Source organism: Argentina silus (genome assembly GCF_951799395.1).
Source record: "Argentina silus genome assembly, chromosome: 1".
Classification (NCBI taxonomy): Eukaryota; Metazoa; Chordata; class Actinopteri; order Argentiniformes; family Argentinidae; genus Argentina; species Argentina silus.
In genome coordinates this window covers 37,938,840-38,227,197 of record NC_139655.1, presented here as the reverse complement: position 1 = coordinate 38,227,197, position 288,358 = coordinate 37,938,840, and the positions used below count along the sequence as shown (strand labels likewise).

The 288,358-nt window shown below is 42.6% G+C and overlaps 3 protein-coding genes across 11 annotated transcripts; all 3 read left to right on the top strand.

The window, feature by feature from the left end:
* The first annotated feature begins 60,357 nt into the window (after positions 1 to 60,357).
* dlg1b (discs large MAGUK scaffold protein 1b) lies at positions 60,358 to 168,576 on the top strand. Of its 8 annotated transcripts, none has more exons than XM_083673591.1 (26): positions 60,358 to 61,038; positions 62,747 to 62,878; positions 83,808 to 83,971; positions 85,398 to 85,469; positions 115,629 to 115,793; positions 131,257 to 131,355; positions 131,977 to 132,030; positions 138,262 to 138,312; positions 138,923 to 139,047; positions 140,554 to 140,723; positions 146,327 to 146,463; positions 147,209 to 147,353; positions 151,329 to 151,455; positions 153,225 to 153,381; positions 154,205 to 154,307; positions 157,492 to 157,606; positions 158,049 to 158,225; positions 158,905 to 158,971; positions 162,166 to 162,199; positions 163,082 to 163,123; positions 164,158 to 164,208; positions 164,440 to 164,541; positions 164,933 to 165,105; positions 165,512 to 165,621; positions 166,077 to 166,168; positions 166,369 to 168,576. In XM_083673591.1, the coding sequence occupies exons 1-26, from the start codon at positions 61,020 to 61,022 to the stop codon at positions 166,473 to 166,475; spliced, it is 2,790 nt and encodes a 929-aa protein (XP_083529717.1). In that variant the 5' UTR covers positions 60,358 to 61,019; the 3' UTR covers positions 166,476 to 168,576. The 8 variants fall into 8 exon arrangements, with proteins under 8 accessions (XP_083529717.1, XP_083529715.1, XP_083529714.1 ...); XM_083673589.1 differs by lacking the exon at positions 162,166 to 162,199 and adding an exon at positions 161,637 to 161,733; XM_083673588.1 differs by lacking the exon at positions 162,166 to 162,199 and adding an exon at positions 161,634 to 161,733.
* Positions 168,577 to 177,422: 8,846 nt separating this feature from the next.
* tfr1a (transferrin receptor 1a) lies at positions 177,423 to 281,471 on the top strand. 2 transcript variants are annotated; one of them, XR_014554280.1, is made up of 19 exons: positions 177,423 to 177,519; positions 186,786 to 186,835; positions 187,496 to 187,727; positions 187,943 to 188,126; positions 189,226 to 189,451; positions 190,610 to 190,732; positions 190,955 to 191,050; positions 193,352 to 193,491; positions 193,767 to 193,918; positions 194,104 to 194,223; positions 195,457 to 195,542; positions 195,650 to 195,713; positions 195,809 to 195,876; positions 196,858 to 196,928; positions 197,131 to 197,221; positions 197,379 to 197,600; positions 197,989 to 198,147; positions 198,397 to 200,576; positions 281,440 to 281,471. XR_014554280.1 is itself a non-coding variant. In XM_083672276.1 (18 exons), exons 2-18 carry the CDS (start codon positions 186,803 to 186,805, stop codon positions 198,637 to 198,639), a joined length of 2,310 nt encoding a protein of 769 aa, XP_083528402.1. In that variant the 5' UTR covers positions 177,423 to 177,519; positions 186,786 to 186,802; the 3' UTR covers positions 198,640 to 201,296. The 2 variants fall into 2 exon arrangements, 1 of the variants encoding a protein (XP_083528402.1); XM_083672276.1 differs by lacking the exon at positions 281,440 to 281,471 and having other exon boundaries at positions 198,397 to 201,296.
* tnk2b (tyrosine kinase, non-receptor, 2b) lies at positions 244,157 to 259,340 on the top strand. Its single transcript, XM_083668878.1, has 14 exons — positions 244,157 to 244,334; positions 245,558 to 245,628; positions 247,501 to 247,752; positions 250,424 to 250,576; positions 251,048 to 251,331; positions 251,470 to 251,596; positions 251,800 to 251,946; positions 252,230 to 252,324; positions 253,031 to 253,225; positions 253,915 to 254,006; positions 255,067 to 256,571; positions 257,298 to 257,393; positions 257,572 to 257,699; positions 257,924 to 259,340. The coding sequence occupies exons 1-14, from the start codon at positions 244,172 to 244,174 to the stop codon at positions 257,928 to 257,930; spliced, it is 3,315 nt and encodes a 1,104-aa protein (XP_083525004.1). The 5' UTR covers positions 244,157 to 244,171; the 3' UTR covers positions 257,931 to 259,340.
* Positions 281,472 to 288,358: the final 6,887 nt, after the last annotated feature.

The following is a 288,358-nucleotide window of genomic DNA, read 5'->3' as shown; positions in this document are numbered from 1 at the left end:
CCTGAAATATGTGCAGGAAAACAGTGATGGAATCACTGTAAACACATAGTTCCTAAGGTAGAATATTCCCATGTACCAGAGAACATAGGTAGTATCTGCTTCGCAAACATCGTATAGGTGCTGAAGCAAATGACATCTCTAAAGGGCTGTAAAGACCTGAAGAAGGTGCAGGGGGACAATGGGATGGTCACCCTGCTAAGCAGGTACCGGGGCAATTACCGTGGATACACAGTTTTAGATTCACATCATGCTAGAATGACCTCTTGTCTTGTCAGGATGCAAGTTCATTGCGCCCTGCACTGAAGAAGGTGCAGGGGGACACCGGGATGTTTTTTCCTGATACACATTGGTGTTGGATGGTTCTGTTGTTGGGGTTTGAAAAATGTATGGGCTCCCCGCCTTATAATATTGTATTTAATTTTGTTTAACTTAAGGCAGGGAGCTATATCAGAGCGGACCCATCCAATTACGCCAAACCCAATGTATTACCATTTTCATTAAACTTATTAAAACTACATAAGTGTCCTGACTGAAATGAAGTCTGTGAAAGAAAGCAAACACATCACATGTTAATAGAACTAGACTTAAAAGAGCAGAGTTATGCAACACTCCACCATGGTTAAACAGTATTTTTTTCCACTGGCTATGCGAGTTACATTTTGGTTGTCCCACACACCGCCCCAGCTTCCACCTGAAGGTTCGCTCTGTGTTTTTACCTACCTATGGGGGTTTTAAAAGTTTATGGGCTTCCCGCCTTATAATATTGGATTTAATGTTTAATGTATAACTTCAGGAGCTATATCAGAGCGGAACCATTCAATTACGCCAAACCTAATGTATTGTTGTTTTCTTAAAACATATTAAAACTGACTGAACCTGTTATGAAGCAACCTCACCACATAAAAAATATGTAATTCTGAATTCTGAATTCTGTAATCTGAATATTAACCATTTCCCATGCACCTGTGATCGATTGTGTTGCTCTTGGGATATGTGTTTCGTTACTTACAAATTAATAAAACATTTGTCACAGAATTCAGCATTTGTCACAGCTTTTGTATAACTTTTGTTTCCCCACATGCAAAGCAAGATAACAATGGAAACTAACTGCAACATTACTTGAAATGTAAAATGATATTTCATTTTTGGGGGATTTCTGAAAAAGCAAACATTTAAAATCTGAGTTTTATATGGCACTAGAAGGCAAGTGAGATAGAAGACAAGTAGAGACAAGAAAGAGGTGATTAGAATCCCTCAGCAAAAGGAGCACATTTAGATTACCGCTGTATGATCAGATACTAGTACTGTAGACCAGTGTTTCTCAACCTTTTTTCAGTCACGGCACCCTTTGCATGAATGAAAAATCTCAAGGCACCCCAATATATATATATATATTTATTTTTTTAAATGTTGATTATCATTAGAATACACACACTGTCTCTGACGAACAACAAATGCATGACGCATGTAGCCTACTACTCTTACACGCACGCATACACACACACACACTATTCTCGCAGGAATGGATGACAGACACACACGTAGCTCCTGGTCCACAGCTCTCAGGCGCTCTCTGTACACTGTAAAAAAGTTGAGAAAACTCAAATTATCAAGGCAACATGATGCAAGAGATATTTGAGTTCTCTCAACTTATGTGTACTGTTGTTGGCTTTAGATACAATTTCAAGTAAATTGGACAAGTTCTGCCAACTTGGAACTTCTTGTTCATCTAATTATATTTTTATCCTGATAAGAATGAATTTCTTGCTTTAATGTCATGTATTTCTACCTTCAACACACTCAGTAAATTAGCCAGAATACCTTTTATTTTTTGTATTTTCATTTAAAGGAATAGTCACTAAATGTATATACATACTATAATGACCACACAACAATGGAACTTAGCTGAAACCTTGTTTATTGTAAAGTGCTTCTTGCTATCTGTTCACAGAACTCCACAAATGCTACAAATGTATTTTACAAACAAAAGGGCTCACATGATAATGTGCTGAATAGGTTGAGAAGAAGTAAAAGTCAAAGAAAAGGAAAATAGCCAGTGCCTCCTGTGAAAAAAAAAAAGAATCCAGAGCATCCACACAACAAATCCAAATATTTCTTATTCAATCAAAAAGCTTGATTGCAAACAGAAAAAATAGACACAATAAGGCATTTTATTATAACTAAAATGATAGTTTGTGTGGAGGGCTGATGCTGAGCCTCTTGCCGCTCATATAACTGCCTTAAACAAGGATGTTACATGGTAACCACTGGTCTTACACACAAATACCTGCAGAAGAGGAAACTTCATCACTTCCAACATCCCCTCCCTAACCATTCACACACACAAATATGCAGGCCCCTACATTCTCCAAAAACATATAGAGTCCTGGTCCTCAGCTCTCCTACGAGCTGGTCAAAGAATAAAGCAAAATAGCCAGTGTCTCCAGTGAAGAAGAAAAAAAAACAGTGCATCCACACTACAAATCCAAACATTTCTTATTCAACAATTAAAAAGCTTGGAAATAAACCTGTGCAAACTTGCTCAAACTGAACTGCTCAAACCGGTGGAACAGTTTTATCATATATGGCTTCTGTGTTAACATTCACAGCAAAAGCTTAGTTTTCAGAGACCTTATGCGCTGTGAGCATCGAGAACCAAGCTCAAAAAAGATGGTCTGGATTGCTTCAAATGTGTACTTCATTGGTTTTGGATAATCAATGTTCATGGCATACAGCAGGCCAAAGAGGTATGCCAAGGCAGTTTGAAGGTTTGGTAGGTTGTGTAGTATAATGGCCCCTTCCAAGACAACAGCCATGTCTCGTATTGTTGGTGATGTGGTGGCATCGTCGTCTTCATAGACGGTCAGGATTGCAACATGCACATCTCGGATCACAGCTTCCTCAGGATCAGTGTCCTGAGGAAAAGTCAGAGACATGATTAAGTACTGTGGAAAATTAAGGAAAAAATCATTTTACTGATTCTAACGTTATCATTAGTACCCTGCTACTTTTCCCCTTCAGCTTGTGGATGTTTTATAATGTTAGACCCAAAAGTGACCCATCACCAGTTGTTGTTAACAGTTTTTTTTAGTTAATACTATTTATTGCACAAATACACCAGCCAACAACAGTTGCCCCTCAGTAGATAAAAAGAAGACAGTCACTAAAAACTCATTCCACGCACCACACTTATCTGGACTGATGAACTGCAATGATGGCAGGTGTTTTTTGTGCATTTTGGATGAACATCCTGAAAACCATCTCTGGGGGTAAATAAAATATCTTCCACAAAGTGTATTGTGCATAAAATGATTACCGTAAGCTTTGAAATCCTACATTGAGTAGCACTTTCATTTTGCAAGTCTATTTCCTACAGCTACTATTACTTACCAAACACCTCAGGAAAAACTCAGACGCATCCTCCCGGACGAAAATGGGCAGGCCTCTCAGTGCTGCTGTTGTTCGTTGAGACACAATCTCCCTTGTCTACAGACAGACACACACACACACACACCCACCCACCAATTCATATAGTGCGGCATTAAGGCATATTTCTACAAATCATAGTTATCAAATGTCATCAAGAACTAAAAAGATTGATTACATGGATTTTTACAACCACTTGTCTTAAGTGTTTTTTGGCTGCTGCCAACATTTTTACTGAGAAGAGATGTGTTTACAAGCATGTGTATACTGTAACCTATATGTATCTCCTAGAAATGTTAGGCAAAGGAGCACTTGATATTTGGCTTTGGTGGACAACGCTCTTTTGGCTGCTTAACATACCAATTGGTCAAGGTTTGTAAGTAAAGTAGTAAAGCCAGGTCATTTTTTGCATAAGCATACTTTTAGCTTTAGGCACTTTACTCACTTCTTCATCAAGCTTATCCAGGAGGTCTTCCATCGTCAGATCCAAAGCTGCCTTCCTTGCCCGATACAGTCTTAGCAGGCGAAGCACATATTTGTCAAGGGATGCATTGAACGTTCCAAGGAGGTCCTTGCTGGTGATTCGATAAAATTCTTCAGAGATCTGCACACAATTAACAATATAATTTCATTATTTTGCCCATATAGAAAATTAGTGTATCAAGTCAAATTTGTATTCTGTATTTTATTTGCTGTTTTTATTATTTTCTCAACAGGGAGAGAAAAACCCAATAGAACACAATGCAGGATTCACTACATTCAGAGGCAAGAATGGGGTGCTGTCCCGTTACACACTCTGAAATGAGCATTTAAATACAAATAAATACACATGAAAAACCTTACCTCTTCAAGAGAAAACAGCACAGGCCATCTCTTCTGGACCGCTGACACCATAGGCTGCATCTCTACTATTTCTTTCCGTCTAAGGGAAAAGGTCAGTTCCATCTTGTGCCGAATCAGTCCCATGTGCCTTTTCTTCTTCTTCATTTCTTCGATCAGAGCAAGCCGTTCCTCCTCAAGAGTAGAATCATCATGGTGTTCCGGATTGTCCGGGACATGATTGACCTCTCCACGTTTGGCCTTTTTCAGTGTGAATGGACAGTCATTCCCATCTCCTTGCTTTCTTTTTCTGTTTACATTTACCTCATTGCACCCCGCATTACGCAGTTTTGCCCTAAAGTTACCAATCTTATATCTGATACTCATTAGCCATCCATCACAGCCTGTTATGCTATCTGACTCCTTAAGGCACAGATACTTGAGAACCAGCGCAGAGGCAACTGATGCTACTTGATCTTTCTCAGGATAGCCTCCTCTGAGGTCAAAAATAGCTTGTGCCACTTTATCCAAAACTTCCATTTTGACATCTCTAGTCACATCAAGGGGCTTCTTTGTCTTTTCATAGATCTCATTTCCCTTTCGCAATTTCAGTTCAACATCATATGAGAACTTAGGAATGGTGAACGGAGAGGGCCATTTAGTGACTTGTCTTAATCTGCTCTGGGCAGAATCACTAGACGTGCTCGGGACAGAATCACTAGAGACCTAAAATCTTCTTAATGAAAACTTGCCGTATCCAGAGAGGACACTGATCCAATGGAATGGTCAGATAGGTTAAGAGAGGATGAGTTAAGAGGGGATGAGTCAGAGTTCCACATAATATGTAGGACTGCACGCCCCTCAGGCAATTCAGACATTGTGATCAATTGGCATAAAGAATTTCCAAAGTCCGGATCTTCAAATTGGAGTGTGAAATCACCTTGAAGTTGAAGTCGCTCTTTAAGTACCTCAATTAGCTGGTCCACAGATTCTGGAAGGTATGTGAGCTGAATTCTTCTGGCTTCTTTTGGGGAGATGGCGACCCGAAGTAACAAAGTCTAGAGAGAGAGAGAGAGAGAAAGTGGGAGAACAGTCTGATTCTGCATCACTATATAGGCTAATGTGACCAACAATACTTATAGACCCTTTTAGTGCAAACAGCTGGCACAAGACAACATACCATTTTCAGCTGCTTTAATTGAGGATGAATGTCCTTGTGGTCACCATCAATTTTCCACTGACTTTATATGCTTCTAGAGCAGACCTGGGCATAGCACGGCCCGCGGGCCACATACGGCCCTTTGGCTGACGTTGACCGGCCCCGTAGGGATAAATGGAAATTAGAAAATAAACGTATTGTTTTTTATTTATTTATACGTTTTTTAAGCGTACCTAATGACTCGATATGACGTGTCGTAAAACATTGTGTGATGAGACGAGTCTGATTGACGGTATCTGACATTACCTTGTCACAAGATAGCCCTCAAAATGTCTGGTCACGCCAAAAAAAGAAAGGTCGATGCCGAATGCAGAGTTTTCAACAAAACATGGACTGATAAGTATTTATTTACTATAGTCAGAGGTAAAGCTGTGTGTTTAGTTTGCGGAGAGCAGATTGCCGTTTTCAAGGATTACAATTTGAATCGACATTACGAGACGAAACACGCGGGAAAATACAAAGAGTTGACTGGTGCTGAACGGTCACGGACAACAGAAGCTTTGCTAGCTAAGCTACAGAGGCAACAAGGCTTTTTTACCAAGCTTCACACATCCAGTGAGGCAGCAACCAAGACCAGCTTTGTGATATCCCACAAAATCGCTAAAAACAGCAAGTCATTCTCGGAGGGGGAGTTCATTAAAGAGTGCTTGGTGGACTCTGCGGCGCTAATATGCCCCGAGAAAAAAGAAGCATTTGAGAAAGTCCCGCTGTCCAGGCGAACCGTGATGAGAAGGATCGAGGACATCGCAGGGAATTTGGAGCTTCAGCTGCAAAGTGAGATTGCAAATTTGGACTTTTTCTCCTTAGCTTTGGACGAGAGCTGTGATGTCCGTGACACAGCCCAGTTACTTGTATTTTTACGTGGGATAACGAAAGACTTCAAGATTACGGAGGAGCTGGCAGCAGTGCGGTCAATGAAAGGGACGACGACGGGGAGCGATCTGTTTACGGAGGTAAATGCATGCATGGACGAGCTGGGACTGAGATGGGACAGACTGGCAGGTGTCACAACCGATGGTTGTCCAAATCTGACGGGGAAAAATGTTGGACTTTTGAAACGAATGCAAGATAAAGTGACTGAAATCGACCCAGAGCAGAAATTGGTATTTTTACATTGTATTCTACATCAGAATGTGTTGTGCAAGTCAGTGTTAAAAGTGAACCATGTTACTGATGTTGTAACTAAAATAGTATGCTTTATCAGGGCAAGAGCATTAAATCACAGACAGTTTGTTGAGCTTTTGGAGGAGCATGAGTCTGAACATGGTGACCACACAACTGTCAGATGGCTCAGCCTGGGCAAAGTGCTGAAAAGAGTTTGGGACCTGAAAGCAGAGATTCTGGAGTTTTGTGAGAGGAAAGGCAAAGACATCCCAGAGCTCTCAGATGGGGACTGGATGGCAGATTTTGCATTTGCTGTGGATGTGACTGCACTGATGAATGAACTGAACACCAAACTGCAAGGCAAGGGCCTTTTTGTTCATGAAATGCACAGCCTGGTGAAGGCTTTCATGAGAAAGTTGCAGTTTCTTTCAAGCCAACTGGACAGCAACACTCTCACTCACATGCAAACCCTGAAAGAAGTCAAACCATCAGCTGATCACCTCCACTGGTACTCATCCATGTTAGGAGCACTGCATGGTGAGTTTTCAAGGCGATTTGAAGATTTCAAAACAGTTGAGGATGAAATGAGCATGATCTTCTCTCCCTTCACCTGCATTATGGATAATGCACCCAGTGACGTTCAGCTGGAGCTCATTGACCTGCAATCTGATGTGGTACTGGCAGAGCACTTTAAGTCAGACTTTTACTCCTCTCTCAAAAAGGAGAACTTTCCAAACATGAGGAGACATGCTCAGAAGATGTTGGTTCTCTTTGGATCTACCTACATATGTGAACAAACATTTTCATTGATGAAGTTTAACAAATCCAGGTATAGATCCTCTCTCACTGATGATCATCTGTCAGCTGTGCTTCGCATAGCCACCTCAGACATTCAGCCTGACTTTGATACACTTGTTAAAGCCCAACAGAGACTAGATTTCTCTCACTGAACAAGAAAAAAAACTGAAACAGTAAATTAGAAGGATGGATCTCCTCTTTCCAACAATACTGTATATTAAAGTAAAATGTGTTTTGGGGTTAATGTGACTGAGTGGAGAAATGAGCAAGTCACAATTGTTAAAAACATTCTTATTTTGTGTACCATTGTTTTTGAAAAAGTGATTGAATAAATGCCATTTCTTGTAAGGCAACCTCACTTTTTCATTGCTTAATAATCATAACATTTACTCTTACCAGTCACAGCTTGTCAAAACAATGCAATTTACCGCTTTTTACAAAGAAATAAAATTAATGTTATGTAGAATTGAGTTCAGGCTATTGGCCCGGCCCTCCATAATATTTTCTGTTTCTCATGTGGCCCCTGGGAAAATTAATTGCCCACCCCTGTTCTAGAGGGTGGTAATCCGTCAGCGCATCTGGATCCAAGGCTACAATTTCAGAACAGTGATGTTCATAAGATCTGAAATGTTCAATGTACCATGAAGAGAGCCTTTTACAAATGAATGTCACTTCCTCTGCATTGACAAGAATGATAACAATCTTATGGAATTCTGGGAGGCCACTGCACTGCCCAGAAGATAAAATCATGCCCTCTGCATACTGTGTGCCATGCAGGTGAATAGTTTTAGACAGAGACATACTATGAAGATGTGGGTACTTCTTCTCAATTTCACACTTGAGTGATGTATTTAATTCTGAAACCCTGACCACTTTCACTTTTTCAACATATAGCTTTGCCTTGAAAAGGTTGCGCCTATCTAGATGGTAGGCTAACATTTGCTGGTGTTTTGAAGAAAGTGTGAGCAGCACATTTTTCCAATTTTTAGTGTCGTGGACCACCTTTTAAATGTTTAGCCTCAAATCTCATCGTCCACAAGTCCACCAACGGCCCATAACAGCGAATTAGATTCGGGTAATGGTCAATAAAGTGATGTTTTGGCCTAAGTCTGAACTGCGGAAAGGTACTAGTGAGTAACTTGCGATGATCCCGTAGTTTAGAAGACAAATAACACAATGCTTCCTCTGAGAGAGTGTGTGAAACGACAATCTCAACAATTTCCTTAAGGTCCATTAAAATCTCCCAAGCAGGCTCGTGTTCTGGTATCTTGTATCCAATCATAAAAGGAAGCAAGCGCAACAATGTCCAATTTTCATGTCCGTTACCTCCAACACTTCCTTTGTCAAAGCTTGCTTTTGAAATTTTGTGTGGTTTGTTTACTTTGTCTGTATGCCTGTAGGGAAATGATGTTATGCAGTTGTTTAGTGAATCAAATGTAAACAAAGGTTTTGCAATCAAATTTTTCAAACACAAAGATAATTCCACAGGAATGACCCCCTCAAAAAAGTCATGTAAAATATCTGGAGGGAACCCATTAACTGGATGAAAGAACAGTAGATGCTTCCCCAGTACACACTCCTTTTTTACACCATTAATGCTTTGGAGGTTCTCATTCTGCCAAAGCTCTTCCAAAAAATGTTTGTGTTCATCAACATCCCTCAACTGGAAATCATGAACATCAGTAGTAGCAATTTGGTCCTTACTTATCAAACAAAATCGACAGAACTTCTCTACAGTAAAACTTTCATAAAAGCTTGCAAGACTATGTAAAACAAAACACTTACCTGACAAGGCAGCCCTGAGAAATGGTCAACTTCATGCAGCCGTTAAAAAGGAAAATTCCCCGCCGTTGACTTCGTGTGTCGTCCCCTGCGCAGAGGCACGGAAACCCCGTATAGCGCTGCAATGCGCATGTCTATGGGGTGAAGTTGTTGCAACTCTCAAATCCTTGTTACATTGATTTCAAAGTTCTTGTTTAGTTCTTGTTTCGTCAACTCTGGAGGGGAGTTTGTTGGGCAGGCTTGCTTTTGTTCGTTGCAAGTGGCAGATCTTTGTTTCTTAGTCAGATTGTTTCGAAAATGTGTGTGAGACCAACAATTACTAGTTATCTTTTTTATAGTGTACGTCCGCTACGTTCCACGGTAAAGTCGGATCGTTTCCATTGAAATGGTTTTGGGTTTGTTGTTTTGTTAGGAACACTGGGATATTTCATTTTTATTTCGTTTTTATTCCTCTGGGAACCCTGTCTTTTTTGGCCTCAAACAGTGGACCTCTACCGCGTATTCTCTTTGATCGGGCGCTGTTTTGAATAATTCCAAAGCCGCGCTCATACGTCCGCTACGTTCCAAGGTAAACTCCGATCGTTTCCATTGAAGTGGTTTTGGGTTCCTTGTTTTGTGAGGAACTCATTTTTATTCATTTTTCTGCTGGGAACCCTGTCTTTTTTCGCCTCAAACAGTGGACCTCTCCCGCGTATTCTCTTTGATCGTGTTCGAGCGGGCGCTGTTTTGAATAATTCCAAAGCCGCGCTCATGCGTCCGCTACGTTCCAAGGTAAAGTCCGATGTTTCCATTGAAATGGTTTTGGGTTCTTTGTTTTGTTAGGAACACTGGGATATTTCATTTTTATTTCGTTTTTATTCCTCTGGGAACGTTGTATTTTTTCGACTCAAACAGTGGACTTCTCCCGCGTATTCTCTTTGATCGTGGTAGAGCGGGCGCTGTTTTGAATAATTCCAAAGCCGCGCTCATACGTCCGCTACGTTCCACGGTAAAGTCCGATCGTTTCCATTGAAATAGTTTAAGGTTCTTTGTTTTGTTAGGAACACTGGGATATTTCATTTTTATTTCGTTTTTATTCCTCTGGGAACCCTGTTTTTTTTCGCCTCAAACAGTGGACCTCTCCCGCGTATTCTCTTTGATCGTGTTAGAGCGTGCGCAGTTTTGAATAATTCCAAAGCCGCGCTCATACGTCCGCTACGTTCCAAGGTAAACTCCGATCGTTTCCATTGAAGTGGTTTTGGGTTCCTTGTTTTGTGAGGAACTCATTTTTATTCATTTTTCTGCTGGGAACCCTGTCTTTTTTCGCCTCAAACAGTGGACCTCTCCCGCGTATTCTCTTTGATCGTGTTCGAGCGGGCGCTGTTTTGAATAATTCCAAAGCCGCGCTCATGCGTCCGCTACGTTCCAAGGTAAAGTCCGATGTTTCCATTGAAATGGTTTTGGGTTCTTTGTTTTGTTAGGAACACTGGGATATTTCATTTTTATTTCGTTTTTATTCCTCTGGGAACGTTGTATTTTTTCGCCTCAAACAGTGGACTTCTCCCGCGTATTCTCTTTGATCGTGGTAGAGCGGGCGCTGTTTTGAATAATTCCAAAGCCGCGCTCATACGTCCGCTACGTTCCACGGTAAAGTCCGATCGTTTCCATTGAAATAGTTTTGGGTTCTTTGTTTTGTTAGGAACACTGGGATATTTCATTTTTATTTCTTTTTTATTCCTCTGGGAACCCTGTATTTTTTCGCCTCAAACAGTGGACCTCTACCGCGTATTCTCTTTGATCGTGTTAGAGCGGGCGCTGTTTTGAATAATTCCAAAGCCGCGCTCATACGTCCGCTACGTTCCAAGGTAAAGTCCGATGTTTCCATTGAAATGGTTTTGGGTTCTTTGTTTTGTTAGGAACACTGGGATATTTCATTTTTATTTCGTTTTTATTCCTCTGGGAACCCTGTCTTTTTTCACCTCAAACAGTGGACCTCTACCGCGTATTCTCTTTGATCGTGTTAGAGCGGGCGCTGTTTTGAATAATTCCAAAGCCGCGCTCATGCGTCCGCTACGTTCCACGGTAAAGTCCGATCGTTTCCATTGAAATGGTTTTGGGTTCTTTGTTTTGTTAGGAACACTGGGATATTTCTTTTTTATTTCTTTTTTATTCCTCTGGGAACCCTGTATTTTTTCGCCTCAAACAGTGGACCTCTACCGCGTATTCTCTTTGATCGTGTTAGAGCGGGCGCTGTTTTGAATAATTCCAAAGCCGCGCTCATACGTCCGCTATGTTCCAAGGTAAACTCCGATCGTTTCCATTGAAATGGTTTTGGGTTCCTTGTTTTGTGAGGAACTCATTTTTATTCATTTTTCCGCTGGGAACCCTTTCTTTTTTCGCCTCAAACAGTGGACCTCTCCCGCGTATTCTCTTTGATCGTGTTAGAGCGGGCGCTGTTTTGAATAATTCCAAAGCCACTACATTCCACGGTAAAGTCCGATGTTTCCATTGAAATGGTTTTGGGTTCTTTGTTTTGTTAGGAACACTGGAATATTTCATTTTTATTTCCTTTTTATTCCTCTGGGAACCCTGTCTTTTTTCACCTCAAACAGTGGACCTCTCCCGCGTATTCTCTTTGATCGTGTTAGAGCGGGCGCTGTTTTGAATAATTCCAAAGCCGCGCTCATGCGTCCGCTACGTTCCACGGTAAAGTCCGATCGTTTCCATTGAAATGGTTTTGGGTTCTTTGTTTTGTTAGGAACACTGGGATATTTCTTTTTTATTTCTTTTTTATTCCTCTGGGAACCCTGTATTTTTTCGCCTCAAACAGTGGACCTCTACCGCGTATTCTCTTTGATCGTGTTAGAGCGGGCGCTGTTTTGAATAATTCCAAAGCCGCGCTCATACGTCCGCTATGTTCCAAGGTAAACTCCGATCGTTTCCATTGAAATGGTTTTGGGTTCCTTGTTTTGTGAGGAACTCATTTTTATTCATTTTTCCGCTGGGAACCCTTTCTTTTTTCGCCTCAAACAGTGGACCTCTCCCGCGTATTCTCTTTGATCGTGTTAGAGCGGGCGCTGTTTTGAATAATTCCAAAGCCACTACATTCCACGGTAAAGTCCGATGTTTCCATTGAAATGGTTTTGGGTTCTTTGTTTTGTTAGGAACACTGGAATATTTCATTTTTATTTCCTTTTTATTCCTCTGGGAACCCTGTCTTTTTTCACCTCAAACAGTGGACCTCTCCCGCGTATTCTCTTTGATCGTGTTAGAGCGGGCGCTGTTTTGAATAATTCCAAAGCCGCGCTCATACGTCAGCTACTTTCCAAGGTAAAGTCCGATGTTTCCATTGAAATGGTTTTGGGTTCATTGTTTTGTTAGGAACACTGGGATATTTCTTTTTTATTTCTTTTTTATTCCTCTGGGAACCCTGTATTTTTTCGCCTCAAACAGTGGACCTCTACCGCGTATTCTCTTTGATCGTGTTAGAGCGGGCGCTGTTTTGAATAATTCCAAAGCCGCGCTCATACGTCCGCTACGTTCCAAGGTAAAGTCCGATGTTTCCATTGAAATGGTTTTGGGTTCTTTGTTTTGTTAGGAACACTGGGATATTTCATTTTTATTTCGTTTTTATTCCTCTGGGAACCCTGTCTTTTTTCACCTCAAACAGTGGACCTCTACCGCGTATTCTCTTTGATCGTGTTAGAGCGGGCGCTGTTTTGAATAATTCCAAAGCCGCGCTCATGCGTCCGCTACGTTCCACGGTAAAGTCCGATCGTTTCCATTGAAATGGTTTTGGGTTCTTTGTTTTGTTAGGAACACTGGGATATTTCTTTTTTATTTCTTTTTTATTCCTCTGGGAACCCTGTATTTTTTCGCCTCAAACAGTGGACCTCTACCGCGTATTCTCTTTGATCGTGTTAGAGCGGGCGCTGTTTTGAATAATTCCAAAGCCGCGCTCATACGTCCGCTATGTTCCAAGGTAAACTCCGATCGTTTCCATTGAAATGGTTTTGGGTTCCTTGTTTTGTGAGGAACTCATTTTTATTCATTTTTCCGCTGGGAACCCTTTCTTTTTTCGCCTCAAACAGTGGACCTCTCCCGCGTATTCTCTTTGATCGTGTTAGAGCGGGCGCTGTTTTGAATAATTCCAAAGCCACTACATTCCACGGTAAAGTCCGATGTTTCCATTGAAATGGTTTTGGGTTCTTTGTTTTGTTAGGAACACTGGAATATTTCATTTTTATTTCCTTTTTATTCCTCTGGGAACCCTGTCTTTTTTCACCTCAAACAGTGGACCTCTCCCGCGTATTCTCTTTGATCGTGTTAGAGCGGGCGCTGTTTTGAATAATTCCAAAGCCGCGCTCATACGTCAGCTACTTTCCAAGGTAAAGTCCGATGTTTCCATTGAAATGGTTTTGGGTTCTTTGTTTTGTTAGGAACACTGGGATATTTCATTTTTATTTCGTTTTTATTCCTCTGGGAACCCTGGCTTTTTTCACCTCAAACAGTGGACCTCTCCCGCGTATTCTCTTTGATCGTGTTAGAGCGGGCGCTGTTTTGAATAATTCCAAAGCCGCGCTCATACGTCAGCTACTTTCCAAGGTAAAGTCCGATGTTTCCATTGAAATGGTTTTGGGTTCTTTGTTTTGTTAGGAACACTGGGATATTTCATTTTTATTTCGTTTTTATTCCTCTGGGAACCCTGGCTTTTTTCACCTCAAACAGTGGACCTCTACCGCGTATTCTCTTTGATCGTGTTAGAGCGGGCGCTGTTTTGAATAATTCCAAAGCCGCGCTCATGCGTCCGCTACGTTCCACGGTAAAGTCCGATCGTTTCCATTGAAATGGTTTTGGGTTCTTTGTTTTGTTAGGAACACTGGCATATTTCTTTTTTATTTCGTTTTTATTCCTCTGGGAACCCTGTCTTTTTTCGCCTCAAACAGTGGACCTCTCCCGCGTATTCTCTTTGATCGTGTTAGAGCGGGCGCTGTTTTGAATAATTCCAAAGCCACGCTCATACGTCCGCTACGTTCCACGGTAAAGTCCGATCGTTTCCATTGAAATGGTTTTGGGTTCCTTGTTTTGTGAGGAACTAATTTTTATTCATTTTTCCGCTGGGAACCCTTTCTTTTTTCGCCTCAAACAGTGGACCTCTCCCACGTATTCTCTTTGATCGTGTTAGAGCGGGCGCTGTTTTGAATAATTCCAAAGCCGCTACCTTCCACGGTAAAGTCCGATCGTTTCCATTGAAATGGTTTTGGGTTCTTTGTTTTGTTAAGAACACTGGGATATTTCATTTTTATTTCGTTTTTATTCCTCTGGGAACACTGTCTTTTTTCGCCTCAAACAGTGGACCTCTACCGCGTATTCTCTTTGATCGTGTTAGAGCGGGCGCTGTTTTGAATAATTCCAAAGCCGCGCTCATGCGTCCGCTACGTTCCACGGTAAAGTCCGATCGTTTCCATTGAAATGGTTTTGGGTTCTTTGTTTTGTTAGGAACACTGGGATATTTCATTTTTATTTCGTTTTTATTCCTCTGGGAACCCTGGCTTTTTTCACCTCAAACAGTGGACCTCTCCCGCGTATTCTCTTTGATCGTGTTAGAGCGGGCGCTGTTTTGAATAATTCCAAAGCCGCGCTCATACGTCAGCTACTTTCCAAGGTAAAGTCCGATGTTTCCATTGAAATGGTTTTGGGTTCTTTGTTTTGTTAGGAACACTGGGATATTTCATTTTTATTTCATTTTTATTCCTCTGGGAACCCTGGCTTTTTTCACCTCAAACAGTGGACCTCTACCGCGTATTCTCTTTGATCGTGTTAGAGCGGGCGCTGTTTTGAATAATTCCAAAGCCGCGCTCATGCGTCCGCTACGTTCCACGGTAAAGTCCGATCGTTTCCATTGAAATGGTTTTGGGTTCTTTGTTTTGTTAGGAACACTGGGATATTTCATTTTTATTTCGTTTTTATTCCTCTGGGAACCCTGTTTTTTTTCGCCTCAAACAGTGGACCTCTCCCGCGTATTCTCTTTGATCGTGTTAGAGCGTGCGCAGTTTTGAATAATTCCAAAGCCGCGCTCATACGTCCGCTACCTTCCACGGTAAACTCAGATCGTTTCCATTGAAATGGTTTTGGGTTCCTTGTTTTGTGAGGAACTCATTTTTATTCATTTTTCCACTGGGAACCCTGTCTTTTTTCGCCTTAAACAGTGGACCTCTCCCGCGTATTCTCTTTGATCGTGTTAGAGCGGGCGCTGTTTTGAATAATTCCAAAGCCGCGCTCATGCGTCCGCTACGTTCCAAGGTAAAGTCCGATGTTTCCATTGAAATGGTTTTGGGTTCTTTGTTTTGTTAGGAACACTGGGATATTTCATTTTTATTTCGTTTTTATTCCTCTGGGAACCCTGTCTTTTTTCACCTCAAACAGTGGACCTCTACCGCGTATTCTCTTTGATCGTGTTAGAGCGGGCGCTGTTTTGAATAATTCCAAAGCCGCGCTCATGCGTCCGCTACGTTCCACGGTAAAGTCCGATCGTTTCCATTGAAATGGTTTTGGGTTCATTGTTTTGTTAGGAACACTGGGATATTTCTTTTTTATTTCTTTTTTATTCCTCTGGGAACCCTGTATTTTTTCGCCTCAAACAGTGGACCTCTACCGCGTATTCTCTTTGATCGTGTTAGAGCGGGCGCTGTTTTGAATAATTCCAAAGCCGCGCTCATACGTCCGCTACGTTCCAAGGTAAAGTCCGATGTTTCCATTGAAATGGTTTTGGGTTCTTTGTTTTGTTAGGAACACTGGGATATTTCATTTTTATTTCGTTTTTATTCCTCTGGGAACCCTGTCTTTTTTCACCTCAAACAGTGGACCTCTACCGCGTATTCTCTTTGATCGTGTTAGAGCGGGCGCTGTTTTGAATAATTCCAAAGCCGCGCTCATGCGTCCGCTACGTTCCACGGTAAAGTCCGATCGTTTCCATTGAAATGGTTTTGGGTTCTTTGTTTTGTTAGGAACACTGGGATATTTCTTTTTTATTTCTTTTTTATTCCTCTGGGAACCCTGTATTTTTTCGCCTCAAACAGTGGACCTCTACCGCGTATTCTCTTTGATCGTGTTAGAGCGGGCGCTGTTTTGAATAATTCCAAAGCCGCGCTCATACGTCCGCTATGTTCCAAGGTAAACTCCGATCGTTTCCATTGAAATGGTTTTGGGTTCCTTGTTTTGTGAGGAACTCATTTTTATTCATTTTTCCGCTGGGAACCCTTTCTTTTTTCGCCTCAAACAGTGGACCTCTCCCGCGTATTCTCTTTGATCGTGTTAGAGCGGGCGCTGTTTTGAATAATTCCAAAGCCACTACATTCCACGGTAAAGTCCGATGTTTCCATTGAAATGGTTTTGGGTTCTTTGTTTTGTTAGGAACACTGGAATATTTCATTTTTATTTCCTTTTTATTCCTCTGGGAACCCTGTCTTTTTTCACCTCAAACAGTGGACCTCTCCCGCGTATTCTCTTTGATCGTGTTAGAGCGGGCGCTGTTTTGAATAATTCCAAAGCCGCGCTCATACGTCAGCTACTTTCCAAGGTAAAGTCCGATGTTTCCATTGAAATGGTTTTGGGTTCTTTGTTTTGTTAGGAACACTGGGATATTTCATTTTTATTTCGTTTTTATTCCTCTGGGAACCCTGGCTTTTTTCACCTCAAACAGTGGACCTCTCCCGCGTATTCTCTTTGATCGTGTTAGAGCGGGCGCTGTTTTGAATAATTCCAAAGCCGCGCTCATACGTCAGCTACTTTCCAAGGTAAAGTCCGATGTTTCCATTGAAATGGTTTTGGGTTCTTTGTTTTGTTAGGAACACTGGGATATTTCATTTTTATTTCGTTTTTATTCCTCTGGGAACCCTGGCTTTTTTCACCTCAAACAGTGGACCTCTACCGCGTATTCTCTTTGATCGTGTTAGAGCGGGCGCTGTTTTGAATAATTCCAAAGCCGCGCTCATGCGTCCGCTACGTTCCACGGTAAAGTCTGATCGTTTCCATTGAAATGGTTTTGGGTTCTTTGTTTTGTTAGGAACACTGGCATATTTCTTTTTTATTTCGTTTTTATTCCTCTGGGAACCCTGTCTTTTTTCGCCTCAAACAGTGGACCTCTCCCGCGTATTCTCTTTGATCGTGTTAGAGCGGGCGCTGTTTTGAATAATTCCAAAGCCACGCTCATACGTCCGCTACGTTCCACGGTAAAGTCCGATCGTTTCCATTGAAATGGTTTTGGGTTCCTTGTTTTGTGAGGAACTAATTTTTATTCATTTTTCCGCTGGGAACCCTTTCTTTTTTCGCCTCAAACAGTGGACCTCTCCCACGTATTCTCTTTGATCGTGTTAGAGCGGGCGCTGTTTTGAATAATTCCAAAGCCGCTACCTTCCACGGTAAAGTCCGATCGTTTCCATTGAAATGGTTTTGGGTTCTTTGTTTTGTTAAGAACACTGGGATATTTCATTTTTATTTCGTTTTTATTCCTCTGGGAACACTGTCTTTTTTCGCCTCAAACAGTGGACCTCTACCGCGTATTCTCTTTGATCGTGTTAGAGCGGGCGCTGTTTTGAATAATTCCAAAGCCGCGCTCATGCGTCCGCTACGTTCCACGGTAAAGTCCGATCGTTTCCATTGAAATGGTTTTGGGTTCTTTGTTTTGTTAGGAACACTGGGATATTTCGTTTTTATTTCGTTTTTATTCCTCTGGGAACCCTGTCTTTTTTCGCCTCAAACAGTGGACCTTTCTCGCGTATTCTCTTTGATCGTGGTAGAGTGGGCGCTGTTTTGAATAATTCCAAAGCCGCGCTCATACGTCCGCTACGTTCCACGTTAAAGTCCGATCGTTTCCATTTAAATGGTTTTGGGTTCTTTGTTTTGTTAGGAACACTGGGATATTTCGTTTTTATTTCGTTTTTATTCCTCTGGGAACCCTGTTTTTTTCGCCTCAAACAGTGGACCTCTACCGCGTATTCTCTTTGATCGTGTTAGAGCGGGCGCTGTTTTGAATAATTCCAAAGCCGCGCTCATACGTCCGCTACGTTCCAAGGTAAACTCCGATCGTTTCCATTGAATTGGTTTTGGGTTCCTTGTTTTGTGAGGAACTCATTTTTATTCATTTTTCCACTGGGAACCCTGTCTTTGTTCGCCTCAAACAGTGGACCTCTCCCGCGTATTCTCTTTGATCGTGTTAGAGCGGGCGCTGTTTTGAATAATTCCAAAGCCGCTACATTCCACGGTAAAGTCCGATGTTTCCATTGAAATGGTTTTGGGTTCTTTGTTTTGTTAGGAACACTGGGATATTTCATTTTTATTTCGTTTTTATTCCTCTGGGAACCCTGTCTTTTTTCGCCTCAAACAGTGGACCTCTCCCGCGTATTCTCTTTGATCGTGTTAGAGCGGGCGCTGTTTTGAATAATTCCAAAGCCGCGCTCATACGTCAGCTACTTTCCAAGGTAAAGTCCGATGTTTCCATTGAAATGGTTTTGGGTTCTTTGTTTTGTTAGGAACACTGGGATATTTCATTTTTATTTCGTTTTTATTCCTCTGGGAACCCTGGCTTTTTTCACCTCAAACAGTGGACCTCTACCGCGTATTCTCTTTGATCGTGTTAGAGCGGGCGCTGTTTTGAATAATTCCAAAGCCGCGCTCATGCGTCCGCTACGTTCCACGGTAAAGTCCGATCGTTTCCATTGAAATGGTTTTGGGTTCTTTGTTTTGTTAGGAACACTGGCATATTTCTTTTTTATTTCGTTTTTATTCCTCTGGGAACCCTGTCTTTTTTCGCCTCAAACAGTGGACCTCTCCCGCGTATTCTCTTTGATCGTGTTAGAGCGGGCGCTGTTTTGAATAATTCCAAAGCCACGCTCATACGTCCGCTACGTTCCACGGTAAAGTCCGATCGTTTCCATTGAAATGGTTTTGGGTTCCTTGTTTTGTGAGGAACTAATTTTTATTCATTTTTCCGCTGGGAACCCTTTCTTTTTTCGCCTCAAACAGTGGACCTCTCCCACGTATTCTCTTTGATCGTGTTAGAGCGGGCGCTGTTTTGAATAATTCCAAAGCCGCTACCTTCCACGGTAAAGTCCGATCGTTTCCATTGAAATGGTTTTGGGTTCTTTGTTTTGTTAGGAACACTGGGATATTTCGTTTTTATTTCGTTTTTATTCCTCTGGGAACCCTGTCTTTTTTCACCTCAAACAGTGGACCTCTCCCGCGTATTCTCTTTGATCGTGTTAGAGCGGGCGCTGTTTTGAATAATTCCAAAGCCGCGCTCATGCGTCCGCTACGTTCCACGGTAAAGTCCGATCGTTTCCATTGAAATGGTTTTGGGTTCTTTGTTTTGTTAGGAACACTGGGATATTTCTTTTTTATTTCTTTTTTATTCCTCTGGGAACCCTGTATTTTTTCGCCTCAAACAGTGGACCTCTACCGCGTATTCTCTTTGATCGTGTTAGAGCGGGCGCTGTTTTGAATAATTCCAAAGCCGCGCTCATACGTCCGCTATGTTCCAAGGTAAACTCCGATCGTTTCCATTGAAATGGTTTTGGGTTCCTTGTTTTGTGAGGAACTCATTTTTATTCATTTTTCCGCTGGGAACCCTTTCTTTTTTCGCCTCAAACAGTGGACCTCTCCCGCGTATTCTCTTTGATCGTGTTAGAGCGGGCGCTGTTTTGAATAATTCCAAAGCCACTACATTCCACGGTAAAGTCCGATGTTTCCATTGAAATGGTTTTGGGTTCTTTGTTTTGTTAGGAACACTGGAATATTTCATTTTTATTTCCTTTTTATTCCTCTGGGAACCCTGTCTTTTTTCACCTCAAACAGTGGACCTCTCCCGCGTATTCTCTTTGATCGTGTTAGAGCGGGCGCTGTTTTGAATAATTCCAAAGCCGCGCTCATACGTCAGCTACTTTCCAAGGTAAAGTCCGATGTTTCCATTGAAATGGTTTTGGGTTCATTGTTTTGTTAGGAACACTGGGATATTTCTTTTTTATTTCTTTTTTATTCCTCTGGGAACCCTGTATTTTTTCGCCTCAAACAGTGGACCTCTACCGCGTATTCTCTTTGATCGTGTTAGAGCGGGCGCTGTTTTGAATAATTCCAAAGCCGCGCTCATACGTCCGCTACGTTCCAAGGTAAAGTCCGATGTTTCCATTGAAATGGTTTTGGGTTCTTTGTTTTGTTAGGAACACTGGGATATTTCATTTTTATTTCGTTTTTATTCCTCTGGGAACCCTGTCTTTTTTCACCTCAAACAGTGGACCTCTACCGCGTATTCTCTTTGATCGTGTTAGAGCGGGCGCTGTTTTGAATAATTCCAAAGCCGCGCTCATGCGTCCGCTACGTTCCACGGTAAAGTCCGATCGTTTCCATTGAAATGGTTTTGGGTTCTTTGTTTTGTTAGGAACACTGGGATATTTCTTTTTTATTTCTTTTTTATTCCTCTGGGAACCCTGTATTTTTTCGCCTCAAACAGTGGACCTCTACCGCGTATTCTCTTTGATCGTGTTAGAGCGGGCGCTGTTTTGAATAATTCCAAAGCCGCGCTCATACGTCCGCTATGTTCCAAGGTAAACTCCGATCGTTTCCATTGAAATGGTTTTGGGTTCCTTGTTTTGTGAGGAACTCATTTTTATTCATTTTTCCGCTGGGAACCCTTTCTTTTTTCGCCTCAAACAGTGGACCTCTCCCGCGTATTCTCTTTGATCGTGTTAGAGCGGGCGCTGTTTTGAATAATTCCAAAGCCACTACATTCCACGGTAAAGTCCGATGTTTCCATTGAAATGGTTTTGGGTTCTTTGTTTTGTTAGGAACACTGGAATATTTCATTTTTATTTCCTTTTTATTCCTCTGGGAACCCTGTCTTTTTTCACCTCAAACAGTGGACCTCTCCCGCGTATTCTCTTTGATCGTGTTAGAGCGGGCGCTGTTTTGAATAATTCCAAAGCCGCGCTCATACGTCAGCTACTTTCCAAGGTAAAGTCCGATGTTTCCATTGAAATGGTTTTGGGTTCTTTGTTTTGTTAGGAACACTGGGATATTTCATTTTTATTTCGTTTTTATTCCTCTGGGAACCCTGGCTTTTTTCACCTCAAACAGTGGACCTCTCCCGCGTATTCTCTTTGATCGTGTTAGAGCGGGCGCTGTTTTGAATAATTCCAAAGCCGCGCTCATACGTCAGCTACTTTCCAAGGTAAAGTCCGATGTTTCCATTGAAATGGTTTTGGGTTCTTTGTTTTGTTAGGAACACTGGGATATTTCATTTTTATTTCGTTTTTATTCCTCTGGGAACCCTGGCTTTTTTCACCTCAAACAGTGGACCTCTACCGCGTATTCTCTTTGATCGTGTTAGAGCGGGCGCTGTTTTGAATAATTCCAAAGCCGCGCTCATGCGTCCGCTACGTTCCACGGTAAAGTCCGATCGTTTCCATTGAAATGGTTTTGGGTTCTTTGTTTTGTTAGGAACACTGGCATATTTCTTTTTTATTTCGTTTTTATTCCTCTGGGAACCCTGTCTTTTTTCGCCTCAAACAGTGGACCTCTCCCGCGTATTCTCTTTGATCGTGTTAGAGCGGGCGCTGTTTTGAATAATTCCAAAGCCACGCTCATACGTCCGCTACGTTCCACGGTAAAGTCCGATCGTTTCCATTGAAATGGTTTTGGGTTCCTTGTTTTGTGAGGAACTAATTTTTATTCATTTTTCCGCTGGGAACCCTTTCTTTTTTCGCCTCAAACAGTGGACCTCTCCCACGTATTCTCTTTGATCGTGTTAGAGCGGGCGCTGTTTTGAATAATTCCAAAGCCGCTACCTTCCACGGTAAAGTCCGATCGTTTCCATTGAAATGGTTTTGGGTTCTTTGTTTTGTTAAGAACACTGGGATATTTCATTTTTATTTCGTTTTTATTCCTCTGGGAACACTGTCTTTTTTCGCCTCAAACAGTGGACCTCTACCGCGTATTCTCTTTGATCGTGTTAGAGCGGGCGCTGTTTTGAATAATTCCAAAGCCGCGCTCATGCGTCCGCTACGTTCCACGGTAAAGTCCGATCGTTTCCATTGAAATGGTTTTGGGTTCTTTGTTTTGTTAGGAACACTGGGATATTTCATTTTTATTTCGTTTTTATTCCTCTGGGAACCCTGGCTTTTTTCACCTCAAACAGTGGACCTCTCCCGCGTATTCTCTTTGATCGTGTTAGAGCGGGCGCTGTTTTGAATAATTCCAAAGCCGCGCTCATACGTCAGCTACTTTCCAAGGTAAAGTCCGATGTTTCCATTGAAATGGTTTTGGGTTCTTTGTTTTGTTAGGAACACTGGGATATTTCATTTTTATTTCATTTTTATTCCTCTGGGAACCCTGGCTTTTTTCACCTCAAACAGTGGACCTCTACCGCGTATTCTCTTTGATCGTGTTAGAGCGGGCGCTGTTTTGAATAATTCCAAAGCCGCGCTCATGCGTCCGCTACGTTCCACGGTAAAGTCCGATCGTTTCCATTGAAATGGTTTTGGGTTCTTTGTTTTGTTAGGAACACTGGGATATTTCATTTTTATTTCGTTTTTATTCCTCTGGGAACCCTGTTTTTTTTCGCCTCAAACAGTGGACCTCTCCCGCGTATTCTCTTTGATCGTGTTAGAGCGTGCGCAGTTTTGAATAATTCCAAAGCCGCGCTCATACGTCCGCTACCTTCCACGGTAAACTCAGATCGTTTCCATTGAAATGGTTTTGGGTTCCTTGTTTTGTGAGGAACTCATTTTTATTCATTTTTCCACTGGGAACCCTGTCTTTTTTCGCCTTAAACAGTGGACCTCTCCCGCGTATTCTCTTTGATCGTGTTAGAGCGGGCGCTGTTTTGAATAATTCCAAAGCCGCGCTCATGCGTCCGCTACGTTCCAAGGTAAAGTCCGATGTTTCCATTGAAATGGTTTTGGGTTCTTTGTTTTGTTAGGAACACTGGGATATTTCATTTTTATTTCGTTTTTATTCCTCTGGGAACCCTGTCTTTTTTCACCTCAAACAGTGGACCTCTACCGCGTATTCTCTTTGATCGTGTTAGAGCGGGCGCTGTTTTGAATAATTCCAAAGCCGCGCTCATGCGTCCGCTACGTTCCACGGTAAAGTCCGATCGTTTCCATTGAAATGGTTTTGGGTTCATTGTTTTGTTAGGAACACTGGGATATTTCTTTTTTATTTCTTTTTTATTCCTCTGGGAACCCTGTATTTTTTCGCCTCAAACAGTGGACCTCTACCGCGTATTCTCTTTGATCGTGTTAGAGCGGGCGCTGTTTTGAATAATTCCAAAGCCGCGCTCATACGTCCGCTACGTTCCAAGGTAAAGTCCGATGTTTCCATTGAAATGGTTTTGGGTTCTTTGTTTTGTTAGGAACACTGGGATATTTCATTTTTATTTCGTTTTTATTCCTCTGGGAACCCTGTCTTTTTTCACCTCAAACAGTGGACCTCTACCGCGTATTCTCTTTGATCGTGTTAGAGCGGGCGCTGTTTTGAATAATTCCAAAGCCGCGCTCATGCGTCCGCTACGTTCCACGGTAAAGTCCGATCGTTTCCATTGAAATGGTTTTGGGTTCTTTGTTTTGTTAGGAACACTGGGATATTTCTTTTTTATTTCTTTTTTATTCCTCTGGGAACCCTGTATTTTTTCGCCTCAAACAGTGGACCTCTACCGCGTATTCTCTTTGATCGTGTTAGAGCGGGCGCTGTTTTGAATAATTCCAAAGCCGCGCTCATACGTCCGCTATGTTCCAAGGTAAACTCCGATCGTTTCCATTGAAATGGTTTTGGGTTCCTTGTTTTGTGAGGAACTCATTTTTATTCATTTTTCCGCTGGGAACCCTTTCTTTTTTCGCCTCAAACAGTGGACCTCTCCCGCGTATTCTCTTTGATCGTGTTAGAGCGGGCGCTGTTTTGAATAATTCCAAAGCCACTACATTCCACGGTAAAGTCCGATGTTTCCATTGAAATGGTTTTGGGTTCTTTGTTTTGTTAGGAACACTGGAATATTTCATTTTTATTTCCTTTTTATTCCTCTGGGAACCCTGTCTTTTTTCACCTCAAACAGTGGACCTCTCCCGCGTATTCTCTTTGATCGTGTTAGAGCGGGCGCTGTTTTGAATAATTCCAAAGCCGCGCTCATACGTCAGCTACTTTCCAAGGTAAAGTCCGATGTTTCCATTGAAATGGTTTTGGGTTCTTTGTTTTGTTAGGAACACTGGGATATTTCATTTTTATTTCGTTTTTATTCCTCTGGGAACCCTGGCTTTTTTCACCTCAAACAGTGGACCTCTCCCGCGTATTCTCTTTGATCGTGTTAGAGCGGGCGCTGTTTTGAATAATTCCAAAGCCGCGCTCATACGTCAGCTACTTTCCAAGGTAAAGTCCGATGTTTCCATTGAAATGGTTTTGGGTTCTTTGTTTTGTTAGGAACACTGGGATATTTCATTTTTATTTCGTTTTTATTCCTCTGGGAACCCTGGCTTTTTTCACCTCAAACAGTGGACCTCTACCGCGTATTCTCTTTGATCGTGTTAGAGCGGGCGCTGTTTTGAATAATTCCAAAGCCGCGCTCATGCGTCCGCTACGTTCCACGGTAAAGTCTGATCGTTTCCATTGAAATGGTTTTGGGTTCTTTGTTTTGTTAGGAACACTGGCATATTTCTTTTTTATTTCGTTTTTATTCCTCTGGGAACCCTGTCTTTTTTCGCCTCAAACAGTGGACCTCTCCCGCGTATTCTCTTTGATCGTGTTAGAGCGGGCGCTGTTTTGAATAATTCCAAAGCCACGCTCATACGTCCGCTACGTTCCACGGTAAAGTCCGATCGTTTCCATTGAAATGGTTTTGGGTTCCTTGTTTTGTGAGGAACTAATTTTTATTCATTTTTCCGCTGGGAACCCTTTCTTTTTTCGCCTCAAACAGTGGACCTCTCCCACGTATTCTCTTTGATCGTGTTAGAGCGGGCGCTGTTTTGAATAATTCCAAAGCCGCTACCTTCCACGGTAAAGTCCGATCGTTTCCATTGAAATGGTTTTGGGTTCTTTGTTTTGTTAAGAACACTGGGATATTTCATTTTTATTTCGTTTTTATTCCTCTGGGAACACTGTCTTTTTTCGCCTCAAACAGTGGACCTCTACCGCGTATTCTCTTTGATCGTGTTAGAGCGGGCGCTGTTTTGAATAATTCCAAAGCCGCGCTCATGCGTCCGCTACGTTCCACGGTAAAGTCCGATCGTTTCCATTGAAATGGTTTTGGGTTCTTTGTTTTGTTAGGAACACTGGGATATTTCGTTTTTATTTCGTTTTTATTCCTCTGGGAACCCTGTCTTTTTTCGCCTCAAACAGTGGACCTTTCTCGCGTATTCTCTTTGATCGTGGTAGAGTGGGCGCTGTTTTGAATAATTCCAAAGCCGCGCTCATACGTCCGCTACGTTCCACGTTAAAGTCCGATCGTTTCCATTTAAATGGTTTTGGGTTCTTTGTTTTGTTAGGAACACTGGGATATTTCGTTTTTATTTCGTTTTTATTCCTCTGGGAACCCTGTTTTTTTCGCCTCAAACAGTGGACCTCTACCGCGTATTCTCTTTGATCGTGTTAGAGCGGGCGCTGTTTTGAATAATTCCAAAGCCGCGCTCATACGTCCGCTACGTTCCAAGGTAAACTCCGATCGTTTCCATTGAATTGGTTTTGGGTTCCTTGTTTTGTGAGGAACTCATTTTTATTCATTTTTCCACTGGGAACCCTGTCTTTGTTCGCCTCAAACAGTGGACCTCTCCCGCGTATTCTCTTTGATCGTGTTAGAGCGGGCGCTGTTTTGAATAATTCCAAAGCCGCTACATTCCACGGTAAAGTCCGATGTTTCCATTGAAATGGTTTTGGGTTCTTTGTTTTGTTAGGAACACTGGGATATTTCATTTTTATTTCGTTTTTATTCCTCTGGGAACCCTGTCTTTTTTCGCCTCAAACAGTGGACCTCTCCCGCGTATTCTCTTTGATCGTGTTAGAGCGGGCGCTGTTTTGAATAATTCCAAAGCCGCGCTCATACGTCAGCTACTTTCCAAGGTAAAGTCCGATGTTTCCATTGAAATGGTTTTGGGTTCTTTGTTTTGTTAGGAACACTGGGATATTTCATTTTTATTTCGTTTTTATTCCTCTGGGAACCCTGGCTTTTTTCACCTCAAACAGTGGACCTCTACCGCGTATTCTCTTTGATCGTGTTAGAGCGGGCGCTGTTTTGAATAATTCCAAAGCCGCGCTCATGCGTCCGCTACGTTCCACGGTAAAGTCCGATCGTTTCCATTGAAATGGTTTTGGGTTCTTTGTTTTGTTAGGAACACTGGCATATTTCTTTTTTATTTCGTTTTTATTCCTCTGGGAACCCTGTCTTTTTTCGCCTCAAACAGTGGACCTCTCCCGCGTATTCTCTTTGATCGTGTTAGAGCGGGCGCTGTTTTGAATAATTCCAAAGCCACGCTCATACGTCCGCTACGTTCCACGGTAAAGTCCGATCGTTTCCATTGAAATGGTTTTGGGTTCCTTGTTTTGTGAGGAACTAATTTTTATTCATTTTTCCGCTGGGAACCCTTTCTTTTTTCGCCTCAAACAGTGGACCTCTCCCACGTATTCTCTTTGATCGTGTTAGAGCGGGCGCTGTTTTGAATAATTCCAAAGCCGCTACCTTCCACGGTAAAGTCCGATCGTTTCCATTGAAATGGTTTTGGGTTCTTTGTTTTGTTAGGAACACTGGGATATTTCGTTTTTATTTCGTTTTTATTCCTCTGGGAACCCTGTCTTTTTTCGCCTCAAACAGTGGACCTTTCCCACGTATTCTCTTTGATCGTGGTAGAGTGGGCGCTGTTTTGAATAATTCCAAAGCCGCGCTCATACGTCCGCTACGTTCCACGTTAAAGTCCGATCGTTTCCATTTAAATGGTTTTGGGTTCTTTGTTTTGTTAGGAACACTGGGATATTTCTTTTTTATTTCGTTTTTATTCCTCTGGGAACCCTGTTTTTTTCGCCTCAAACAGTGGACCTCTACCGCGTATTCTCTTTGATCGTGTTAGAGCGGGCGCTGTTTTGAATAATTCCAAAGCCGCGCTCATACGTCCGCTACGTTCCAAGGTAAACTCCGATCGTTTCCATTGAATTGGTTTTGGGTTCCTTGTTTTGTGAGGAACTCATTTTTATTCATTTTTCCGCTGGGAACCCTGTCTTTTTTCGCCTCAAACAGTGGACCTCTCCCGCGTATTCTCTTTGATCGTGTTAGAGCGGGCGCTGTTTTGAATAATTCCAAAGCCGCGCTCATACGTCCGCTACTTGTTCTTGATGCAGGTTAAGCTCGAAAAGCTCAGTTCACACACATATGTCGTGGAAAAGGGTAACAGTATGTCAACGGCACTACTTGACACTATCGGGTATTCCTTTTTCCAATGATATCCAAAATGTATCCAATGTCATATCTTGAAATTTCATCCTTAATGTACGATCTTCTTTCATCTCTGCCAGTTGCTCCTGTGCCTGCATTGGCAGGTCGGCTGCGCTCTCCAAAGCGCACCAATTCCAAGGGTCACGGACCCAGTCAAAACCAACAAAGGTCTCAGCTGGAAAATACTTATTAAATCTCTCGTCAAGGGTTTGCAGATGCTGAGAGATAAGGCCAGAAAGTTTTTTGCTGTTTGGATGTGCACTGTACAGGGGAAACATCTAAACTCTCCCCTGTTTCACACAAGAGCGCCAGAGAGTGAGTTTAGACTTGAAGCCACGCAATTTGTCTGATGAGCTTAGTAGATTTTCCTCTTTACCTTGCATTTTAGAATTAAGTTCATTGAGGTGCTTAAATATATCGGCCAGGTATGCGTGTTTCGCGCACCATTGCGCATCTGCAATTAACTCTTTCTATGCAGAATTCTCTCCCGCTAGAAACACTCTGACTTCTTCTCTTAACTCGTACCGTCGGTCCAAGCACTTTCCGCGTGAGAGCCAGCGGACATCCGTGTGCAGCAACAAGCTCTGATGCTCGGCTCCCATTTCCTCGCATAGAATGGAAAAAAGACGGGACTTTAACGGTCGCACCTTTATGAAATTAACTATGTCCACTGCCCTGTCCAGTACATCTGAAAGATATTTCGGTAAAGTCTTGGCAACCAGTGCCTCCCTGTGAAGGAAACAATGCGTTGTGCGAACATTTTGGTTTTGCGCTCTGATCCTGCTGATGAAACCTTTGACATTGCCGGTCATCGCAGCAGCGCCATCGGTGCAGACACTGACAAAATTTTTCCAACTTAGACCTCCCTGTTCAAGGTACTCTGTTGTGACACGGTATATTTCCTCTCCCATTGTTTTGTGCGGCAAACTCTTGCAAAATAAAAAATTCTCACGAATTTCTCCTCCATCAATAAATCTCACAAATCCCAAAAGTTGTGCGTGGCCACTCACGTCTGTTGATTCATCAACTTGCAGAGAGAATTTCCCACATGCCTTATTTTCTCTGAGACCACGTCTTCTATGTCTGCCGACATGTCATTTATACGCCTTCCAATGGTAGAGTTCGAAAGTGGTACCTTTGCGATCTCTTTAGCTGCTTGTGGGCCTATCATTTTGTTTACAATAGCCGTGCAGTCTGGCATTATTACTGATTCGGCAATGGTGTGAGGCTTTTTAGCCTTAGCTATTATTTCGGCTACCAGATAGCTAGCCTCCAGTGCATTGTTTGAGACTTTCGCACACTTGAACATCACCTGCTCCTGTCGGCTGTGTTCGCTTTTCAAACGAACAAAGTATTCCCTACTTTGGTTGGCATGTGATGGGTGATTGGTTGTCAGATGTCTTTTCAACTTGCTGGGTACCATTGCCTGGTTGGACAATTTCATACCACATAACAGGCACAGGGGGAGAGGACATGACAGCTCTCCAGTGAAGATGAATCCAAACGTGAGGTAATTGTCATCATACTGTCGTTTCTTCATCTTGCTGGAGGTGCCTATCTCCTTCACTGACTGACCACACGATGACGATGTTGAGGGCTCAGATTCAGATATATCAGACTGTGGAGCTTTTCTTTTCAAAAACGTGTCCATGCTGCTGGCTAATTAACCGCTGCACAACGCTATGACAACTCATCCGATATCGCGCGCTGTAAATAAAAGTATTTGCCTACGTCATGCAGCCTGCTTTCCAAACACTGATTGCAGCGTCGGTAGGCTACTAGAAAATTAATCCGAACTATTTTCTCTGATGTGTGCCTCGATTTACTTAACTGTATGATACAGCTAAAAGAAAGATTCCAAAATGATGCATTCATTTATTTCAATTTCACTATATTAGCCTAGTGTCAGCCACGTTTCTGTGGCACCCCTAAGGATGCCAGACGGCACCCAAGGGTGCCGCGGCACCCCTGTTGAGAAACACTGCTGTAGACAACCAGGATTAGGATAATGAGGATATAACTGACTGGAGTGCACTTTTCTCCATACTGCCCCCTCTGAATTGAATACCACTCTTGTCCTGAGCCATTTGCTTATATGACAGTGAAAGTTATTGATTTGGTAACAAATGGTCAATTTCCTTTTAGTTCTGTGCTGGTCATCCATGACCATGAGCAGAGCCTCTTATTCAACACATCTTATTTGAGATACAGCTCCATGCAATGTTTCATATTACTGTCCACAATATCAGGTTAAACATTCAGGAACATTTTCTATACATTTTTACCTAGACTCACCCACTTAAAACTACAGTTGGTGACATTTATTCCAGTGGTTCCATAATTCCAAAGACCGTATTGGACCTCATACTGTCAGCAGAGACATAATGAACCACTGTGTACCAGTGCACTGTAAGATGAAAAGCAGCCTTTAGGCACTGTAGTGGAAATGATGATCCTCCCACTTCTAACAAAAAGGTCCTGTATTTTGTAGGTCTCTGTTGCCATCGTGGGGCCATCTCTATTATTGTAATTCCTTTTCTTGGCTCCTTTCAGACAAGACTTTGATCTCATAGTGACATCATGGCATTACAATGAGATTGTATTTAAAATATGAGTCTACTATTTTATATTATTTGTCGTTATGTATTAAATAACTTATTTAATAAGCAGGTCGTTTTGTTCAGAGATTGTAATTGAAAATACAACATGAGCAATACAACAGAATACATACACTGATTAAACGATTTACTACAACTGTGAATCAGATAATGGACTGAATGGACTGAAGAAGTGGACTGAATAAAAAAAATAAACATTGAGAAATATTAAATTGAGCTATGCTGTGAAGGGATTTCAAGTGTTCATATAATTTGTCTGTGTTTTCGTGGCCTCCCAGGCAACCATTTCAAAACAAAGATCTTCCATCAGCAAAGAAATAGCCTAAGTTTATTCTTGTTTTCACGGATGTGCAAAATATTCAAGTCTTTTAAATAGCCTATGAAATCAGAATCCTTGTGATAGCTGTCATAACTGAAAATGTGTTGTTTTCAATTTACATATGCACTGATATCATATTGTGTATCTTTTATATTGTTGTTACATTGAGGGGAACACATAAATAAACCTTTTTCAACTCTTCCCTGTAAATGTTGCTTTATTTTTCACATTGTGTCATTATGTACATTTTCACATAACATCTTCCATGAACTACTCATTTGACTGACTTGCTTCTTTATTTCATTAACTTTTGCCTGAAGTAGGATTGCAAGAGTCATTCTCGCTGTACCAACTCAAATTGTGTTAATTTGTGTTGTCCTTTCCTGCAGAAAGAGAAAACAAAACACTCTTTGTCTCTGGAAGCACATACAAATGCAGGTGGAAATCCGTCAGTCTGGTTGAGCATGGAGACACAACCAGCACCCCACCCCTACCCCTCATCCCCCTTCCCTTCATGCCCCCCCACCCGCTCATGTCTGCAGTTGCAAAGGACACCCTAAGGAAGTCAGTGGGGGTAGTAAGGGAAGTACAAAAAAGTACCAGCAATTGAACATCACCACTTCACAACCACTCCAGCCCCCCTGGTACCCAAGGCCCCTCCTCCACCCACCCAATTAACCCACCCACCCCCATTGTGTGCCCTCCAAACCCGCTCCCTACAGAATACATTTACCCCCTCCCCTTCCCCCAGCCACACCACAAGGCACCTCACCCTCACAACCCGAAGACACCATTATATGGTTCCCCGGCAACAGTGGCCTCCCCTAGCAATGCAACTAGACACAAGGGAGCCCCATGGCAGAGGTCGTTAATCTCTAAACGTGTGCAGAGGCACTAGTAGATGTTGTTAAAGGGAAAGGGTGTTTTATGGTTTGTCAGTGTAATGCCTCAGCTCTCAGCTGTTAAACAGTGCCTTCAGAAAGTATTCAGACCCCTTGCCCTTTTCCACATTTTGTTGTGTTATAGACTCAATTTATAATGGATTGATTAAAAGAATTTGCCATCAATCACAATACCCCAGAATGACAAAGCGAAAACAGGTTTTTAGGAATTTCAGTAAATTTATTGAAATTGATATACAAAAATACCTTATGGACATAAGTATTCAGACCCTTTGCTATGGGTTAGGGTTAGGGTTAGGGTTAACCCTAAATAAGTTGAATTGACTCCATCTTAATGCAAGGATAATAGTTCATGTAATTTTGGTAATTATAATTAATTTTGGTTTAATATCCTTGTTTTTATAGGGTCTCTGATTTGCATAGAAATCAATTAAATCAATTGAGTTGGTAGTGACATCCGAATCTACACCGTGTGTAATTGATTCCAATGCAAATCAGAGATTATATATATATATATAATTTTTTTTTTAATAAATCTTTTTATTGAAAAACCAAGAGCAGTGACAATGACTTATCAGCAAGGTTACATAAGATTTTTCTTCTTTTTTTTTTTTTTTTTTAAACACACAAAACACCCCCCACCCATCCATCCCCCCACCCCGACTGGACCAAAATAATAATAATAATAAAATAATAAATAAAAAGAAAAGTCTTAGTTACAGGTGTCTACAGGTGTTATACAGCTAAATAAAATTAAAACACAAATAAATGGATAGGATTTCAATGAGGGACAACATGACTTCAGAGCTCTGTATGACCGGCCAAGTGTGCCTTAGTGTGGGCCCAAGCTGCAAGACTCTATAGACTCCTGAAATGTTCTAATTTAGTCCATCAATGTGTTGGGAAGTTCTTGAAGATTACTGAAGTATGACAAAAGAGGTTCCCAAACTGACTGAAATTTGTCTGAGCATCTTATTGCAAATGTAATCTTCTCCAAATGTAAAAATAGCATTACATCTTTCAGCCATTGTGCTGCAGTGGGTGGCATATTTGATTTCCAATGAAGTAAAATTTGCCTACATGCCAGCAAAGAAACAAATGCTATGATGTTGAGTTGCTTCTTGGTCATGCTTGTTTCCTCATTTGGTACACCAAATAATGCTATCATTGCACGGTTGTAAAGTAATATATATGTATATATATATATATATATATATATATATATATATATATATATATATATATTAATATCCCTTTCTCAAGCCTTGTGCAATTATTTTGACATAAGTTATTTTAGTATCACATATTTAATAAGTCCAACAATACAGCATACCGCATAGAAAATATATGTTGCATACCATAAGTATTGGAAAGAGGATGTTAACCGTGAATGTCTGAAGAACCAGATTGACGGCACACAGAGAGGGTAGGTTTAAGCCTGAAGGCGTATTTAATAGAAAGAAATGGGGAGAGGGGTAGGGGAGAGAGATAATCCGAGGGAGAGTAGTCCAGGGTCGGTCCAGGGTTCTGCAGGCAGGCGGGTAGTCAGACAGGCAGGGGTCGAGCAGGCAGACGGGTAGTCGGACAGGCAGAGGTCGAGCAGGCAAACAAGAATGGGCTAGGTCCGTGGAAGGTAGACGAGGGGAATCCGAGGAAGACAAAGCTTCTAAAGGGGCACAGGAGAACATGGTGAAACACAAAACAAACACTAGAAACACGGGAAGATATTCGGTTACTGGGAAGGTTACCATATACACATTCTTATAGGCGGGTGATTGGGAATGGGTCACAGGTGTGCTGTGAACAGGTGCGCTGTCGACTGGGAGGTTGACGCTCCAGCGATGATCGCCGGGGCCTCAAGGTGGTGCCAGAGGGCAGGTCAGGGAGAGGGACCGTAACAGTACCCCCCCCCCCCCCCCCTTCCGGGAGACACCGGGCAACCGCCCTGGAGCATCGGGATGGGTCCGATAGAACTCGGCCAACAGGGAGAGGTCGGTGAAGTAGGAGGCCGGGACCCACTCCCGATCCTCGGGCCCATAGCCCTCCTAGTCGACCAGGTACTGGAACCCGCGACCCCTACAGTGGACCACCAGGATCTCCTTCACGGTCCACACAGGGTCGCCGTCGTCCAGTAACCGGGGTGGTGGAGGTGCTTGAACAGGGGGCTGGAAACTGTCGGTTTAAGTTGTGACACGTGAAACACAGGGTGAATTGACATGGAGGTTGGGAGGGTGAGACGTACCGCGGTGGGGTTGATGATCCGTTTGACAGGGAAGGGGCCCACGTAGCGTGGGGCGAGCTTCCAGGAGGTGGAGGGGAGGTGGAGGTCCTTAGCCCGTAACCAGACCAGGTGTCCGGGACGGTAGGTCGAGGCGGTGGTCTGGGGGTGGTACTCGGAGGAGAGGCTGACCGTGGCCCCAATGCCCTTGCAGAAGGCCTGCCACACCCGGGAAGTGAATTGGGGACCATGGTCAGACACGATGTCCTGAGGAATGCCATGGAGATGGACAACGTGGAGCACCAGGAGGTCGGCGGTCTCAGCAGCGGAGGGGAGTTTGGGAAGGGCGATGAAGTGGGTGGACTTCGAAAACTGGTCAACGATGGTGAGGCAGGAAGATCGGTTACAAAGTCCAGGGCTATTTGAGACCAAGGGCGGCTGGGGATAGGAAGGGGTTGTAGTAGCCCAGCAGGGGGTTGATGGGACGCCTTACTCCCATCAACGCAGATGGTGCATGCGGCCACGTACTCCCGGGCGTCCGTCTCCATCGCGGGCCACCAGAACCGCCTCTGGATAAATGATAGTGTCCTGCTCACACCTGGGTGACACGTGAACTTACTACCATGCCCCCACTCCAGGACTCGGGATCAGGCTGACGTGGGAACGAAGACACGTCCGGGGGTCCGCCTCCTGGGCTGGGGTAAGTACGCTGGGCAGCCCAGACCACAGAGTCGATGGCCCAGGTGACGATGCCAACCACTCAGGAGGGGGGAAGGATGGTGCCTCCTCCGGAGCCAGGCGGGAGAGTGCGTCGGCCTTGGTGTTAGTGGAGCCCGGCTTATAGGAGATGGTAGATGCGAAGCGCGTGAAGAAGAGGGCCCAGCGTGCCTGACGGGAGTTGAGCCTCTTGGCCGACCGGATGTGGTTCAAGTTGTTATGGTCGGACCAAACCACAAAAGGCCGTTGAGCTCCCTTGAGCCAGTGTCTCCACTCCACCGAGGCCGCATGCACTGCCAGCAGCTTCCGGTTGCCCACGTCATAATTCCTCTCGGCTGGTGTCAGCCGCTGGGAGAAGTATGCACGGTGTGGAGTTTCTGGTCCTCCGCGGATATCTGGGACAGGATGGCCCCGAGGCCGGTGTCAGACGCATCCACCTCCACAAAGAACTGACGGGTAGGGTCGGGGTGGATGAGCACCAGGGCCGCCATGAACAGACTCTTCAGGGTCGAGAAGGCGGCCTTTGCCTCTGAGGTCCAGGAGTATGGGCGGAGCGTGGAGATGAGGGCCGTTAGTGGGGTGGTCACCTGGCTGAAACCCCGGATGAACCGCCTGTAGAATCCCGCAAAGCCCAGAAAATGTCTTAGCTGTTGGCAGTTCAGGGGTAGGGGTCACTCCACCACCGCCCGGATTATCTTTTTGTCCGCCCGGAGGTGACCCTTCTCCACGACGTGGCCCAAGTACTCCACGGAGGCGGCGTGGAACTGGCACTTCTCGGCCTTCACGAAGAGTCTGTTCTCCAAGAGTCATTGGAGGACCAGATGGATGTGCTGCTGGTGCTCCTCTTCCGTCCTGGAGAACACCAGGATGTCGTCCAGGTAGACCACCACAAAGATGTTCAACATGTCACGCAGCACGTCGTTCACTAAGGCCAAGAAGACGGCCAGGGCATTAGTGAGCCCGAAAGGCATCACTAAATACTCAAAGTGCCCCAGGTGAGTGTTAAAGGCCGTCTTCCATTCGTCCCCCTCCTTTATGCGCACCAAATGATATGAACTCCGGAGGTCTAGCTTAGTGAAGACGGCTGTGTGACGAAGGGGCTCGAAGGTTGAACTAAGGAGAGGGAGTGGATACTTATTCCTCACGATGGTGATGGCGTTGAGGCCCCGGTAATCAATACAAGGCCAGAGGTCTCCACCCTTCTTCTTCACGAAGAAGAACCCCGTTGCCACCGGGGAGGAGGAGGGCCGGATGATGCCCGAGGCCAGGGATTCAGAGATGTATTCCTGCATGGACTGCTTCGCCGGGAGTGAGAGGTTATATAGTCGGCCGGATGGGAGGGTGGCACCACGAGTGAGGTCAACTGCACAGTCGTAGGAGTTGTGAGGAGAAAGGGATAGGGCACGCTCTTTGCTGAAGACCTCGGCTAGGTGGTGGTGCTCGCACTTCACTGCGGACAGACGGGACCTGTCCACCTGCATCGGCTCCTCCTCGACCCTAGGAACAGAGGTGGGAATGGGGGGGTGTCGTGGGAATTGGGGCTCGGGGAGGTCCAGGAAGGGAACTGGGGGGAGAGCGGCCGAGGGTGGTCGTCCACCCTGGAGATGGAGTCCTGTCCTGGCCTGCCTCTCATGCAGGCAGTCGTCCATATCCAGGGCGAGGGTGACCAGCTCCTGATAGGTTCTTGAGGAGCCAGTATCCCTTCCACTGAGTAATCCGCCACCGAACGGTTCCCCTGGGGGATGAGGTGAAGGCGGGAAGCTGCATGGGAGCCCTCCTGGGGGTGATCGAAAATGAAGCGGAACTCCGCCTTGAAATCCTCTAAGTTAGACACCAAGGCGGAGCTACTGCCCAGAGCAGCGATGGCCCACTTCAGCGTGCACCCGGTCAATAGCGAGATGATGAAGGCCACCATGTCCCCTCTGGAGCGGAATCTGCTGGGCTGGAACTGGAAGGCCAGCTCGCATTGAGCCAGGAAGCTGCAGCAGAAATCGAACTCCCCTCCGAAGGGGCAAGGCGGCGCAAGGTGAGGCTCTCAGAAGCCGTGAGGAACCTGGGCACTGGGTCCGGGGGCTGGGCTCGCATCTGGAGGTGGCGCCGGCGCTGATGGTGGGAGTTGACTCGAGGTGCCGAGCTCGAGTCGGGTAAGGCGCTGGGAGAAGGCGCTGTCCGGCTGGTCCGTGACCCGGTTCAAGAGGGCGCCATGTTGTTGGACGATGGCTAGCAGGGAATGGTCGGAGACACTGGCCCCTGCCTCCCTCCGGCCCGGGTCACTAACGTCGTCTGGTTCTGTGATCTGGCCAGAACGTTCTGTTAACCGTGAACGTCTGAAGAACCAGATGGACGGCACACAGAGAGGGTAGGTTTAAGCCCGAAGGCGTATTTAATAGAAAGTAATGGGGAGAGGGGTAGGGGAGAGAGATAATCCTAGGGAGAGTAGTCGAGGGTCGGTCCAGTTCGGCAGGCAGGCGGATAGTCAGACAGGCAGGGGTCGGGCAGGCAGGCAGGTAGTCGGACAGGCAGAGGTCAAGCAGGCAGACGGGTAATCAAACAGGAATGGGCTAGGTCCGTGGAAGGTAGACGAGGGGAATCCGAGGAAGATGAGGGTTCTAGAGGGGCACAGGAGAACGCGGTGAAACACAAAACAAACACTACAAACACAGGAGGATATGAAAAGGATGGAAGCGTAAAGCGGGTTACCATATGGGAAGGTGACCATATACACAGTACGTTCTGACACCGGAGTGAAGGCTGGGCAGGATTCTTCTAGGCGGGTGATTGGGAATGGGTCACAGGCAATGTTCCCTCTAATTTTTCATGTGTCTGGGCATACACACAAGCTCCCTGAGCACACTGAGGACCACTGTGAGCAACAATCAAAAATGCTGCGCTACGCAGCAACTGGCGGCAAATTCAAATGTGCGTAACACAGCAACCGGCGGTAGATGCAATGCTGCGTAGCGCAGCATCCGGCACAAATGGGTTAACTCCGCCGCATTGTTGTTAGCTAGCTAACCTGCATGGTGCGTATGGGCAGGGCACATATGCAAGCACTATCAATGCTATGATTGGCTGCGTAGCGTAAGTAAACCGTATCGTATCATTGGCTGGACACCTGTCACTCACTGTGTTACATTGAAAAATGGTACAAAAAACACATTATTGGTCTAATTAATTAGATTAGATTAGGTCTAATATTAGATATTAATTAATACGTTTATGGTGAATTTTATTTTATGCGCTGCATAGATTTTCTTGTGCGCTGAGAATGTGCGAGCAGTGCGCGATTGCGCAGGCGCGCAGCTTAGAGGGAACATTGGTCACAGGTGTGCTGAGTAGAGACAGGGAACAGGTACGCTGTCGACTGGGAGGTTGACGCTCCAGCAATGATCGCCGGGGCCTCAAAGTGGTGCCAGAGGGCAGGTCAGGGAGAGGGACCGTAACAGAGGAAGCAGTTTGTCTTCTTTTATCTCTATACTCCAGCAGTTTGGATTTGAAATCAAACATTCAATGTTTTCTTTTTTCAAATTGGTTTCACCATTTAGAAATTACAACCATTTTGATACATAGTCCCCCGTATTTCAGGGCACCAAAAGTATGAAAAATTGGCTTTCCAGGTGTGTTCCATCACATCATTTGTGCAGGCATAAGAGAGCTGTCAATGTCTAGTATTGATTCTAGGCTTTGCGTTTGCCTTTGAAATCTGCTATTGTTGTCTGTCAACCTGAGGACCAAAGAGACAGTGAAAGTCAAGGAAGCCATTATGAGGCTGAAATCAGAAAATATAGCCAAAACCTTAGACTTACCAAAATCAACAGTTTAGAACATCATTAAAAAAGAAAGAAAGTATTGGTGAGCTCAGCAATCACAAATGTGCTTGTAGGCCAAAGAAGACTTCTACAGTGGATGACCGAAGAATGCTCACTATAATTCAGAAAAAACTAAACAACTGTCCCACAGATCAGGAACACTCTCCAGGAGGTAGATGTGAATTTGTCAGAGACTACCATTCGCAGAATACATCACCAGCCGAACTACAGAGGCTTCACTGCAAGGTGCAAAGTTAGCTAAAAAAGTACCTAAAAAGCCAGCAAAGGTCTGGAAAATGGTCTTGTGGACAGATAAGATGAATATTATCATGTACCAAAGTGATTGTAAGTTTGGAGAAAAAAGGATCTGCCCAAGATTTACAGTCTATCACCTCATCTGTGAAACATTGTGGAAAGGGGGCTAATTTGTCTTAATTGATTATGTAACTGCTGACAGCAGTAGCAAAATGTATTCTGAAGTGTACAGAAACATTTTGTCTGATCAAGTACAACCAAATGCCTCCAAATTCATTGGATAGCGCTTCATCATACAGTAAGACAATGACCCCAAACATACTGCCATCCCAGCCAGGGAGTCTTTCAGGGCCAAAATGCGGAAAATGCGGTATCTTCAGATTTAAATCCAATAGAACATACATTTAATTTCCTGATGATAAGATTTTAGGCAAAAAGACAAACAACAACTGAAGATGGCTGCAGTACAGGCCTGGCAGAGCATCACCAGAGAATATACCCAGTGTCTGGTGGGGTCAATGGGTCGCAGACTTCAAGCAGTTATTGCATGCAAAGGATTGTTGACCAAATACTAAACATGAGTACTTTATTTGGGCATTATATGATGTTTTTCAATACTTTCGCAACCCAGAAATAGGGGGAGTATGTTTAAAACATGTTGTACTTTCTAAATGGTGAACCCAATCTGAAAAAACCCCCATTGAATTAAAGCTGAGAATCTCTACTTTGACCCCACAGTAATTGTTTGATTTCAAATCCAAACATATGGATCCGAAAGCCTGGGAAAATCCTTTGCAGAAAGTAGCTACAAAGTGGTGGAAACCCACTTGAAATGAGTGACACGTTAAACCAATCAAATACCTTGCTTGGGCAGAGCTAAAAAAAAACAGAATTCAGTTTTTCCTTCAGGTTATCTTGCACATAGGCAACAACTTTCTGCAAAATAGTCCTACTGTCGGAAAAGACAAGGCACATAACAACAAACAACCATTCAACATGCATGAGGGGGAGGTTCTTGGAATGTAACATTGCAAGCACATTCTCCCATTGCTCCGTCCAGCTCAATCCAAGCCAAAACTGCTCATCTAAAATTCCCCAGACCTCCAAAAGAGGCGTGAGTACAATGTGATTTGGAGGTATGGCTATGTGAGACTATTTATTTCCTAATGTGCAAAACCAGTTGTATGTTGACCACATTTCTTAGTGGTGTTTCCTGTTTGAGTAGTTGAGTTAAAGACAGCTGAACATTAAGGCGACCCTCAATGTTATGTATAATTCACATATTGACCACTAGAGGGGAGCAATGTCAAACATTTTGTTCCAGTAGACTTGACGTACATAAAATAATTGACATAAAATACAACTTTACCCCCTGGTGCAGATTAGAAAGGTATCATGAGAAGCACAAAAAACACAATTACATATCTCATCTATATGCTGTACATAATGCAATGCAACATAAATAAATTTATACAGGGCAATCAGACTGTGAACATACATACATACATACATACATACATACATACATACATACATACATACATACAGTGTGTGTGTGTGTGTGTGTGTGTGTGTGTGTGCGTGCATGTGTGCGTGCGTGCGTGTTCATGTGCGTGTTTATGTGTTTGCGTGTTTGGTGTGTGTGTACAGTATGTACTGTACATTATGTGTCTGTGTGTCTGCTCTCGATACTATTCTGGTTTGGGTGCTAATCAGCTTAGGGGCCTAGTATGTTTGACCCCATCTGATTAACTCCACTCAGGGGTGGCTTTGTCATACCTCCACACATGAGCAAATAGCAATCAACATCCACTCTAATGAGAGTCTAATTAGGGAAGGGATTAGCTCAGAACAAGGCTGTCTACCTCACACACTAACATCCCTCTATTTATCAACAATCCATCAAACAGGCGGAAACAGGATATGGAATTTATCAAGTCATACCCTTATCGGTTACAATTTACATAAAGGTACCCTTTGTAAAGGGGTTATGCAGTACATGGTTTAAAAATAGTTAATAAATCACTTATAACCAATTTATTATTCAATTATAAACCATTTACAAACAGTTCTAACTCATTTGTTTAGAGCCAGTTGTTGATGCTTTATAAATGCACTTGAAACCATGCAACATTATTTGTAATCCAGTGGTTGGACAGTTGGAAAATTGTATTTGCCAGTACATCAGTTGTAGAAACAGCATAGCTCCCCTTCCCAAGGTTCCTCTCAAGATTTCGTACAGTTTAGTTGTTTTTTTTAAACCTAAGGTAGTAGATGAGAAGTATGATGTTGTGGTGACTTGGCTTTGGCCTTACTGTTAGGTGACAGAATGACAGCTTTGACAGTGACGGTAACCAAGTAGTTCTGACTCACCAACTATAACATGATTACCGCTTCATTTCACAGCTGCAATTTACTAAGAAATTACATGACATACAAGGGTTACCGTTTTAAACACAATGGGTATCAAATGGCACATAATCATGCTTGTTTCAATGCATGCCAATGAAGCCCAAAGTAACTATTTGATTATAATTATGTAATTACTCATTTCATTATGTCAGATCTAAGTAAATACCAGCCAGTTAAATAACAGACTGTAAGATCACATCACATGACTTAATGACCATCAGGTCACTGAAGGGGCTAGCATTAGTCAGCACTGAAAACATATGGAGTCAAATGGGATAATGTCCCCACTCTGGGAGACCGAGAATCAATGTTGCCTCTCAGTGAGAAGCCAACAATGGGATTGATCCAGAGCGTCACCCATGTGATGGAAGAGTTCCATTGGTGTCTGCCAATGCCCTGCAGACAGGATACCAGTTTGGCTGGGGCACTGGGCCTGCAACTGGGCTGGGAAGGATGGCACTAACGTCAGTGTTAGAGAGGCAGGGCCCACCTGCCCTGGCTCTTTTGCTCCAATCTGGAAAAATAGTAACTGTTGAAGATATTGGTGTCAGTGTCAGCAGACGACAGATCATATGTCTCATAAAGACAAAGACATCATGTCATGATGAAACACTGCTGGTGTCAGACCAATATCATTATTCTCAACTGAGATGGGTTCCTCCTTCTTCTGATGTGACCCTGATACAGTGTGCACACATATCAATTGAACATCAACCCCAAATAAATTGTACCCACAACCTTTTCCACACATGGTCATAATCAATAAACACATGCAGCTATGTTGTGACAGTAGATTAACACCATAACATAGAATCCACTACAAAGGTGTAATTTGCAAGGCCAGCACAATCCTCTCCACGCGCTCCTTGGCTGTCTGAAACCCTGCAAGCTTGTAGAATAGGGCTCCGGGCAGCTGAGAGTAAATGGGGTAAAACTGGCCTTCCTGATGACCTAAAACCTTATCTCTCTCTCTTCCTCAACTACACCTCCTCTGCATCAGCTGCTAAAGCTTCTTACTACTACTCCAAAATTCAATCCTCTGCCTCTGACCCAAGGAAACTGTTCTCCACATTTTCCTCACTCCTCAACCCACCTCCTCCCTCTCCTCCCTTCTCCCTTTCTGCCAATGATTTTGTCACCTACTTTGAAAAGAAGGTTGATGACATTAGCAGCTCTTTCTCTCTACCTCTCGCCAGCACTGCTACCACCCAAACCCACTGCGCTACACTCAGTCTCTGGTTTATCAGCTCTTTCCCCCTCTCCCCTGATGATGTTCTAAAACTAGTCACATCCAAGCAGGCAACCACCTGCCCTCTCGATCCAATCCCCTCCCCCTTTCGCCAATCTATTTCCAAAGACCTCCCTCCTTACCACCATAATAAATTCCTCTCTATTCACAGGATCTGTCCCAGCTGCCTTTAAGACAGCCAGAGTCAAGCCTCTTCTCAAGAAACCAACTCTTGACCCGTCTGCTGTCCATAACTACAGACCGGTATCCCTTATCTCCTTCTTATCTAAAATCCTTGAACGTGCTGTCTCTAACCAACTGTCTCACTATCTCCTTCAGAACAACCTCCTTGACCCTCACCAATCCGGCTTTAAGGCTGGGCACTCTACTAAGACTATTCTCCTTGCTGTCATGGAGGCTCTCCACTCTGCTCGAGCTTCCTCCCTCTCCTCTGTTCTCATTCTTCTGGACCTGTCCGCTGCATTCTACACAGTAAACCACCTGATCCTTCTCTCCACCCTCTCAGAATTGGGCATCTCTGGCTCTGCACTCTCCTGGTTTGCAGCCTACCTGGCCGATCGCTCTTACCATGTAACGTGGAGAGGGTCGCTGTCCTCTCCACAAGCCCTCACCACTGAGGTCCCATCAGGGCTTCGTCCTAGTGCCCTTACTGTTCTCCTTTTATACCAAATCTCTTGGCTCGGTAATTTCCTCACATGGTTTCTCCTACTACTGCTATGCAGACGACACTCAACACTTCTCCCCCCCCCCCCCCTCTGACCCACAGGTGGTGACACGTATCTCTGCGTGTCTTGCAGACATTTCTGCTTGGATGTCAGCCCACTACCTCAAGCTCAACCTTAACAATACTGAGCTGCTCTTCCTCCCTGGAAAAGCCTGCCCTCTCCAAGACTTCTCCATCACAGTAGAGAACTCCACTGTGACCTCCTCCCAGACAGCCAAGAATCTTGGGGTGATCCTTGACAACCACTTATCCTGTGCGGCGAATATCACAGCTATAGATTCTTCCTTTACAACATCAGAAGGATACTAAATGTCTAAAATGTAAATGTAAATGTAAATGTAACTGTGTTGCCTATTAATAAGCATTGCGGCACAGCCTGAAAAAGTGAGAGGGAGCACCTGTTGGTCTGTAAATAACATTTTATCTCCAAGATGAGCTGAGCTTTGGGAATCTCTTGGGTCACCTTAAGCAGCTTGTCATCTTAGCTCAGAAGCAGCTATAGGACCTTTCCGTCAAACAGCAAATCATAAGAGGGGTAAGTTAAAAGGGTTTAAGGTCTAGGGTTAAGGGTCACCACTGGAACTCTAGGTGACCCGGAATCTCTAGGTGTTGAGGATACCTCTTTGAGTGTGCATGTATTTGAATGCAACTCTTGAATGTGTGCAATTCAATGGTATTTGAATGCAATGCAATAACTGTGTGAATGTGCCTGACACCACAAATGTAGTTCCCTTAGGGGAAAATAAAGTTCCTGTAATTCAAAGTGTAAGTCTCTTTATGCAAGGTTGTTAATTTCATCCCAAAGAGATTCAGGAAAAACAAAGATATGACCTGTTTTGAAATTTGAATGAAGAATCAAACATTTCACATGCTATATGAAAGTCTGTAATGTATATGCATGTACTCTAATCTGTATTCTATTACATTCTCAAATTGTTGATCTAGTTAACAACACTGAATATTTCCCTATTACTGAGCAAACACAGCTGACTATGCATAACATTTCTAGCTCATTATATTGACAGACATATTCATTTGCAAATATGAAATGCACACTTCAATGGAATGCTAAATTTGCATTAGAATAATCAATTTGAATAGCTTATTTCCATGTTAAAAAAAAATAGAGAGAGCCATTGGCTATTTGCATGACTAAGGGTGTGACATCAAACGGCTTGTTCTGACGGCTTAGCATCACTGCTCTTCGTTGCTCTCAGTGCTTTCTGTTGGTCTTTGTGCCAATGTTCCATCACATCTGCGCACGTTCAAAGCTATATTGGTTTAATTTTAACCTCCACTGTAAGTTGTTATACGACAACATTCTCATCTCTATGGTGATATGGTGAAGCAGATAGGATAATGGATGGAAGTGACCACAAGCATTCTCGTTCACCAGCCTAATGGAAAATATGGTTATTGTTCTTTTAAACTGTAAAAAGGCAATTATCAAACCTATAGTACAAAGCTAATGTGGTGACCGTTCAATATGTACTGTACATTACTCCTCATTGGGAGTACCGACTCATTAAAAAGATTATCTATTCATTCAGCTTCTTCACCACACAGCATGCATAGGAGTGATTGTTTAATGCCCCGTATAGTAAGCACTATTTTAGTAGCAAGAATTTGATATAGTAGTTTAAATTGAAAAAAGCAGAGTAGCGAGTCCATTGTTATTTTGTACATCAATTCATAAACCAAAAATCTGTCCCCAACTATCCTGAATCCTATATGGTGTCGCTATCAGTGTTTTTAAGTGAAACTGATATATAGTTTTATTTATACGTACCTTTTTCAGCCATAGGTTATTTTTAATATGCAGTGGGCAGATCCATAGTTTGTAGTTTGTAGTTTACATAGTTTGTAATTCCATAGTTTGTTCTCTACATATTTTCCTTCCATTTCTGTGGTAGGGCTGCATGATTAGTGAGCTTATTTCAGCAAGTCCAACTATTGTTCCTCATACTTATTAGTGGGCTTTTATAGGTCTATTAGAGGTCTAACTCATGTTGCTATGACATAAAGGTGGTGACCCCTCCGACTTAGATAACTATCGCCCAATATCCAAACTATCTTGCATCTTGCTTCCAAAATATTTGAATCCTTGGTAAATTCTCAGCTTCGCTCTTTCCTGTCTAACAATGGTACCCCGAACACATTTTAATCAGACTGTAGGTCGTAGGTTGTCCTCAGTTGGTTAGTAGATCAGAATACTTGCTAGTGGTTTCGTAATAACCTCACAAATAGAATTCAATGTATAGTTGCTGACAATGTTCAGTCACAATTTCTAGAGGTCACAAAGGGAGTGCCACTAGGCTCTATTTTGGGACTGTTATTGTTTACAATTGTATATAAATGATATTGGCTCCTTAGTTAACGACTGTAAACTGCTTTTCTATGCGGATGATACTGTTCTTTATTCTATAGCCTCTACTGTGCATAGTGCCTTGTCTAACCTGCAGACTGCTTTTTGTCATTCAATGTATAGTTATTAACCTCAAATTAGTACTGAATGCAACCAAAACTAAGGCCATTGTTTCAAAGATGTGCACCTTAAATGGTTCCCAAATTGAGAAAGTATCTTGGCATCTGGATTGATGACATTTTATCATTTAAAACACATATAGTGGAATTAAGAAAAAAGCTGAGAGTTAAACTAGGTTTCTTTTGTAAGAATAGGTCAGGCTTGTCACTTGACAGAAGAAAATCAACATTCCTATCAGGACATTATTTATATGAATGCGACCTCCTCTACATTAAAACAGTTAGATTTAGTCTATCATTCAGCACTTTGTTTTATAACAGGTGATACGTTTCGTACTCATCACTGTCTTTTATATCAGGCAATGGGGTGGCCGTCCCTAACTGCTAGAAGGACCCAACACTGGCTTCTGTATGTATATAAAGCTATAACCCATGAACTCCCATGCTATCTTACTTCACTTATTACCTGGAGATCCAGCACGTATCAGATGCGGTCTCAAGAGTGGTTAGTCCTTGAGGTCCCAAGTGTCTCCTCTGAGCTGGGTAAAACTGCCTTTAGTTACTGTGCTCCTTGGGCATGGAATGACTTGCAGGATACACTGAGACTCGATGCCTTAGTTTAACTGGGCCGTTTCAGAAGCTTGGAGTCTAATGTTTGGTGGAGGATTGTTGTTGTTAAGAATGATTGTTGTCTGTAAAAACTGTATGCAAATGTAGTGTAAATGTTATGTAAATAGGGATATGTTTAGATTATACAGTGCCTTACGTAAGTAATGGAACAGCGAATCATCTGTTCTTCTTTTAGCTCTACAAAGTTTGGATTTGAAATCAAACGATTACTATGAGGTTAAAGTAGAGATTATCATATTTTATTTGATGGTATATGTGTGCATATTGGTTTCACCATTCAGAAATTACAACACATAGTCCGCCTATGTCAGGGTACCCAAAAGTGATGAGACAATTGGTTTGACAGGTGTTCTTCAGCTGTGTTCCGTCACATAATTTGTGCAGGCATAAGAGAGCCCTCAATGTCTAGTAAATGTCTATTGATTCTAGGCTTTGTGTTTACCTTTGGAGTCTGCTATTGGTGTCTGTCAACATGATGACCAAAGAGACGTCAATGAACATCAGGGAAGCCATTATGAGGCTGAAATATCAGAAGAAAACAAAAATCTGAAATATAGAAACTGTTAAACGGAAAGAAAGCACTGGTGAGCATCGTTAAAAGGAAAGAAAGCACTGGTGAGCTCAGAAATCGCCTGGTAGGCCAAGGAAGACTTGTACAGTGGATGACCGAAGAATGCTCACTATGATTAAGAAAATCCCACAAAACAACTGTCCCACAGATCAGGAACACTCTCCAGGAAGTAGGCTTCACCAGCAGAACTACAGAGGTTTCACTGGAAGGTGCAAACCACTAGTTAGCCACAAAAGTACATAAAAGAGCCTGCAGAGTTCTTTAAAAAAGGTATTGTGGACAGATAAGACAAAGATTAACATGTACCAGAGTGATGGCAAGAAGTGTGGAGAAAAAATGTAATTGCCCAATATCCACAGCATACCACCTCATCTGAAATATGGTGGAGGGGGTTTTATGGCTTGGGCATGTATTCATTGATGATGTAACTGTTATAGTACAAGCAAACGCCTCCAAACTCATTGGACAGCGCTTCATCATACAGCAGGACAATGACCTAAAACATACTGCCATAGCAACTAGGGAGTTTTTCAGGGCCAAAAAGTGGAAAGTTGTTGACTGGCCAAGTTTTTTTAATCCTATTGAACATGCATTTCATTTGCTGAAGAGGAGACTTAAAGCAAAACAACCGAAGATGGCTGCAGTACAGGCCTGGCAAAGCATCATCAGAGAAGATACCCAGAGCCTGGTGGTTCAATGGGTTGCAGACTTCAGGCAGTTATTGCATGCTAAATACTAAACATGAGTGCTTCATTTGGACATTTTATCTATCCCATCACTTTTTGGTACCCTGAAATAGGAGGACTATGCATAAAAACTACCATAAAATAAAAGTTAAGAATCTCTACTTTAACCTCATGGGAAAAACTTTTGGAGTGCGAGCCAAATGAAAAACAAATCTTCACTGTCCCATTATTTACGCAGGACACTGTATATAAACTCTCATCTAACCTTCTCTCATCTATGTATCTATCTTTCTACATTTATCTTCATCTATTAATTCATCCATCCAACCAACAAACCAACCAACCATTCATCCATCCCTCCAACACCAATCATCACCATAATAAGACTCTCACTATCTTTCTACCCATCAAATCTATCTAACTATCATCCAAACCATCTTTAAACTTTTTCTACTACCAAAATAAGACTCTACAAGCCCACAAAGTTTCTTCTGGAACTTTTATTCCTGTTATCAGTACTTGGCACAGATTTTTGGTTTGCCAATGAATAACTTCAAATTACTCAAAATAAAATAAAAGCAGACAAAGAAACATTTGCTAGATGTGCTAAAGTTGTGAATGTGTGTGTTTGCTCTATAAGGTGCTCACATGCAGCCCAAGTGCCTTCCTCACACCTCTCCTTTCAGTGGAACAGTCAGGGCTTTTGTCCTGTCTGCTCTGTACGACGACTACCACAGCCTTGACTGCCATTACTGGCTCCAACGGAGGCTGGTTCTTTTGTCTTCCCCTTCATTCTCTTCCTCCACATTCATTCTCTCTCTCTTCAACGGCAACCAGACACCAACACTTTTGGCACTAGGTCCTTGAATGGGGAGTTTGGCCTATTGAGTGATGTGATGGTTTCTTAGACTCCATTCAGAGGACAAGGCCCTCCTTTTTTCTCTCTGGTGGAAATTGTGACCACGTCAGTAACTTGGTAGAGCCCAGAATGTACACTCAGAATATACAAAGAGACCAAACTTTTGCAGAAAAAATTTGCAGATCACTGCAGAAAAGACATTTAGGCTGAAGTCCTATATTGCCCCTGTCAAGCTCATTGCATTGCTATGCCTTTCGGTTTTGATACCTATTCAACTTTTTATACTATTCAGACTTTTGTAAACTCCTATCTTGGTGGAATGTTGATTTAGGCCAACATTCTGAGAGCCCCATTGTTACTGCAACTGCCACGGAGCTTTCAGGACTCTTAAATAACAACAACAGGAGACTTGCAGAACACATTCTTAGAATGATTACACAACAATGCATCCTCTTTAAACTTTATTGGCTACCATAATAAGATTTTCTTTCAACTACCCAGCAAATCTATCTATCATCCAAACCAGCTTTAAACGTTTTCCCGCTTCTAAAATAAGACTTTGCAAGCCCACAAAGTTTCTTCTGGAACTTCTTTTTCTAGTAATTCTTCTGAATTTTTGCAATGCTACTCCTCCTACAACTTTTAAGCTATTCACACCAATCCAACTTTATAAACTTTGTAGAGAGGTCTAACATGGTGGAATGTTGATTTAGGCCAACATTCTGTGAGCTCCATTGTTACTCTATTGCTACTTTATTGTTGCTGCAACTGCTATGTAACATAACTTCAGAACTCTTATATAAAAACAACAGGAGACCTGCAGAATTACACAACAATGCATTCTTGTAGCTACCAGTTCTACTCCACTGAAACTCCTCTCAACCAACCAACTACCACTCTCAACCATTCAGCCAACCATTTCTACCCACTCCACTGAACTACCCCAGGCTAATTCTATCTATCTATCTATCTATCTATCTATCTATCTATCTATCTATCTATCTATCTATCTATCTATCTATCTATCTATCTATCGATCTATCTATCGATCTATCTATCGATCTATCTATCTATTAACTTCTGTTACGAACTGGTCTACCGTCAGGCCTAAAACTACCATATCTTCATTATCTAGGGAAAAAGTGGCTAAATAGGCTAGTATTCAAGGCTAAATAGGCTCGCATTCAAGGCTAAATAGGCTAGTATTCAAGGCTAAATAGGCTAGTATTCAAGGCTAAATAGGCTAGTATTCAAGGCTAAATAGGCTAGTATTCAAGGCTAAATAGGCTCGCATTCAAGGCTAAATAGGCTAGTATTCAAGGCTAAATAGCCTAGTATTCAAGGCTAAATAGGCTAGTATTCAAGGCTAAATAGGCTAGTATTCAAGGCTAAATAGGCTAGTATTCGCAACCTAACTGCGTGAATGCAGTATTAACGTTGAAGTAAAATATGTCACCATGTGTGTCTGTCAAGCCCCAGAGTAACATGTACTCACCTGTGTCCTCCAACCACTGTGCTCATACTGTAAGGAGTACTCTCATCCTGCTACTTCTCCTTCTGGCCACCACTGGCTGCCAGAGACTCTCTATTTGTTTTCTTATGATATCTCTTTTCGTTAATTGGCACCACCTGTGCCCTGTTATTTGACCAGCATATAAGCCTGGTCCTTTTGTTACTCTATGTTCAGTTTTGAGCCTCCAACATTGTATGTACCTCCTAAGGTATCTAGAAAAGTACCTACGTCTTGGGTTATTGCAAACCTTGACTCCTGCACTTGGGTCCACACCACTCCACCCTGTGACACAGACTTGTAGCGTTGGTCCTGAAAAACTCCCTAGTTGTGATGGCAGTATGTTTTGGGTCATTGTCTTACTGCATGATGAAACAACCATCCAATGAATTTGGAGCTATAGGCTTGTTTTGGGGGTTTTCTTAATTATGGTGAGCGGTCAGCATTTTTCGGTCATCCACTGTAGAAGTGCAATTGCCAAAACCACACTGGGCACCTGACTTGTCACTGGGCTAACACAGACCTTATCACTGGTGGAAACTGGTTCCTTAGCAAATGTCAGTGGATGAATAACTAGACAGAAATCCTCTTCCAACTCCTCTTGTCATTCACTCCTATTCTCCTTTAGATCTGCCAATTCAACTCTTAACTAGATTTTTAATTAGACTTTTAGGTCAAACTCTTTCATCTTAAGTTCAATGCAAGGACCAACATAATCCTCCCATGAACAGCAATAGGGTCTCTGACCAACTGGTCAAACTTCTCACCCTGCTTCACTTTATTTACATGCCTCAAATTACTATGTTACCCCTGAATGTGTAACAGTTCTCTCTCAATCCTCAACTCCTGCACTTAATAGTAAGCAAAACTTGTATCCATGTATCCCCTGCCTCCTTTTTGTGCTGTAATAATGGAAACAACCTGTCCACTATCTCCCATTTCCTCATCTCTGGTGTGATTGTCACCTCAAAGAAATGTGCTACTCTTCGCAACTGCATGTGCTCACCTGCACCCTCTAACCTCTGTTCTCAGTTATGTAAAACAACAACAACAACAACAACAACAACAACAAATTAATATGATTTCCAAAGTGACAGTTTTGAAATATTTGATTCCCTCACTTTGTTACTTGATAGCCATATATGTGTAACCATGGGACCCCCAATTACTTTATTACGTATGTACTATAATCCACTTTTGAAATGTTCATGTTGTGATGTCAGCAACATATCAATATTCAAAATTGGATTACAGCGCAACAAAGTAATAGCCTAGGTTGTTTTGGTTATGATAAGGCACAGACAGTTATTCTTCTCTCACTGAGGTGCAGTATTTCACAGGTCATTATAATCAAGAGGTATATTTCATTCCATGAACTTTCATTCCCCCATCCAATGCATAGTTTTGGTCGGGTAATGGTTAGTATGCTAGCTTCTAAAGTTGGCCTATATCATCTTGGGTTACATGGGTTCGAGTCCAACCTTGGGCAGACAAGGATGGGAAAAAGAAGCGTATCATCAAAATCTACCAACACACAGATTGGCTAAACCTCACTATTATACCACTCCATTATTACAAACGATGGGAATTCCACAAATGGTCCCTCATGTCCAAAGCCATAGCAGGCTGGCCGCCCAACTGCCCAGCTAATGCCCAACTGTACTGCCCTGGGGTGGACAGACCTGGAGCATATGGTCCCTCTAGAAGCACCACAGACGGGACTGGCCATGTGGACAGAGCTTTTTATTAATGAACATGTGACAGGTTAAACTTGCTACTTGGATTATTTTTGTGATGGTATTGTAGGGCTTGGTGAGCAGGGAGAGAGGCTGAAGGTAACTTCAGTTGGTGAGACATAATAACACCTCAGTATTGTATGGCACTAAATTGAAACTTGAGTTCTTGAGTTATAATATGTGGCTTTGCTATAGAGGAGAGAGGGCACATTATTTAGTGTGTCTGCATACACTTCTCTCTAAAGCACAGGATCGCAAACTCACTGGATCTGAAACAAAGCAATATTTACAACTGTAATTATTCAATTCAATTCAATCCCTAGTCTTTAGTGTTAATCCTCATATTTCACATGTCCCCATGTCCATTGTTTTTGTGCCTGATATTCAAGAACAAATCCCTTTGACTCTGTGGCTAATTTAGTCCATTGTTTCAGATTATCTCTGGCATGCATGACAGGGATTAGTTTAAATCAAATGACAATCGAATAAAGGACTCTTTTTGCAAAGCTCTGGAGAGAGAGAGAAAGTGATACAGTGTGTGTGTGTGTGTGTGTGTGTGTGTGTGTGTGTGTGTGTGTGTGTGTGTGTGTGTGCATATGTGCGTATACGTATGTGCGTGTGTGTGTCTGTGTGAAAGAGAGAGAGAGATTTATCACATTGCCAAAGATATCTACAGTTGTCATGTCCTTTGGGACAATGTACTGGTTCAGTGTCTCTCTTCATTGCCAGTGCCAACAAATGGACTGCTGTACATTCTTGTATTGATTTATAAAATGAGCCAATACAAGCTGAGAGAAGTGCCTGTTAGACATCATGTCACTGTTAACGTAACATCTCATTGACCTCCTCTAAACATCAACTATGACTAGGAATGCTTAACACACACGACACTGTTCGGAAAGAGAAGAAACTCCATGATACACTATTGTACCATTATGACTTCTTCCAAAGAATGGTTTAAGTGTGTATAATGTAAGGCTGAAAATGAGAAAAACAGCAGACAGAGGATATGCAGAGTGCTAGATAACAGCTTATAACCTATCAAGGCCAGTTTTGGGGGCAAGTCATTTTATTTTGTCACATAAGTATTACTGGCAAAACATTCCCACAATAACATTTTGTGCAAGCATTGCAGCGGCTAATATAAACAAACCACCAACCTCTAAGCATTCAAATCATCTCCCTCTCCCCATCCAGCTCATTCACCTCCCCTTGTATGCAGAGTTGCCTTGGGGTCAATGCATGTTATTCAGCTGAGTCAGAGTGAGAAGAAGGCAGGATCTCCTTAAGTCTTGTTCACCAGGAGCTCCTGGTGGGGGGGGGATTACATTAACATACTTATCATATGATGTAAGGGCGGGATTTGGTGGGCGCCATCTGGCCATTCAGAAACCCTGTAAGTCCCAGTCTCTAAACTACTGGCATTTTCATCAGATGCTTGGGTCAGTGAGGGGCTTGTCAGGATTACCAGGCAATCCCACCCTTACTCCCAGACCAAGAGTCAAGCAATGGCTGCCCCTAGGTCAAAGATCTACAGGTCAGTGTGGCTACATTTCTTAAGGATGGCGATACAGGGCAAATGTTAAATGGGACGGCATGGCTTGAGTTGGACTCCTCTAGATTTTTCAGTGTGTGGCTGTAAACGTCCCCAAACCAATTTTAGCTAGCTAGTGACATTTGATACAAACTTGATATAGAAGGGCTGGGGAATGGGGTGGGAGGGCAACAGGGCCAGGGGTGGTGGGAGTTTCTCCCAAACTTAACCAATGGCAAGGAACACATTGCAACTGGCAATGTTTTTTAATCTGAACCACCTGTTGTCCTTACATTGTAGTGGATACACCATCAATTGGTAACCATACTTATTTAAGGGCAGATCATCAAACATAGTAAATGATCATTGTAAGGACATCATATGACCCTCAACAGATCCTCAGTCAGCAGTGTGGAAGTAGCAACACTGGCTTCAGCTATGGGCTGCCTCACACAAGATTGTTTTCTAGATTTTCCCCACACCGTCCAATCACAAACCTCATCCCTAATTTTCAGCATGAGCAAAAGTGTATGAGTACAGACTTATGGTGTGTTTGGCAGTTGTAGGAAACTCAAGTTGAGTTTCAGAGTGGGAAATAACCACTAGAATGACCCTTCAAGTTGGAGTTCAAAGTATTATGGATTGCAAAACAAAATCTCATTGGTTGAGGAGTTGTTTCCAGCTTCATAAGGGAATGCATTCATGTCGGAGTTATGACTTTACCAACTGGCAACTACGAGTTCCCAAGAACCAAACGAACATACCATCATTTCAACCCTGACTCAAACCAATTAAAAGAGCAGTCCAGCCAACTCAATTGCTCTGATTTCAGCAGGTGGGTCAAGGCAGTGTTAGAGTGACATTTGCAGTGCTTTACCAGTATTAGCGTGCAGTGACTTCATAGGGAGCGTAAATCTACCTATGGGGGGCGCTCTACTAGGCTAGCATAGTTAGGCTGATAAAGGGAGGAGTAGGGGCAGTGCTGTGGAGGGTGGTAGTAAAAAGAGGGGTGTCCAGTATTTGTACTTTATGAAGTGGTGTAATTTAGTATTTATTGCGCATAAGTATTTAATAAGTATTTATTGCGCATTACTTACCTGTCCGGCTCTTCTGTGTTTGGGTTTTGTGCTGGGGGAAATCTGAATCCTGAATTGGGTGGAGTTTACAAGGGTGCACTCTAAACCCTGACAATAACATCACAATTTCACTTATTACATGGTTATGTTTATTTTCAGAGCTGCTTGTTTACTTGTTTTAACCTGAGTATGGGAATGTGTCTCATGCAGTAGCTAGCATAACTTTCTTTTGTGGCAGTCATGGGAGGGATTAGAAAACTGAGATCAACACGTTATTGGCAGATGTTAATGAGCGACGATGTGACGTCAGGTCGCATTAGGCAAAAAAACCCAGACTGATTCAGATTCAGGACAGATCCTTGTACTTTCAGGTAAAGCTCAACAGACACAGCAATAATATAGATTTGTCCTACTTTAGTGACGCTAATTTCATCTACTTTGGTTCAAATGTGATATTAGAAATTCTATATAAATCCCAGTTTTCACTGGACTGCCCCTTTAAACAATTATTCAATCAATATATGAACACAATCATCTGTTTCAATTGGTTAAATGAGTCAATGCGCATTAGGCATGTACTCCCACTGTTACCAATAGTAACACAAGTCCAAAGCGTTAGGACAAGGTTGTTCAATCAATTTAGCTAATGCTTTTGGAGGCCCAAATCATGAAGAGCCTAATGGTCTATTGTCACTAGCCACTTTTCGACAGTGGTGCCAGTGCATGCCAAGACTTACCAGCTAGTGCTCAAAGCCCGGGGCTTCGAGCCTAGTAAACAAGCCTAGTAAACAAGCCTTTTTGGGTGATCAAGTTTTTTATTTTATACCGTAGATATTTGGGGCATCGCAGGTACAACAGAAAACAAAATATTTTTTTAAAAGAAAAAGATTGCTAGAAAGTTAAAAAGGTCACCCTGTGTAAGTAATAGGACAGCGCAGCATTTTTTTTTCATTTGGCTCGACACTCCAAAAGTTTGGATTTGAAATCCAAGCAATTACTATGATTTTAAAGTAGAGACTTTCAGCTTTTATTTTATGGTATTTGTGTACATATTGGTTTCACCATTCAGAAATTATAACACTTTTTAGACATAGTCCCGCTATTTTAGGGTCCTCAAAAGTAATGGGACAGATTTATCAAATGTCCAAATTAAGCACTCATGTTTATTATTTGATCAACAATCCTTTGCATGCAATAACTGCCTAAAAGCTGTGCTCCACTGACCCCACCTGACACTGGGTTTGTTCTCTGGTGATGCTCTGCCAGGCCTGTACTGCAGCCATCTTCAGTTGTCAGCAGCAATTTTGAGGACGTTTTGCCTGAAGTCTCCTCTTCAGCAAATGAAATGCATGTTCAAACGGATTTAAATCTGGAGATTGACTTGGCCAGTCAACAACTTTTCACTTGTTGGCCCTGAATGACAGTATGTTTTGGGTCATTGTCCTGATGTATTTTGCTTGTACTTGAGCTGACAAGATTTCTGTACATTTCAGAATTCATCCTGCTGCTGCTGTCAGCAGTTACATCGTCAATGAAGACAAGTGAGCCAGTTCCAGTGGAAGCCATACATGTCCAAGCCATAACACCCCCTCCACCATATTTCACAGATGAGATGGTATGCTGTGAATATTTGGCAGTTCCTTGTTTTCTCCACACTTTACACTTTACTCTCAACAACTTTTTGGCCATGAAAAACTCCCTAGTTGCTATGGCAGTATGTTTTAGGCCATTGTCCTGCTGTATGATGAAGCACTGTCCAATGAGTTTGGAGGCGTTTGCTTGTACTGTAACAGTTACATCATCAATGAATACATGCCCAAGCCATAACACCCCCTCCACCATATTTCAGATTAGGTGTTATGCTGTGGATATTGGGCAATTCAATTTTTTTCCCACACTTTACTCACTCCGGTACATGTTAATCTTTGTCTTATCTGTCCACAATACCTTTTTTCAAGAACTCTGCAGGCTCTTTTAGGTGCTTTTTAGCAAACCATAAACTGGCCATCCTGTTTTTGTGGCTAACTAGTGGTTTGCACCTTGCAGTGTAGCCTCTGTAATTCTGCTGGTGAAGTATTCTGCAGATGGTAGTCTCTGACACATTCATGCCTACCTCCTGGACAGTGTTCCTGATCTGTGGGACAGTAGTTGGTAGGTTTTTTCTTAATCATGGTGAGCATACACAGTCACCCTCAACTGTAAATGTCTTCCTTGGCCTATCAGGCCATTTGCGATTTCTGAGCTCATCAGTGCGTTCTTTAATTTTAATGATTTTCCAGCCTCATAATGGCTCTCCTGACTTTCATTGACGTATCTTTGGTCCTCATGTTGACAGACACCAATAGCATACTCCAAAGGCAAACACAAAGCCTATAATCAATACTAGACATTGAGAGCTCTCTTATGACTGTACAAATTGTGCGATGGGACACACCTGACGAACCAGAAACACCTGTCAAGCCAATTGTCCCAACACTTTTGGGTACCCTGAAATAGGGGCACTATGCATACAAAGTGTTGTAATTTCTGAATGGTGAAACCAATATGTGTACAAATACCATCAAATAAAAGCTGAGAAACTCTACTTTAACCTCATATTTGTTCATAGCATTATTAACTGTCCCATTATTTGCGCACTATATATACTGTATACTTACATACACATTTTCACAGTATCTAAAATTACGGTAGTCATATTTATAGAGAATGTTATGCGTCAGTAAGAGAATACTTGCACCTGCTGGCTGCCAGTGCCCAAAATCTAAATAAAATTACAATACAATAAGACATTTAGAAAGTAAACAGAAGAAGTTGCCAGGTTCTGGTAAATTCAGCAGTTTATGACAATTTTAGTTTTCAATTTCAGCCCTATTCAAATAAATTTGATTGTGTAGTTACAGTGAGCTAACTTGGATTATGCTGGCCACCCACCAAGTTCGCTAGCCAACTAAAGCACTTGGTGGACAAGAATATCCCGCCCTCGCTCTAAACCACGCCCATAGCCCGAATTGGTTCTAATAAGGACCAGGGGGGGTAGAGGAGGCTAAAAGCCAGAGTTTTAAGCACCAATTAGGCCCTGGAGTAAGCCCTGTTGAAGCCCAAGAGTGACTGTGAAGTGAGGCTGAACTGTGGAAAAGAAATTGGTCTTGGCATGCACTGGCAAACATGGCGTAATAAAAAAAATAAAAAATAAAAATAAAGCCAGCGATTGGTCGCATACCCAACCTGAGACAAGTGAAATGGGGTGTCAATGGCACATTTGATCCCAAATCAGGATTCATTAATTAGGTATAAGGATGAATCTCACTTATTTGTATCTTATTTGTATTTGTATTTGGGCTGTCCAATGTCATATTTTAAACCATTGGCACAGGTTCTGGCTGTGATACAACACTAATGGTAGTGATAAGTGTGTCTGAGTCTAGTTACTATAGCTGTGCTCACTGTGTTTTCAGTGTGTGTGTGTGTGTGTGTGTGTGTGTGTGTGTGTGTGTGTGTGTGTGTGTGTGTGTATGTTTGTGTGTTTGTGTGGTGTTGCAGCATGCGCTAAAGACCATGGCTGCCAAAGCCCAGATTTATGCCAAGATTAATTATGAGCATGTTGTCCAGATTGGGATGAAAAATCATGACATCTGCAGTAATCATATAACTGTGTCAAACACCAAATAGCTCTCTGTATTATAGTCATACATAGGGAATAATGCAGAGTGATAGTGAATTTGTAAGGTTCTGATACAGAAAAAATATGGAAAACTTGAGACGATATTCCATTCAATGTTTATGTGAATGTAAACTGTCTGTGTAAATGGCTATTACCCAAATATATAATTTTCAATCATTTAGATAAAATGCCAGCAGTGATGTACAGAGCCCCCCATAAGTATTGGAAAGAGGAAGCATTTGGTCTTATTTTAGCTCTGTACATCGTTTGGATTTTAGGTCAAAGTAGAGATTTTCAGCTTTAATGTGTTTTTTTTTCAGATTGGGTTCACCATTTAGAAAGTACAACATTTTTTAAACATGCTGTACTCCCCCTACTTCAGGGCTCTAAAAGTATTGGAAAATATCATATAATGCCCAAATAAAGTACTCATGTTTAGTATTTGGTTGACAGTCCTTTGCATGCAATAACTGCCTAAAGTCTGCGACCCATTGATCCCAACAGATGCTAGATATCTTCTCTGGTGATGCTCTGTCAGGCCTGTACTGCAGCCATCTTCAGTTGTTTTGAGGTCTTTTGCCTAAAATCTTAGAATCAGGAAATGAAATGCATGTTCAAATGGATTTAAAAGACTGGTTTGACTCATGTACACTGGTATGGCTAATGATATATGCTAGCCCCAGAGCCAGCCAAAGAAAGCTGAAGAATGGAAACATGAATATCCAGTCTGGATGAGTCGACAACACTCCATGTGAGTGAAATCTTAACTGTCCCTCCTAAAGACCTCTCCACTTCCCCCTGTATAAATTTCTCTACTGTAAATAAATTAATAAAAAAAATCTTCCTTCTTCTAGTATTGTTACTGCCAATAGCCCCTGGTCCGAGCATAGATTACTTTTTCTTATGATGACTGATGAATAGATGATTCACTTACTTAAACAAATGTATTTGTTGTAAGTCGCTTTGGATAAAGGCGTCTGCTAAATGCCATAAATGTAAATGTAATGTAAATGAAAATTAGGTCTAACATCGAAAAACATGAACTATCCCTGAAAGTTCTGCTGTGAACTATCACTACAGCCAATATAAAAACCTGGGTATAATTAAAGTATTTCTTTATACTACCAAACCACATACACCTCAATCATTTCTTCAGGTTGGAAGATGGTGCCGATGGCGTGACAGAGGGAGAGGGAGCACAACAAAGTCCTGCCTTTATATACTTTTACACTGAGGCAAAGACTCTGACAAGGTCATTCATAAAACATGATCATCTAAAAATAAAATCCTCTTTTACCAGAACTGCTTTCTAATCTGGGCCACTGCTTGAATTGTTTGCATCTGTTCATGTCAGAGAGAGGAAGAGGTAAAGGAGGAGTACTTGTGCATTAAATGTGTGTGGTTAGAATGCTGATTTAGAGAAAAACCCAAATGCTAGGGATGTACAGTGCCCTGTGTAAGTAATGGGAATCTACACTCCAAATATTTGGATTTGAAATCAAACAATTACTATGAGATTAAAGTAGAGATTATCAGCTTTTATTTGATTGAATGCAACATATTGGTTTCACCATTCAGAAATTCACAAACTGTAGCCTGACCATCCTGATTGAGGATAACTAGTGGTTTGCACCTTTCCGTTGAAGCGTCTGTAGTTTGGCTGGTGACAAAATTGTTTTGGGGTTTTTCTTAATTATGGTGAGCAATCTTTGTTAATCCACTGTTAACCTCATAGTAATTGTTTGATTTTAAATCCCAAATTTTAGAGTGTAGAGACAATAGAAGACAAAATGCTTTACTGTCCCACTACTTACGCAGGACACTGTATATGAGTGCTGGGTTCAACACTCAACACACACTGACCACATCACTTGGGATTAACACATCACAACATCTGCATCTGTAAATACAGTATGACCTTGTCTACTATACAAATCTATAAATATATGATTTTTTATTTCATTTATTAACTAGCAATCTATGGAAATAATCAAGTGTCATTGCAGTTGTGAAACCTGGTTCAGTATCATGGATGTTGTTTTTTTGTGTTTGTTTATCCCATGTCCAGGCCTACATTAGTGATCTTTGGAGTAATATTGTGAGAAAGTTTCATCACAGAATAACGTCGGTCTCATTAGTGTACTTAATCAAACTGTCATTATCATGCTAGTCTATATGTTTTCCTTCCTGTATAACAGTTGGCCTGCATCTTAGGAACGTTTTCTTCTTCTCCATGTCTTTTCAAAGACATCTCATGTCACTTCACCTTCGTCTCCTTCCTTGATCTTAAAGGTACGTGGCTGGGCGGTCAACGGTAGAGTTTGAACTAGGGTCCGTTCGATGAGACTGAACTGGCCGATATCCCGGTTCGTGACCGGGCTACACCAGGAAGGGCGGAGCAGCCCGCACGGCGGGTTACATTATAAACAAAGAAACATCAGGTATCGTTCAAAAACATACATCATGTCATTTAAGTAACATTAGGGTTGGAATTCCCACGCTGGTTTTCCTTTGGAAGGCACTTACGGCGATATGCCAATAGTCGTTTCAGTTTTCATCACTTGCACTCATCAGAATACTAAGAAGACTAAACCATGACTCATGATGTCCATGTCACATTGTTTTGAGACGGAGCTTTGAGCTGGCAACGCGGTCATGCCAGGGGAGCCGCCCGCCGTAAACACCGAAGGTAATCAGCTGTAACTTGGTGCACCGGTTGTCGCCCAGATAGACTAAACAAATGCTCGAACCGTACAGTACTTCCAACCATGAGACGCCATTTTGGAGGAAAGTTTGGAATTTTCTGACATAGGAAGAAAAAAAAGAGGAGGGCATAGCGAAATAAGTTTGACACGAAGGAATACACTCGTATGAGTGGAGAAAGAGTACGAGGGAAACATTGGAGGGACAAAGGATGTACAGCGGAGTCACGGCCTGAGTTTACTCAACTGGATTTGCGTTTTGGAGTTTTTTTTTTTTGAAGACCTATTGCTGCAAGCGACGTCAAGCCCACAATCTCTTACAATAGTTGAGTGGACTCCTAGGCATGCACAGACGAACGATAGTTGGTCGTTAGTATACTCAATACACGTTTTTTCTGCGTTGTATGGATTTGAACGGGCACTCGCACCTAGTTAGTGAAAGACCGACTATTGCATATATGGTGTCGTGGCGTCCCCTCTTCGCCGCTGTCAGGTTCAAGAAGTGCAGCTGTCAGCTAGCTGGTGTTCCGTGGTTGTGTTTTTAGCGGGGATCTCCTGAACGCCCACACATTACTGTAGCTTTTACTGTCACAGGGACGTGACAGTGTTGGAAGGCAACGTTGATACAGAACTTGCTGTTTTACTGTGGAGGGGGTTTTCCTATCCCTTGGCAGACTGATATTGGACACCAGGAGAGTGAGTGTTCTCTAAAAAACACAGCTATATCTCCGACTGGCGGTATAGCTGGCTAGCAAGCCTAACCATGCCAGTACGAAAGAAAGGTAAGCAGCTTTCCCTCACTGTGGCTCTGTTGCTAACTCATGTCATCCCTGACAACATATCCTAATGTTACTTACAGTGCGGAGAGCCGTTAAGAAAGAACTGTCAGCGAACCACTTTGAATTGGCTGAACTAAGAAGTCGATTGAACCTAGTTTCTCTCCAAAGTTATGTACGAAAGAGATCAATTGAATGAAATAACATATCACCTCATTTTCGTGATTGGAGAGATCAGGATTTATTTAATTTGGTGATCACGAAAGCTGTTCTCCGGAGATCAAGAGAGACTTTTTTCCATTGAATTCCGTGTTATTTAAGCATCCGAAGCGTGATTTAGGATTACGGTTGAATGAGTCATATATTTTGAACATCCTACCTAGGCTGATTCGGTGCTACTTCTTGCTTGGCAGATGAACACATTTGAATCAACCTTTGTAAAACATTGATGTTTCGGCCATGCTGGCCTTCATCAGAATGAATGGACAGAATCAATCAACCTGGATGAGTCCAGGTGTGGCGGGGAGCGGACAGGGCTATAGTGCTGAAATGCCCCTGTTGGAAGTTATTTTCTTATTTTAGGTTATGGGTAGTGGGCAGTCCCACTCTTGTTATTTTTTATTGGATAGAGATAGTAAAGAGGAAAGGGTATGTCAGCAGGGCATGGGCCGGATTCAAACCCATGCCAACATGGGCATGTGTGTGCACTGTAGGCCACGGTGCTAGACAAGTGGACCACCCCAGGCCATGGAAGTTGTTTTCTGAGAACCCAGGTTCAAGCTTCTCTCGGGCTGAGTGTGTCCAGCCTGTGACCTTGTGTGTCCTTCCAGTATTCCTTTTCTTTGTGCTCTGTGGTTGCATCCCCATCAGACATAATGAATTCAGAAATTGAAAAAAGTTGGACGATAACTTGGCAACAGGACCCTATCCGCCGTCAATTCCCGCCGAACATTCACTTGGAACTCATCATGATTGATTGATTGCTGCAGTTTAGATGAAGCATTTAACATTGTACAAATACTTAGAGTAGTAACTATAGAGTAAACCTGGAGCATCCCAACATGATGCTCAGTGCCACTCGTTACATCACCTGCTCATTAATTTGCTAAGTAAGGCTGATGATATCACAAGGTACCCATCAGGCTTATCATTTAGGCAGCATGTTACAACACAGAAAGCAGTAGGTTAGCCTATATGTCTGACAATTCGTGCTGAAGTAGGCCTGATGTGGTGTAGCTTGGGACTGTTATACAAAAATAAATAATGTTTCTCTTGATTGTGACAACTTTTCTTATGATCATGAGAGAACTTACATTTTGATCTCGACACAGGCTAATAAAAATGTATCTTGAAGTTTCTTGTCTCGACAAAACAACTTTAGTGATCTTACCAGTTATCCAAGCTTGACTATAACGATACATCGTTACCAGTTGCAGCTTCTCTGAAAAGAAGTCATTTTCTATTGAACAATGTTTGAATGCTTGAAATATGACTGTTCAACCTCTCATGTAACCATACAGCCAGTAAAGCAGTGTAGTACCTCAGATGTTAGTAACATGTCAGTGTAGTACCTCAGATGTTAGTAACATGTTAGTAGGCCCCTTCACATTGTAGGCAAGTTTCTCTTGCAGCTTCTATCAAGCCAACATCTACAGCTATAATGATTAATGTTGTGTACTTTCCTCCACTCCTCTTACGAATTCTGATTGTCCAGATGCACAACGAGCCCTGCTACTCTTGGAGGACTACCGGACTAAACTTAACCACACAGAGGACAGACAGCTGAGACACTCAATCCAGAGGGTCATCGACATCTTCCAGAGTAACCTTTTCCAGGCATTAATAGGTACGTTTACCACTATTGTCACCGTCCTTTTTAGATTCAGGGATATCTAGTGACCATCTCCATACAGTCGTATCGAACTTTGAACGTAATGTGCCAGTTGACACCAGCTTTTAAAAAGTTCATATTGCGCTCGACTGAATAAAGCAACATCTCACAAAAGTAACAGTTCCTCTAGTTTTATTTGACATGCTTTGACCCCATTTCATTTAACCTCAAGCATAGGTCATTTACAAAGATGTGATATCCATTGTATTGAGTGATGTCTTGTGAAGCCATTTTTCTGCCCTCGTGGGCTACTCCGTAGAGGCTGCACTGCCGTCACACAAGAACGTTAGGCTATAATGTTCCTCATACCCTAGTGTGACTTCAGTCCTGCTATTGGCTGCCATTCAGGGCTTGCCAGATAATCTTAGGACACATCCCCAAATGTAAACCAGATGGACACTCAACAGTCAACCAGGCCTTAATGACAAGAGTAGTCTTTTTGTACCCACTTTCCAAAGACAAGAATAGTCTTTTTACCCGCTTTCCAAAGACAAGAATAGTCTCACGTTGCACCCTTGGACTGAATCAAAAGGGTGTGTCTCTAAATATTGCCTGTTATATTTGGCAACAAAGGTTGCCAGAAATATTTGTAAAATACAAAGTGTGACTTTTTATTTTATATGTATTTGTTTTTGTGTGTTTGACCTCATGTGCCTTATTTAGTCCATAGGGTGTATGAGGTTTTCACTTACTTGCAGTCTACATTTATCCAATGACTCTTCACCTATACCTCCCTCTATGGCCCATGCACACCAGGTCACACGCATGCTTTTGTCAAGGACGTCCCCATATCGCTCCACATGGTCCCATGTGAAGTCACTGCAGTTGTCTGTCATTAGATGCATCCATCAGTTATGATTGACTAATTGGCTAATCGAAAAAGTTAGACCAATAATGCCTAACTAGACTGAATTCCTAACAAACTCATTTTTGAAATCAACTGCCCATTTGAGAATGACATCCAAGGCCCCAGGGCCCTGGCTGATAAACAGTACTCCAGGCGTAACGGTTGCCTAGTCCGTGCAAACGCTGGGTGGAAAGTAACTGAGCAGCAGGAATGTGGACTGGCCTGTTTGAGTTTCCCAGGAGTGGCTGGCTCTGTGCCAGGGACTCTGGCTGTCTGACTCCCAAGGTGTAAAAAGCTCCCAGTCTTCAGCACCACCACCAACGGACGGTTCAGTCACAGACCACAAATGGGGGGGAAATTATCTCTATTTCATATGTATTGCCTGCTGGTTAATGGTACTCAGAGCCCAGTTGCCATTAATGTATGTGCTAGACACCTTTTAGAAAAATTCATGTTCAGGTTAAGTGTCCTGAATTGTAGCAGTATTTAGGATTATGCACATTTCCCCTGCGTTACATGTCAGGAATATACGTTTGAAAGCAATAGTGCACTTCATTGTCACCTTATCATGATTTCACATGTAGCTTGGCTGTGGTAAATTCACCATGACAGTTTTTGGATATTTAGTTCCCTTTCTGAGATACTTGATATACTGGTATGACATGAGTTGGCGTGTTTAGTTCCAGAATTCATGACACCCTACGGCAATGCTGATTCAACATAATGTAAAAATATCCTAAAATTTGGTGAACTGAAGAAGCCAAGGAACGTTTCAGACATATTACGTTGAAAATAAAGTGCACTAGGGCTGGCATGGTCAACTTGTATCGTTGGTTATACTGTTATGGACAACAGCCTTTTTGAAAATTTGCAAAAAGCATCCTGCACACATTGAAAGGTTCACTATCACATTTTTGGCTTGTAGCCTAAGTAACACTTGCTTTTTTTTAATACATCAAATAATTAAAATGGCAGATTAGTTGTTGAGGTTTAAAGAATATAGCCTCCTGATATGAAGTGTAGCCAAAACATTTTTCAGACAGCTTCCCTTTATAAAATATAGCCTATTTTGTCTTCAGATCAACTTTTGTGGCAGTGCATCCCATCTATTGGTGCAGTCCCTTGAACGGAACTATGACGGGACGCTCTTGTCTGGGTGATGGTGTAGTTTCAGCTTTAGGGTCAACAGCTTGGCTACCTGAACGCTAGCTCCCGTCCTTGGCTTCAAAGCGAGTGGGAAAATACATGATTTGTCGCTAGGCAGTGCTTTAGCTAGCAAGCTAGCTAGCAGCAATTATGATAAGACAAACTTTGTAGGCATTTGGTAGAATATTAGAATGGTTACAACGTTTATGTTAATTGCATGACAATTAATAGTTACCCAAAATGTGTTTCTTTTAACATTTGTCGTCTTGCCATCTTAATCTACATGCTGCTCTGATAGGTTTCGCAAGAAGCCAGAAAGGTCCATGCATCCTGTGTGTTCTGTAGCATGGCCCATGAGGCTTGTATACACACACACACACACACACACACACACACACAAGCTGACACCCTGGCTGTCTCTCACACACATGTATGCACACTTTGTCTCCAATAGGCAAACATGGACACGCATACGCAGACACACACACACACACACACCTATTTCTTTCCCTAACCACAGACTCTCTCTTGTATCCAGGCACGCACACACTGACATTCCACCATCTGAGTGTTGCTAATGAAAAATAGATTGATGCCACAGTTTCCAATCTAGCCCATCCCCCACCCCCCCGCCTCCAAGATATATATGCAGAGGGCCGAACAAAATGTAATCTGTCTGTTGACATGATGATTACCCCAAGTTGTAATCCTCCTGCTGCTGATTTACTGTGTGTTTACTCCATGGTAGAGACCAGACCAACAGCACAGAGAGGGAGAGGAAGGGATTGGCCTGCAGAGAGAAGAAAGAGAGGGAACTGTAGAGAAGACAGAAGAGAATACCAAAGAGGGAGAGCGAAAATACTACAGACTCAGTGCCCAGTGTTTTGCCATTGAGTAGCTCCCGCTTAGGCTTGTACTGTAGTTGATGACATCTCATCTATACACATTGAAGACATGTTTGATGTTCTCTGACTCATTGTCTACCTAACTAAGTTGTACAAAGTATTTAACAGAATACTCAACCTGTCAGGTTGTGAACCAAATGTGCAACAACTGAGCTGAACATCAAGAGCCTTAATGAATGGAGCCTTTTATTGGATTATGTCACAGTACCGTTGTGTAGCATACAGTCTTCAAATGGGATAATATGGTAATATGATAAGTGGTTAGGCTACTGCTAACTCCTGTCTTGACTACTGGATGGCAGTAACAGCGTAGTGTTTGTTATAAACTCCTGCCTAAGATAAAAATCTAACCTGGGAGAACAGGCCTACACTGTTCTGAAGCAACTGAAACGGTATCCCACAATTCCACAGTAGCTCCATTTTATTAGATCAATTCCACAGTGGCTCCATTTTATATCAATACAAGCACTCTGTTTAAGGTCGGGCTTTACTCACAGTCTTTGTCCCCAGAGAACAGAACAGCAAACACTAGACACAGGAACCTGGGAAACCATGGGGCACAGGAGACAAAAATGTGAGCGTTTGTTTTGACAGCCTTGTTGGTGGTTGGGGGCTACTTTTGAATTTATTTAATTTCTTTTTTTTCTTTTTTCTTCTTATTTTTTTATATAAATATAAAGCTCATGAATTAAGTCTTGATTTCACCCTCACCGGCTTATAACACACTTTGTTCTTGTACTACGGTGTCCTTGTTTATTATCCTGAAGCACAGTGCATACAGTACATATTCACGCCTTGTTTGAAACTCTGGTGATTCCCCTAAATATGTGTGATTTTGTTTTTTTAAAAACTATATCTTTGTTAAAGGTCCCCCCTAGTGCTTGAATGAGGAGATGCATCCAGTTCCTATTTGACTCACTTGCTCACATTGTGGTGAATGATGAAGGGACCAATTTGTTCCATTAGCTTATTTACAGATTAATCCCCCCACGCCCCCTCCAGTCTGACCCAGTTTGACCCCTTTGCCTCTGTATGTAATCCTGATCGCCCTTGTCAACGACTGCCTCTTCCCCGTGTCCCGGGGGAGGCTCATCCAGTTACAGTGTCTGCCTGATATCTGTGACCAGCAGTGGCTCTAACTTTCTAGGCTGGACCTGGTCAGAGGTGGATTCAACTCCCTAGGCTGGACCTTGTCAGTGGTGGATTTGTGGTCTAATACAGTTACTAAACTAAGTCATAACCCCTTCTGACATAGATTTACTCTGCAAACAAGATTATAAAATGTAATTATTGGAGCCGCTCCACCCAGTATTGACGCTCCCGAATGTACACATTCAGCTTTAACCATCCCAAAAAGAACACAAGCTCAGTCAGATATCCCTCAGCATGAATACATTTGGAGAGAGATTTGATTAGATTTAAACACTTGTGCAGGTTTATCATCTTGGTTATGAATATTAATTTGAATTAAAGTTGTGGTCTGATGATTTAGGGAAGTCCATCTGTGCCCGCAGCCAGTTGTCTTGCCAAGTCAAAGAAAGCTCAGTTATTTTTGATCTCCCTGTTCCCGGTAAGCCCTCTTCAAATTGTGCATCCAAAAATAAAGTGGCTGTTTTATGAGAAGTATTTGACCACTTGCTGTTCAGTTTCCACCTCACAGAGGACTGTCTGTACTTTTCTGACTGTAGGCAAGGCTTAGACTTTTGGTGTCTGTCAACCTTAGGACCAAAGAGGTGCCAGTGTCAATAGTCGCTTTTCCACAGCGGTGCCAGTGTGTGCCAAGGCTTACTAGAGGCAAGCTAGTGCTCATAGCCCAGTGTTTTGAGCCTAGTGAACAAGCCTGTCCACAGTTGGGGTTTCTAGCCCTGTATTTTGCCATTATTATACCCACCAATGTTAGTTTAAAAACATTGTCCAAATTAAACCTGCCCATAAGCATCGCAAGGCATGATCAATAACTTTTGTCTGAGGTCAAGGGGTAGAGCAGGTCTTAAATCTGACTTTTGGACTGGTAACAGTGGCCAGAGAGAGATTAACTACTTGTTGTAGGTTTGCTAAAAGTTCAAGTCATGTTGAAAGTCTGCTAAAAGGTATTATCATTTACCGAGATGTTTTGGAGGGAAGGTATACCGGTTTGACGATTCTAATACCGGCTCAAGCCTAGTACAGAAACATCTTGTCTGCAAATGCCTCCAAACTCATTGGACAGCGCTTCATCATAGAGAAAGACAATGACCCCAAACATACTGTCATAGCAACTACAGAGTTTTTCAGGGCCACAGAGTGGAAAATTCTTGCCTTGCCATGTCAATCACAAGATTTAAATCCAATTGAGCATCACCAGAGAAGATACCCAGCATCTGGTGAGATCAATGGGTCGCAGACCTCAGGCAACTGAAAAGTGCTAGCCAAATTAAACACTCATTTTTAGTATTTGGTCGCAAATCCTTTGCATGCTTTGTATTAACCTGTCCCAATACTTTTCTAAATGGTGAAACCAACATGTACACACACACCATCAAATAAAAGCTGTGAAGCTACACTTTAACCTCATAGAAATTTAATTTTTGTATTGAGCCAAAAGAAGACTCACTTAAAAGCTCACTTTTATTATTGATTATTAATATCCTTCAGGGCTTGTGTATTATTGGGGATATCTTCCTCGTTTCCAATGTAGAAAAAGCAAATATTTTCAACCATCAGCCAATAAGATTGGGTTTGCTTTTCCTTATTTGCGTCATTGTATGTTCAACACTAACACTTACATGCCCTGCTGGCGTTCCATGACAGACAGAATAAGTGTGTGTGGTGTGTGTGTGTGAGATATTTGAGGCCTGTGAAGTGACCAGCCGCAGCCTGTCAGAGGAGAAAGTGGAGCTGAGGGAATCAGCCCCACCGATGTGCATTATACAAATATTTACTCTAATGACCTCTTGCCTCTCCATGTGATCCAGCGGTTATTTCGAGCTCCTGTCACCCAATCTCTGTCTCTCACACAGGAGTTCTCACCCTCTTGCTGGCTGCCTCTGTTTTAGCACTTTATCGTCAGTTTGTCAAGCCGAGTGCAAATCTATAATACACAGTATTAGTTTATTACTCAATACTTTTGTTTTGTTCCAGGAAACATGATCAATCTAATTGACTAACATCTTTGGAATGGATCATTTACATTTTAGTGATCTTGGCAGACACTCTCATCCAGAGCGACTTACTTACTTTAGGCAAATGTACTTATTGTAAGTGCTTTTTAAACCTGATACAACAGATCTCAAAAGCAATCGCAACAACCGGTGTCAGTTTACATCAACTGCCCTAACATAGTCTTGTGACATCCTGTGATTTAGGTGGTGACCAAGTGGGACCAGTTAATCAGTCCTTGCTGGTAAGATAGCCATGGTTTGCATCAGAAATGGAGTCTCAACCTTGGACTTAGTTTGTGTGGGAATTGGTCTAGGTCTTAGCAACATTACATCAATCGAGCTTTTCCACTAGGACTGGGTCCCACTCCAGTCTGTATTGGGTGTAAGCACTGGTGTTGTGTTTCTACAGGGTGAGTTGGGTGAGGTGATTCTGGGGCGAGCAAGAAGGAGCAAACTGTTATCAGAAACACATGAGGTCTTCTGAGTTTCACCCTCATACCAGCATGACTACTTGTACAGTAGGTAGGGGTCTAATAGGACCAAGCCGACACTTCAGCGGGGTACGTCAGAAATTTCAAGGTGTGAAGTGTTGCCAAAAGCCACCACAAGGTGGTGACGAGCTGTGAAGCATGGGATATGCGTCTCACACTTGCAAACATCCAGCGAGCGTTTCACAGCACGCACAAACAATAACCGTCATCGGATTAATTTTCTGGAAAGTGTTTTAGTCAATTATTTTGATCACTAATGAGCTCACATGTAATGTGATAAATTGTTAATTGTAATCGCTACATCGTGAACGGAGGATGATCTCACATGAGAAGATATACCTTCGTCCATGTTTTGAAGCTTGGTGTATCAAGTTAATAATAATAATAAAATATTGTTAAATGAAGCAAATCAGGTTACTTTTGACGGGGGAATAAGTAATGGTTAGTGTGAGTGAAAAGCATGAAATGATCGGATCTCATGTTTGACACAAGGCCTATAATCTGCTCTGATAAGAGTTGCATATATTTGTCATGCACTGCAATTTACAGTAGCAGGCGCCTACTGTATGTCACCGCGCACCACCTCGCATTTTGTCCCGGTTCCGCCACCCCACAGCGTGCTCACAAAGCCAAGAGCGTTTAACACTTTAACATTAACACTTACTCACTCCCACTCTGCTCAAATACTTGAGGGGATGTACTGTAGGAATTCTATTTCGCAAGAAGGAATAATACAACGATTCATGCAGTATGGGTTATAGCAGCTCATGAATTGCAGAGATGAAGAATGGAAATGGTTTAAATATCAGGTTATTTTAACGAAGACCGAGCAATGGGACCAAGTCCTATGTACTCTCATACCGTCATCAAGCATTTTCTTACAGCACAGAAAAGCGGGTGAAATGTTTTAGTGCAATTATATTTCGTGAGGCGGTGCTGCCCAAAATGCTGTGAGGGGGGTGGTGATGTCTTTGGATAATCTTAATTTAGTGAAGAATTTAGTGAAGAATGTCTTCATGGACATTTCATAAAATAATGTCAGACATGGAATATATGTGTCCGTGAATGTGCATATTAATTAACTCATAAGAGAGTTGATTCCGCGCATTTCAGCTACATGGACATATGTACGCTCATATGCACAGAGAAGTGGGGGAGATGTTTAGCGCAGTCTGACATGAATAAGCATGAGTCGGCTTTAATAATGCAACACATTTTCATGCGAGTAAGGATTTTGGATTTCAGTTCGATAATAATGCATTTATTTTGTATAGCACTTTTTGGTGGATCGTTTGAAGGGGGAGAGTGTGTTGGATAAGTTGTCACGCCTTTGTTTGTTAATGGAAATGATCAAGAACAAGATGACCCTCTGTCATCAACCATACAGTATATCACTATAAACGTTAAACTCCTGGCTGGCTCGGGAACATCTTGCTCCAGTCACACTGGATTTTAGGTTTTAGTCTATGAATAGAAACGTGCGAAAGTGAGATTTATTGACACGGGTCTGTTTGCTACAGTCATAGAGAACAACTACCAGTCGGCTAATTCTTGATTTTCGTTACAACATGGAACAAATAAAATAATGTAATCTTGTTTTGTTCACATTATTTATCATAATACCATTGACTAGAGGCCCCTCTTATTGTGGTGGGCGATTTCAACCGGGTATCGCTGAAACAAGCAATTCCCAAACTTTACCAACACATCGATGTAAACACACGTGCCGGAAGTATTCTTGATCACTGCTACACCCCCTTCCTTCATGCCTACAAACCCCTCCTTCGACCTCCGTTCGGCAAATCAGGCCACTCCTCCATCCTGCTTCTGCCCGCCTACAGACACAATCTGAAACTCGCTCCACCCACCGTGAGAACGATCCAGGTTTGGTCCAAGGAGACAGAGGCTGTTCTACTAGACTACCTGGACAACGCGGACTGGGAAATCTACCGCGAGATGAATGACTACCTACATGGGTATGCGTAAGGAGTCATGGGATTCATACAACATGGAATACAGGAAGTTGTCCCCACAAAGACTGTCCGGCAGTTTCCAAATCAGAAACCGTGGATAAATAGCGCAGTCAGAGCTGCACCCCCCGCGAGAGATACAGCCTTCAAATCTGGTGACATCACCAACGACAAGAAAGGCCTCTACGACCTCCGCAGAGTGATCAAGGTAGCCAAACGGGAATACAGCAATAAGATAGTCACAACTATGCAGCAACAACTCACGCAGCATGTGGCAAGGGCTACACACCATCTCAGACTTCAAATGGAGACCTGGCTGCGCAGCTACTGTAGCTAGCTCTCTCCCGGACGAGCTGAATAGCTTCTACGCCCGCTTCGAGAACTCCAACGCCATCCCACCAGAGAGGACATACACCGCGGACAGCACTGCCAGCGCCCTGGTCGTCACCGAAGCAGACGTGCGCAGACAGTTCGGGCGCATCAACATCCGCAAAGCGGCTGGACCAGACGGCATCCCAGGCCGGGTGATCAGAGTGTGCGCAGCGCAACTGGCAGGTGTGTTCACGGACATATTCAACCTCTCCCTCTCCACAGGACTGGCGCCCTGTTGCTCTCACTCCCATCATGAGCAAATGCTTTGAGAGGCATGTCAAGGCCCAGATCTGCAGCATGCTCCCTCCCACCCTGGACCCTCACCAATTTGCCTACAGGCAAAACAGATCCACTGACGACACCATCGCCACCGCACTCCACTCCACCCTCACCCACTTGGAGAAGAGGAACACCTACGTGAGGATGCTGTTCGTTGATTACAGTTCAGCATTCAACACTCTTGTCCCCTCCAGGCTCGACACCAAGCTGAGGAACCTAGGCCTCAACCCCGGCCTATGCAACTGGATACTGAACTTCCTGTCGGACCGACGACAGGTAGTGAGAATGGGCTCAAAGACCTCCACCCCCCTGACCCTCAACACAGGAGCCCCTCAGGGCTGTGTCCTGAGTCCCCTCCTCTACTCCCTGTACACCCACGACTGCGTGGCCACTCATGGCTCCAACTCTGTGATCAAATTCGCTGATGACACCACAGTGATTGGCCTGATCACAGACAGCGATGAGACGGCCTACAGGAGAGAGGTTGACCGCCTGGCCCAATACAGCCAGGAGAACAACCTCTCTCTCAACACCGACAAGACCAAGGGGCTGGTGGTGGACTTCAGGAAGAAAGGCCGGGAACAGGACCCTACCACCATCAACGGGTCCGTAGTAGAGAGTGTCAGCAGCTTCAAGTTCCTTGGCGTCCATATTTCCAACGACCTCACCTGGGACGAGCACACCAATCAGGGGGTGAAAAAGGCACAACAGCACCTCTTCCACCTCAGGCGGCTGAGGAAGGTTGGCATGGGGCCCAAGATCCTGCTGACCTTCTACAGGGGCACTACCGAGAGCATCCTGACGGGATGCATCACTGCCTGGCACGGCAACTGCACCGCCTTCAACCGCAGGGCGCTGCAGAAGGTGGTGCGGACAGCTGAGTGCATCAGCGGATGTGAGTTTCCCTCCATCCAGGACATATACAACAAGCGATGTGTCAGCAAAGCCTGGAGGATCATCAGAGACCCCAGCCACCCCAATCACAGCCTGTTTGAACTGTTGCCGTCCAAAAGACGGAGCCTCCTCCGGAGCCTCAAGGCCAAAACTCAGAGGCTCTCCAACAGCTACTTCCCCCCAGGCCATCAGGCTCATGAACAAGCCTACCCCCAAACCCATGACTTTACCCCCAGCACACCCACAGAATGGACTCTACTAGCACACAATAACAACACCTCTTACACCAACGGCACAGTACAATAATAATGACATTCCACTGAACCACTTTACTTTTTTTTTTTTTTTGTACTCTACTATTTATACTGCAATTGTGTCATGTCTACTGTCTTGTGTCCCCAACAATCGTCACTGTCCAACCGTCTCACTTATATTGTACTATGTCACTTATTGTCTTGTCTCACTTATCTTGCACTGTCACTTATTGTCTTGTCCTTACCTCATTACACTACTGCGTATTTGTATTATTTGAATTTGTATGCTGCATTGTCAAGGAACCGAGCCCAATAATTTTACTCCCTGCACTTGTGTATGAGACGTAACAAAGAAACTTGAAACTTATTTGGGAGGAGCGCACCGGCAAACCCCCCCAAAAATGCACCCCTGGTTTTGGACACCCTCTGCTGTGTCCCCCTCCCGTTCCCTCTCTCCCATTCTCTTGCTTGATAGTGACTGTGTGAGCAAGTCCCCTCTCCCTCCCCTCCCATTGTAACTATACCTCAACTGCTCTGCTTTGATTGTTAATCTGAAACGATCAAGCAAACGATTGTGAAAGGCTATCTTACTGTGAGTACAACCTTTGTAGTACAATTTAAGTAATGGTATTTTGAAATAACATACCGTTAACCAGAGCTGTTGATTCATTCAGAGACTTTATTCACAGAGAACGAAGCCGTGTCAGGTTTGCAAAGTTGAACACACTTTTCACTTCCGTTACCTGTCTTTTTATAGACTTCACATAGGTCAACACCCTTCATTCAACAAACGTCTCCTTCCTGTTTACATACACCAATAATATTCAAGAACTACATTTCGTCATCCCGGGGCTACTCCCACCTGACGGGAGAGATCAATTGACCTAGGCTGTTTACAAAAGGCATCTGTCCTGGCTGTTTACAACTGTGTTTATTACTCATCTATCCTGTTTCTGCAGCTTTGATCTATTGTACTCCATTGTGTTCATACCCTCAAGTCAACCCCCACTTATCTGATCTCACCCCTTCTGAGATGTTGTGACCTTTTCCCCTAGGTGTGGGATTACAACCCTTATATTGTCTTTAAATTTACCATACCTTCAAAAAAGTATTTTACACACATCACATGTGTCCAATGCAATGTATGCATGAATCGGAAAAAAAACATTTGTCATCAGTAATTTGAAAACATGTGAATAAGACCGTAAATAAAAAAATAAAAAAAATCACCACACACACCTGTCAGACACACCTGTCAAGTGGCGACTGCCGGTGTCTTGGGCTGAACAAATTTGTCGGATATCCAAGTTAAGCTATATAAGCTAGACCAAACTTTTTTGCCTATGTAGGCTATATGGCTCAAAATGCAGTGCAAACATCCTTCACAGCTCTTATCACCACCTGTACAACTCAAGCTACAGTACCTACTGTAACTGAAACAATACATCTGTTATTACATGTCTCAACGTGAAACAAAACCGGTGCTTACCCGCAACTGAGCTAACTTAACAGTGCATACAAATTCTTTTAAAAGTGACAAATCACACTAATAATTTGTCTTGGAAATAAAGAGGTTTGATGGTTTTGTAACATAAGTAGCAGCCTAGCCTGGCCAAATAATGGAAGGGCACAGCATACTTCACATTAATCCCCACACATTTAAAAAGCACGAGGCTACAATGTGGTCTACAAACATAAGCTTAAATCGGCAACTTTATAAGGTTGTGGGTTTGATTCCTGCTGGGACCATATATACTGAAATGTATGCACTCACTGCAATGTAAGTCGTTTGGATAAAAGCGTCAGCTAAATGGCATATATTATATTATGAGTGAGCAGTGTTTTACATTGAGTTGACGAGAAGGCTGTTCACACCCTATTATGACGTTTTTAATGATGACAACTGTAGACTACTTTTCCATCCAGTCTCAATCCCACTGAAACCCAAAATCCTCACTCCTGTCTTGCATGAAAATCTCTAACTTCATTCTGTAATCAATAGGTTGCATTTGTAAGGTTTTTTATGTCAGATTGCGTTAAAACATTTCCCTGTTTCTCTGCGCTGAGTGAATGCGTGATGATGGTATGAGAGTAGATAGGAGTTGGTCCCATTGCTTGGTCCTCGTTAAGATAACCTGTTATTTAAACCATTTCCACTCTTCATCTCTGTTGTTCATGAGCTGCTATAATAAACTCTATTTTACCAATCTGTCTGATGAGGCTCATTATGGTCATTATTAGTGATTTTAGGATGGATCTCTTCAAACATCCTTTCCAGCTCTTGTCACCACCTTGTGGTGGCTTTTGGCAGCACTTCACACGTCTTCACAACTTGTTGTTGTTGCTGTGGCAGTGACGTTCAAAATAACTCTCTTGTAAAAACTCATTGGATCACTGATGACAAAAAGGTCATTGCAAAGAGTATGATAGCCAATTGCAGACTCCAAATGCAAAGCTTTGAATCAAGAATAGTCTCTTCTGCCTGCACAAATGACGTAACACACCTGATCAGAAACACCCGTCAAGTCAATTACCCTGAAATAGGAGGACTACCTATACAAAGTGGTGGTGTTTTTTAAATGGTGATATCAATATTTATACAAATACCCTCAAATAAAAGCTTGAACTTATGAAGCTTTTTTGCTTTAATTGATTTTGAATTCAAATCCAAATGTCTGGAATATAGAGCCAAAAGAAAAAAAACAATACTTCACTGTCCAAATACTTATGGAGGGAACTGTATTTTGGTTTTATATAGCAGGAGTCTAGCTTGCCCTGTTAGCTGATGAAGGACTCAAAGTGATCAATAATGAAGGATCAGACAGTGGATCTTCAGAGTACAACATGATGTCTTTATTTACGAGACAAGTGCAGGCAAAACAGGTGCAAAGTGGACGCCTGGGAGAAAGTTCTGGATTAGCCATTTATTTAATGGTACAGTATAAGTATAATTCTTGTGTGCATTCACAGTTATACCTGTTTCTACGTCAGATTTAATGTTGCACTGATTGGTCTTTTATTATGTGAGGAATCAAAATCAGCCTATTATATGAGAACACCATAACACGTTTTGGGTTTCAAATCAACAGTAAGCTGTTTACATCAATTTCTTGCAGGGTATGAAGCAGATGTTAGACCTTGACCAAATAACTAGCTCCTTCTTCTCCCGGTCTTATCTTCCCCTGTGCCAGACTCTGGTGACAACAAACTCTCTGGGTCTCACAAGATAACAACATTAAGGAGTAAAACTCTTCTCTAACTCATGCATGTGACTTCACACTCACAGACAAAGAGACTGTTATCAAAAGTTTACTACATTGTTGATATGTCAATATGTCAAACAGAGCAATAGTATTCAAAGTCAGAATCACTACATCCCCGCTTCTACGGTTAGGTCCGGAAATATTTGGACAGTGACACAATTTTCATAATTTTGGCTCTGTACACCACCACAATGGATTTGAAATGAAACAATCGAGATGCAATTGAAGGGCAGACTTTCAGCTTTAATTCAAGGGGTTGAACAAAAATATCGTATGAAACGTTTAGGAATTGCAACCATTTTTATACACAGTCCCCCATTTTCTGGGGCTCAAATGTAATTGGACAAATTAACAATCATAAATAAAATGTTCATTTTTTTAATACTTTTTTAATCCTTTGCAGGCAATGACTCCTCCTTTGTGATGCTTTGCCAGGCCTTTACTGCAGCTGTCTTCAGTTGTTGTTTGTTCGTGTGTCTTTCTGTCTTTTAGTTTTGTCTTCAGCAAGTGAAATGCATGCTCGATCGGGTTGAGATCAGGTGATTGACTCGGCTATTGCAGAATATTCCACTTCTTTGCCTTAAAAAACACCTGGGTTGCTTTCGCAGTATGTTTTGGGTCATTGTCCATCTGTACTGTGAAGCACAGTCCAATCAACTTAGCTGAATTTGACTGAATCTGAGCAGACAGTATATCCCTAAACACTTCAGAATTCATCCGGCTGCTTCTGTCTTCTGTCACATCATCAATAAACACTAGTGACCCAGTGCCATTGGAAGCCATGCATGCCCATGCCATCACACTGCCTCCACCCTGTTTTATAGATGATGTGGTATACTTCGGATCATGAGCAGTTCCAAGCCTTCTCCATACTTTTGGTCCCTTCATTCTGGTACAGGTTGATCTTAGTTTCATCTGTCCAAAGAATGCTGTTCCAGAACAGGGCTGGCTTTTTTTAGATGTTTTTTTTTAAGTCTAATCTGGCCATTCTATTCTTGAGGCTTATGAATGGTTTGCACCTTGTGGTGAACCCTCTGTATTTGCTCTTGTAAAGTCTTCTCTTTATGGTAGACTTGGATAATGATGTGCCTACCTCCTGGAGAGTGTTCTTCACTTGGCTGGATGTTGTGAAGGGGTTTTTCTTTACCATGTGAAGGATCCTGCGATCATCCACCACTGTTGTTTTCCGTGGACGTCCAGGCCTTTTTGTGTTGCCGAGCTCACCAGTGCGTTATTTTTTTTTCAGAATGTACCAAACTGTTAATTTGGCCACTCCTAATGTTGCCGCTATCGCTCTAATGGATTTTTTTTATTTTTTTGCAGCCTAAGGATTGCCTGTTTCACTTGCATTGAGAACTCCTTTGACCGCATGTTGTGTGTTCACAGCAACAGTTTCCAAATGCAAATGCCACACTTGGAATCAACTCAGACCTTTTATCTGCTTAATTCATATATAAATAACAAAGGAATAGCCCACACCTGTCCATGAAACAGCTTTTGAGTCAATTGTCCAATTACTTTTGTCCCTTGAAAAAGAGCTGTAATTCCTAAACCCTTCCTCCAATTTGGATGTGAATACCCTCAATTAAAGCTGAGAGTCTGCACTTTAATTATATTATATTATATTCATTATATAACTGTAACTTGAATATGTTTTGGCAAACAGCTAAAATAACAAAAAATGTATCAAGAGTCCAAATAAATATGGACCTAGCTGTATATCTCGGCCTTTTAATGGCTGCGGGGGCTGTCTCCCGGGAATTTAGGCTCTGTACAGAACCCCCGACCAACCCTCAGATAACAGGTTATGGATCCTCAGCCTGAGGGGTCTTACCCTGTCAGATGCTGACTGGTCCTATGTAGGTTGGTGTCGATTAGATTCACTCCGCTGTTAACGGTCTACATCCCATAGTTCCTCCCATATCTTCCCCTACCCACCTCAGCTGAACTGAAAAATCACCCCAAACCTAAAAACTGTACACAGAAGTGGGTAGTCTCTATGGTTAACGACCGCTCTAATCTGATATGAGTGCCAGTTGGTGTGGTTGCGGATAAAAGGTTTATCGGTAAGGATAATTTACCCAAAGGAGGTAATAAGAGGCCAGATATAACCCTTCAGATCCTAAGATGTATTATTCACAGTAGTCTATAATATTTTATGTTACCAGGAGGAGGCTAAAAAGGCTTATGAGGGATGGAATGACTAAAAATATAAAAATAAAAAATAATAATAAAAAAAAAATAATACAAATTTAGAATAAAAATTGAGAGAACTGTTCCTTTAAATGCAGGTTAAATTCTTTAATGATGGCTTAAAACATTACAGGCAGAGTGATTAAATGGTAAAATGCTAGTATTCAAAAATGATAAAAATTAGAAAATAATAAAACCTATCAAGTCTGTCCCTACTCTGCCTGTGAAATTTAGAGAAGTCCCAGTTTCACTTGTACAGGGCGAAGCCGGTTCTTCTATCCGCCAGAGCTGTTGTTATATAAACAAAGGTCCGCCAAGGTCCTCCGTTGTACTAGTGTGGCGAGGCCGACAGTCAGAATTCAATCAGAGTGTGAGCTCTGGACAAGGAGATCCTGCTCGGGTGCTAGAGTATGAAAAACTCATGTTTCCACTCCGGGATAATCTTCAGCACACTCAGTCCTGCTCCGGTCCTTCAGGTGTTACGCTCCGCAGCGGGGAATGACCGTTGTACTGCTCCAGGGAGCTCTTTTTATAATTTGCAATGGGGCTTTCCTTTACCCCCACCCTTTCTTATCTAATTCATTTCGTCAGGCATTGAATTCGATCTAATTCATTACATCACCCTGAGTTCGCACCCATGCTTAGTCATGGGCATAAGGGCACCTGTTGTTATGTCTACTAGACATACTTATCACTCTCCTGCTCAAACTGGACTCAAGGCCACTTCTTATTGTGGACTTCTGCAATCCTACTCTATTTTTGTGCCATACTAATCTAGGCCTTTCTCAAAGTTAACATTTAGTACATATGGTATACAATTATCATTAGCACACATGATTAGCCTACTTCAGTAATCATCCCTGAGTAAGAATTATACAGTAAAACATTAGTATGGTGGCCTACTTCAGCAATCATTTCTGAGTAAGAATTATACAGTCAAACATTAATATGGTGGCCTACTTCAGAAATCATTTCTGAGTAAGAATTATACAGTCAACATCAATGCATTTGGTTGCCTACTTCAGTATCAGTTAAACCGTTATCACTACGAGGTCCAACCAGATATGTTGACCCGGAGTCATACACTACCTTTATAATTTCTTTTGTTCAGTTTTGCCTTTTGCACATATTTGAACTCATTTATCATTAACCAATTATATATATTTGACTCAACTTATCATTAATCGGTTACACACATTTGAATCAACTTATCATTAATCGGTTACACACATTTGAATCAACTTGTCATCAATTAGTGGTTATACACTTTTGAATCAACTTGTCATCAATCAGTTACACATCATACAGGGTCATTCCATAGATGAAATCAAGGAAGGACACTTCTCCTCCATAGGCCATTCCTGGTGGGGAATCTAACTGAAAATCCTCTGTGTCTAGAGTACGAATCGGCAATGGGTCATACCTCTGTATCTCTATGTCATGGGTTAAATCGAAGCTGAAGACTGTTTCAGGAGCCTCCTCGGGGGTCCACAGTCCCATCAGGTTTGGCAGGACGGGATCTTCAGGAACCTCAGCCATTGGCTCCAGTATGATCAATTCTGTTTTGGTAAGCGGCGAATATGGGAACTGAGGTGAGCAGGGAGAGCTGAGGGCCTCGTCCAATACCACCTCCTGGCTCCGATGGGCCCTGTGATACTTTTGGTGGTGGTGGCATGACCTCCTTCCTCTCATGCACCCTTCTGCCCCCTGTGGGCCTCTGCACACTGTACTTTGCCATTTTGCTAGGGGTTTGTATAGTGTCAGGCCTAGGTCTGTAGGCCTCAGTCTTGGTGTCTTCTTCCTCCTTTATTAATGCTCTCTTGGTCTTTGAAGTCCCCTTTGTTACTTTTTTGATTGTCATTTTTATAGTTGATGTTCTGTCAGAAGTGGTCCTGGTAGCTGAAGCTTTCTCCTTTGTGGTTTTCTTAGCTGATGCTCTGTCAGAAGTGGTCCTGTTAGTTGATGGTTTGTCAGTTGTGACTTGGTAACCTTGGGTGTGGTGTTTAGGCCGGGAAAAGGCCATACTAATCTCGCCCTCGGCGACAGGGCACAAACTGTGAAGTTGACTTATGACCTCTTCTGCTTGATCCTTCACTTCTATTACAGTGAGCTGAGCCTGCCCAAAAGCTGTACTACAGTACATCAATGTCAACAACTAGAAAAAAAAAAATCTTAAAATGGTGAACCATCCCTTTTAACTTTCAGTGAAGTTGGAACAAAATATTGAATACCATGTGCTTCAAAAAATGGCTAACAAAGTTTTAGTTTGTCTGCTGCACGCATTGTTTGAAGAATGAACTCTGAACTAACATTTCCATTGTGCAGGTTCTCTCCATTCGTCTGTCAATAGTTATGAGGTTTGCTCATGTCACAGGATATGTGTAATATTTCCAAAACATTTCACTTGGAAGGCATGAAGATTGCATGGCAGGTATCTCGCCAAAGTCCAGTTGTTGCTCAGACAAGAAAAGCGATCTGACCTCCGTGCCACGCGCGACTGTAACCCGATGACAGTTGTAACAGCTGTGAATGACCTTTACAGCCCCTCCTCTCTACTGCACTTGACACCTCTCCCTGAAGCCATGTCTCATGTCTATATTCTGGTTATGGAATTATGGATGTGAACATGTATACCCATTACAGTAACATAACATAAAACGGTTTTGGAAACATAAAATACATTGTTTTTCAACAAACCTGTTAAGGTATGAAGGTGTAATGAATTTAATTGGAAAGGTGGCTAAATCACCTCAGGTGGATCAATGTCTTTTTCTCATAACTTAAGTCTGAATACAGCTGAGGCAGGATTCCTGTGTAGCTTCTGGAGATTCTTATATTAAGCCGTTCTACTACTGCTAATTCCAGAGGTGCGCTGATCGTAACGTGGAACTTTGTATCGGGTCGATATGGCACTGATGGCAGTATCAACAAATATTCTCAGACATCATGAACCGGTACTGATGTGATGTCTTCAAATTTGACAGTCATTAGGCAACCAGTTTAAAACATGACTTTTTTCTTTTTTTTTCTTTTTTTTCCCCATGAAATCAGCTTTTTTAGAGCATGTAGGGCACAGGTGTCAAACTCATTCCATGGAGGGCCGAATGTCTACAGGTTTTTGCTCTTCCCATCTACTTGATGGATGAATTAAGGTCACAAATTAGTATGGAACTCCCCTCACCTGGTTGACAAGGTCTTAATTGAAAGGAAAAAACTAAAACCTGCTGACACTCGGCCCTCCATGGAATGAGTTTGACACCTGTGATGTAGGGGGTAAAACCAAATCTGCCCCCCTTATTGAGATCCCTTCCCCCGGTGGCACAAATGGCCATTGTGAGCTCTCACTTTGAAGGGAGTGATGCTTTGGGAATGTTTGAACACTGAGTGTCATTTGGCCGATAAGACAAGGGTCATTTACCCTTGCAACAACGCTTGATTTGAATACTGATGGTTGAAAGCTCTCTCTCTCTCTCTCTCTCTTTGTGTCCGCCATAAGTATATGAAAGCGGAAGCATTTTGTCTTCTTTTAACACTATCCTCCAACAGTTTGGATTTCAGATATTACAGTATGAGATTCTCAGCTTTAATTCATCGTTTTCTTTTTCCAGATTGGTTTCACCATTTAGAAATTGCAACCCTTTTATACATTGTGCCCTTATTTTAGGGCACCAAAAGTAATGGGACAATTGGCTTGACAGGAGTTTCTGGTTAGTCAGGTGTGTTCCATCACATCATTTGTGCAGGCATAACAGAGCTGTCAATGTCTAGTATTGATTCTACACTTGCGTTTGCTTTTGGAATCTGCTATTGGTGTCTGTCAACATAATATATATAATAATATATGCCGTTTAGCTGATGCTTTTATCCAAAGTGACTTACATTGCAGTGAGTGCATACATTTTTCAGTATATATGGTCCCAGTGGGAATCAAACCCACAACTTTAGCGTTGTTAACGCCATGCTCTGACGCCACAGAGGACCGTGAGACATCAATGAAAGTCAAGGAAGCCATTATGAGGCTGAAATATTAGAAAAATCTATATCAGAAATATAGCCAATACCTTAGATTTGCCAAAATCAACACTTTGTAACATCATTTAAAAAAAGAAAGAAAGCACTGGTGAGCTCAGCAATCGCATACTGGCTAGTAGGCCAAGGAAGACTTCTAGAGTGTATGACTAAAGAATGCTCAACATAATTAAGAAAAACCCCAAAATAACTGTCCCACAGATCAGGAACACTCCCCAGGAGGTAGGCGTGAATTGATCTGAGACTGCCATCCACAGAATATGTCACCAGCCAACTACAGAGGCTTCATAATGGCTTCCCTGACTTTCATTGATGTCTCTTTGGTCCTCATGTTCACAGACACCAATAGCAGACTCCAAAGGCAAACACAAAAACTAGAATCAATACAAGACATTAACAGCTCTCTTTTGACTGCACTAATGATGTGACGGAACACATCTAGCGTACCAAAAACACCTGTCAATCCAATTGTCCCATCACTTTTGGGTACCCTGAAGTAGGGGGACTATGCATAAAAAGGGTTGTAATTTCTGAATGGTGAAACCAATATGTACACAAATACCATCAAATAAAAGCTGAGAATCTCTACTTTCACCTCATAGTAATTGGAGTGTCGAGCCAAAAGAAGAAAAAATGCTTCACCGTCCCACTACTTACGCAGGGCACTGTGTGTATATATCTCATCTATCTCACCTTCTCACATCTCATTTACCATGAGGGTAGAATGTAACATTTATTTGATGTATTCTTGCTCTAGCCAACCCAAACTCAACAATTATTGCACATTGTGGTAATTAAATGGAGTCAGATAATTAATATTACAGTATGCTTTGTTATTAACAGTACAAATTTCCATGCTAATTCATCTTATTATAATTGCCAACCTATGAGTCTACAGTATACTGTAGCCTACTTGTCATGATTTGTTTATCACGTGATGTTCTGTTGATAAGAAGGTAGAGTTGCTCTGAATGCCATGATATTAACATGAATGCAATTTAGAAAATAAATGAGTTGTTGTCCATGACATTCAGTCCATTCAGTATGATACACAGGCTCACCACGCCTGTCTCAATCACCACATCTCTTGTCCCGTCACAGATATCCAGGAATTTTACGAAGTGACCTTATTGGATAATCAGAAATGTGTGGAACCCCCAAAGGCAGTTGAGCCTATGCCACCTGTCAACCTGTGGGATTTCTCCAGCCTTCAAAGCACAACAGTGACCTCGGAAACCCTGCCCAGCCTTAGCACCAGCATAGAGGTAAGATGGAACAGCTGCCATAATCAATGATTATGTACAGTATGTCATATGTTGCATCTAGATTAGTTCCACTGAATGGCATATACGTCATATTTCTGTGGATATACATTGTTTTTGTCCATAATGTCCACAATGTCTCCATTTTGACCCATAAGATGCTCCCATGGATGTGAAATACATGTTTGAAGTTACCCAGTCTGTATGAGATATGGGTTTAGGGACATGGAAGTAGTCTAATACATTTCAGTAAATTAGGAAACATAAAGAAAGCATACCTGTTTTATAATAAGACACATAAACCATTTCCTTAATGAGATGCATATTCATATAGGAATTGTGTGTGATATATATATGTCAAGGAATTGTACGTATGGAATTGTACATACAGAGTTAAACATTCCTGTTTGATGTTATGATGACTTGACTAGTACTTGAGTGAGTGCCACTGTCACTAACAACATATGTTACTCATGTTATCCATGTTAACATGCAATACTTTTGAAGAGCATGAGATTGTCTCCACACCACCAATTCAAAAGTATTTATTTGCATATAAAAGAGCTCTGTGTTTTTTTGTTATCCTCCTGTACATACATGCTTTGATTCAACTGTGAACCAGGAAGTCACGATAGTTCCACTGAGCATCCAATCAAATCACAAATAATTCATCCATTCTCATATGGACTGCGTCATTAGCTTCTGAGTATTGACTAGTGATAACTAGTTTGATTGCTTTTTTTAAAGATAGCTGCAAAGACACTGGTAAAACTGTTGCTGGTAAAACTATTGCTGGTAAAAACTTATTTTGATTTGAGATAATATGAATTATGACATTTTATAATATTTGTTTCTCCTGTGCATTATGACATAATGCATTGTTGGTGATGTTTGTCTTTTTAGGCCCAATTTCTCAGTTGTAGCGCCAGTTATCAGGATATAGATTGATACTTGGCTTAGTCCTAGACTATAAAGAATCTTCAATGGAGCATTCGTGCAGTGGAAAAAAGAGCTGCTGCGATGCATAACAAAAGCAGAAATATCTTATTCAAACAGGGTTTGACCTCTTATTACTTACTTATTACTTTGCTAACCAATTCAGGGCTAAGCCACATTCAATCTGGGTCAAAGGTCTTGCCTTTTTGGATATTGGTCCAACATGAGAACATTTCTAAATATTACGTCATATGGTGTTTCACCGCAACTCCATATCATGGCATTTAATGTACCTTAAATTCAGAGCTGAGCAGGATATGGTTTTATAGTGATCTCAACCCATCATATATTTTAAAGGCATTCTTTTTCTAAGCCTTCTCTTAGCCTTTCTATTCTTTTACATTGCTGTGTACTGAATATCTGCATTGAATGCCTTCTCTCTCCCCCCCTTCTCCATTTTTCCTTGTTATAAAAAACACATGGTCATTCTTAGGACTCTCCGCTTCTAAATGAAATACTGCACACGCTGGCACAGGCCAAAGCCTTGCCCTGTGAGGTCGGACAAGTAAGTACTTCACCTCAGTGAATGGTGTGGGTGGGGATGGGGCATCTTCCCCTCGCCGCATGTCCCATCCCGTTCTTGTGTGCTTTTGACCATAGGAGGGAGACAGGGTGGGGATATGGTTCATCGTGCTTCATTCATTTGGGCTCCTCATATTGGGTCTGTACAGTACACCTCCTGTCTTCAAGGCCATGGCTTGGTCCAGTGATAGGTTTGGGTGGGATGCAGGTAGTAAGCAATTAATATTATGGATTTGTACTAATATTGAGAGAAAAAAGGCCAACTTCATTTTATATGACAAACAGCTAGAAAATCATGGGAACCAATGGGTTACACTTACCATGAAGGTATACTTGATAAAGGATTTGTAAAGCACTTATTACAGTATTAATTAAAAAGATAATTAACTTAATTTATAAATCAATTGTTAGTTCAGTTTTAGAACCCAATTATTAAAAGTGTGATATCACCAAAAAAATGGCTTACTTAAATCCTGTGCACAGGCCTAGTGTACAGAGGATAAAAACACTTTTTGGTATTCCCACTACCCAACTTATGATCACACACTTTTAATCATTCGGTTATAACTGATTCAACTATCTAACGGTCTATTGATTGATTGATTGATTGATTATAAACACTATGTACACCCTTTATGAAGTATACATGGATGTAAAGTGACACCAGCCACAGTAACACATCCATTCTGAGGTTATTTCTTGGGCCAGCTAATAGAGACTGGAGTTCTGCTTTCTTGAAGGGTGGTGGTTGATTTGGGTTATTGTGTTGAAAGCAGTGTTGGCCAACCTGGTCTTGGAGGGCTCCTGTGTCTGACAGTTGGGATGTTTTTCAATGCTTCATGTCATGTGGGAATGGGAGGTGGCTGCATGCGGTGGATTTGACCAGTGCCACAGATTCTTTCGATAAATGGAGAGGAGTTGAGGGGGTGCTTCAAATTTCAACTGTATTATCATTTCAAACATATGATTGAATGCACACTGCTCACCTGCGAAATTATGGCATTGAAAACCTCTTCATCAAACTAAATGTTTTTAATTTCGAGGAACACGTGCAAATCGGGTTGTAAACGAGAGCACAGGCAGAAAAGGAGAGTCATCGCGAGCGGCTGCCAACTTCCAGCCCCACTGCCTTCCTTCGCCCTCAGAATCTCAATCGAGAGATGAGATTCTGGGATCCAAGATTAATCCAGGAGTAACCATTGTAGACCATCTATTTAGCAACTTTTGCACACCTGAAAAAAAACACTGGAAGCTCTGCGTCCTCATTACTTACCAAAGCCTCCAGAGTGACACCTGGGGACGTCCATTGTTTGACGTTAGTGTTATCCGTGTAATTGTTAAATAAATCCATACCATGCAACAATAATGCACTGGTTGTGTTTAGTCAGGATTTAAGAATCATTAGAATATATATAGAACCATATTTTGTATTTTAAAGAGCTACATATTTGCGGACACAATGTTTCTGTACATACTGTAAAACACACCACCATTTCGTGAATTTAATATATTTGTACATCGAATAAGTTATAAGTAAGTGATTGGGTTTTTTTGTATTAATAAAACAAAAGTATTTCAACCAGCATCAAATGTGGAGTGCATTACAGAGTGAGGGTCACTTAAGTCCTGTCCGGAATGCTCCCGTCTGCTATCATCATGGTTACGTTTTTCATTCAAGTTGTTTGCCAGGGAATGCGAGATGAGGTTTCAATGGACAATACTGAGCACATGACTGTTTTTTCATAAACACGCACAAACACACACACAGCATGTGCTAATCGTCCAAGTCACGTCTTGAGATGCGTGTCAGCTATAAGTACTTTTACTTGCTATGCTAGTCATGAAAATGCTTCCAGATATTCCTCTGTGATTTTGAAATTGTAACAACGCTAAGATGTTAAAAACAGACATTTAGGAAAAGTCGGGGAAAGAGGCGGACATGGGTTTCACAATGGCAGAGTTATTTTATTATGAACTGTCACATGATGCCCATGGGCGCCTGTGGGGGAGGGTCACGTGTTAAAGGAGCAGGTTGTAAGTTTGTTGGAAATCTGCCACTTCTGGCCTCGCACTGAAGTTATTCAGTTAGAAGTTCCAAACAACAACATCCTTCCTAATAATAATATAACCCCCCAAATGAACTTGCAGTTTCAGACAGTAGCTGTTGTGCTTCTGCCTCCGTGCACAATTTGAAGAGGCAGCCACCAGAGACAGAAAGGCCAAATATGAGTACACTCCCCAAGAATACCCCTGGCAGTAAACAAACTTTTTTTTTATGCAAACCGAGTGTCAGGTAGGACACTCCATTCTAGAAAGTGCTTTTTCCAGAGCAAAACGGCGTTCGTAAATTAAATATTTCTTTCAAGGGATCTCATTACCTGATTGCTTTTAGAAACCTTGAATGTTGCATACTGAAGTAATTCATTTACTTGAATTAACACATTGATTCAGCTACAGACAAAACTAACAGACACCGCAGTCCTCTTAGACAAGCTCTTCCCAAAACTGGTCCAAAATGGTGGAGATGATGATGATGAGTTTTTCTGTTTGTTTTGCTATGTGTAAAAGCCTGAGTTTAAAAAACTTTGGCTTCAAATATTGTTTGTGGTTTCTGGTTTCAAAGTATTTTTTTCTGCTTCATCATGTTTTTATTTGCTTTGAGGAGAAAAGCCAGTTTCAAAGGAATTCCATCTTGGTGTTTCAGCAAGATACAAATTATTAATTCAAGTCATGAGTGATTACAGAGCATTACACTCACCGGCCACTTTATTAGGTACACCTTGCTAGTACCGGGTTGGACCCCGTGTTGCCTTCAGAACTGCCTTAATTCTTTGTGGCATAGATTCAACAAGGTGCTGGAAACATTCCTCAGAGATTTTGGTCCATATTGACATGATTGCATCACACAGTTGCTGTAGATTTGTCGGCTGCACATCCATGATGCGAATCTCCTGTTCCACCACATCCCAAAGGTGCTCTATTGGATTGAGATCTGGTGACTGTGGAGGCCATTGGAGTACAGTGAACTCATTGTCATGTTCAAGAAACCAGTTTGAGAGCTTTGTGACATGGCGCGTTATCCTGCTGGAAGTAGCCATCAGAAAATGGGTACACTGTGGTCATAAAGGGATGGACATGGTCAGCAACAATACGCAAGTAGGCTGTGGTGTTTAAACGATGCTCAATTGGTACTAAGGGGCCCAAAGTGTGCCAAGATATATCCCCCACACCATTACACCACCACCACCAACCTTTGAGTTACTGTTGCCTTTCTATCATCTCGAACCAGTCTGGCCATTCTCCTCTGACCTCTGGCATCAACAAGGCATTTTCGCCCAGAGAACTGCCGCTCACTGGATATTTTCTCTTTTTCGGACCATTCTCTGTGAACCCTAAAGATGGTTGTGCGTGAAAATCCCAGTAGATCAGCAGTTTCTGAAATACTCAGACCAGCCCGTCTGGCACCAACAACCATGCCACGTTCAAAGTCACTTAAATCACCTTTCTTCCCCATTCTGATGCTCGGTTTGAACTTCAGCAGGTCGTCTTGACCATGTCTACATGCCTAAATGCATTGAGTTGCTGCCATGTGATTGGCTGATTAGATATTTGCGTTAACAAGCAGTTGAACAGGTGTAACCTAATAAAGTGGCCAGTGAGTGGATACTGTAGTCCTAACCCATTTGGCCACCTTCAGTTACTCCAAATTTTACAAACTTTTTTTTTTAATACATGTTCTCACCATTGGCAGTTTCTGAAATGGCCTCTGTCACTCTGTCAGCTGCATTCAATTAACAAATCACAGCCATGTCACATATCACAAGCATATATTTTTTCTTCAGGTTTATCTCTGCTTTGAAGAAGCTCCCTCTGAAGGAATTTCATCTTAGTGTAGTTTGCTCCAGTTGTTTTACAAGATCCACACCGGAACCATGGGGCTGTAGAGCCTTTTAAAATGGAGCACTAATCACAGAATCTTTCACACATCAAATATTTATCAGTGTGCTGCATTTCAGGGCACTGTACTACTGCTGGGGCTGTCTGGCCTGCCCCATGTCTCAGGCTATGCTTTGCCTTATCTACCAATAGGTTTCTTTAGAGGTGAACTGTTAAAGATATCATCCATCATAAGAGTTCTGTGGTGAGCTTCTGTCTGGAATGAAATATACTTGAGGACATTTTGACTGCTCTGCTCTGACGCATGGGCCTTATTGTTCATCTTGTCCATGAGTTTGATGGATTCTGAGGGATCTGCTGCATTTTTAATAGGGTACTCTATGTTCTAGTTCAGCTGCTGTGTTGGGCAGACCTGCTTTGAGAAGGAATCACAACAGCCCAATGGCCAACCTCAAAGTAATTGTTTTTATCCAAGTTATTGTGATTTCACTGATGTCATACCGTCCAGTTACTGGTATTGTGCTGTGTCTGGATCTTCAGGCTTGATCATCATGATGAATCACATTTCAAGGAGAGAACAGCAATTTTAATGCCCAATTTCAAACACAGGAAAAATCACCTCAGGTAAATTGCAGTGATCATTTGACCCCCAAATTAAGCCCAAAATTGGGCTCATGCAACAAGATGTGTGTTTTTATTGAGGTCAGTTCATGAAGATGATCTCTAGTTGTCATGTTAGGTAAGGCATCTTAACCAGGCTTTACCCCTGAGAATACACTAACTGCAAATGCGTCTTAAACATGACCAGGCTTTACCCTGAGAATACACTAACTGCAAATATTTTACATTTATGGTAGACGCCTTTATCCAGACGCCTTTATCCAAAGCGACTTACAACAAATACATTTGTTTAAGTAAGTGAATCGTCTATCCAACAGTCATCATAAGACAAAGTAATCAATGTTCACACCAGGGGCCACTGGCAGTCGTAATGCGTAATTTTTTCCAAATACATCTTAAACATTGAGCAGGCTTTATCCTGAGAATACACTAACTGCAAATGCATCTTACTCTGCATTCAGACAACAATTGACAATTCATCAATCAATTTCAGTGCTGTGCAAACTTATTGCAACCAAAAGAATGCTCACCATATGGGGAATTGAACACCACTATGCAGATTTTGTAGTGAGGAAACCAAAGCAATAGATCATCTGTTTTGGTACTGCCCTCAGGTGTCTGACTTTTGGTCGAAGGTTCAGGAATGACAGGCAAAAAACAATATTCATCTAAAATAACCCTACAGAAAGCACTATTGGGTGACTTAGTATCTGACAATCAATAGTCAATATAACTATACTCTTAGCAAAAATATTTATTTTTAGCTTAAAGCTAAACGAGTTGAAAGTTTCAGGAACTATGTGAGACATCACAGCACAATTGAAAAATATGGCACAAGGAAACCAAGAGAGGGTGGTATATCGAGAGAAGTGGGATGGACTGGGAGCAGTTGAGGGGTGGAATTAAAAAGAAATCTCAAGAACTATACCAATTAAAATGAAAAATATATTAGCATGTACATCAGAAATAATTGCAAATATACCATAATGGAAGTAAATTACCATCTATTTAAAAAAAATATATAGTTTAGTTTAAATTGTATTTAAACGTCATCGTTTATTTATCTTTGTTTCAGATAGAAGGCAGAAAAGTTGACTTTTATAAATACCTATGAGTATGCAAAAGCACGTGATGCTGTTTGCTATTCGTTTCAACATGAGAGAGGGAGTGAGGGACATCAGCAAACCTCATACATGCACAGATATCTGGAATACCCTTCACATTCACACTCAAGCAACAGCACGTCTTCACTCACATCCAGACACTACTAAGTCACGCAGCTACAGTAAGTAATAAAGTGTGATGAAGCGTCATCTGACCATAGTTGATCTCTCCTATCACACTCTCCACGAAGCCATGGATCAGTGTTGCCACTTTCACTTAAGCGTCTCCAACGATTCTCTTTCGTCCCTGGACCTTCCCGTTCTCTTCAAGGTCATATTCGACCAGGTTGCTTCTGTAAATGTGCGCTTGAAACACGCGATCACCTATGCGTGACATTTTGGAACTCGGATTTTAACTTGGGCACATCAGTGTAAAAGTGACCTTGTATATTCGTTGTAGACTTCTATGATGTGACGGTCCCCAATTCGCAAATACGGCCCCATCTTAAATATGCTTGGCAGAACTCGTACATACACAAGTTTGCTGAACGTCTACTTTGCACATGGGGAGTCAAGTTTCTCTGTCGATGGAAACGCGACAACCGTGTGCACATCCAGTTCATCACCTCCTTTATACTTGACTGTCCTGTCTGTAATCTCGCAGCAAAATGACCATCAATGGAGCTGTATGTGCAACGGGTCACACGCAGTGAAAGGGTTAATAAAGCTACGCTCTGAGTCGGAGCTGGCGTGGTCCCGGGCTCTGCACTGTCTATCTCGTTATCACACCGTTAATTTTGCGCACGGATATATCGCCATATACGCCTGAACGAGGAAGGAATAAATCACAAAATTGCTGGTTCTAAATATGTGTTTATTATTATGTTTCGTCTTTGTATTCGCTTGCTGCGCAAAGCACAGGCGTTTATGCCTGTCAACATAGGCAAACTGCTCTATCTAAGAAGAAAACACCGCCTGTTTTCTGCTGTAAGTGTAATGATAACATGAATTAACAGGTAAATGTACACTATTTCGAATTATTTGGGATATTTTTAATGGTTTAAAAAGTCGTGAAACGGCTATTTTGTTTGGCAGCTGACAGAACTGTCAACTCGTTCCCATTGGGATAGTATAGTGGCCAGTTTGACCACGCCACTATGAGCGGTCCACTCGCAGTGTTCTCACCGTGGTCAGAGTAAACTGTTACCGCCGGTGTGTCCGACATCTCTTTGAGGAAACTGTCCTGTCCCGACCGCAGCAGTGGCAAAGGTATGGAATGAAATGCTGATACCCACGGAGATACCTCTCGATCCTGAAGAATGGACTGCATATGCATTGTCACAACCAAGGTACGACTGAATAAGTCTGTTAAGTAGGCTCATCGATTCACTGGCACACTCACTGTTCATTCTGACAGTCAATCCTATCACTCTGCCACTTGTAATATGCATCCACTTACCCTCAAGTACTACTTTAAGTGATAGGCTGCAGAGCAGTGATATTTGTGTTTTTAATTGATATTTAATCATTTAATTTCAGAATATGTAGTCGTGGGATTGTGTAGTTGGGGATGACATGCAGTATAGCACTATGCATACCCCCTTGCCCTTCATTGTCTGTCCCTATTTAAACTCATTTGTTTCACAGCACATTAGATTGCGTAATTGCTCCATGTTCTCCAGGCGTTTTTACACATTCTAACACTAGTTTGATGAAGTTTCCCAGCATGAGTAGCCTGTACTGTACTTGCGATGGCTCTTCTGCTGTAGTGGTGGATATGCTGATAGAAGTCCAAATATGAACACCCCCCCCCCATTTATTTATTTATTGCAGTTGTATGCACTTCCTCATGAATTATACATCCTATTATACAGTAAGAGTTCAAGTTGTTTGTGAGGTTTTGTTTGTACATGCATCATCTAGTATGACATACTATACTCATTAATCTATCTTTCTCTGAAATATGTTTGTGTAAAGCAGGGCTATATTATTTTTAAGTGCTTTTTTCATCGTGTTTTCAGAATAGTAGACTATTTGTAAACTTGGCCACCATGTTAAACATGTAAATACATGTACCAGGATGATTGTGATAAAGAGCAAGATTATGGATCTTGATTGTATTGTTGTTTCACCTCTGTCTGTCCTTGTCCTTAACTTGATCGTGATGTTGTATTGATTTCTAAAGAACTTTGGGTTTGTGAGAAAGAAGAGGAGGAGGGAGAGACTGGTGGTGTACTTGACTGCTAGTCACAGTATGTTCATTAATAGAGAGGTAAATGCTGACAGGTATCTGTTGAACTACCCTGTCCTGCTCAGTCATGGGCTGATACAAACCCTCAGTAGTGACCAGTAATGCTATCTCACTGTGATTGCTATCATGTTAACTGAACACATTAATAGTAGATTAACAGATGTTATCTCAGGCTATTTAATATTGTTAACTATTATGGACTCGCACAGCTAGATTTTTTTTTCTTTTTTCTACCTGATCAATCAAGTCAAAATGTCCACTGCTCAAGGCTTGTACAACTGTATTCCCCACCTGGAATTGGAAGGAACAGTGGTCACTAGTCCATACCCCAAAGCGATATGCCACTGAGCTACCTGCTTTGGGGTCGTCCAACTTCCATATGGCATACCATAGCCAGTCTGTTTGGGAGACGACACCAGGGCTGATTCTGCTGTCACACACATCAAATCAAATGTTATTTGTCACGTATATTGCATACATTCGTAATTAATATAGTGAAATGCTTTGGAATCTTGCAACAACAGTCAACAATAATCAACAATACATTTACATTTTAGACATTTAGCAGACGGCTTTTCCAAAGCGATTTACAACAATAGGATGCAAACCAGGTGAGTGCAGAGCCAGAGATGCCCAATGCTGAGAGGGTGGAGAGAAGGATCAGGTGGTTTACTGTGTTGAATGCAGCAGACAGGTCCATAAGAATGAGAACAGAGGAGAGGGAGGAAGCTTGAGCAGAGTGGAGGGCCTCCGTGACAGCAAGGACAGCAGTCTCAGTAGAGTGCCCAGCCATAAAGCCGGATTGGTGAGTGTCAAGGAGGTTGTTCTGAAGGAGATAGTGAGACAGTTGGTTAGAGACAGCACGTTCAAGGGTTTTAGATAAGAAGGAGAGTAGAGATAGCGGTCTGTAGTTATGGACAGCAGACGGGTCAAGAGTTGGTTTCTTGAGAAGAGGCTTGACTGGCTGTCTTCAAGGCCGCTGGGACAGATCCTATGAATAGAGAGGAATTGATGATGGTGGTAAGGAATAGTGTGAGGTCTTTGGAAATGGATTGGAGAAAGGGGGAGGGGATAGAATCGAGAGGGTAGGTGGTTGCCTGTTTGGATATGACCAGTTTTAGAATATCATCAGGGGAGAGGGGGGAAAGAGCTGATAAACAGAGACTGAGTGTAGCGCAGTGGGTTTGGGAGGAGTGGTAGCAGTGTTGGTGAGAGGTAGAGAGAAAGAGCTGCTAATGTCATCAACCTTCTTTTCAAAGTAGGTGACAAAGTTATCTGCAGACAGGGAGGAGGGAGGAGGGGGGGGGGGGGTTGAGGAGTGAGGAAAATGTGGAGAACAGTTTCCTTGGTCAGAGGCAGAGGATTGAATTTTGGAATGGTAGTCAGAAGCTTAAGCAGCTGATGCAGAGTAGGTGTAGTTGAGGAGGAGAGAGAGAGAAGGTTTTAGGTAATCAGGGAGGCCAGTTTTACTCCATTTCCTCTCAGCTGCCTGGAGCCCTATTCTCCCTGCTTGTGGGGTTTCAGACAGCCAAGGAGCGCATGGAGAGGATTGTGCTGGCCTTGAGGTCAGTGGACAGAGAGAGTCGAAGGATGAGGAAAGAGTGGACAGGAGGGTGGAGGAGGCTGCATCAGTGGATAAAAGGGAGAAGGATTCAACAGAGGGTAGGGAGGATAAGACAGAGGAAGAGGGAGTGAGGGAGAGGGTACGCAGGTTGCGATGGGATGATAGTGTGGGCACAGTCTGACTGGGAGGGGTTGGATTTGAGGGGAAGGGAGAAGGATACAAAATAATGATCAGAAACTGGAAGAGGAGTAACAGTAAGGTTGGAGGTATGGGAGGATCTGGTGAAGACAAGGTCCAGCTGATTGCCTGCCATATGAGTCGGAGGAGAGTGGGACACGGTATGGTCGAAAGAGGAGAGAAGGTCAAGTACTCCAGACGAGTGAAGCTTCTCTGACTGGATGTTGAAGTCACCCAGTAGTGAGAGCGGTGTGCCGTCCTCAGGGAAGAAGCTGAGAAGGACATCCGTCTCTTCTAAGAAGTGGCCAAGCTGACCTGAGTGACGATAGATAACAACAATGTGAAGTTTGACAGGGGAGGTAACAGAAACAGCATGGAATTCGAAAGTGGATATGGACAGGTGTGACAGGGGAAGGACATTATGTGACCACTTAGGTGAGATGACGAGTCCTGTGCGAGAAAAGGATTAGGCATCTGAGAGGGCTGCCGGAGTAGCTGTATTTTCGGTGTAATCCATGTCTCTGAGAGCAAGGAAGTGGAGTGACATGAAGCAGGCGTAAGCTGAGATAGCCTCTGCTTTCCGGACCGCTGACTGGCAGTTACAAAGTCCTCCTGTGACAGTGAGGTCGTGGTCAGTTGACCATGGTGGGTAGACTAGAGTAGATGGGTTGCGAGGGGGGATGTAGTGTCTGTGTCCTCCTGAGGACAGGAATGGGGAGAAAGCACATTGTGATATTTGCCTGTATAGAGAGAGGATTTGTGGGCAAGATGTAGGTAGTGAAAAAATAATCAAATAGAATAAAAATACTTGGTAGTTTGGCCTTCCTCTCAGGTCTTCCTCGATGGACTCCACAGATTGACTCCTTCGTTTTTGTGTCAGGCGTCTTTGTGTCAGGAGGCTGTCGCTCTTTGACCGTCAGGATAGAAGTGCAGGTTCTGTAATTGCTGGGTTGCAGCCCCTGCCACCTAACGATCAGTTTATGACCTGACAGATTTCACCACTCAGTCCAAATGTATGTAGTTCTAGTCTAAGCAATACAATATAGTATAATAAAATGGGGACATTAGTAGTGCATAAGTGTGTTGTGTAAGTAGCAGCAGTAATGACTATTATAATAACAATAGTAATACAATGTCAAGTATATGTAGCAGCAATCGTTTACAGTAATAGTGCAAGGTGCTCAGCAGCGCTCTCTGTATGTTTGAAGGTTTCCCGCCATAGGCAGTCCTACAGGAAACGTCTGAGTTCATTCAACCTGCACACTCTGATCCAAAGCTACTTTCTAGCCAGAGTACATTCTGTTTTAGCGCAAAGAGAGGTGCAGTTACTGTCCAGAGCAAGTGTAGGCACATAAAGACACCTTACTATCAGTTTGAGAGTGGCAATACCGACTGAAAGAAAAATGTCCCTTTCTATGCAGCACACCAAGTGTTAGAACACTTGTCATGCTCTAACATGTAAACAGCAGTAGTCTATGAACGTCATCTACTGTCATGCTCTAACACGTAAACATCAGTCATCTATGGACCCCAGTTCAAATTATGTGTGGTCGGATTGTTGACAACCCTCACACTCTGTTGGCCTGTCATGCTGATCAGTTCTTCTCTAACTGTGTACTTTTTGTACTTGACCTCAATACTGAGCTCTCATAGTGCTTGCAGTACTGATCAATGTGCTCTTGCTCTGTGTTTTTAGTGAGGTGTTTAGGGCTTTGCTATAGAATTATAGTCATGGGTTTTAGTCCATTTTCTCTTACAACTTTGAGTGGTTTAGGTTTTTTCAATGGTGTGATGGATTCTATCTGAAGTGGACTTGATGATGAGCAATTGATGTGAGCCACGATAGATCTAGATCTTTATCTATCTATCTGTAATTCTGGTGCATTAACAGGTATGTTTAGCATAGAGCTGTGTTACATCCTATGGAAATGCATAGCGTAGGGTGGAGTGAGTCAGAGATTGTCACCCCTGAGGCAGCTCTGCTCAGTGGTCTGTCATTGGTGGGAAGGTTATGGTGCTAGTCTGACATCATAGATGCCACCACCTCCCGTTGTGTCCACTGAGGTTGTGTTGTGAAGAACTGAGATACTGCTCAACATCGGGCCTCATTATGTCAGAACTTATTGTGTAATTAATCCAACAATGACTCATTTTAGGGTACAGCAGTTGATAATGTTTAAATACAATGTTTCTCTGAGTTTAGATACAGACAGACCGACAGACAGATGGTTCCCTGTGTAAGTAATGGGACTACTTGCCCGGTCAATCTTCAGATCTGCATTTCATTCATCAAACAAACAACAACTGAAGATGGCTGCTGTACAGGCCTGGCAGAGCATCATCAGAGAAGATACCCAGTGTCTGTTGGGGTCAGTGGGTTGCAGACTTCAGGCAGTTATTGCATGGAAAGGATTATCAACCATATACGAAACATGACTGCTTAATTTGGACATTATATGAATCTGTCCCATTACTTTTAGTGCCCTGAAATAGGGACTATATATAAAAAGTATTGTCATTTCTAAATGGTGAAACCTAATATGTACACAAATACCATCAAATAAAAGCTGAGAACCTCTACTTTAAACTCGTAGGAATTGTGCTTCACTGTCCCATTACTTATGCAGGGTCATATAACCATGACAACTATATTGCTTAACATATACTTATTAAGCATTATGCTCTAGAGTTTGTCGTTGGGAGTTTTAGAATAGCTTGAGGCAATAAATCCTTCTTTCGGTAATTACAATGTTCTCAGTAAGTGGCAGTTGAGGTCAAATGTAACTTGATTTGGTCTCATTAGAAGTTGATGCTTCACTGGCACACACACACGATTTTTACCTCGTTTTTAGTGCTTTTATTTTTAGCATGTATGAGCAGCCTGTGAAGGAGTAGCCTTCAGTTAAATATAAATATGGATGATTGTGAAGCCTAAATGTAGTTTCAACTTACCAACCTACCTTCAGTGTTACAATATAATCGTTATAACCATTTCAACCTAGCCTGGTTGTTTAATTTAATTAGTTATTTCAATGTTTGCCAGACTAATTATAAGGTGTCCAATCAAAAATGCATTTCTTTTTCATTGTGTAGATAATTCACTTAGCCAATGATCCAAGATATTGGAGTTTTTACACTTGAAGGATGGCCAACATTAGGGTGACTAAATCAATGGAGGCCTGAGAAGAAAAGTGGTAAAAAAATCTGGTATTGGATCCCAAACATATTACCGGAGAGACTACCGGAGAAACTATATTTTCTTTTCACAAATCTGCAGGGCATAAAACAATACAACGATAAGATAGATATGGATTTTGAGACATTTTCATATTCTACGCTTTACAAGGATTTCTCACAAAAACAAGACTGTGTTTGTGAAATGTCAACGGAGCACTGGGTGTACCCTGAGCCTTCTATTTTCAAAGCCTTTTACATTTAATTCAGCTCTTGTCATCCTTATTTAGCTTTTTGTGACCCGCAGAAACAACTTTGAAGACGACCACCATGTAAAATCCTGAAGTTGTTGCGAGAAAGAGGCACTGCTCTGTCAACAAATCTCTGTGCTTATAATCTGATGTATAAGGTTACAAAATCTGACTTTTTAGATCAAATGTTAATGATAGACCCCACTGAATGATTCACAACATGAAGGATCATATTGTTTTGATCAAATGTATTTTATAACATTAGGAGGCGACATTTCATCACCAAAGCTTGTTTTCTCTCACTCTGGGCAGAGTGAGTGGACACCTTCTCTAATCGCTGTCACCTGTTACCCGCTCTCTCTAGTGCTTCAGGTAGCTTAAAGGCCCACATCAGTCATTTCAACGTTTTGCCGTTACTTTACCAAATGGCTAATTTCTGTCTGTGAGTGTTGATTGCTCTTGGTCTCTGCAAGTTTTTAAATAAAAGAAGCTATTAATTTTTCCCAAGTCCATCTCTCCAACTTCAATGTGAGGGACATCGGCCAGCCTTCTTACACAGCCCTTAAAGTTTTCCCCAATATTTGGCCACTGCTTCTGATTTGGCCTAGTAAATGTATTGTTTAAATGAGCAGGGTGTAAGTTTGTTGGAAGTCTGCCACCTCTGGCCACCGCAGTGAAATTCAGTTCGATGTTCCAAACAACAACATCCTCCCTAATAATAATATAAACCCCCAAATGGACCCCCAAAGTGTCGGACATTAGCTGTTGTGTTTGTGTCTGCGTGCATGATTTGAAGAAACAGCCACCAGAGACAGAAAGAAGAAATGTGTGAGTACACTCCCCTAGAACACCCCTGGCAGTAACATGTTTGTATGCAAACTGAGTGTCAGGTAGGACTTTTTCTGTACTAAATCAAATATTTCTTTCAAGGGATCTCTGCCTGATTGCTACCGATTTTAAACATAGTCATTACAACCATTAAGAAGCTTTCAGAAAGCCTGAATGTTACATACTGGACCTTTAAGTGTAATGTAGTTCCAAATGTCAATTTCTGTACTGTATGTCATACTTGAAGTACTCTGACCTCAACCCCTAGAATCTATCCCAGGGTGATAGTCACAAAGAAGAGGATAACATTTAAAAAAAAAAAAAAAAAAAAAGGAACCAGGCTCTTGCCGGCTCGTAAAGTACATAACATTACACTAGTCAACTAACGAAGGGCCTGGTGTAGGTCAGAATGATAACTAATAATCATGTGATTAGGCTGCAAATGAGCTGAATATTTACAAACTAGCATATGAAGATGATGTCTTGATATGAAGTAATGGAGTGTAGAGCACCATACCGTACTACACATGAGTATTTCTAATGTGTAAGCGATGATGCATCATCCATTGAATTACAGTGTTAATATAGTCTTGTTATATCTAATGTTATAATGAAGTGTAGATGGCTATGGCTCATTCAATGAGAACAAATTACGTTAGCTTTTGAACCTAATGAGAAAATGTATTAAAGCAAAGCTTTTAAAGTTGCTGAAGTGCCTTATATTATAAATCCCGCTTGCGCTTTTGTTCTCTCTTCTGTCGTTTCCTCTGTGTCTCCTGCAGGTTTCCCTCAGGAATCTCTCTCATACAGATTTGTATTCATGGTGATAGAGATCTCGTGGTTCTCTGCATATTAAACTAAGCTGTCATATCTGCTGCTGCAGCACTGTGCTCTCGTTCTCTTTACTACTGAATAATGCAGTGCATGTCTGTGTGTGCGTGTGCGTGTGTGCGTGCGTGCATGTGTGCGCATCCAGACCAGACCAGACCATGAGAGTACTGTGCACTTGTGTATACAGTGTCTTCAGTGTTTGTAGTCCAATTACTCTCTGGCTTTTGGGGCAGGGCTGACATCACAGTGTCGCTCAGGATTTAGTGCAGCATGCAGATATGGACAGGTGACCAACTGGCTGGCTGGCAGGGGCATTGTTCTGTTCTTCCCTGAGGTTACTTGCCTTTAGTCCTCTCTGTAAATATTCCAGCTGTACTGTAGACAAAAAAACAATCTTCTTTTAAAGGGGCCATGTATTCTAAACCCTGATTTTCCTGGTGTTTCCACACTGCGCTTGAAAGTAACACTGAAATTGTGGAAAGTATGATGACCATCTCTTAGTATGACAGCAGTTTGAAAATTGTGCCTCTAATTACGGCTCGTTTTGCGTGTGATTATGACGTACACCTCAATCAAATAAACCAATAATATAATTTGTTTTATAATTACGTTTTACATCCCTCCCATTTTAGCCAGCAGTAGCAGTGCTCACAGTGACGGCTCCAGGCAGGTACAGATAACAGCCAAGACTAGATGCAACTGGCCATTTAAAATGAGGCAAGCCAGTCCATCGACGTGTCAATGATGATATTGAGTCTGACCTTTGACCCTGACTGGCCCACTATGCCGTCTGCACAGAGAACAGACTGAAGACAGTCTCCATCAGAAACATCCTCCTTATTGACCAATAACAGCAGTCACCCTGGGGTTGGATAGACGCCAGCATGCGTCACTTTGCTCCTAATGGTTACTGATTGGGATAGCTGATCCTGAGTCAGTTGTTAAGGGCAGGGAGCTATGAGCATTTGCTCTATTAGTATTAGTATTAGTGTGTTGTGTACTGCAGCTGTCCTGCAACTTTATATCAGTATGTTGTTTTCTTTTTTGTAATGGTATGCTGCCCTCTACTGATACTAGAAGACACCATGCTGAGAGACCTGTGCAGAGTTGTCCACTTGATGGTCTCCCCATTCATTTGCTCTAAATTGTCTGCAGTGTTTTAGAAAATACACTGTTCCTTTTACCTGCAGTCTGTAGGGAGTATGACTGTCAAAATGTTCATACCCGTAGATAATGCCAGCAATGGAATCAGCCTCTCCTGACTGAGAGGTGCTTTTCTCATCATACTTCAGATATCTGACATTACAAGTGGCATGAGGTCTACACAGTTGTTTTTTTAGTTTAGACCACTTGGTGGTGACTCTTTCATCACGCATTCTGTGGCGCAACAGCACACATGACTTAATACACAGAGGGCAGAGAGAGGTACTATTTCCCTGTTTTTCTTTAAGGCCCACTAAATTGTTTTGGTTTGAATTTTGGCTTCACCAGATCAAATTAGCATCACCCCAATATGAACAATGATGTTTCTTTCATTTTCCAGTACTCTGTATATAAACATCTAGCCCTGCTACTCTCCCTCAAATGCTGAGTCTCTCTCCCATTTTAGCCAGCTCTAGCAGTGCTCACAGTGACAGCTCCAGGCAGGTACAGATAACAGCCAAGACTAGATGAAACTGGCCATTCAAATGTTGTGGTAAAATACAGCAAGACAAGAAAATTATATCATTAAAATGTTAAATTTTGCAAGCTAGAAAAACGACCTGTTCGCTAACTTATCTTAGTATAGTTGCTAACTGTTTTACTTCAAGTAAATAGCATGCGTCTGCAAACGGAAATGCTGCATAAATCCACATAAGAGACACTGTAGGCTGCTAACGAATTGGTCAACATTACAGCCAGCTAAAAACATTTAACCTAGGAACGAAACGCACACAATAAACGCAAACAAGTCTTGCGAGCATCATGGCCAGTCAATCCTAGTCTGCTGGCTTGAGAAATTGTGATGCGCAAAACAGCTGCTACTTGCATATTTTGTAGCATTTGAATTCTAAACAATTACATTATGTAACATAACGTTTACCCAGAAATTATTTGATATGGAAATCAAAGTCACTTTATTGGGCCTTTTTAAATAGGCCATCTGGGATTCAAAGTGGTCACCCTGACACTTTTTTGTCAAATGGCTGAGTGATGGGACTGGAGAATGTCACAACTCTCCAATTCATAAACGCTATGGATGCAAGGACTGACCGTCTACGAGGTAATGTAGGACAGAACATACAGGAGTTGTAACACATCCACCCGTCGCATGTCTCCGATATTTCTAACTCTATGGGCTATTACTCTGTCCTAATCCTCAGTTTCACTACTTTCCCCTTTCCAGTCGATCTGTAGCCCCATGGCTGTCATAAGAGGGCTTATTGGCCCTTTTCATGTGCTGCCCTGCTGAGGTCTTTCCCTTCCACACCGTCAAGAACAGAGAGGGATTAACATGCCTCAGCCTGGTGTCCTGCTCATCAGCCTCCCAGACACTGTAGGGGACCTAGAGTCCCAACTGGGCTGTGTGTGCACTGTTAAACATCCACAGACACATCTTATAACAGTATGATTTTGTTGTCTTTGGTGTTGACCATGATGACACTTTCTGAAATGTATTCTACATGTCAAATAATACAATGTTAGTGACATTTTAAATTACTCAATACAAAGATGTCTGGCTCTCAACACCAGGAAGACCAAAGAGCTCATTGTGGACTTCAGGAAGTCAAAAGCTGGCACACACACCCCCATCCTCATCAACGGGACTGAGGTGGAGCGAGTCACCAGCTTCAAGTTTCTGGGTGTCCACATCTCTGAGGATCTCTCCTGGACCCTCAACACCTCTACCCTGATCAAGAAGGCTCACCAGCGTCTCTTCTTCCTGAGGAGACTAAAGAAGGTCCATCTGTCTCCTCAGATCCTGGTGAACTTCTACCGCTGCACCATAGAGAGCATCCTCACCAACTGTGTCACAGTATGGTATGGCAACTGCTCTGCCTCTGACCGGAAAGCACTGCAGAGGGTGGTGAAAACTGCCCAACACATCACCGGTTCCTCACTCCCCTCCATTGAGGCTGTCCAGGGCAAGCAATGCTTGCATAAGGCACGCAGCATCGTCAAGGACATTTCTCACCCCAACCACAGACTCCCCCCCCCCCACTCCCCTCCGGGAGGCGCTACAGGTCTCTTCGCACCCGAACCAGCAGGTTCAGAGGAAGCTTCTTCCCTGCGGCTGTCACCCTACTGAACTCCAACTCTGCACCTAGGTGACAACCTACCAACCCCTACACCCCCCCCCCCCCAGACAATTGTACTACTCTTAGACCTATAGTATTCCTATAAACTGTACATACTGTGTTCTCACTTGTACACACTGCTCTTATACTACATACTACTGCTCTTCTGTACATATCTGTCTATACTGTTCATAATGCACATATCCTTATTTTTTTAATGCTACTGTTAATACACTGCACATATCTGTACATATCTGTTTATACTGTTCATACTGCATTCTATTTATTCTGCTTATAATGTTACTGCTAACACATATACTGCTTGCACTGCACTACTTATACTTATACTGCACTTTTCTGCTTTTTGCACTTCTGGTTAGACGCTAACTGCATTTCGTTGTCTGTACTTGTACTCTGCACAATGACAATAAAGTTGAATCGAATCTAATCTAATGTGTAGATCTCCATGAGAGAGAGAGAGAGAGAGAGAGAGAGAGAGAGAGAGAGAACAAATATGCTGTCATGCACACGTACTCTCTGTGTGTGTGTGTGTGCTCGCGCGCACGCACGCACGCACTTGCGTGTGTACGGGTGTGAGTGTGTGGTGAATGACGCATGTACATGACTAGGCCAGTCGTAGCCTGACTCACGCTTTGATCATAAAGCAATCAGACAGCTGAACAAATGCAAATGGGGGTAATTGGTGCAAATTGTACTAATGGAACCATTATCCTCTGGCCTACACTCTCTCCAAATTCATCCAGTGCTTAAGGTCTTATTGATGTTGTTGTGGGTGTACTATTGTGGGGTGTTTCCACCGCATGTTTATGTATGTAATTGTTCATGTGTACCTTTCCCTATCCGATGTATGTTCAGTACCCTGTTTGACAATCTAATTGCTTGCGTCTCGCTACATTGCGGTGGATGTTATCCTGTAATGTTGCTGCTTCAGTAGCAGCCATCCTGTATCGTTATACATCTTATTATTATCAGTATAATTATCAGGGATAAACAGAACAACTGGAGGTCGTCCATATCCTTCCCCCCTGTGAGTATTTCTTATATCAAGAGGATGCTGATTATTATTTGGATAAGGATACTTACTAGGCTAGGCTACAGTGTAATAGAGTCAAGCCATCATCATAACTCAAAGCACGACAGTAGTGTCAAAGTTTCATACAAAATGGAGAACGTACCGAAATAAATATTAACTCGCGAGTCATTGTACTGAGTAAACCGTCTTTCAGTTAATGGATTTTAAAGCCATCATGATGGCTCAAAGCAAACAATATTTTCTGCAGATTGTAAGGGGATCAAAATGTTGGTTTAGGGTTTGGGTTAAAGACCCACTAAAGTGACTTTCATATCCATATTAAATAATTTCTGGCTAAATCCGGTGAAGCCCAAATTCAAACCAAAATACTGAAAATTACTATTTTCACTTCAGTGGGCCTTGAAGGTATTGGTCAATGGATTGGGTAAGCTTTAAGTGTCAACCCAGGCACGGTAGTCCTAGGGCAGAGGTTAGCGCTTCGGAAGCTTACGGTCAGAGTTAGGGCTAGGGCTGGAGTTCAGGGTCAGAGACAAGGGAGATGTTGACAAAGGAAAATGTATCAAATTCAGGCATTTTATCGGGTACTTTGAAGTGCCATATGCTATCCATGTCCTGGTCTTGTTTGTAAATGTTCTTTACACATACAATAAGCAGAGTCAAGTGGTGTAGAAGTAGGTTTTCATGTTTATGTTAGCATAGCGCCAATGGTTGGCATAGCTCCAGTAGCCAACATAACCCTGAAGGACCAGGGTTCCCCACCCCCAGAGTAAACCCATAGAGGCGTGTTGCTCCGGGGGCCCTGAGCTGTGCGAGGACAGCACTCGGATAGAGCAACCCACCCCGTATCAGCTGAGTGTTGTTAGGACTGACTGAAGAGGAGAGAGAAGAACAGATGTGCCAGCCGGGGTAGAACCCGTGGGTGGGCTGTGAGGGAAAGTGACAGACAGACAGAGAAACTGGGTAAGATTCATTAGACCCACTTCCTGTCTGACTTCAAAGGATGCATCTGAAAGGAGTCTCTGATCCAGTTCCTCTCCATCTCGCTCTAAATATGTATTATCATACTATCAAACCCCTCAGGAAATGGATTTGTTTTGGCTTCTTTAGGTATTATCAAGGATGTGGCCTGGTTGTCTTGCATTTTATAAAGCTGGGAGAGAAAACACTCAAGTTAAAATGGCTGCAGTTTATGTCTATACATGGGCAACAAATGCTGATGTGATGCTTTTAAACACGCGTGGCAAAGAAGGGAATTTCCTTCAAATACCACCACAGCCCCTCGCATGAAGATGGGGACGAGGCTCCGTTTGTTATGAAGCTCCTCCCCATCCTCAGAGGTCCCGGTGATTAAAGGTTTCCTCAAGCAAAGTCACAGAGATCACTCCCCTTCTCCTTTTCTCCGTTGTTCAACACCAACTACACACACACTCACACACTCGACTACTGCTCCTCTTTCTGCCCGAACCCTCTCGATTGGCATGGCTATGGTGTCAGAATCAAGAAGCGCTTTTCAAACTTTACTTCGAGGAGCTCTTCTAATGTGTTTCAGAGACATTGGGTTAGGGTTAGGGTCGGGGTTAGGGTTAAGCCACACTGTTGCACTTTTTCAGAGCAGACTATATGCTGTGTGCTGCAGTATTGGACCGGACCATCTACTTTCTCTCCCAGCCATGTGTCCATTAGCCATGTCCGAAACATTCACACTGCCACCTATTTAGTAGGCATTTTCAATGTGCAACATTAGAAAGTTTTGCAGTATGCAAAATGTACCAAAATTGAGGATGTATAAAATGCCAGAATGTCATACTAGATTTGCCTTACCATGTAGTATGAATTCACCGCATACTGTTCAGGAAGTCCTTTCCAATTTTACTCCAGATTTTAGATTTTTCAATGGAGCAGTTGAGAGAGGCGGGCAGTAGCAAAATTGAACCAATTACCATAAACAACATGATTGAGCTACAGGTGACAGTTTCTCAGTATGAATGAGGTGTAGTATGTTGAAATGTGTCGCTGCCTGAATACATTTTACGAAACAGTAGGCTCTAAATAGTATGTCATGTGGTTAGTATGGCGTAAATACTTTTAGCAAACAGTAGGCAGGTTTGGACATGGCCATTGTCTCTGGTTGGGCAGAGATGACCCATAGTGAAAGGTCACAGCCTGGGCTGTCCAAAAAGCTGCCTGCTCTTTCCAATCAGCGAATTGGTCGTTGGCTCTGCTTCCCCCTCCCTTACATTTCCTCAGTGTTTTTTATTCGCTCTACCAGCCCCTTTCTCTCTTGCTCTCATTGATGTAAACCCTCATTGGAGATCTCACCATCTACTCATCTCTCTCATAGTCCCCACAGTGTCCTTTCTCTACCAACAGACCCTACCCAACCCACCCACCCTCTCTCTGTCTCTTTCTCTTTACTGTCCCTCAGGAGATACACTGCCCTTCTTCACAAACGCTCACCAACCCACCCATATCTCCCTACGTCCCCTCAGGATACATCTCTTCCTCTTCTGTAACGTTCTGTGGCCCGTACCGTCCCTCCTCACTCTAAACCCGGCATATATCTCTTAACGTTCCCTTAGGATACATCCCACTGTATTTGTCTCTTTCTCCCCATCTCTCTCTTCTCAAACAACCCTCGTCTCCATCATCTCTTGCTCCAGCTCCATACAGCCTCTTCCCACGCGTCGAGAGTCTACTTCGGGTTGAGCTGAGCCATGTGACAAACTCCACGCTGCTACAGCTCTCTCCCCTCCCCCTCATGTCCCTGCCGTCTACCTCCCCGCTCGCAGCCGTATTCTCATAGTGGCGTTGGTGCTCTCTCTCTCTCGCTCTCGCTCTCTCTCCATCTGATTCACTGCAAGACAGTCTCTGTCTTTCTCTCTTTCGCTCTCTCTCTCTCTCTCTATATATCTATCTCTGTCGCTCTCTCTCTCCATCTAGTCCCCACATCAGACAGATTCACTGCACTCCCCCCCCCCCCCCCCCTCTGTCTCTCTCACACGCTCTCTCTCCGCTGAGGCTGTGACAGTCTCTCCCCTGCGTCTGCTAGAGTAGCATCTGACAGATGCAAATCAGCTAAAGGTGCACCCTCAAACGCCCCCGGAAACCTTCTGATCCTCCCACTCAAAAAACGAGCAACCTCAGACCACCCACCCACCCCCCTCTTTTCCCCAGCGTCCAATCAGACCCCCACAGAGGACAGCTTAGCGCGCGCACACACACACACACACACACACACACACACACACACATCCTCTCTTTCGTTCCCTCACTCTCTTACACACGCATGATGACTCCACTGTGGTTCTCTCGTAAATGCAGCGTCTGCAACGGAGCGCGTTGACCGCTGGGGAGAAAAGAGAGGGAACACAACAGGGAGAGGAGGTCGACACGAGAGAGGAGTCAGCCAATCGACGAAGAAGAGGAGCTAGAAGAAGAGAGGGAAGGTGATAGAAGGACTGGGTGTAGGAAGAGGAGCAACAGAAGGAGAGGGCACAGGCCCACTGGATGAAGGAAGAACACTGGGTGTCTTTTCCCCCCCGCTACGATGGAGTGATGCGAGGAATGAGGGCGGATGGTGAGAGCAGGCAGCAGCAGCAGCAGCAGCAGCAGCGGAGGAGGAGGAGCAGCGGGAGGAGGTGGAGGAGGAGGTGCTGGCAGCGGAGGGGGAGCAGGGGGCAGCAGGAGAGGCAGGAGCAGGCACCGGTCTCGGAGGAGACGCGTCTCGGCCAACTGCCCGGGTGCCAAGAAAATGTCTTCCAGCGTGAAACACTTGGACTGCTTCTCCCCCATGCTGTGTCATTGCAAAGTAGCATGCACAAACAGTACCATCTCACTCATGTTTGGGTGCAAGGTGGGTGGCAGAGTGTCTCGTTCAATGGTGTTTGCTTCCGTTTGCTTCCTCTCTTTACTTTAAGTCGCTCAAAGACCCAAACTAGGGGGGGGGCCTTTTTGACGATAGTTTTTTATAGAAGTAAGATAGAAGTCTTACTTCAGAGAGTGTGTGAATTCTGTCTGCGTTTGTTTTTTTTGGTCCGTTTTGTTTTATTTGATTGTTGACCTTTTGCTAAGGTAAAAAAGCATAGGCTGCTACCGAGAGTCTGTTTACTGTTCCACCTGAGAGAACATCATAGGTTGACAGAGCTGCTTGTCATCTCCGGCTCAGTGAACTGGCCAATTACAAGGTCAGATTATGGAGCATTCAAGCGGCATTCAGAAGCAGGGTGCCTTGGTCAGACAGATCAGTGGGCACCACAGCCTGTTACAGTGGTGGAGATAGAGAGATTAGATAGATACTTTATTGATCTCCGAGGGGAAATTAAGGCGTTACAGCAGCTCACATCACAAACAACAACAAAATAAAGTGACAATAGAATAAAATAAAAATAGACATCTAAACATTATATACAGTAAGAAACAGTCCAGTATGATTTACCATCCCCCAGCCTGACTCTGATGAGCTAGAGGTAATCCAAATATTAACGTTTTACACATTTGTCAGGATTTTTGGGCTTGATATATTGTTAGATGGCAGAGTTTCTCATTTTCGGGTACTTTATTTTGTGTATTGAAATTCCCCAATTGGCATGTTAGAATTCAGTTTGAGGAAGTGCAAAGCCGACCGATAATAGAGAATAGAGTATCTTAAATGCCATTTGTTAAAGGGGAACAACTGCAAATTCAAGCTATTCACACCAATCCAACTATAAACTGTGCCAACAACTCTAAATTATCAACCGGGTAAAAATAATTATGATACCTGTTATACTATATAAACTATTCAACTTTTTGTAACTTTTTAACTTAAAACTGGAACATAGCAATTTAGTTAATGTAGCCATGACATTGCCTAACAACTAGTTTTAGAAAATTGTTTCATCAGCTGAATTAGTTTTAGTTACTGATAAAAACATTTGGAAGACAGCTATTATCACTAGTGATAGAGGAACATTAGTGAGCTAGCAAGTTTATTATTTCACAGCCATCATCCTTTCTCCTATTGCCAGTCACTACTGCGTTCTCAGTATAACTCATACTTAATACTTAGGAAACTTAATTGTATTGATTTATTGATCCCTCCCCTCTTTCATCTATCCATCCATCTGTCTGTCTGTCTGTCTGTCTGTCTGTCTGTCTGTCTGTCTGTCTACCTATCTATCTATCTAACCTTCTCTCATCTATACTGTATGCTACCCTCTGACCATCGTTTATTGGTCCATCCTGCTATCTTACTTTCTTTCAACTACCCAGCAAATGTATCTATCTATCGTCCAAACCATCTTTAAACTTTTTCCACTACCAAAATAAGACTTTGCAAGCCCACAAAGTTTTTTTCTGGAACTTTGTTTTCTAGTTTCAATGTGTTTCAGGTTGTTTTTGTTGGCACATATACGGTATGATACTGAATGTAATTCTCTCGTACAGTATATGGTCCTCTTAACCCTTCATTCTTGGACAGAGTGGTCTCTGGGATTATTTGACATCTGTCTCTTCTGATGGAATGAGTACTGATTTAGTGTCTATTGTTAATCTCTTTGATTACAAAGATGACTCCTTGGTTTGTAAAAGTGTGAAGAAACATCTCAATGTCTGGCTTGAAAATCCTGAATTTTGAGGTGGCTCAATTTGGTTTGACTGTCATGATGTTCATCACAACCAGTCTTAATGAGACACTAGGGGATCTTCGCGACTACAACCTCTCGCTTTGGGCCCAGATGGTCGATGTATCGTTAAAAAAAAATCTGTGAACTGAATCACTGTTTTACCTCATTTAGCCACGGAATCCCTAGTTTATCAGCACCAATATTTTGAAGCGGTAGTACATTCACCTTTTAGTTTGGCCTGTGTGCCCATGGCTTGGGCTTAGTGGTATCCCTTCGCACCATACGAACTGCAGTGCACACCACATGGACCAACTGCTGAGCACGTTTCCGCTCATAAGCGCTACTTCTAGAACTGTAGGCTGAAATTGTACAAATTATCACATACTCGACTAGTCTTTAATGAAGTTACATTTATCAGTCTACATATCCACACAACCAACTCAATGTTGCCGACTAGGTTCTAAATTTGTACGTTATGAAGACACATTTTCCGAATGATTTTTGGATTAGCCCCCTCAACAGTCTCCTGTCAGAAGTCACCATTCAACTATCTCTTTTAGGGTGGTTTTGTCTTTTTGTGTATGCAATACAGGTAGGTAGTTGCCTGATGATTGAAATATGCACTTGGTAAAAACAGTTTTGAATGAAATTGCCCTTGTAGACTCCATCCTCCCTGGCCACTCATCTGAAGTGATATGATGGGCTGATTCTGGATTTGAAAGTGTTTCCCCATTGCCAAATGCTCTATTGCCACGTGTGTAAGCTTTGTCTAATCTCCATTCACCTCCAAAAGCAGATTGACTGACAGGAAGGGTGTTGGAGATGTGCCATTATTAACAACTGACAAGAGGGCAACACCTCTGTACTGTTAAACCATAGAATGCACATACAGTGCCTCAGGAGATACATGTTTTATCACCACATCCAACCACCAAGACATTTTCCGTGTGTGCATTACACATTCGAATAAGGTATTATATAATACAGTATTTAGATGTGTCAAATGAGGGCTAATATCTGCTCAGGAACATGATCTGTTTTAAACTTTATAAGCATTATTAGCGATGAATATTCTAATGCTTATGTCCGAGCTCAGAGTGGGTCTGTGCATGTTTGTCATGAGCGAAACCAGACACAGATTTCAGTAACACGCTCAAGCTGAGGGTGCCGATTGTTTCCCACAGTAAATGCTAATGACCCTGTGGATTCCCTGCTGACTCCCTGAGCGTTCACACAACAGCTCTGTGTGATGCCACTCCGCTCGCCTCGCTCCTATTTTTAGCCTATTTGGCAGGCAGGAGTCGGCGGTTTGCCTTGGCCGGTCCCGCTGCTCTGGCTCTGGAGGATGATGCATTGGTTTAACAGCGGCCAAGGCGGAGGAGGAGACACTGCAGGACTCTCCAGGCCAAGGCGGAGGAGGAGGAGGAGGAGACGCTGCAGGACTCTCCAGGCCAAGGCGGAGGAGGAGGAGGAGACACTGCAGGACTCTCCTGGCCAAGGTGGAGGAGGAGACGCTGTAGGACTCTCCAGGCCAAGGCCAGGGTGGAGGAGGAGACACTACAGGACTCTCTAGGCCATGGTGGAGGAGGAGACACTACAGGGCTCTCCAGGCCAAGGTGGAGGAGGAGGAGGAGGAGGAGGAGACGCTGCAGGACTCTCCAGGCCAAGGCGGAGGAGGAGACGCTGCAGGACTCTCCAGGCCAAGGCGGAGGAGGAGGAGGAGACACTGCAGGACTCTCCTGGCCAAGGTGGAGGAGGAGACGCTGTAGGACTCTCCAGGCCAAGGCCAGGGTGGAGGAGGAGACACTACAGGACTCTCTAGGCCAAGGCGGAGGAGGAGGAGACGCTGTAGGACTCTCCAGGCCAAGGCCAGGGTGGAGGAGGAGACACTACAGGACTCTCTAGGCCATGGTGGAGGAGGAGACGCTGCAGGACTCTCTAGGCCAAGGCGGAGGAGGAGGAGGAGGAGACGCTGTAGGACTCTCCAGGCCAAGGCCAGGGTGGAGGAGGAGACGCTGCAGGACTCTCTAGGCCATGGTGGAGGAGGAGACGCTGCAGGACTCTCTAGGCCAAGGTGGAGGAGGAGACGCTGCAGGACTCTCTAGGCCAAGGCGGAGGAGGAGGAGGAGGAGGAGACGCTGTAGGACTCTCCAGGCCAAGGCCAGGGTGGAGGAGGAGACACTACAGGACTCTCTAGGCCATGGTGGAGGAGGAGACGCTGCAGGACTCTCTAGGCCAAGGCGGAGGAGGAGGAGGAGACGCTGTAGGACTCTCCAGGCCAAGGCCAGGGTGGAGGAGGAGACGCTGCAGGACTCTCTAGGCCATGGTGGAGGAGGAGACGCTGCAGGACTCTCTAGGCCAAGGCGCTGAGCCAGAAGTAGCACTAGCCTAGAGGTCCCTGATGTTCTTTCCATCTGCCCTTTTTTGACATTTTTGAGTAGAGATGTGCAACGCTAAATTAATGTAGTTAGTGCTTGAAAGTATTAGGGAGGGAGCAAAAATGTGGCTGCAGCAGTTCATTTCTGAGATGAAAATCTTAGGGTTAGGGTTAACCTGAGAAACCCAAGGGTTTGTAGGGCTTCTGTTTTTAATAGGAATCAATTACATCCCAGTCACTCTACAAAATTGGTCCATAGACTTTCTACAGACCAGTTTTATAGAGTGACTTGGTGTACAATATGTTGTCCCATCTACAGTTTTCTGCAGGCCTCAGGGAAGCATTCCTGAGCATTTTTTCCTCTGTATTCACTCAGTTTGTAGTGACAACCTGATTCACACAGTGTGCAATTGATTCCTATTCAAATCAAGGAGCCTACAAAAACATTTTCATTCCGAAATCACAACTATTATCATAGCACTCTAATGGACTCAATTCAACTTACTGAGTAAGTTGTTGAAGAAAGTTTAGCATTTGAGCTAATTTTGAGGAGCGAGATAGCAAAGGGGGTGAATACTTATTGACTCAAGAATTTTTAATTTGTAAAAAAAAAGGTTGTCAGGTTGTAACACAACAAAATGTGGAATACAGTGGGGTGAATACTTACTGAAGGCCCTGTATGTGTGTGTTCTCATATTGACTACAGCTTAGTCATCCCCACTCTCTTAGACCAATAGGCAGATGACATAAAAGATGATTTCATTATGATTCAATTGTCTTAAGCACCTTTTAAAATGTAATTTCTCTCCAGTTTAAACCAACTTGTTGTGGGACAACTGTGTGAGAGAGGCTGTGTGTTAGTAGGTTGAGCCCATCTTTCTGGTGAGCTTGGTTTCCCCCCCCCATACCAAGTCTCCACCCAGCTGTCCATGTCCAACCTCCAGAACATTTTGTGGGTTTAGTTGTCTCAAGATTTACTGGATTAATCTGCATTTTGTGTTAATCTCTTTCTTCTTTGATGCGAATGACCAGCAATTAGATCTCCCTGTACACGACACAGTAAACTCATCAAGGATAATGACTCATTCTATTTCCTAGGGATGTGAATATTATGTAAGAATGACTCCATGTCTTTTTGCATTGATGTTACAAAGTGGTCTGATGTAGAAATGCAATATTGAAGCTTCCAAATTTGACTTTTATATTCTGTTTTTCAAAATGGAAGTTCTTCTCAAGCAGGCAAGCCAACAACTCCATTCATTTGTCTGGTTCCTGTAAATGTGAAAAGCAGCTTAGCCATTGGAGATCTAAGGACCATGGCGTAGATTACACTCTTTGATTACTGGTGGCATCAATGACGATAGAGGTCTAACACATTGGACGCTACTTGAAACTATTTATTATAATTTACATTTACATTTATGGCATTTAGCAGACGCCTTTATCCAAAGCGACTTACAACAATACATTTGTTTAAGTAAGTGAATCATCTATCCAACAGTCATCATAAGACAAAGTAATCAATGCTCACACCAGGGGCGTAATGCAGTCGTAATGCCAGTAGGCAAATTATTATTATTTTTTTATTAGCAGGAGAGAACTTGTACAGGGGGGGTAGCGGGGATGAAGAGGTCTCTAGGGTTAGGGTTAGTATAGGGGGGGTAGTGAGGGTGAAGCGGTCTTTAGGAGGGATCACAAGTTATCACAAGTGGTCAACATGTTGTATCCTATTGTACCCCTTATACATGATATGACTTCACTTATATCTATCGTATCTGATGAGAAAACCTCACTGTCACAAAAACATCCCAAATCTGCAGCATGTCACTGGAGGTGAGGATGATTGTGACAACCCCACCCGTAGTCAAAGTAAAATGACAATTTTTATGTGTAAGTGATAGGTTACTGTCCAGACAATGTGGTCATTTTCATACAGGATTTCGATATTATGTGACAATATTGATTGACCAGTCATCTGTAAGGCAGGAATGATCCCATTGGAGCCTTTCATGTGTGTGGACTTTTTTCTTCTAGTCCAGTTTTCACACTAATGTCAATGTGGGTCCCTACTGTGGGACCAGGATTTAAAAATTCTGGTCTAGAGTGTAGTGACATGCAATGGCAGTGAGTTCCTGTTTTTGCTATGTTTTCTCTGACTAGCGTTTTTAGAAACTGCAACCCTTTTTTGTACATTGTCCCCCCCTATTTCAGCACCAAAAGTATTGCTAAAATTGACTTGACAGGCGTTTTGTTCAGTCAAGTGTGTTCCGTCACATCATTTGTGTAGGCATAAGAGAACTTACAATGTCTAGTATTGTTTCTAGGCTTTGCGTTTGCCTTTGGAGTCTGCTATTGGTTTCTGTCTAACATGGCCAAAGAGATGTCAATGAAAGTCAAGGCAGCCATTATTAGGCTAAATAAACAAAAAACTATTTTCACAATCCAGCCCCTTTCCTAGACCAACAAAGTTCTTTATTTAATGAACTTGGTTCTTTCACACACAAGATTGACCTGCAAACATAGATTTTTACAATTGTTTCTCTCTAGCGGCTTTACGGCTACTTAAGCTACCAATCTACATTTGAATCACTTTCTTCACCTTTGGGGGGGGGGGGGGGGGGGTAGAAGTTCCTCAGATAAGCCAATGAGCTTGTTGCCTTGGAAACTGTGGCTGTGCAGTTGTGCCCTGTGAACGTGTGGATAAAGAAGCGGCTGGGGGGATTCATTAGTTAACAATTGTGTAATTTGCCACATCAAAACAAGGCTCGCTTTTATGTTATGCTTGTTCATTGACTGGTATACTCATTAGGTTGTTGATCATTACGTTGGTGGATCATTATAGTCATAGGTTTACAATTATACTCCAACCCAGTCGCCAAATTGTTACGTTCTGGGGGATCGGGTAGCGGAGGCAAAAACCATCCGACTTGTAACCCAAATGTTGCTGGTTCGAATCACATTGGGGACACTACTTTTTTATGTCTTTCCCTGACAACTTACCCTAAACTTAACCAGTCGAAGTTATACTCATAGGTTTACCAGTGTCATCCAATGCGTAACAATGATATTGGCCTCTGTTGTACATTTTCTCCTACCACTCACTCTCTCCTGCTGGTCTCCCGTTCCTCCACAGAAGTACAAGCACCACGATGAGGACACGTCCCCCCAGGAGCAGAGCTCGCCCCAGCTCACAGATGAGAGTCCCGGGCCCGAACTGGTCCAGGTGGCTGAGAAGAACATTTCCCAGATTGAGAACGTCCACAGCTACGTGGCCCACGCACACATCTCGCCCATGAAGGTAGGGCGCACACACACATACTGTACATTTACACTCTGTCTCTGTATCACACACATGTTTTTCTCTCTCCTCTCTCTCTTTGTATCTCCCAATTACGCCGTCTCTTTCTCTCTCTCTCCTCTCTGTCCTCTCTCTCTCTCTTTCTCACCCCCCCCAACACACACACACACATGCACACACACACACACTCAATTCTCAATGATCATGCACTCCCATACACTAGGAGAGAGAGGAGAATCTCAATCCCAGTTCCCATGTCACCCTTCATTGAGAAACACTGTTCATAACAATCAAAATCACACATATAGTACATATGTCCTTCTACCTGTATTCTTTCATGGACTCATGTGAGATTCCCTGCAGTGCATCAACAAGGACACCATACCAGTAACAGGCTAAAAATCACCATACAAGGTTGCAGCCACCGGTGCAGTCATGTGTATACTGTTTAGCCTAATTGTTAGCATAATAGCTTAAACTGTCATCATCATCACAAAGACACACAGTACGCATACATGACCTGCAAAGTATGTGCAGACCTCTCAATCTAACTTTGAGTGGTTGTGTGCGACTTAAACAGACACATCCTTTAGGAAATTATATCGGAAAAATGTCATCTAAGCTGACAGAGATTGCTAAAACATATTTGATTCAAAAGCTTATAATTGTAGCGGCATGATCATCTTCGAAAAAAGTGAAGCTGTTGCAGCAACCGAAGAATGTTGGTCAAACAGTATATCCAGTCATACAGTGCCCTGCCTAAGTATATAGTGATTCATTTCTAAATGGTGAAACCAAACAATTAAATAAAAAGCTGAAAATCTCTACTTTAACCTTACAGTAATTGTTAAATTTCAAATCCAAACTTTTGGAGTATAGAGCCAAAAGAAGAAAATGACTGTGGTGTTGTGCTCTGTGTTGCTGTAGTGTCTGTCTGCACTGTCTTTTGCCATCATTTTTGGAGAGCTTGTGCAATGGCTGCTTGATCGCACCTATTGAATGTTTTCCCTTGTGCTTCTCTGCTCACACATAATGGGCAAATTTAGTAGAACATTTTTTAGCCTGTCTTCCTTTTATCAAGTCCTTTTATAAGTGATGTGCACATTTGAAAAATGTAGTCGGTCATATTGTTAGATGCACCTACTTGGTCAGTAAAAGGCTAGTTCTAATGTTAAAATAGTCTATTAGGAAGTTGTATTTTGTACTTTTTAGATCTTTGTTTAATCTTATCAATGAGCAATTTGACACAAGTAAGAGGCTAACCATTGTCTTGTGTTGATCCTACTGTAACGATACTGCCACCATGTCTTTGTTTAGCATTACTGACTGTTTAGTTTGACAGGGCATGAAAACCTGCTCAAAACTTCAGTTATTGCCTAGGTAGCACTTGCTTTAGAATAGTCTGTGACTGGTCTGTATAGTACTTTCATAGTTGATGACTCTTTGCTGCCATCCAGAGGTCAAACGAAGCTATCGCATGTGTTTTTTATTGAATGAGTAGTCTACACTGACTAACTATTACTATTAAATTTGCACAATAGATATATGTTTAGAGCCACTACTTCCGTACTTTGCAAAGTCTGCATGTCATTGCTCAGCTGAGGGTTGCTTGGTGTTTGTTCATCAATGCCAGAACACATTTTGTTGGATTTTTGACATTGCCTTTGAAATCCAAGAGTCTGATAAAATATCACACATCATGATGCATTCTTTCTTTCTCTCTTTGTCTCTATCTATCTCTCTCTCTCCCTCTCCCACCTGTCTCTCTCTCTCCTCTCACTCTCTCTCTCTCTCTCTCTCTCTCTCTCTCTCTCTGTGAGTCTCTCTCTCTGTGAGTCTCTCTCTCTTATGAGGCGTATGGTCTGTGTGACAGATGTTGGCCATATTTCCATATTGAACTCCCTACCATGCATCCTGTCATACATGCTCAACTCCTGTTGGCCATTGTGGTACCAAACCATTTGTACTTAACATGCACAATTGTCATGAATGGTTATGGCAGGTGTCATACTGTACCATGTTTTGATAAACCATCATGAGAAATGAATACATTCCAACAAACATGTCTTTGTAATGGGCCTGCTCAGACAAAACACTTCTGTGTGTTTCCGACTGTTGTTGTTAGACGGATCAATGTTTTGTCTCGAGCTAAAAGCTCTCCCACACTGTCACCTGCACATTGTTTAGGTTGATTACGTGCAAATCCATTCTAGCCCTGGAGAGCTTATTGGTTTGCTAGTCTGTTACTGTTACCCGGCTTTGAATTGATTAACCAGACTAATTGCTCTGATTTAAAGCTGTCTTATTCGAGTGCTCACTGTATGAATCAGTTGCTGATCATTGGCAAACTGACGACCCAGTAGCTCTCCAGAATGTGGATCAAATAATGCAAATAATCGGTTCTCTCTGTATGTAGGCTACACATCTTGTCTTATTCCTCTTCCTTGTTTCTCCCCTCTATTTCTTGCTTTTTATTTGAGCTTTCCTTGTTCTGTCTCTCTTATCTTTCCACTTTTTCGCTCGGTACTCTCTATTAATTATAGAATAATGTGTCATTTCAAGCTATTGTTTTTTGTCCCCTTCTCTCCCTTTCTCTCCCCTACCCCTTTCTCTGTCTTGGTTTCTCTCTTAAGCCCTATTCACCTTTCTTTCCCTTCCTACCCATCACTTTCAACCTTTCTATTAAGTCTGCACTTCTACCTTTCTTTTACACTTTGTCATAACTCTGTCAGTTCCGTGCCGCCCTCTGTAGGTAGCGTCTCTGGAATGCATCTTTGACGGCCCGTCCGCTTTAGGACAGCAGGAGCTCCCTCCTCCCCCCACGTCCACCGCCCCGTACCCCCAAAGTGAGGAAAGTCCCCTCCCTTCACGCTCCTCCAGCCCCCACCCCCAAAGCCAGGCACTGTTTCAGGTAATGGTCTTCCTCCCTGCTCGCCTGTAGGCACGTATTTGTCTTTACATCTGGCTGTAAGTAAATTTGGTGTTGTGCTCAGCTTTGAGTGTGGCTGACATTTTGTAGAATCAGTCTTTGACAAGACAGTGCTGTTCACCATCATAGGGGCTGTTTGTTTGTTGTTTAGGCTGTTTTGCAATGCCAGAATGTTCATCTGAACCTGTAAGTAAACCTGGATCCATACACCATTGCTTTCTATAGAGCATGGCTGTGTTCTGCTGTGAATATTATCAGTGTTGGCAGAATTAAGACATTTTCAGATCGCCCATTTTAGGGGGGCAGGCAAACAATATTGAGAGTATTAAGCCTAGTATGCTTAAATGTTGCTCTCATGCTAAAAGCAATGCTACACTCCATTTACATGTTATACAGTGCCCTGCATAAGTAATGGGACAGTGAAGCATTTTTCTTCTTTAGGCTCTATGCTACAAAAGTTTAGATTTTAAATCAAACAATCAAACTACTATGAGGTTAAATTAAGAGACTGTCAGCTTTTATTTAAGGTTATTCTTGTACATGTTGGTCTCACCATTCAGAAATTAAAACACTTTTTATACATAGTCCCCCTATTTCAGGACACCAAAAGTAATGGGACAGATTCATATGATGTCGTAATTAAGCACTCATGTTTAGTATTTGGTCGACGATCCTTTGCATGCAATAACTGCCTAAAGTCTGCGACCCATTGACCCCACCTGACACTGGGTATGTTGTCTGATGATGCTCTGCCAGGCCTGTACTGTAGCCATCTTCAGTTGTTATTTGTTTTGAGGTCTTTTTGCCTATAATCTTATCACCAGGAAATTAAATGCATGTTAAATGGGTTTATGTCTGAAGCTTATCTTGGCCAGTCAAGAATTTCCCACTTTTTGGCTCTGAAAAACTCCATAGTTGCTATGGCAGTATGTTTTGGGTCATTGTCTTACTGTATGATGAAGCACCAGCCAATGAATTTGGCCTTCAGCAGACAAGATGTTTCTGTGCACTTCAGAATACATTCTGCTGCTACCGTCAGCAGAACATGACCAAACCATAACACCCTTCCACTATGTTTCACAGATGAGGTGGTATGCTGTAAATCTTGGGCAGATCCTTTTTTCTCCAAACTGTCTTGCAGTTGCCAATCACTCTGGTACATGATAATATTCAACTTGTTATTACTTTTGGTGCCCTGAAATAGGGGGACTATATATTAAAAGTGTTGTCATTTCTAAATGGTGAAATCAATATATACACAAATACCATAAAATAAAAGCTGATAATCTCTACTTTAACCTCATAGTAATTGTTTGATTTCAAATCCAAAATATTGGAATATATAGCCAAAATAATACAAATATGCTTCACTGTCCCATTAATTACGCAGGGCACTGTAATTGTTTAGCACTAATATTCAAATTGGTGCTCCACCCCAGACAGTGTTTAACCCATAGATACCCAGACCCAGCTTTCCTTGCATGAAAGTCAAGCAGTGATTATGACTGCCCAAGGAGCCCCCAAATAACACATTTCTGGAAAAATAAAAAAATTCAACACTCATATCAATAGTTATGCAATGTTACATTTATTCATGTCTCTATGCCTTTTTTAATAAAAATAAATAAATAAATAGGCAGTTCACACTCTTATGTGTGATGAAGAGATCCAGACTGAATGTTTTCATTCAGCTTTTGAGGCACAAAAATATTATTTTACATGAAAAACCTATGCTGGTGTAATTACAACAATCTAAAAAAAAGTTTTTTAGGATCTCTTGTTCAAGACAGTACTTTCCTTTTGTGAATTGACTGCGTACAGACTCAATTCAACTTATTAAGTGACTTGTTGAAGACATGTTTGCATTTGAGCTATTTTAAGACTGTCATAGCAAAGGGGGTGAATACTTATTGACTGAAGATATTTCAGTTTTTCATTTTTAATTAATTTGTAAACCTTTCCCAAAATATATTTTTCACTTTGAAAATATATTGGGGTATTTTGTTTAGATGAGTAACAATTAAATAATTAAAACAATTAAACAATTAAGAAATCTCAATTAAATCTATTTTAAGTCTGGTTGTCCAGGGGGTTGAATACTTACTGAAGGCACTGTAGATCAGATGTAAATATAGTTGAGAATCCCTTTAAGCTGTAGGTTTTTTTTTGCCTACCTTTGTGTCCTACTGTTGAGTGCCTTGATATTTTACATCTATAAGACTGAAGCAGGTGAGCGGACAATTCCATTTGAACTCTGTCAGGTAATTCATAGAAATTTCATTAATATGTTCAATACACCCGCACTGGAAGTATGAGCAATTGAGTGTCAGTTCAATTGTTATTACACGGGTCAGAATGGAATTGACCCTAACCCTGAATAAAGTAGCTGCCCGTCTTTTCCCCGCTCACCACACAGTCAGTGACAACTTGCCATCATAAACCTTTAGCTCACAGTACTTGCCTCAGAATTGGGATTTTGGGCTGTTTAGGTACAATGGACTTGTCTCACTGAGCTTTTGTTATCGAAAAAAGGTTGTAGTCTAAATGATGCCACGTCTCTTAGGTGAATGGCTAGATTGTCCAAATATCAAGTAGATTTACCTGACAAGTCAATACACATCTACCCATGTTGAATACATACATGTATTCAATACCAATGTATTTTGCAAGCATTAGAGGGATTTATGTCAGTTTGATAACAACAGTAAAACATTACTATTCAATGCTGCTCACCACTTGGCCGAGCCTATGCACTTTACTGTATATGTCCTTTTCCCATACTCATAATAAATATCAGGTGTGTGTGTGCGAGCGTGTTTGTGTATGAAATGCAAGTTTGCAGATAATGAGGACTGTAACCCCGGTAGGTTCTTATACACAGAGAAACCTTGGCAATGCAATTTCTACATCCTGCAGTCCATTATTCTCTCACAACTGATCAACGGCTTTTGACGTCAGCGCCCGCTATCTCCTTCTCTGCTGTGATAATAGAAATGAATGGAATCACACGTCCCAGAACGAACCTGAAGGGAGAAAAAAAAGTGACGCCACAGCGGATGAGAAGAGGGCGTACTGTACGGCTGTTTCTCTCTCTGTCTCCCCCTCTCTCCCTCCTTCTCAAGCAGCGCCATAGCAATGTAGGAGATGAATACCGATGCAGACCAAGGAAAAACTGACACCAAGAAAATGGAGGTTCTTGGATGAGATATTGAAGGAAAGGGAAGGATACGGGAGTGCAGCATAGACTCTCCACTAAGATTTACAACACAATCGGGATTACTAAATCGACACTGTTTCATGGCCGAGAATAACTCATATTTATCCTGAGAGTCCCGGGAAATACCGCACAAATCGGAAGTGCCCATTTAAATATCTTAAAACCAAGATATGATCACGATTATGTCAGGGTTCTCCCCAAAGAATGGAAGAGGCGCTGCTGCACCTTTATGACTTGGCTGCGCCACTATGTAAAAATGTCAGAGCAAATTAAACTGATATTTAGTAACAATAGAGTATAGAAGTATCTTATAAACATTTATAAAATTAATAAAGAGCATTATCATTAACTCATTGCATCTCGACACAGAGCACATTCTGGACTTACAGAGCACCCTTTGTAACGACAGTCAAACAAAAGTCAAATGACCAAAGTTGCTCAGCTTGCTAGATTACCTCCAACGACGAGTGACAGACGATATCTCCTCTATTTGGCAAAATCTAGTTGATGATTTATACAGATAGCAGATCAACTCATGACTAACAGGGAGATGAAGGGTGGGAATTGTTTAAATATCAAGATATGTTAATGTAGCATACGCTAATATTCAGTGAGATGTACAAAGTGATGCAATTATTGATCACTGATCAAACAGTGGGGTATCCTTTTTGTGCTATGATCCTTTTTGTGCTATGTAGCGGTGTCCTTTTTTCAACCGGACGTGAGCACCCTAACAGGAGATGGAGGACCTGGTCGGTATGTGCTCAAATAGGGTTACAAGAGTCCAATACAAACTAAAACCTATAAAAACTGTTCCACAATTGCTCATTATTTTCACTCTAGCAAGACCACATGACTGAAATACAAATCAGCACTGACAGCACTGGAAAGCTCTGTGATTGGGCCGCTGTAAGCGTAGGGGATGTGGTAATTAAGGCCAGCTGAAACGCACTCCTGGAGGAGACTCAGAGAAAGCTCCACAGCGTTCTGCTCCCCGTGTGGAGGAATACAGGGCTCCATACGGCAGCCCCCCCATACGACAGGCCCCCCCCACCCCCACCCGCATTAAGTCAGCGTTCTGTGAGTCTGAGCTTCCCCTGCTGACTCATTTTTAGAACGGGGACGGAAAGATGAGTAGGACAAATGCACCTTGATCTAACCCGTACCCACCGACCGACAGAAATCAGGAGGGAGGGAAGGAGAGGGGGTGAGAAGCGAGCAAAAGAATTGAAGGAAGAAGAGGTTGATCATCAGCATTTCAGAGATGCAGAGAGGAGATTTGAAGATGGCCATCTTTCTCTCCCCCTCTCTCATACGCACTCCTCTCTCTCTCTCGCTCTCTCTCTCGTCCCTTGCACCAGTCTGACAGACATACTGACTCGCTCATCTTCTCGTCTCCATCCGCCCAGAGAGGTGATTTCACTCTCCTGTCACGTCCAGAGCCCGTCTCTAATGAGAGCGACTGCGCAGACATAAGAGCCTTCTAGAAGGAGAGACAGACAGAGTGTGAGAGAGAGAAAAGCGGCTTCTTCTTCTTCCACTCTCCCGGCTCGATTGGCGCCTTTGTGTGTGAGAGGGGGGGGGGGGGGGGAGAGAGAGAAGGAGAGAAAAGGGGGGGGGGAAGAGAACACAAGCCAGAGTGAAGCTGGAGTGAAGCCCCCCCCCCCCCCCCTCCCCTCCCCTCTCCTTCCTACCTTTCCCCTCCCCTCCAACCACCGCCACCCCCTTCGCCTGCAGCAGGAGCAGCGCGGCGGCGACACAGCTAACAGCACCTCCACCTCACAGCGGCAGAGGCAGCACCGACCAGCATGCTCAACTCGGTGTGGTACGCCAAAAAGATGGGCCGCCGCCTCATGGGCACCCTGCGCAGGACCAAGAGGCTGCACCGTTGCCTGCTGGTAGGTCGGTCGCCCCGGCCACAACGCTTGGAGCTGAGGAGGGGCGGGGGGGGGGCAGGGGGGGGGGCAGGGGGGGGCGGAGGTGGCGGCTCTGAGCAGGACTGACCACCGTGCCGCACCGTTCCGCGTGAGTCATTTCATACGACGCGTCAGGATGTGTGTGCGCCACGTCTTCAGGGTTTTCCACTCGGGCAGTTTATAGACATGTGGTCATAGGCTGTGTGTGTGTGTGTGTGTGGGGGGGGGGGGGGGGGCGGCGCGTGCGTGCGCGTGCGGTTGGCTTGTACATACAGTAGCATGTCCCGTGTCTTTTTCTGTGTTGTTTAAGAAGCGGGTAGAGTTGTTCAGTCATCTCCTCTACTGCTGTATGCTGTGTCAGATGGACCAGACATGTGAACCGAGGACCAGACCATGTGAACAACCGAGGCTGATACTGCGAGTGCTCATTCTGCGTCATGTGTAATTGTACACAGTGCAGGAACATGATTAGGAAAGCTGAGCAGTCTCGTAGTTATGAAGTCATGAAAAAAGCTTTGTGTTTACAGCGTTATTAGAATAGAAATGCCCTATGGATGATCCTATAGTCATGTTAACACATCAGGCACACATAAATGTTATGACGATACTGAGGCTTCAGTGCTGGCAATGTCACAGGCACTGAAATGTGAAGTCTGAAAAACTACTATGCGGTGCAGGAAAAATTGAACCCGTAGAAACACGGAATCATTGTGTTATTGGGTTGTACTGAAAGGGTGTACGCTAATGTAATAAGTATTGCAGCACTTGTTGGCAGCTTATTGACTGAGTCACGTTGTCCTAGAGGATGAAATAGCAGAACGCGTATCAGATTTCCGTTCCCGTACTAAATCACCTCATCACCGAGGTTAATTTAATAACAACTGGCAACAGCCAATTAAACGCTTCCTCTGGATTGGTATTTAATGAATAACTGCACAAACTCACACATGGTCGAGGGCTGATGTTGGAAATCCCTGCATATGCACATGCCTTTCCCAGCGTTGCCTAGCAACCTCCAGGCCATTGACACGCAACACTAACCCTCCCTCCTCCCTATTTGCAGCCTCGAACAGGGACCCTGCCACCAAGGTGAAGCAGACATGCGCATGCACACACACACGCACGCACACACACACATACACACATATACTTTTAAAAGTACACTATGGAAAAATGTCAATCCTTGTTGTAGCTGCCCAGCCACCATGCAAATTCAAGAAGCTTAGAAATAGCACACCAATAGAAAACATGTAGATGACACATTGTAGCTATGATGACAGGAATTGTGATTTGTGCTGGGTGTAATGTGGGGACACGCTGCAGTGATTAAGTTGATAGTAATGTGTTTTTTCATCTGTACCTTTGGGTGGCTACCTCCCTCTTGTGTTGTTGATCATTTGTAAATGCAAACCATGGCCTACGATACAAACAGACCATGCAACAGTGGGGGCAGAAATCGGAGGACCGGCTCATTGTAATGCATGGAACATTGTCAAACACGTTCAAGTACATTCTCATTTTGAATTTATTTGAACAAAAAAAATGTTTTATCCTGTAATTTTAAGTCCTGATTTACTTATGAACAGTGGATTTGTTATAAAGGGGGAGATCAATTTTCTAAACCTACAGTGGCTGTCAGTATTGAATGATGAGTGTAATTTCACACATTTTGTGTATTTAGATAATGGCCAATTTAGCAATAGGCCGCAGTGTTTTCTGCATAGAGGATGAGACAACTAGGATATACTGTAGGCCTATCATTCATGGACAAACCTGCTACGGTATGTTGCCAATAGATGGTGCTGATGATGCATTGCTCTATCCCAGTCACTAATCCTAATCCTTGTCTGATCCCCAGTGTAATTTGGCATTATACCTCTCATTATATGGAGCCATATTTTAGATTAGATCAGTGGTGTCTTTTCATGCCACAGAGAGGTGAAATGGTCTGTCTGTTGTTATGGCTAATCTTCAAAGCTGAAGTAGTGAAGTATAGCCCTAGTAAATAACAATCACATGGATATATAATTTAATACTGGTCACTATAACTGAGCCTTTTTCTTTGCCTGTAGGATATTACTTTTCTTCCAGCTACGGGACTATATTGTTCAGAATAGCAAAGCAATATGTCACAACAGTGCAGCACAGTATGTATCACAATATGTGCAGTAAGCAAATCATTGTAGTAGTGTATTGATGTTCGCCTCAATACATGGATTCATGACAATACGTTATTAAAGCCCATCTCTTCCATCATGTGTATGGATGATGTAGAGGCTACTACTCTTACAGTAGTTCGTATTGGTTTCTGGATGGAGTTGAGGACAGCTCTACACCAGTATATTGACATTTGAACAGGAAAACAGAAGGGACATTACCGCCTCTCCGTATTGGAATGTATACATTCACATATAGATGAAATGTTACAGGCAGAGTATATTGGCATGCGTGCGCAGCAGAGGACAGGACCAGCTCTGAATGCTAAAGAGGATATGAACATTCTCCCCACCAACCTCAGTCCTGTGGCTTCATGGAAATACACTTATAAAATCAGGCCTCAGTCTAATTGCAGAGCAGTAGTTGTCATGTCAACGCTAGCATTTGGGTTATTATTAGCCATCATTCCCACCATTCATAACTTTCAGAATGTAAAGGCTGTGTATGTCCATACATGCATGATGATAGCCATCTGTCACAATGTTGAAGCCAGCAATGCCTCATCGGTTGGAAGTGGTCTCCCTCTGTGGAAACAGATTTGTAGGGAACAGTATGACTACCAGATAAGCTGTCATTAGCATGATTAATTTTTAAACTGCAAAATGCAAGATTGTTTGTTAGATTAAGACGCATATGTAAAAATGCTACAGTTGGGATCAAGTCATCTATTGTTGAAGGAGTCATTGTCTACGTTTACGTTACATTTAAGTCATTTAGCAGATGCTTTTATCCAAGACAACAGTTAACGTAAGGATAACCTTGGATAAGAACAAGTGCCATCAGTGTCATGTCATGTGCCGTGTGTGTGCAGCAGAGGACAACACCAGCTGCTCCTCAAGTTCAGGGTAATGTACAATAGGCTGTTAGGGATGCAGAGGTCTGAGGAGGAGTAGCCCAGGTGTACCCTAAAGAGATGGGTCTTTAATCTACGGCAGAAGATAGATAGTGACTCTGCTGTCCTGATAGTGGTGGGAAGCTTCACCGCTGGGGCACCAAGACAGAGAAGAGCCGTGACTGAGCAGAGCGACCACTACGTCCTCGTAGAGATGCGGTGCCAAGCGGCCAGCAGAGGTGGAAGAATGGTGTGATCTGGCTGGGGTTTGGGGACTGACCATTGATTGCAGATAGGGAGGGGCTGTTCCCTTTACCGCCCTGTAGGCAAGCACCAGGGTCTTGAATCTGATGCGAGCTGCTATTGGGAGTCACTGAAGGGTGCGGAGGAGGGGGGTGACATGGGAGAATTGGTCTCTGTCGCAATGATTTTCCATAGCTTTCACACCTGATTCATCTGATTTGGTTGTAGATGCTTTGCATAGTAGGTACATCTTCTCCTCTTGGTTTGTTATATAGCCTACATTATATTTACCATGTTATTAGCCTGATAACTGGGATAAGTCCTTAGACAAGGGTCAGCATCCCCAAAGAACATGCTTTATAATGTAAAGGAAATGGATCTGCAGCCTATGTAAATCTAAGATAAAGAGTATTAAACACTTATTGAATACGTTTATTGGCTTTACTGTCTCAGTCTATTTGATAAAGTACAAAAATGTGCCTTTTACACCAAAACATTGCATTACCACAATGAGAACCCCAAGACCAGATGGTGAATCGTTGGCTCACCAACAAGTGCCAAATACTGAGCCTTGTCAGGAACGTCACACTTTGAACGTCACAGTTTTCAAAAGTGACCAGCCCCAACAGATGCTCAATGAATCTAAATGAACGCTCTGGATCCCTTTTGGGATTCCTTGTTGCATTTCTGTGGCTGCTGACGATGACATGTATGGCTGTGTATCTGAATCCGGGGGTGACATTGATTATTCATGCCGAGAGAGGCCCCCCCCCCCCCCCCCCACCCCGCTCGCTGACATGTGCCATGCTCACTGGAGCCTATTAATTGGCATGAGAGAGAGAGAGAGAGAGGGGGGGGGGGGGGGGGGTTAGAGAAAGGGAGCGAGTAGGAGAGAGATACTGTAGAGGGAGGGGGTGAATGTGTAAGTGACTAAGAGAAATGGAAAGAGTGGGGGAGAGAGAAGGGAGAAACAGGATTGCCTACTCTCTCTGTTGCCAGCGCTCTGCAGATAAGAAACCATTTGAGTCCTCCTGAACAGGAACAAAAGATCCATCATCATCTCATCTTGTTCTCCACCGGGAATCCTCCATTCTTCATCGTCCTTCGTTCAGCCAAAGAGAATGACGACATACTACCCTAGGCATGAGTATGGATCCAAGGCCCCGAACGGTGGTGAAAGAGGTTCAGGCAAGCTGGCCAGTCAACCGCCACGGGTAAACCTGAATCTCCAGGAGTCCCTTGCACACCTGCACCCTCTTCAGCGGCAGCACGCTATAGAGCTGCACCAGCAACAACAGCTACAACAATTGCAGCAGCAGGAATTGCAGCAACAACGGCAACAACAACATCACCAACAGCAGCAACAGCCATACCATCAGTCAGGTCACCCACCAGTTCAAGCGTCCCTGGCTACCTTCACCGCCTGCACCCTCCCTGCCTCCTGCAGAGCCAGGAGTCGTTTCATCAACCTGCGGGACAGCGTCAAGAAGAGCCCCACCAAGAGCACAGCCAAAGGAACGGGTACCGGAGGCACAAGGCCAGACATACCATGGGTCCCGTTTGCCTTTGATAAGGTACGTCTCTCCCTTCACCTCGTCAATCAACAGGGAAGAACTGTGCTACGTTGCCTAGTGTCCTGACAACGATGGGTGAAGTGTGTGCCCCGCTTCGGCAAGTGTCTCATCACTTGGTCACCTTGGTTGGTAGAAGGCTAAGGTCTATTGCTGTTTGTTTTCGCTGGTTTTTATTTGTTTTAAAGGTTAGAGGTGTTTCAGGCGTAAAGCTGAGAAACAGATTAATGAGGAAATAAAAGTAGTTAGCTTGTTAGATAGAGGTTTTTGCCTTATTTCATGATGAGTTGAATAACGGTTTCATGTCTGTGGAAAATATGTTTTTAGGCTCACACCTACAATAAGAATTGCGTGTCACAAAGACTGAGACCGAGGCTACTATTTTATTCCACTTTGATTGCTGTAGGGTTGTTCATTTACAGTTGTCAATCTCTTTAAATTGAAATCTAATCTCTGTTCTGTTGTGGCTTGTTTTATAGAGCGAGTTTGTATTCATGTGGAGCAATTAAGCCCCATTGTTAAAGGATTTTCAAGCGGATCTCCGAAAGTAGGACTCATGGATCAATGTTGTCGATGCAAGCTAATTTTAGCACCAGCGCGCCGTTGCTGTTTTCCATGGGTCTTGCTGCAGCAGCACAACAACAATTAAGCTTCTCCAAATACTTGTGCACTTTTCCAGTGCTGCCAACAGCAGGCTTCATGTCTTGTCTTGCATAAAAGAGGTCACATGGATGAGTCCTAGCTTGACTGCATGTACAGTAACTTAAACTTTTGCACATTGGTAAATCAAGATATGTGTGAACATTTTGTTTTTGCTTCTGTATCTTTGGTTTGGATTTGATCCTAAGTGAATAGCATAGCACATTTCACATTCAATACTTGGTCAGGTTGCCAATTAATTGATTAATTCCTCTATAACTCAACCAGACATACTGTTTGTATAGATTGGATTAACAGAGATTTATAGGCTCTAATAGACTCATCAATTCAATAATGTATCATTAACTTGAAGCTTTGCAAAGGTTCATGGCTCAAATCATTGAATCATATCAGTCGGGAGTGCAGTGAGTCTGTCACTTCACCAGGGCCCAGTATTTCAACATTTTCCGTCTGTATCAGAATGATCCGGATTCTGTAATCCCCTTTTTTGCTATCCAGGATCAGATCAATTTGGATCAGATTTAGAGCCGGGATTTCTAAACATTATTGGAGAGGATGATTCTGATCCAGATAAGACAACATCAAGATCACAGAATCTGGATTGTCAGTGCTTTGTATAGGCCTCTATCTTGCCATCTACTGGGTGAGGAAATGTTACAACATTTTGTTTAGCCAAAAAGACATGAGTGAATTACATGAAGAAATGTAGCTAAGACAAAAGCATGTCACTTGTACTGTAAGTTAATGTAATCACTTATCTGCATACTGTAACTCATAATAACACATTTGACAAAATCAAAATCTCACTAGATAACACTACATGAAATACTATTACTAACCTGTATTTAAGATGTATATTATTTTCTCCCAACACTTATTTTATTGGTTATGGTGACTTTCACCTTCAGTATTCACGCCTCTAGTGGGATCAAGATTATCCAGATTTCTGGCATCAAAACTATCCTAATAACTACCTTTTTGAGGTTTGAAATATGCACAAACAACATTAAATCTTGATTAAAGGTCAGATTGGATTATGAAATGGAATCCCTATCCGAATGATCAGAATCAAATTTTTCAGTTTTGAAATACCCAAATGTACGATTTAATCCAATCCTATTGCCGAAATCCATATGTAGTTAGTCACGCTGGGAAAGCCTCTTGATATCCCCAGAACAGAAACGTCCCCTGAACAAAAAATGCTTCTGTGTCCACTAGACTGTCTGATGCACCTCAGGGCAACTCTTGACACATAAAATGAGTCATGAAATGGCTGGCTAACTAATACAATATTTGAAAACAATGCTTAGGATCAATGCAAATGTTCAGCTCAAAGAGAGAAAGAGGTAGAAAGAATATGCCACTGTAGTTCTACTCTACAATGTATAAACCCATTTCTCCAAAGCTGTATGACAAATGCAACAGCTTCTCTTGTTCTGCCCCAAATCATTTCATTTAATGAGTTATTGTGTCCATAGGAGATCAATCTGATGACACAATTATATTTCATTTGAATAACAACCCCGTTTTGCATGTTTCAGCGGTTCATTTGGTGCCGACATTTTGAGTTTTTTTTTTTTTTTTTTTTGGTCTCATCGTCCCACTGGGATTTGGGATTTTATTTTTCATGCAGGCATGCGCCTGCACACACACACTCACAAACAGGCACACACATACAGTACACACACACAAACACTCTCTCGTGCTCTTTCTCTCTCTCTCTCTCTCTCACACACACACACACACACACACACACACACACACACACACTACTCTTCATCCTCATCCCCACCCCTCACATTCTCTTTGTGTTCATCTGTTTTGCAGTGTTTGTCTGACCTTTGAACCCCCCCCCCCCACCCCAATGCTATTGTTTAGCAGACAGATGCCGCCCTGCCTTCCTCTCCCATAATCCCTGTGATCCCAATCTCGCCCATCCCAGCTGAGACCGCTGTCATCCCTACTCCGACGTCACAGGTTTTTTTCCTCCTTTTTTCACCACCCATCTTTATTATTTTGTTGTTGGTCATTTTGTTTGTATTCATTTTTTTTTTTTTGTTCATCCCTGCCATACCACTGTTGGTTTGATGGAGTTAGGAGATTACACAGAGAGAGGCAGATAGATAGACAGAAAAAGAGGGAGAGATTGTGGGAAAAGTGCCACACTTTCCCCCTTTGACTCAAACACCCCATCTGCGTGCCAGCCAGGCAGAGGGAGAAGGGAAAAGGGACGTGGTGAGCACCATCGACGAAAGCCCGGAGGACTTAATTTGATTTATTTAGCCTTCATGCTTCAGCATTGCATATTCTGCAGTGTAAAATGCCGTGTACGTATGCTCTCTGCCCTAGTAATCTCTGCTGAAAGCCAGTTGGTCTCCTTTTTATCCTCAGTTGTTTTGTAGCATCATGAGGAGAGTAAGTGAATGATGCCTTCTATGGTGGATATGGAATGGTACATTTTAAAATATGTTTTATTGTGTTTTCTCCCAGATTTTTTTTTTTATTGATTGTCGACCAAAGTATAATGGAAATGGCAGGTTTATAAGAATGTCAGAATGTCTTGGAGATGCAACACTGACGTTTTCTCCTTCTCTTTAGGCAAACCCGCCCCCTGTTGTGGTCAATACAGACAGTTTGGACACACCTCCTTATGTAAGTCAAAACATTTTTAATTAGATATATAGTTATATTATTTTAGCAATGTATTTGTTATTGACATAAGATGAACTATTGTTTATCGATTAATTATTTGGTTATGTTGCTCTGTTGAAAGTGTGTGCGTGCCTGTGTGTGTGTTGGTGTGCACATGCATGTGTGAGTGTACGTGGACAGGCATCAGGTCTGCGTTTCAGACTCACAGGAAAACTACACTGACACTATGGCAACAACGTAACACCATAGTTCCGTTAACACAGTGCTGCACTGGGAATCTGACGAGATGCTCTGCCACGAACGTGTATCTGAAAACAATATTATTATTATCAATATTAATATTATTTCATAATGGGAGGCTATATGTACATAATTTCAGCTATACTTCATGACAGAGGCTATATTCTTGCAACTTCAACAACAAATCACCATGTTGGTTGCAATTATTTGAAGTAGCCTATACAGTACCTGCATGCCATCAAAAATGTGATGCCAAACCTTTCAATGTGGGGCGGGTGATTTATGCTAATTTCTTACTTCGTTTTAGGATGATTGAGATTGTTTGGTAATTAGTGGGCTTACATCAGCAATTCAGCTCTTGATATTACAATTACTTATTAGCGTGCTTCAGCACGTCCAACTATTGTTCTTGCTCATATATCTTATATTTAATAAGATTAATTTTTATAAAAAATTTCCACCGCTGCTACTCCTACAACTTTTAAGCGATTCACACCAATCCAACTTTAAAATGTGCAAACTCATTATACTTTTTAAGCTATTCAAACTAAGAAGTGCATATTTAAATAAGAACTCCCTCCTGTTTATGTCCTTGTTCATGCATTGCTTGAACAAAATGTGCACACTGATACAAGCATGGTCAAGCGTGTTATAAAACACAGCAATCGGCCAGTGGCTAGTTATTCCTTTCACTGAGTACATTCTTGCCATCTGGTTGAGCCCCTGCACACCAAACTATGGAATAGAATAGAAACGGGAAGTATTATTTTCATAAAGTAGAAAATAACAACATGTTCAGTACAATGGAAGTGCACAGTCCATGTAGCCTACAGTAATATAACTGTCAGGTGCATACCTTATATAACAGTATTATTATAATAATAATAATAATAATAATAATAATAGTTATGTAACTGGCAGGTGCATACCTTTGTGTGATTGTAGTAGGTTGTGTCTGGTTTTCTTTTTGAGTCACTGCTGATGGCCACCATTGGATGCATGGTGCTGAGAATGTAGACGTTATTTCTTGTCTTACATCTGTAAACCGTGAGGGCCGCTTTGCCATTCATCACTGACGTTGAGAGCAGCTCTCTCAGCACTGCGAAGTTCTGCCCAGAGGGCAGAAGCTCCCATCTCGCTGTCTCTTCATGGTTCCGACAAGACGTAACAACTTATTTGCCAGGGAAATTGATGTGAAGAAGTTGTCCAAGGTCACATTTCTTCCTTTGCCCAGGAAAGGCTCACTCAGTTTCATCAACAGATTCTCAAGACATTCGCTTACCCCCTGGCCGAGATGCATCTTTCCCTAGGTATAGAAATCCAGCTTGTTAGCCATGTACGGCGTAAAGCAGCACTAAGCTTTTGTTAGAAACAATTGCCCATCAACAGTGATGTTGTCTCCTGGCTTATAACAAACAATCGAGTTACGCACAAAAGTGTTCAAAATGTCTCCTTCGACCCGGTGCGCCACAGCAACAGTATGGTCTCCTGATTTGTTGCAACATACTCATGTCAAATAAACAAATGAAACTGTCAAGTGTGCTGTTGATTTCTAATCTTGCATGATCTGTAGGCTTTGGCCTCTCTGTAATGACATTGTGTGATGCCATTCTACCTGCTGCGTTGTTGCCTGCAGGCTGTTCTATCCAAACTGTCCCATCCTTCCCAGTCTCCAGCCTCACCATGGCTGGTGGTGACACCGGCTGAGTGGGTTCGGTTCTGGGTTTTTTGTGCAGAGCCTGAGGTGTAGGAGGATCAGGCTCGTCGTTAGAATCGGTATCACTATCATCGCTGATGGTAGCAGGCATTTCATCAAATTCCAAATCACCATAAACATTCTGTAGCCACTCAAAAGCTGCCTTCGGATGAAGCCATTGTGAATTACACACACTGATTTTAGATCTCACTTGAGCTGACTGACTGTTTATATTGTGTAAAACAATAAGCCCACCCCTAATTAATTCTATCGATGTCTTTATCAGGGTGTGATGAAGGGTGTCTCTTCTTCGGAGGCTGGGTGCGCGCTTCTATTCACATGTAATCGCACATTGATCATGCAGTTTTTGTCTTTCTGTAAATGTTGCTGATGGCCATTGTGGTTGAAATGGGTAATTCGTAACTGAAAGATCAGTTTTAACAGGTGTTAATCACAAAAACAACAGGTACTCAACTATATGTGTGATAAATGATAAGACACTTGTAAGTGCACACTTTCTCAATTTGGGATCCATCTCAGATGCAGATCTTTGAAATAATACTACAACATACCAAAAAGCATATACTTAGTTTTGGTTGCATTCAGTACTAATTTGAGGTCAATAAGTGCACATTGAATGGTGTCAAAAGCAGTCTGCAGGTTTGACAAGGCACTATCCTTCGTAGAAGCTGGAGAATAAAGAACAGTATCATCCGCATAGAAAAGCAGTTTACAGTCCTAGGAGCCAATATCATATACAATGTAAACAATAACAGACCCAAAATAGAGCCTTTTACTCCCTTCGTGACCTCTAGAAATTGTGAATGAACATTGCCAGCAACTAAACACTGAGTTCTATTTGTGAGGTTATTAAGAAACCACTGGCAAGCATTATGATCTAAACCAACTGAGGACAACCTACTTACTAACAGTGAATGATCCACAGTGTCAAAAGCTTTGGATAGATCAATAAACAGGGCAGCGCAATGTTTTCTCTTATCACGGGCACAAACAATATCATTGACTACAAGGGATGCAGCTAAAATACTGCTGTACTGACTGACCCTCCTTAAATAACTTCTATACAGATTGTTGATACTATTTTTAAACATGAAGCACATTTACACTCTCTTTCTCTCTTTTTTATCTTTATCAACTACCAAAATAAGACTTGTAAGGAACTTCCTTTTTTAGTTTACATTTGATATTATGTGCTTACTATAGTGCATCGATGCCTCCGCAACACTCTCGTTGCCCATTGTCGTGCCCTCCCCCCGAGCACACCTCACCAGTTGATTTTCATTGTTCATTTCCCATGTGTCTGAGCAAAGGTCGAGGGGTTAAGGCTTGCCATTAATCTGGCTACTCAAGTTGGTGACTTCTGCGTTTTTCAAACATGCAGAGTTATGAGTTTGGGAGAAACAAACATAGAAAAAGGAAAGCCTAGTCACCTGGGATGTGTCCCCAGTCAATCATCGCTTAATACCAATCAATCATCGCTTGAATGCTACAGCCTATTCGAGTATTGTTGCTGACCATGTGCATCCCTTCATGGCCACAATTTACCCATCTTCTAATGGCTACTTCCAGCATGATAATGCACCATGTCACAAAGCAAAAGTCGTCTCAAACTGGTTTCATGAACATGACAATGAGTTCAGTGTTCTTCAGTGGCCTTCCCAGTCACCGGATCTGAATCCAATAGAACACCTTTGGGATGTGGTAGAAACGGGAGATTCACAGCTTGAAAGTGCCCCTGAACAATCTGCAGGAATTGTGTGATGCAATCATGTCATCATGGACCAGAATCTCAAAGGAATGTTTCCAACCTCTTGTGGAATCAATACCACGAAGAATTGATGCTGTTTTGAGAGCAGAGGGGAGGGCCTACCCAGGATTAGTATAGTGCTCCTAATAAAGTGTTCGGTGAGTGTATATTGTGGGGAAGAGAACTATCTGCTCTCCATGGTGCTGAAAGCAGGCTCATAGAACCCTAGAGCCCCTTACATTTCTTGTAAAAAAACAACATTTATCCTGAGTTGGACTGCAATAGCTCACATTTGGATTCAGCAATAGCCTACTTGTGTTATTAATGGCCATGGACCATTGTTTGGCCCCTATTTGTCAACCCATACTGTAGTTCTGACTTTGTAGGGCCGTGCACATGAGGGCTGCTGTGTCGTAGCATTTGGCTCATTGACCTCTAGCCCTCATTGTGAAGTCAAGGCATGTCCCTTGGTACAGTTGCATTGCAGCTGCCAAGCCATTGTTACATTTTACATTACATTTATGGCTTTTAGCAGACGCTTTTATCCAAAGCGACTTACAACAAATACATTTGTTTAAGTAAGTGAACCATCTATCCATCAGTCATCATAAGATAAAGTAATCAGTGCTCGGACCAGGGGCCATTGGCAGTCACAATGCTAGAAGAAGGAAAAATTTGTTTTTTGTTAAAGGGTTGACAGAGTTTCACCAGATCAATGATTGATTTCTTCAACAAACACATGAAGGATGCATAAATGATTAGAACAGGGCCCTAGTTTGCTAGTCGGAGGCCTGCCTTTCACATTTCACATGGCTCTGCAGGTTTTAACAGCAACTCAGAATCCTGTTTCTATGAATGATAACAGCCTAGTTTGTGGGTCCATCTTATCAGGTGCGCTGTGTTTAACATTCGGAAGACCTAGTCTTTACCTTGTTAAACAATTTAACATAATTTTTCTACACTCTCCTTCTTGCTATTTATATTTTGGCTTGTCCCCTTGATTTAGTAAATGTGTCTGGTTGGCTTCACACCAATCTAAATGAAATTGCAGATGCTGCCTAAACAGCTGCCCTGTTTCAGATTGAATCTGTGAAGCTTGAGACATTGGCTGCTGTCAGCAAGATCTGTCTTTGTCTTTGTGGGATTAATTTGCAAAGGACAAAGATGTAAAAACAGATGCCGTGGTGAAGAAAAGTGGTGCATGGCTTACCAGTTTTGCTGACTGACAGTGGTTTTCAATTCACATGAAGAAACAAAAGAGTGTGTTGAAAATGGCCTTGCTGAAGTGTCTATAGTGGTGGATGTAGGCTGTTTATTGCTCCCCCAACGCAATAACTGTCTGTGTGTCCTTCTCATGTGAGTAGTACCATGCACACAGGTCAGGACACGTGTGTGTGTGCGTGCGTGGTCGGGTGCGGCTAGTATCTGCTATGATGATGATACCTGAATGATTGTAAATGAGTGTAAGTGGAGGTATGTATTGATGAATAATGTGAGGAGTGGAGTTGTGGGTGTGTTGTTTTGGCTGTGGGCGGGGCCCAAGAGCTCTTGGGGTCTGGCTGAACGATGTAGTGGACAGGAAGCAGCACTGTGATCACACTATTGACATAACACTGTCTTTTATCAGTTCAGCATCTCTAAAAGCATTAGGAATTGAAGAAAGACTAGTAGTCAAGACAAGTCTGTGTTTTATAGTTTTATATACATGTATTGTAGACGATAGAGGTTCATTCCATGCTTGGCAAACACATAATGTGAGGAGGTTGGTGGGTTACCAGCCCTGTTAGCCTCTTTTCACAGGCGTCTGACACAATGCCTGTTAAGACCCCAACAGGGTTGAAACACGATGGACGAAATTGTATTGAGCCTCCTCCCTACCCCCACGCTGTAGTTTTTCTTTTTCATTTTCGTCCTAGAGTTGTTTACGGAAGCTAGCAAGTTAGAAGTTAGCGATGGAGATCCTACTGATAGCCGGTCCATTCATCTGACTGGCAAACAAGAGTCAATACAGCAAAGATACAGTAGGCAGCATAGTCTTTGGCTTCCTCGCTGACTAAAACACAGGTGAAATTAGTTTCAGTGTTTTTTTTGTATTCCCTGTGAATGTCTCCCACTTCTTGTCTTTAAGATGGAGGAAGCACTGCCACTGATGCTCTGCAATAAGTCATTGTGGTTATCTTCCGCTTTAGCCTTAAGACCCGTCTCTTTAGGTTACACCTGGGCTCCTCCTCCTCCTCCAGACCTCTCCACCCCGCAACACCCTACTGTGCATTACCTGTACTTTGGGGAAAAGAGAAAAAAACTTGTGACTGCCATACTGGTTTTACTTACGATGACTGATGTAACGTTGATTCACTTATTTTAGCCAAATGTACTTATTGTAACTCGCTTTGGATAAAAGCGTCTGCTAAATGACTTGAATGTAAAAAAACAAAACAAATGTAGAGAATCAGAATTGGTTGTATCAGGTGAACTGAGCAGCCCGCTTATACCAGCTAATATGTGTCATTCCCTATTAACTTTCCAGGTGAATGGAACCGAAGCCGATTATGAATATGAGGAGATCACGCTTGAACGGGTGAGACAACTGTCTCTCTTTTTTTTTTAAACATGCTCGCCAACCAAGCATGGCCATTACGTGTTATTACTGAAATGACTGACTGCATTCCCAGGCTGTATGACTGCATGAGCAGTAGAAGTGATTAATTCTAGTTCCATACAATTTTTTTTAAAGCAAGTGTATGACTATGATACACTCAAGTCTATGGTGTTATCCACGTCTGTCTGTTGCTTTGTACACTCTTGCATTATGCAGCCACGTCTTAATCCCTGAATGCGCCCATGGTGATGTCTTTTTTGTTATTATCTTTGGCATGACCTAATTCAGCTGTGCTCTCTCAAGTGCACGTTATTATTAACACAGTGTCTCGCTGTGAGCTCTTATCCCTGCCCCACCATTCCTAGTTTATGTGAGCTTGCTAGTTTATGTGGTCAAATTGCAACATTGTAGATTCTCTTTTGAAAGGCTTTTCTATGTTTTCTATATTTAAATGTGTTATATACAAATTGAGAATGTTCTCCTATCCTCTACTATACGTAGTGCTCTGGGATTGACTGTTCATATATGTAGCTGTACTGTATACTGTGTGCTTTGAGGTCTCAGGTGTACTGATTGTTGTATTCTACAGGGAAACTCTGGGCTGGGTTTCAGTATTGCAGGGGGAACAGATAACCCGCATATTGGTGAAGACCCCAGCATCTTCATCACCAAAGTCATTCCTGGGGGTGCAGCAGCCCAGGACGGACGTCTCCGGTGAGAGAGAGAGACACAAACACACGGCCACTCGTACACAGATTCTCTGGTCTGAATGCATGGTTTACACCTACACTAGTGCTATAGGTCAGAAATGTAGGACAGACTGTGGATCTAGCCTACTTTGTTAAAATTATACTTTAATTGTATGTCCTTAAACAACCTTATTTGATGGTTTCTGAGACTTGAGTACAGCTATGAGTTGCGAAAAGTAGGAATGGGAACGATTAAACAACTAGCCGACTAACCATTGGTTGACCTGCTAGTCGGCAATGAAATAACTAGTCAGTTAAACTACATTTACAAATTCCCATAACTAAACACTCAAATCACAGTCACAAGTCTTCTTCATAAAACATTTTGCAATAATGTATCACATTACTAGCCTTGACACCGAATACATATATTGTCAAACTTTACTTTCACGAGACAACATCCCAGAGCCTACAAGTAGGATGATCAGAGTTGGGTGCTTGCCTGGGGAAATATAAGGGTAGGCCTAAATCCAGCTCCGGGATGTCATCTCGTTTGGCAATATTTCGACCTGGAAGAAATTGGAAAATGTGCTGTATGCAGGCTTTGCCAAAACATATATAGTCATTTAAGGCCTTCATATTTCTTTGTTTTTGTGAAGGATGCTTGAGCAGTTACATAGCACTTATATAACTGTTATGCTCTTTTATTTAAGTCCTTTTAAATGTATTTTTTTATCTTATTTGAACCTCTTACTGCACCCAAGATCATATTGCTGTCTATGTTAGGGCTTATAAATGTTTTAGTGCCGACAATTCAGACTCTTTTTTTTAGTCTTTTTTATTTTCAGACTAGTTGGATAGTTGGTTTATGTTTGTGTAGTCGACAGTAACATTTTTCGAAATTCCCATCCCTAGTGAAAAGCAGGCCTAAGGATATTACACATATGCTAGTGCACCATAGAACAAAAACATTGAGTTGGTTGAATGGCACTTAACTTAATGACCTGGCACTATAGTATGTAGCACCACAAGGACCCCAAAGAGTCGCTGATGGACACAAGCTTTTATGGACCTGCCCAGACACCCAGAGGGTCAGGCTGGTTTCACTGCCACATAAATACTGCAAGAGGACAACTTGATACACATGACGAGTGTTAAGATGAGAGAGAGTCACACTGGCTGGGGTGAATCAGCATTACATTCTCCATCAGCGAGTGGGTCAAATATGTCGCCTTCATGTTGGCTCGGGTTGCTTGCATGTAAGCTTTTTTGTTTTCTGAGTTGATTATCTCAAGGTCATATTTCACTTCTCTGTAATGATGTACAGTAGGGGGTCAATTCCGTTTCACCTCGGTCAATTTGGGTTTCAATTGATAGAAATGCGATTAATGAATTGGAAAATAACTTCCTATTGAAATGAACAAGAAATTCCTCTTGAAGGTAACCTTTACCGTCTACCTTGTGAAACGAGTTGAAGGGGTATGGTACATAGCCCTGGATCTCACCTGTTTGTCCCTCTTCTCCTGGGTAGAGTCAACGACGTGATCCTGCGGGTGAACGAGGCAGACGTCCGGGACGTGACCCACAGCCGGGCAGTGGAGGCTCTGAAGGAGGCAGGCTCGCTGGTCCGCCTCTACGTCCGCAGAAGGAAGCCTGTCTCAGAGAAGCTGATGGAGATCAAGCTGGTAAAAGGGCCCAAAGGTAGAGTGTTTAATTGTATCATACTCGTCTCGTCTGAACACAAATGACAAAGAAAGACAAAGTTGGAGTGCAAGTTGAAAAGTCTGAATATGAAAAGTACTCTTTAAGCAAATTATATAAGCATATAACAACATGCAGTTAGTGGCCCAAAAAGGTGTGCTTTAGATTGCAACATTAAAACATGAAAAGGGTTGGGAGAGAGATATAGCATCCAAGTTCCCACTGATTGGGTAGCAAATGGGCCCTGTCAATTGTCACAAGGACACATTGTTGAAATTACATGCTAAGATCTCCTCAGAGAAATTTCAACCAAAAAAAATTCTGCGGTAGCAAAGTGGACAACCAGTGAAGCTTTCACTACTAGCCTATGAGGACAACTCAGGGCAAGTTGATATTTCAGCTAAACATGGAAATAGGCTGAACTATACCTTTTTAAGGAGAAAAACATATGTCCACAAAATAACTTGTGCCCGAAGTATTTTATGTTCTAATCCCAAATGTAATATGTGAAGGGAGCAATAATAGTAAATCACTTGTTTGGATTAACATTGGCCTCAGGGCTAAAACCAGAGGATATTCCAGGTCACAGGCCTGGTGCTGGTATAGTACTGTGTGTGCGTCTAGCTTAGCTGCCTGCTTCCAAAGGGTTTGAACTGTCGGGCCCAGTTTCCTGTACACAGGTTAAATTTACTCCTGTAGTGGTTTGCGGGATCTGAAGAATCTCGAGGATCACCAGTTCAAAGTTGCAACAATCTCCATGTTTATTTCGCACTCTACATTCTCACTTACAACTCATTCACACTTCCTGTTTACATACATAATTTGTCCCTCTGTCACCACGCTAAGGCACCTGGGTAATGTAGTGAATTCGTCTACGCTCAACCAGTAGGTGTCTAGTCACCACACAGGTCCCCCCCAGAATTCACAAACACTGACTTCCCATAACGCGCCGGGGCTCGGATGACCCGTCCAAAGCGGCTACTGGACTCCCGAACCTGGGATGGAGAGCCTGGCCCGGAATCACTAGGATTACTCTTCGTGCCCGTACCAGCAGGAGGGCGGCCACGGCGTGGTGGACGAGCCACCTCCACTTCGCGTTCCCCATCCAGATGAGCTGGCTTCAGGCGGTCCACCGAGATATGCTCCCTATTCCCCCCTATGTCAATGACAAAGGTCTTGTCGCCTGTCTCCACGACTCTGTAGGGGCCATCGTAAGGCGGCTGTAGAGGGCTCCTATGTGCATCGTGGCGGATGAACACATATCTCGCTGACTGGAGATCATGAGGGACATGGACGCGTGGCAGGCTGTGATTTGAAGTGGGAGTCGGCTTAAAGGCACTTGCCCTGTCCCAGAGATCACGCAGTTGCTTTGGTGCCGACCAGGGAACGGTAACCGAAGGAAAAAAATCACCCGGCACTCTAAGGGCCTGGCCATAGACGAGCTCCGCCGAAGAAGAGAGGAGGTCCTCCTTAGGTGCAGTACGAAGTCCCAGCATCACCCAGGGTAGCCTGTCGATCCAGCTATTGCCCTGGAGGTCCACTTTCAGCGCTGCCTTCATGGAACGATGAAAGCGCTCACACAGGCCATTGGCCTGGGGATGGTATGCTGTAGTCCGATGGAGTGAAATACCCAACTGCTGAGTGATAGAGGTCCACAGCTGTGAGGTGAATTGTGGCCCCCGGTCTGAGGAGAGGTCAGAGGGAACCCCGAACCGGGCAATCCAAACCCCAATGAATCCACGGGCCACCTCAGCTGTCGTTGTTCCTGACAGTGGAACCACCTCCGGCCACCGTGTCGTTCTGTCCACCATCGTTAGGAGATAGGTGAACCCTCCGGAGGGAGGAAGAGGTCCCACCAAGTCCACGTTGACGTGGTCAAAACTCCGTTCCGGGACTGTGAACTTCTCCAATGGCGCCTTCACATGCCGATGGATTTATGTGCGCTGGCATGCAATGCATGTGTTGACCCAGCCGCGAATGTCCTTCTTCATGCCAGGCCAGACAAATTTCCCTGTCACCAGACGCTGCGATGGCTTCCGGCCCGGGTGTGACAGGCCATGTACGACCTCAAAAACCGTCCGTCTCCACATCTTGGGTACCAGAGGACGGGACTGGCCAGTAGAAACGTCACAAAGCAGCGTCGTACCCTTACCATCAAAAGGGACATCCACTAACCGAAGCCCTGTAGTCGCCGTCCTCCAGGCCTGAATGTCAGGGTCAGCGGCTTGGTCCACAGCCATGCGGGCATAATCGACGCCGAGGTGGACAGCGCTGGTGAAGGTGCGAGAAAGGCAGTCGGCCACGGTGTTCTGTTTCCCTGCTATATGTTGTATGTCTGTGGTGAACTCAGAAACGTAGGACAGATGACGCTGTTGCCTGGCCGACCATGGTTCCGACACCTTAGCCATGACGAAAGTTAAAGGCTTGTGGTCCACGAAAGCAGTGAATGGTCGAGCCTCTAGGAGGAAACGGAAATGTCTGACTGCCAGGTAGAGGGCGAGTAGCTCACGGTCAAACGTGCTGTACTTTTGCTCACTAGCACGGAGCTGCCGGCTAAAAAAAGCAAGTGGCTGCCAAACCCCGTCAACTCGCTGCTCCAACACCGCACCAACTGCGCGGTCCGAGGCATCAGATGTCACAGCAATGGGGGCATCCGGCACAGGATGTGCTAGCATGGTTGCGTTCGCCAGCGCGTCCTTGATGGCAGAGAATGATCCTGACATTTCACTAGACCAGTCAACAATGTGCTTGGGAGGTTTGTCCTTAAGGACCCCATACAGGGGGCGCATGAGGTGGGCTGCTCGTGGAATGAAGCGATGATAAAAATTTACCATCCCCAGGAACTCCTGTAGGGCCTTCACCGTTGTGGGGCGTGGAAACTGCCGCACCGCCTCCACCTTTAAGGGCAGTGGGGTTGCCCCGATAGAAGTGATGTGATGGCCGAGGAAATCAATGGAGGGCACCCCAAACTGGCATTTCGCTGGATTGACAATCAAGCCATGCTGCCGCAAATGAGTAAAGAGGAGGCGGAGGTGTGACAGGTGGTCTGCCTCGGATGTACTGGCCACCAGGATATCATCCAGGTAAACAAAAAGAAAAGGCAAATCACGCAGCACTGAGTCCATCAACCGCTGAAAAGTTTGGGCGGCGTTCTTCAAACCGAAAGGCATTCGTAAATACTCAAAAAGGCCAAACGGCGTGATGACTGCCGTTTTGGGGATGTCGTCAGGATGGACTGGCACCTGGTGATACCCCCGAATGAGATCCACCTTTGAAAAAATAACTGCTCCCGCCAGGTGGGCTGAAAAATCCTGAATGTAGGGAACAGGATACCGGTCCGGTGTAGTGGCATCATTGAGTCGCCGGTAATCACCACACGGGCGCCATCCTCCATTGGCCTTGGGCACCAGGTGCAAAGGCGAGGCCCAGGGACTGTCAGACCGACGAATGATGCCAAGTCTCTCCATGGAGCTGAACTCCTCCTTGGCGATCGCCAACTTGTGTGGGTCCAGCCGGCGGGCTCGAGCATGTACCGGTGGACCGCTGGTTGGTATGAAGTGAGTCACATTGTGTCTTATGGAGCTCGCTGAAAACGTCGGCGTTGTGATGTCTGAAAATTCCAGCAGGAGTCGGGCGATATCATCAGCCGGTGAAAGGGCAGCGGCCAGCCTTGTTGATGTAGCGGTGCTGTGCTCACAAGCCAGTGAGCAGAAGGTCTCAGCGTTGACCAGCTGACGGTTACCCACATCCACCAGCAGCCCATTAGCGCAGAGGAAATCAGCACCCAGGAGAGGGGTGGACACCTTCGCCAACACAAAGTCCCAAGAGAAACGTCCAGCAAAGCACAGTGTTAAGGGCCGTGTGCCAAACGTGGGGATGGGGGTGCCATTCGCTGCTTCAAGGTTGGGTCCCACTTTGGCTGTTCGAATATCCAAAGCTGATGCAGGCAGAATGCTGACCTGAGCTCCAGTGTCACAAAGAAATCTACGGCCGGAATTAGAGTCAGTAATGAACAGCAAACCGCTGGATGGGCCGACACTCAGTGCTGCTAATGGGTGGCGGCCAATGCGTTTCCCGACCAGCTACATGGTGGGAGGCACTTCTTTGCTCTGTCACCAAACTTGCCATGATAGAAACAGAGACTTGACTTCCCACGGCGAGCCACAGCGCTGGCGGAGACGGTGTGTGTGTGCGGTTGATGCATGCCTTCCACACTGGTAGTGCTGGTGTTGGTAAAGGGCGTGACCGAAAAAGTCTTCCTCCCAGCTGAAAAAATAACATCAGCCTCCTTGGCCAACTCACGAAGGTCTACCTTCACAGAACTGGTTACATGCAAACGAATCTGGTCTGGGAGTTGCTGCAGAAATAGCTCCCTAAAAAGGAAACATGGTTGGTGATTGCCAAGCAGAGCCAGCATATGGTCCATTAACTCTGAGGGCTTTGAGTCTCCAAGCCCAGGGAGAGACAGGAGCTGCCGAGCTCGTTCTGGTTCTGTCAATCCAAAAACTCCCTTCAGGTGTCCTTTAAGCGTGGTATATTTGTCCCTGGCTGGTGGGTTTTCTATCAGGTTTATCACCCGCGCAGCAGTTGAACCCTTCAGAGACGCTACCACATAGTAATATTTTGTGTCCTCTGAAGTTATATCCCTGATGGCAAACTGAGCTTCAGCCTGCACAAACCAAGCGCTAACATTGTGCTCCCAAAACTCAGGCAACTTGAGAGCAACTGCATTCGCCATGTTCAAAAAAGCTTTGAAAAACGTCCAAAAAAACTTACGTCAGGGTCACCAATTGTAGTGGTTTGCGGGATCTGAAGAATCTCGAGGATCACCAGTTCAAAGTTGCAACAATCTCCATGTTTATTTCGCACTCTACATTCTCACTTACAACTCATTCACACTTCCTGTTTACATACATAATTTGTCCCTCTGTCACCACGCTAAGGCACCTGGGTAATGTAGTGAATTCGTCTACGCTCAACCAGTAGGTGTCTAGTCACCACACTCCTATACTATTGAAAGTCTGATGTCGTCCAAGACTTGGCTTAATCTGTGTACAGGAAACCGGCCCTATATATTTATCTGTTTCAGTCACAACCCGTGTTCTTAATTGACGTACATTCATGAGCATAGTAGGTTGGGAGAAGGAGAAGGTGCGCTTTTTGCCATAATCCCATCATCAAGATTTGATTAACTGAAATGTCAGCTTGACTTTCCTTTTAACTTGAGCATGAATCTAGATGTCTATCATGTTTTTATATTGGACATTGTGTGTTTACCTGGTTAAAGACATGTACATATGAACACATGAGTACAGGCTGTGTGGAATTCTTTTCATCAGTTGTTTCCTCTTAAGCCAAGTAGCTTTAGTTAAATCCCTCAGGGCAAAATGATTATGCAGACATAAGAACAAAGCCTTGGTTTCCAAGGAAACATGAAAAAGGACTTTCTTCCTGTGATTATGCCCTTCATTCATGATAGGTGGTTTCTTTGATGTTACGTCTTCCCCAATACACTGTTTTTGCGATATTCATATTGATCATCAGTCACAGACTTATAATGTTATGACAAATGTCCCCAATGTTTCTATCTTGGCGTTCTCCAGGCCTTGGTTTCAGTATAGCAGGGGGTGTGGGGAACCAGCACATCCCGGGGGACAACAGCATCTATGTCACCAAAATCATCGAAGGAGGAGCTGCACACAAAGACGGGAGGCTACAGATAGGAGATAAACTTCTGGCTGTAAGAGCACTTGATTGGTGGATGACTTCTTTTGACACATTAATTTATGCGTAAGCTTGTTGTTCCAGTGCCTTCGGAAAGTATTCAGACCCCTTCACTTTTTCCACATTTTGTTGTGTTATAGACTCAATTTAAAATGGATTAAATTAAAAGAATTTGCCATCAATCCACACACAACACCCCAGAATGACGAGGCAAAAACAGGTTTTTAGAAATTTCTGTAAATTTATTGAAATACTGAAATACCCCACATACATAAGTATTCAGACCCTTTGCTATGACACTTAAAATTAGCTAAAATGCAAAAATGTCATCAACAAATCACTCAATAAGTTGAACTGAGTCCATTTTAATGCAAGGATAATAGTTCATGTAATTTTGGAATTAATATCTTTGTTTTTATAGGGTCTCTGATTTGCATAGCTACATGCTATTTACATGCTAAAAACATGTTTTCGCTTTGTCAATCTGGGGTATTGTGTGTGGATTGATGGCAAATTCTTTTAATTTAATCCATTTTAAATTGAGTCTATAACACAACAAAATGTGGAAAAAGTGAAGGCTTCTGAATACTTTATGAAGGCACTGTATGTGTTCAGGCTGTTTTGTAGATGTGTGTTACTGTATGTGTATATGTTCCTCTCTGATCTTATCTCAGGAAGTTAACTCTTTTCTGATTAGTCAATACACAGCTCTTTGTCCGCCTCTGTGGAGGTGAACAGTGCTTCTCTAACCCTCTGTGCAGGTGAACAGTGCTTGCCTTGAAGAGGTGAGCCATGAACACGCCGTGACTGCCTTGAAAAACACCCCCGACGTGGTCTACTTGAAAGTGGCAAAACCCAACAGTGTCTTCATGAACGACAGCTTCGCTCCGCCAGACATCACCAACTGTGAGTCTCCATGTTTGTGTGTCATCGTTCAGTTTATACATGCCCCAGCATAGAGCAGACAGTATATCCCACAGATTCTCTCCCATTCTCTGTGACAATGATTAATTAAAGACAGTTTAACGTAGTGAGTACAGAATTGGTTCGATAATCCGTTTTTCTTTTTCTCATATTGAGCCAATTTTGTAAACTTTACTCTCAGTGATGAGTTTTGGGTCTCTTCATATATGACTTGAATAAGAATAGAAATAACGTATGCAATCTCATGATTATCTGGAGGAAATAAGGGTGAATAAGGGAGAATGGAAAATGTGAGTCACCCAAATCACAAACCTATTTGGGAAAACGCAGAAATGTGAGAAAAAAAGAAGAAAAAAAAAGCAGCCCTCGTGCCGTTTTCCCAGTACAGAGGGTGAAAGTGTGTCAGATGGCCCCAGCGAGAGGCTGTGGCATGAGCCACCATATTGATCAGCGTTGCTGGCCCGCAGCAGGGCCAGCGGGGGCACTAACAACCCACAGAGGATGGAGCTCAAGCCCTATCGATTGGACACGTCTGAACAAACCAGCCCCACACACACAGGTCTGTCACCCCTACGAGTGACACTGTTATCCAAAGAGAGGGTACAACGGTTAACGTGACACCCTGTGTAGAGGAGTATGTCAGGAGGTGATAAAGGTTTGAGCAACACTGCCAGATATGTTATTTATCAAACTGTACTAAGCAGACTTGACCCCATTCAGGTTAATGTAAAGAATTGTAGTGTAGTTTGTGAGATTTTAATCAGCCACCACCCACATGGCCCAGTTGAGTTTCCTCAAGGGCATGCAGAATGGCTGCTGTAGAGGGACTGGGGAGTTTTCAGGGAGAGATAAATGCTGCATAGGGAGTTACAAATGTTGAAGGGGAAATCAGGGAACAACAAAGCGGTCACCCGCTCCCAACAGTTGAGGGATGGGGGTGGAGAAATGTAACCACTCTCAAATTCATAGACTGAGCTATGGATGCAAAGACTGACAATCCATGACAACAAAATGATAGTTTTAAAAATGTTTTAAGCTATACAGTGTTTGTTTACAATTGCATTGTTTACAAACAATGGAGTTACTGTACCACATCAGAACCCAAAATATAAGGATGTTTAAGACAGTTGAACTACGCTCTTGAGGCATTTCTAAGTTATATTCTTCTAGAGTCTATGGCTATATACCATTAAAGGTCCAATAAGTTATTATGCACCCGGAAAACTATCCAAAGTACATGTATAAGACATGCATATACTGACCTAAATTGAACAAGGCTTCCTCAAGGAATGAGATTTAATTTTGTAGGCAAAATGTCAGTGAAAGCGAACACCTGAGCAAACCATTTGATGAAAGGAGCAGAGGACAGAAGCTCAAGAGATTTATTCTAAAAGGGCACACAACATTTACAAAATTTACAAAATGTTCCTTTGCATTTCCATGTGTATCCTTTGCATGGAGTTGGTACAGAACTTCCTCTCCAGAACGACAAAAGTGTTTGGACCGAACCAATGCCAAAATAGAAGGGAAAAGAAATCGATAGAAAGGGGATTATGGCAGGGAGGGAGAGTATTTCAACCTTTATTAGTACTTCCTGATATCTGTTACACCCACGCTCCTCTGCCTGCATGAGGCGAGGCATGGTGGAGTTTGGTAATAGTCTTAACACATTGGGGCGGGGGTAGGGGGGGGGGGGGGTGGAGGGAGAGAGACTCACAGGGGACCACAACAGTTCCATCCTTCTCGAGAGACAGTGGTTCTATCAGTACTCTTTGAATGGCACGTTTCAAAGTCAAAACCCAGGCAACGTACTCCTTAAACTCCCCATAATGCACACATTCAACATTAGTGGCAAAGTATCCCCTTGGTATTGTATTTCTAAATGTGTAATAACTGATTATGGAGCTGCCCACAGACAGAGAGTGAATTAGACCATCCTTGGTTAGATAATCACTTGATTCAGTACCGGGAGCCAAGGGCAGTTGAAACCACCTGACTAGTGACGGAAGATGTTATTTTGGTGATTAGATATGTGTAGGTACACAGGCCAGCCAAGACACGATGGTGATGCAGTAAAGAGTGAACTCGTAACCTCAATTTGATTCTTCTGCAAAATGATGTCCATGTTGGATACTGTATAGGACTTAGCTGAGCTGACATTACTTCAGTAGATATCTAGTTGTGGAAATGGGAGGCTAAGGGTGTCGAATTGAATAAGGGTGATCAATACAATGAGAACTTTGCAAAGCAACACTGTCTCAGAGACACCACGTAAACAGGTTGTCAGCACCCTCCTAAAAGCCTTGTTCCTCAGGGGACCGTTGTTATCAATGACCCAGCAGTCCCCTCTTATGTTTAACAGAGTCCCCTCTAACTGAACACCCACTACCATAGATCCCCCACCTGACAAGAACGCCATCATGTTGTAGCGCTTCAGAGGCGTGAAGGACAAACAGCAAATTCAATCACTGGCCGCCAGTCACGTGTTCACCGCCGGTGCTTCTCCGCTAATCCAGACGGCAATACACTAATGCAGAGGACAAGGTAGGGCAGCAATATGGATAATGATGTCCCGCCAGGACGCATGGACAAGATCTGAGCCGGAGTTAATGAATGAGAAATAATTCTGTTAAGTGCGCACATGCTCAATCATGGAAGGCTTAGAAATAGGACATAATAGTGTTGATGGGCGCTATGAATGCGGAGCAGTGTCCCTCATCCTCTTTTTTCCCTTATCATACACACCAATTGGACTGATTGGATCGGGGGGGGACAGGGGGGGGGGGACGGGGGACGGGACTGAAGCAAGGAGGCTTTAGTCCCTATTGAAGCACTACAATGTGCGGTGTCAGATCATACCTGTGAGTACCATGTGAATATGATCGATTTGGTTTCTTGCTAGGGCAAGTGTTGCAAAAAGTAATTTGGCATTGGCAGAAACCATTTTGAAAACTATCCTTTTTAAGGTTTGCCAATGAGATGGACTATGATTGTCTTTGTAATGTTATGTGTTTCATTTTGAATAGCTACCCATTTCTGTCGTTTTTCGTTTGCCTTAACAAGCACAGCGTTTTCACAAGCATTGTTTTGCGTCACCACAACTACTTCCAATCAGTTTGAGCGATTTTGTTTCTGCAAGCTCAGTGACCTGATTGATAGCACTGTTGCACTGTTCAAGAGACCCTTCATTTTAATAGATTATATTTGTATACGCAGGGACATTTGTAAACCCTACCAGGCACCATCTGTTAACCGGTTTTACCGTTGGTCAGGGAGGCCTGTTGAGCGGAGGACTGAGGTTGTAATAGGGTGGTAACCTGATAAGCCTCTATTCTGGGCCCAATGCAGCCTTGCTACAGTAAAGTACATACCATTGTGGTAACTGTGACCTAAAGCCCATGGCCTTATTGTCCTTACATAATAGAGATATAGGCCTAAAGTTCATTCACATGAAATTCAACAATACAACACGCATCAGAGCTACAATTTTTGTGATCAGTGAAGCCTCTTGCGACCCAATCGACATTGATTGAGCTCTATGTAATGGAAATGAGAGCTCTGTTGTTGTTTGGAGACAGGGGACACATTACTGTAGCACAACAGTCCTTCCGGATGTAGGGTTGGGTTTGCATCAGCTTACCACCCCCTCTAGCTCTTCCCTGTCCTCATGGGATTGCGTCTGTAACAGAAGCCTCAACACACATGCACAAGCCAAAGGAGAGAAGCTGAGACTCTCAAGTCTCACTCACTGAGGTACTAGGTGGGATCAGATGTTCCATATGCGTTTCAAAGATACAATCGCTTAGTCAAACACTGCCGCAGCATCCTAAGAACTTTTTCACCCATGTAAATTTACCCCAGTGAGCTCAACAAGTTTCCATGCAACATTTGGGGGGGGACCTCCATTTGTGGTTGGTGACTTAGTCTAAGCCATAACTGTTATCCTCTCTTCATCAGCCTACTCCCAACACATGGAGAATCATATCAGCCCTCCCAGCTACCTGGGCCAGCCCCCTCCTCCAGCCCCCTCGGGACGATACTCTCCCACCCCAAAGAGCATGCTGGGAGAAGACGATGTCACCAGGTAAGGCAACGTCATTACTCTACATTTTGCGTTTTGTTGATCAGGGAAGATGGAGAGCATGGCATGGAGGGATGGATGATTGGGGTCTACCTTTATTTCAACGTCCCCAAGGGCAGACCACTGTGTCATTCTGAAGCCAGAGACGGGACTGGATTTATTTTTAATTTCTCTGAGGCCAGCCAGCCAAAAGCTGCCATCGTGCTGCGTTACGGGTAAACAGGAGGGCAGATGGCCAGTTCCCCGGACAGAGTTCTCTCTCTCTCTCTTTCACTCTCTCTCTCTCTGTTCTTGTTTCCTTCTTCTTCTTTTGTTTCTGTGTAGGGAGGGGCTGGCACGCGTGCTTGAGAGGGCACTATACTACCCAATTCTTCTTTATTGGCAGGATTTAGGGTTGACAAAGAGGGGGACAAAATCACAGGGGACCTCACTCGAGTCCCCTTAAATAAATCAAACTATTGGACAATAGTACAGTATGAACCAAAGTAGAAAACCTAGTCTGACTGTGGAGTGCTAGGCAAATTTAAGAGAGAATATTGTATGAACCAAGCTTTAAATATAGCCAGTCATCCTGAGAACAATGTGTTAACGTGACCAGTAAAGTACTGTTGAAGAGTTAAAACTCAGATAGACAGATTCGGGCTTAGACAAATTGCCCAAAACGGAGGACGGTTTATGTTTTGTGTCAATTGATCACGTATACAATGTTTTTGTCCCCTTTAATGTATACAGGTGATTATGACAACATATGGCTTATGAAATCAAGTGAATACATGTGTAGTTAAAGGGATATTTCACCCTTGAATTCTACTTTTGCAATCATTTACATACATACCTTCTAAGTGGCCTATAGTTGGCCTGTGTGCAGGTATTGCAGCATGTATTCCATATATCCATGGAAACATCACAAGTCACCTCTTCCCAATAGAATGGGAAAGTTCCATTCACTCTGTAATAAATGTCTCAAAATTCTCGCAGTTGTCCGTTTATGTATACAGTACTTCTTCGAAAAGGTGATACACTAAGCAAATAATAAGTTGTCTATTCTAAACGTGATATTTCAGTCAAATTGCTGAATTAGTGGTGAATTGCTGAAAAGGGTATTGGTGTCAGGAACTGATGTTTCTGTATGAGGTCATCTGGAGTCCAAGTGAGCCAGTTAGCAGCCTAGTCAGCAACTAATGCTAACATCATGTCATTAGACTGAAATACAGAGTTTAGAATGTACAACTTGTCATGTATTGTTTGTTTTGTGTTTCACTTTTATACATAAACGGACAACAAAGCGGATTTGGAGAAATATTTATTACCCACTGAATGGTACATTTGTGGTGCCTGTCTTTCCCATTCTATTGCAAAGAAGTGATTTGTGATGTTTTGATGGATATATGGAATACATGCTGCAATACCTGCACACGGGCCAACGACAGAGCACTTGGAAGGTATGTAAACGATTGCCAAAGTAAAAAATAAATAAATAAGAGTGAAATGTTCCTTTAAGATGTCCTAATCTCTCCTGTCACTGCCCTAAATGGGAGTGAAGAAACAGAGTTTTTGCCCTCTAGTGGCAGCATAATCTAATCACCCAAACGTGCAGCAAGAACACACATTGGTTCAGTGTGGTTCCAGTGTGAAATATACATTTACCTTACACTTGCACTGAAAACACTGTCACTGGTTTTGAACCAATAGGTTCCTTCATTTGACCTACTTGTGAAATGTCATGTTTTTTTATTGACATTTAAAAAACACAGTTGTGGTCTCCTCCTCAGAGAGCCTAGGAAGGTGGTGCTCCACAGAGGGGCCACGGGGTTAGGCTTCAACATCGTGGGTGGAGAGGACGGAGAGGGTATCTTCATCTCCTTCATCCTGGCAGGAGGACCAGCCGACCTGTGTGGAGAGCTGAGGAAAGGAGACCGCCTCGTCTCTGTAAGAATTATACAAACACACATATGCTTTTACGTGGAACCTGCTACTAACGTTGTAGGGCGCTACATTTCTGTCTCCCATATAGGTACTTACAAACACACACACACACAAATTAAATCCCACATCTATTTATACTCACAAACAATACTTACAATTGAATTATTGCTTAATGTTTGACCTGTAAATTAAAAAACTATTTACTAAAACAACATTATTGGATTCAGGATGCTCAAAAGAACATTAATCTCACTAAGTCAGACTCTCCATTTAAAGTCTGATGGTGAACTGTAATGTGAGTGAGGCTGGGAGACTGATGCATCCGGTGAATTTTATCAGCGCCACAGATTTTATTGACCAATAAAGAGAAGTTGAATAGGTGCTTCAAATGGAGGCAATGGATCTCAACCGTAAAAAAAAAAAAAAGGTCAAACAGGGAATTGACTCCACAGTGCACACCTGCCAAATGTTGGCATGGAAAATATTGAGCTAACTCAGGAGGGGCATGGTGAGAGGCTCAGACAGGAACGCTAGGGTGTGGAGACTTGCTAGCCACTTCCTGTCCCCGGTGTTTACCTCCTACACCCCCAGACTCCCCAGAAGAGATGAGACTCTGGGTTCCAAGATTAGAAGAACATTGTGAGAGGATTGTAACTATTATCTGCCCTCATTTTAAAAGCCACAACCGTTTTTTCACTTCCCACACGTGTTGCCTACGATCGAATGTTCAACTTTAAGTCATGTGCGTTTTGAAAATGCAAAGTCAATCCTAAAAAAATGAAATGGCCTCTAATGATGAGTGTTTCCTCTCTGGTTTGCCTGGCAGGTGAACGGAGTGGACCTCCGTAGCGCCACTCATGAGCAAGCTGCAGCCGCTCTGAAGAACGCCGGTCAGACCGTCACCATAGTGGCCCACTACAGACCAGAAGGTGAGTCATAGCGACATGTCATCTGCGTGCACCAATGAAAACCACTGGCTTTTCCACTTCTCCAGGCTGCTGTCCATCAACCCAGACAGTATGTAAGTGCATATTATCTTGGGTTATTTCATTTCAGCTGCCCACGGTTATCTTAGCAGGCTAATAAGTGTTCCCATAGGCATCCGATCAGAGCCGATGCTAATAGAAGATCATCAATAGATACTCGTACTGCTTCTGGGAATTGATTACACTCATGCATTTCCTCCAGTTACTTGAAGTTAGTACATGTGTTTTTAATCACAGTTATTGACAGATTAGATTAACTGGATCAAGGAACGAATATGATTGCAGATTTGATTCCAACTATGTCCTACCTATATTTTGGACTAATTCACATGAGGAGAAAAAGCTCCAGAACACAGGATAACTCGATATTCTTGTGTTTACAGTGCATGAATTAAGAAAAGAATATTGAACCAAGGATGACATTGGTCTGAAGTATATTGCCTTGAATGGAGGGAGAGAGAGAGTGAATTAAGGCTGCGAGTGGGTGTGTTATGGGAAGTAGAGGAGAGAGGAGAGGGGGATACTGAGAGGACTTGAATTATTGAGAGAGGGTTAATGTAAGTGAGAGGGAGAGAGAGAGGTTGTGTGTGTTAGAGATGGGAGGGAGAGAGTTCAGAGGAAGAGAGACTGCAGAAAGAAGAGTCCCCTAGTATGAGCTGGTTTAGTTGCAGCTTCATACAAGGCTAGGACTGGACTGGACCAACTAATAGAAGGAGCATTGAATCTCTGACCCCTCTCACCTTACTTGGATCAGTCCAGGGAGAACTGTAAGTATTAAGATGATAGAAACAATACAACTATAGGAGTGCACAGTATTATTAACATTTTCCAAAGACTGTGTCATACTTCACAATTTAGTAATGCACAAAAAAAGTGTCTGGTTTATATTATAAGGTGAGTTATTGTTTCAGTATTGGGATGGGATCAATGGAAATGTGGCACTATACACCAACAAGTTGACTATGGATAGTACTGTGTTGATTTTGTTGATTTATTTGCATATAAAGTATGACAGTATCGTCCCCATCACATGACAGTCTCACAACATGACAGTTATGACTTACAAGAGATCCTCTTGTTCCTTGTATGTCGTACACCATTTAAAAATTATATATGTTATCCTTGTTTTAGTCATCATCACAGTTTCCTCTAATCTATGTGTTTCATGATGACATCACAGTGATAGTGTATGTAGCATATCAGCTTCCAGGGCAGGCTTTGTGCTAACCTTTTCCACTTGCAGGGGAATCTGATCTGTTGTTAAGAAGTCATTCCATCGCAAAGCAATGTCAAACTGTTCACCTCACCCAGCCATTTGTTCTATTCAGAATAGCCCTGCACATAGGCCTAATTCTGTGATGTGTGCAATGATCAGTATGTGAAATCAGTATCAGTACTTAAATCCTTTTAACAACAATACAACAATATTCTATGATGGAACATGTAATATGATATATTATGTAAAACCTTATATAATAACAATATGAACAATAATTTGCAGTGCTGAAATGACTGGTTATAAATGAGGCCATTTTGTCCTTCTCTGCCAATGATTTCCCAAGCCAGTGCTGTACATCCCCTCAGCAGTGGATCGATAGATCCTTAATCCATGTTTTTTAGGAAATGCTTATGTATGAAATACAGTGCATTCAGAAAGTATTCAGACCCCTTCACTTTTTCCACATTTTGTCACAGCCTTAGTCTAAAATGGATTACATATTATTATTTTTTTGCCATCGATCCACACACAATACCCCATAATGAAAAAGCGAAAATACATTTCTAGAAGTTTTTGCAAATGTATTGAAATACAGAAATACCTCATGTACATAAGTATTCAGACCCTTTGCTATGACACTCTAAACATTTGCTCAAATTCAAAAATGTCTTTTTAACAAGTCACTCAACAAGTTGAATTGAGTCTATCTCAATGCAAGGATAATAGTTCATGTGATTTCAGAATAAATATATTTTGTTTTATAGTCTCTGGTTTGCATAGGAATCAATGACACACTGTGTGGATTAGGATGTCACTACCAACTCAGCAGATTTCATAATTTTCTCTTAATCTTGACAAACATACCCATAACATGATGCAGCTACCACTATTCTTCATGTGGTGGAAGGTGCGGAAACTACATTGCATGTGCTGGATTTGCACTAAACTTAATACTTTGTAGTAAAACCAAATAAACACATTTCCAGCCACCTTCTTTTCTGTATCACTTGAATTCATTGTTGCAAACACAATTATGAATGCAAGAGATTATTTTCCATTAATGGATTCTTTTTGGCCACTTATTATTATGGTTATAGAAGAATTTTGTAGAGTGACTGAGATGATGTTTCCCCATCGACTGTGCTTTTTCTTCTCCACCATTCAACTTTGTAGATTTTTTAATTCTCCCTAGGTCTCAGGGTATTACTCCTGAGCAGTTTTGTTCCTCTCCATTTGCTCAGTTTGTAATGACAACCTGACACTTCCACATAGTGTGTAATTGATTCCTATGCAAACCAGAGACTATAAAAACCAAAAAGAATCATTCTGAAATAACAAGTTGAGTGACTTGTTGAAGACATTTTTGCATTTGAGCAAATTTTAAGAGTGTCATAGCAAAGGGTTTGAACACATGTGCATGATGTATTTCAATTTTAATGAATTTGCAAACATTTCTAAAAACGTGTTTTCGCTTTGTCATTATGGGGTATTGTGTGTGGATTGATGGCAAAAAAAATAGTTTTAAGCCACTTTAAATTGAGTCTATAACCAACAAAATGTGGAAAAAGTGAAAGGGCTCTGAAAACTTTCAGAATGTACTGTATACAGTGACATCCTAGATGTGATCAGTATATCTCAACTTGAAGGTCAAAGTGAGTGGATCACAGGGACTGCCTTTGACACTTCGGTTGCAATTATATATCATTTAATACTCTTCAGGTATCTTTCACTCTACTCTTTTTCTCACTTTGTATTGAACTCATTTCTTAAGTGAGACTTCCATCTAAACCTCCCTTGGGTTTCTTACTGCAACTGCACATGCATGTATTTCCATGTCCTGTTTAATAATGACAAAGAAGTACACATTTAACCACTTAGTATTAAAATGAAGGCATGTTGTTTGTCCAGAATACAGCCGGTTTGAGGCAAAGATCCACGACCTGCGGGAACAGATGATGAACAGTAGCATCAGCTCTGGGTCAGGCTCGCTGCGGACCAGTCAGAAGAGATCACTCTACGTTAGGTAAGAACCCCTCAATAAAGACGTTCTCAAAAGTCAGCTAAGACCATTCACTAAAAGATCCTCAAAAGTCATGTGGAAAGGTCAGATGAGAGAAGTCATTCATGTGGTCAACAAAAGTCCAATTTTTGAGGTGACAGCAGCACACAGCCAATCTTACACGTGTTGTTTACCCCACCTCTGGGACAGCTAGCAGAAAGCTAAACTTTTCAGGGTTGTCATGTTGATAAACTGTCTCCTCGGTCCATTTTACGACACACGATGGCATGTTTTCCACGTTGTTTATCCAGAATGGTGGATCAGCCAATTCAGATGTATGGGAAGCAGCTTCAAGGTTTTGACGACAAGCTGCATTTTAGATGATGACAAAGATTTTACCTCATTATAAAATCACTGTCTGTTGATGAACGTTGCAATACTGCATGTGCTCTTGTGTTGTTTTTAGAGCCCTGTTTGACTATGACAAAACCAAGGACTCAGGGCTTCCCAGCCAAGGCCTCAACTTCACATTCGGGGACATCCTGCATGTGGTGAACGCCTCTGACGATGAGTGGTGGCAGGCCCGTCAGGTGACCCCCCAGGGCGAGGTGGAGGAAGTGGGCGTCATCCCCAGCAAGAGACGGTAAAGTCTGTCATCCCCTCATCACACGAGCAACGACCTGTGTTTCTAGGTGTAGCGGTGTTTCCAGTACAATTCCATGACCAGGGATCATGACGTTGCTAAGCATTGAAATGTACCAGTGTATTCTCTGAATAATACATGTGTGATCAGTAATCAAATAAAATTGTATTTGATGCGTACATCGCATACAGCCGTAATTGATATAGTGAAATGCTTTGGGATCATGTTCCTCGATCATAATCAACAATATAATATAGTAAACTGACCTGTTGAAGGGAGGAAGAATGATTTAAAGATACAAATAAAAATGCTGCATATGGATGTGAATGATGCCACGACTTATTCCCTTTTATTTTTTCTGGGTGTTTTTAAAAATAATTCTGTTTGACTATACTTAGTACCAACTCGGTACCAGAGCAACATTACAAGTACTTGTAGCTGGGCTCTGGCAACATTAGTTTTCACCACAGCACACAGTACCTACAGCAAGCCGCATCCAATTAGCCATTCATTCACAGTGTGTGCACAACATTGTAAACCACCTCTGATAGCAACTACTCAGTAATACACACAATTGCATGTGGTGCTATAATGAACTAATTAACCCATTATAGCTAGAGTATTGTTCCTTGTCTAACTGTACCGAATCACATGACATCTCCTTGACCTTTCACCCCAGGGTGGAGAAGAAGGAGAGGGCACGGCTCAAGACCGTAAAGTTCAACTCCAAGTCTAGAGAAAGAGGGGTGAGTGACCCACTTCATCTTTCTTCTTTGTGTCAGATTGGGCATCAGCCATTCTATTTGCACAGATTAATGAGTATTGTATATAATAAAAGTGAGGATTGTCATGTTTGAAGTTGATAAGCCCCGTCCAGTTTTGGATGTAAAAGATTCACAATACCAGAATGACTGTTTGCATGAAAGATGGCCTTAAGTTTCTAAGCATATGAAAAACAAATGTAGTCTAGAAAATGACACCATAGATATGCATTGTTGAATGTATTCATTTTTGTCCAGCATTGGATACTAGTACTAATCTAATGTCTAATTAACTAATGTTAAAGTTTGGAAATGCTACAGAAGCTACCTAGTTAACAGCATGTATCTGATCTTTTGAGTCTAGCCACCATTTCTTTTCTAACTTGTATATAACTGCACTGGTAAACCAGGGTTGGCCGGCCCGACCCATTACCTAAAGCACCTGTGGCGTGTTCTTCTAACACGCCAACCAAAGCACCCAGCGCAGCCCCCTAACACAGCAATCAGGAAAACGTGCATGAGACAAAAACTAAGGACCGATACGCTTGCCATTGATGTCTGCCTCTGCCACCTCCCTCCGCCGACCTCCCCTTTTCCCACGCTCTCTCTCTCTCTCTCTCTCTCTCTGTCCATTTTAACGTTGGCTGCTCCGTGGTTTCACGCTCCTCTCTTCGTGCTGCATGTTCTATCGACACCTGTTAACGGAACCGTGGAAACGTCCACTTTTTGGTCAAACTGATCGATAAAGAGTTGCATGTTAATGTGCAGCTCAAGGTAACAGCTATGAGTGTTCTCATCTCCTCATAGTTGTATTTAGACATGGGTCTCATTTCACAGTATTTACACCATAGATTATATATACTGTATACCCTTTTCCATTAGTCAAATCAAATTGCTGACATTTTCTGGATGCGTGAAAAGAGCCAATATCAGGTCGATTTGAATCTGGCTCTTGATTTGAGGCTGTCATCCACCGGAGGCTGTCATCCACGGCTAAGCTTTATGTGCCAGAGAGTATAAGAACGATTGAAACAAATGTGGTTGAATCGCTTCTCTTGGCATGTGTGCAAATGCTTTGGGGCTGTTCCGTTCTCTGCATCTCATTTTCATGCAAATTATGGCCCCTTTAATAATCATTTTGTAGTCCACTGTTTCTCTTCCTATGCTTCCTCTGAGACCTCACCCCAGCACTCATCTCTGCTTTGCACATGCTCACTTTGGCTGTGGGTAGATCCTAACCACAAGGTGGGCAGGGATAATCAGTCTCACTGTCAGTCAGAATGCAGCCAATAGAAGATCCTTCCTATATTGTTCTTCACATCAGAGAGCTTCCATTGGGTAGAATTCATTGATAATTGACAGGATGAGAACCCCGCCCATCGGACAAAGAAACATCATTTCCACTCATGTTTTGGTGATATCATGTGCTCCTCTGGTTCTGTGGCTAACATTGTGTACATTTTCCTACATTCATTTTCTAATGACTGACTTTGTAGCTTTTCCCTGGTATCATATGTTGGAACATTACTACAATTACTAAAATATTGATTAACTACAATTCCTATTTAGCAAATCTCGTCACAAGCTGGTCTTGATTTTGAAATCACTCTGGAATTAATCCAGCACCAGCATTGATTATTGATTAAATATTACCTAAAACGTTTTATATTATGACTTGCATATACACTCACCAACCACTTTATTAGGAACACTATACTAATACTGGGTAGGGCCTCCCTTTGCTCTCAAAACAGGCCTCAATTCTTCGTGGCATTGATTCCACAAGATGTTCTAAACATTCTTTTGAGATTCTGGTCCATGATGACACGATTGCATCACGCAATTCCTGCAGATTTGTCAGGTGCACTTTCAAGGTGTGAATCTCCCGTTCTACCACATCCCAAAGGTGTTCTATTGGATTCAGATCCGGTGACTGGGAAGGCCACTGAAGAACACTGAACTCATTGTCATGTTCATGAAACCAGTTTGAGACGACTTTTCCTTTGTGATGGTGCATTATCATGCTGGAAGTAGCCATTAGAGGATGGGTAAATTGTGGCCATGAAGGGACGCACATGGTCAGCAACAATACTCAAATAGGCTGTGGCATTCAAGCGATGATTGATTGGTATTAACAGGCCCAAAGTGTGCCAAGAAAACATTCCCCACACCATTACACCACCTCCACCATGAGAAGGTGTACAGGTGTTCCTAATAAAGTCCTCGGTGAGTGTGCATATATAGTCTGCTAACTAGGGCTGTCAGTCGATTAATAAAAATAGTTGATTAATCTACCGATTCATTTAATGTGGAAATGTTATTGTTAAATTATTTTTCACCTTGCAATTTAGGTGGTCACATATTTTCTAAACATTTCTAAACATGAAACCCAAAGTGGTGCCTAGACAATGAGTAATAGGGTCCTTACTTATTGTGCTGTCATCACTCTTGGCTTATTTTAAAATGATTTTAGTGAAATTTGAGTGAAGGAATCTGTCTTTGGTCCCCAATGCTTACCTCACAACAGTGCTAGCCACAGACTCCAGCACCAGGTGGTGAGAGGGCTTCTCATTTTCTCCATACCGACATCAGACACCCCCTTCTTCCCCTCCTTTTTTCTTTCGCCCCCCTTCCCTCTCTTCCTCAGCAGTCACTCAATGACAAGCGTAAAAAGAACCTATTTTCCCGAAAGTTCCCTTTCTACAAGAACAAGGAGGCGAGCGAGCAGGACACGAGTGATGTCGACCGTAAGTACAGCGCGAGTGAGAGAGGCGTCACAGGCGGTCTGTCAGTCATAGAGGTCAGAGGTCAGGAATGGAGGAAAGGCCAGCGAGGTACCGCCAGACACAGCGTGCGTCATGACAACAGGGCCAGACCATGACAGAACCGCCACATGAGTGCAACTTTTAATTCATGTGAACCAGTGTAACATCATTAGTCTTATTTCCTTATATATTGACAGTACTGCACCATCGTCTATTTTGAGCCAACATGGAGTCCATGTTGAAGTCTATGCCTATTCCTAATGAGCCAACATGGCTGCCCTGTTGCATTGGCGTAGCTGTGTCCTGCGGTAGTTTCCCCTCACTCGACTCTTTCTCACAGTAACGCCAGTAACGTTTTGTCCTCTTGTGGTTGTTTTCTCCTGTTTGGCTTGCTCTCTGCTGACTGCTCCACAGGACAACCCTGACGACATGCTATCCAAAGTCCAGAGTAAGTCCCTCAGCTTCCAGCCCAAACTGCTAGCGAAGGCCTCCCCGACCCACCCACGCTCATGACTCCCTCTGGCTAGCACTCCATCTATTCACTGTCTCTCTCGAAATCGAATGAGCCCCCTACCCTCAGGCAATTCAACTCTAACACACACACATACACATACACACACACACACATACATGTGTGTCTCTCTCTCTTTTACTGTCCCATTCCAGTCTTCTCATTAGTGCTTCCTGCCCCCCCCCCTCACTCTCATCCCTTTATTGAACTGACTTTAGACTCAGAGCCATTTTATGTCTTTGTTTGTTATTTTTGTACACCAGGTAAGTCAATTGATTTGATATCCATTTTCCAATATCTACAAGGTGAGAAGTGAGTACTGGAGCGACAACGAAACTAATAGAGCTAGAGATGGAACATGTACCAAGACTTAAAGACAATATTGAACTGGGCAGAACAGCCTTGAATTGGTGTGGGTGACATCACATTTTCTGATGTGTTCAGCCTTCTTGGGAAATGCTGTGACCACACCATGGCTGAAGTATCTGAATAATTTTACCCCTCAGAAAATCAAAATGCTCTGTGTTTGTCTGTATGAGCCCAAGTGTGTGTGATGGTGTTTGTACTGTATATTGAATAGTGACAGTTTTAGCATTAGTTAGGTTTGAATGTTACTTTCGTAACCATGTCCATTGTCATTTTTGTCACATTTGGAGAGGCTGACTCAATATACAGCAATGGTCCAAATGTTTTGTTTGGCCGACATCGCTGTTTTGACTTCCAAGGCAACTTTACCTAAAATGCCACTAATTTGAACCAATGTACCCCTATCTCTGTTTTAGCAACTCACCATACGTTCCTCCTTTGTTGTAATTCCAGAACATGTCACTTCTAATGCCAGCGATAGTGAAAGTAGCTACCGTAAGTCTCCTAACTATTATCTAGCTACTAAGCCCTTCATAAATGCCTGCCGCTTCTCTGCCTTGTGCTACTGTGCTGGCAGCGCTAACGCCGTGAGAGATCATGTTCAATCCGTTATGAGCTACTACTTAACTGATGTCACTGCTGTGTGAATGGCTTATTTTCAATATATTATCAAACTAAAACTGGACCTTAACACCACCCATAACTTTGACTTGATGTTGATTATTTAAGGCCTAACAGTTTACCACCGTGATTTTGCACTTGGCCTGTTAAATTCTAGGTCTCGTTCAGCCTCTTTGATAAACCTTATGACTGGAGGCTTGAGGCTTCCACTGGAGTGCACTCTGGCGCTGTGTGCAAGTGCGAGGGTGGTTTTGAATGCTCATGTCTGGTCTGCATGTTGCATCTTTTCACTGTTAACAATGTGTTTTGTCATCATACAGTAGGTACAACACTTCCATGTGCCTCTGCATGACTTCACACAGCACTAGGATGTGGTGACCTGGGTAGAGAGAGTTGACCAGTGTACTGGTCCATTTACAAGTTATTGACACAGAATCACCTCAAATTGTTTTCAGGGGTTTTAATGGCACATAGCTAGTAACTAGTGAACACAAGCCTCCCACCCTGTTACTTTTCATCCCTTTAAAAGTTCCTAGCCCATCTATGATTTTTCACAGTCAGTAACTCTGATGGTTACGAAGCCCCCAGCTTCCCCACTACTAACCCACTTGTTCCCTATTGAGCTGTCAAAAAGATCACACATTGTTCAGCTCTTGTACACCTTAGCCACAAGTTCAAAGTCATTCACTCTGGTCCAATAGGCCTCCATCTTTTCCCCCCGAAAATTGTGTCTATAAGCTCTCGTTCATAGGAATAATAGTTACGTATATAAAGCTTGTGTTTTCCTCATAACATTTCAGTAAACAACAAAAACCACCAGACTAAAATCAACATGGCATCATAACATTTGTCAGCATACTGATTGGACGGTTAATAGAGTTGTTTCTGTGGTGGCTCTCTGTTTGTAGGCGCTCAAGATGAATATGTGCTGTCCTACGAACCTGTGAGTCAACAGGAAGGTGAGCAACATACTCCGTTTCTTCCTCAACATTGTATTTTACTCTCTCGTAACTACTCTATTTCTATTACTCTCTCTAGTGTTTCAAGAGTCTTCAGTAATCAAGATACATTTCATTTGAGCATGTAAAGCCCTAATAAACATCTGTAAAATACTTAATTAAAGTCAGCTGGATATGTGATATTCAGAGGTGGTTGTTGTCCTTAACACAATTCACTTCTTCTCCCTTCAGTCAACTATGCCCGTCCAGTGATCATCCTGGGACCTATGAAAGATAGGATAAATGACGACCTGATATCGGAGTTTCCTGATAAATTTGGTTCCTGTGTACCCCGTGAGTATAACGTATCGTGTGTGTGTGTGTGTGTGGTTGGCCCTAATAACATGATGTACTGTCTACTATGGCCAGGCTTATACTTATTGTGGCTAAGAAAACGTGCTATACATTACAAATTTCAGTAAATATGTTATATTGTTATCGATGAGAATGGGAACTCCTCCACCCCCTGCTGTGAGCCGTTGCTGGTGTATTTCACGGGCGAGTTGGTCAAAGTTTTAGGTCGTTACTCTAAATAGATGAGTCAGTCATTTATTCACAGAATTATCACTCACTGTCAAGCATTTCCACAGACATTATGAATGGGAGCTCAGACTTAATACTGTCCTTCGATTAGTGTCCCTCCTTGGGCTTCCCTGTCTCAGTGCATCCCTCCTCTCCATTTCAGACACGACAAGACCCAAGCGGGACTACGAGGTAGACACCCGGGACTACCACTTTGTGGTCTCCAGAGAGCAAATGGAGAAGGACATCCATGACCACAAGTTCATCGAGGCGGGCCAATACAACAACCACCTGTACGGCACCAGCGTGCAGTCTGTACGCGAGGTGGCGGAGAAGGTACAAGGGCCAAAGCTCTTCCTTAGCGGGAGTCCTTCACAGTGTGGCATTGAGTTACACCATGTGACTGGTTTATATTCCTAGTGCGTGGGCAGTTTTGACAGGCATGCTTTTGAAACAAGGTAACAATTGTTTAAGTACAGAGTAATTGGAGACCAATGCTACAAATCACCAGTGGCATACACCCTATTTTTGGACGCATGGTAAAATCATATTAGAGAACATGTCCAATACATTGAAATTCAATACATTGCAAGATAAGTGAAGTACACCTACACACCAGTGTATGTAAGGTTGCCCCTATTCCTTGTGAGGCCTTGGTTAAGGATTGTTCAAACTCAACCAAAAAACATCAGTGTGAAGACCATACACTGCATTGACATGATGTCTCTCTTCCCACCCTCAGGGCAAACACTGCATCCTGGACGTGTCAGGAAACGCCATCAAGAGACTCCAGCTAGCACAGCTCCACCCTGTCGCTGTATTTATCAAACCCAAATCAGTGGAAAACATCATGTAAGTGTTAGCTACTACAGGAGCAAGACCCACTCATAACAACCGCCTGCTTATCTCACATCTCCAAAAGTGGAGGATTGGTTCTGACAAAACCATGACAATTATTATTCATTCGGGGTAAGTTTTGTAGCAGCTTATTCTTTTAATGACCCAGCCCGAGAGAGCAGCAAGGACAGAACCAATTTTTTGACGGTGGGAACGAACAAAATGTGCAAAATTAAGCACTTTGCGATGAGTGGTCCGGACTTGAAACTATATTATAGTACCATGCTAGCCACTAACATATGGGGATACACACCCTGGTAGATGTAACACAGTTGGAACAATGGCCTGGACAAGGTGCTGCTGTTCTTGCCTAGGTTTGCTTCCCTCTATTGTTGAGCTATAAGGTGCATTGTTTTTTCCTCCATGGGGCTTCAAGGTGTTCACCCCTCTCCTCCTCCTGTTTTCCTCAGGGAGATGAACAAGAGACTGACAGAGGAGCAGGGCAGGAAGACCTTTGACAGAGCCACTAAACTGGAGCAGGAGTTCACCGAGCATTTCACAGGTGAGGAAATTATCCTGTTCTTGCTTACTTCCCACTCCCACCTGCCCACCCATTCACAGGTGGTGTTTGTGTTTGTGTTTGTAATTTGGGGGAAGGGGTTGGGAGCAGAGCACAGGAAACAGAAGGACATTTGAAATTGCTAACATTATCATAACAGTTAAGTGTCAGTGTCACTAAGCCTTTGTGTCTCTCTGTTTTAGCTATCGTTCAAGGAGACACTTTGGAAGAGATCTATGATCAAGTCAAACAGATCATAGAGGAACAGTCTGGCCCATACATATGGGTACTATCCAAGGAGAAATTATGAAGAGGTCACACTTTCTATTTGCCCTTCGTCCTCCCTTTTTTATTTATATTTCTTTCTTCTTCTCTTTTTTTTTTTTTTTTTAAACGATCTGGTCTGCTGAAACTGGCAGCACTGCCACCTCCCTCACATAGGTCCGAAACCTATCGTTGCCCCCTTCCCCCAAACCCCCCTCTGCCAGGCCTCTCTCATTAAGATCAAAGGTTGTGACCTTGGCAACCTTAATGAACAGGTTTGTCCATGTAGAACAAAGTCTTCACTTGTGTCGGGGTCAAGAAGTGAAGCCAGTGACGACAAGCCAGACCAGCAGAGCAAAGCACAGAGGGTGTATGTTAAAACGGTACAGTTCCTTAATGTTTAAGGGAGGTGACTTTCTGAGAAGAGAGACATGTAAGTGTTTTTTTTTGATAAGTACGTCCTATTGAAAGGTTTTTATTTCTTTGTTTAGACGATGGAAGAAGTTCAGTCTCAGGCATTGGGGTCAGTAAAAAGTGGAAACAAAAAGCAAAACTTTGTCTTTTTATTATTTTTTTCTCCCCCCCCCCACTCTCCCCACCCCACGTACCTTCAGCATATTTATCATAGTACTTGTTTTTCTTTTTAACAGATGTGTTCACTTTTGTTTGCAACTTCTGTGGTTTAGCATAGAACAGTGGTCTTTAACTCAAGTCCTGGAGGGTACTGTCTGAAAGCATCTACTGGGTTTTACTGTAGCCTTTGCTTTTAACGAGAAATACATGAGATGGTCAGATTAACTCTGTGTATTGTCAAGATTCATTAGTTTATACTAATTTCTGAAATGTTTATTTGCGTGCGACTACGACACCTGCTCTTTGAATATAGATATTTTGCAGAGGTTAATGCAATATTGTACATGTGTTTCTATACTAATGCAGATCAAAGGTGAACTGAAACACAGTCCTCTAGGTCTTGAGTTTAAGATCAGTGTAAGAACGATGGAACGTTTTTTTAAGCTGTTATCAGTGTCTTACCATTAAATGACTATTTGATCATTTGAGTTATGTTTTTGAAAGTCCTTGACAAATGCGAAAATAAGGAACTGCCATTTTTAAGTGTCCATGGGTTTGTCAGCAAAATGCAGATGCAAAAATCGAAAAGTTTATTGTACAATGAGATTTTAAGAGATATTTAACCCTCTGTAAACTGCCTATTTTGTTATAATAAAAGTCTATATTGAACTTTACGTAAGCACTACTACTATGGGAATTATTTTCGTTGCATTGTTAATCATGTATAAATGCAAAAATATTGAATATATATTTTTTTTTTTTCTTTTAATTTTACCATCACCTCCATTGTCTTTCATTTTCTTTTAATAAAAGTTAACATAGGAAAGTTATTATTCTATTACTGTGCTCCCTTATTCTGGTTCTTGAGAACCTATGGGCATGCCTTTTTATCCATAACATAACCTCAAACTTTTTATCAAATTGCGAAATGAGAAGTGCAATGGACAAGATGTTAATGTTGGTATATTTAATGGAACTTGTGAGATTCAGTTGGATAGAAAATGAGTCAGTAACAGCGTAGTCACAGAGGCTCTGCTGTACCAGAGCCAGTAAGCACTGCACCAACAGAAATAATTTTATTTGTAAGAGAGCCGTATCAGAAAGCGCCACTCTGGCAGCTAAAATCCTCTGATGTCTTCTTATGGTTACTGATTAATAAATCCATATGAGGTACAAGCTTCGAAAAATACTTTTTATGTAAAAGATTAAAGTACAGTTTTTCACACCTACCCAATGCAAATGCCCTGACTTGAAAACATGACTTCACACGAGGAATGTACTTGCTATCCTCATGTTGGGTTGTCCATACTGTTGCGCTGGTCCACGATGAGAACTGAAGGTCCAGACTAGACTGTTTTTAATAGACATCATCCAGCAGAGGGCGCCATACCTGGCTTCTCTCTGAGGCCTCTCCCAACCCATCCTCGCCTTCAACACAACGTCTTTTTCTACACTGCTTCAACCACCACCTCAGCTTTCTGTAGGACTACTTTGGGACTGTCTGGAAAATGTAAATAACCTACCAATTCTCATTCATTCCATTGGTCAAAAGAGGCTCATGAATAAAGACAAAACTTTTCTCATAAAAGTCAGTGTGGATGAGTCTTCCTTCTGGTGGATTGAATGGTGATTGAGTTTAAATGCGTATTGAACCAAGGAGCCAAATGTCTGAAGCAGAGGAGTTCATTTCTGGCTTCATTGTACACATTTGTAAGATGACATATTAGTTCAAGTGTAGTTGATTGTGACACCTGTTTTAAAGTGTGTGTGTGTGTGTGTGTGAGAGAGAGAACATAATAACACCTGCAATAATTTCAGTTGCCTCAGGGTTGCCACAGCATGTAAGATTCTGCATGATTTGGGACCGAGTACCCCTACCCATAGTGGTATATTAGAAGAGTGGCACCAATGAAATTACTGGAGGCTTCAAATAGTTCTGATTTACCCAATATAGATTTTTTTATTGGACTAAGATATGTACGTGGTAGGGGCTAACAAGACTTCAGACAGGGAAAAATGGCGGATGGAAAAAGGTAGTTTCGGTTCCAAAACGTCATGGCTACTCAAGTAAAACAATAAAACTACCACACATTTGGAAAATCTCTTGATGTGATTTAACTTTAACACACAACTTTTACTTTAGCTAAGAAGTTTCAGTTGAAATTACAGTTTCTATTCAGTTTGAAAATTATAATCTATACTAGCAATATTTCTCAGACTACCCAGGCAAGCAAACGGTTGCCTGCCAACTTACTCCATAGGTTTGCATGAAGGAACAATTTTAGTCACCATAAGCGTAATAGAAAATGCACCCTTTTATTGGCGCCACTCTTTTAATATACCACTCTGTCCTTACCCTAAATGACTGAGGTAAGACATTTTGCCAATTTTGAAATATAGCTATAAACTAGTGAACGTTCCCATGTAGCTCATACCTTAGTATCAGCATCAATGAGCACACTTTTGACAACAACTAGAGCATGAGAACACATTAGAAATGTCAACATGATCTTTTTCTACCCCTGCTTTAATTGTGGGGTGTTTCCATAGCAAGTGTGACCAGCTGAAACACACACAGCAGTGTCTGAGTAAAAACTCCAGAAAGTGTCCTGTGTGAAGGAAAAAAAGACCTCAGTCTCTGCAGCTACAGAAAGTCATGTGTAAGGAGGTGAATCTTGAAAGACAAAAGCAAGCCTTGTCCTTGGCCCCTGGGGAAAATGAGAGGGAGATCCCCAAAACCTGTTGCACTGGCATTGAGTTTTCAGATGATTTGCAGTAACACCAGTCAAACCAATTTGAGGAGATGAATAGACAATACAGATAATATCAATACATTTGTGAAGGAGTCAATCCAAATGAGCACTCAAGAGGTTGATCTAGATGACTGCAGCAAGACTCTGGCTTCTAGGGAGAATGAGACAGAGATTTTCCAGTCCCACAGTACCCCACCCAAGAACCCAGTAATGTCCAATGCTCCCCCAAATCGGAGTCTGCCCCCTGGTGTGTTAGAGCATGTCCTTTGTGCTATAGGACTTTTTTTTAACAAATCAAGCATGAATCAGTATCTGAGACTTCACACACAGAGACAGGGACCTTCTACCTGCACTATACTGTATGTTCAAAGAGCTTTTGATGCCTCAGCGATTTCAAGAGACATCAGGGTTAGAAATTAGGTTATGGGTCAATGCACCAATTGTATCAAAAGTGAAGTTTCCACAGGATATATAAAAAAGATCTTCTGTCATTGTGACTGCCTATGGCCCCTGGTCTGAGCATTGATTACTTTATCTTATGATAACTGATGGATAGATGATTCATTTACTTAAACAATATGGTCTGCTGAAACTGGCAAAATGTATTTGTTGTAAGTCGCTTTGGATAAAGGCGTCTGCTAAATTCCATAAATGTAAAATATGCCCCAGTCTTCTGTTGTTGCCATCATCAACATCAGTTCAAGAGTGAATGCAGGCTAAAAGCACACATGATTTGTCACACAGGGAGTGGGTTTTCCTGTATGTATTGTAGCAAGATGTTTCTTGACCATAAAAAGTTATATAATCATATTAGTAATGAACATACTACTAGACCACATCTGTGTGATATATGTGGATTTCGTAAGACAATTTACTTTGAAATCACACACAGGTGAGCAGCCATATCCTTGCACAGGAAATCTGAATTGCCATTTGAAGACGCATACAGGAGAGTGTACATTTGTGTGCACTTTGTGTAAAGTGAGCTTCATGAATTATCCCTTAAACAAAAGTAGCGCTCCAAGTCAGAGACTTGACTGGAGATGCTTCAGCAGACAGCTTTGGCTGTAACACCTTCCGAAGTTATCGTTGACATTTAGTATTAAAGATTATCTCAGGTTTTACGAGCTTGGTGTATTGCATACAAGTTGTCATTTAAGAAGTCTATGGATTTTTTCCCCTCCATAAACTAAATTCATTGATTTGACCAATGTTCCTTACACCAGATTCCAATTGTGAGATACAACCAAAAAGATGTCTTAAAGAAAAGTTAGCACGCCCTGCATTTAAAGAGCCACACACTTCTGAATGACAGCTCTCTCTCATTATCCCCTTAGTTACTGATGGCGCTCATGGAACATGTATTTGAAGATTCTCATGAGTAATGCCTAGAAATGTTCCGTTGCTGTTCCGTTGCTGATAGCATATCAGTGCTCTACATAGTCACTGAAGGTGCTTTACCCACCCTGGTTCCCGTACACAATCCTAGCCCAGGATTGCATCATCCTCTTCTATATAGCCCCTCAAGACCCCTTTCGCCTGTGCTTCTTAAAACTAGATGGTCCGTAGTATGACCTGAGGGTGAGGTAGTTTAGTTTATTAGGATCCCCAGAAGCTGTTGCTGCCTACTTCCAGCTGTTATAAAGCTCCACATTCCACCATGTCATGGAGGTTCAGTGACATAGCAGGTGATCTGAGATAGATTTTTTTCTTTCTCACTTTCCCTTCTCCCTTCCCTTTCTCTGTATCTATTCTCACTATCCAACCAGTTCCTCTCAGCCCTGTGAAGCCTCCTTTTTCATTGTCTGTAACATACTATGATTGCTCACATAACAGTGAGCAGCAAAGAGTGAATGCTACTGCATGCGCTGTATTGGGCTTCTACTGGGCTTATGGGTGGGACAGTGATAAGGGCCTCTTTTCTAGGAAAGTAAAGCCTCACTGTTGGGCAAGTGGAATGTGCCTAACTGATACTGTTAACACTAAAAAGGCGGGATGAAAGTGAGATGGCTAAGGGTAAAGAGGATTAGGAGAATTTCAAGATGAGAGAAATACAGTGAAAACATAAGAAAGGGGCCTACTGGGAGGTGGTTTGAGAGTGTGCCTCAAAGATCTTTCTGTTAAACATGCGGAGGAACATTATTTGAAACCACCCCTGAAGCTTTCCCCTACGTGTCTGCCCAGCTGCTGCACACTGTCTGGCCAGCTCCCTTGCAGGTAACCTCACTGGTAGACTTGGACTGTGTCAGCAATAGCAGAACCATAGACCCATGCTTCCTGTGGAGCAAACCTGAGCCAAAGACCACATCCAGAGCAGCAGGAGAGGCCTGCTGGGGAGACCAGCCAAGGTCAAACAAGGGGAGAGAACCTTAGTGGCCATTATGAATCATACAAACAACACCCATTACTTTCAAGTAGATATTCATGTCTTTAAAAGTAGAGGTCCTAAAGCTTTGGAGGTACTGTAGTTCCAGGGGGTCAGCAATTGTAATTATGATAAATTGTATTGACATATCTGTACATATCTTTAAATGTTTGGCTCACTCTGATGTGAGCCAAACCATTTGATTCAATTCCAAATGTCCTCAATGGCAAACACTGCACTTACTGTCTAAAAGGAAATTCACAGTAAGGCTGAAACCATCCTAAAAACCACCTACATCTAACAGGCTGTTGGTTCTGGCAATGCCTTTTTGCAGTGTGTGTGAAAAATCTAATGTACCACCAAAAAAAGGAAAACAAATCTACAGTATGTACTTCCTGGTTTAGAGCATGGATTGTAATTAAGAAAGAGTATATTCGTATATTACTCTGTATTTGAGCTAAATAGTTATTTATACACCACGCAAAGTTTTAATCATAATTTGGTCATCCTCAGAAACTAGGGAATTGATGTTTACGTTCAGCAAATGCAGAAAATACTCAAGAAATCTGCACATAGTGTCATTGATGTCTTTGTGTCCGCCTGGTGAGGATTTGGTAGCGTCTCTCTCATATACTGTACAGTCCCAAGTCTGAGATTAACTGGTGTGTTTATGTGATCTGTGTGTGGCGTCAGTGCAGGTGGGGACCAGGTGGGGTGGGCTTATGATGTAACTATATATTGTTGTTTGTGGATACTGCAAAGTTCCCAGTATGTCTTGAAAAATCAATATCAAGGTTTTGCGACACTGACATCTATGAACAAGATAGATCATTTCTAATGATGATGACATAGACCTCATGTAAATTCAACTCAGTATGCTCCAGATTAGGTCAGTTTAAAGTGCCGCCTCTACAGGCTTCTGTATGTCTGATAGACATGTCCTGTATATCTGTAGATATTCTGTAGACATTCTGTAGATATCTACAGTACATGTCAGATATGCGACTTTTGATATGTTTTGTTAAAGTGTGACAACCGATTACTGATTAAAGTCCTGGCCTCTCCTACTCCTGTTCAACACTGTTGCACCTGGATTAATATTTGAACAAGGGCATTCCATGTCAATCGAAAGGTCTAACGTTATCCGGTGGCACAAGTTATGATTGCGCATAGAAAAAGAGTGAAGGAAGGAAATAAGCTTAGCTTGCCAGCAGTCGCCGCGGGAGCTTTACATTCTTGGCCCAAGCTATCAGCAACTAACAACGATTTACTGGAATTAATTCCATGGAACTTTCAAAACTCTAAATCCATGCTTACAGTATGACACCATGAATAGAATAAAATAATAAAATAATAATAAAAGTCCCTTGGTGTGAATTGTCTCATTGAGTGATGCAGGCTCAATGGTGCATATCAGAGGTAGTAGCTTAGGCCCTGCAACAGAATGTATTGTAGTCTATGTACAGGACATTCAACCTGGATTGCTGTAGGCATCCTAGCCCTGTTAACCCCAATCAATTTCCCTCATACACTGCAAATAAAACCTGTTTCAGTTCAGGCTTGCAAATTGGCCTATGCCTCAGGGGAGTTACCCTCCCTAGAAACACCAGCCGATTTTAAAATGAGAAATGGGCTTGGACTACTACATTTAAATGCCAGGAACTTAATTAATAAAATGCACTTCATCAACACATGGGCTCAACAGGTGAAACATGGCTAAATTTGTCAGTGCCTGACAATGATATGTCCTTAAATGATTATACCATATTTAGGACAGACAGAGAAGGGAGAGGACGAGGAGTGGCTATTTTTGTCAAAAACAGTTTTACAGCATCTGTTCTGCTGAGATGCCAGATAAATCCACCTTATAAATATAAATATAAATATATTTCCACATTAATTAAATTGCAAATTGCATCAGTGATCACTCTCCGATAGCCTGTATTAGAGAAAGGATGACAAAATCTGCTCCATGCTTCATTACCAAAATACATTGAAGATACATGAAACATTTTAGCGAGCAAGATTTTTTACATGATCTTTATTGGTCATATCTTTCTCTTATCAGCATACCTGACCCTCATTTGGCTCTAGAATATTTCTCATCTATATTTAAATCTCTGGCAGACAAACATGCCACCTTTAAACGCCTTAGAATTAAGAATAGATCTAATCCTTGGTATTCCACATAACTTTCAGACCTCCTTTTGTTGAGAAACCAGGCCTGGGCCAAAACTACAAAAACCGACTCGATAGCTGATTGGCAGATTTCAGACAACTGAGAAAGATCCACCTCATCAATTAAGAAAGAAAAATCAAGCTACTTTCTAAGTGCTTCTGCTGGTGATCCTACACAATTTTGGAAAACAATGCCCCAGTTGGCTCGATGGGAGATCAGTCAACTACTAGCGAATCTTTGTTTTCATTTCAACCATTTTCTACTTGTGACGTACTAGATGGCTTAAAACTGACATCAAAAAATGCGGGGGCTGATTGGGGCTGATCTGCTTGATCCAGTTATTTTTAATCTGTTCTCAGGTGCTATCCCCAAGGTTTGGAAGGCAGCCCATGTGCTCCCTCTCCATAAAGGTGGCGACCCCTCCGACCTAGAAAACTACTGCCCAATATCCAAGCTATCTTGCCCTTCCAAAGTATTAGAGTCCCTGGTCAACTCCCAGCTAAGAACCTTTTTATCTTCTCATTCTATTCTAAATGTGCACCAATCTGGCTTTAGACCTGGTCATAGCACCATCTCAGCGGCTATACTTGTCTTAAATGATGTGTTAAATTGCCTAGATAAAAAAAAACATTGTGCTGCCTTATTTATAGATCTCTCCAAAGCATTCGATACGGTCGACCGTTACCTAATCACTCAGAGGTTGTCTGAAATAGGCCTGGATCAGGCTTCATGTAGATGGGTTAAAAATTATTTAATGGACAGAATGCAGTGTGTCTTAACTGATGGTGTTAAATCTGGTTTTCTGGACATAACAAAGGGTGTTCCACAAGGATCGAATCTGGGTCCGTTTCTTTTTACTATTTACATCAACAATATTGTATTGTCTGTAAATAATTGTAACCTGCATCTATATGCCGATGACACTGTTGTATATGCTATTGCCCCCATGATTGACCTGGCTTTTCTGAGCTACAGTCTGCATTCGCTGTTCTGCAGAGGGCATTTGTTGGGCTGAGGTTGGTGCTTAATACTGGAATGACAAAATATATGTTATTTACCAAATCACAGAAAAATGTATCTGATTTCTGCATATATATTTGGATGGTGCCCCCATTGAGTCACCGTTTATAAATACCTGGGCATTTGGTTTGACAAAGACTTGACGTTCAGAAAGCACACAGAGGAGCTTGTTAAAAAGCTACGATTTAAGGTGGGTTTCTTTTATAGGAATAGATTGTGCTTTTCCCTGAACATCAGAAAGCAGATTGTGCAATCAACTCTCATGCCAGTACTTGATTATGGTGATGTCATCTACCAAAAAGCAGCAGCCACTACTCTTAAACCTTTGGATGCCATCTATCATAGCGCCCTTCGCTTTATCACAGGTGATAGTTTTAATACTCATCATTGTATACTTTATCAAAAGGTTGGCTGGACCTCGTTAAAATCCTGTAGATCTCTTCATTACTCCCTTTTTGTGTATAAAGCCCTACTCTATAAACTCCCGGCTTACCTAACCTCATTATTAAAATTCAAGAACATAAATTACTTAACCCGTACTCAGAGTTGGTTAACTCTTGAGGTTCCACCAAATTGGGTAAATTCACATTTAGTTATGGTGCACCTAACTGGAACAATCTACAGATTTTTTTTAGTTTAGATGTTCTGGTGCCGCTTGGGCAATTTAGGGTGTTAATTGAGGACCTCCTTGGTGAAAGATGTGATTGTTTCTTCTAATATTGTGGTTTTATATGATGTATTGATTTCTGTATTCAACTGTGTTGTATTTTCTATGTGTTGTTTTGTTATTGTGTACATATTGTGGACAGGGTGTACCTGCAAAAGAGGCCTTGGTTTCAGTGTGTTTCCCCTGTGTAAATAAAGGTTAAATAAATAAATTAAATAAAACTAGGGGGGTCAGAGAGTCTGGGGAAGGGTATGGGCTGTTACAGGTCAGATGGGGTCCTTTCTTTTCCTTCCTTTTTATCTTTCTTGATGACCAGTACTGTGCTGTCTTGTCCAATATGAACATAGTTATTGTTGCGATCAATAAACAAGTTAGCTAGCTCCGTTCCTGTCAGAGAGACAGAAGGAGAGACAGACACGTTTGGTGAGGGCCGTCACATGATGCAATCTGTGGTAATGAACAGCCTATTAATAAAGACCACCTACAGGGTTGTGTGAGAAGGATAGATGAACTATAATTAGACCTCCTCAAAACATAACAATTACAGTACTGTACTAAATCCTAACAAGAAACGAACAATTGAGCTTGATTCAGGTGTGTGTGTGATTTGGCATTACAAGTTGTCATGTTGTTGTGTTGGCACCAGGATGGCACCGACCTTTATGCCACCACAACGCTACGTTACAGAAGGTAGTCATTAGGTTATGTTGGCATCAACTTCATCACAGCCTAACTTGAAGTTAGTTGACTGCTGTGTTTGCTGGGTCAAAAGTTATATTTGGATAAGCTCAAACCAAATTCAATACAGAGACTGGTAGACTGGTTGATGGGGAATGATTGAGAATAATAGCAGTGAAGTAGCATGGGGGTTATTCAAGGTGATAGTGTAATGGTGTTTCTGATTGGCTGGACCAGGGATTCGTAAACGTTTTCAAATTGAAACCTAAATGAGGTTTTTTGTTTCTTCAGTCCAATTTATTATATTTTCTAAATGCTAGTAAATGACATTGTGCTATTAACGCTCTGTGTGCATTGTATAGCAGTTCAGACTGAAACATATTATTTCCACATGAATTAAATTAATTACGTACTTAATTAATCATCCACTAGGTCAAATTAATTATGTCACAGTAGAGTTATCCCACCTCCCATACTGATTAAGGACAAATGTTACTAATGCACGTATTCATTTTGAGTTTCGAGTTTTGTGTCAATTGCAACATATTTAATCCTCACTCCTGTTGTGCAAACATGATTATCGAGGTCATTCAACATCGTGCGAAACATGAACAATCACTGCACTAAGGCTGTACTTCTAGAACACACGGCGGAGGGGGGACTGACTACTGGGAGACGGACGTGCAGCAGGAAGTGACGCTCTAATCTTTTTTACAACCAGTATTTTTTTTTTTTTTACAACCAGTTTTTTTTTTCGAGTCCATAAAGACCAGTGGCCACGCCGGGGAAGGACCTCATAGAAACCTCGTGTGGGTTCATGAGAGACTAGACAACCGGGGGCTGTTAAAGAGTGGGGTAAGGCTTGTATTTGTTACATGCTAACATGACTGGAGTCCTCTATATTCTTCGAGAGCATTTAAAGCGGTGTAAAAAAAAATTAGGACAATAATTTATTTGTGTTGCATGATATTGCCGACAATATCAAATATGTCGGATATGTAATTATTTTCAATGCATTTGTACAGTTTTGCAGTTGTCACACAGTGTCACTAGTCAGAGTGATAGGCCTATGTGGTCATGTTATTATCATTGTTGCAAATACATTTGCCAGGAGGGAAGGAGGTTGGACATGTTCGGTTGGGTCCTGTGCAACCTGTCATTCTCAGCACATGCTAGCGTAGATTCGAGGTCGGGAGGCAGACAGACCAATTGACCTTGACACTCATATCTATCCTATTTTTGTAAATATGATCGAGGCCGTCTGTATAACATGGTTGAAGTGACAGCAGCTCGTTTTTATGCCGCAACGAATGCAGCTTATTGGTCGGTCGCGTCGGCTGCATAAACAAACATTGCCTTATAGATTTCCTTTGGTCAAAAACCAACACATAACAAGTTTATAAGCAACGTGGGTGTGTATAGTGACGGGTCCCGGGAACAATGTTACAGTCTTTGATTGTACAGTGTAACAAGACAGCACGGGCGGTGAGCATAGATTGTTATAAGGGACAAGCCTCGTTTTTAAATTCAGAATGTGAGTCATAAATAGATATGCCTGTATTCAAAGTATATTCAAATAAAGTGCTATTTAAAAGTACTGAAGGCTAAGTGATGCCTACCAAATTGGCAGGTGAACTTGAGGTGAACTTGAATGGCTCAAAGGGGTAGGTCTTGCCCTTGAAAGCCCCTAGTCTCCATAGCATTCACTTTGGTGTATTGCAAGTCTAAACATTGTAATCCATAACATTTGATACACTTCACACCTCTTGAAAGACAGAATCAGTCTACAGTATGAAAAAAGTATAATTTTCTCAGGCTTTTAACAAATATGCAGCCATGTTAATTCCCTTATTGCTTTACAGCAAATTCAAAGTATATGGGGGGGCTGAGGGCCAGACAGCCCAACAAAAGAACAGAGAGTTGAAACATGAAAAGTCTCCCTGAAGTGTCAACATTATTGTTGGGCAGTCAACCTATGTGTAATTTAACAACCTCTGAAAGTATGTAGATTTGAGCTTTAAAAGTGAAGCTGCACTGAACATTTGAAAAAGTACATGTTACATTTTCTAATGACCATTGTGTTGCATATCCTTGTAAACAAACAAGTACACATGGTACAAAAAGACCAGTGCTCGACATCAACACCAGATTTGAGAAAGTGCTTTGTTTGGACCAAAACAGCACTCTTCACTGAAGGTTCTTCATCATGCCTTGACTCACTCAGACAAAGCCATTTTCGGGAGACGTCTATATGGCACTAGCCTGGTCTCCTGGCCCCTCTTTCCCATGAATAACTTGGAACTTTCCCCAATGTGACTCTCACATGACTCTGCCACTGCACAATGAAGCAGAAGATGTGACTCCTACACTGCCCTTGCCTCCCCCGTACTCTCCCCTGGCCTCCACCCTCAGCAGCTTAAAGAAGAGGATTGGCCATGAATGAAGCACATTCTAGCTTGGATCTATCAAACTCCATTCATGAAAGTTTCTACATGTTTGCCGCAAATGTAGCAGGGCATACTTGGTGTTTTTCTGTTTTGAGTTAATACTACTCCAATATAGCAGACAGCATGAATTGGACGTTGTAAGTGGATCCTATGTATTCTCTTTGATGGAAAGAAACTCATACCGAAGAGGGTGAAAGTAATAGGCGGAAAGTTTAGCTTTTTGGGGTAACGCTGCTTACGGCTAATATTGGAGTGCGTTGTGGTATACAAGGAGACAAGGTTCTCAATAGAGGCCAATGAAAGTCGATTTTTGTAAAGAAACTGCCCCACAACAACGTCATATTTCTTAATTATATCATAAAACAAATTTGTTTTCTAACAAATGTGACGTATCAAGTTGTTTCAACCTTCCGTTGAGCCATTCCAGCCGAATAACAACTTCCACTAGTGGTTGGTGTTACTCGGTACTCTATAGAAAATGCTTACAGTGCTCACCTTTTCCTACTTACTCTCTTAACTCATGCCAAACCAACAGATTTATCCTGTCAGGGATAATCCTTCATACCCACCAGTACATCCTCTATACATATGTGGAAGTAGGCCTAGTGTATATGCTTGCATTACTACATTCTGTAAGCCTAAAACATTGAATGACCAATGTTGCATACATCGTTCTAGCCCAACCGGCCGTTAGAGGTCACTGTTGATACTGACTTTTGTGTCTCTTCTAACACCTGACCGCAGCTAATGTTGATCCTTGTACATCCATTCTCACTTCAACCATTCAGGCTGTAAAGTCATTTAGTTGCTCCTTACTACCTGTCAGTGTTAAATTGAAAACAAATGTGTGAGAATATGCCAACTGTCATAAAACTTCATAAAACACAATTTCCACGTTACATCCATTAGTGTTACACAATGTTCAACCAATCAGGTTGCCCAAAATGAAGGTATACACGTTCAAAATCAAAGTGAGCCAAGAATTCAAACAAGTTCTCTGATTTTGTACCTACATTAAAGTGGCAGGTAATTATGGTTATGACAGGGGGTTGCGAGAGAGAGGAGAATTTCCTGTTTATTTAGCTGATGCAAATGAGAAAAAAAATGAGAAAAGTTGTGACAGGTTCATTCAACATTCATTACATCATTTTGAGACACACAGCAGGTTGAATTTGGCACTCCAGGCATACAAAATATATTGTGGAGCCGATTCGCATCAGAAGCGATCACAGTGGAACAAAAGTTGTTTTTGGAGAAGGACAAGCACATGGCCTATTATTATTATTATTATTATTATTATTTTATTTTTTTTAGGGCATTTCTGCTTTTATTGGGATAGAGACAGTAGAGATTGACAGGAAGGATGGGTGAGAGAGAGGAGGGATGACATGCAACATTTGTCGAGGGTCGCCACTAAGCACCTCTAGCCAATTAAATTATTGACTAAAAACCTCTTCAAAATTAAGTATAAAAACATAACTATTAAATTCAGTTTTAAACCCCCCTGACTTGTCACTGTCATAATGCCTGCTGTCACAGGAGGGAGATTCGTACGAATCTACAGAAGTGCAAGAAGTGATATGACCTCTTGTCACCCTAAGCTTGCTCTGTTGAGATTTACCATAATTCTTGGTTTCATTATAACAAATAATTTGAATTAAAGGCACAATACACATGGAAATGGCCAGGAACAGGACTAAATTAGCATTGTAGACATTTTACAATTACAATAATGAGAAATAGTTCAATGGAACTAGCTTGAAAATATAAAAGAGGAAGAAAGAGTGCTCAACTAGGACAATAATAATGTTTTTCATGTCTTATCCTGTTTTCACTATGAAGTGTCCTAGAGCGTAAGAGTTGTTCTAGTGAGAAATATATATTGATGTTGTAGTTGGCAAATAGAGGGGCTTAAGTAGTTGTTGCTTCTAGGTTTCAGGAAGCTTGCTCAAATGCAAGAAGCAATCTTTGCTTATGGCGATGTGAGACTAGATGATGTGTGGATAAACATTGTTTTCATCTAACAGCATCTAATGCCTGAAATTTATTATATGCCTTTGAACATTTGAGGAAATACTTTTTATCTTGCAATCAGCATCTTCAAACTGAAACTGTTTTAGTTGTGTGATGAATAAAAATAAATCCCTGCAGGACAGGTTGACAAATAACCAGGTGTGACACTTTACCAGCAGCAAAGATTGACTTATCATTCGGGAACTTTTTTTTGACTTGTATTACTAATTGATGGCATCTTCTTTTGGATTTTGTAGTTCATAGAAATTCATAGTGGTCAACCTGTGTGCTAGAGTTGGGGTGAGGTATTTGTGGTCGAACTCAATTACACCTGTGATGTAAAGCAGGAATTTAGTATAACAATGGTGTAATGTTAGACATTGCCCTACATTTCACTCAAGCCTATTTAAGAACTCAAGGTTACCAGAGTTCTGGAAAAGGTGTTGTAAAAGCTGCACAATGAGTGTCAGCTCCGCAATGAGTGTCAACTCCACAAAAGAATGGGAAGAGAAATTGGGCTGTGTGAGCAGACTTATTCGTCTTCCACAAATGTTGTTAATGGTGAGAGAACACTCAAGACCCTCTCTTATTGCTTTAGCCTTGAATTGATGTGTCCATGATGCCACCCCCTGGTGTAGCAATACAGTATGTCTGGGAACCATGAGGGGAATTCTGTTCCCACGGTGATAACACTGGCTTTATCAGTCTGGCTTACTTTGGGGCTTTGTAGATTCATTAAAACTCTTAACTGGCTTCTATAAAGGTCCAGTATGTGTTTGGTAGCCGATTGCTCAAGTAAAGAGTTGTGTCTCAAAGCTCCAAAGATCATGTAGTGTTGTTTTTATCTACATGTGTGTGGGTCACATGTACGCTTTCCGGTAGGGTGTGACTCAAGATGTTTTTCCCTATCTCTTGTATGCATGTGTCTTGGAAAGCCATTTAGTTCAGATACAGGTTAGGCGTCTTGATTGTGGCCCAAAAACAGTTAGAAGTGGGGGGAGGGGTGCAGCATAGTCTGCATTTTACATTAGAGCTGTAATTCACTATTGTTGGTCAACCTATATTTCCAGAGATTGCATTCTTTGACTTGACTTTACTGCCTATTCATTCATTTGAGGCAACATTGAGATCATTATTTTCCTGGTTTGTGTGTGTCTGTGTACTGTATGTGTGTTTGTAGTTACACTTCATCTCTAATCTTGACTGAACTTGTTAAGCTGCTTATGGTATTAACAATACCAAGGCTGGGTATGTTTAGCATGTAAGAGGTAGCCTACCCTAAAGACATATAGAACTATTTTTTAAACAGTCAGTTCTAAAAGTATGTCATTGGAAGTCAGCAAAGGGTAAGAGACCTGTTGAGGTTTGCAAAGACATTTTGATAAGCTTGATCAATCATCTGTTGATGTGCCTTGTTAATGGTCTGTATGATCCCTTTCCTGAAGATACAAGTTGACAGTTTAGGGAGGGGAAGGTTAGGGAGGCAAAGGTTAGGCCAAGTCAGGCCCAGCCTACAGTACATTGGCAAAGCCTCAGCTATGCTCATTACCTATCTTCCGCCGTAGACTGAAGACCCATTTCTTTAGGCTACATCTTGACTGTCCTTCCTAAAGACCTCTTCACCCTCACTACCCCTCTGTACAGTTACTCTACTGTTAATAATAAAAAATATATTTTTTTTAAACTTTTTTTTATATATATAAAAACAAATATCCTTCCTTCTTCTAGCATTGTGACTGCCAATGGCACCCGGTCCTAGCATAGATTTTTGCTTATGATGACTAATGTATAGATGATTCACTTACAACAAGTGCATTTGTCTAAAGTAAGTCGCTTTGGATAAAAACATCTGCTAAATGTCTAGAATGTAAATGTAATTCTTATACAGGTTTAAACTAGGCTATGCTAGCTAGGATGTTGCTGTCCTGGAGAACGCTGCAAGTGAAGGCGGACAAACCTAGTCTGCCCCCCTTCTTTTAATCCCTTCCCCGATGGGCCAAATGGCCATTGTAAAACTTGTTTTTTTTCTCTTTTTTTTTCACTTAAGGAACATTGCTTAAGGTGCAACCTTTCCTCTCACAGGCTGACACTGAGAGACTAATGCATGCTTTTATTACTAGCAGGCTTGATTACTGTAACCCTCAGTAATCCTGTCTGGTCTACCAAAGACAGTTGATAAGTTGTTGAAGAAAGAGAAAGTGCGAGATGGGGGGGTGTGTGTGTGTGTGTGTATGATACATTTTGCCACAGGTTGGCCTCTAGGAGACAGATAATGGTCTTGGCGTAGAGGAGTGACATTATGGGGAACGGTGACTGCAGTGGTCACTTCTGGCCACTATGGGTGAAAGGGGCGCTGTTTCTCCTTTTGCAGCTGCTGCACAAGATAAGTTTACATAGTGAGAAACCTTTAGAGGAGGGGTTGGCGACCTTAGACACGTGTGCCACCATTGGCACGCGGCAGCGTAATCATTGGCACACTAAATAAGTAATGTTCAAGTGCCCTCTCAGCTGCATGCCAATCACCTCTTGCGCGGCCTATCTTATTTAGTTTGACGGTACGGCCTCCTGCTCACATTTCCCACAGGAATCGCAGTGCATCGGTTCAGGTTCGGTAGATGATGGCACCCCCCCAGAAAGCTGAAGTAAAGGTTCGGGCATTTCAGCCCTCATGGACAGAAGATTGCGGTTTTGTTTTTCAGAAGAACCGTGCTGTGTGTAAAAAAAAAAGATCATTACAATGTCCTGATTATGATATTGTTTAAAATATTGTTGCTATGCATGTAGCCTATATGGAGGAAACAACATTCCAGGTCGTTTGGAAATGTTTTTTTGATGTGGTGTCATAATTAAACTTAATGTTAAACTTAATGTTGATATGGCACACTAATTAACAGGAACATTTCAAACTTGCACTTCATGTCAAAAAGGTTGCCTGCCTTAGAGATACCGTATATTCAAGTGAAGTAAGCACAATGAAAAGTAACAGTGACCATTTAACCCCAATGGAGTGATCATAGTATTATAAGTATGCAGTTTAAAACAGCTGCAATAAAGTTGATGCGAGTTGAGCCATACTACACATTGCACTGTTGAATTGGTTGGTAAACATTACGGAGTTGGTTTGGTGTTCCTAGTTTCAAAATTGTAAGAGCAGTGAGGTTATAAGAATTGCAGAGCCTGGGGGGTAGTTCAGTGGAATGAGAGAGTATTCAGGCCTACTATAAGTACATTTAAACTAGGTGTACTATAAGTACATTTAACCTTAAGTTACCTAATTCAGTCAAGTAAGCGTAATTTGTATACTTAAACTATTGAAGACGGAAAAAGTGAGAGATGGACAGGGAAAACCAGTAAAAAGGTATGAAAATTATGTTTCTTAAGGGTAGTTCCGGGTATTGGGTATCAAATTAAAGTTAATAGAGTATATTTTGGGGAAATGTAGTGAGAAATACATTTCTCAACCATCTTACCATCATAAGAATAGGGATAAACAAGGGCTTTGACTTGTGGTCAAACATATGGAAAAGCATCTAAGAAAACATCTACCAAAAAAAGTATTTAAAGGGGTTTAGAAAAACATCAAACATTAATGTTCAGATATAACACTTGTATTTCATTTTTAGGAAATGGTTTGCTTCTATAAGTTTAAGAATCATTCTTGGGTCATTCTGTAACCAAAAACCCACATGAAAGTGAGGAGTGAGGATAATAAAAAGTGAATATTATCTACCAAGACCTACCAAATACTTGTAGTGTTTTACTGATATCGATTTAGTTTATGAATTAATAAGTGATTAAAACTTGTCATTCTGTTACCAAATCCGTAACAGAATGACCAAATCAAAACTGTAACGGAATTACTGAAATTGAATTTGCTACATTTACTTATTGTACAGGTTGTACAGAACCTCAAAGGGTTCTTCGGCTATCCCTGTGGGAGAACCCTTTTAAGGAACCGTTTTCACGGGTTCCACTCTGTTACCGTGGAATTGCCCATGTTGTTAAAACTCAATATATCGCCCAGCCCTAGGTTCTTGGCAATTAGGATTATAATTAGGCTTTGTTAAGCCAAAATATTTAGGAATAGGGCATGAATAGGAGGGAAGGAGGGTAAGATTTGTCAGTTAATATAATATAGTTAATATAAAATATAAAGCTCCTGCCTTGTACAAGCCATGGACAGTTAGGGCCTTTGTAAGGCCGACCTGAACTATTGGCTGGGATTTGTTCCTTTCATATTGTCCTTTCTTGTGTAGGCCTTTTCTTGTAGGCGGCCTAAACATTTAATTGTTGTTTGATGCATTTTCCCATGCTTTCTGTTCCCTAGTCAGAGCACCAACTCAATTACCCTATTGTCAAATAGACAATAGGGTAACAACTATATTACAACTACATTAATATACTACTGTACTATGTACTATATACAACTATATTAATGGTTGTTACATTTGAAAAGCTACATTTCATAATTTCTGCTAAATCACTAGATCATAGATCGAATTTAACTGAATAATTGGTGTCTGGGTAGTAGCTTCATGTTTCTCAAACTGTGACCCAATGGTTGACGAATACAGAGTGGCGCAACTGAAACATAATTTATGAATGGAATTATTGTCCAAAAAAAATAAAATAATATCAAATGAAAACTTCAGTATATAAACTGAAATTAAACACACACATTACATTTGAATTTGTCATAAAGCAAAATAAGTCTTGTTGTGGGCTTCTGCTGCCACCTACTGTTCTAAATGGAACTAAGATGAATGGTATTTCTTTTTCAATCATTTAAGTACAACAGTAATGAGTTGCACCACTGCAGCCTATTCATGGTCCAGAGCAGGTGCTCATGCATGGAACTAAATTAATTTGCCAAGAAAATATACTGCAGTCTTATGTTTCTGGTCTTGTCTCTTTTCATCAGAAACTGTTTTCTTTGGGAATCCATAAAATGTATAAAAAAAAAAGAAAAGTAAAAAAAACGTGTTAAGTTGCTTTTTACGTAATCGTATTCTTTTCCCCTTGACCTCACGTAGAGGCAGGGTGATTATGTTGACCACTCACACCCTTAACAGTGCTCTTTTGTGCTTGGGAACAGAGCAGTCTTTTTCAGTGAACGCCACAGGAAATCTCCTGAATGTTTGGACAAGGGGTGGGACCTTTTCTTTGGCTTCCCAATCATCCAGAAAGAAGCAGAATATTAATATACATAAATAAGAGTATGAGTTTGAATTTACACAATCCGCAAAATGTGAGAAAGCTTTGAGAAAAAGGTCAAGCGGGGTGTTCAGACCTGCTGTGGGTGAGCATGTGACTCTTTCCCTGGGAGCATTGAGGTAGCCTTGTTTCTATTTCTCTAGCTCACTCACAGTAGCCCCATGTTATCATTGGTTTGCACAGCTCAATCCCTACACTTTTGTTAAATCATTGGTGAGTAATTTATTTAGCTTTTTTCATCATGACAGATCAGGTGTGGACAGCACAAAGCTATTTATTCTGTCTCCCTCACTCGCCTACCTATGGTTTGAATACAGACTTATACCAAGGGTTTGAATGGGTGTGTGTTAATCGTTGCCAAATAAAACTGTCAGCATTTCCTTTATAGCATGAATCCTGTTCTACTTGAGTCTTGACTTCTTTTTCATCAGATTTTTCTTCTTTTAGACAACTGAAAAGCTACTATGGACCAGGCAAGGTCAACAATATCCAAAATAGTAAGTACTTTTGAAAATTACCCTAATTTATGAAATGATTGTCTCATTATCCTCTCTAAAATGTTTATAATGTATTTGACTTTGAACGTGTGGTTCAACAATGGTTGCTTTTGGTGTCGATTTGTTTATTATTATGAGAACAATTTACAATATTTTAGATAGCCTAGACAGAAATCTATTGAACGATGAGGGTTAATTCATTATAATACCTTGGAAGAAACGATGAGTTGGATCCACACCATCTTCTCTGATGTACTGTAAGGCCCAACGATTCCTCTCAAATGAATTGATCCATGACCTGAAAGATGACACATCTACATGAGTAGACCTGAAAGATGACACATCTGATTCTACATGAGTAGAATCAGATGCAGTCAGAATAACCAAGTCACCTTCCATATTATTTATTAAAGCCTAAAAGAATAGCTGACTACCCAGCTTGGATGTCTTACCATAAAAAAATCTGCAATGGGCCACGTCCTTAGAAAGATATGGCACCCCAGACGTGCAGTTTGAGGGGATGTTTGGGAGACCGTCTACCCCTCTTATACCAACACGTCAAGGAGAAGTGCTTTGGGACCACTGTTGGCTCATCTGTGAAGATGACGTCTTCAAATGATGGTTGTATGTAAACACTGACCTTCCTATTCTTCCATACAGTTCAATGGGGAGCCTCGCTTGTACACACGCTTCAACCTGACCCAGAACATGGAGGGAGACAACAGCCAGGTGGAGATGAAGCTGTCGTCCGACATGGATGAGGAGGTGGGGAGCAACGGTGTGGGAGAGCACCTCAACCACACCCGTGACTCCTATTTGGTCCACAAGCCCCAGCGCACGTCCAAGAACGTCTGCTTCATGGTTGTTACAACCCTGCTCATCTTCATCATCGGTAAGAAACGAGAGGAGGTGTATGGAAACAGAAGGAGCAAAAGAGTTGAGGGAGAATTATATACCGGTGTTAATACTGTGCTGACTTTTTTTACCGAAGAAATGTAGTTTATTAGATAAACGGTGAATTAAAATGTTTGCCTTATAATTGGATCCCTTTCTCTATCCCCCTCCTTATTTTCTCACTGCCCTTCCTTTCTCTCGACTTTCTCTTAGGCTATCTGATTGGCTACCTAGCTCACAGGAGAAAGGAGGAGGCTCCCAGCTTCGATGTGTCCACACTGGATCCAATTATTCAGATTTCTTCTGAGACAGAGGTGGCACCCCTCATGGACTGGGACGTTGTCAAGAGTCTGCTGGGTCAGAAACTGAGCCCTGGTGGCTTTGAGGACGCCTTCAGGTTACTGAAATCTAAAACCCTAACCTAACAGCTCCTTAGTGTTTGTGTTGTCACCCACCTTCTTCCCAGAATCCTGCACCATTTGGGAAACATTGGGCCTCATGCAGGAAGCGATATACAAACAAATTTCCTCTTATTTTTGTTCGTATCCAGAATTTGTTCTTATTTTGTTAGTACCCATTGATTTCTGGGATTCACCAATGTTTTCTTATTTTTGCTCTTCTCTTAGGTAAGAGAAAATTTGAGTAGTCGAGAGCACTCTTACCAAGATAAGAAAAAAACATCTTGTTTTCACAGTCCACAAATTGTTTGTCCAACGCAAGGAAACAAATGTTTTTAAATTTGAGGAACATAAAAAAATGCATGAATATCATGTAATCAAATTTAGATTATCATATGTTTTAGAGTAATTACATGATTTGGATTATTAAATTTGTGGGCTAAAGAAATACTATTGGTCCATTGATACCAATTAAGACTATAAAACCCTTGGATGATATCGCGTGCGTTCAGCTTCTGAATAGCTTACATACTGCTCTTAGATGCTTTGGCCATCCAGGCCTTAGGCAGAGAATGCGTTTTTAGAGATCGCACAGATCTATTTGATGAGATGGATGAGAGCTGTTTCAGATTGCCAAGAGCACTGCTTTTAGATTTGTGCAATACTCTGGAGCCTCAACTTAGGTGAAACACACGCCGGTCAAATCCCGTGCCTCCACACTTGCTCTTATATAGTGTTTAGGTGGCGTTACCTATGCTAATAACAAACAATCGGCCACGTGCCTCCAATATATGATCAAGTGGGATTCATCATTCAGCGTTTGGTGCATCTGGAGTTGACTTCTCCTCTTATTTTTTCTCTTAACAGAAAATATAAGAGACGTTTAAGAGAATGTTGCTGCATGAGGCCCATTGACTTTGTCTGGCTTAGGGTTATAAGATTGTATATGATTTGTATAAAATAAAAAAAACACATTTATAAAAATAGGTAGGAAAATGGCTATAAAAAAACAAACAGGCAACATCAGCTTTAATTTGTGCAGAATTAATAATAAATAAATGAATAACATTGACTCACTTGTGTATCTCTCTCGCTCAGTGAATTTTCAAGTAATAGCCACCAGGCCGGGTCCCCAGGAGACGAGATGCTGGCAAACAAAGTGCTAAAAAGGTTCAAAGGTGACGGCATATACACATGGAGCGACGAACACTTTGTGAAAGTCCAGGATCCTCCTGTCTCTGGCTCCAACAGAGTTACATTTAAAGAGAATCTGATTGGACAACCAGCGGGGTATCTGGCCTACAGTGCAACAGGAACAGCACAGGTAATCTTTGGATATGTTTTTCTTGGTTTAAGTTAATGTAAAATTTTGCATTGATCATAACTAGGCATGGTGTGATAACCTTGGCCAAAAATATCTTGGTGTACGGTATTATCTCGGTATTCATTAAAATATGCTGAAAATCTTCAGTTTGATGCTAAAACATAACAAAATCCCTCCATCACATGATTTTGAATTGAAGAAAAGAATCTTTTTACTGTGACATTTGAATTTTTTTTTTTAGTTTTTTTTAAACACTTACATTACTGAACATTCAACTGTGGCTAGTAAACTTTTTAAAATCTCTATAAACTTACATTTAATTGTTAATTAATCTAGATGTATCTAGAAGCTTCATTTTGTTATGTTTTATTTTATTTTTGTCTCTCAAAAATAAATCCTCGGATTTTCCTACTTGACTTTGGAGGTCCATTTCTCCCTCCCTGGTTGGCCCAAGTGCAAGACCCACCCCTTCAACTTCACATTGTCAGAAAGTTCCTATGTCAAACACTAGAGAGCCAATTGTCTGCAGCTCTAACTGTCTGTCACTCCAGTCACTCAATACTAGGAGCACTCCTTGTCTTTATATCGCGGCAGTTCTATACGTCCTAGTGACAAAATGAAAAATTATTTTAGAAAGAGGAGAGTTGTCAGATTCCAATAAAAAAGACCTGGCGTCTCGGCTTCAAGGACGCGCAGCAAAACTCTCTTAGAATCTCTCCGTGTGTGGAGACTGAAGTCACGGTAATAGAAATTGTTGGCGGTGTGATTACCGTTCATGTTTTTTACTGAGATATATAGTGAAACTGGTTACCGTCCCATCCCTAATCATAACATAACATACATAACACTTTTTTTTGGGGGGGGGAAGATTACACTACATGTAGCTGATTTGTTATATTTTCTTTATTTCTTTTCTGTGTAGTTGAGTATTTTTTGTATTTATTTAATTTTTTTAATTCACAATTAGTGGGAAAGTAGAAAGGGAAACAGACGAGGTAGAACAGGACAGACTGTCAGACCTGGGCTGTGAATCCGGGCACTTCAGGGGGAAAGTACAGCAAGGCGCCAGCACGATAGTTATTTATTAACATATCCATTGTTTTGAAGAAATTCAAATAAAATGCTGATATGTTGTGAAAATGGATTTGGTTTTCCCAGGGTGCGATCCTGTATGCCTTTTATGGTCGAATGGAAGACTTCAGACTCCTGCAGAATAAGAACATTGCCCTAGATGGAAGGGTGATTCTGATTAGAGCTGGAAAAATAAGCTTTGCTGAGAAAGTGAGTGAATGGTGAAATAGCTAAATTAATGACCGTAACATTATTTTGCTAACATATTGCTCCTGCATTGTATATATTTACTTTGATTTGACAAATATGGGAGCTGGGATGTATAGATTTCATTACATTATTAACACTGCACAATGAACATAAGGACTCCTGTTCCTTTGCTTCTCTCCTGTATATATAACTATATAATGTCACTCTTTTCTTCGGTTGTAGGTCGCAAACGCAGCCAAATTGAATGCCTCTGCTGTCCTTATCTACCCAGACCCTGCTGACTACATGATTGGAATAAACACTGAGCTCTATGGCCATGTGAGTGTGGTCATTTTGTGCTTGATCCCTGAGTGACTTGTGTCAAATAATGTGTTTGCATATAGACAGTATAGGAGAGGGCAAGGCCTCTAATGCGGTACAGATAGTTTGATAAATCAACAGGAGTTTTTACACACAAACAACAATAATAAATCTACATTCAAAATTACAAACATAATACAGTTAATTAATTACATCAATTGCCAAGTCAATGTACACAATATAATCAATTAAAACATGTACATTCCTCGGATGACGGATCCTTTATCATGGTTTTAAACTGACATAGTGACTTTAAGGGTTAGCCAAGCTGGGGACCTGGTTTTGTACTCTGAAGAGCATGCCATAAAAGCAACAATGTAAGGTAAAATGGGACCCACTTGGGAACCACTTTATATACAAATAAAAGTCAATGTTAAGCCCTTCTTGAAGTCACACTCCTAACCCGCAGACTGATATACAAGATAACTGATAAACAAGTCTAACTGTTTAAGAACTGAGGCTGGCACATGCACGTCAATTGTCACCAGTCGAGGACAGGGAAGACCGTCACATGGACAATCCTCTGCCTATTCTCAAAGGTGAAGCAGGACTTATTTATATACAGAAAACCAAGTTTAACTCTCAAACTCAGGTGTTTATAATGTGGGACTTGCTCACTCTGGGCTCCTTTCAGAGTACAAATATGCAAATCGTTGTAATCAATATTATGGGATCTAGAGAAAAACATACGTTTCGTTTTGTACTCATTCAGCACCAGCTTAAGATCAATAACCATTTTTTGAATAGAATCAAATCCATGCTGAAGGTCAAAAATAACCTGCTGAGCTGAAAGGGCACAGGAGTAGACAATATTATCATAAGCATAAAGATGCAATTTACAATTGTTCAAGGACAAACCAACATTATTTATGTAAATGGTAAACAGCAGTGGACGCAGAATTGAACCTTGCTTTATTAACATTGAGAACTAGACTGAACTCCATCTACTGAAATACATTGTCATATCCTGCAGGTAACTTTGAAACCAATTACAGGCTGACTGATCCAAACCAATGGTAGATAACCTCTGTAATAGTAAGGCAGTTTCAAAAGCCTTTGAGAGATGGCTGCACAATGCTGTTTCTTATCCAGAGAGATCACAATGTCATTTATACCTATGGAAGCAGCAGAGATGGTGCTATGTCCAGACCTTAAACCTGACTGGTGCACATTTAAAATGCAATTTACTGATAAAAAACAACATCTGAGAATTGATCTGCGACTCTTATTATTTTTGCTAACCAAGAAAGCCTTGAGATGGGGCAGTAATTATTCGCTCTGATCACCCCCCCTTATGAAGAGGGAGTACATTGGCCTAGGCAGTCTCACAGGATATTTAAATCATTGTTTGTTTCATATAGGTAGTTTGCAGAGATACAATGTTGGTTAAAGCAGACACCTTTTTTTTGTTGCGTTTCAGTAAATGTAACTGTTTTCCAAAATGTAGTTGGGTCAGAATCAGAGTGTTTAGTAACTTGATTTAGCCTTCTTAATCATGGCAGTACATCTATTTCTGAGCTGTCTGAAGGATAGTAGCTGAATCAGTAGATCTGGACTTAGCCCAGGCTACGTCTCTTAGACATCATTCTTTCTATTAAATGTTATACTGAAGTCGATGAAAAACAATAGTGTTAAATCTAAAAATAAATAAATAAATTCCTCACAAAGCCTTATACAGGGCTTTTTGTTTTTTACAAAATGATACAAAGTTTACACAAAAGTGCAAAGTTAGACTGCAGCATAGCAGTCAGTAAACACTACACGGGTCACTTCAAAGCAAATACATAACACTGTTACAAAACACAGACAGGTTAACATGTTACATTTGTAAATAAAGGACAAACAAGGGACTTACAATTTGTCAAAGACACCTGTCTGTGCTGTTGGTGCTGAACAGACAGCATTGGCTACATTTTGAAGTCTGTGGTGCTGAAAGGACAGCTCTGCTGCGTTTGTGACCATGACGAGGGCTTAGTTCTTCACAGACAGGATATATGCATATAACTTGTTCAGGGAGCCATAATCAAAGTCTCAGTGCAGTTTAGACGCACATCCACTTCAGCTACTCTAAAGATAGTTACAGTGTCCAACGGCAATGTATTGGTTTGATTCAATAACACACACTAATTGTTTTAATATGTGCAGGTATTTTCACAGTGATGCTTCTTCTATTTTGTTGGTAATCTTTCCACACTGATTACCTCCCTCCATCCATGTTCTAGATGAATGGTCATGGATTCTCTCTCTCTGTGTCTCCAGGTCCATCTTGGTTCCGGTGATCCATACACACCTGCATTCCCCTCTTTTAACCACACCCAGTTTCCTCCAGTCAAATCTTCCGGCTTGCCCAGCATCCTGGCCCAGACCATCACCTCCGACATGGCCACCACCATCATGCAGTACGTTTCCATTTACCCCAAGATCCATTCAGAGGTTATCCATATGCAGAGATCAAGAATAAGCATCCCCCAAAAAATAATAACTATACAAGAGGGAAAAAATTTGAAACTGAATGAATACCAGTATTTAGGGGCAATTTGGAATGGAGGGTCACTCTTACAGGGGCAAAGGGTCTCCTTTGGAATGGACCCTGACAAAGTGGTCCACTTTGAAAGTGTTCAAGTGACGACTCTGTTGTGAGGTACATTGTAAAGTTTCTTCTCCTGAAACACAGGCGGATGGGAGGGCAAGGGGCTCCTGTAGAGTGGGGAAACGTCAACAAACTTGGAGACGATGGCGATGTTGTTACTGTGGAGGTCAACAACGTCCAGACTGACAAAAAGATCCACAATGTTTTTGGGGTCATCAAAGGGTTTGTGGATCCAGGTATGATGATCTTATTACCCTGTGGAATTACGAGTCAATAGCAACGTCAAACTCTAATGGAATTTGGCTATCGGAGTTTAACTTCTATTGTTTAGTATTGCGAAGACCAATAACTCTGATGTATACATTATACTGTATGGTGTGCTGTGTTTTCATAGATCATACAATTTTCTTTCTTGCTTTAGATCGTTATGTGGTTATCGGGGCCCAGAGAGATGCGTGGGGTCCAGGGTTTGCCAGGTCTACCGTAGGCACTAGCGTGTTGGTGGAGCTGGCTCGTGCCATCTCTGGCATGGTGAAAAACGGTAGGTGATGCCAAACTGAACTACAGAAATATAAGTGATTGCATGGACACATCTGTTTTCAAGTGCTTTCAATTCTGCATTCCTGCAGTTTCTCTGATTAATCTGATACATACATGGTGTAGCAAGTAAGGATGCACAGATAGATCGGCCAGCAATCAGTATTGGCAATAAATTGCAAAATCAGTCATTGCCTGATTGCTTTAAAGTTATGGATTCGTCTGACTGATGGTGCTGCTTTTATTGTGTCTAAATAAGTGTCCAATCTGTTCTATTTATGTGCCTTTAATAAAATATAGATGTAGAGTGGGATAATTAACACCAAAAAAAGGTTTTACATTCAGGGTCACTGTTTCTAACAAAGATATGTATATACATTGCAGGATGTTGTGTATCCCTGGAAATGATCAGAATTCATGTAAACATAAGTTTCGAAAACATAGCTTGTCCTAAAAGTGGTCTCTTGGCACAACTTGCCCTGTCCCATTGCTCAATTTACCCCGTATCAGGGTAAGTTGAGCCACCTTGGTGTAAGATGGTAAGAGGCAAGTTCTCTGCATTTCAGGGTACCAAGTCTATGAAACTAGGAGATTCTTTTTATATGATTTGCAAGCTCAGATTTCATTTCATCAGTGAATAACTTGTGTTTTGCGTTTAGATACTTGGGGCATGATTACAATAAAAGTGCAACTGAGGTCATGCATGACAAATTGCAAACATACAATACGTATTATGCACGAAACGGACACAATTGTATTATCATTTGTAGTGGGTATGTCGAGGCATTGGCTCAACTTGGCCCTTGCCAAATGGCACAATTTACCCAAAAGCAACCATTTCTATGATGCAGTGCCAGCATAAATAATGGGGACAGTAAAGCATTTGTTCTTCATTTGGCTCTACACTCTAAATGTTTGGGAAATAAGTAGATGTTGCTCTGTTTGTCAATGGAAATCATTTCAGGTCATTATTGAGATATGGATTTGTTAGCTATTTCCCTGTCTTAATAAAACATAGCTAATAGATCAGCATTAAGACGATCTTTTTGGCACTGTTTTTGCTCCTTGTGTCCTGTGTTGAAAGCCAGGGTACAAATAGGTAAATGAATAACGGGATTGGCCGATTGTGTTATATGAATTTGGGCCCAGAATTGTGTAAAGTGTACCTACATGGTGTGTACATTATGATAATATCTTTGTTTTTTCCTCGAGATTCATGTGCATTTCCCTTTGATAGATGGATTCAAGCCCAGAAGGAGTATTGTGTTTGCAAGCTGGAGTGCGGGAGAGTATGGGAGCATTGGTGCCACTGAGTGGTTGGAGGTAAGAACAAGAGAAAACAAGTTAGGCAAAATATCATTAAAAACATAATGGTTTTCACTTGAATATCTTGCCTAACTTGTTTTTTTTTTTATCTCTTCTCCTGTTAGGGTTATTTGGCCTCTCTGAACATGAAAGCCTTTGCCTATATTAACCTGGATGGAGTTGTAACAGGTGTGTATGGTGTATTGTATCTCTCTCGGTTTGTACAGAATGTATTGTTCGGCTTAGTTTAACATTCAATTCAACACCCATTCTATCCCCTCCAGGTTCCCGTACATTCAAAGCTTCTGCCAGCCCTCTAATGCACAACCTTATTCAGAGCACTCTTAAGGAGGTGAGATAATTATGGATATCAGTGCCAAAAGTCGCACAAGAGATGGTGCTGTTGAGCAAGATTAAACCTCAGAGCATAGAGTCCAATTTTTTTTCCCTTGAAATGTTAATCAAATGGAGAAACTTTCACAAATATTGAAAGCCTATGCATGGAAGTCTCTTCTCACACAGAATACTTCTCGCACACAAATACTACACAAAAACATTTTGCTTTCTAAATCCATCCCACTCATGCTGTGAATATTTTGCTAGAATATTTTACATGTCAGTGTCAAATGTTTTAATCATTACCGAGATGTTTGTTATGGAAGCATATACAGTAGGTCAGAGTTTAAAAGTTTATGCTTTAGAGGTGTTTCACCTCTGCAATACAACCACCAGGGGGCATTGTTGAGCAATTGTAATGGATGGGCTTTTTGTGAAACAGTAGTTCATATTTGCGTCTTCACTTGCCCAATTTGTGAGCTGATATTAATTGTACATATTATTTTGGTTTCAATTTGATTTAATTGAATTAACAATAATGGCAACCTTGATGAATTACATGAGGACTAGCCTATGAGTTATTTCAATTTAGAAAAGGACAAATGATCTGTCTGGTCGGGGAAATCGAAATTATGTCCTTGGACCATGTTTTCATGGCTACTTCATAACATGATGTCAAATAGTATTGTAGTAAAAAGTATAATAGAAGTATGTTAATAATATGTCATTAGCATATATGAAGCCTGCGTTAGTTCAGGTGACCGACAGCTGATTAACACATGTACAAAACATCTTCACATGTTCAGCAAACAGTCAAACTACGTGTATGTCCTGCTCGTTCGATGAGGTTTAATTTTGCTCGACAGTGCCATCTCGCTTGTGTCACTGATATGACGCCATAGATCATAGCTGCTCCACAAAAATATCACTCCGCACAATCTCTTGGTCCCCGTTGCTGGTTGTTAAACTGTGTTTAAGCTCCTGTCCTTCTCTTCAGGTGAACAGCCCCAGTGACCCCAGTAGGACCCTATACGCCCAAGTTGCCGGGGCAAACTGGGAGGAAGCTGTGTAAGTGAGGCCTCTATGTTTTGACATGGATTAAATCATAATTTCATGCAACAGCGCCATCTGCTGGTGAGGCTGGTCCCTACCAGCCCTGAATGACCCAACACCGCTGGTCAATAGGATAAAGTTCACTGTCATCATCTTTTTACACAATCATGAGTGCAAAAGCTGTAGCTACATCCTTCTGTTTGTTTATCTTTTACAGCTTGGAACCCCTGAGGCGAGATGACACTGCCTATACCTTCCTTACCTTCTCTGGCATCCCGCCTGTCTCATTCCGCTTTACCTCTGACTGGGTCAGTTTGTGAAAAGTGTCTTACAAAGCCCACATAATGGTATCAGCGGGATAACACAATATATTATTGTATTGTCACATATCACCTTGCTGAAATTGTTAACCGACAGGTACTGTACATTCTTTAGGCAAATTCTTAACCACCATACCTCCCGTAGGACTACTCATACTTTGGCACAATGCTGGACACACATGAGAGGTTGAAGTTAGCCACGTACAACCAGCTCCCCAAACTGGTGGTGTCAGCGGCGCAGATCGCTGGGCAAATGGCCCTCCGACTGGTCCATGACCACCTGCTGCATCTGAACGTGGAGAAGTACAATAGCATTATCCGTGGCCATGTAGCAGAGATCAACCGCAAGGTCAGGACCATACAGAGGGTGAGTCATCCCTACAAAACAGCACTGCAGAGGCTTTGGACTGAATCTGAATGAGTTACTTTTTGAAAAGCTTCCATGTACATCAATAAATGATTTGCACAGAAAATTACAGTCGGGTACATTTATCCTGTGAATTGTAACAGTCACTGTAATTATAGAATTGTCAATGTGGTTGAAGGGAAAGCTATTTTGGTTATATTCAGTAAGGGTTAGGGTTTGAAATCAACTAAAAAACACCACCATGTTGATGCTTTGTCTGATGGTTTTTGTCTGTGTTTGTTTAGTTGCTCTTCCTCTGTGTTTGTTTTGTTTCTGTAATTGCTCCACTGTATATCCATTTGCTTGTTTTGACAGTGTGACAATTTCTCTGTCTAATTGCTGTCCCTAGTTGCAGCCCCAGATCTTGCCTAAGTCCCTGAATGTTCAGTGGCTGATCTCTGCATCAGGCTCCTACAGCCGAGCCTCCCACAGCCTGACCTCCGACATCCAGAACAGTGACCTTGAAGACTTGGAGTTGTGTCGCAGCATTAACGACCGCATCATGAGGGTAAGTTTCCCTTTAGCAGATCTCCATCTAAACATGATTATGCTGCTTGGTCCTATGGAAGACACTTGTCCTCAACGTCTGCAGTGGCTGCAGTCCTCTGCAGTCTCAACGTCTCCAGTGCGTTCTGACACGGTTCAACTTTGGACAGAGAATATTCCTTCCAGATTTAAGAATGTGCATGTCTGAAAAAGACTCATGTCTTCTTTTCTTTATGTCCTCTTTTTTCTACCTCTCTTCCTCTTCCTGTAGGTGGAGAGGGACTTCCTGTCACCATACGTGTCTCCCAGGGAGAGTCCATTCCGCCACATACTGATGGGCTCAGGCTCCCACACATTGAAGGCTCTGTCGGATCACCTCGATGCTCTGAAGACTAACCACCCTGATGCCGACGCCCATCTGTTCAGGAATGAGTTCGCCTTGGCAACCTGGACCATCCAAGGCTGCGCCAATTCTCTGGCAGGGGACATCTGGGCCATGGATAATGAAATCTAAGGCTGGCCCAACATGCTGCATAAAACAAAAAAGAAAAACACCCAAAGTTACAAAGTTAGCGATGTAGCCATACGTCACTATTCAGGAAATTTAAGTGGTGGTGTTCCACATTGATGTCAATATCTAAAAATCTCCCCTCCATCCCCCCTTCATTCAGAACACTCTACATGTACAATATGCTCTTACCTCCCGCACAAAGCCAATTGCCTTAAAAACCAATTTCATTTGTTTGAGAAATTAGTGAAAGGCCTTATCACACTTAAGAAACACAAAAATGCTTTTCCGAGCTGCATTCACAATGACATGGGACTTCCCACCACAACTGAATACACTGGTGCTAATTATAAATACACAATACCTGTCACAAACAGGATAACAAGAAAAGGTCATTATGATACTGAAGATGGTGTATCATTTACCACAAACAGCTCACTCTGCCCAATGACGCCCAGTTATCTTTCGAGCAAGGATAATAGTCCTTTTATAAATGAATTAAATAGCCATTTGACAGGGGAAGAAAGGGTCCTCACTATGTGCTACTGAAAACGTCTATTTAATTTTAAAATGTATAATTATCGGGAGCAGTGCCTTCCATAATTGACAGTTATACTGTCGAAATGACAAAAGCAGCATCTGCTATGGAAGTGTACCTGGTACTGACAGCCAATATCAAAGACAGCCACCTGAATCAAGAAATTCAACAATTTCTTAACCAACTTTGACTTGTTGAGATCTACACCTCAAATTGACTATCCGTTGACATTTAGACATCTGTAATTAGCTTTAGGTTAAGCGAGAACTCTCAAGGCTGTCCTTAGTACTGGTTTCTTGGTGCATGTACACTTCTCATCCTGAAACATTATCGGGAGCAGTGTCTTCCATAATGTGAAGAAAAAGGTAGTTTTTGCCTACCAGCGTGTCTATATCGGAGGCAGTGACCTCCATATTTCACTGTAGGGTGGATGTGATTATTATCGGGAACAGTGTTTCCCATAATGTTGTATATATGTTGTCTACATCTATGAACCTTTTCGACACTTGACGTTTGCTCTCACGTCATCGCAACCCCTCTTTCTAGTGAGTGATTTGATCAAGTGCTGTTACCTTCATGTCTTTGATTAGCTTCATAGGGACGTTTAGTAATACTAATCAAACCATCAAAAACATCCATTGAGTTGGGTAAATGTTACAAAGCTGAGAAAATGGTCAACTGTTTCCACAACAGATTTAGCCATGCATGCATGACTAATGAAGATGTCTCAGCAGCAACTTCAAAAGTCTACACTCACTTGATACTTTCTCCAATTTCAGCACACTTACCGTGTACCTGTGTTTGTCCTGAGCTATTACGTGGTTGTATTTGTACTGAAATCCATACTTTTAAAGAAGGCTTGAAATGTATCCAACCACAGTCTAATTTCTCTGTTGTTCTAAACGATTACCATGCTTCATCAACCGGTGTAATAGCGCAGACTATAGAAATGTTTGTACATGGTAAGTGTTACAGAATGGAAATTCGACAAAGTATTGAGTGATTGTGGACTTTTGAAGTTGCTACTGATGAATTTGTGGAGGGTAAGTGTATGACTTCATGCACACGTATGGCTACAACAGATGCAAGAGCTGTACGTGGGCTTTGGTTTTTCCCCCCTGTATGATTCAGTTTGTATGACATTACACTTTTCTTAATATCTACTTTTTTGGCTTACCTGTGCCTTTTTTGTATGCAAATTGGTAATTATGTAAAGAATTCCTGGACAAATCCAGGATTCTTTTCAATGGTGTTTATTTGTTTTTGACACTTGGTTTGCAAACATTATAACTGGGGTTAGATTTTAAGATGTTTTAAGTATGATTCTGATGCTTCTGATAGTCTGTCATTTGTTTGCTTGAGCCCAAAGTTCTTTGTTATTGAAATAAGCCTACCATATAATTAGGTTATATTTCACCTAATAAACAAAGAATAAAAATATGGAAGTTAATACACAACTCAAAACAGTTTCTCTTATACCTAAGTGAAAAAAATATGCAAGTTATTTTATTCAGAATTTAACATGAATGTTAAACCTAATTTGGACAGCAGTATTTCTCTAACATTTTTTTTGTTTGTTTATGAAAGACTGGAATTGATTGATTTAAATGTTAGACATTCACATCTGCTCTCCTTACTTGAGAGGTAGACTGAACAGATTATGTATTTACAACCAGGTTGTTTTCTACTTACAATTTCATCTGATATCGTATTAAGCAAATTATCGGAGATTGCCAACTTATGAATTGCTCTTTTCCTGCAGTAGTTAGTAACATTTTAAACTGAGCATTGTAACCACTAAACAGAATAGATAAAATTAACTTCTCACTGATATACTGTAACAGTAACTGTAGTTGACAACCTTCACTCACAAGTTACTGGTACATAGAAAGCACTGAAATGAAGTGTCTCTTCAATGTTCCATAGTCTAATGTATTGACAAAAACCAGTGGCAAAAAAGGTAATTAATACATTTATTTTAATTTCAATTGAGTAATGGTAGAAGTCTACTTTAGCTGCAAGTCTACCTTTTTGTTGAGTATTATAACTGTCAAATTTGTTTAGGACTGTACTGAAAATTGCTAGTAGGCCTGTTTGCTGCAATAAATCATTACACAGCTGTTAATTAAGTGTTGACTTATTTAAATGTAATGATGTCTCCATTGTTACAACATTACAGACTACAAACATCTCTTACTTTGACTTATAGTGGGCAGTTACCACTGAAATGGTATTTAAATGTATTGGTGTGAGGCTATAGGGATTATCATTTCTCACAAAATGCTTTAAAATTGTTCACTTTTTGAAAAAAAATGCCACAAAGGTAGATTTGTTCCCTGAAAATATATGGTGGAACCTCAGATTTGGCCCCTGAGGGCGAAAGCAAAATGGCAGCGGTAGCAGCCATTTTTCAAAATGGCCACCGATATACCACTGTTTTACTAACTTTTTATTTTCAGAGGGTTGTTTTTGTGATAATATCACAACATCTGGCACAGGTAGATTTCTGTACCCTGTAAAGATTGAGATATGGAGCCATGACCAATTTGGTCCCTGATAGCTGTAGCAAAATGGTCCCCGACAGTATCATTATTTGACAAACCTTAAATTTTGTATAGACTATGTTGTGATAATATCACAACATTTAGCACAGTGGTACATTTATATACCCTGAAAGGTGGATATGGAGCCATCACAGATTTGGCCCCTGTGAGCCACGTCAGCCATCTTTAAATGGCCACCAGGGGGGCTTTTTGTATGAATAATGATTCTACAAGCTTCCACAACAACTTTTTTTATGCATTGGCTAAATGTCAGACTTTTATAAAAAAAATAAGTCTATATGGTCAGAAACTTTAAAACAAACGAAAAACTAAAACAAATGTATCTGTTTATACAAATACACACATTTTGTAAATTAACTAAATATAAGCCCGTCACCACCCTCATCGGGGACAACTTTATTTCCTTTACCTTTTATTTTTTGTTTGTTTTAGTTTTACAATCTCAAATACTGTCCTAATCCCATCACAACTCACCCAACCCCACCTCCTCATCTAAGGACAACTTTAAACTTGTTATTTTTCTTTTTTGTTTTGTTTCTTAAAGTGTGTACTTTCTTACAGTTCCACCTCTGGCAGTGTGATCCAGAAAGGCTCATACAGACCCTCTGTTTTGAGGCATCCCGGGTTCATTGGGGAAGGTGACGCAGGTGCCGGCAATTGCACCTTGCCCCACACATGACCTCCACATGTTGTTCCAGAGCTGCACAAGTTGGTGGAATGTGCAGCACATTCTTTTTCCACACAAAGAGTTTTTGTGCCATGTTGACTGTGTGTACTGGTTCTGTCATACAGTAGGATAACAAACCTCTCAATGGTGTGCATTGCATCGTGAGGTATATCACATGGTCAGGTAACGACAGTTCTAGTAATGCATCTGTGAGCACTTGCAGAACATTTTACCATAGCCAACAAAGCTTGACACTGTCACACCCAGTCAAAGCATGAAATATTAGGAGTGCATGTGCCATTTCTAGTCTGAAATCTCATGGGCTGCCATGTATCTGCAATTCTAGCCTGTTCCAAATGCTAGCTAAAGTTCTTCGCCTGATGGAAGATCTTGTGCAACTCTGGATTTGATCTCATGACAAGAATGACACTATGTACTCCAGAAGCTATTTCCCTACCAAAAGCCATGGTCTTGATTGTGCAAGGTCCACACTACTTCTGATCTCAGGGCGGGTGACGTATGCTAGCACCGATCGCTGTTTGCCAGCTCACATCTGCTACATAAGCACTAGCGTAATCCTATAAAAATACATATTCTAACATATCGTTAACATTATTAATTCTGGCACAAGCACAGTAATCTGTTCATTTATTTGATGCGTTGATTTGATGGATACTCGTTTTCTTGGTTGGTTCACAGTCCCTTACTCTGTGCCCATAAGATTTGGGCCAAATCTGTGGTGGCTCTATATCTAAATCTTTTCAGGGTTTGGTGATCTTATCACAAGAAGGACCCTCTGAAAATGAAACATTTGTGAAATTGTGGCGCTTTTCTGTGGCCATTTTGAAAAATTGCTGCTACGACCCCCAGGGGCCTCTGTGGTGCCTCCATATCTAAATCTGTTAAGGGTAAAGTGAGAAGAACAAAACAATACAACACAATAATATTACACACACAGCCAACTCTCTCTTGCTCTTTCTTTCTCTTTTCTGCTCCTTGTCCTTAATTTAGGAAGAAATGAATTTCTATTTCTCTCTCATCTCTCTCTAGCTCTCCAGAATTTTGCGCCTGAAAGACACAATCACAAGCGATCAGAGTGAAATAGCTAGCCTATGATTGGATGGTCTGGACGTGAGGTTGTCATATACAGCTCTGGAAAAAATTAAGAGACCACTCCAAGTTTTTCTTAAATCAGCATCTCTACATGTATGGCAGCCATTCCATTCGAGTGTCTGTTGAATTCCAATACAGGCACACCTCATTGTACTTAATGAGGTACTGATTAGGTGATCACCTGAACCAAATCTTATTTATTAATTCGTTAACGTTGTCATGGCCAGCCCAATCTCCAGATCTGAACCCCATTGAAAACCTCTGGAATGTGATCAAGAGGAAGATGGATGGTCACAAGCCATCAAACAAAGCCGAGCTGCTTGAATTTTTGCGCCAGGAGTGGCATAAAGTCACCCAACAGCAATGTGAAAGACTGGTGGAGAACATACCAAGACGCATGAAAGCTGTGATTGTAAATCAGGGTTATTCCACCAAATATTGATTTCTGAACTCTTCCTGAGTTAAAACATTAGTATCGTGTTGTTTAAAAATTAATATGAACTTCTTTTCTTTGCATTATTCGGAATCTGAAAACACTGCATCTTTTTTGTTATTTTGACCAGTTGTCATTTTCTGCAAATAAATGCTCTAAATGACAATATTTTGGATGGAGATGGTCAGCAACAATACTCAGGTAGGCTGTGGTGTTTAAACTATGCTCAATTGGTACTAAGGGGCCCAAAGTGTGCCAAGAAAATATCCCCCACACCATTACACCACCACCACCAGCCTAAATCGTTGATACAAGGCAGGATGGATACATGCTTTCAAGTTGTTGACGCCAAATTCTGACCCTACCATCTGAATGTCGCAGCAGAAATCGAGACTCATCAGACCAGGCAACGTTTGTCCAATCTTTTGTTGTCCAATTTTGGTGAGCCCGTGCGAATTGTAGTCTCAGTTTCCTGTTCTTAGCTGACAGGGGTGGCACCCGGTGTGGTCTTCTGCTGCTGTAGCCCATCTGCTACAGGGTTCGACATGTTGTGCATTCAGAGATGGTCTTCTGCATACCTTGGTTGTAACAAGTGGTTATTTGAGTTACTGTTGCCTTTCTATCATCTCGAACCAGTCTGGCATTCTCCTCTGACCTCTGGCATCAACAAGGCGTTTTCGCCCAGAGAACTGCCGCTCATTGGATATTTTCTCTTTTTTGGACCATTCTCTGTAGATTAGATTAGATTCAACTTTATTGTCATTGTGCAGAGTACAAGTACAGAGACAACGAAATGCAGTTAGCGTCTAAGGAGTTGATGCCCAGTTGCCTGAGTTTGGAGATCAGTTTGGAGGGGATGATGGTGTTGAATGCTGAACTGAAGTCAATGAACAGCATTCTGTTCATTGGTGGGACAGGGCGGAGTGAAGTGCCGTTGAAATGGCATCCTCTGTACTCCTGTTCTGCCGGTAGGCGAATTGAAAGGGGTCCAGTGTGGGTGGTAGGCAGGTCTTGAGTTGAGCTAAGACCAGCCTCTTGAATCTGTAAACCCTAGAGATGGTTGTGTGTGAAAATTCCAGTAGATCAGCAGTTTCTGAAATACTCAGACCAGCACGTCTGGCACCAACAACCTTGCCACTTCCCCATTCTGATACTCGGTTTGAACTTCAGCAGGTCGTCTTGACCATGTCTACATGCCTAAATGCATTGAGTTGCTGCCATGTGATTGACTGATTAGATATTTGCGTTACCGAGCAATTGAACAGGTGTACCTAATAAAGTGGCCGGTGAGTGTATATTCCCTTTCAGCCTGCAGGTACCATGGTCAATAAAACACTTTGGGCCCCCTCCACCAGTACGATTAGTACAATTATAAGCACAACAAGACGGCGAATCCATGTGGTAGAACCATTACAAATTGTCTAGCAATTCCAGTAAATTAATAATAGTGATACAAATGATATGTAGTTATAAATATTTCGGCACAATAATATTAGTTGGAAACGGTTAATCATTACAACTTCGTGCAGCCCAATCATCGCTCTGATAATTTATTAATTTGAAATCTTTAGTAGGCCAAATCATATTAAAATTTAAATTTCATTGACCTTTAGCTTCACCATCATCGTAGGCATCCAAGTAATGGATTGCCATCAAATTATACCCTTTGCAAAATCAGAATGTATAACCTATCCCATATCATAAGTCAGTCATAACATCAGTTTCTTTATTGTCATGATGAACGATTTATTATGCATCATAATCGTAATTACAATCAATGAATCATCATTACATTGTTATGGGGCTCCTATACTGTCATCTTGCATTCATGATCGTGCAGTAAAGCTACATGTTAGAACTATTATTGATAATATACAAAAGTTTAATGCATGTACTGGCCTAATGTACACAGAGTGTGATTTGATCTACTGTAGTGTTAGTTTCCAATTGTTGCAGCACTTATGGATGCGACGCGCCGAAGTCTAGCATGGTTCATAAGGTTTCCACGCTCGTTCTCAGTGCCTGCGCGTTCCCGCCCTCGGCTGGCTCAGACTCTTCCATCAATGCTTTATAGAGGTAAGAGAAATGCTTCTGTCGTCCGATCTGGGCTATACAAAAAAATACAACGGCCAATGTACAAATGTGTATATTTTAAGTAATTATAGAGCATCAGTCACGCTGGAATCGACCTCATTTGACTAGGAACAATACCGACTCTTCCATTTGAATTACATTGGGAATTGTCCTTTTGGATGAGAACTACAACGGTACCACGAGTGGCCACTAGGTTGTGCGGCGTGTCCGCCAGACGGCCGACTGATACCTGGCTGGTACTGGTTCCAAATGTAGCTGAAGTTTCATCAGAACACCACTTGATGGGGACAGAGGATAATGCAAACCAGGCAAACTTCTTTCTCTTGACATCTCGCAGTAGAAATCCCTTGATATTTCCTTAAAACCTTTTTAAACAATGTGCTATTAGCAAATATAATCAAGGTTTTAGGTATGCAACATCGATCTTGGCTCTTATGTTCTGTGTAAACAACATTGCCTAGAAGTCAGGTAGCATTGCAACAAAAAAAACGTTGTCAACGTTTGTGTAGGAAAATGCTGTCGCATTCAAGTATAGTTACTTAATGTGTTGTCGAAGTGAGTACTGTAGTCATAAAAAATAATATATATATATATATACATGTCCCTTTAAGAGTGGGCTGACGGCGCAGCGTGTACAAAGAGAGCAAAGAAGTTAGTTGTGACGCTAGTAATTCAATACCAACATTTGGTAATAGAGCAAGCAAGAATAAAATACGTTCAACTGAGAAAATAAGAGTTGAAAGAGTTGAGTTCGCCATTCTTCGGTTGTATGCTCGAACTTCATATTTACACAGATGTCCTCATCTGACTGATTAGTTTTTTCCCTACAACGGCGTAAAAGAGGAGCAGGCAGAGATTGGCAGGTAGGTTCAACCGAGCAATGTAATGCAGTGTGTTCTCTTACTTACGCCAAAGTTAATTTGTCAGAAATGTATTCCAGTGTAATTCATTGTCAGCCTGAGTCCACTTTGACAATTGTCAACTTGAAAGTTGTTAAGTTGCCCTGCTACAGCCTGCACAGGGCGGGAAGGGACTGCAACACTACGCAACTACCGCGGTTGTTGGTTGATTATCTAAAATACCCCATACGCTATCAGCAGTTGACAGGTGCATAACGAGTGAAACGATGGTTTTGTACTATATAGCAAGTGGCAATAGCTTCCTCTACTTCGTTCTACTATAAACTTGACAGGTTTATAATCATATTTTGTTCTTAATTGATTTAAGTGTAGATGAAGGTGAAATAAATGTTGACGTGAGGGCTGAAGCTAGGGTTAGGGATGGAGATTAGGGCTGGAGATTGGGGCTGGAGATAGGGTTAGTGGCTGAAGCTAGGGGTTGGGGCTGGAGCTAGGGTTAGGGCTGAAGATTTGGGTTAGGGCTGAAGCTAGGGGTTGGGGCTGGAGCTAGGGTTAGGGCTGAAGATAGGGTTAGGGCTGAAGCTAGGGTTAAGGCTGGGGTTAGGGCTGAAGCTAGGGTTAGGGCAAGGGTTGGGGCTGGAGTTAGGGTTAGGGATGGAGATTGGGGCTGGAGCTAGGGTTAGGGCTGGAGCTAGGGTTAGGGCTGAAGATAGGGGTTAGGGCTGAAGCTAGGGTTAGGGCTTTAGATAGGGGCTGGAGCTAGGGTTAGGGCTGAAGATAAGGGTTAGGGCTGAAGATAGGGGTTAGGGCTGAAGATAGGGGTTAGGGGTGAGTTAGGGGTTAGGGCTGAAAATAAGGGTTTGGGCTGAAGATAAGGGTTAGGGCTGGAGCTAGGGTTAAGGCTGGAGTTAGGGGTTAGGGCTGAAGCTAGGGTTAAGGGTGAGTTAGGGGTTAGGGCTGAAGCTAGGGTTAGGGCTGAAGATAGGGTTAGGGCTGGAGATAGGGTTAGGGCAAGGGTTTGGGCTGGAGTTAGGGGTTAGGGCTGAAGCTAGGGTTAGGGGTGAGTTAGGGGTTAGGGCTGAAGCTAGGGGTTGGGGCTGGAGCTAGGATTAGTGCTGGAGATGGGGAGGAGGCCGAAGCTAGGGTTAAGGCTGGAGTTAGGGGTTATGGCTGGAGTTAGGAATTAGGGGTTAGGGCTGAAGCTAGGGTTAGGGCTAATGCTAGGGGTTGGGGCTGGAGCTAGGGCTGGAGATAGGGGTTGGGGGTGGAGCTAACCCTAACCCTAGGGCTTTAGATAGGAGTTAGAGCTGAAGCTAGGGTTAGGGGCTGGAGCTAGGGTCAGGGCTGAAGATAGGGGTTAGGGCTGAAGCTAGGGTTAGGGCAAGGGTTGGGGCTGGAGATAGGGTTAAGACTGAAGCTGGGTTTTGGGCTGAAGCTAGGGTTAGGGCTGAAGGTAGGGTTACGGCTGTAGATAGGGGTTAGGGCTGAAGCTAGGGTTTGGGCTAGAGATAGGGGTCGGGGCTGGAACTAGGGTTAGGGCTGGAGATAAGGGCCGGGGCTGGAGCTAGGGTTAGGGTTAGGGCAAGGGTTGGTATGGAGCTAGGTTTAAGGCTGAAGATAGGGGGTAGAGCTGAAGCTAGGGTTAGGGCAAGGGTTAGGTTGGATCTAGCGTTAGTGCTGGGGCTGGGGCTGGGGCTGGAGCTAGAGTTAGGGCAGGAGGGCTGGGGTTAAGGTTAGCCTAGGCCTAGGGCTAGGGCTGGAAGTTGATAATTGCGTGGATTTTCTCCTGTCTCTTGTCCAGTAAAGGCAGCTAGCCTAGTCACAACAGTTGTTTGCTATTCACATAAAAAATGTAATTTGTTTGCAACAGTTGTTTGCTGCATTAGTAACTTAAAACTAATTTATCAGATTTTCCACAAGTTGATATGTCCCCAACATTGCCCCAAAATGTTGTCACTGTAGTTTAGTGGTATATTTCTGGTGCATTGCAATACCATCGCTAAGTAATACTATACTGTATCCCCACCACTGTTACCTACCTGCTGTACATATCACAGTGTGGCCTTAATCAAAAAAGGTGAATCCTACATTGTTAAGTGGCTACTTGGTGTGAGTATTTACCCCACACACCAATTGGTTTGGTCAGGTAATCGGTGTTAAGTATATATAAGCTTCCTGTCTCCTATAAAGACCCCTGATTTTGGCTCTGGTGGCTCTCACTTTCATTCTCAGAAGTATCAATGACATAAGTACCCTGGGGTCTATCATCGCCACAACAAAATTGAAGCAGGAGTGTGAATATGGTGTAAAATTGCCTCAATCCCTAGTCATATTTCTGAGGGTATTAAAGGGGTAGTTCACCATTTTGTACCTTATAGTCAAATGGTTGCTTACCTGAAAGTCATTTATGGGCCAAACAACAACAACCAAAAGGTCCAAATGAACTCTGACTTGGTTGGAAGTCACTTTGAGGTGATTTGGTCACAAATTTGAAACATTTCTTTTGTTCCCCTATCACTTGCATTGCTTTTCTTGTTAGTTGTGGATATTTAAACACATCTGAACTATGGATTACAGTTTCTCCTGGTCCATAGACTACTTTCAAGGTAAATAACCATCTGACTATAAATTGAACATGTTTAATTATCCCATTAAATTAGGAGTAAAAAAAGCATAACATGACAGGCCTAACCTAACTATTCTGTCCAGTGTTTGGTTTATTAAATAAACCATGGGTTTATTTCATGGGTCAAAACAATACGAAACATTTTGGCTTAGTCCTAGCCTGTACAAATAGCTTTGACAGCAAATAAAATGTGCAGGAATAAAGTGAGACATAAAATGTGCCAAGTCCTCTCTATAGGGGCTTTGCCTGCCATCACATGCAGTGTCTTATCACACACACCTGGTGTCAGATACAGGGCCTGAGGGCAGCAGTTACTGTGCACAGCTCTCTCCCTCCTACGCACTGTGCCCCACCCCAGCCTAACCACAAATCCAAAGGGAACCTACTGAAATCATTTTATAAGTGAAGCAATCGTTAACTTTTGAAGCCAATTTGCTGTCTTGCATTACAGTTTACCTGAAATCAAGCTTACAAACTCATTAGCTGATTGTAGCTATGTGATTTGCTTAAAAAAATGACAAATAATGCCGGTCATCATTTGAGACGCGGTGCGAGTTTTCGAGAGATTGTCAGCTTTTCAACAGTCATCATCAACTCAAAATATGTTTAGAGGTACAAGCGACTGAAAATGATGGAGTCAAATCACAAATAATAAAACATAAAAAATAACCCCATGAAATCTCAATTGAGAGATGAGATTCTGGGTTCTGAGATTAGACACTGGTGACTGTGATATGAAATTACTGACATGCACATTACTAAGCAACAGTGCTTATGATTTTACCAATCTTTACATAACCATTTACATATAACAAGTGTTTTATTGGAGCAATTAAGGTTAATGGCTCTCTGCCAAGCATACAATAGCAATCTCAGACTGTGACCCACTAGCCTTCCACAGGTCAAAGTCTCATATGTCTTTTACTGTCGGTTGAACTGCCTAGACACATGGACCACAATTTGTTTTGTAAAAACCCACCAACATTCTCTCTGTCTCCGTCCCTCCCTCACATGCGCGCACACACACACACAGTTTTTGTGTGTGTGTGTGTGTGTGTGTGTGTGTGTGTGTCACACTGTAGAACTTCTTGCTTTGGCTGATGTTTCGACACAAAAAATTATAGTAAGTGCAAGGCATAGTCATTATGTCTGCTGATAGTTTACAAATGGAAATAAAGTAATCTTTTAGAGAGGCTTAACTGGCTGGCTCTGAGTCCTGAGTGCATTAACCCAGTCGATATCTGAACACTTAGGATGCTGATAGCTCATTGATTTTGCCTGAGAGGATCAATACCTTTTACAGAATAGGCTGGTGGGGGTTGTTTGCTGAAACCTTTGCTTTATTTTCACTTGGGGTGACGCTTGTGAGATATCAGAATTGTATCGATATGAAAAACACATACGTGGTCCAAATCGGAATTCAAAAGATCAGATTCCATGGGTGCGTCCCATTAATCGAAATAAGTTATCTTTTCCACTACCACTTTCTCCTCCTGACCCGGAACTCGATTGTTATGTTGCTATTTTGAAGGGTGTCTCAATATAATAGCCATCTCCACCTGATATCTAAAGAACAACTCAAAAGTTCCCTTTGCACTGGTCGAAATGGTCGAAATTCGCTCATCATTTTGATTCTAAAATCAAGTCCGCCTATGGCCTGTTGATAGGCCTAGTTTATTCAACTGTTTTCAGATTTAGCCTGTCAAATATCAGTGGAAGCATATGCAACCAGCACAGGTGGATACATGTATTTGATATGTATGAAGACATGTTAAACACAAATATTATTGCTTTAGGTCTACTTTAGCCTACCCTCAAATTGTTCACAGGTTAATTCCAGGCACGTACAGTAATGGCCACAGCGCACACATCTATCCAGTTCTGATTAAGCCATTACAGCAGAAGCACATATCTACCTTATTTATGATATATGGTTCGTTATGTGTATGTTTTATGAAGCCAGAGTACAATAGTAAACATTTGCAAGCAGTGATGATTATGTAGCCCACTCTGCGCTCTGGTGCGCTCATGTCTGGAGTCGGCGATGCTTTGGGATAAATTCTTTTTTTTAATTTATTTTTTAATTTTTTAATTTTTTTGTCAATGTAGTACTTTGTGCCAAATCCATGGCTTTTTTTTTAATGAAAAATAGGCCGACTTCTTTTTGTAGAAAGAATCCTTGTTCTAGACAATGACCCAAAACATACTGCCACTACAACTACCGAGTTTTTCAGGGCCAAAAAAGTGTAAAGTTATTGACTCAATCTTCAGATTTAAATCCAATTCAACATGCAAGATTTTAGGCAAAAATACCTCAAAACAAACAACAACTGAAGATGGCTGCAGTTCCGGCCTGGCAGAGCATCACTAGAGAAGATACCCAGCGTATGGGTCGCAGACTTCAGGCAGTTATTGCACGCAAAGGATGGTCCACCAAATAATAAACATGAGTGCTTAATTTGGACATTTGATAAATCTCTCCCATCACTTTTGGGTACCCTGAAACAGTGTACCCTGAAACTATGCATAAAAAGTTTTGTAATTTCTGAATGGTGAAACCAATAAGTACATAAATACCATCAAATAAAAGCTGAGAGTCTCTACTTTAACCTTATTAAGATTATTTGATTTCAAATCCAAACTGTTGGAGTGCAGAGCCAAAAGAACACTTACACAGGGTGCTATATGTATGTATATACAGTATATACAGTGGGGGAAATAATTATTTGATCCCCTGCTGATTTTGTTAGTTTGCCCGATTACAAAGAAATGAGCGGTCTATAATTTTTATGGTACTTTTATTTTAACAAATAGAGACAGAATATCAACAAAGAAGTCCAGAAAAAACACATTATATAAAGTTATAAATTCATTTGCATTTGATTGAAGGAAATAAGTATTTGATCCCCTACAAACCAGCAAGAATTCTGGCTCATACAGACCGGTTATATGCCCATGAGGCACACAGATTACTCCTGTCACTTTAAGAAAGTACTCCTAATCTCTGCTTGTTATGGGTATAAAAGACACCTGTCAATAGAATCAATCTCTCCCATTCCAACCTCTCCACCACCATGGGCAAGACCAAAGAACATTCAAAGGACATCAGGGTAAGAGTTGTAGACCTGCACAAGGCTGGAATGGGCTACAAGACCATCAGCAAGAAGCTTGGTGAGAAGGAGACAACTGTTGGTGCAATTATTAGAAAATGGAAGAAATACAAAATAACCATCAATCGCCCTCAGCCTGGAGCTCCATGCAAGATAAAAGTTATAAATTCATTTGCATTTGATCGAAGGAAATAAGTATTTGATCCCCAAGCAAAACATGACTTAGTACTTGGTAGAGAAACCCTTGCTGGCAAGCACAGAAGTCAGACGTTTCTTATAGTTGGTCACCAGGTTTGCACACATCTCAGGAGGGATTTTGGTCCACTCCTCTTTACAGATCCTCTCCAAATCCTGAAGGTTTCAAGGCTTTTGCTTGGCAACTCGAAGCTTCAGCTCCCTCCACAAATTTTTGATAGGATTAAGGTCTGGAGACTAGCTAGGCCACTCCATGACCTTAGTGTGCTTCTTCTTGAGCCACTCCTTTGTTGCCTTGGCTGTATGTTTTGGGTCATTGTCATGCTGGAAGACCCATCCACAACCCATCCTCAGTGCTCTGGCTGAGGGAAGGAGGTTCTCGTCCAAGATCTTACGGTACATGGCCCCGTCCATTGGCCCCTCAATGCAGTGAAGTCGTCCTGTACCCTTAGCAGAGAAACAACCCCAAAGCATAATGTTTCCACCTCCGTGTTTGACGGTGGGGATGGTGTTCTTGGGATTGTAGCATTCAGCATTTCTCTCCCTCCAAACACGAAGAGTCGAATTTATGCCAAAGAGTTCAATTTTGGTCTCATCTGACCACATCACCTTCTCCCAAGCCTTCTCTGAATCATTTAGGTGTTCATTGGCAAACTTCAGATGGGCCTGTACATTTGCCTTCTTGAGCAGGGGGACCTTGCGGGTACTGCAGGATTTCAATCCATTACGGTGTAGTGTGTTACCAATGGTTTTCTTGGTGACTGTGGTCCCAGCTGCCTTGAGATCATTACCAAGCTCCTCCCGTGTAGTTCTGGGCTGATCCCTCACCCTTCTCATGATCATCCTTACCCCACGAGGCAAGATCTTGCATGGAGCTCCAGGCTGAGGGCGATTGATGGTTATTTTGTATTTCTTCCATTTTCTAATAATTGCACCAACAGTTGTCTCCTTCTCACCAAGCTTCTTGCTGATGGTCTTGTAGCCCATTCCAGCCTTGTGCAGGTCTACAACTCTTACCCTGATGTCCTTTGAATGTTCTTTGGTCTTGCCCATGGTGGTGGAGAGGTTGGAATGGGAGAGATTGATTCTATTGACAGGTGTCTTTTATACCCATAACAAGCAGAGATTAGGAGTACTTTCTTAAAGTGACAGGAGTAATCTGTGTGCCTCATGGGCATATAACCGGTCTGTATGAGCCAGAATTCTTGCTGGTTTGTAGGGGATCAAATACTTATTTCCTTCAATCAAATGCAAATGAATTTATAACTTTATATAATGTGTTTTTTCTGGACTTCTTTGTTGATATTCTGTCTCTATTTGTTAAAATAAAAGTACCATAAAAATTATAGACCGCTCATTTCTTTGTAATCGGGCAAACTAACAAAATCAGCAGGGGATCAAATAATTATTTCCCCCACTGTATATATATATAGATAGATAGATAGATTATTAAAATAGATACATATTTATACTGTGCTAATTGCCTTACCAAAGAACCAGGACTGCATCATAGGCCCTCATCTAGCCTACTCTTTAATGCTGATGCCAGCTGGAACTTGCTTTAGAATCCACAAGCTGTAATGAGGGCAACAATCAGATGATTATTATTTATAATAACTCAGCAATTACACAGTAATTACACACACACACAGTAATTAGTAATTACTTACACAGTGCCACAAGTCAAATTCTGGGATTCTCTAATCCAGACACATTGTCGTAAATTGGCATCATGGTCTCTGGCATACTCTCAGTAAGACGGTGGGAATAGCAGATGCCAGTTTTTGTCTTGACACTTGGCAGACTCAGTTCAGGCACCAAACCACCAGTTTTAACCAATCTTCATCTATTTTTCTGGCTTTGTGCAAGTGAGAAAATGATGGAATTGGGGGGACTCAAAGCTAGGAAACTGTCAGTGTTGGCTTATAGCCCCGAGTGTTAGCACCCAGTACTATGGCAGTTTTCAGTCAGGATGTTATCATGTCATGCCACCACCACCCTGTGCCTCTCCGTGCCAAGGGTATTTCCTCTGCTCCTGCATCAGCAGTCACTTCCTCAAAGTGACTGCTGAGTTTGTGAAAAGGATGCCCATCTTGCAAGTTGAATTTCTTGTCTAAAGATTTTATTCTATAACGTATTCTACACACATGCTAGAATTAGTTTTTCAGCCAATAGGCTCTAAACATTGACCTTTTTAATTGTCTTTGTAGTATAAAAAAATGCTAGTTAGGGATATCTGTAGAACAGCCAAATATCGAACCATAATCAGTATGAATGTGACATAACTGTGAAAAAAGACTCAACAATCATGGTGTCTGTTTGAACAAAGTGTCAGCTGCGAGGTGTACGTCAGGCCTTTGTTTGCGTCGGTCCCTATCGACGTTTAACAGCATCAGACAGGTTCCCATTATGACTAATGGAGGAATATGTCATTGTGCGATTCAATCTCAGTAATACAATACAAATGACCTAGACACATCCTGTTGTCTTGGCTGGAGCAGGGCTAGGGCAGCTTATTAGTGTAGGTGTAGGCAACCCCACTCAGTCCAGTGTCCTCTAGTTCCCAGATCCATTGATCTTGTCATGATTTCTGTAAAGCCAAGTTAGACAATACACAACTAATATCAGAACCTGCATAGCAAGTTCAGAGCAGAAATGGTTCACCAGAGTCTACTGCATTCCTTTAATGTATCTGTGCCAACAGTTTCAGTGGGAGGAGATAGGTAGTGACCTATCTTCTGCCGTAGACTGAAGACCCATTTCTTCAGGCTACATCCTGACTGTCCCTCCTAAAGACCTCTTCATCCCCACTACCCCCTGTACAGTTTCTCTACTGTAAATAATAATAATAATAAAAAAAAAAAAAGTAATCCTTCCTTCTTCTAGCATTGTGACTGCCAATGGCCCCTGGTCCTAGCATATATAGTTTTTTCTTATGATTGATGTATAGATGATTCACTTACTTTTGACAAATGTGGGTCAGAGTGTGTGTGAATGAGTGACAATGGGATTCACTGTCTTATTGTTCCTCTGAGAGGATTGCATTTCAAACCCCCAGTTCATCCCCAGAGCTCGCAAATCTGAGGCCACAGATTAAAAGATCTGCACCTTAAATTGTTAGAAATTGAGAGTCCCCTCATACAAGTATCTTGGCATCTGGATTAATGATTAGATTTTTAAAACATATAGATGAATTATCAAAAAAGCTGAGAGTTAAACAGTTTCTTCTATATGAGCAGGCCATGGTTTTCACTTGACAGGAGAAAGAAAATTGCTAAATCAACGTTCTTATCAGTCCTCGACTATGGGGTACATAATTTATATGCATCTGACCACCTCTACATTGAAACAGTTAGTTAGGTTAAGTCTATCATTCAGCACTTTGTTTTATTACAGGTGATAAGTTTCGTACTCATCACTGTCTTTTATATTAGGCAGTGTGGTGGCCGTCCCTAACTGCTAGAAGGACCCACCACTGGTTTCTGTATGTATATAAAGCTATAATCCATAAACTCCCATGCTATCTTACTTCACTTATTACCTGGAGATCCAGCACTTATCAGATGCGGTCTCAAGATTGGTTAGTCCTCGAGATCCCACATGCCTCCAGTGATCTGGGTCGAAATGCCTTTAGTAATTGTGCTCCTCGGGCCTGCACGATACAAGACGTAAGACGTAATGCTTTAGTTTCATTGGTCCAATTCAGGAACTTGATTAAGGATTTCTCAGTGGTGGAATGCTCATGTTATATAATTGATTGTTATTTGTACAAATTGTATAAATTGCCTGTGTAAATTGATTGTCCTTTGACTGGATTCTATTTATGTAACTGAAACTCGATGTAATGATAGTGATGTGTTTATATTCTCTGTAATCAAAGCCCCATTGAAAAAGAGACCCTGGTCTCAAAGGGACACTTCTGAATAAATAAAGGATAAATAAATACAAATAAATGAAGAAAAAAAAAAAACACTCGCATTGCTCCCTCTACCGCATCAAATGTCGTGTCACAAATTTGACCAATATCTCTTTACTAACTATATAGTGATACTGTACAGCCTTTTCTGTTGAGTAGTGTGTAATTAATGTTTGTAAGATCTCAATAGCATTCAAATGCATTTGTCAAAATGTGCTTAACAGTAACCCACTCAAAGGAAATGTCAGTACCACTGGTAATATCCATAAATGGAGCCTAACCTCACCCCGGAGTGGCCACTGCCCATGCTCAAGGAACAATTGAGCGGAGAACAATGCCTGTTGTTTGTGTTCAAGTGCTCATGATTTATAAAGATTGCCCATTCAAAACGCCCATGTTTTTTTTATGAACAGTGGCGTGGTGACCACATTAGCGGGATGGCCACAATCAATGAATGGCCTTTACTGTACACACTGTTATTGCATGAATCAGCAATGAATTGGCCGGGTTGACCGGAGACCTTCACAATATTCCGCCAACTCCCAAGTTTCTATGTCATTCAAAAAAAGCTAGACTCTGCCTGACTTTTTTCCACCAAAATCACATCCATGGCAATTTTGACAAAGAAAGTGATGTTTCAGTGATGATGACGCAGGTTATTACTGTACAGCCTTGTCTATGCTATCAACGTTGACCGTTTGTTCTATTTTCGGTTTCGGGGCTGCTCTGTATGTTTGAGTGTCCTCTCTGGGCTAGCCCATTCCTAGGGTCTCTATAGTTTGGGGGTGGGGGTCCCATCCATTTCCGGCCACAAACCATAACCATTGCTGGTCATTGCCCAGTGAGTGAATGACTGTAATGGAAGGGCTGGGGCCGGCCAGTCAAGCTCAGCTGAGGAAATGCAAGCATAGTATGTGTTTAGCTTTTTTTTGCTGTCACTGCAGTATCCTCACATGCATGCATGCAAATCTGTCAGTATGTGGCTCTTTCAGTGTGTCTGTGTGTGCGTGTCTGTCTGTGTGTGTCTGTCTGTGTGTGTGTTCTAAGGACAAAGGAATCCTTTGTTAGGACATGGCGAAGAATAGAGTGGTCTTTCTTGTTCCGTCCCGGTCCTCTCTACCCTTGTACACTAGGTGGTGGGTGTGCAGTCCTGTCTATGTGAATCACACTGATTCATTCAGTCTCCCGGAGGCCCTTTGGGCATTCCTGAACCTCCAGACATCCAGAGAGACACGGCTTGCATGTCTTTCACCCGCACACGCTTTTCTCCCAACTAGCCATGCCTTGTCGCTGTTCACGTCACTTTGACCTGAACCCTTTTTGTTTTACTGCTTTATGAATAAGGCACAGGCTACATTATATGGATGTCAACGGTTTCTTGATGCGTGTGGCGATGCCCCAGACAGTATTGAGGTGGCTTTGTCCCAGTGGGTTACGCTCTATGCTGCTACAGGTTAATTACTTCATAGTAATGTGGATGTGCTGTCCTAGGTTTTGATAGTGTTATTGAAACGAGCTAAAGAGAGCTCAGTGTGTGTGTGTGTGTGTGTGTAAGGGCTGGATGTTTGTATGTACACTCACTGAACACTTTATTAGGAACACCTGTACACCTTCTCATGGTGGAGGTGATGTTTTCTTGGCACACTTTGGGCCCGTTAATGCCAATCAATCATCGCTTGAATGCCACAGCCTATTTGAATATTGTTGCTGACCATGTGCATCCCATCATGGCCACAATTTACCCATCTTCTAATGGCTACTTCCAGCATGATAATGCACCATGTCACAAAGCAGAAGTTGTCTCCAAACTGGTTTCATGAACATGACAATGAGTTCAGTGTTCTTCAGTGGCCTTCCCAGTGACCGGATCTGAATCCAACAGAACACCTTTGGGATGTGGTAGAACGGGAGATTCACAGCTTGAAAGTGCACCTGCAGGAATTGTGTGATGCAATCATGTCCTCATGGACCAGAATCTCAAAAGAATGTTTAGGATATCATGTGGAATCAATGCCACGAAGAATTGAGGCTGTTTTGAGAGCAAAGGGAGGCCCTACCCAGTGTTCGTATAGTGTTCCTAATAAAGTGTTCAGTGAGTGTGTATGGGTGTTTGTGTGTATATGTGTGGGTGTGTAAGGCTGTTTGTGTGTATATGTGTGGGTGTGTAAGGGTGTTTGTGTGTATATGTGTGGGTGTGTAAGGGTGTTTGTGTGTATATGTGTGGGTGTGTAAGGGTGTTTGTGTGTATATGTGTGGGTGTGTAAGGGTGTTTGTGTGTACACTCACCGAGCACTTTATTATACCACCAGTCCTCTATACATATGTGGAAGTATGCCGAAGGCCCCAATCTGCGTGTGCATGGCCGCTAAATTGGTAATTTAGTTCAGGATAGATTCAGTTGACGTAGAGGCGGAGGGCAGGTCTCTGGCTATGAGAAGGTGGGGATCAATGAGTATGATATGAAGATGTCCATTGTCCTTGCCAATCAGGATTTCACTGTGAATGTTGGAATGGATAATCATTTTTGACAAATAATATGCCCGTACTATCAGTTGAAGGCAACAAACCACGAGCTGAAGTGTGATATCATAATCTAAGCACTCAACAAGCCTACAGTGGCAGTTAACCTGCTGCACATCTCCAATGTGCATCAACTACCTCCGCCCTCTGTGCCAATTAAATTGAGTCCTGCAGGTCTTTGATAGGATTTAAAATCAAAAAGGAGAATATAGATTATAGATCCTATATAGATGCATACCTACTTCATCGAAATACGTTTGGAGAGCCTTTATGCACAAACTAAAAAGGTTTGACTAAAAAATGGTTGTTAGAATCATACTAATTGTTTGATTTAGATCCACCCCCAAACTGCATGATCACCCACACTGATCGTTGGAACCGTGCACATCGCTGTCTGTCTGGACAGGTTCAAACTATGTGCTACGCAATGATCCCGCGATATATTTCTTTTTACACATTGCCAGAGTCATAGGCCTACAGTAGACTACTGTAATAATAACCATACAGTCCTGATGGCGTTTACAGAGGAAACAAAAAGGTATGAAATAATATAAATAAATGCACATAGACAACTGTAAGACCACACTAAAGTGACAGGTAATCATGGTTATGACTGGGGGTTAGAAAAGTCTCAACAGGTTCATTTAACCGTTACAGCATTTGTAATTTGTCCATTTGATGGATGCAACATTGGTCATTGGTTGCAGAAGCAAATTGGAGCCCTTTCTTTCTGAGAATGTTAAGTTTCATTTCCCCATTTCCTATGATTAGATCGTTTCCAAGAAGAGGTGTATGTGTGTGGGTCTGTTAGACACTCTAGTTTTCATTCACTTTGTCTCAGGCTTACATGATTTGATGTCTAGGCCTTACATTTTTGTACAGCATTATCTGTCATGTCACTGAGAGCACCGATCTTAAGTGCACTCTCACTGACACGGCAAGTCCTACTTCTGTGTAAATGCACTCTGAAGAGACCTTCTAACCTTGTCGTTCACATCCTGGTGCTGGCAACCAGAGAGTTAAAGTAACAGACAGGATAGTAAAGTCCTATCCTTTACCTTATTACCTCATCACATATTCATTCTTACTGGGGGGCCCCCTGGGCAGCTTACTGGGGGGCCCCCTGGGCAGCTTTGGAAGGCCTTAGGCCACCTTTGCTTACACACTCTTGATGCCATCACTCATCGCTGTAGCATGTCTGTGTTGTTATGTATACCATGCCATGAACAGAGGGTGAGCTGAAGTGACAGCCTGTCTTAGTGACCCATACCAACACTGAACACACAGTCCCTCTTATTGAGCCCCACTGTACAGAAAAGCAAACAGTCTTACACAAAGCATGTCACGTGGTCTTATTGATTTGACACGTCAGACTTATTGATCAAAATAGCCCACCTGTTCAAGACACGTTTTATGACTCTGTTGAATCGTGTGTGTGTGTGTGTGTGTGTGTGTTTCACTGGCAGGTCCAGAAACAGTCGCTCAAGTGGGTATATTCCCATGGACGGGGACGTGAGAGATCATGTGAGGGAGATCCACTGACCTCACCGCCCTGCAGCACCATGGACTCCTAGCCGGGCCACGCCTCACCACGGACCAGGCTCTGTCGCCACCCTGTCCGTGGGTGACCCCTGACCTTCCTGTTCCACTGACCTTCCTGTACCAGGGACAACCCCTTCTGCCTGCTCCTACTGTATACAGCAACCCAACAGTTACTAGGTAAGACTTGTAATGAGATGGAGCGTTACTTCCAGCCCCTTGTCATAGCTGTGTTCGGTCTGTGTTTACTCGGTAAATGTGTGTAATACTACCCTGTGTGTGTGTGCGTGCGTGCGTGCGTGCGTGCGTGCGTGCGTGCGTGCGTGCGTGCGTCTGTGTGAATCTTGAATATAGAAATGTTGTGTTCAGTGGAGCTTGGCATGTTGCTGTGGTTTCCTGCCAGTAATGCACAAAAAAAAGTTCACACGCACTTTTTACACGAATCACAGATGATGTGGTTCAACAGCATTTACCTAAAAGAAAACAGGTGTATGCCCATCCTGGGCCCAGAATATCTGAGCAGTGAGATTGATGTTGTCACAGGGCGGCAGGGAGCTGAGCTGATGAGGTCGGTGTCAGTCCTCTGTTCCTCAGCTCAGACATCGCAGCCTGAGACAGGATATAGGCCAGAGACTGTAAGGTGTGAGTGTGTGTGTGTGTGTGTGTGTTTGTGGCAATAAGGTATGATCACTCTATGTTGAGATTCCTGCAAGAGAGAGAGATGGTGTGTGTGTGCCTGTCTAACTAGTTACCAGTTTATGTGAGAGATGACTTCCTTCCGAGATGACTTCCTTCCGTTGCTACTAAAAGTGTAGAGTGTGGCAGAATACCAAGCAGTTGGAACAGGACGGATATGGCCGCTATTTAGGTGTGGCCTGTCACAAATGGTTATAAGTCAAAGACAAGTAATCCTATCATAATGAAACTTGATACACAGGTGCATTAGGCTCTCAGGGTCATACCCCAAAAGCCACATGCAAATCAACCAAAAGGGGGCGTCATAAATGCCATATATTCATCTTGAAAAGTAAGTGAAAGGTAGAGAAAGAGGAAAGACCAGAAGGGAGTGAGTGAAAGGGAGAGAGGGAGGTATCGACTACAGGGAGGCCCAGAATAGCAGTGGTGAGCGTGCTTCTTGTGGAGTGTGTCTCTGAATGCTTGGAAGGCCTGGGGGGTCCAGACTGACAGCAAAGAGGTAAGAGGAAGGAGCCCTTGGGGAGAGTGTTATTTTAACCCTGCACTTCTATCAGGCAACCCCCCCCCCCCCCCCCACTATCCCTACTCCCCCACTATCCCTACCCCCCCCACTATCCCTCCTCTTGCTCTGTCACATGCTCTTTTCAAAACAGATCTCTTTCGTTCAGTCTCTCAAATGTTCTGTTTATCCTTGTTCATTGATTTCCTTGGGTTTCTCACTGCTCCTTTCTCTTCCTCCATGACCTGCCCTTTTCAGCGTTGTGCTCACTCTCATTCACTATCTCTCTTCCTACACCTACACACAAGGTATCGCCTTACCACATTCAAGGACATACAGAATGCCTATTCCGGATGTGTGTCAGGCAGCATGTTAAATGGCCCTTTAACAGGGCAGGTGGTTACGCACTATAGTTTATAGGTGTCGCCCCTTCCTTTTCGATATCTCTATCTGTGTTTATGCTTTGCTGAACTGTCAAGGGCTTTTAAAAGACAGGATGTTTCGCAGATTTATATTTCTAATGATTTTAAGCTTTTAATGGTATTTTCACTCTTCTGGTTTTCAAACTTATCACACCAATATCTTAGTCTCGAGCTGTCCATACCAGCTAAAGCTCTATGTCTAGAAATAATGCATCATCATAATGCAATAGTAGACACCTCTACTGACAAATCACGAGTTTGGGTAGGTTGGGCTCAGAATTAAGGTGGAAATTGTGCTCTCAATAAATCAAAATAAATCTCTATAGCTGGTGCAGACAGCTAACATCAATTACAACAGTTAGCGACTCATTTTGTGTCTGGTTGAGTTGTTGACGAAAAGGCACAACCAGTTTTGGAACCGCATTTAGCGCTTGGCAGATGTTAATTTCAGACTTTGTAAGTTGTGTGGCAAAACATATATGTATACAGAGCGGAGGCTTTCACCAAAGCAGCACAAAATGTTCACTAAGCCAATATATGTAGCTTTTCCCTCATGATCTGTGGTGCCTTATAATTTGTAGGCCTATGGACAATCCTTAACTCTGTGTGGATAGTTGTTTAAAAGCTTAATTTAATATTTTCTCCCCAATCGGTATCCATATGACTTGTCTTGGCCCATACTGTCTGTTATGCATGCTGCCTGGAAGTGCCTTCTCCCGCATGTGATTACAATATCATGATCAAACAATGTTTTTATATTTTTATATTAATAAAAAATAGGCAATGTAGCATGTAATGTATTTCTGTATGAGTTTGTAAATACTAAGACCATTGTAATGGCGAGGAATAATCAGCACACACACAGCAAAAGTTGTCTCTGAATGCAGTGGCAAGTTAATTTCTAAGATGGTTAGCCTACTCATTTTTTCTATTGTGTAAAACATTTTTGTGCAACCAAATAAAAAAGGTTGGTGGCACTGGTGGGAAAAAGCTTAGTCTGGAGCCCTGATTTAGGGATTTTAGGGATTTTTCGCTGTCCCACATTGCCTATTATATTCAATCAATCATTCAAGCTGGAACACAACTACTCATTAACCTTGCCCATGGCTGCAACCCCCGCACGCCTGCTATCTAGTCAGAAGATTACAGTACATGTGTGATTCACGGCAATCTGATGAAGGACACGGCAGAGATGCGGCGTCTGATAGGTCTCTGTTGGTCAAGGTTGTTTGAGGACTGTGCCAGGAGGAGTACGTGGGAGATAACAGGGCATTCATCTCTCTTTACTTCACTTAGTCCCTTACAGTGTCTCATCTTATATTACTGTTTCCTCTTCTACAGTATTACCCCTCCTTCTCTCAGGAACGCACCGGAAGAGCGAGTTACACATTGACCAAACTTGGAGTAGCCTGTTACATTAAAGGCAGGGGTGATGCAATCTCCCAGGTCTATGACAAGAGCATATCAACACCCACACACCCACACAACACCACACACTTGCATACTTACAGGTATTAGGAGGACGAGGAAGCATTCTGTCTTATTTTAGCTCTGTACTAAACAGTTTGGATTTTAAATCAAACTATTAATATGGGGTCAAAGTAGAGTTTCTCAGATTTAATTCAGTGTTTTTTTTTTAGTTTTTTTTTTTAGATTGGGTTCATCATTTAGAAAGTAAGTCATTTGTTTTAAGGTCTTTTTATCGAAAATCTTATCATCAGCAAGTTGAATGCATGTTCAATTGGATTTAAATCTGAATCTATTGGCCCTGAAAAACTCCCTAGTTGCTATGGCAGTATGTTTGGGGTCATTGTCTTACTATATGATGAAGCGCCATCTAATGAATTTGGAGGCATTTGCTTGTACTGGAGCAGACAAGATGTTTCTGTACACTGCAGAATACAGTACATTCTGCTGCTGCTGTCAGCAGTAACATCATCAATTAAGATAAGTAAGCCAGTTTTTTTGGCAGCTATACATCCACCATGTTTCAAAAATGTTTCTAAACATTGCTCTTGCAATCACTCTGGTACATGATAACATTCGTCTTATCTGTCCACAAGACCATTTTCCAGATCTTTGCAGGCTTTTTAGGTACTTTTTAGCAAACTGTAAGTGACCACAATTTTTTTTAGTGTTACAAACTGTTGGTTTTGTGCGTGCGTGAGTGTGTGTGTTAGCTCTTCCTGTTAAGCAAGTCCCATATGAATACATCAGCAGTGTGTGGGTGGACATTTTTTGTCTTGAGGGATGAAAAACACGCATGTAGTTTACTTTTGATTGCTGTCGAATGATGCCTCTCTATTCTCTATCTCTGTTTGTGCTATGAATAGAACAAAAAGCCCTCCCCTCAAAGAAGGTGCACAGTCAACAAATTATTAACATGCATTCACTGTGAAACATTAACACAACACAAGTGAGGACAGGAACAGGGACATGTTAGTAGCTACCTTTCTGGCATTGCAGCTTAGGCGTCCAAGTAGCCTCCTCTCCTGGTTTTCGTACAAATCTGAAGTTAACGGACAAAAACAAGCCACACTAATGCTCTCTCCCATCATGCCTTTTCAGATCAGTTGAAAGGATCGAAAATATCGTTGTTATTCTCACCAGTACCAACTGCTGTGGAGGGAATCTAAATGGGTCTAATCAAGAGCATCGTCACTCAGATTTAGTGGATTGGTCTTTTGCATAATCGAAATCATGTAGAGACACACTGGCTGTCAGAATGTAGTTGATAACAAGATCCCTTCTGCAATGCGTACTACCTAACTACCTCGTTTGCACTGACGTGTTGATTTGTCTCTAGGAGTCATTTCTTGCTCTCAAAGCGTACCGTTGATTAGACGCAACTTATGTCACTGTGTCAGGAGATTCATTACAAATGGGTGATAATAATGAAGTGTCCAGTGGAGAGCTATGAGTGGTAGCCGAGAAAGCTTTGTTTCTCTGTCATACTCTGGCTATCCCTGTACCTCAGTGTTGTAGCCTAGTAGCACCTGACCTTAGAGCACATGCAGGCTATTTTAGGCAGGGGGATTAATACATACACACCCCTCCGCAAGGATGGACATGTGAACCTGAAGGGCACCAGAGTCAGCACTCTTTAAACTTTAAACTCATACTAAATCAAGAAAGATGCAAACAGAAGATGTCTTATCACCCTCCGATTCGTTGAATTGCTGGTGTAGTGAATCTAGTGATGCTATGTCTGTCATTGTTTGTAGAACCTTTATCGAACATGGAAATTCAATGAGATTGTGATCGGTTTTACAATGGTTGTTGTGATGTCACCAACTCAATATTTGACTCTTACCATGGTCTACACCAACTACTCTTACCAACTACACCCATTAAGTAAGAAGATTATGTTTTGATCCTGCTTTGATTATAGTGTGTGTAATCTGATGATTCACCTCTCTAATTGAAATCTGGGAAAATATAATCCATTTACTGCATGTCCTTCACTCTTTTCCCTCAAATCAAATCAGATTGTATTTGTCACGTGCATCGCAAACAGCCGTAATTGATATAGTGAAATTCTTCGGAATCTAGCATTAGCATTATTCTTATTATTGGGCTTAAAAGACAGTAATCCCTGGAAATACAGATCTCACACGTGACAGTGGATATTAAATTCATGCCATTGCATCCTTTCTTGTAATCCTCTCATCTGAATTCCTTTCACCCACTGTTGCAGCATGCCCCCTAGTGGCAAGATGTGGAAGTTGCAGCACTCCTATTGTAATTTATATGACAGTGACCGAATGATCATATGAGAAGAGCTATGTACAGCAGAGCTTTGCACGCATGCGCACACACATACACACACACACACACACACACACACACACACACACACATACACACACACACACACACACACACACACACACAAACACTGTCAAGGTCAGATTTGTGTGTGTGTGGGTGCATGTGCCACTGTTATCTGCTTGCCAAAACAAAAAAAGAAAAGAGGGAGACTGAATCTGGACCCAGCAATTTCAGTTGTCCTTCTGTTGTGTGTCACTACTCGTAAGTCAGGCTTTATTTAATTGTTTTAAAACCTTTTTATGTTTTAAGTCATGATTTTGTCATATTTTTTCACGTTTTGCTTAGAGGAAGCTTTTTAGTCTATCTTGTTGTCTAGTAGGTTCAGTAAAGTACACTATGTCCACCATGAATAGCTGCCACACTGAATATTTCCTCTGATACTGAAGTTATAGCCATTGAGATTACATTGTGATGGAGATCTTGACCTTTGCTGGGGGAACGGAGGCAATCTTTATCTGGAGGAAGCAGCGTTTGAAGAATGTTTTTTTGCCGCAGAATTCTTTGGAAGCCAAGGCAGGCCTGGACTATTTGGCAGCTCAGTGTTTGGATGTGAGCCATTGGTATATGGACACGCTTGGTGTCACCTATGACACCAGCATCTTCTTATCTGCCTCTGACTCTCTCACTCCCAATCCCTCGACCCACTATACCCCACTAAACTCCTGGCTTGACGTACAGTCTGGTCTCACAGCTGGTGGCCGCTCACAGAGGCTTTGCCCTCTGATGGCTGGCCTGCCTCACAACCCTGTTTGGTGTACTAGCCAAAATGGTCTGAGGGAGCATGTCTGTCCTACTCATTCTATTTCTATGCCTGTGACCTTGAATCCCCCCTGAACCTGGGTCCCCAACCTATCCCGGTCTCCCTAATCCTGTCTTCTCTACTCACCTCAACCCAAGGGCTCTGGCAAGCCCTCTAAACCCCCGCCTATTAGCCCTGTTGGTGTCTGACTCGGGACAGCCAACACAAGCTCCTGTGTGGTCCAAGTTATTTCTAGAAGGGTGCAGCGGGAGCTGGAATTTGCTCACTAGGCTCATCTACCTTTGTTGCAAGATAACCTAAAAGCTTTCTAGAAAATGAATGCTGAAAGTGCTTTGTTGTGTCAGTGACGCCCCCACCCAGTCAAGTGTTCAGAATGACACATACCTCCTCAGAGGAGGATTAAGGCATTCATTGATGGCCAGGTAACAGAAATGTTAAAGCTTTAAGACTTTCTTTACTGTAATCTCAGCTTTGTCTGGCTATGACCTCAGAATTATGCATTCTGTGAAGCTAAGAAGGATTAGATTTTCTGAAGTTAAGCTAAGTAGGCAATGTCATGAAACACATTTTGTTGATAGGCTTTACCCTGATATTTTGCTCAAAAGACAGTAGATCTATGGTCACAGCGTAATGTAAAGCATGGATTCTTGTCGAGCAGAGCTCGATGATTTCATTTGTTTCCTCTAAATAGGTCCACACACTAGTAACATTTTGACATCTTTCAAAGCCTACCCTCTGTCATAGCACTCTGCTGGTAATCCTACGGATCAATGGTCTGATGGATATTAAGAGAATTTCATCCCTCTGTATGTCAGGCTCATCCAGTTTTCAACATTTGGTGAGGATTTAAAAGCAGTAAAGGAGATTAGTTTTCAAATATGACTGCTAACAAGAGGGTAGGGAGTCAGGCTTTACCAATGACCGGGCACTGATATCGCTTAGGCAAAAGCAAACACTATGCTATAGTAGAGAGTATGTTATATTGCTGTACAGAATGTTCAGATATTAGATCAAATTAAAGATATGTATAGTATTGCAAGAATTCACTCAGTAGGGTGCCCTTTATACAGTACATGTGACGAGACAGGGTAAAGCTAGTCATGAAGGGGGGAGGGCCAGTCACTAATGGTAGAGGAAACTCCTGCTCTCCACCCCTCATACTGTATCTGGGTTTTTTAATGACTTTCTTGGTGTATCGGTGTACGATAGCGTGATACTGTGCATTTGCATTAACATGCTTGCCTAAAGGGTTGTCAATTCAGAAGGAAGAAGGATAGTAGAGCATTTCTAAGAATTGGGTCACGGTTCCAGAACTCACAAAGTTCCCCAGATGCCTGTAGGCGATCATCTCGGATTCTGCGCTGCTGTTCTCTCTCTCTCTCATCTCAGAGAGATGAGAGAGAGAGAGAGAGAGAGATACTGCTTGACCTAAAGTGATACAATTCATCTTATCTGTCCACAATACCTTTTTCCAGACCTCTGCAGGCTTTTTAGGTACTTTTTAGCCAACTGTAACCTGACCATTGTGAGCGTAACTAGTGGTTTGCACCTTGCAGTATAGAGCCAAAAGAAGACAGAATGCTTCCTCTTTCCAGTACTTATGGAGGGCACTGTTTTTGCACTGGAATTGTGCAAAGGAAGGACGCAAAGCTTTTTAAAGAGTTTGAAATGGGAGTGTCTACCGCGGCTCATTAATGACAGAAATTCCTCAACCAGGAAATTGCTTTATTGCTTGAGAATGGATGATATCAAAGATGGATGGCAAGAAATGGATGAGTTTTTGTGGCTGACAATAGTTTTCTTGTGGTGCCCTCATATCCAAATCGTATAAATTTGTGTCATTCTGCCAGATGGACAGATGGTCTGCTACAGTAGGATCCATATTTATGTAAACCAATGGAAAATATAGCAAGATGCCATATAGTTTCCAGCACATAAGACATAATGCAAGCACATCCAACCCAGTCCCCTGATTAGATTTCCACTATATGAGCCCAGGGCTCTGAGTAGTAGACAACGGGGAGATCATACGGTCCTGCTTTAAAGCTTACCGTGCTCAGGAGCGCCTGCGGTCTACCCACTAACTGTCGTTAAAGGACTGATGGGAGTCGGAGCTGCGTTTTTAAAGGGTGGGTTCCTCCTAAATGGGTAGTGATGTTAGAGTTTGGAATGCTACAATCTGTACTGTACACCCCCAGCCTGTCTGGGGTCCTTCAGTGTGCTTTCCATCACAGGAGAAGAAGGCGCTACATGCTAAACAGGCCCCAGTATACGTCTCCCTCTACACAAAATGGCTGACAAATGGAGTGAGGCATCCTGCTGTTCCTTTTATTTTAGGAAAGATGGCTTTAGTTTAATAGGCAAAAACGTTTGTTGTCAATTACCTTTAAGAGGTTTTGGATGTGCTTCAGTTACTAGACCAGCATACTGTCAACTTGGTCAACCATAAGTGACTTTCACCACCACAATGAGTGCAACAACTTGCTGTTATGAAGGACTAATTGAAACTAGGCCTAATTGGACTGAGGGCATTTCTTTGTCTCAGATTTCAGAAAAAAAATAAAATAATGGAACGTGTTAACTTCATCAGGGAAGCCGTGGGCAGCAGTGACCCGGCACAGCTCGGTCCGGCCTCGCCCACAGTGTGCCTCCCCTCTTCCTCTCTCACGCTCTCCCACTCCCACTCTTCTCCCTGTTAACTCTCTTGCTCTCTTTAACCCAACCTTTCTGTTGTTGTAATGCCTTGTATTTTATTCTTTGTCTTGGGGTAATATATATCTTGGGGTAATAAATATATATATATATATATATATATATATATATATATATGTACACCTTGCTAGTACCGGGTTGAACCCCCTTTTGCCTTCAGAACTGCCTTAATTCTTTGTGGCATGGATTCAACAAGGTGCTGGAAACATTCCTCAGAGATTTTGGTCCATATTGACATGATAGCATCACGCAGTTGCTGCAGATTTGTCGGCTGCACATCCATGATGCGAATCTCCTGTTCCACCACATCCCAAAGGTGCTCTATTGGATTGAGATCTGGTGACTGTGGAGGCCATTGGAGTACAGTGAACTCATTGTCATGTTCAAGAAACCAGTTGTGAGCTTTGTGACATGGTGCGTTATCCTGCTGGAAGTTGTCATCAGAAGATGGGTACACTGTGGTCATAAAAGGATGGACATGGTCAGCAACAATACTCAGGTAGGATGTGGGGTTTAAACGATGCTCAATTGGTACTAAGGGGCCCAAAGTGTGCCAAGAAAATATCCCCCACACCATTACACCACGATCACCAGCCTGAACCATTGATACAAGGCAGGATGGATCCATGCTTTCATGTTGTTTACGCCAAATTCTGACCCTATCATCTGAATGTCGCAGCAGAAATCGAGACTCATCAGACCAGGCAACGTTTTTCCAATCTTCTATTGTCCAATTTTGTTGAGCCTGTGCAAATTGTAGCTTCAGTTTCCTGTTCTCAGCTGACAGGAGTGGCACCCGGTGTGGTCTTCTGCTGCTGTAGTCCATCTACTTCAAGGTTCGACGTGTTGTGCGTTCAGAGATGGTCTTCTTGCATACCTTGGTTGTAACGAGTGGTTATTTGAATTACTGTTGCCTTTCTATCATCTCGAACCAGTATGGCCATTCTCCTCTGACCTCTGGCATCAACAAGGAATTTTCGCCCAGAGAACTGCCGTTCACTGGATATTTTCTCTTTATGGACCATTCTCTGTAAACCCTAAAGATGGTTGTGCGTGAAAATCCCAGTAGATCAGCAGTTTCTGAAATACTCAGACAAGCCCGTCTGGCACCAACAACCATGCCACATTCAAAGTCACTTAAATCACCTTTCTTCCCCATTCTGATGCTCGGTTTGAACTTCAGCAGGTTTTCTTGACCATGTCTACATGCCTAAATGCATTGAGTTGCTGCCATGTGATTGGCTGATTAGATACGAGCATTGCGTTAACGAGCAGTTGAACAATATAAAAATAAAGTGGCCGGTGAGTGTGTGTGTGTGTGTGTGTGTGTGTGTGTGTGTGTTCACGTCATTGTTCAGTCATCAGTGTATGTTTACTACTGTGTCTGTTTGTTTGTTAGGATTGGGGGGCTTTTAAGGGTGCTGATGTCAGAATGAGGCTAAAGGCTGGGGGAGGGGTGGTGTTTCATTCAATTGCTGCAGCCATCTTTTGTGTGTCGTGTGTGCGTGTGTGTGTGCATGCGTGCTCGCGTGTCTCTGCTCTGTTTGGGCGTGAGGTAAATAGAGAAGTGGGTAAAGGACAGAGAGACTGATAACACATTGAATGTGAGGAAAAGTCATATTGAATCTAACAGAGGGAGAGAGAAGCGAAGGGATGTGCTTGTTTGACATCACTGGAACAAGAAGGTTTGGATGTTCTGGTACAGCTGACTGCATTGGATGCTCAAAGGTGTGGGTGTGTGTGTGTGTTAGAGAGAGATAATGAAATTCAAATGAGAAAGGAATTCAAATGAAAGAAAGGGACACATTAACAATGTGACACCAATATTGAAAGAAAGAGAGGGGGGGATACGAAATAGAAAGAAAGAGATGGGAGAGAAAGAGGTGGAGAGGGTGATGCAGATCTATCCATTTCATCTATTGGGAGAGACGGGCCACTGCAGCAAGAGAGTGATGGAGGTGAGCGTGGCGGGATGACAGAATGTGCAGAGAGAGTGAAGGTGAGGAGGAGGAGGAGGAGGAGGAGGCGGCAGTGGAATTCATGCAGAGCATGGAGGTTTAAGCCCACAGCCGCTGCAAGGAGGGATCTGATTGGCTGCTGAGACCAGGCAGACCAATGAAAATGAGTGATTTTGGATTCTGCTGTGAGGGGGGGCTGGCTAGCCCACAACAGAGAGAGAGAGGTCAGCTCAGCTGTCTCAGCAGCCCTCATTCTGGACCATTTTGCAGGCTCTTAGTCATCACCTTGTCAAGCTACTTTTGGTCTGAAGCATGTACACACACACACACACACACACACACACATTCGTTCACGGAACAGATTCAGCAGCGAGGAGAAGGGATGAGACAGGACAAGGGATGAGAGTGTGAACGCCTGCTCAGTGGGCTGCAAATAACAGGAACGGAATGGATGCAAACCGAACTGTACTGAGAGAGAGGGAGGAAGCGAGGGAGGAGGAGAGAACTGGTACTGAGAGAGAGGGAGGAAGCGAGGGAGCAGGAGAGAACTGTACTGAGAGAGAGGGAGGAAGAGAGGGAGCAGGAGAGAACTGGTACTGAGAGAGAGGGAGGAAGCGAGGGAGCAGGAGAGAACTGGTACTGAGAGAGAGGGAGGAAGCGAGGGAGCAGGAGAGAACTGGTACTGAGAGAGAGGGAGGAAGCGAGGGAGCAGGAGAGAACTGGTACTGAGAGAGAGGGAGGAAGAGAGGGAGCAGGAGAGAACTGTACTGAGAGAGAGGGAGGAAGCGAGGGAGCAGGAGAGAACTGTACTGAGAGAGAGGGAGGAAGCGAGGGAGCAGGAGAGAGTGTCAAGAACCACAGTGTCACCGTCATTGAGATCAAGTGCTAGTGCCATGGTCAATGACATTGAGGTCTGGCTGTGATTCACGGTCAGGGTTGTAATGTGGAGAGATCAGGAGGCGTGCAGATTGGCAATCTCCGCCTGTCTCACTCTCTCTCTCTCCCCCCCGCTCCCCCCCCTACATCCAGATGTCCGCTCAGTTAGCCTCCAGATGGCCCCCCTCCCCTCCTCCCCTTTTTATAACGGAGAGATGCTCTCCCTGCACGCACGCACGCACACACATACACACACACACACCAGCGTGGACGTGTTTTTCCTCTCTCCCTCCCTTCCTCTCTGGGGAGGATTAAAGCTCCTCATTAGTACTCTGCTAGTACACCCCCCCCCTGCTGTTTACTCATTGGTTACTTCTCTTAGGACCACTTCTGACTGGAGAGCACCATGGCGACGGGAGGAGGGGGGGGGTTCGCTGTCACCGTGGCCGTTCCACTAACGGAATGGCCGACCGGCTCGGGGCTGAAAAAAGAAAAAAATAATCAAGATTGGGACTGAAGAGTGAGGGACGGAAAGAGAGGAGGAAAAAAAACAACAACAACAAGGGATTAGCCGTCCGCTTCAACAGAGCAATCAGGGACTCCATTTAAAAATAATGGATTAAAAAAAAAAAAATCACCCAGATTCTCTCCAGAGTGCTAAGCTAAACTGCCGATTGAAGTGGACAGCTGGTCTAGAGATGCTCTAAAAAAAACAATGAAAAATGAAAAACAGCCCTGGGGTAGTTCATTCTCACGCGTTCATTCAACATCCTCTTGTTTTTCAAAGCTTCCTTTTTTCTGTGGTGATATTTGTATATTTAGTTTGATCAGGGAAGAAGGGAAGCTGAGCAGAGGGATGCGGAGGAGAAAGGTGTAGACAAGTGGAGCATGCGTCAGCGTTGAGGCAGGACAAACAAGAGCGCAAGAAAGAGAGAGGGAAGGAGAGAGAGAGAGGGACCGCGACAGACTGTGACTATGCAGGGATGGGGGGGGGGAGGAGAGCAGGGTTGAGAGAGAGACGGGAACTGGAAGGACATTACCACTGAGAGACAGAAATAAACTACAATCTGTCACCCTTTGACACTTCATTCATAGAAGACTATCCTCACCACGAATCAACCGAAGAGCTGACTCCACTGCATTCAGACTGGAACACCCTTTTTCAGACAGGGGGTGAACATGCCAACCAATCCACTGCCATAGGAATATATAGGTTGACATGTGGAGAAGACTATCCTACTGTATGCTTCATACTATTTTTTGCTCTAAGGACTATCCTTGTCAAGGGACCTAACCTGCAAGCTCACTCCTTTTTTGAATGGGCCTCAACCTCCACGCAAAACTGACTTCTGTCTCCGAAAAGCAATAGCCCTAACCGCTATAAATAGCAGTGAAGGAGATCACCCGGTGTGAGACACGGAGAGGCAGAGGCTATTGGAGAGCTGACAGTTCTCAGGACGGGGAATCGGTGTTTGACCTCACCATGGGAGAGACGGCTGAGTACCAGCGACTGCAAGACACCTCAGAGTACCAGCGCCTTCCCAGCGATGATGAGGAGGTATTTCGCATCCCCTGTGAAACCGCAGTCATGAAGCTACATTATGACAACTCTAGCAGTTTATCTGGCTATTGATGACATGTAATTGATCTGGCCTGTAGGTATTTATGAGAAAATGTATAGAGAAAAAATGCAGTGTGCAGCACAAAAGACCTGGGAGTGTCCTTTGTGTGTTTGTGAGAGAGAGTGTGTGGGAAGTGGTAGTTTTCTCTCAAGTACTGCACTACCACTATCTTATTATCTGGTGTATTTTATTTGAATGAGGGGGTCAGGACATACTGGTCTAAGGCAATCCGTCATGCGCTGAAGCCCCCCTGGTCTGAACAATAGGGCTCTGCCTTTGTGTGAGGTCTGTGTGTGGGTATGTGTTTGTCAGTTTATGAGTCTGTACTGTATCTGAGCAGGGTAACCGTCTGACAGCATAGTTGTTTCCTTCCAAACATTTATTACATTCCATAACATTCAGCAACCACAACGTTCACGAATATGTTTTTCGTCAGGGTTTCAGGTATGTTAAGATCTATGTCTAGTGATCCAGCCCTTCCCCTTCTGTTAACACACACACACATACACACACACACACACCCCTTTTGCAGAAGAGAAGCTATAGCCATTCCAGGAAGTGCCAGCCTTGTCAAAACAGGGGAACCAATGGTGTGTGTGTGTGTGTGTGTGTGTGTGTGTGTGTGTGTGTGTGTGTGTGTGTGTGTGTGTGTGTGTGTGTGTGTGTGTGTGTGTGTGTGTGTGTGTGTGTGTGTGTGTGTGTGTGGTGTGGTGTGGTGTGTGTGTGTGTGTGTGTGTGTGTGTGTGTGTGTGTGTGCGTGTGTGCGCGCGCGGGTTGTCTGAGTTAGTCCTGTATCTGTGCCTTTTGCTGTTTTTTTGTTACATGTCTGTTTATTTGTTGGCCTCAGTGTTTCTTTATCTGGGTATGGACACGGATCCGGACCCTGGGTATGGTGTGTGCGTGGGTGCCTGTGTGTGTATACAGTACAGTCGTGGATGTGGCTGCGGGAGTGTGCGTGTGTATACAGTACAGTGGTGCGGGTGTGCGTGTACAGCGGGTAGAGCTGCAGGATTCGGCTGTCTGCAGCAATTCTCTACTCTCACACAGCAGTATGCTATGACCTCATCCACCAGAGGGAGGTAAGGGCTGAGGGGAGAGTCAGGGTTATTCCTCTACACGGGTATGACCTAATGAATCATTTCAACCTATTTTGAGGGCCTCTTATTGGAGGGGTTGTGGTGAAGAGGGTTTGGTGGGGGGTTGCAATCCACTGTTTAACTTGCCATAAACCTGCCCATCCCAAAAGTGATAGGTGATTTTGATTTAGCTTCTCTGGCATACCAGGTGGGTGGGTTTGCATTTAATAATGGTAATAATAATTGAATAATGGAATAATTGAAAAGGTGCAAACCCCGCCCGCCTGGTGCATCGGTCAAGCTAAATTGAGTGCCTTCACTGACATTCATTACCATTGTATGTGTATTTATAAGCTTTACAAGCTCCCCCGTTAGCATACAGTAGTACGACCTCTTCAAACATCACTGACCACAAGCCCACACATGGTTATGGTCGCTTTGTTGAGGCCAGTGAATGAGTTAGCTTTGATAGTTCATGTTTCAGTAGGCCAGGCCAGCTTGCCCAGTAGTGTTGGTCCTCTTCCCAGGGATGGGATAAACAAGGGGGAAGCTTGGCCTCATGCTTGGCTTTATACACTAAGCCATGCCCCCTTCTGTTAAGTGTCATTTAAATTAGGACACATATGGTGTGTGTGTGTCTGTGTGTGTGTTTGTGTTTGTGTGTGTGTGTGTGTGTGTGTGTGTGTGTGTGTGCGTGAATGCACATGCCTTAGAGCAGTGTATTTTTCTATAGTACTTTGATCATATTCAGTAATAGGCCTTATGGGGACCTCACAGAAAGAGGCGAGTCCCAAATCAAATTAGCGGACTAATTTGATGTAAATTCATGGTAATGTTATTGTAATATAATCTGCGGTTGGCTGTTTTAAATTACAAATATTAGCATGAGTTGGCATTCAATTTTCACTGTAGGCCAAATAAAAATCTAATCAAACTCGTATGTATAGATACACAGATGCAACACAATGCGCTTTACAGGAACATGAATAAAAACAATTAAAAGACAACAAGACCAAACATAAGAGAATAAACTCTATAACAGTCAGCGGTTTAAAACAGTACAAACAGAGAACAGGTGAGGACAATGTAGAGACTAATGCATGGTAAATAAAAGCTGAAATGTAGTAAAAAAAGAAGACACAAAAAGCACCCTCAGTCAAAGGCTGTATTACTGGACAGAGAGATGTAGATAACCTTGAATGCATCGACCAGACATTTTGGGATTAATTGACATCATCCACCCTTTTTTCAAATTAGGGTATATTATATAATAAGTCTTTTCAGGACATTGACAGCATTTACCGTAGACATTGTAATATCAATGTCTAATCAACTGATAAACCTTTACTTATACATGAAGCATAGTAAATCCCTGCCACTTGCTAATGAGGGATCTCATTGGTTTTATTTATTGATGTGGCGCACAAAGGGGTTTTAAGCAAGGATGGCATCGATGATTTGCATGGGGGACAATGTACCTTGACGACTCTGTCATTCCACCATGTTTGGTGTCACCGTGTGGCTGCTTGGCAGAACTGCGGGTAGACTGACACACTCCTCCAGGATGTTGGTTTTAAGGGTTTGGCTGGCTAGTGAGTTTGCATATGACCCCTGAGTCAGCATAGTGGACATACCATGCATTAGTCACAGACAGATCGTGGAAAGGGAACCTGAAGCTAAAAAGACCCCTCTTTAAAAGACCCGTCTTTCTCCCTCCATGGCCCAGTGTCAAATATAGAGCTGGGATGAGAAGTTGGCTCACCCCATACAAATCTACCAACTCTGGAACCAGGCCAGTGGACAATATGGGTCAGCCTCATTCACTGGTTGTAAACCAGCACCAGGACTGGTATAAATCTCAACTGGTTTCATAGCAGTGACCTGTATAGCAACACAGGGTTATGATGTGTTTTATATGCTGCCGAGGTACAATAACGATGCATGATTTCAAGTAGTGGTTGTACAGTATCTATTCTGTCTTGGACTATTTTCCCTTATGGAAATTGTGGCCTCAGGTAGGCGTGACCCAAACCTTGGTGGAAACTTTGGGGAGTTTATATCCAGACTGACTCCCTGTGAAGCGGCCGTGGGAAGAGGAGAGGCTTTCTTTGTCATATCCTGTGTTAAAGATTAAGAGCCAGATATACAGTATGACATCATCTTACCCTTACCAGCTTTGAGCCCACAAATAATTCATAATACGTTTGAATGAAGTCAACAGGGGCATAATGTCATCAGCGAGCTAATGTAAACGTGTGTAGACCGGGGCACTTAAGGACTGACGTTGCCCTTAATTAGAGTCAGACTGTTTATGACAAGGGCTTGCTGTTGTTGTTTTCTCTCTTCCGCCTGCTAGCCTCTCCTCTTTTCCTCTCATAAAGAAAATACTTCCTAATTAAAACCTGGACTTTTTTGACTGTTGGCTCAGGGGTGAAACCTTCTGTAAAATCCTGGAAGAAGAAAGACAGAGGGAGAGATGAAAACAGGGGTAGCGAGAGAGGAAAGGGGGGCCTACAGGACAGACAAAGTAGAATAGTTTTCATGGGCAGTGACAGAGCAAAAATGCCCTGCTGTTAAGGGGGAGAAAAGCAGCTGGTATGGGTTTGTTTATAGTCAGCGAAGATAACATTTTTGAAGGGTTAGAGGAAGGGAATAAAGCCTGCACCAAATAAAGAAGAAAATGCAGTCAGTCAGTCCTGAGGGAGGGGAGAATGGAGGGAGTATGAATGAGAGAGGGAAAGGGTGAGTGAGAGAGAGAGAGGGAGAAGGGGAAAAGAAAGAGGGTGGGTTATCCAGACAGGAAGCAGAGGGTGTAAAGTGGTGGAGAGCAAAATAGGCTGAGGGCGAGGGGGAATGTGAAAGCAAATAAGAGGGAGGGCAAGAGAAGTTGGGGGGTATATCGAAAGGGTGAGGGAGGGAGTGAAAGGGGGGAGAAAGAAGGAACCAGAGTGAGGGGAGGAGTGAGACAGCAAAAGACGGGGGTGGGCAGGCAGAGAGAGAGCTGGGGTCAAAGAGCGAGTTAGAGAGAGAGGGAGGAAAGGAGTGTGTGTGTGGTGGTGTTTGTGGTTTGAGGGGGGGGGGGCTTGTTAAGATCCTAACATAAGTGGGGGGTGCACAGGAAACGAGCTCTCCATCCTGCAGTTAAATCTGACCCCTTGGCTTCGGATCAAATGCTCCTCTAGCCCAATACCATGGAGCCTCTGTCCCCGACACGGGGCACTTCCCTGGCTGTCTGAGGAAGAGAGAGAGGAGATGAGGAAGGGGCAGGAGAGGGAGGGAGAGGGGGAATGAGAGGGAAAGTGAGAAAGGGGGGTAATAAGTGAGCAAGAGGGGGAGAGACTGGGAGAGTGAAGTGGGGAAAGAAGAGAGGGAGAGTTAATGAGGGGCAGAAGAAATACCAGGAATCACCAAATAGACAGAGCCCCAGCCAGCCAGCCAGCAGAGGAAAGAGAGGAAGAGTGTGAAAAGGAGGGAGGGAAAGAGGATTGACCATAAGGGAGAGAGGGAGGAGAGAGAGATCCAGAGCCAGACTCCACCGCCAGCTTGGCTCACAACAGAAGGAACAGAGCGTCCCTCCAGTGCACACACACTCACACACTTTCGTAATACATATTCAAGGGCACTACAAACAAACACACAAACTTGCTACACTAAAACACACACACATGCACACAAACACTGAGTCATCTTTCTCTTTCTCCGCAACTGTCATTCTCTCGTCTGAAGCTGGCTGCTCTTCACTGCTCTGCGAGTGCATCTGGGCGAAAAACGAAGTCGCTTCTATTTTTAGCCCCACGATGGAGGGGATGGATAAAGGAATGGACAGTAGCTGGCCATGCTGAGGAGGGGGAGGAATAGCATAGAGAATGAGAGAGGGAGGAGGGGGCAGACTTGTTTGTGAACTCCTGCAACTGTGGGACCCTGCTGCTCTACATGAAAGACCCACCGCTAGAAGACTCTTCCCAAACTGAGACACGGACCAACTCTGACTACCAAAGACTGGGCAACATTGGAGTACTTACAGCCAGCTCCAGAAAGCTGCTGGAGAAACCAACCATTATCCCCTGACATGTGATTTGACTCATTCATATTTTGTTCTGTCTTTGGATTTCCTCTGTGTCGTGTTGGGGAAGCTTATGAGGAGGATTGCCCCGCAATGGAATGTAGTCTGGCTGAAGGAGCCCAGGAAGTTTTGCTTTTTGGGAAAAGATTGGGATTTGGATCTGTGGGGTGTTCTCTGCGTTCCCTCTTCAGAGGTCAGGCTGGGCGTCCGGTCTGATATCAGTCCACAAGAGCATGTGCCTTTGACCGTTTAATAATACATACTCACACTCTTTTACATATACACACACATACAGAATTTCGACGATGCGGCGCTTCGACAAGCTCAGAAAGTCATTCCCCTTCCTGGCACACTTCCATGTATATAGAGTAAGTCTGTTTCTTTAATCATGTTATTATGATTATTGTTGATATGTTGCTACCTCTCACAGTTGTGCAGAGACATGATTCAAACATGCATGTGTGCAATGGCAGACATTAGTGAGGGGCAACCTGTCTGCATCCAGTCCGGTGACCTGGACAAATATTAAGCCTCATCCTCGACTAAAAAGCATGTCTAATTGAGAGTTTCCATTGGAAGTACGATTTAATTCATGACTAAACTTAATCTGTGTCCGGGAAACCCACCCCCAATGTCTCCAATACAGTGGTCACCAATTCTGGCCCTGGAGAGCTGCCAACCTAATAGTACAGTCATACTGGTATTCAGATGAAATATATAAGTGATCCTTAGTGCAAGCCAATCAATGTAAATGTAAGCTAGTAAATGTGTAGTCTTAAGCAAATGTAGTTTTAGTGTATGCTTATGAGCTTGGTTTGTATAAGGAATGTGTAGGGCAAAGGCTGGCTTTCACAGCAGCCTCATTCATTCATTAGGCCTAATTAACTTTTTAATGCATTTTTGTACTTTGAAACCCCAGGAACATTCAGCAACATACACAGCTGGATATGTATTGAAGTGACTCAGGTTGCATGTCCTACCGAAATGGAGGACCTGATGTCCATTACTTTACTTTGCCAAACCATCACCACGTGACTTTCATTGTTGCCCATTGCCAAGCCACTGTTACAGTACATGCCATCACCCTGTTAACACTGTGCCCCTGGCTTAATGAAACGTAGCCACAGCTGTCTTCGAGAATCGTGAGTGGGGCTCTAATGCTGTCCTTATGCAGTGTCGATATAATGTAGTCTGAAAACTGTCTCAATGTTGTCATTCATTCTTGAGATGGTCCGATGGCAACATTTAGCCCTTGACTGAATATGAGTTGTCTAAGTCGGCTTCCATGGAACCAGTAGAGGAAAATACTAACTTTCCTGAATCATTTAGGCTCAGGAACACCAAGCTGAGACAAATATCTCCAGCTGGACTTGTGCAGACCACAGAGAGTGTTGTTGCACAGCGGGTCTTGAGAACTGTCCAGGACCTTTTGCATTTCTTCACCGCCAAGGGAAATGAGTTCAGTCCAGAGGCATGTTTCACCAGGGACATCTTGTTGCTTGTCCGCCCCTTTCCTCTAATATTCCTTCCCTCCCTTAAGAGGAGTAGGCTAGTGAGCTCAATTCCCAGAGAAGGGATGGCGTTCAAAAAACCTGCGGTGCATCGCAATAGTCTAAAGTGGCTTCCTCTCCTCGTATCCATCCCTCTGACCTGAAAGAACTAGCCAAGTGAGAGCAAGTGCAGATGCTAATAGAATAGACTAAAGATGTCTAATAGTCTAAAGAGGCTTCCTCTCCTCGTCTCTCTTAATCTGTACTAGCAATGTTACCAGTTATTTTAGATCATTTCAGATAAAGGGAAGGAGAGGTAGTGATGAAGCCACTTTAGACTAGAGACTACCATTGTCAGTAGACAAGATGAAGACACACTAGAGCCTGCTATCCTGGCCGGCATTCCCCACCGCCCTGCGACAATTCACACCTAGCAGCAGAACAGCGTGTCCTGCTTCCGCCCTTCGTGCCTCTGGAGAGCCAAATCCGTGTACACAACGTCAACATTAGTCTTTCCATCTCTGGCTGCTTGCCCTGTTTCATAGAGCCAAATGGAAACTTCCTATAATATCACAGTCCCCACTTTTCTTCTCAACTTTTCCTTTTTTGGGGCGTTTTCTCGTTCTCATATTGTTTTAAGATTTGAACGCCAATGACCCCTGACCTCCTTAGCTATCTGCTGTGACAGTCCAAAGAAGAGGGCAGGAAGTGATGTCGACTTTCGTCTTTGGCACTGCTGCGAGAGCTTACACTGTGGTGTCGACAGCCAAATGGGGATGTTCAAGCATTGCGATTCAAATGAAGATTTTGTAGAAAACACTGGATGGATGTTGTACCCACCAGTACTCTGTATTCTTATCTACACTGAGACGTTACATACTGAACTCAATCTGATGTTATCCGATCTCTGTTTCCACTGAAGAGGTTGTGGATTCACAGTAACCCCAGAGAGAATTTCACTCAATTTCACTTTCAGTCAATCCAGTCTAAAATAGTCTTACTATTGTATGTCTTCAATGACCCAAGAATATTGCCTTCCTGAGCACCTGTTTATGGGGTTAAAAAGGTATGCAAATTAGGAATGTAGCAACGGGATTTGTGAGTTTAGTTTTTCACTTTGAAATGAGAGATATACTTTAATACACCATATGTGCTGATGAGGACACAGTGTAGGCAGTTTCTGGCCGTACCCTATTAGTCATATGGGCAAAGCTGAGCCATGTCTTTGGGGTTATGGGTTTCAGTGGACGACACTTTTTTGCTTGACACTAAAGACTTATTATGAATCTTTGACCCTAAATGATAGATATTGTATATGAGAGAGCACCACATTTGGACAGTTTTGTCTGAAACCTACAATTGGGCATTTCTGTTGAGAAACGTTTACTGGCATCTTACCATTTTCTCTGTCTCAGTTTAGTTTAGGAAATGGATCAGCCTCCGTTGAATATTGCATAGCAAAATATGGAACTAAAAACTGTCTGGACTACTCAATTACCGCCAACGTCAGGGCCAAACCAGGATTTTTTTTTATTGGGTGTAACATCCTGTAAACCTCTGGGTGTGGTGACAGCCACAGCATGTCTGTTAAATCAGATTTTTGAATTGGCCCATACCTTTATAAAGATGCCTATTCTATTTACGTCAGTGGCTCTTCTTTTGTACTGCTGTAGGAGAGTGCAACTGGACCCACACATTGCCCTTGGCAATCCTTCCCCCAACTTTACAGGTCTTATCAGCTCCTCTAATGCTTATGTATTTTTGGGTCTGTGTAAGGCTTTCTCGAGTAAAAGGTTGTGTTTGACAGGTAAAAGGCTGTGTTAACTGGTAAAAAATTGTGTTTGACTGGTAAAAGGTGTTGTTTGACAGGTAAAAAACACTGTATACGTCCAAGTCTTTTGACTGTGTTTTGCTATCCAATTTTATTGGTTTGACAAGTGGCAACGCATCACTAGTTTCCTAATCTCAGATCACATAATCTCATCTCTCAATTGAGATTCTGGGGGCGCAAGATGGAAAAAGTGGAATTTGTCACCAAGACCTCAAAAGGTTTTCGCTGTAATTCTACCCCGCTGGCGTTGACCCTCTACCGCCTCACACAAAATGAAAACATGGAGTGACCTGAAGGAATTTTAGTAGCAAAAAGCAAGCCTCTTTTAAACATTGGATGTGTCTCTCTTAGTAACCTGCTGGATTTAAATAAAATGTATGGTCAACGTAACTGGATGGATGCTGCCTCCCATCTGCAGAACAGTGGGTGTGCCGACAGACTGTCCTTTTGAATGGAGTCTGACTTAGTGAGACTTCTAGACTCCAGATACACTCCACTGTACTCCAGATACACTCCACTGTACTCGAGCCCTTTTTAGCGTATTCCTGTGTGAGCGAAATTTGAGGCTAGCAGAGCATTAGCTGATCAGTGTTCTGTATGCTGTGCACACACACACACACACACACACACACACACACACACACACACACACACAGTGTTATTGGTTCACTTACAGAGGCACTTAAAGACTTCCTGACTCTCAGATGACCCCTACTGACTACGACTGCTAATTCTGTGAATGGAAAGAGAGACTGTTTAGCAAACTCTCTCTCTTTCTTCCTTTCTCTCGTTCATGACTGGGTGGGGTGTAATTGAAAGGAGCTGATGTCCAACATGCCATAGCAGGGCAGATAGAACACAAATAGGAGAGCAGGACAGTATTATTAAGCATACTCTTAATACATACTGTGAAATGTTTGACTGAAGTCTTGGCTGTCCTTGAGATGTGTTAGTTGGGCTAGTCTAAAGTGACAACTTTCACTGCACAGCTTAGTCAAAGTAAGTTACAGCATGAGGACTCATTCAGCATAGGCAACGTACGATGGTCTTTCAGTGTAACAAAATGGTTTGATTGATGCTGTTTATGTTTTGACAGGCTGTTGGTGGTTTCAGATGGATTTTCTGAACTAGTCCTGTTGAGGGATGTAATGGATATTGTGGTCTAATGTACAGTGTATAGTACAAGGAGTCTCTTGTGTTTTATAGACACCAGATGTGCTGCCTCTTCACGTGTGTCTGTCTCTGGATCTGTGAAGAGCAGTGTGTATTATTAAGGGAAGCTGTGGGGGGATTCGCTATGGCTGTGTGTATGACTGTGCAGAGGCTGGGCATTACTGTGCGATAGAGTTTTATGATTTTGTAAAGGGTGCTTGTGTTAAACTGAGTTTCTCTGAGCATTTGGACAGAGGCTGGACAATATCATGTAGCCTTGAGGAGAAGTGTGTGCGTTCGTGCGTGCATGTGTGCTTCTGTGCAATGCTTAGTTGCTCTCTTTCTCTATGTGTTATGCAGAAGCTGGGCAGTAGTATGCAGTCTGAGGAGGGCACAGAATGGCTCCTGGAGCTGCTGATGGAGGTGCAGCTGCAGCAGTACTTCCTGCGGATCCGTGATGACCTCAACGTCACGCGCCTCTCCCACTTCGACTACGTAAAGAACGAGGACCTGGAGAAGATTGGGATGGGGCGGCCTGGTGAGTGTGTGTGGCTATATGCTGGTGGTAATCTGTGGAAAATGCCTCTCTTGCCTCCAGTGTGGAACATGTGCCAAGCCAGGGAAGGGAATGCCGGTCTCAGGAAGTTTGTGAAAGCCACTCAAGGGAAACTAATTATGATGAACAACAATACTGTGCATCCTTCAACCATCTAAACTGACAATGCACATTCTGGATTGATTTATACTTTTTCAGAAGTCTGGAGAAACACCTGCTTCCCTTCTCCCCCAACTCCCCATCTACCCTTTCTCGCTCTCTATCATTCCAGTCCTAATAAACCGGATGGATTTACACTCCCACAGCTTTTAAAGTAACATATAATCTACACCTATCATTAAACACAACACCTAAGATCACAATTATGTCGTTTTCTCTGTGTCATTATTTTAAGTAAAATATACAGTACTGTGTAAGAAAATCCTCCAGTACTAAGACTCCTAATACCATGTCATATTTAACCAGTAATTAACCACAAAGGAAGCTGTTACCAGAAACTGCCGGCCTTTTGTCTCTGGAGAGGGAGCCTCAAAGCTAATATCCTAAATCGAGCTAGCCAACCACTAACGTTAGCCCCCTGGGCTTGAAGTTCCCTGCCAAAGACTAATTACCCTCTTCTCTGCCTCTCCTCTTTTCTCTTTACATTTCTCCTCCACCCCCTCTTTTTTGTGGAGAGGGGGAGTGAGGAAAGGAAAACCCTGCAAAAGTAATTATTTCTCTAAGTTGGACTGAGGGGACAAGCGTCCTTAAGCACATTAAGAAAAGTGTGCCTCCTCTTTCTCTTTCATCTTTTCTCCTCCATTCGTCACACTCTCTCTCTCTCTCCTCCATGCCCTCCTCACTTAGATTTCCTTCTTTGCACACATCAACAAGCCGTCCTTTTGGTTTTGTTTAGTTTTTTTTAATTTATATTTTATTTACGTTTTTCAGAGATGGTCATAGAGTCACCACCTGTGCATCTTTGCTTTCTTTTCCACTCTTGTTTCAGATATGAATAACATAAATAACATCTATCACACTTGAATCTCTTCCATATTGAGAATAAGATAATCACATCCCCCGACCCGATCAAGAGATTTGAGGCATTTGAAATAACATTGTCTAGGACAGCAGTAACTCTGCAGTCGCTCTGATAATATGGCTTGTGTGACGTTCCTTCTCTTTCTTTCTTTCTCTCTCTCCCTGTCTTTTCTCTATTGCTAAAGGGCAGAGACGGCTGTGGGAGGCGGTCAAGAGGAGGAAAGCCATGTGCAAGCGCAAGTCCTGGATGAGCAAGGTATAACTACACAGACACACACAGACACACTGCCATGTCCGTAGGGAATGGGCCTGGCAGTAGCCATGTTGGCCGGTCCAGCAGGAATTATATGTGTTTGTTTCTAGAGAGAGAGAGAGAGAGAGAGACCCTCCCTTCTTCAGCATTTAGGAAATGTCTGTCTCCCTATTTTAAAACCCAATCACCACAGAAGTGCACATACACAAACACAGATGAGAACACAAACAGGCACATACTCACCACAGAAATGCAGGGCTTTAAAAATCCTCTCAGCCATTATGTAACTCCAGTTTTTTCTGAAGCATCCAACCTTTTTTTCCACTTTACGCCTTATAATAGCAAGCTACTCTAAACAACATAACCTAACATAACTTTCCATTTTCCAGGCCTTCAAATCCCACACGCAAAAATCCCACGCGCATATAGAGGTGAAACAATAGGCCTAATCGCCTTTCTGAGGATTGCAGCGTTAATGAATATACCCACATTTATTTTTCGAAAGACCAACAAGTAATGATTGTACAGTATATGATTATGAATGACATTATAGTGTCAGCCTACTACTGCTGCCACTGGTTCAAAATCTGAGAAGAGCTTGAGGAACATCAAGAGAACCTTGAGAAAAGCTTGAGAAACCAGTAAGCCTTTGGGCCTCACTCATGCTCCATACATGACCCCTGCAGCCCCCCACCGCCTCCCTCCAGACAGACCAAACTCTCTAATCTAATCACGGTTCCTAATGAACACTTCTGACAGTCAGAGTTATTCTTGCCATGTTGCCAATGATTTGTTTCCCTTTTTCTGCCTCTGTCTTCCTCCCTCTCATAAAGATAATAGAATATCCTGGAGTTTAGACCTGTGCGTGTGTGCGTGCGTGCGTGCGCATGTGTGTTTTACTGTGTGTGTGTTCAATGTATGTGCTTATACTGATGAGTCTGCATGCGCATGCATGTAGTTGAACTCTCTCTGTGTGTGTGTGCGCATGTGCGTGTGTGTGTGCCTTCACTCCATCCCTCCCTTCCCCAGATAACAGTCCAGGGATCACTTTGGACTACCGTGCTGCGGCACTCCTGGCCAAGTGAGCTGACCATGGGGCTTTGGACATAATAGAGCTCTGCCTTTCCTCAACACACACCTCCTACAGCAGACACACACCTCCTACAGCAGACACACACCTCCTACAGCAGACACACACTTCCTACAGCAGTTACAGATGGCCTGACAGGAGAGAGAGCGAGAGAGAATATAGAATATCTCCCTTCTTCACACACCTCTCAGTACAGTAGCCCTGCCTGAGATGAGAGGGAGCATCGAGAGAGAGAGAGAGAAGCAGACTGAATGAGAGAAGAGAGAGAGTGAAAAATGGGGGATAGCGGAAGGAAGAGAGAGTGGAACACCAGGCTACCCTCCCTCCCTCCACAGCAGACGATGATGCGTGACACACACGATCTCAATATAACGAGGTGTGGTGTAGTCTTACCAACCTCCACACTACACTGAACACACATCCCTACCTCTGTACAGTACTGTCTGAATCTAAACTCATCTTTCTCCCCTCAAATCAAATCAAACTTTATTTGTCTAGCACTTCATACACCAATGCAATACAATGCACTTTACAGGAAAAATACATAAAAACACAGTTATTAAAAACATAATGAGATCAAAACAGAGACAAAAAAAGGGTTACAGTCAGAAAAGTTCACAGTCCTCTATCTCACTCCCCATTCTTCTTTTTCTATGCATAACCCTCCCTCCCCCCCGATTGTGTTTTGTGTATTTGTACATCTACAGATCGATACAGTAGGTCTGCGTTTCAAAGGTAAGTGAAACATGTGGACAGGTTTCTCACCCGCTCTCCCCACCTGTTAGGTGTTCAGTGGGAAGCGCCTGGACGGTGGAGACTTCCAGCAGAGCGTCCCGGTCTCCTCCTTCTGTAAGCTGTCCCCCACGGCCCCCCCCGTGGAGGGCCTCCTGTCCCCTCTGCCCAGCCAGCCTGGGGAGCAGCAGCAGGCCCTCACCTGCCTGATCAGTGAGAAGGACCTGGCCCTGTTTGAGAAGCTGGGCGACGGCTCCTTTGGCGTGGTCAAAAGAGGAGAGTGGTTCACGCCTGCTGGGAAAGTGGTGAGAGAGAAATATATACTTTTTTTGTTTCAGGTACAAAAGTGGGAAAGAGTTAGAGAAAGTGAGAGACAGAGAGTGAGGTGTTCTGTTTGCCCTGCTATTGCATGTTGGACATCAGCTGCTTTCAATTACACCCGGAGAGACAGGAAGAGGAGAGAAAGGGGGAGGGAGAGAGAGAGAAGGACAGGAATTTACAGATATTGAATCCGGTGAATAGTAGCGCAGTACAGTATGTATCTCTGAGCCCCTTGATGTAGGGCCCCACTATGATTATATTAGTCCATAGACTAATATAATCATCAAAAGGAAATGCTTCAACATCTCTGCTGACCTAACTCAATCAAGTTTCAATCAAGTTTATTTATATACTGCTTTTTACATAGACAAATGTCACAAAGTGCTTCACAACAAAATAATACTAAACAATATAAACAATAAATACAATACAAACAATATGATCAAACACCAAAGCATAGACCCCCAGGAGTAAGCCAAGGAAAAAACTCCCCAGAGAAGGAGAAAGATATAGGGCACAGAGGAAAAAACCTTGAGAGGAACCAGACTCATGTGGTGTGGTGCAAGAGTTCAGGGGTCCATAGTGAAGGGCGGCTTTCTGATGGGACCCGGGTGGGCGGCAAGGCTCCAGGATATAGGGTGGAGTAGACTCAGCCTGGACGAATTCAGTAACTGGAGTCTAGTTTTGAGGGGCTAATAAAGTATTGATGAATGATGACAGAATGTGATCGGACCATCATCTAGTTTGCCTTCAAATAACTCTTACAGAATTTCCAGATGGACGGGATACTGGAAATGTAATCAAAACCTTTTGAATGACACTATGTTCTTAACTAAGACAAAAATAATGTATAACTGACTTCTTCTTCATAATATAGGTACAGCTGATCCTCTTATTGTGTGGGAAACTTTCTAATGTGGCTTCAGAGGTCATTCAGTTCAATACTCATCATTTAAACAAAAACGATTCCGGTTAATATCGATTAGGCTAATAACAGAAATAGAGAAACTAACAAGAACTGGAGGAACCTATTTGAGAAAGATAAGTATAATATGTTACAAATATGAAGAAAAGTGGATATATATAAATATTCTGAAAGAAGAAACTCAATATTATAAGCATATGTTTTCTTTTCAGGCTCCTCCATCTCCACTCAAGGATGATCATTGCAATGACTTCTTTCCTAAGGATAATGTTAAATTATCATCTGTACAAAAAAAATATTTGTGAAGGTCAAATTACAAGGCAATTGAATTCTTTCAGACGTCAGGGCGGCCCGAAAATCCAGAAAAAATATCACGTTTCTCAGTTGATTCTGCTCATTTGAACATTTCTTAACAGATTCAATTTTAGCATAAACATTTTTAAATGTGTAAAAAAAAAAAAAAAAAAAAAAAAACCTTGTAGATAAAATGTCGATGTAAAAACTGATAAATACAACAAAGTACTTAGGTCCTCCGATTGTGGTGGAATTTCAAGTCAAAAAATACTTTGAAATAAAATGCCAGAGACTAGAGCTGATGGTTTATCCAGAGACTTTTATTCACAAGTAATAAAAGTCGTTCACATTTGCAAAGGTGACCAAGTTGTTCTTTCAGTCAACCGCTTTTTAGTTTCAAATAGGTTACCTCCCTCATATGCAAATGATTCATACTTCCCAGCTGCATCCACCAATAACATTCAATTCCTACATCTCGTCACGGCCTGGTTTCCCCTCCTATTTGTAAAAACAGTTCTCGTTTTACTTCATATTGGTGATGAGCTCATTAGATTTATCATTGTTATTCTAGGGCCTGGCACGGTTGGCCTTATCTTCTACCAGTGATTTGTTTATTAGGGTTTTCCTCTCTCCCTCATCCTGTTTTTCTCACAGAAAAAGTGTATCTTGTTTCCATCTTCTGCTCTCAGCTAGTTTGTCCTGTCCATTTAGAATGTTCACAACTGGTTAAATTTATATCTGCTTCTCTTTTCTGTTTATTATATCCTGCTTTCCCATGCCCTGGTCATCTGTTTTCTCCAATTTTTGCTCCCTCCTCGTAACCTTTAAAACATCTCCACTACTCTCCCCTCACAAATCAATCACTGGCCATCCTGGTCTTAATTTTCTCTACCTTTCCTTTGTGGAATTAGGAATCTTTATTTTCGAATAAAAACGGTGACCACATGGCCTGATGGGAATGAAAAGAACAGCTTACATACAGAACAGTCACACAGGGAACAGCTTACATACAGAACAGTGACATATGGAGCAGTTTACATACAGAACAGTGACATGGAGCAGCTTACATATAGAACAGTCACATATGGAGCAGTTTACATACAGAACAGTGACATGGAGCAGTTTGCATACAGAACAGTGACATATGGAGCAGCTTACATACAGAACAGTCACACAGGGAGAGTTCAGCTACAACTGGGTAGCTATTAGGTCAGCTATAGTATTGTGTTGTGAACCAAATGATTTCTACTGCATACTTGATTTATATGCTGAAGAAAATGCACTAAAAATAACTGACACATCAAGAAAGGCACACTAAATAGTCCCTCAACAATTGATTGTATGGGGAGTACCGTAGTCCAACCACAGTTTTTGCCTGTATTGACGTAATGACATCATGTTGATATACGTTCTATCACGTTGTCTCTGTCCTCTAGGTGAATGTAGCAGTGAAGTGTCTGAAGACGGACGTTCTGAGCCAGCCAGATGCTCTGGACGACTTCATCTGTGAGGTCAACGCCATGCACTCTCTGGACCACCAGAACCTCATCCGTCTCTACGGAGTGGTGCTCACGCACCCCATGAAGATGGTACAACTAGGAGCGCGCACACACACACACACACACACACACACACACACACACACACACACACACACACACACACACACACATAACAAACTCAGGCAGCTTCCTGCCCACGTAAATAATGTCAGCGCCAAAAATGTTGAGACCGGAGGGGGGGAGGAAGGGAGGGAGACAGAGGACCAAAATAAACATCCACTTTGTTCTTTCCGTCTCTGCTTTACCTTCTAGATGTTTCCTCTAGGTTATTTTGGATTGATGGGATGCCTTGTGTTTGTGTCACTTGCTTTCACATGCGACACAAACAAACTCTCTCGTCCTCTCTTTTCCCATTCACTCTGGTTTCTTTGTCTTCTCCTTTACAGTACCTTTCCTTACTTTCTTTAAACATGTATTTCTCACCAACTCTTCTCTTTGTCCAATCTCTGACTCTTTTTCTTCTTTTCCCTCCTCAACACCACCTCCCTGATCCTCCAGGTCACAGAGTTGGCTCCGCTAGGCTCCCTCCTGGAGCGGCTGCGCTGTGTGCGTCCGCAGGGCCCCGTGCTAATCCACACGCTGTGTCAGTACGCCGTGCAGGTGGCCTGTGGTATGGCCTACCTGGAGCAGCGGCGCTTCATCCACCGGGACCTGGCGGCCCGCAACATTCTGCTGGCCTCCGCCCAGAGGGTCAAGATCGGGGACTTTGGCCTGATGAGGGCCCTGCCCAACAACCACGAGCACTATGTGATGCAGGAGCACCGCAAGGTGCCCTTCGCATGGTGAGTGTGTGTATGTGTGTGTGTGTGTGTGTGTGTGTGTGTGTATGTGTGCACTGCATTGATCACTTGGTTTGGGGAGAGGGAGCAGGTGGATGGTGGTGGTTGCCGTTGCCTCATGGTATGTTGTTTCTGCCGTAGGTGTGCTCCAGAAAGCCTGAAGACACGGACGTTCTCCCACGCCACAGACACCTGGATGTTTGGAGTGACTCTGTGGGAGATGTGCACCCACGGCCAGGAGCCATGGCTAGGCCTCAACGGCAGCCAGGTACACACACACACACACACGCACGCACACACACACACAGCATACAGCATACAAACTTAGTACATACAATACTGTGCACATACACAAACTTTAACACTTGAACATTCTTGGGTTGAAGTGGGTTAAAGTATACTTTCTGCTGTGGCTCACACATGGATCAGTCATCCAATGGTGTGTGTCGTTGTTTCGTTGTGTGATTTTAGATCCTGCATAAGATAGACAAGGAGGGGGAGCGTCTGCCTAAACCAGAGGACTGTCCTCAGGACATCTACAACGTCATGCTGCAGTGCTGGGCCCAGAAACCTGACGACAGACCCAGCTTCATCGCCCTCAGGGAGTTCCTGTTGGAGGTGTGTGTGGTGTGTGTTTTGAGTGATCGGACTGTGTACTGTACGTTTGTGTTTGTTTAGGGATGCGGCTCATTTACTAAATTTCAAAATTCCCCTTCTAACACAGCAACGTTAACCCGTGTTTTGGGACCTATGAATTGTTCTCTGTAAATGGACCTACAGCACCACCTAGTGGATTCTTCCCTGAACTAGTGATGGTTTTACCGTCGTCTTGTGCCATACTTTTTGAGTGCAATGTTTGTTAAAAGCGCTCATTTGAGGTTCCTTTCTGTGTCCTCTCCAGACGATGCCCACCGACATGTGCGCCCTTCAGGACTTTGAGGAGGCCGATAAGCTTCAGATTCAGGTCAACGATGTCATCACCATCATCGAGGGCAGGTGTGCCTACAACAGTTTAATTCGGTGGTCACCAACTGTTCGATCGCGATAGACCAGTCAACCTTGAAAAGCATTTCCAGTTGATCGCAAAATATTTCTGAAAGGCCGCTACACTCTATGTTCTGAAATGTCAGCACTATGCGGAGCGTGCAGATCGCACAGCAGCGCGCCACTCTTATGCCAAAACGTGCTTTGTTGCAGTGTGTAACCATCTGACCAATCAGAAAGCAACATACGAGATCCTTGCCACACAACTGAGGTTGGTGGAATTTGTTTTTACAGGCAGGTCAATGTGAATGCAGCCTCCACAATTCAGACATTTCATTTGCTAAATGAGTAAGATTCCAAAACGTTAATTCAAGGCTTGTGAGGGGGGACGGGCCACAGAGTGAAGACAGTTTCCACACATCAGAGAGAGTGAGTTTTACAAACTGCACAAAACTGCTTTTTACAAACGTCTATATGCGCATTAGGCTTCTGATCCAGCCAACATTAAAACAGCTATCCCAATACTTTTGAGAAACACACTCGCAGTCTTTCTCTGTTTTCAAGACTGCTAGGATCACAGTGTATTTCCTGTGTAAGCAGTCAAATTCTGAACACCAGCTCTGATGACGCATGCAGGGCACAAATATTGTTATGTTATAGTAACAACTGTGTCTGAAGTATTCATTTGACTGTGTGGCCCTCTGCTCCCTCCCCTCAGGGCAGAGAACTACTGGTGGCGGGGCCAGAACAAGCGCTCGCTGAAAGTAGGCCAGTTCCCCCGGAACGTGGTGACCTCTGTGGCAGGCCTCTCTGCCCACGACATCAGCAGACCCCTCAAACACAGCTTCATCCACACAGGCCATGGAGACACAGACCCCCACCGTTGCTGGGGGTTTCCTGACAGGATCGACGAGTAAGAGCCGCTTACGCTTAACTTTTACTCTCCTGTTTCTTAAATCAACTCCATGTCTTTTCTTATTTTTTTGAGTAGGGCAGTCCTACTCTTATATTTTCATTTTATTGGATAGAGATAGTGAAGAACGACAGGAAAGCAAGGACGTGAGGGTATGTCAGTAGGACATGGGCTGGATTCAAACCCATGGCGAAATGGGTGTATGTGTGCACTGTAGGCCGTGGTGCTAGACCACTGGACCACCCCAGGCCACGCCATGTGTTTAAGATTACAAGTATGATTCAAGGAGGACTAGGAGTGCTTTTTGACCACATGACCTGGCCATAGGTTTTCCTGGTCAGGTCACATGGTCTGGAAACTTATTGCCCCTTTAAGACTAATGCCTTTTGCCTTGTGTTCACTCACTGTGTTCACTCCTCTTGGATGCATTTTTAAAAGCAGTTGAACAGAGCTAGTTCTCACCACTAGAGGGTAGTCAAGTATCATTTAGATTTTTCAAGTCAGCTGAAACTCAGCTAACACAAGTCAGGCCATGGCTGAATAAACTGATGTGAAACTTGGGGCAGGCATCTGTGTGCCCAGGCTAGGCCTGATTTATGGTTAGCCTTGGGTAACAAACATATCCTATGCATGGAGAGTCAATTTATCTCTTTCCTTCCTCTCCTCTCTCTCTCTCTCTCTCTCGCCAGTCTGTACCTGGGAAATCCCATGGACCCTCCAGATGTTTTGGGACAGGACCAGAACCCTGCCCGGCCTACTCAGCTACCAGGACGAGCAAAAAGTGAGTAGCCCCATATCAAAGGCTCAATCCTCCAAAAGCGCAAATGGAAATACCTCCAGAATGGTTCATTTGTTTTTGTGGACGATTTCTTTCTTTTTCTGACTTTCTGAACTAACACAATACATCTGATCTGATTTGTGCTCTTCACTTTTGGCTTTTTTATTTGTCTCTCCGTCTCTCTGTTCCTCTTTTCTCTCTCTTTCATTTCATCACTTTCTCTCTCTCTCTCTCCGGTGATGTTTCAGAGGAGCCCCCCCCCCGCCCACCCCAGCCGGCGGTGTTTGTCAAGAGTAAGTCTGGCTTCTCACTCCAGCTCACCCATTGCTCCTGCCCTCTCTGTTCTCTCCTAGCACCACTCCTCAAAGGTATATCATCTCTCCTCTCTTCTCCACTCTCCCTCTTCTCCCAGCACCCTGTTTCTTCCTCCACCTCTCTTTTTTACTACCTAACCTTGCTGTTTCTCAATTTCTCTTCCTCTCCTATTAACAGGTGTGCAGTCTGGTTGCTGTGCATTGAATGATTAACGTGTGACTAACTTCAGGCCTGTGTGACTTTGTGGACTGCCAGGGTTCAAATGGGCAGTTTTTTTGGTTTTTGAAGTTCATGTTCAAATTCCATCCTTTTTCAAGAACTAATGTTTTCTGGTGGATTGGGTTCTTCCATTTGTGTTCAATATAAAATGCATAACACACTGAGCAGAATAATCTACTGATTGCAAGGTGAACTACAGAAGCAATTGATATACTTACCTACAGGCAGCACTAAAGGTCTAAACTACAGACACACAACCAGAGGATGTACTACTAAGTAAAGAGTGCTCAACTCCTTTCCTCAAGGGCCACAGTCATCTGTCTTCATCTTTTGTTTTTTATTTTGTGAGCAATTTTATCTGGTCAACCAGATGTATGAACTTCAACCAATCAGTGAAAGTAATCGATCAATTAAGCGCCTGGTAGAAATGAAAAGCCAACCTAATTGTGTCCCTTGATGACTGGAGATGAGTTGCAACATTATTTTATTTGTTGCTAAGCTGTGGATTTGTTTGTGTTTGTGTGTCCAGAGCCATGCTACGACTCAGTGACTGAGGATGAGGAGCTGACGGCCTCGGGCCTGAAGAGGCTGTCGCTAAGGAAACCAGGCTCTGTCAAGAGTCTGAAACTTAAACCCGCCGCCTGGGTCTCTGCTTCCAAACAGGGTGGCCGAACTATGAGCTCGGGCCACACCCCCGTCGAGGTGTCGCTTATCGACTTTGGGGAGGAGTTTCCCCAGGCCACACCCACCCCCTCCCCTGTGGTGGAGCTCCAGGTGCCGTCATTGGCCAAGCTGGCACTGGAGGCAGATAATATTCTGGACCGTACCCCGCCCCAGAGCCCATCACGGTCATTGCCCCGCCCCTTACACCCCACCCCAGTGGTGGACTGGGATGCCCGTCCATTGCCCCCTCCCCCTGCCTATGATGATGTAGCACAAGACGAGGAGGATATGGAGGTGAGCTCCATCAACAGCTTAGAGCAGCAACAGCAGCAAGGGGGGCGCAGTGAGACCCACACCCCGACTGAGGACATGCCTGCTGGGGAGGAGGAGGTGGTCACCAGGGGGGCAGACAAACCTAGCCTGGAGGACAACCTCTTCCTGCCCTGCAAGCAGAGCCAGGCTTCCACCTCCTACTCCCAGTCGGCAGAAATCTTCCAGGAGCTCCAGCAGGAGTGCATGAGGAGGCTTAACGTCCCTGCTGGAGGGCTTCAGTCCACATCACCCTCGCCGGGCTCAGGCCTTCAGTACCAGGACATCCACCGCCAGATTGTCCTCTCCTTCTCCGAGGACAAGCCGCTGATACCTCCACGCGTCCCTATACCTCCGCGCCCCATCAAACGGGGGGACTACGCCCGCTGGTCTGGTGATCTGTCCCCAACTCCGGCTGCTGAGGATAGCCAGGACCGGCCCCCTCAGATCCCCCCACGGGACCCCCTGTCCCAGCCGGGCTCACGCACCCCTAGCCCCATGGGCCTCCAGATGGGCTCCCCCCAGCAGAGGGGCATGATTTGCCCCAGCGCCCCTCCTCCCACCTACGGGTCCTACCTCTCAAACTCACCTGGAAAACTCATGCCCACCACACATAGCTTTGCTTCTGACCCCAAATACGCTGCTCCCAAGGTCATCCAAGCACAAGCCCAGGGAAAGGACCTAGTCAAGGGGCCCTGTATCTTACCCATCGTCCGCGATGGCCGAAAGGTCAGCAACACCCACTACTACCTCCTGCCTGAGAGGCCCCCTTACCTGGACCGCTATGACCGATTCTTCCGGGAGGCTGAGAGCGTGTCCATTGGTGGTAGCACTGGGATCTGTGAGGAGAGGAGGCAGGCCAACATGGCCACGGTCAGACCCATGGTCGTGAATCAGCATCAGAACCCAGGGGGAGATCTGAAGGCCAACTTCTCTTCCAACAACAACAGTAGTTTGGGCTTCCGGCCAGGCTTGAAGGTCTCCCTCAGCCTGCCCAGGGTGAGTTCAGATGGGCTACCTGGCAGGGCGGAGGGAGGAAACACCGCCGATAGGGTCAAGATGGTTAGTACTGAAAGCTTTGGCCTCTGATTCTTCTTTACATTATGTTTGTTTGTGGATTTTCACATTCAAGGTTTGATTTAAGGGACATGGTCAGATTTTCTTCATTAGGAAAAAAAAACACAACAGGATCTATGAAAGTCCAATGAAAATTAACTGAGGCAGTTGTGTAATGTGGCATGGATGATGTGCCTTTAGTTCAGGAGTATAAAAGAAGTATTTTAAATCTCATGGGACATAATAATGTTCTGCCCTTTAGGTACATTCTTAACCAGAATACCTAAGAATAGATTCAGTTGAAAGAATCAATCATTTGTTAGAGTATAGTTAATAGTCTTGGAGACATTTTGTTTTGGTGCTGCACATGCAATCATTGAACAGGAGGGGGCAACAGAAAGCAACCTAAAGCTCCTGCCTAGGGAAACACTTAGAAGCTACTGTATGTGTGTGCTGTTTTTGACTGCAAACATCAGATGTTCTTTATTATTGGATTGATTACTTCCTCAGTACATTGTAATTCGTAAACAAACTACTATTGATTTATTACAACCAAACATATATTTATTTTTTAAACTAAATGTATTAGACAACAAGTCTGTATGCCACTTGGCATTAAAAAGATTGTTGGGTTTTATGTGACTTTAGTTGACCGCAGAGGACTGCATATTGTCTATGATTGGTCAGAGATTTTGCAGCACTGACCTGATTGGTTGTTTGTGTGGTGTCCAGGTGCAGGAGGCGGTCCATGGTGTGACTTTAGAGGAGTGTCAGTCAGCCCTCCAGAACCACAACTGGAATGTGCAGAAAGCCGTGCATTATCTCAAGGTAAGGGTCCCTACACCTGACTACACTATTTAGTTGGTACAATCACATGTTTTGAAGATATACATGGAGTCTACGGCCCACCTTAAAAGCATAAGCATCCTGTCACTAAGCAACCACATTGGTGAAGGACTGAATGTTTTTAAGACTGATAGAATTCTCTTTCTTTGTCTTTCTGCAGGTGGAGCAGCTCTTCTGTCTTGGACTGAAGACCAGGACAGAATGTCTGAAGATCTTGGAGATGTATGATTGGAACTTGGAAGTGGCCAGCACCCAGCTTTTAGACTCCTATGGCTCTGTCAGGCAAAGGTACAAGCATCCCGTATACATTACTCTATCCACTACTGATTTAACCACCGTACTTAGCCCCATCCCCAATCCTGCAACCACTCTCTTTATCAGTTAAGAATGCTTTTGACAGTGAAAAAAAGCCTCAGTCCAGTACCCTGTAAAATATATGTAATTGCTAATGTTCACCTAATTTGCGTTGGTATTGCAAGAGTCATAATTCCAAATCTCTCCTCTGATTGCAGACGGTGACCGACGTCGCTAGAAGCAACAGTTGAGTCTGTTCAGAACTCTTCTCTTTCATCATCAATCTTTTAAGGGACGGAGTCTGCTCCCGCCCCTTTCTCACCAGAAGCGTCCCATCGGTGGACTGGGATTTGGGTGTGGACAATATATACAGACTTTCTGGGTACTAGGCTGCTCTAAAGTCAGCTCAGAGCACGAGTAGTGCAACCATACACCTGGAGGCTGGAGGACCCATAGTGTCTGTTGGTTTCTATCATAGCACAACACTGAAAGAAAAATATCACATTTTTAGGTGCTAGTGTACCTGATTCCATATTACGTACTATCACTGCCGCAACACACTTAACCAACTCGGTCAGATGTCCCTTTCAACCTTATTCACTTAAGTCAGAGTTGAATGCCCCTTGAAAACCAGCAGAAACTGCAGCCCTATAGTACAAAGGGTAATTATGTCAAAGCACCCTTTTCCACCCTACTTTAGAGGACCTTCTGTGTGTGCTTTGTGCTAGGTTCCTCCTGCTCCTCTGTCTGGAAAGGGCCTGTTTTGAAAAGGTCAGCACCTTTCTACTGTGGCCCCAAGTCTTCCCAAGGTGCTCTACTGCATTTCAACAGAGGTCAAGGTTTAAGCAGCAACAATGAGCAGATGAAGGAGTAAAAAACGAGAAAGAAGTAATACGCAGTTGGTATATATCTTGGTAAATGTAAGTTGTTAAATATGTTTAAGTCAATTATTTTATTATTTTCTACAGAGTTCTATTGGATTTAAATGGTGGAGAAAAATGTACTGAGAGAATTTCTATGCATACGTTCATTGAAGATGATATATGATGTATATAAACACACACACACTCACCGGCCACTTTATTAGGTACACCTTGCTAGTACTGGGTTGGACCCGCTTTTGCCTTCAGAACTGCCTTAATTCTTTGTGGCATAGATTCAACAAGGTGCTGGAAACATTCCTCAGAGATTTTGGTCCATACTGACAGCATCATTGCTGCAGATTTGTCGGCTGCACATCCATGATGTGAACCTCCCGTTCCACCACATCCCAAGGTGCTCTATTGGATTGAGATCTGGTGACTGTGGAGGCCATTGGAGTACAGTGAACTCATTGTCATGTTCAAGAAACTAGTTTGAGATGATGTGAGCTTTGTGATATGGCGCATTATCCTGCTGGAAGTAGCCATTAGAAGATGGGTACACTGTGGTCATAAAGGGATGGACATGGTCAGCAACAATACTCAGGTAGGCTGTAGCGTTTAAACAATGCTCAATTGGTACTAAGGGGCCCAAAGTGTGCCAAGAAAATATCCCCCACACCATTAGATATTTGCATTAACGAGCAGTTGAACAGGTGTACCTAATAAAGTGGCCTGTGTGTGTGTGTGTGTGTGTGTGTGTGTGTGTGTGTGTGTGTGTGTGTGTGTGTGTGTGTGTGTGTATACACACACACACACACACACACACCAAACACTTTATTAGGAACACCTGTACACCTTCTCATGGTGGAGGTGGTGTAATGGTGTGGGGAATGTTTTCTTGACACTTGGTGACACAATCCTCACGTTTTCTTAATACAAATCAATCATTGTTTGAATGCCACAGCTTATTTGAGTATCGTTGCTAACCATGTGCATCCCTTCATGGCCACAATTTACCCATCTTCTAATGGCTACTTCCAGCATGATAATGCATCATGTCACAAAGCAAAAGTTGTCTTAAACTGGTTTCATGAACATGACAATGAGTTCAGTGTTATTTAGTGGCCTTCCCAGTCAACGGATCTGAATCCAATAGAACACCTTTGGGATGTGGTGAACTGGAGATTCACAGCTTGAAAGTGCACCTGAAAAATCTGCAGGAATTGTGTGATGCATCATGGACCAGAATTTCAAAAGAATGTTTCCAACATCTTGTGGAATCAATGCCACAAATAATTGATGCTGTTTTGAGAGCAAAGGGTGAGTGTGTGTGTGTGTGTGTGTGTGTGTGTGTATATATATATATATATATACACACACACACACACACACACACACACACACACATGGGACAGTGAAGCATTTTATCGTCTTTTGAACCTGCACTCCAAAATGTTGGAGTGAACAACAAATTAAAGTAGACATTCTCAGCTTTTTTGATGGTGTTTGACATGTTTCACAAATCAGGTGGTATGCTGCACATCTTGGGCAGATCCTTTTTTCTCCAAACTTTTCACTTGCAATCATTCTGGTACATGATAATATTCATCTTATCTGCCCACAATACCTTTTTTCCAGACCTCTGCATGCTTTTTAGGTACTTTAGCAAACTGTAACTCTCCATCCTTTTTGAGGATAACTCGTGGTTTGCACCTTGCAGTGTCTCTGTAGCTGATGACGTATTCGGCGGATGGTAGTCTCTGACACATTCACGCCTACCTCCAGGAGAGTGTTCCTGATCAGTGGGACAGTTGTTTTGGGGGTTTTCTTATGGTGAGCATTCTTCGGTCATCCACTGTAGAAGTCTGCCTTGGCCTACCAGCCCGTTTGCGATTGCTGAGCTTACCACTTTTTGTTGAGCTTAACTGTTGATTTTGGCAAGCCTAAGATTTTGGCTATGTTTCTGATTTCCAAGCCTGATAAAGGCTTCATTGGCTTTCATTGACACCACTTTGGTCCTCATGTTGACAGATGCCAATAGCAGACTCCAAAGGCAAACACAGAGCCTAGAATCAATACTAGACATTGAGAGCTCTCTTATGTCTGCACAAATGATATGATGAAACACACCTGACTTACCAGAAACAGCGGTCAAGCCAATTGTCCCATTACTTTTCGGTACCCTGAAATACGGAGACAATGCATAAAAAGTGTTGTAATGGTGAAACCAATCTGAAAAAAGACATTGAACATTAAATTAAAGCTGAGAATCTTTGATTTTTAAATCCAAACTTTTGGAGTGTAGAGCCAAAAGAAGAAAAAATGCTTCACTGTTCCATTGCTTACGCAGGGCAATGTATGTACTATATATACAGTGCCTTCAGAAAGTATTCAGACCCCTTCACTTTTTCCACATTTTGTTGTGTTATAGGCTCAATTTAAAATGGATTAAATTAAAATAATTTGCTATCAATCCACACACAATACCCCAGAATGACAAAGCGAAAACACATTTTTTGAAATTTCAGTAAATGTATTTATTTAATACAGAAATACCTCATGTACATACGTATTCAGACCCTTTGCTATGATACTCTTAAAATTAACTAAAATGCAAAAATGTCATCAACAAATCACTCAATATGTTGAATGTATCTTCTTTTTAGCCACTTGGTTACAGACCAATTTTGTTGAGTGACTGAGATGATGTTGTCCCATCGACTGTGCTTTTTCCTCTCCACCATTCAACTTTGTTGATTTTTGTAAGTCTCCCCAGGCCTCAGGGTCACATTCCTGAGCAGTTTTGTACCTCTCCATTTCCTCAGTTTGTAATGACAACCTGATCCACAGTGTGTAATTGATTCCTATGCAAATCAGAGACCCTATAAAAACAAAGATATTAATTCCAAAATTACATGAACTATTATCCTTGCATTTATATGGACTCAATTCAACTTATTGAGTGACTTGTTGATGGCATTTTAGCTAGTGTCATAGCAAAGGGTCTGAATACTTATGTACATGAGGTATTTCTGTTTTTCAATTTTAATAAATTAACTGACATTTCTAAAAACCTATTTTCACTTTGTCATTCTGGGGTATTATGTGTGGATTGATGGCTAAATTGACTCTATAACACAACAAAATGTAGAAAAAGTGAAGGGGTCTGAATACTTTCCGAAGGCAGAGAGTTCAAATTAGTTTCTAAATGAGTATATGTATTTGCAGCGAATGTGCTCCTGAAGTAGTTTTTTTTCTTTGTAATATATTATGGTTTTGAACCGACATTTGCAAAGAGGGATATATCAGAAAGATTGAACTCACAAGGGTTTATTTTGTTGTTGTTTAGAAGTCAGGTCATTTTTGTTGAACGTGTGCTCTCAGAGTAATGAGTTCATTGATAGCGCAGTGCTTCAGTACAGAGGCGACCCATCCACCCAACAGGTCCCCGAGTAGTACTGGACCCCTCTGGTAAACCTTAGGTCAGCAGGAAATTTGCAAGGATATTGCACTGTTAGCACTGGGCAGGGACGGACTGGGACAGCAAAATGGCCCTGGACTTTCAGCCGACATGGGGGGTGGGGGGCACCGGCCCTGCAGCCCACATATCGACCGGCCCACCAGGAATTCTCCCGGTGCTCCAGGTGGCCAGTCTGCTACTGGCACTGGGCATAGCTGGTTCGTTAAGCACAGCAAATGTCACAGTACTGGACACCTCTCTCACTTAACCTGTGTTGTGGGCATAAATGGGCTTGCTTGCTGACCATTCTCTACTCTTTCTGCTGCCACTGTACCAATTTGGACTTTGTGTGTGTCTTGTGTGACTGTGTGTAAAACCGATACAGTAAATTATGCTTCTCTCCAGAGAGAACCCTATGCCAAGTAGTAGTGGTCTGTGTTGATTAGAACACTCCCACAATGTCTTTGAATGCAGTGTACTGTACCATAGATACTTTGGCTATGTTCCAAAACCAAACATTTGCTCCCATCAATATTCTCTTGATGACTTGCCCTCATGCATTCAACATGTCTGGTTTGGTAAACACTTATTTGACAGCAACTTTTGCAGGATATCCTTTTGGAGGGCTAGGTGGACCCAGTGTACAAGTAATCAAGGGTAGCTGTAAGGGTGCAAGTTTTTGATTTGGAATGCAGCTTTTCCTGTATGCAATAAGGCTGCTAGAGTATCTGTAACTTCTTACACCTGTAAATGCCATCCAGTCGCGATGAAGAAAATGTTTCCATCACTGTGAACAATTTGATACCCCCCCCCCCCCCCAAAAAAAAAAAAAAACGTTAAAGTGCTTTTGTGACAGTCTGACACAGACACAAGATTGGCCCGTGGCGACAAGTGTGCGTGCTTGGCGCAGAGTGTCTCAAATAGAACTAGGCTGCTGTAGTTGTAGAGGGACTGATGCGACCATGCGTTGTTAACACAAACCAACATTCTCCTGTCCTGTTCATGTTCTATTTGTTCACGTTGTATTGTTCCTTTGTTTTTTTTTTGTTGTACATTCAATCCAACTTGTACATTTGTCCTATGTTGTATACATGCCTCCCAGAAAGTGTTTTATTTTGAATGGTTTTATAGTTATTTTGTTCCTCTCCATGGGTGTCAGAATTGTGCAAGAGAAGTTAATGCTGCCGTTCTCAAATTTATAAATGTATTTTTTATAAAAAAAAATAACTATTTTTTATCTCTCTCTCGTTATGTCTCATTCATTTTCCCTCCTGGGACTCCTGGGCCTCATTAATAACTAACTGCAAACACACTAAATAGACACCAAAAGAAGCATGAAGCATTTGACGTGAGAATGTGCTTACTTACATGGAAACCTCTGACCATAGGTATGCACACTCCAGAGGCAACGTTTGGGTTTGTGAGTTGTACTGTCTTTCACTTTATACAATACTGTATGTGTAGCGCCCCCTAGCGTGTCTGGCTATTAGTGTGGAGTGCGCTCCCCGAATTCCTATGTAGCAAGAGATCTCTCTCTCTCTCTCTAGTGTTAATTAATGCTCTAATGTAATTACCTAATTATTACCTACTTGTTAGCATTTACACCTCTTCACATTACACCAATAATACCTACCATTAGGCTTTAAACTTAATGCAAAATGTCAATAGTGACAATATAGCTAACTGAAATAAATCACTAAATGTATGTAACTATCATCCGTGCTTAGTTAAATAAGCCTTAGCTTTTATATTTTAATTATTTTAAATAGCTAACAATATTAATCATGTAATAAGCTTCAATAGAAATGTCACCGATAATCATTAATCCAATGAGATGCAAGTCTTCAACAGAAATACGTTTCAACTATTTACTGAAAGATATAGCATTTACATATAAACAGTTTGAGTATAAAAGTAAAATGATTTGGTTTGGCTTTTCAAGTGCAATTCAAATGAACACAGTTCAGTTCAATGACCACACATTCACACACATTCAGTTTCACCTGAAGCTAACGCTAAGCCGGCAAATGACTAAATAAATGCTCAATGAAATGAATGGGTAACCAAACCGCAAGTCACAGTAAAAGGAGGCCACGTGGCAGGCCCGTAACGTTGCTCGGGATCGTGGAGACCTTAAAGAAAAATGGTCGCTACGCGCCGTTGCGCAGCAAACAAAAGAAACTCACTGCCCTAGTGCTGGTCGTTGTCGTTGTCGTCATCCACGCTGGCAACTGTGAGAAAACGTGTTCTTTATTTGAAGGAGAAGACAAACTACTTCTTAATTTTAGCTATTTATTTATATGTCAAAATTCTAGGCTTGTACAAGGACCACTTTTGGCGAAGAAAATCACAGTCAGCAAGCTGTTAATCTGTAACCAACCCTCCAAAAATGGATGCATTCAAACAGTCAAACAAAGTATTTACAGTATACAAAATGATTGTGATTGGCTATTTGGTTGGGGAGGAACCGTGGTTTAGACCTGGCATCCCTTGTTGTTCACGGGCTGGTCACACCATTCATCCCATCTGCGGAGTCAGCACCATGTAAGAGATAAGACACCTACTCTGGTATGTCCTCCCTAGCCTGTCCTCCCTAGCCTGGTATTATTCCACTATAGCTCTTTGTGTAAGCGTGTGTTGCAACATCTTTCTTGATGACCTGGCTTAACCTCTCCATGTATTAATCCAACGTACCATGGGACTAATGCTTGATCCATCGCTCATTTATCAACAGGCCATCACATTAGTAAATTTAGCACACTGCAGTAATGTCTTTTTATTATAGCAATAATAAACTGTTTTTATAAAAATAATTTCTAACACAACGCGGTTCTGGCGATGCTGGTGGTTGAAGACGTCGTCCAACAGCAAAGCAGATATGGTTCTGGAGCTGCACAAAAGGGCAACCGAGCAGGCTACTCGCTGGCAAAGTCCTCTTAGCTAAATCGCGCTGACTAGCCGTCCGCTCTTTCTCCTTGGTGAAGACTCTAACCGAGTTCTTCAAAACCGTCAACTATTACACTGTAAACTTCAAGTAAAATGTCTATAAACTCACTCTTCGTGCAGTCTTAAAGCACATTTACTATACCACGCATTAACTTGGTGTTTTACCAACTTCTAACGGGGCAGTTCTCACTCATGTCTCCCTCTTTCTCCCTCCGGTCTTGTTCTCCTCGCATCCTCCCAACGTTCGTCTTCCTGCAACTTCCTGACCTTTCCCCCGACTCCTGATTGATCCTCACTCCAGGTAAGTGCATTTTAACTAATACATATGTTTAATGCATGTAAACATTATTTAAACATTTTTAACATTCTGGAAAACATGTTTGAAAAGAAAATAAACAAAATAAAAATACAAAGAGTTTAGGAAATACCCAAAATTCCCATAGGGCTACATATGCTTAATTGAACTTTGGAGCAGCATGACTAACATACTGTAACATCAACTGCAAGATCAAAGACAGTGCCATACTCACACCTGGGAAGAATTATTTTATTGTTGTTGATATTGGTCTATTGCAGGGGTGCCCACACTTTTACGGCTTGCAAGCTACATTAAAAAATGATATATATATGAGACATGGTGAAAAAAAATGTCCTCCTCCCATTCCGCATGGAAGTGGTAAGTTTTTGGCTTCTTACTTGGTCCAGCTCCCCCACTAATTTTTATATCCCTTCTTGAGTATGTATAAATTGGAAGGCTAACTAGGTCAATTAGCTCGCTGGAGTTTTGCAGTAGGTAGCGCGTTTAACTGCGAATGCATGGTGACACGTGACCCGTAGAAGAGAAGCGATCTCAGACTGGCCGCATTGTACGTCAATCAAGTGGCGCACTCACACTGGCTCAATTGCCTCGTACCGTGCTGAAGCACAAATGTCCGTCGTAAAAAAATTATTATGTCACGCGATCGACCCGCACTACTCTCGCGATCGACCGGTCGATCGTAATCGACGTATTGGGCACCCCTGTGCTAGGCTATCTGCAGAATAAATGTTTTTTCACATTCTTCACACTCTTTCACATTCACACTCCCAAATCAAAAATAATTATCATGTTTGAAAAGAATTAAAGAAATAAGTGTTGCAATAAAGAATGGCCATGTAATAAATGCAATTATCTTTTATTATGTATAATCGGTGGTGATTATCATTAGTTTTTTCCAGGGAATGTGAATAGGCTGGTGAAGACTTTGGTGGCAGATCTCTTCATCCTGGTGAGGAGGGAAGGTTTGAGGCTCTTCTCTGTGGGTGGAGAGGAGGATGCAGGATCATCTCTCCCTTGAACTTTGAAAGACTCTGCAAAGAAAGGCAGATGGTATAGGTGTGCAGCTTGTCTCGTCAATTCAGTTGAATGTGCAAAATCTTTAATCAAAGTACATGGGTCATGTTTTCAATCTAGACTGAGCAGTGGTTTACTTACCTGTATAGTAGACAGTCGAGGAGGGGCTTTGAGGTTGGCACTTCATGGACTTGTGAGGACTGCAGTCCTTGTTGCCTACTTTCTTGGAGCCCTGAATGTTGAGAAAAGGTGCAATAATACCCATCTGGAAATGCCTTACATGTTGCAGTTTATCAATCCCAAGACACAATGCAATTATACAAACTAAAATACTCCACAAATATGAATATAAATATGTAATTGTGTATCAATTAATGAAAGACAAGCCAGTGTTATCGATGAACGTTTTGAAAGATCTATAGTATGTGTAATATACCTTTGCGTTGGTAAACCACATTTTAGGTGACTTCATGTCAGAGAATAATTTCCTCTTCCTCCGTTTCTTGACTGCCTGTGCTGCACCACATGCGCCGAGAAGCTCCTTTGTCAATGAGGCTACCAAAACATTGACAATTTCTGGATCTTCGGATGTCACCGCCATCTTAAGTCCTTCCTCACTACCGAACTCTCGCACGAGCTCCTTGTGCACATTCCTGTGGATTTTATGGATCTTAAGACCCTGAGGATAGGCCTGAGTCTGTGGGAGGCCTGATGCTGCACAGAACTCTGAGAGGACCCTCGCTGGGACGCCTCTGCACTTCTCACCTACATCTCTCTCAGATGTGGTGGGGAATATGTCTGTCAGCAGTTTGATGCATAGCAAATGTACCAAGCAGCTAAAGTCATCCTCGTCCATGTTTGGCATGACTTGGGAAGGGGAGGGGCCATGTTCGCTGATATCTGGAGTCACATGACGATACAGGGGAGAAACCCTTTTTGATAGGGTTAGGATCTCATCTGTACCGTTAGTGTCCTCTACCAAATCTATCACTCCTTGAATGATATCGCTTATGGCCAAGCTGGTGCCTGACTCAAGGGAGGGTTTGGCTGCAGCTTTGATGAAACTTTCACTTGATCCAATTGACAGCGCATCCATCATTTGCCTTATCATTGCCTTGGAAAACACAGTTTCATCATCTTCTGACTCTGTCTGATGAATTTGTATCGGAATGACCATACAAGTAGAGGTGCTCTGGTCCCTCTGGGTTCGAAGATCAGAGACAGCCATCTCTCTTTCATCAGACTTTCCTGATGATGCTGGTCGCAGATCGCTAACAAAGCGGTGAACCAATTCCTCCGCAAAAATATGGAGAAGCTGTGAGGACAACTTCCTGGATGCGACACATTGCTTCTGTCCCCATTGCAGTCTTGACAGAATTGAATCAGAGGCACTCCTACCTGCTGTCCATGTTAGGACATGTGGAGTGCTGTGGCTATCGCTAATAAGCTGGCTAACCTCATCTGCATATTCACTGCTGAAGACGTGGAGGGTCCCAGTGGAGATCAGGCTCTCTACCTCCGTAGCAACAGAGGGTGGTCCATTCGTCCGAGTTAGCTTCACACTTCGCACCACCTTCTCAGCTATTGCCCTGGCGGTTTTCCTGATTTTGTCAATCAGTGTACCTGACAGCGTGTCCTCAATGCCACATGAGTCCTGGATAATTGTTTGCCTTATAATAGGACATCCAGGATCTGGCATCTCATCAGGGATAGGAGTGCCTGGTAAGGTGACCTCCCATTCTGACCGTCTGGCCATTGAGGAGGACCTTGAGTGGGAGGAGTGGGGGGAGGGCTCTCGTGCCTTCAGGACGTCAGCACCCCTACAGCTCAATGTGTCTGTATCCTCCATACCAGCAGCATCTCCCACACCAGCTGTGACACTGCTCTGGTCATTGATGAAGGCAGGTATTGAGTCACATTGGCTGGTTGACCTGTCTTGGTGAATGGTTCTCCGCTGTGTGAGAAACCCCTTCACTTTCCTCTGCACACTGTGGTACATACTGAGGGCAACAGTCCAGATCCTCTTCTCAGACACCTGAGCTCCAGTTTCACCAATCAAACTCAATGATGCGATGGGTTCACTGAGCTCCCGGAAGTCTGTCACGATGCTTTCAACAACATCAGTGGCAGTATCAGCAGGCAGGGAGTCTTCCCCCAGCATGCAAGAGGAATCAAACAGGACTTTGCTCACACCCTGGACAGCTTTAGAATGAAACTCCAGACTAAAAAGTTTTTCGAGGCTCTGGGTGGAGAGAGAGCGGAAAGATGCAACATTAGATGTTGTGCTGCCATCTAGATTAAGGTGGGAATTTGGCACACAGTCATCCTGCAAAGTTTCTTCAGCTGGCGATGGTGACCTTGACATGTCTCCCAGACAAGAGAGGACTCCACCTACAAGCTTGGTGACCTCAAGTGACTCATTTGATCTGCTTGGTCCCACAGTGGAGAAACACTGTTCCGTTGACATTTCATCCTCGTATGTCATTAGGATGGTTGAAATGACCTCTTTGGTGGAATTGGTCAGTAGAGGCTCATTTCCTACAATGTCTGGTTGAGCCCAGAGAAGTTTAGAGTCCTCACTGAGACCACGTCGTAGGGTTACTTCAGCACTGCGGCCGGGCAGGTGGAGGTCACTCTTACTCACTTCCCTTTCCTGGTGTGACTGATGCACGCGACTCGTTGTATGTCCAGATGGCTCTAGACATTTCTTGCCAGAAATGTGCAGTATTTTGGTTTTCTGTTGATGGGCAAAGTCCTTTATTTTGTCATGGATTCTGTTATACAACCTCACAGAAGCAGACCAGATCCTTCTCTGCAGTGTCTGAGCATTTTTCTGCTCTCCCTCTGTGGGTTCTGCCATGACCTTCATGTCCGTAATAAAGACATCAACAATTCCAGACGCTGCAGAATCAGCACGCTCCTGGTTGGTAACAGCACTGGAGGCCTCATTTGGCGAAGCAACCTGTTCACTGTTAGACTTAACTAGGAATTCACTCACTGCGTGAGTGGCCTTTTTCCTAAATTCCTCACTTGCGACTTTTTGCAGGTAAAAGTTACAGGTCGAAGAATTGCTTTGTAAACTGAGGCTGCAGGTGGAACCATTTTTACTCCTATTTTGGCTTCTCTCAGATCTGCTCAACAGCTCGTCAAGATCTTCAAAAGAACCACCATGCAATGACAAAATCGTCATCTTCTCAGTAAGGGAATCCATCACATCACGATCACTCCCATCAAGTTGATCCTCCATTATTCCAGAGATGGTGGTCATAACTTGCCCTGTTAGACACCTGCTCTCTTGCTCCACTTCTCTCTCATCAGAGTGGGTGGTTTCCTCATCAGCCAAAGACTCTCTGGAGGTGATTGTCTTCAGGATGGCGGAGATCTCGCTCATCATCTCCTCAGGGGTCTGGGAGCGTGAGTCTTCCTCTCTTGCAGACGTCACTGGGGAGGTGTAACGTGAGGATCCACTCTGAATGGCCACTGATATGACCGAATCAATTTGTTTGGCCACACCAGCCATCATGGCAGCGGTCAGATTGGGAGAGGAGCTTCCAGATGAATTCCTGGCAAGGTCGGTAAGTGACTGCTGCAGGCTGTTGTGGAGACAGGTGAAGAGGCTCTCCTCTGAGACACCTGAGAGAAGTCTAAGGGGCTCTGTCTGCACCTCAGACTGAGGAGTTGGGGTCCTTAAGCATAACACAGAAATCCTTACAGTCCAGACTTACATTTTTTAGATAGATTTATATGGTATGGGAGTGTTAGATTCATCAAATTTATTATTAGGAATTACTTGGAAGCGATAATGGTAACAGTGTAACTACCTTATAATTACCTAGGAATAACTTGGTTACTGGGTAATTCATTGTAACAAATACTAACAAGTGGCAATTGTCATTTTGGTTAAAAGTTGGTTAAAACATAACCAAGTACCCATTGTTACCAAGTAAATACATAGTAAATATCAAATCATTATGAGTGGCAGTAGGACTGTAAAATAAAGCGTTACCAGACTATGTATAGAAGTCTTGTGGAACTTATGTATAGCATATAAAACATCTAAATAGCTATCAACATCAAACACTTTATAAGCCCACAGTAACAAGTCTGCAAGGAAGAATATTTGTGAACTTACCTCAATCTTGTAGGCAGGGGCACATCACACCCACCGCGGCCAATCGTACGGTTCTCCTTACTGATGCTGTTTGTTCTACGGCTGCTGGTGGAGGACTTCCCACTACCGCTCCTCTTGGGAACCTCAGCCTCATCGAACCGAACCTCTCGAGAGTGGGAGTCAGCCTTGTGGCTTTTCAAGCTTGATCTTGTTGACGTTGGAGAGGTCGCATCATGCCTATTGACCCCCAATACCTGGTAGATGCCTGGCAGGATGAGCTTCATAAAGGCCTCTGAGAGGAGCTGTAAGATCCTCAAACACAGGTTGGCAAGCTGTGCTTTGGTCTCCTGTATTCCACAAAGAAGATACAGTATTTTAAATGTACGTCTCTCAAGTGCCAACTGAACAAACAGTTACGTAACATAAAGCAGAGTAGTAATGATATTCTGAATTACATGTCAGCAGAAATCTTACCGGGTCAAAGTCGCCATCACGGATCGTGATCCACTGCCTGAAAACAAGATTGTAAGCTTTGTAAGTGATAGTACACAAAGATGAACAGTCAATCAATCCAGTTTCAAATATGATCCTATCGCCTAGAGGGATTGATGGTATCAAAGGAGAGAGAACATACTCCTCAGTTAGGTTTTGCAGGAAGTCGATAATCAGTGAATGATAGTCCTTCTGATCTCCATCACTGCTGGATCTCTGCTTTTCAGTGCTGCTGAGATTCCTCTTCTCCTAATAGAAATTAATTGAACAAGAGTCACAGAGTTTGAATACATAAGCTACACACAAACTACAAGCTAGAGCATATTGTTCTATGAACACGTAACTATTCACATAATTATGTTCAATGATCACACTCATGGGATGAGGTGAATAATACCATGTGTAAAAGTCATGACAAACTAACCATGTCATTTACAGCTTCAGAGGGCAGGTCTTCCACCATGCAGACAGGCAGGTCAGGAGACTGGGACGGGCTGCTATGGTCATAAAGAGAGGGGAGTGACAGGTAAAAAAAGCAACTTAATCTCACAGTTTCATTCTAGGGGCTCCAACATGTGCAAAAGTGGGTCAAATAGATGAAATGACACATAATCCAATGGGAGTTTTGAATACTGCAACTAGCGTTTCCATGATATGCAAATGCAATTTTCACACTGTTAACTATAACTCTGGTTGGATAATCACAGTTTTCTTAAGCACTTTGTTAAAGACACAGTACAAAAAAAATCATGCTGCAGAGTATTCTGAGTTGTTAGGTATGTTTTGCCCTGTTCAACACAATTTGATCCAGCAAATTGGGGCCCTATGACTGAGTTTATGTGTAATCAAATAACCGGTGGTTGAAACAGATTTGAGGAGTTGACTACTAGGACATTACATTTGGACTAATCCAATTGGCCAGGAGGTGAATGGTCTTACCTGATTGGTTGATGGCCTGACCTGACTGGTTAATGGCCTTACCTGACTGGTTAATGGCCTTACCTGGCTGGTTAATGGCCTTACCTGGCTGGTTAATGGCCTTACCTGATTGGTTGATGGCCTTACCTGACTGGTTAATGGCCTTATCTGACTGGTTAATGGCCTTACCTGACTGGTCGATGGCCTTACCTGACTGGTTAATGGTCTTACCTAACTGGTTAATGGCCTTACCTATCTGGTTAATGGTCTTACCTGACTGTCTCTGTGTCAATGCTCTCCAGGATCATCTTCTCTTCAACAGGAGGTGCAGGAAGAGGGGATGAACTTTCAGGCTGCAATAACCAAAGACAATGTTGTTAAGGCTAAGCGTAGTCCTCGAGGTCTGATCTAAAGACAGTTTTAACACAGCTTTGATAAGCAGTTTCTACATGTTTCTAAGATGTCTGTTGTTAAGACACATATCACACCAATAAAAAGCTTATTGAGAATAAGCTGCAGGGCATGATGGCATTCAGGTATAAAACATGTCCAAACCTTGTTAATGTCTTCCATGATGGGAGCTCCAATTCATTCAAGTAGCCGTAGTACACAGAGAGCAAGTGAGCGCATCAAATGTTATTTTCTGACTGACATCCCAGGTTTCGTCTCTATATATAGTCTGACAGTGCTATGACGTCATCCGCTATGACATCACAAAGGCGCAAGACAGTTTTGACACAACCACGGAACCGGTCGGTTCACGCTCCGTGAACCTTGGGATAATTTCCTATGTAATTTGTAAACCCAAAACGAAATAACCAATAAAACGACTTGTTTATTCCATTTCTAAAGCTTCTGACTAGTCGTCGATGGCGATTTTAAGCCGTTTTTTCATGTTGCTTTTGTATTCATTTTGTATGAATGTATCAAATGAAAATACAATTAAACGGTATGAAACAGTATGAAAGGAACTTTTTCAGGATTAAATGTGTTTTTGTCCTGTCCTGTTATTAAATTGGGATAAAAAGAATCAGCTGAGTAATAAAATGCAAGAACCACAGCAACCACATCACGCGCTCCCACTCATCCATCATGCATTACGAGCCGGTCATAAGATTCCTGTATGCAGGGCAAGTATAATGTGTTTCAATACAAGTGGGATACATTGAGCCCTTAAGTCCTTCAAACCAAATCCACTTAGAGCAAAATGTGTCCCCGGTTCGGTTGGCGAATACGTGCTGGAGCCCCAAGCAGGGGAAGGGGTGTGGGGTGAGGCCAGGGGCAGGGGTGTAGGGCAGTGGACTTTCAGCCGACGGGGAGTCGCTCGCGTCGCTCACCGGTACTGCAGCCCACAGATCGGCCCACGGCCCACAGATCCACCGTGCTCCAGATGGCCAGTTCGTTTCTGGGTGAGGCCGAGGTTGGACGAGTCAGGTCGGATGGGAGAGGGGGAGGTGAGGGATGAAGGGCGAGGAAGAGAGAGGAGAGGAATGTGAGATGTCAGGCGATGGGAGGCTGACACGAGAGAGAGGTAGGGGTAAAGTGTTAATGTTAATGTATTTCATGCACCCTTAAGTCACTAACTTATTTCATGTGACGGAGCGCCTCGGCTGGGTCGGCCAGAGGCACCAGTAGGGACACTCCGTATGTAAACAAGAGTTAACAAGATACACAACTCATAAAACTCACTGGTACTTTCCATCCTCATCATGAGCAGGTGTTAACATGGACAGGTTGTTCAGTTTGGGTCGACACTTAGTAGGATGATATCAGCCCCGTCTTTCCGTCAGAGTTCAATACGAGGAACTAGGCTGCCCTCAGGCGGTGGGAAAGTGTACATGCATGGTCTCCGAACAGAATCACACTGTGTGTCTCATTAGTATTTCCTTGTATCCTTCTCAAAATGCTTTAGAGCAGGTGCCCACACTTTTTCGGCTTGCGAGCTACTTTCAAAATGACCAGGTCAAAATTATCTACCTACATTAAAAAAAATGCTAAATATATATTGCGAAATATATACATGCGAATGCATGGTGACACGTGACCCGTAGAAGAAAAGCGATTTCAAACTGGCCGCATTGTACGTCAATCAAGTGGCGCACTCACACTGGCTCAATTGCCTCGTACCGTGCTGAAACACAAATGCCCTGCTGAAGCACAAAAAAAAAATTAACGTCACGCGATCGACCCGCACTACTCTTGCGATCGACCGGTCAATCGTAATCGACGTATTGGGCACCCCTGGTCTATTGCATGTAATTAGAATGACACATGGCTGAATTATTATGTTATTATTATGTACAGTGCCCTCCATAAGTAATGGAAAAAGGAAGCATTTTTAGCTCTAGACTCCCAACAGTTTGGATTTGAAATCAAACAATTACTATGAGGGTAAAGTAGATCGAGAATGCTCACCATAATTAAGAAAACCCCCAAAACAATTGTCCCATAGATCAGGAACACTCTTCAGGAGGTAGATGTGTCAGAGACTTTACTGTTTGCAAACTAAGTTTGCACCTTAGTTTGAACCTGACTATCCAAAAAGGATGGTCAGGTTACAGTTTGCTAGAAAGTACCTAAAAAGCCTGTCGAGGTCTGGAAAATGGTGTTGTGGACAAATAATCTGTAATTTGGACAAATAAATTGTGGACGAACATTATCATTTCAGTCAGGACACTTACGTCGATTGAATAATTTAATGAAAATGGTAATACATTTAAGTTTGGCGTAATTGGATGGCTCCGCTCTGTACAGCTCCCTTGACTTATCAACCGTAGGTAGGTTAAATACAGAATGACCGAGCGGGTGGAGGCTGGGGTGGTGGGTGGGACAACCAACAAATATTACTCTCATATTACTCTCATAGCCAGTGGCGTCACACTGTTTAACCATAACCATAACCAGCTGACAATCTGTACTTTAACCTCATATCAACTGTTTCATTTCAAATCCAAATTCTTGGAGTGTAGAGCCAAAGGAAGAATAAAAATGCTTGACTGTCCCAATAGAGGGCACTGTATATGACCAATGTGTGGGGTCCAAAATCTTTTAGAAGAAAGTTTGATGATGAGGGTAAACTTATGAAAACACAACCTGGAGGAGGAACAAGTGGCAAGAGAACAAGACAGCACAAAGAACTGAATATACATACCATGAAACAGGCAAAGCAAAGCCCCAAAACAGTACAAGAACAGCAAAATCAAAAGCACAATAAAAAGGCAGACAAACAAATGAAAAAGAGCATATAAAAAGACAAGAAGCAATTCATAAACAATTTAGCAACACAAGCTCAATGCAACATGAGGAAACTACGAAACCACATGGAAACTGGCAGGGAAACGCAAACCCTGATGGACCAATCATTGAATAAAGCAGCAAAATACTTACAAAACAAGAAGACCAGTGGAGATGGGCAGAACACTTCAGGTAGCTGAACAGGCCTATACCAACAGAGCCAGCCAACATCCCCCCAGTAGAACACCCCATGCAGATCAATATCAATAAGCCCAATAAACAAGAAATAAAAAAAGATGTCGCCAAGCACGCACCTGGGAACCTGACATAAACATCAACCAATCTCTAGTGTCTCATCATTATTGATGTTGGTCTATTGTGTGTAATTAGACATTAACATTATATGTAATTAGACACACAGATGTAATTAGACACATTATTATTTATATTTTGCTTTTATTAGGCCGACATTGTTGCCTAATTTGCGGTAATTAATTGTGATTTCCATGTGGAGAATACAGGTTTTCTAAAGGGGCATCTGTTTCCCCCCGCATCTGCCACTACTTACTGGTGTTAAATAAGTGCCATGATCCGTTGGTTGGAGGGGGAAAGGGCCGTGGTGCACATTTCTCCACAAGCGGCCTTCGCACTGGCTTCCTAGTTATGCGCCGTTTTGGTGCCTCTACCATGAGCTCACTGCGTTCACAGCAGCTGTCTGTGACTTCTTCCCATGCAATGTCTTATATTCCTTATCCTATTGTCCTACCCAAACCTGCAAATAATATTGCATCCACTTCACTGCCATTTCTATTTCTATACGGTTATAAACGCGGCCCTAGGTTCAGAAGCCATCAGAGCACACTCCGAGAAAGCAACTGTCTTATTACACCAACTCTTTGGACAGATTTGGAATGAAGAAAAAGTAACAATTGGACAGAACGATACCTGGTAAAGCTTCCCAAAAAAGACAACCTTAAAGATTGCAACAACAACAGTAAAGTAAAACTGCTTATACCAGTTCCCCTGACAAATAAGCTTTGATTCATCCTGGTTTATATAAATTCAAGATGTGTGTGTGCAATGGGTGATTTTTCTTTTTTAAAACTGAATCATTTCGATTTTCATAATGCTTTTATCCGTGCCAGGGAAAGTCTTTCAGAATCACTGGACAAAGAACTCAGAGACCAACAAGCAAGTTTCCGACAGGACAGATCATGCACTGACCACATCGCCACGCTCCGCAACAGACCCTGGAATAGAACACAGCTCTACACCTCACATTCATTGACTTCCAAAAAGCATTCAACAGTCTGGATCGAGAAACCTTGTGGAAGCTGATGGCACACTATGGCATACCGAAGAAGTTCATGATCATCACCCAACAGCTATACCTACAATCATCTTGAAAAGTAATACACAACAGACCTCTTACAGACAGCTGCAACGTAAGCACAGGAGTTTGACAGGGCTGCCTGCTGGCCCTCTTCCTCTTTCTCATGGCAGTAGACCAGATAATGAAGGAAACCACAAAATGTCAAAAACCTCGGAATACAGTGGCCACTCTAGTGCCAACTAGAGGATCTAGACTTCACTGATAACATAGTCCTGATATCACACACACAACAGATGCAGAACAAAACCTAAAAACTGGCTACCACTGCAGCTACGAGGGGACTCAACATCAACAAGTCAAAATCCAAGGCGATGAGCATCAACCAAAGCACAGATAACACCATAAACCTGGACGGAAAAGTACTGTAGTGGATGTCAAATCAGTTTTACTATACGGGGCACAAACATGGAAAACCACAAAAACAACAAGCAATAACTTACAAACATTCATAAACTACAAACATTCATAAACAAATGCCTATGATACATCCTGGGAATATACTGGCCAAACACCATAAGAAACAAAGAGCTCTGGGGTACTACACAACAAGAGCAAATTTAACGCAGGACATGGGGCCTTGAGTAAACCACCAAACAACACAACCAGACAGACCCTAACCTGGAATTCACAGGGAAAAAGAAAACCAGGAAGACCCAGTAACGGCCTGTGGAGGCAGAACAAAAAAAAGCATCCTTGAAAAGATGGAGCAAATGTATGTATGACCTATGCTCCCCAAAGAGCAAACAGGTTTAAGTCAAGCAAATCTGACAGAAAAGGCCTTGATATCTACATCAACATTGCCACACACCATACTATATGTTGAGTATATTGATAAAAAATGACTTGGCCTTTGTCTTGTTATAAAATGAAGTCAGGTTTTCCTCAATGATTTTTTTTTTTTACGATACAGTGGGATTCCTAAGAATGATTTAAAATGAATCTCAGGCAATAAAATCTAATGTCACTTAGCATTTTCTGTGGTCCCGATCATTATGAGATGTAGGAAGCATTGTTCAGTGGATATCCCAGAGAAATGATTACCTTTTTTGCAGAGCTGAGAGAGAGGGGAGAGGAGCAAATAGAGAGGGGAGATAAGAGTGTATCTTGTCCCATCTGGGGAACGACTCCTGCTTTAGGCCGTGTGTGTGTGTGTGTGTGTGTGTGTGTGTGTGTGTGTGTGTGTGTGTGTGTGTGTGTGTGTGTGTGTGTGTGTGTGTGTGTGTGTGTGTGTGTGTGTGTGTGTGTGTGTGTGTGTGTGTGGGTGCGCGCGCGCGCATTGCGTGCGTGCATGTGTGTGTGCGTGCGTGCGTGCGAGCATCCGTGTGCGGGGGGGAGGGGAATAAAGTATTAAACTGTGGAGGCTTGTTTTCTACATTGCATATTTATACCCTGAACCCTAAGTTCACTCCCACTGTATGCAAAATATATCAAACGTTTTCATGTTTTATGAAAACGTTTTCTCTTTTTTTCATGTTTTCTATTCCAATTCTCTCCTGCTTTTTATCTACTCAAATGTTCAGTAAGTTAGTATGTTTGGCTTCTATGTTGACTTTATATCACCATCAGAATTATCTTGAATTGGATTCAATGAAATAGTTGTGAAAATGGAAAGAAATAGGATTTTCTCCAACTATGATGAAAAAAGCAGGCCTGTTAGAAGGGGTCCTCTGGAGGGGTCATGTTGCTTGCAAATGTTTGGTAGCAACTGGATTATCTAATAAAAAGATGAGCCCCAGGTGTATACCAATTGATGCGCTAGTTTCGGATAATCTCTCACACACCTCTATCTGATTTAACAAGAGACCAGTTAATGGTCATCCCATTCTGAATTTTGGATGCAATTGACCCATTAAGTTAACACTAAAAGCAGCAAACCCAGATTCCACTTCTAACCAAAGATGTTCACTACTGCAGCAGCACCTAGGACAGTAGATGTCTCTTTAGTCATCACTAGTTGTGATGGTTCATTACACTGATCACACTGCTATTCAGTGTCAGGATGTACTATCTACATATGATCTATCAATTAACCTTCATTCACTCTCTACACCCCTAAAAGCACATTACATATCTGTTTCGTTATCGTATTAAGTCTTAGTTAAAAATGTATTATGGAAGTTACGGATGCATTGTAAAAGGCATTGTAATCTCTTGCTCTCTCTGTTTCTCTCTCTCTCTACCCCTCCTCTCTCATTATTTATTCCTCTCCACCTCTTTCCCTTGAAACGCAGCGATGCGTAAACAATCACCTTGTGATGTCACCACATGAACACTTGGCAGGCTGAGGAGAGGGAGAGAGAGAGAGAGAGGGAGGGGGGGGAGATAGTTTGCTGTGAAATGGACACTGGTATCATCAGTGCTTTCAAGCTGTGATTTACTGTGTGGATTACTATACCACTGCCTTCCCTTTTAATGTCACTCTTTACTCTCACAAAGTTTAATCTCAGAGCAGCCCCATACGTCTCACTCCCTTATTCCTCTCTTTCTCTCCCTCTTTCTTCTTGAGACAGTTCATAGATCAATAATGATACTGTGTGGTAGTGAAGTGAAATACTATACACACATACTAACCTGTGGCCTATGTTGCATTTGTGTGTGTGTGCACCTGTGCGTGTGTGTTTAATAAATGTGTGTGTGTGTGTGCACCTGTGCGTGTGTGTTTAATACATGTGCGGGTGTGTGTGTGCACCTGTGCGTGTGTGTGTGTGTGTGAAGATGAGGGGCGCAACCTCTCAGGCTGTACTCAAACTCAGCAATGGGTCCTGTCTATGGTTATAGTAGGTACCCTATTAGAACCCTTTCCACACTCTTCAAGTAAGCTTCCACCACAGCTCACACACACACACACACACACACACACACACACACACACTCAAAAGTGGCTGAGTGGAGTGAGGTACCTGGGGACCCAATCAACAGGACCACAATGGAAAATCAACACAGTTATGAGGAGACAGATTGGAGAGACTTGTGTTGTCAAGGTGATGTCACGACCGCTATCATATTGACACATAGCAGGGCACCCTGGTGCACCAACATAGGGTCCTGCGTGCTAGGAAATTGAACCTTTGCTAGGAAAAAAATAAATAAATCATTGAGCACATGAGAATGCTTCACGCTTTACAAAAAGAAGTGAACCATACTCTGGAAAAAATACAATAGAAAAAACACAGCTACAGTAGGCCAGCACTTTAACAAAGGCAGCAGTGACATCCCTCACTTATCTCATACACAGCCGTCACTAGCTGCAGTGTATCTGATATAAACCGTATCCTACTATGTCTACAGAATAAGACAAGAATGACCTTACAAGTTATGGATAACTTCTCAAGCGTGTCATTGGCATACTTGTTTCGATAATACCTCTCTCCTTCCATCTATATAATTGGATTTCTGCATGCTGATTTCTGTATCATGGATGTTTTCATTTAAATGTAATTCCCGGAGTCACTCACACACACACAATGTTTTTTTAATGGAATTGATTTCCATTTACGCATATGACAGCGGTACACTGTGGATATTGTCTTCATTTTCAAATGAGCCCTCTATTAACAATTTGCAGCTGATATTGTCATTGAAACGTCAATGATATAGTACTATGGACCCTTGAAAGCCCTCAGGCTGAAACAAATGAGAGAAAGATTCCCACAGCACTGACCCTTTTAGATAGATAGATAGATAGATAGATAGATAGATAGAAACTTTATTTATCCCAGGGGGAAATTCAGGTTCCAAGTAGCGTACAGACATAGGGGTATCACACATAACATACACATACAACATACAACATTAGCAGTATTATATACAGGCGAGGTGCAGTTGTAAATGTCTTTGCAGTTAGGTGAGGTGCAAAAAGGTAAGGCAGACAGTGCAATTATAGCATTAAATACTAAAAACTAAATACGGGCTACATAAATATGGACTATTTTTCTCTTCTCATTGGCACACTCGATTGCTCCACAGTATTTTATTGGGTCACTAAACCCAGCATTAGAGGGACATCATTAAACTTGTTCAAGTGCAGCCATCTTCTATCTTACAGATGTCAACATCACTTCTGAGATCTCTGCAACGTGAGATTGGGGTGGTTCAAGGAGTATCATGGCTGACATATGGCTGAGTACAGCTACCACGACATCAGTTGTGTTGCAACCAGTTTGGTTGCATTCCAATAGTCATTTTTCCATTCTTCGCATCCTCTTTCCCTGCTTCCTTCTCAAAAAGCAATGGAAGAGAAGAACCTTATTATTAGAACCTTATTATAATACTTTCCTCCCATGCGTTTTGAGAAGGAAGTGAAAAGGAATAGAGGACAGACTATTGGGACACACCCTCTGTGTCAAAAGGTTGGATGCATGAATTACAAGTAATGAATATCAAGGGTCAAATACAATATAGGTGATCATGTGGCCTGGCAGTTACTTGAAGCAAGTAGCTTTCCACCCATTACCCTCAGTAGCAATGTGATGCCCGATTAAGCAGGTATCGATCGCTCCCTCCTCTCCCTACATGCTCCATTAGGGCTGAGATCCACAGTGAGCAGTGGGTCATCAGTGGCCATGAGAAGGAGAGGGATGAAAAGCAAGGGAGGCAGGGACATTTGATGTTGTAATGGCAGGAGTACTCAGGCGAAAGACTCAAATGCATGACTCGGAGACAAAAACTTAAATCCAATAGAATAGTCTTTACTTTCAGAAAGGTTCGGTACACAGGTAGGCAGTCAATAGGTAGGCAGATAATCAAAAAGGAGAATACTTATCACAAGGAAATGCTGGGACGTATGACACATAGGTACAAAGATAAGACAAACATAAACTAAGAAACAGGACAAGACGTTACAGATGTGGGATGAGAGCTTCTTTAAAAAATAAATAAATCACCATTTCTCTCTTCCAGCTCCCTCCTTCCATTTATGCTGTGAATTTTAGAATGATTTTCTTGCCAATTTCCTTTCAAGTTTGCAAGTTTGTTAGTTACTCAGCAAATACACTCACCGGCCACTTTATTAGGTACACCTGTTCAACTGCTCGTTAACGCAAATATCTAATGGTGTGGGGGATATTTTCTTGACACACTTTGGGCCCCTTAGTACCAATTGAGCATTGTTTAAACGCCACAGCCTACCTGAGTATTGTTGCTGACCACGTCCACCCCTTTATGACCACAGTGTACCCATCTTCTGATGGCTACTTCCAGCAGGATAACGCGCCATGTCACAAAGCCCACATCATTTCAAACTGATTTCTTGAACATGACAATGAGTTCACTGTACTCCAATGGCCTCCAGTCACCAGATCTCAATCCAATAGAGCACCTTTGGGATGTGGTGGAAGGGGAGGTTCGCATCATGGATGTGCAGCCGACAAATCTGCAGCAATGATGCTATCATGTCAGTATGGGCCAAAATCTCTGAGGAATGTTTCCAGCACCTTGTTGAATCTATGCCACAAAGAATTAAGGCAGTTCTGAAGGCAAAAGGGGGTCCAAGAAATTACAGAGCCGAGAGATTTGGTATAGAGAGAGAACAGTAAAGGCCCAAGGACAGGGCCCTGGGGGACACCAGTGGTGAGGGGTTGTGGAGAGGACAGCGATCCTCTACCTGGTAGGAGCAACCGGCCAGGTAGGATGCAAACCAGGAGAGTGCAGAGCCAGAGATGCCCAATTCTGAGAGGGTGGAGAGAAGGATTGGGTGGTTTACTGTGTGAAATGCAGCAGACAGGTCCAGAAGAATGAGAACAGAGAGGGAGGAAGCTTGAGCGGAGTGAAGAGAGGAGAGCAGTTTCAGTAGAGTTCCCAGCTTTAAAGCCGGATTGGTGAGGGTCAAGGAAGTTGTTTTGAAGGAGGTAGTTAGACAGTTTGTTAGAGACAGCACGTTCAAGGGTTTTAGATAAGAAGGAGAGAAGGGATACCGGTCTGTAGTTATGGGCAGTAGACGGGTCAAGAGTTGGTTTCTTGAGAAGAGGCTTGACTCTGGCTCTCTTGAAGGCAGCTGGGACAGATACTGTGGATAGAGAGGAATTGATTAAGGTGGTAAGGAACGGAAGGAGGTGGATTGGAGATGGATTGGAGAAAGGGGGAGGGGATAGGATCAAGGGGGCAGGTGGTTGCCCGCTTGGATGTGACCAGCTTTAGAACATCCTCAGGGGAGAGAGCGGAGAAATCTGATAAACCAGAGACTGGGTGTTGCACAGTGGGTTTGGGAGGAGAGGTAGCATTGTTGGTGAGAGGTAGAGGGAAGGAGCTGCTAATGTCATCAACCTTCTTTTCAAAATAGGTGACAAAGTCATCGGCAGACAGAGAGGAGGGAGGAGGGTTGAGGAGTGAGGAAAATGTGGAGAACAGTTTCCATGGGTCAAAGACATAGGATTGAATTTTGGAATGGTAGTATAAGGCTTTAGCAGCTGATGCAGATGAGGTGTAGTTGAGGAGGAGAGAGAGATAAGGGTCTAGATCATCAGGGAGGCCAGATTCTTCTCACCTCCTCTCCCTCTTTCTGCTCAGACAAACAAATCAACACTTTCTCTTCTCTGTTTTTCCTTGTTCTTTTTTCCTGGACAGAGAGAACATTGCCTTCCAATCAGCTCCCACAGTGCTAAACACAGGAGGCTATTCCCACAGAGAAGGAGATAGGGCATAGCCGAGCACCATTACTGTAGTCTACAGCAAAGCCCATACATCGACAGCTATCCACCAATACTGTACAGTGCACAGTACGGTAACAAGCCACTGGTGCTAGAGAAGACTGTTCCATGATCAATATGAGATGTTAATGAATTATGATGGAGATAATAATGATGGTTCTCGTATAGGTACCACCTTATCTCCTGGAGCTTGTAGAGCATTCCCAAGGATTTGACAGTATTATTTGAAAACAATCAATTGGCCAAAAGGTGCAGACTGAGGTGTGCTTTCCTTTTTGCACTCTATTATGATGTTTTTAATGACAACTCATCACCATCCGCACCATCATGAGATGAATTGTCGTCACCTTGAAACTCCGAAACTCCTAAACATCTCTATGGCAAGACGCATCATTCACCCAAGTTCAGTAAAAATTGTCCCCGTGGTGTCGGAGATATGATATACAAACGGACAGAAGCGTGTGACATACGGACAGAGATCCATAGTCCCCTCTTTCATCGTGGGGGACAACAAATGGAAGACAAGTAGTTTTATGAATATATTTTCCAGAGGGTAGGTGCGCATCAAGCATTTAATGACAGAAGAGCAAGTCAATGTAATGTGTTTTGTATAATTTCCCCATATCCAGTCCTCATCATAATTTCTGTGTCGTCAGTGGTTGTTTTGTTGAGTGTGGCAGATTGACTCAGGTGTTCAATTCCTGCGTGCCAGATATGTTTGAGAAAGTCCTCTAACCAAGGTAACATTATTATTTGCTCCGGTAATTATTTGATATGCTCCGCAGTTTTACAATGAATTGTATTTATTCTCAGTTATTATTGGTAAGCTGTATGACCAGCTCTGCAGTGGGTAAGACAGAGAAAGAGATATAAGTTATATTTCAACAAGGCTTATGAGTGCAAAGTAAAAAATAAAAAACTCCACAGACAACAAATTTGGATTTAGAACACATACACACAAGTGCGTGCGTGCATACAAGACGTGTGTATTGTATGTGTGTGTCTGTTTGCTTGCTTTGTAATCAGTATATTTACCTTTGAATATTTATCCTTGCCTTTTTGATTTCACCAATCAAACACAGTAATTTTTGGCCATGTAAGAGCAGCTTTCATGTGCTCACTTTGAAAAAAAGATTTGAATATTTGGCTGACAGTTCACTGCTTTTGCCCTTTCCCTCCTTACAGCTTTTAAGACATTCGTTTGCCTCATCAAAGGTCACCGCTTTAAAGGAGATTGCTCACTTTTTTCATTAAAAGAGTTCAGGATTTAAGTGGATATAACTCACCTTTCCATCAAAGAGCTCACGCTGCAGCAGGTGTGGTTAACTTTACCTCCTGAATGTGTGGTGCAATGAAAGTACCGGTAACACTGTGCTGCCGTCCACTAGCATATAGCCTATTTTTGTTTTGGTAATATAGTATCCATACCACAACAATACATGGACAGTGAATAAATCACATTTACATTGATTACTCTTGGTAGGCTACATAGTAAAGTGGCCCCAACACATCTTTTCCAGGATGAGAGCATTGTCCTGTTGATGCAGTGGGCTTCAACCGGTTATTGAGGTGTAAAAGATGAGAAGACCAGAATGACTTCAGACAGGTTTCAGTGCATGCATTTTTTTTGCTGTGACAGTAAATTATTCAACATCAAATGAATCGCTGTGTGGTTCACAGCTTTTGGAGTGAACATGAATAAATAAATAATATAGCTGCAAGCATCCATGCCGGGGGCAAAATATCGCACCACATATTTCACATGGCACCAATTAAATAAAAAAGTGGCCATCATGTGTTTTGAATGACTGATGTTTTGTTATCATTTCTAAAGTACCTAAGGCTTGATGAAACGTTATTGCAAGTTTGAGAAATTCTATTCTCATTCTATTCTATTTTCAATGTGGCAACATACTTTAAACATCTTCCTGGTGCTGGATCTGCATGAAAATTGCTATACATTATCTATGGACAAAAGTCTTTCCATGTAAAATGTATAATAATAATTAGATTAGCTAAAACAAGATACAAGCTAAAAACTCAATCCATGTGGTCAAACACAGCCATAGCTTAGGTTAATAAATAATAATAATAATAATAATAATAATAATAATAATAATACATTTTATATGTATAGCACCTTTCATACATAAAATGCAGCTCAAATTGCTTCACATTTGAAGCATTAAAACAAGAACAAATAAATATGGCAAGAACAAATAAATACAACAGCATAGATGAAAATAAATGAAAATAAATTTGTAGAAATAAATTTAAGAAAATAAACAAAATAAAAACTTTAAAAAAAAGCACAAGCTAAAAATGGGCTAGCTAAAAGCCTTCCAGTAAAGGTATGTTTTAAGCTCTTTTTTTAAATATGTCCACAGAGCCTGCCTGTTTGATATGCATGGGCAGCGCATATGGGCAGCGCATATCCACAATGTCTGTGCATAATACCTGAAAGCAGCTTCCCTGCTTTGTTTGTGGAGTACTTTGCGCATGATTAGATTGAACTCATACCTCTGACCATTTGTGTGAAATGTCATGACTCTAAGTCAATCAGATCAAGAGAGAGAGATTATAGCACCACCATGTGACAGATCAGGATGTTATATCATAAGTCCTGTGTGTATACATATGTTTGCCATATTTTGTAGTGATACAGTAGTTTAGTGTTTAAAAGGTTCATGCTGCCATCGCATCGGTGGGCGACCTCAATGCGACGGCAGAGACGAGTTGTGAAGACATGAAGTGCTGCTGAAAGCCACCACAAGAGCTGTGAAGGATGTTTGAAAAGATCCATCTGTCCACAAGAGCTGTGAAGGATGCTTGAAAAGATCCATCTGTCCACAAGAGCTGTGAAGGATGCTTGAAAAGATCCATCTGTCCTTCCCTCCAAATAATCGCTAAAATAACAATGAGAGCGAGAATGGTTTGTGATTGCAGAGACTGCTGACACTGCCTGCCAATCACTAGTTGCTAACAGGGGAGGGGACTAGGGAACGCAGACCTTTTTATATAATTGTGCACACATTTTGTATGAATTTGTGTGCACGCTTTATATTAATTTATGCACACATGTTAGTAATTCATGCACACGCTTTAGTAATTTGTGCACACCAGTGGAGCCTAATCCATTGAGGACGAGGAGGATGGTTCTCCCTTGAATTTTGATAAAATAGAAATAAAAACGTGTGCACTACAGCTCACACACAGACACACACACACACACACACACACACACACACACACACACACACAGACACACACACACAAAATGCATTCAAACGGCTCACACACACACACACACACACACACACACAATGCATTCAAATGGCTCACACACCTGACATGTATCAGTCAAAGGTAGCCTGTACAGGTCACACATTATTATTATGGGGGAAAAAGAGCCCCTTCAGAGAAGGCCTAACTATGCACGTTAAGTAAGTAAATTTCCCAATTAACATGAAGGGTATGTCTGGTCTGTTAATCTAAAAGCCGACTAAATGAAATATAACATGTTGGGGAGAACCGGTGGATAGAGATCCGCGGTGAAATGTTGGCCTTGTATATACGAACATTGGCTAGGAATATAGGAGCAGAGATATTGGAGTTACGACGGCAGAGATCGGGTGAGATCCCTTCAGTTTTTTGTATTTTCTTTTGCCCAGCCAGTGGGTATTTGCCAAGACTCTATTTGTTTCTTTTTTAAAGCTGGCAAAGGTTCCTTTTTGTTTGGATTATAAATTTGCAGGGATTATTTTGTCTGGAGTTGCGTCACAGACGGACCCGTTTTCTATTGGGATTGAGTTGATTAGGGCGGGATTTGGACTTGAGTAGGGAAAAAGCCAGTGGATGGTTGGACATTTAGGGTGGGGCTTTGTGATTGCATATGGACTCTGTTGTGTTTGTTTACTGAATTACATATATTATTTACTTGATTGCTGAAATACATATATTATTAACTGCACTTCTCTATGTCTATTAGTTTTCTCTTCATCACCATTCTATTGCTGATATATAATGTAAATGCTATACAACGAACTGGGTAATAACAGTAGATCCTAATTCTATGTGACATAATCATGATAATATTCATTATTGACCGTTACACACACAAAAACGGCTCACAGACACACACTTTTACTTCGTTTCAGTGTAAAATTAAGGTCTTACGATGACAGGGCTCACACCAAATATATAGCTTTGTCGAATATCAAGAGATAATGACCACTCCACTCCAAGTACTAGTGTCAACTCTCTCCTGACAATAAACTGAAGCCATGTCCCCTCTAGCCACGTCCCCTCTAACCATGTCCCCTCTAACCATGTCCCCTCTAACCATGTCCCCTCTAGCCACGTCCCCTCTAACCATGTCCCCTCTAACCATGTCCCCTCTAACCATGTCCCCTCTAGCCACGTCCCCTCTAACCATGTCCCCTCTAACCATGTCCCCTCTAACCATGTCCCCTCTAACCATGTCCCCTCTAACCATGTCCTCTCTAACCATGTCCTCTCTAGCCACGTCCCCTCTAACCATGTCCCCTCTAGCCACGTCCCCTCTAACCATGTCCCCTCTAGCCACGTCCCCTCTAACCATGTCCCCTCTAACCATGTCCCCTCTAACCATGTCCCCTCTAACCATGTCCCCTCTAGCCACGTCCCCTCTAACCATGTCCCCTCTAACCACGTCCCCTCTAGCCACGTCCCCTCTAGCCACGTGCCCTCTCATCCCCTGGGGCATTATTGTTTCCTCTCCAAGCACTGTGGTAGCCATGTCAATTCCTCTCATTACTGTATGTAGAGTCAATCACATAGACACACAATCACATGTGCAGTAAAATCATGTCCTGCCCTGAGTGGAAGCATTGAGTTATCTCTTTACCATCTATCCATGATGAGCCTATCCTGCACACTGCTCAGCTATTCCCTCGATGAACTGGTCCCATTCCCCATAGTATTTTAGTTGAAATGTCTTTAATAAACGTTTTAGGTTAAAATAATTTGTCTTAGACAATGTTTGAAACAAGCTTTGCCGTCACTGTGCAGTCCGCGCCTATCCTCCAATTTCACCAGTCACTACCCCAAAAAACTCATATTGCCCATTTTACCATGTTATGTCCATGTTACTTTCCCTTGATTTTGGAAAAATAAATAGAGAAATAACCGAAATTGTTTAGTACTGCTATTTTACCGTATTGTAATCCCCAAAAATGTTTTGTTGGACATGAAGTTTGTAGGCTGAACAAGTCAAAAGTG

What these genes read in the sequence shown, in the direction of transcription:
- tnk2b (XM_083668878.1), top strand. Translation starts at nt 244,172, where the DNA reads ATGCAGTCTGAGGAGGGCACAGAATGGCTCCTGGAGCTGCTGATGGAG. An exon ending in CGCAAGGTGCCCTTCGCATG is followed by an intron (nt 251,332 to 251,469) that starts GTGAGTGTGTGT and finishes TTTCTGCCGTAG; the next exon opens with GTGTGCTCCAGAAAGCCTGA. An exon ending in AAGCCGTGCATTATCTCAAG is followed by an intron (nt 257,394 to 257,571) that starts GTAAGGGTCCCT and finishes GTCTTTCTGCAG; the next exon opens with GTGGAGCAGCTCTTCTGTCT.
- dlg1b (XM_083673588.1), top strand. An exon ending in AAGGAGACCGCCTCGTCTCT is followed by an intron (nt 153,382 to 154,204) that starts GTAAGAATTATA and finishes TTTGCCTGGCAG; the next exon opens with GTGAACGGAGTGGACCTCCG. An exon ending in ATTTGGTTCCTGTGTACCCC is followed by an intron (nt 164,542 to 164,932) that starts GTGAGTATAACG and finishes TCTCCATTTCAG; the next exon opens with ACACGACAAGACCCAAGCGG.
- tfr1a (XM_083672276.1), top strand. Translation starts at nt 186,803, where the DNA reads ATGGACCAGGCAAGGTCAACAATATCCAAAATA. An exon ending in GGTCAACAATATCCAAAATA is followed by an intron (nt 186,836 to 187,495) that starts GTAAGTACTTTT and finishes TCTTCCATACAG; the next exon opens with TTCAATGGGGAGCCTCGCTT. An exon ending in TTCAGAGCACTCTTAAGGAG is followed by an intron (nt 195,877 to 196,857) that starts GTGAGATAATTA and finishes CCTTCTCTTCAG; the next exon opens with GTGAACAGCCCCAGTGACCC.